This window comes from Pseudorasbora parva, chromosome 17, assembly GCF_024679245.1.
Source record: "Pseudorasbora parva isolate DD20220531a chromosome 17, ASM2467924v1, whole genome shotgun sequence".
NCBI lineage: Eukaryota > Metazoa > Chordata > Actinopteri > Cypriniformes > Gobionidae > Pseudorasbora > Pseudorasbora parva.
The window spans coordinates 23,006,618-23,289,123 of NC_090188.1; the positions used below are offsets into that span (position 1 = coordinate 23,006,618).

Sequence of the window (282,506 nt, forward strand, 5' to 3'; positions counted from 1 at the left end):
CACTGCTGCATTTGATACAATATCTCATGCTGTCCTTCTTGAAAGATTGTCTGTATGGCTAGGAATCTCTGGTACTACTGTATTAGAATGGTTTACATCTTATCTCACAAATCGATTTCAGTTTGTATCTTTGGGAGAAAACAAATCTTTACCAACATTAGTTCAGCAGGGTGTCCCACAAGGGTCTGTGCTTGGTCCCATCTTATTTAGCATCTATATGTTGCCTCTGGGTAACATAATTCGTAAATTTGGGTTAGGATTTAATTTTTATGCTGACGACACGCAGATTTACATCATCATGCACCCTAACCCAAACCTCACGGTCACAGGGACAGCCCTAATGTTTGGATGAGATAACATGGATGCATGAGAATTTTCTTAAGCTCAACTAGGCTAAGACAGAACTTCTCTTTGTCGGTACATCAACATCTCTCCTTAAACTAAATATTCCAGAACTGATTACTGTCAATGACTTTGTTACCCCATTTTTTCAAGTGCACAATCTTGGAATTATTTTTGACACTGAACTTATGTTTGACGCTCATATTAAAAATGTCTCAAAAACTGAATTTTTTCATCTTAGAAATATTGCTAGATTACGACCATTTCTATCATGGCCAGATGCAGAAAGGCTTATCCACGCCTTCATTACATCGAGGCTTGATTACTGCAATGCATTCTATTAAGGTCTTCCAAATCGGTCCATCGAAAAATTACAGTGTAAATTATTTAATTTGATTGGTAACAGCCCTTATAGTTTCTTATTTTAATTTAATGTATTGATCAAATTTAACAATATAAAATGAAACCTGAAGCATAGCCTATATTTAATAAGATTAGGGGGGAAATGCCCTTTATAAAAGGTCAAATATAAAAAATATGCAGATTTAAATTCGTCGAGCTGATTGAACACTGTTGAGAATATTGCTTCAGAATAAATTATATTTACAACACACACACACGCAGACAAACTCACACACACAAAAAAAATATATTTAAAAAATATCACTAACTTCACATAATTCACACAACTTTTCACATAACTTTTTTTCCAGAAAACCACATTTTTTACTCGGACAAGTGAATGAACGATTTGAACATGCTTAATGTCAAGCCCTGCATACACTGTGCAGCAGGGTGTTGGCTGGGCTCTGGGTTGCAGCCTGTGATAGAAAAACTGTGCTGGAGCACCCAGCCCAAAGTACCTCTGTTCAGGGAGATGCACTGCTTTTTAAATATACTTATTTCAGGGTCAGTTATTCTGTCACATGCAGGTGGCTGAGTAAAGTGCATGGCAAAGGAGTAGCTGGCAAAACAGACTTTAATGGAATCCAATCGCGTATACATCGACTGCAAACTACAAATGGATACAGAACAGGGTATCCATTTGATTTTATTTTTTATTTTTTTTATTATTTATTAAATCCCCACTAGGGACAAGTGTTGTAAATTTGCTTTAGCTAAAAACACTATGCTGCATACATCAAATGAATGTTCAAGTTTATCTATGTTTTTTTGTATCTGTCCCTATTCAAATAAACGTAAATGAAATGAATGAATGAGTATATATATACACAGGGTTTAACATGAGCCTGTGTATACCAGGGAATACAAATGAACCTGAATTGTAATCAAGGTTAGTGCAACATATATACATATATATATATATATATATATATATATATATATATATATATATATATATATATATATATATATATATATATATATATATATATATATATATATATATATATATATATATATATATAAACAATATTATTACATTTGTAACAGTCTTCAGCCTGCTACGAGTTAAGTGCCGCTGTAGTAGTAATCCTGCCTGATAGGGGACAGTATTAACTCTGGTGAAGCTTGGATAAATGGATAGAAGAAGAGTTGATTGAGAGTTTGTTTTTGTGCCCATGCGCATGCAGTGTTTGAGTTGATCTAATGCATTGGAAGAAGGCCCTTGTTGAGAAGAATTTTTGCTTAATTCTCAACTAAGGTTTTTGTCTTTGGATGTTATATACATAGGATCGTGTTGGGGATTGAATTGGAATCTTCGTTAATGCTGTTGACAAGGACTTAAGTTGACCAAATTGTCTTCAAGGACAACAATTACTTCAGTTGATATCTCCTCTGAACTCCTTCAGTGTTTAACACAGATAAGACTGATCTCTTTGACTCTTACACACATGGGCGTAGATTACGCGGGGGACGCGGGGGACGTGTCCCCCTCACTTTTAATAAAATGTATTTTCGTCCCCCGCACTTTTACTGGGTCTCACCGATCCTAGTCGACCCGCTCCGAGCGGGATCCGAACCGGCGTTACCCTGCGCGGGGGCGGGCAAGTTAACAGGGACGCTAAAAACAGATTTCTTTAATCTGGGTTGATTGCGCGCTTCTTGAGGTCACGGGCAAGTGTATTTAGAAACCAATGTGAATACATCAAGATTTAAATTCAGAGACAAAAAATAATCTATGCATGACCTGTCATTTTATTCGCGTCTAAATATGAGGGCGCTCTCACAGAAAGTCAAAAGCGGATAGTGGTAATATCCAGTCACGCTGGAGCTGCAGCTGAAGGAAAACAATCGTTATGAGTTATGAAACGTGACGACGACAATCAGACGATTGCGACAATATATGCTTTATGTGTGTTTTTCAAGTCATCTCAAGGCTATTTATTGACAATAAAGTATAGGCTATCATATGAATAATGCAGCTTTTAATGTTTAGTACCTTCTGCTCACCAAGGCTGCATTTATGTAATCAAAAATAGTTCAAACAGTAATATTTTGAAATATTATTACAAATTAAAACAGCTTTTTCCCTATGTGAATATAGTAATTTATTCCTGTGATCAAAGCTGAATTTATCATCATTACTCCAGTCTTCAGTGTCACATGATCCTTCACTAATCATTCTCATATGATGATTTTATAATCAAGAAACATTTATGATTATTATCTGTGTTGAAAACAGTTGTGCTGCTTAAAAATGTTGTGGAAACCATGATAGCCTACATGTTATTTTTCAGTATTCTTTAATGAATAGAAAGTTCAATGGACAGCATTTATTTGCATTCATTAAATAAATTATTATCTTTTGTAATATTAAAAATATCACTTGTGATCAATTTAATGCATGTCTGATCAACAAAAGTATTAATTTCTCTCTTTTTTTAATTTTACCACAAATGTTTAGATGATTTCCACAAAAATTAAGCAGCACCATGAGCAGCACAACTGATAATAATCATAAATGTGTGTTGATCATCAGATCCTCATTTGAGAATGATTAGTGAAGGATCATGTGACACTGAAGACTGAAGTAATGATGATAAATTCAGATTTGATCACAGGAATAAATTAAACTTTTCTATATCTTCACATAGAGAACAGCATGGTTTACATCAGAATATATCTATATTTTTTTACATTGCACAAAATCTATGGAGTCTTAATGCACAAGTGTTTGTAGTATATAAACCAATCATAAAATTGGCACAAAAAATAGGAGAATAATATTATAGATATTAATTAGTGGTTATTGTTCAGCAGTGTATTTGATATCTTGCCCAATTAAAAGCAAGAGATGCAATAAATGATATTGGTCCAAAAAAAAAAAAAAAATCTGTCCCCCTCACTTCTGAAAAGATGGCTACGCCCCTGCTTACACATATATTGTTTGCACAAACAAAGACTTGATAGTTTGATCAAGATGGGTTAATGTTTGATCTCAGATGAACAAGTGGTGTGTGAATGATATTAGCACTTTTGTGGTTGTAGTATAGTGTGTTAGTTGTTATATGCTAATTATAATTGAAAGAAATTCAGGTAAAAAGAACAAACAACCAACAGTTGTGTGGCTGCTTTAATTTATTAAGCTGAATTAATCATCATTTATGTTGGAAACCCACCCAAAAATCAGATATATAATTGTCTTTGATTTAATGGTGTCATAAACCGGCTTTTTTATTTTTTTATAATGTTGTCTGAGGTCAACTAATGATGTTCGTGTGGTTTTTACATTTAATAACATCATAACTAATAAGTAATAGGCTATTTTCTAAACTGGTTTTGAGGCTCTCTCCAAAATGCTGGGTTTTGTTGGGCGTGAGGCACTGGAGACTTGGAAGTAAACGCTCACGGCTAGGATTGGATAAGATTCGCATATTTAATGAGCTTAAGCTCCCCTGTCAGGAGAGATTGAGGGAGAAGCGGCAACCAGAATGATTCTCTCGACCACAGGGCTCGTAGACGTCTTTATCAAACAAACACTGATTTATTTCTCATCGACCTGTGATTGATTGGACTATTATTTTTATATTACACACACACAGTGTATGATATAAGCGTGAACTGCACACATACACGTGCGTGCGTGTGCTGCCCTTCAGATGTCAACTCGAGAGAGAGAGAGAATAGCAGAACAAGAGCGGAATATTATGAGATTCATCGGCCTGCTGGGCTTTGCGAGCCCTGGCCCATACGTGTCTGAGTCCAGCACGCTAAAATTATGCTCTGTTAAACCCGTACACATAAGCAAAATGATCTATGACAATGCAGTACTATTACATATAAAAACCTGTTTTACTCAAGTAAGTGTCTTGCACCATTCCTGTCGGATTCAACTCCAGCATCGACCAGAGATTTGTTTACAAACAATTCCGCAGTGAAATGAAGTGAACACCACTGTCTTCCCCACTTGAGCTGGATTTTCATTAAAAATAAAGTTCAACAACTCATCCCTAATATTAGGATCCGAAGGAAGCTTATGCAGCGACTGTGTTATTCCACAACCAAGAACAGCACAATATCCTAATCTTCCTCTGAATATTTATTGTTGTTGACCAGTTAGCACGAGCCCTCCATGAGTCGGTGGGAGAGGTTACTGGATTAGACGTTCTGTAGAGGTGTGTTTCGTCGTGCATTGATGTCAGTATGAAGCACAGGTCCATTTGCTGAGCCTGGTGTCTATAAAAGCTTTTCTTTGACTAACAAGGATGTTTTTCAAAATATCAAGGGAAAGTTGATTTTTTAATTCATCCCCCCTTTAAATATAATTATGATATGTTATAAATGATTGATATTGATTAATGTTTAAATATTTGAATATGTCTTTGACATTTGCCTCACCCTGTTTGTCAACTCTGTTTTGTTGCTCCAGGCTTTCAGAAATCAAGTTTAACAAAAGTACTACTCCTAAATGTACAAACGTACCCTTATAAAGACTGAAAAAACTTTTTAGACCTCAGATGGGTAAATCAATCCCTTTATATTGCACTGTGCCAAAAGTCTTATATGGAAGAATAGTCATTACCAGCGTGATGACTTGGGAGGTAGAACGAATTGTACATCTGCAAGCCAACCCTTATCTACATCATATTAAAGGGTTCAGTGGTTCTCCAAGGACATGTAAAGTCAATGGAATAACCAAAATGTTTCTGAAAAGTGCTCACTGGAGGACCTCTCTGGTGATTAGACCTTTTCATGTCACTCAGTGAAAATGCTCTGAAGACATAACCGTCTGTCCGTATGTTGAATCGAAGAGCATTTGGTGTTAGTTTTCAGGATTAAGCTTGCCAGCAGAGAAGAGGCCAAGCTTGTGAAAAGTGAATGCTGTTGCAGCTGTGGTTATGGTGTTTCATTTTGAGTGAGTGGGATACAGACCAACTTCACCCCCTGTTAACCTGACCTGTCTGTTCAATGATTGACACTGAGAATAGTTATATATAGGGTAGAATGAGAGAGGATTCCCCCCCCCCCCCCCCAAGAACAATGTGGATTTACTTTTAAATTGTAATACTTAGATAAAAGTTAAATAAGTTTAGCATGTGCAAGGTGATGTTGGGAATATTTAGAATGCAACAGGACATTTCCGAATGGTTAGCTGATGAATTTATGTAGCTGATGTGGAGTTAACTATCTTCAAGTCATTGATTAGGCATATTCTGTCATGATAATCTATAAATTGCCTCTGTGGGAACTGTTGTAAAATGTCTATGGAAGTGGCAATAACAATCCTTTCTGACAGTTATAATTTGACTGGTATAATTATACTTTCATGTTTTTCTTGAGACGAGGATGAATTTACGTGATGTACATCCAACAGATCTAATTCTCTGAGGCGCAAACTAACATGTCGGCACCCATCACGCATTATAGATCAAGATTATTATGAAAACATATTCATTACACACATTTGAAAATCAAAATATCAGATAGCTCAGGTAACAAGTTTGTGAATATTTTGAATAAAAAATTAAAATACTAAATAAAGTGAGAAGCACGACGCATTGCCATGGAAACAATAAAGCAATGCATTCTAAACCAGAGAATATGGTCATATTAATGCAAAATAATGCTGAAATCAAGCTGGTTTGTAGCAGACCAAGACTACAGACTAGTTTTCTGTTATTAGTGCTGTAATATCACTAGTATTAGGGGTGTTATTTAGTGTTAAATTAGGCCTATTGTAGTTGGGTCAGGTGGCTTTAGCTTTTACTGTGAATTTAAGTAAATTGTGTTTGTATCTGTTTATATATTTAAGTATATGTTCAACTTTTAATAAATTGATTAATTTAAAGAATTAAAAAAATAAAAAGCCATTATTAATTAATGTCATTCACCGTCATTTTGTGGCTCTTTTTTTTAAAAAAAAAAGTATCATTTCAGGGACCGTTTAGGCACCGGTACCGTTTTAAAAGTACCGGTTTGGCACCGGAATCGAAAAAAAACTAAACGATACCCAATACTAGTGATGTCATTAACCCGTGAATAAGCTCATTGTAGTCCCAACCAGCCGTTTGTTGTACTCCTTAAAGGGTTAGTTCACCCAAAAATGAAAATTATTTCATTAATTACTCACCCTCATGTTGTTGGACACCTGTAACACCTTCGTTCTAGCCTGGATGCCAGCCGAACTTAGCCCCGCCCACAAAAAATTTAGGTCGGGCAATTCGGTCTGGCCTTGCTCCATAGAGGAGTAATTATCCCCGAACAGAAACTGTTCGGACCAATGAAATCATCAGGGCAGGCTTTAGACAATGATGGACAGATGATCAACAGTAACATAATCATGCACGTCATCAAAGGGGCTTGGGTAATTGGGTAATTATGTGTGTGTTATTTCTGATGACGCAGTGAAACATGCCAAATTGTGCTATTTTCATGATTTATCACATTTTTTATGTGGTTCAGATACAAAAATATTTTGAGTTTCTATTTATTAAACTAATTTCCTTCATTGTATCAACTCAAATTTTTAATTTCAATAAACTCAAAATTTTAAGGCAACCAGGTTACTTACTTTTTTAAGTTAAACCAACAAAAACCACCACAAATTTTTTACAGTGTGTATTCCAGCCGGATTTCAGCGTTTTACAACAAAACGCGCCCTAACTACTAGCCCTAATAGCTTCTTGGGGGGTTCCCTGGGGTAAAAATGGCGTTTGGGGGGTAAAATGTGTGTTATTTTGGCAAGGTTGCCTGCTAAAATTCGCACTCATGGGTCTATATCGCATAATAGTCGCTTCAACCCGCGGAAAAAAACGCGGACTTGGCAACACAGTGCAGTTGAACTCTGTTGACATTTGATAATGCGTCCCTTCGTTGCTCTGATTGGTTGTAGGTCTAACCAATTGATGTCTTTCTTGGTTCGGTTGAAACGCGCCTCATAATCACAGCCCAATGGAGCAGTTTCAGACTCATATTCTGACTAGAATTGAGTATGACCACGTCAGGCTACCTTCGTTCATCTTCAGAACACAAATGAAGATATTTTTGTTGAAAGCTGATGGCCGAGTAAGGCTTTAGAAAGGCCTCCATTGGCATTTAGTACATTTCCAGTGACCCACTCACAAGACCCATAAAAGGCACTAAAAACTTTGTTATAAAGTCCATCTCACTACAGTGGCTGTACAATAATTTTACAATGTGACGGAAATAGTTATTGTGCGCACAAAAATCAAAATAACGATATAATCCACCAAATTATTGACGTGAACTCGACGCATGCACGAGAATATGACACAGCTCCGCCGTTCGAATCATAGCGAATACATGACCCGGAAGAGGAGGAGCGCCGCTACCGCGTGAGTTCCAGGTGAGTTCACATCCGAGACCTACATGGAAGACAATATCTTGGCAGATAAAGTTGTTATTTCGATTTTTTTTTTGCGCACAAAAACTGTTCTCGCCGCTTGGTACAATTTGTGTACAGCCACTGTATTGAGATGGACTTTGTAACGAAGTCTTTAGTGCCTTTTATGGGTCTTGTGAGTGGGTCAGTGGAAATGTACTGAATCCCAATGGAGGCTTTTCTGAAGCCTTTCTCAGCCATCAGCTTTCAACAAAAATATCTTCATTTGTGTTCTGAAGATGAACGAAGGTCTTACAGGTGTCCAACAACATGAGGGTGAGTAATTAATGAAATAATTTTTATATTTGGGTGAACTAACCCTTTAAAAAGCGATTTCTTTAAAAGAAAATATTTCCCTTTGCTTTGAGCGTCATAACTTTGAAGATGTTGTTTATATTCAGAAATATTACACACTTACTAAAGTTAAAAAAGTTAACTCATAATCAACCATCCCTTTAATACTCTATTGTATTTTTTTAAATAGAATTTATTTGATAATAATTTAATATAATAATGACAGACAAAGCAGAATCCCAGTAAAAGAGATTTGTTTTAAAGGTTATGACGACATATACAGGCATATGAATATTTTTAATTACTTATTTAATAGGCAATATTTTAATCAAGGATATATTATTTTGCCAAAAGTTTTGGGACGTCTGCCTTTACATGCACGTATAATGGCATCCCATTCTTAGGGTTTGATATGGAGTTGGCCCACCCTTTGCAGCTAAAACAGCTTCGGCTCTTCTGGCAAGGCTTACCACAAGGTTTAGGAGTGTGTTTTGACCATTCTTCTTGAAGCGCATTTGTGAGGTCAGGCACTGATGTTAGACGAGAGAACCTGGCTCGCAGTCTCCGGTCTAATTCATCCCAAAGGTGTTCTGTCGGGTTGAGGTCAGGACTCTGTGCTGACCAATCAAGTTCCTCCATACAAACTTGCACATCCAGTCTTTATGTACCTTGCTTTGTGCACTGGTGCGCATTCATGTTGGAACAGGAAGGGGCCACCCCCAAACTGTTCCCACAAAGTTGGGAACATGAAATTGTCCAAAATGTCTTGGTATGCTGAAGCATTAAGTGTTCCTTTTTACTGGAACTAAGGGTCAAGCCCAATTTCTGAAAAACAAACCCAAACCATGACATAATCTCACAAATGTTGATATTCAGATGAAATATCTAACTTTACATGTACATGAATTATTTTGAAAAAATGAACACTTTTAAAATTACTACATGGTATAAGGTATTTTTGTGTGGACAAAAACTACTTGTGAGCCTAAGAGGTGGAAACCATCTGTTTTTAGACCCACTGGCTGGCCCTTTCTCGGCCCATCTTCAAAAACTCGGTTTTCCACGACACCAGAACAATTATCGTAAGTTCTTCCAGGGATTGAGAGACATTGAATGAGTGCCTGTCATTAACACCACTGTGGGTTGGCAACATGCTCCCAAAGGCTTCTCTGTTAGAATGAACACCTTTATTCAAAGTGCAGTCAAACCCAGTGCCCTGCTATGTTAACCATTCAGCAATTACATCTTAATGATGTTCCCTTGCAATCCGAGCCTGCAGAACTTCAGGTTCTTTGTTGAAGAGATGACAGGACTAATACTGCTCTCCGGAGATCCTGAGAGGTACACCGAGTTGCGTGTATTTGGGTTATAAATCACAGACACAAGTGTGTGATGTAGGCGTGTTTAAACAATTCGCAGGACTCTGTATGTTTTTTCCTATCACTATTGTTTATATTGGCCCAGTCGATCATTTTTATTGTGGATAAAGAATGAGAAATATTATTTCAAAGGTGATAAATCTGAAAGTTGTTTTACAGTGCACCATACACCCAGGGATCCAGTTTGCGTCAGTGACCGAGAGTAACTTTGGATCAGGAAAGCTGAGCCACTTGCGGTGACAGACAGGGGGATGGTGACATTGGACAACAGATTACTTGGCTTGCAGGGTAATCTGGGATGCCAATTAACGACAATGCCAGATGGAGAGGGCATCAACAACACTTTGGAACAGCAGCGGCTTGATTGACTCCATCCGCAAAAAGTAAATCCCACACTTTGACTTTTATAAATAAAACTTGCCGACATGATGTTAATTACTGTTAAACCGCCGTGTGGAAAATAGGTTTCCTGATAAAGCCGCTGTCCTCTGTTTGTTAATGTTCCTGACCAATCAAAGGTGTAATTAGCACCTGCTTTCAATTATATTACTGTGATGTCAAGCCAGAGATATAGACAGATAAATCATGTCTCACATCATGCAAGATGTGCCTAAATTAGAAAACTATTACAATGAGGTAGCAGACACTCCGACGTCCCGGGAAGATCGTTTATCTTCATCAAAGTGGGCTATCCTTGAGCAACTCAACAGGGGGGCGTGTAATTGAAAAATGCAAGGAGATGTGATTGTTGGGAGCAATAATAATTTATTACACTGAGCGCCAGGAGCTCAGGGAGCCATTTGTTTTCATTAATGTGAATTCAAATTACCTTGGCGATTAAAATGTGACTTTGACAGGCAGAGGAGCTCTGATCTGGGAGACAGGACTGATGAGACCCTTAATTCGGGTCATTTGTTTTCTGCCCGAAGAACGGGAGAGCTCTGCCTTTCCTTGCTGCCTTAATTTGCCATTTGATTTGATTTGAGGCATTAAAAGTGATGGCCACAAAGTGTGCGATGGATCTCCCCGGTCATTATAGAGACTGTTTCAGCTAATTGGATCCATGAAGACAAAGGCAAAAATAGTTATGTATCAAAAGGGGCCACTCATCATTTTAAAATCTCTGACAAAGAGAGATAAAGATCAGAAATAGGTCAGTGTCATAATGATAACCTCAAATGATGCTGAGTAGTTCCCCTGTTGGGAGTGGTGACCATTTTTGGCTCTAATAGTTGCGAATGAGCGCTAACTAATTCTGGCACAATAGGCAGTGAGTAACTTTATCAGATGTGGTCTACCATAAGTCATTTAAGCAGCTTCACTAACAAAATCACTTCTTTATTTGAGATTTAGCAGCATGAAGATATACAAACTAAATTCATGAATAAGCTATTGTATGACTTCAGATTATGGGCTACTTTTATGCTTATTTGTCATATTTTGACAACTACAATATAGTATAATATACAAACTAATGTGAACCTGTAGGTGGCGCAAGGCTCATTGGCACGTCGGATATTTTTAGGGCAGCAGTGTTAGTTTGATAAGATCTGTTTTTCCAGAGCAGGAAAATTTCCTCTCTTCTGTGCATTAATTTCTGAGCTTCAGGAAGAGATATACTTGCATGTGCATATTAGAAAGACCTACGGATTTACTCTAAGGAGCTTGAAGAAATAACATCTTTAAAATGCTGCAGTGCTGTTTTCCATGAACAACTTTAGAGTGTTTCTATGATTTATAATGAAGTGTGGATAGGAAATTTCTTAACCATTTTCCATAAAATATCTTAAATAAAGCTGCATGGCCTTCATATACAGCACAAATGTTTTGATTTTGGAAACTCAAGCTGATTGATTGGTTTTGTCTTTTATTTGTTTTTGCCCATAGTTTTTATTGTTTATACCATAAGCATACCAAACATAAACAAGAGTGCTCTAAGTGGGTGTTATTATGTGCGGAGGAAGAGGAAGTGCATGAGGTGTCTGGAGTTTATTACATATAGACTAGACTATGAGGGACGTAGAACATGGCATGTTTCTCACACATCTTTCACTGTTGTCACTTCATTAATAATAAGTGATGGTAACTATAGCAGACACACTCTGCTTAAGTGTTTCAGACTTTTGTAACATTAACCCTCTGTTTGATGGAAGTCTCAGACAGAGACGATGAGAAACGGGAGCTTGTCTGTCCCTACATAAAACACACACAGTTGCCTCTCATCGTTGCCTCTCATTCGGCTCCAGTTACTGCACTTCCTTGTAATTCATCACTCACCCAATCAAAAGGAAGAGCTGTCGCCCCCAGTCCAAAGCTTGTGTTTCATCCAAATATTGGTCAATAATCAGGCATATCAGCCCCTCTGATCTGAGCGAACTCAACTTGGAAGGAGAGCTAAGAAAAGGCACTTCAAACAGGTTAGAATGTTGTGTATTCTACATTTTACCAGCAATTTACCTCAGTAACAACTTAATTGATTCATAACAACCTGCTGATTTTTCTTTGTCCAAAAACAGCACAAATTAGAGAATTAAGCAAAAGAGAGGAAAAAGATGACGAGGGAAGCCCAGGTGACGTGTTTTCACATATGGAATCCCCCTGCGTCTGAGGCCAGTCTGTTACTTTTTCCAAGCTTTTAAAAACAACAGGCATTTCATGAGAGGCTCCCCTTCCATCTGAGAGGAAGACATTCACAGCTTGGCTCTTTTTTTCTCTCAAATCAGCTGAACTGTCAGAACGTATTTGTTTCTATACAATATAAGAAGAAGAAAAAAAATGGTTTGGATAAATTATCTGGAGATGGATCAGAAATTAAAGGGGTAATGGGTCAAAAAATCCACAGAAAATGACAAAATGTGCCCTGAATTAAAAATGTGATTTTAATTTAAACTTATTTTCTTTTTTTATCCCCGCAGATTAGAATTACATTCTGATTAACTGAACTGATTAAATTGAGTATATTTTTATACAAGAAAAAATACATTAAAATAATACAGGAAAAAATATCTTAAAAATGCATTCCAAATGGCTGATTCTTGTTCTTTTATTTTTTTTATTTTGATATTGGTCTGGGGAATACAAAGCAGAAAAGCAGTTCCAGACGTAATAACAAAAAAAAGAGCAAAAGTATATATATATATAATATATAGTACAAAAGCAAGGTATCAAAAGTAGATAATGTCATGAAAACCGAGCCACTGCAAACAACACCGATGACATGAAATATAACCGAAAGAAAATTAATCCCCAAGACCACATATCTTAACGAAAAACTAAATGAAAGCACCCCTGTTTTTTATGGCTGCCTTTTACTGCTGTTAACACTGAGGTTCAATGCCATGATTAATGCCATCCAACAAAGAACTTTCAGTCGCCTTTGTTGTGAAGTGTGAAGCTCACAAATTGTTGGCCAGTTGAAATATTAAGTTTCCCTCCTCCACCCATCATGTTTTAATAGCTAAAACGGGAGAGGGCATGAATGCCAGAGGCGAGATCCAGGCCATCTGCTATTCTCACTGACAATCTTCTCACTTTCCATATGCTTTGCCATATTCTGTACACCATACAAGAGACTAATGTGTTTGCATTTGCTGCAACTGATGCAGATGCAACTGAAGGTGCAACTGCTTTAGCTTCGCCGATGTATGAAGTTATGACTATCATGCCAGTTTCCTTCTGAATGAATGAATTTAATCACTCTTCATCCATCGCTTTCTCCAAGACAAGCAACTCAAACTTGAAGATGTCAAGTTAACTTAGTGAATAAAGATATTCTTAGAATGTTTTAAAGAAAGAAACAATGATTTTAAAAATTAAACATTTGCTTCTCTTGCAGGTTCTTGCCAACGATTAATGTCGCAAACTACAGAACTCTCGATTACCTTGAGCCACAAACAAAAATGTGACAACTGATATAAGTCAATGCACTTTTTACTTATGTTTTAAACATTTTGAAGAAGGAAAAAAAGCATTTTCCTTTGTCCACATTTATTCTTCAAATGAGGCCTAATTTCTCACCTTATAACAACTTGAGTTGTTACCTTTCTCATTTTATGAATTCTCAGACTCCATTTTGCTTGCCCATTTTAAGTTCCAACCAACTTCTCTAACACCGCAGAAGAATGATCATGATAAAGCTTTCTGACATGTATTGTTTGCAGGAGAGAATTTAAAGCGTGGGCCTTTGGCCTCACCTACAGTCTGAGCTGCAACCGCAGCCCTCAGCGGGTGAGTGTGACTAATTAGCTAGAGAATGGTATTTATACATGGCAGGGCCATTAGCAATTTTAGCTCATGGGTGGCACAGCGGGGAGAAACGACAGGCATTGTTACCGACTACATCAGCCTTGCTACGTCTTATTCAGCCCTAAAGCAAAGTCTGCCATTTCAGAGACCTTAACCATCTTAGTGGGTTAGCAAAACAAACAACAACTGCCATTATGTGAAGCCGCACTTGTTCTGCTTGGTTTTCAAAAATGCCATCACTAAGGGAGACGAGACATATATATATATATATAATAATAGCTCTTTTGCTATTTCATACAAAACATAATGTAGGAGAATCTGATCCATTGGGGAAATGTAAAACATTTTTATTAGTCTATATCATAATCTTGCTCGACAATATATAGCCAAACAAAAGACTTGGTCAGTCTTTGAGAAAAAGAAAAGTATGAGATGGAATACCGTATAAAAAGACTGACAATATACCCTGCAATGTTATTCTACCATTCCAAAAATAAAGTGAATAAACATCAATTTACTATTTAAGTGATTTAAAAACATACAGTGGTGGCCAAAATTATTAGAACACCTGACACATCAGAGAAATATTGATTCAGGGGAAAAAATGACAATGACAGTGTCAATATAGTTCCTCTGAGAACTTCAACACTATTGTTACCCCATGCCTTCAAGGTTTTCCTTTGAATGTACAAATTATCTTATTTTCCAACTCGCCCCAAATGTCTTGATGGGGTTGAGGTCCGGACTTTGAAGGAGCCAGTCCATCATTTTAAATGTTCCAGCAGCTTCCTTCTGTCGCAGGTAGTTCGACAATAGTTCAAAGTTTTGGGTGTTTTGGGTCATTGTTCTCTTGGAAAATAAATACAGGCCGACTATAAGACGACTCCCAGATGCCAAGCCCAACCAGTGAAGTCAGATTTAAGAACAAATGACTTTGAGTTCGTGCTTTTAGTGAATCAAAACCATACAGCGTGACCAAAGTAGTCTGATTCCCAAACCAATGGCTCTTAAAGAAACAAGTGCAAACAGTGTAATCCTAGCCGGGAAGAATGGCTCATAAAAACAGGCTATTTTTACTGAGTTCAACTCACAAAAAATGCTTGTGTATTTGACTTTGCTTTTTTAGTGTAATTTTGTAAGCAGTATTTTATTAAAAAAAAAAAAAAACATGATTAAAAGGTATGAGAGAAGAGAATTTGAAAAATAAATTATTCATTTTTTTATGATTCCCATCCCTACTCATTACAAGCTCTGTTTGCCATTAACTGTCTAAATTATGTACAAGCATCCAGTAGAAATTGTGGGCACATGCACAGTATAGAGTCAAACAAAAGACTGACCACCATCTCTGAGAAAGAAAGACCTACACCTGTCCAGTGATGGACGCCTAGTGGCAGAGTGGTGGTCAGACATGAGGTTTTATGAAAGGTGTAAAAATACCAGACTGGTCCAAGATAAACTCACTGTCCCGAAGCCTGACATTTACCCTGGCCAAAGCCAGAGGGCTTGTAGTTACCTGGAGAAAAGCCTCATTGATGTGAGCTGGTGCAAAACTTCCGCCCCTGTTTGAAGTGTGCTGGGCACACTAGTCGCTGGGAAATACTGGGTTTTTCCATATGCCTCACTTGCAGAAAGTGTGCTACCCTTGTTTGTGGGTATGGGTGACAACTTTTAAGTGCATGAGGGTAATTACTCATGCTCAATTGGGAATTTGGGAAATCTGTTTTCACATTGCAAAGCTTTCAGATGCACTTTTCAGAGCCATTTAAAGAACTCCCTACAGAAGAAGCCCTGCAAGAACAGGGTAAATATGTATTTACATGATAAATACAATGATTTTAACAGTAATATAACATGAGGGAATTATAATGGAGTTTGAAGCAAAGCATAATAAAATAAATTTGATATAATCATGATGAAAGGGTGCAAAGCAATAACAACTTTCATTCTATTTCTTTGCTTTTTTGGCCCTCTCAGCATATGTTACCTCACCCATTGTGTCAGTGTGTTGCTGCAATGAATAGAAAGCACACAGGTCAGGATTTACATGTAAGTCCTGTTTTTTTAGGAGCTTTGCTTTTAGTGGTTAAAACACAGCACCAGAAGAGCAGAGCGGTGACTGAATAAACCTTAAATCCTGCTTGTGGATTTCTTTGGCACTTTTTTATTTATTTTATTTTATTTTTTTATAACTGTTCTTGATGACTTTATCTCCAATTTCAGGTTTATGGATTTTTTTTAATGTCTTTACAGTACCAGACTCCCTGTGGTGTTAAATGGTTTTTCCAGTAATTTAAAAATACCTTGAAATGTTGTTTATCTGGTATAGACTAACAAAGAGCACCTCAGGGAAATTAAACAGGAACAAACTGGATTTAAACTGTGAAAGTATGTGATCTTCAGTGTTTATTTAGTTACATGTTTGAGTGCCGTGAATTCAAAAGTTCAGAAAATGTGCAATTATAACGATTGCAAGAATCTGAGCACATACACTATCGTTTAAAAATGTGGGGTCGGTAAGACTTTTTAATGTTTTCGAAAGAGAAGTCCCGTATGCTCATCAAGGCTGCATTTACTTGATCAAAAATACAGTAAAATATTGTGAAATATTATAACTGTTAACAACTCTTTTCTATTTTAATATAATTTAAAATGTAATGTTTTAATGGGGTGGCAAAGCTGAATTTTCAGCATCATTCCTCCAGTCTTCAGTGTCACACAATACTTCAGAAATCATTCTAATATGCAGATTTGGTGCTGAAGAAACATTTATTATTATCAGCGTTGAATGTTGTTTTTCTCCTTTTTTAACCACTTGTTTTCCATGACACTTTGGATTAGTACTTAAAGATTAAATATCTTAGAAACATTTGAAGCATCTCTGCCAAATGTTAGCAAAACTTTACACAAACATGAGGATATCCCATGACACCCTGTATCACTGGACACAGCAGGATGAGGTCATGGGTTACAGGAGACCTTGCTTGTGAGGTAAGCGATGAGCCAGCTTTGATCTCACAAGTAAAGAGCATTAGACCTTCAGGCAGCATCACACCTGCCGCAAAGCCTGCCGTCATTTCCACATCTGATAACAATTATTCCTCAGTTAACGGCACCACACTATTAGCTTGATGCACAAATCCCACCAAGGATGACAAGACTCATCAATCTTGTGCTGTCACTTGTCTCAGAGACACTGCTGCGCGGTTAAGTGTTGTTCTTACATCCCAAGAAGCTCTGTGCTGACAGACAAGTCTCTGGTTCGCAGGCTCCCCTGACAAGCACTCTTTTATCTCTTAATAATATGAAACTCTTTTTAGTTCTACATTTACACTCTCACTTCATCCATTTGCTTTGCTTGGAAATGAGGCCTTTCCTACTTCAAGTCTTTCAAAACCTGCAGCAAGGATACCTTTTCAGACGTTTGGCTCTCGTTCGCAAGTGAAGGAGCCCACAATGAGTGTGAAGGTATGCTGTATGAGGTCACCAGCGCTTGCGACGTCCCAAGGGCCGTCTCTTGGGTAAGACTCTGACAGAACATGAGGACTGCCATGATTGTACTGGCAGAGACTTTGGTCGTCTCTGTTTTTGCAGAGGCCTTCCCTCTCTCTGCTTCTCATGTCGTGGATGTGTTTTCAGCATGCCCAGCGGGTTCTTAACTGTCCACAAAGGCCTCTTCATTCACAGGCGGAGAATGCCAGCTGGTGTGAGCACTAACCAAATAATGACTCTATCTGCTTCAGCCCACTGACCTGCAGCAACAACACACATGACACCCCGCAATGTTTTGTGGGAAAAAACTTTGGATCATGAAGAGAAATAAAAAAGGTATTATGACTAAGAAGAACTGGAAGACAGAAGGACTGGGGCTGTTATAATGAAGTCAATCAACTGTACACATCCACAAGAACAAAAAGCCAACTCAGCTCAGGGTAAAACGTATTTTCTCTAACCCTTTGTGCCAGTGTCATGCTAAATTAAATTATGATGAAAAACATCTTGATACCGAGCAGAACATAAAAAGTATTGTATTTGAAGCATTAAGACACTAATATGTCAATGAAGTCAAAATGAGAAATAAATAAATATATTGTATGATTTTTATGTAATGTATTATATTATATAGTTACTTTTTTCTACTATTTGACTACCTATAATATTCAAAGACCAATATATGCGTTTTTACATTTAATATTAGTAACATTATACTTCATCAAAGATTTTGTGTAATCTCAGCGACAAAAATATATTCACCGAAAGGAAAGATTAAAGGTGTGGTTGCATGCAATTTCACTTTTTTAACTTTAGTTAGTGTGTAATGTTGCTGCTTGAGCATAAACAGTATATGCAAAGTTACAGCGTTGAAAGTTCAATGCAAACGGAGATATTGTCTTTTAAAGTTATGGCAGTTTATTGCCTACAAAAACGTCCGGTTTGGACTACAACATGCTTCTTTCCTGGGTTGGTGACATCATAAACCCTTGCTATTAACATAAACACTCCTCCAGATGTGATTTCTGCCAATTATGGTGAGGGCCGTGGTGTTTCCGGACAACCTGTGCTTGGCACTTCAGCCAATAAAAACACATGAATCTACATTCGGCCATCTAACCAATCTAAGACCACTTCCTTTTTTTCGGAGGGATGGGCAAGAAGCAGACGAGCCGTTCAAAGGACAGTGGAGACTGGTGTGGAATAAAGGTCAAATATACGAAAAATACAGAAAAAAAAAGAAGTAGTATTAAGTATTAAGGCATGTTATACTGCGCCCCATAAAGCCTAGAAAAAAAACACGGAACCACCCCTTTAATTCAGGTCTGTTCCCTGAATTCCAGTGAAAGTGTGTGAGTGCATGCGTGCATGTGTGATTAATGTGTAGTAATAGAATTACTCAAACGATTTTTTTAAATAAACATGGATATTAACATACTACAAAAGCTTTTTACAAAACGTTTGAATCTTTCATCATTTTACCTGAGAATGGTAATCGGTCATCTTTTGGAAAAAATGCTAGTAGTGAATGCAAGAGAACAAGAACAATTTACTTAGATTCATATATATATATAATATATATATATATATATATATATGAATCTAAGTAAATTGTTCTATATATATATATATATATATATATGTTGTATATATATATATATTTTTAAAAACATTTTTTTTTTTCGAAAACTACAATAAAACTAGGCTGTTTCTTATGCCTATAAACAATCACATTTGTGTTTACATGCTTAACCCATGAAATGTGACAAGACTATGAAAATGTGTCATTCCACACTATATTCCCACTCCTCATGTTGCAGTTGATTTAAGAAAAACCATTTAACATGTGAGATTGTTTACACCATCAGTAATGCTGTAAACGCAGGCAGCTTAACAGATTTTAGGAGGAGGGGCTTTGCGGGTCAAAGCAGATGTGTACATGGAGCACGATGGCCTCCTTCACCTTTAAGTGTGAGTACTAAATTACATTGGCCTTTCACCTAGTTAGCTTTAGATTATGTACGGCATTATCAATCATAATATTCACTCAGTCACCTCTGAGGGAGGACTAGTGTAGCTGTCTCTGACTATTTACAATCCGTGTTCGCCTGAGAGCAAAAGCCCACAGGATTACAAGCATTATAGGTATGTTGCCTGTCTTGTACTAGAAGAGTGTTATATTCAGACCAAAGCCACGAATACTACAATATAGTGTAATGTTTCATTTACTAGCTTTTTTTATTGAACACATTTTTTTCATTAATAAAATGTTAATATTGAGTGAGTTTGATTAATTCATCATCCAACCCATGTTTTGTCTTAATCCGAATCACAACGGTAAGCCTATAATTGTTTACATTTTAGTGCTTTCAGTGCAGTTTTAGATAGCGTTATCTATTGTTATTCCATTAGCCCATAGGTTGTTGTAGTGCTTTACTGGCTTTTATTTTCAAGGATGGACATGTAAATTATTTACCCACATTAACAGAATCTTAAGTTGTCTTATTAGTCAATTTGTGAATCTTTCCATTTAAAGGTACAGTATGTAGGATTGACAGCTAGTGGTCGAAATAGGTACTGCAGTCCAAATTCGAAATGTTGGAGAGCGTTGTTTCCCCTGCCTCCTCCTCTTCAGACTCGATGATCACGTACACGGGTTGCCAGCTTGAGGACACACAACAGGAGCAAGCGCAATTGACAATGAAAGAAACCCACTGTAAGCTGATGAGTTGATTTATCCGCATTGTAATATGCTCTCATTTCATAGAGATTTTTAGATAGATGCTAAGGCTTTTTGAAAAACATACATACAGCACCTTTAAACTGGTTATCTCTTGTTTCCAGTTACTCAAGACAGCAGCATAATATATTGCACTTACCTGCTCAAATTGCATCTTTTTTTTTGCTCTACCAACGAAATTAGTTCCTAATGAATCCCAATATAATTTTTTTTTTGCATCTCTAAGCAACAAACCGTAGCTGTTTTGTTCCTAAATAAACCATTGTTTTTTTGTTAAATTGGTTGAGTAAATGATTCAATGACTCACTTGTAGTCAGCCGTTGCTGAATAATCCAGTGTTATTGGAGTTTCTCTGATTGATTCAAAGACTCCCTCGATTAGAGAGAGTATCTTGTCGCAGACTACTGGCGTAACTACACAAGGTTAAAGGGTTGATGAATTGAGAAATCAAGGGAAAGTTGATTTCTCAATTCATCAACGCTTTAACCTTGTGTAGTTACGCCAGTAGTCGGCGACAAGTTACTCTCTCTAATCGAGGGAGTCTTTGAATGGTAATGGTAATATTGTAATATAAGATCACGGTAATATAAGATTATCCTGTAAGTTTCAGAGTTGAAAACTTCCTTTTTAGTCAAAGAAAAGCTTTTATAGAAAACAGGTCCAGAAAATGATCGTGTGCTTGCTTCATCCTTACGTCACCGCGCGACAGAACACACATCTACAGCCAATGGAGCTGATCGGATCACTAGCCAGCAGCAATAACAATGTGGAAGAAGACAGCAAGATATTGTGGAAGAACACAGTCGCTGCATGAGCTTCCGTCGGGTCATAATATTAGGAATGTTTGATACATTCATTTATTTTGAATGAAGTTCCAGCTCACGTGGGGAAGACTGTATACGTCTGTTCGCTTCATTTCACTGTGGAATCGTTTGTAAACAAGACTCAAGTGCTGGATTTGCCAGAAAATTCTCGTGGTGCCCCCCTCAGCACTTAGTGCCCTATGCGCAGCGCGTGGTAGTAGCGGCGACACTGTAGACATGTGTGTGTGTGTGTGTGTTTGGTAAGTGTAGAAAATAGCCTATTTCTTATTAGTCATGATGTATTTGAATGTAAAAACCACACAAACGTCATTAGTTGACCTCAGACAACAGTATAAAATAAGAAAAAAAGCCAGTTCATGACACCTTTAAATTATTAAATATGTTAAATTGCATAGTGACATTCTCAGATCCGTTCAGTGTTCTGTGCAGTCTGCTGTTGTGGATAGTGTTTAAATGGGGGGTGTAGTATTAGAATACAGTGCATGTGTGTGTATGTGTTTACTAAGGGAGGTGTTAACATTTATTCTGGAAATGCTCCCAATGTAACACCTCAATAAAGCATCCAGCCAACATTGATTCTGGGCCTGGGAAGCCATGCATGGTGGTCCATGGTAAGACCTTTTGACTAAGAGAATGCTGGTTAATGCATAAACTTCATATAAGGATACCAATATAAATATTCACAGCTACATTTGCTGTTTTTCAAAATATTTAGACCAATAATGCAACCAGAGTGAACCTCTTCAAACAGCCACAGTCCAAGTAAAAAAGATATCTTCCGATTCACAATTTGCGACATTGCGTATATTTTTGCTCCAACATGTGCGTTCCATTACTTTTCCTGAACTCCAGCTTGGTGTTGTTTTAGTTGTAAAGCTGATACTGTCTTGATCATGCTAACCACATTCAAGTTGATCCAGGCAGCAGCCAGTAAGCTGGGATCGGACGTGCCCCTGCGCCACGGCCGATGATTGTATGGCAGGGGGTGACTTTCTGACCTGTTCACATGGCTAATAAAACATTCATAGAGGGAGAGGAATTCCAGTGTATAGTTTTGCCCCGTCTGTGATGTTTGGAATCCTGCAGTGACCCCATAGAGAGCGCCATTCTGTCTGCAGACAAAGGCCTGCTGTTTCTCTCCGTATCATCGTGGACTAGACCAACACTACTGACTGTTCGCTGCAAAGCTAATCAAATATTTTTCTTCCACCACAGAATTAGTCTTAATAAATACATTTTTTTTGCATGATTTTTCACTATTTTTCCTCTACAAATTCATCACGAACTGCACTGGTGCTGTAGTTCATGCAGATGGTCAAGGGATTTTCTTTTTTTTGTGCTGTGTGAGTGAAGTGGCCTCTTGTGTTAAAGTATATGGAAAGACTGAACGAATATTAAGTTCAATTGCTCTTACAATGACCTGATTTGCCCAAATTGCCTGGCTGATGTGTTGGAAAAATATTCCGCAGATCTCCTTGTTGTTGTTTGGTTTTTAATTGGGTAGACACTGCAGTTCTTTACTTTAATTATGCCTCACCTCTGTCAGTGAAGTCCAAAGAGGCCTATGAAATATGAATGGCTCTGTCTGTGCATTATTCTTTAGAGACCGGTTTAAGATGGTTCCCACAATCATTTCTTAATGAAAGAGTCGTTCTGAAGTGTGCTAAAGTAATCCACTTGGCACAAGAGGCTGTTCAGCAAAAAAAAAAAAAAAAAAGTGATGGAGTATTCCTGCTCAATTTATGTCTATTCACTTTCCTGAGCCACAGGCACTTGCCTTCCCTTTTCATCTCACAATAGACACTTTATGTAGCGTTCGCTGTCAGAGATTGCCATGAATCATTTTTTTTTCTTTTCTGGATAGCATTTAAGTCATCTCTCTGTGTCTGTGAGTCTTACATTTCTCAACAATGAGAACGGAAAGGACTTCTCATCAAATTCTCTTCATATTTCGAAGGAGCCTTATCTTTTCATGAGCCACTTTCTGTGAAAATGGATCACTGCAGAACAGTTTCCCTCAAATCTACGCTCTGAAATTGGTTTCCTGGAAGGAAAACCTTCCAAAGCTACAGACTTGGTGTTGTATTTACAAAGACAGAGAGAGTTATATTCATTAAAGTCTAAGCGGTGTGCTGTCATTTCCTGAACAAGTCCCAGGGGCCCATGACCTTCACCTTCACGGCAAAGTCTTAAACCCCCGTGGGTGGCTGCCAGGAAGAAATTACAATCAAAAGAAATTCTTTACTGTTGTGATTTAACAATGGCTTGACAAGGATTATAAAATATATAGAAAGTAATGAGGAGAATAAACTTTTTGTGTTTGTAACTTTAATGGTTTGTACATACAGTTCATGGGCTTCATGCTGTCATTCATGGATGGCTTTCATGGAATAATATTTTTACCACCAACAATATTATTTGGTTTTTAGAGATTCCTCAAGATTCTTTCAAAGACAAATAATTTTGTAATTTCGGTTCACATAAAGCTTCATTTTTTATTTTTGTAACTTGCACTGACAAGGAAAATCCTTAATGCCGGGAATTGCTGATGAGTATTTTTTCAATAATAGAATATTTTGGAATAATATTTGCCTCTTTTGTCAGCATTCAAGTGGAAAAGTATGGAAGTAGTTCCAAGCAAAACGTTAATGCAAGTTTTCATCCAACATTTACACTCCATTCCAATTCCAAACAACTGATTTTTATTTCTGACTGATGTGTTAACGAAACTAACTGGATAATCTGATCTGAATAAACATTAGTAGATCTTTAAATAGTGTTGAGCAAGTGAATCTGCATCAAATCAAATGTGTTATGCCTGAAGAACAGAATTTGTTTTACTTTCATTATTTTTTTATTTTATTTTATTTCATTTTATTTATGCTTTTTTTTATCCAAAAATCTCCATCACTAAATTCCCATCCCATGTGGGAATTTCAGGTGTAATTTAAGTCTATGCTTTAAGTGAAACACAAAGTGCAATTTTCACCATTACGCTCAATAGTGTTCTGTACAAATTGCTGGGATTACCGTCGGGTGTTTGATCAGTGTGCAACTGTATGAGTGAATTGTGGCCTCTGGCTCACCTCTGTCTTTGGTTCCTCGGAATGATGGCTGCCAGCATCCCATTCCAAGAGCATTTGTTAAATTTCGTATAGCAAACAAACGAATCTGCATTTTCCTGGTTATTTTTTCTGTACAGACGCCATCAGAACATTAACGGGTCTGAGTGATATCATTCATATAACATTAAGACCCCTACATTCGAGGAGGCTTTTAACTGCCACATCATGTCCTCTCTCTGTAAGAGCCATCAACCACATAGTGTTTAAAGCATTAAAAATGAAGTCTAGCTGATCCTGGGACATAGAGTCATATATACAATAAAAATAGAAAGGAATTGGCATTGGTTTTTATGCAGGCATAAATAATAAACAGCAGGGCTGGTAAAATGATCCAAAGTCTTGCATATATCCCCGAGATAGTATTAATTAGATTTATCTGCTGCTCTGGCTCACTCTTCCTGCTACAGACTATATTTTACAAACTCAATGAATCTGAATACCCCGAGGTAGCATTACCCTCTCTCCCCTGGCTCTGTAACCCTGCTAGTCTATATATTTTTATTGGCAAGTGTTTCAAAAGGCCCCAAAGAAATGCACACAGGTAAAGAAACGTACTGAATGTGTCTAGACTCTCGAGGTCAGGCTTCTTAGTAAGTTAGGATGCTCCGTGCGGCGAGAACAAGCAGATGTCTTCCGTGGTATATTGCGCCTGAATGTTTGGGATTGTTTCGAAATTGAGTATTGCGATGGTCGGTGGGTTTGGGATTGGTATGTTGCCAGATGCTGCGATGTAGACAATTCTGTGGAAGTTTGAACATGATTGCATATGGAGAATGCTGCATGATGTCATGTGAAACTCATGTGTGTTCATTATGGTAAACTGAGTTTTTCTGGATAACAATAAGAGATGACTATAGAAAAGGCATTAAGTATAAATAATGGCTTCATAATATCCAATACATCATCTTGACAGAAAAATGTGTGCGTGTGATGTTTCTTTCAGCAAGCACAATGAAGATATCCCCTTCTTGACCCAACAAAATAAATCAAAGAATGAATAATATAAAATGCAGTGTAAAAACATTTAAAACTAACCATTAAGTGAGGTTTACAATGGCATTTTAGGAGGCTCAAATTCAGTATTAAAGCTTTTTTTCTTTCCTTGGAGCTTTTTTTTATATTATATATATATTATGCCATATTTTTTTTGCCCTGATTGGCTTGTAAAGTAAACCTGTAGTTGCTGCTCTCTCAGTTTGAGTAACAAGAAATACTGTGAAAAATATGAGCTTTCTTTTAAAAGGCTATATCAAATATCATTTTGACTGAAAGATTTTAGCGATCTGTTTGTGACTCACTTTCTTGTGTCTTACATACAGATACAATGCTCAGACTTATACTCATCATTAAGAAAGAATGATAAAAGGGACGAGAAAAAAACTGATGTTGACAGAAAGATGAATAGGTGAGTGGAACAGCCGAACAATGACATATGTTTGGCAGTTGACAAGGCACTTTTGGAAATAGTCACTCCATGCAATTACGTCATTCTAAAACTTCCAGTTCACTGTTTTGTTTGGATGCAGATTAAGGTAAGAAAAAATAAATACAATTAAAAGAAAAAATAAAAGTAATTTAAGTAATATCTTTGGTGCAATGAACGGAAGATACGTCTGTTCCTTTCTTTGACATTTCATCAAATATATTTAACTGTAATGTACAATAATAGTTTTCAAAAGTGTGCATTTAAGAGTAACTGAGAAAATATAAAGTATAAATATATGAATGGGAAAGAATCATAACACTAAATATGGTGTATGGTCCTTTAAAGTTAAATAAGACAATTTTCTGACTAAGGTGACAGAATAGGCTATAGCATCTATATGTAGGAAGTTAAAAGAGTCAGTTGTTCATGAAAATCCGCATTAGCTTAACCAGCCGTGTGTGTGTGTGTGTGTGTGTGTGTGTGTGTGTGTGTGTGTGTGTGAGAGAGAGCCTGTTTATGTGCTTTATGAGGACACAAATTTGTATAACTACATGAGTATTACACTAGTATTACAAATGTGGTTTATGAGGACATTTCAAAAGTCCTCATATTTCAAATAGCTTTAAAACATACTAAATTATGTTCTTTTTTTTGATAAAGTAAAAATTCTGAATGTTTCCTGTGATGGGTAGGTGCAGGGGCAGTGTAGGAGGATAGAAAACACGGTTAGTACAGTATAAAAAACATTACACCTATGGGAAGTCCCTGTAAACCACAAAGACCAACGTGTGTGTGTGTGTGTGTGTGTGTGTGTGTGTGCGTGCGTGCGTGCGTGCGTGCGTGCGTGCGTGCGTGCGTGTGTGTGTGTGAGATTATTTTTGCTTTACTTCCATTACTGGATATAGCTTGCAATGGGAGTTATGAATCTGGCCGTTGAATGAACTGACGTAACGCAATTTTGGCTGTCAATAGTGTGATGGATTTCTTAAAAAATAACGTGACTGGGTTTTATTTTCATCCATTCTACACCTCATACAAAGGCTAGATAACTGCTTGTCACAGCTTAATCATTTGATTGAAATGCAGCTCGTACAGCAGCAAAGAAACAGTGGGCTCAAAGGTGACATGTGGCACTCGTGTGAAGCAACTCAAACTCAGCATGTGGCTGTTTTCATGAAGACATAGAGCATAGACAAAGCTGTGCTTGTTCTTAGACAGGACTATATGGAGTGAGGAGGAGTCAGTATTGAAGGATAACTAATTTTGATTGACAGAGAGTTAAAGATCAAAGCCAGAATGGTCCAGGAGACCTACTGATCACAGCAGTCAGGGGTGAAATCATGTTAGCCGTAAAGCGACAGCAGTGGGCGTTTGCAAACGGGACAGCATGAGAGAGTTTTATTGCTTCTGGACCAGAACAATGAAAGCACTGCATCTCTTCCCAAAGCCAAGTGATCTCATGCCTTAGTGCAGGGCCACCATCCAGAACTGGACAGACAGGAGGGAATCTGCCATGTTTATGGGATGCGTACCAGGACCATGGACAGATTCAGATCAGTATGTTCTGTTCTATTCATCATATTTATTTTTTGGATCCAGTTTGTAGAATGCCTCCTGTGCTACATAAATATGCTCTGTTTGGTTTAACAAATAGATAATGTGTTCAAACTTTTACAAAACTTACCCACATTTGTTTATTACAAAATTCACCCATTCATACCACTGCAAGAATATCACAGCGTTTATAAGTTAATGTCAAATACAGGGGGCTGTATTTTAAACATCTGAGTGCATGGTCCTAAGCGCATGGCACAGTAGCAAATAGGGCATGTCCTAATACACTTTTGCTAGTTTAACAACAAAAAGAAAACTGTCGGTGCGCCAGGCACATGGTCCAAAAGGGTTGTATACCCAAGCAGCAACCTCCCCCAGTTTCTGTTGAAGCCAATACGGAAGTAATTTAAACTGTAATTCCTCGACTGGACAGAATCTCATTGAGCCCCATGTTAAAATGTCCAACTTTACAGCAGAAAAAACATGTTTACAGCCTGGTACAAATTGTGGTTTTGGTCAATACGGCTACTTTTGCCATTCATGGCAACTGTGAGGGGGTGAATTTTTTTTATAACTCATTTGTTTAAATTATGTAAAGCCTTAAAGGTGCCATGTGTAAAAATTTAGGTAAAAATATCCAAAAAATGACCTACACGCATCAAAAGAATGAGAAGAAATAAGGGCGATGATGTCATTAAAAAAATTGTCAAGTTATAGTGCTGCAGTGATATCAACCTTAATTAGCAGTAGCATTACTAGCCCCGGCCCGACAGGTATCGATATACCAGTCTCGGCCATGGGAGGCGGTATAAGGGCAACATAACCACCAGCTAACCTGGCGTACTTGAACCTGATGTCAATCGTGTGGAAAGTACAGCCCACTACTTCATTTCAGTTCAGGGAAGAGAGTGGACGGATGGCCGAAGCCCTTGGCCCCTTAAATGTATCTGATATGATAAAAATAGCTGTTTTTACCTGACCGGAAAAAGCGGAAGTGCGGGCGCCCGGCGACTGTGTCCCGTCCCGTCATAATAAAAGTCCCGGTACTCGCGAGCCGTTTAGGATAGGCGCCCTCCAGTTGACGAAAAGTTGCATAGTGCACCTTTAAAGTTCTGCATAATAAAGGGCATGGCCACTTTGATTGACAGGTGGATAGCCATTTATCCGCCGTGTTAGTCATCGCGTCACCGCGTCTTCTCTACTTTATATTTCAAAACTGCACTTCAGAATCCTATGGGTGACGTAACAGACACTACGTCCATATTTTTTTACAGCTATGGTTGTACCTTATCTCTTAAAAAGTCACGGGTGTGTTTTGGGCATAACTTGCAATAAACCAAACAGAGTCTCCGCTCCCATTCCCTTTAAAAGCCAGTTGCACTTGCACCATGGTGGATTTGCTATTTACGTGGCAGAATTTAGCGAGTGGAAAGACAGAATGCATCTCGGAATCCTTTTATTGGTTATATTTAAAATGTTTGTATGTTGCACGTCCCTATGTGTGTGTGTGTGTGTGTGTGTGTGTGTCACAAGCAGACCAGCACACCCATTTAAACAATGTGGCGCTGCACATGAAAATGATAACTGTGAAATTAGCAAAAAACACGTGTCTTGTCTGGCGTTGCATTGCACCGGGTGTATCATAGGGCCCATGGTGTGCCTTTGTTTCAATCTACCCCACTACCAGGGTAGGATGTAACACATGCTGAGGTAAATTGTAACAATTAGACAAAATAAGCAAAAACAGCAGCCCCAGCATGTAATATTCCAAAACAGGTTTATTGATACAATCCAAAAGAACAATTCAAGACAATGCCTTTCTTTCTGTTTTCTTTCTTTTCTTTTTTATTTACACTTGACTCCAGTGTGCCTGTGTGAAGAATGTGTTGATTTAACAAAAAGAAATTGTGTAAATTTGCCACCACCATGTTTGACAGTGGGGATGGTGTGTTCAGGGGGATGAGCTGTGTTGCTTTTACGCCAAACATAACGTTTTGTATTGTTGCCAAAAAGTTCAATTTTGGTTTCATCTGACCAGATCAAATGACATCATATGTTTGGTGTGTCTCCCAGGTGGCTTGTGGCAAACTTTAAACAACACTTTTTATGGATATCTTTAAGAATTTGTGCAGTATACGACTGATTGTTGTCCTATGGACAGAGTCTCCCACCTCAGCTATAGATCTCTGCAGTTCATCCAGAGTGATCATGGGCCTCTTGGCTGCATCTCTGATCAGTATTCTCCTTGTATGAGCTGAAAGTTTAGAGGGATGGCCAGGTCTTATTAGATTTGCAGTGGTCTGATACTCCTACCATTTCAATATTATCGCTTGCACAGTGCTCCTTGGGATGTTTAAAGTTTGGGAAATCTTTTTGTATCCAAATCCGGTATCTCGGACCTGCCTGGTGTGTTCCTTGTTCTTCATGATGCTCTCTACGCTTTAAACAGACCTCTGAGACTATCACAGTGCAGGTGCATTTATACGGAGACTTGATTTCACACAGGTGGATTCTATTTATCATCATTAGTCATTTAGGTCCACATTGGATCATTCAGAGATCCTCAATGAACTTCTGGAGAGAGTTTGCTGCACTGAAAGTAAAGGGGCCGAATAATTTTGCACGCCCAATTTTTCAGTTTTTGATTTGCTAAAAAAGTTTGAAATATCCAATAAATTTCGTTCCACTTCATGATTATGTCTCACTTGTTGTTGATTCTTCACACAAAAATTACAGTTTTATATCTTTATGTTTGAAGCCTGAAATGTGGCAAAAGGTCGCAAAGTTCAAGGGGGGCAAATACTTTCGCAAGGCACTGTATATTACGTAATCTAGTTACATTTAGCTAGTTACTCCCCTACACTGCTACTCACCAATGCATTTCACATCTGACTGGCCTGCCCTTCTTTGAATCCTCATCAGTTCATAAAAACAACAACAATGGCAGACACACCTCTATATGTCTTTCTTTACCTCCGTCTATGCATTCTGTACACCTTTTAAAGATGTGTTACAACCTACCCCCACCCGTGTCAGCCAATGTTTAGCTAACCATTTTAGAATAAGTTTTTAAAAATTTGCAGATTAAAAAGGCATCACATTTTGCTGAGAAGCTATAATTTAATCTACAGTTAAATTATAAAGGTTAAATTATTTTATCTGCAGAAAGTTACATACCAAACAAAATATGTTTTAAAAATGATTACTTCAAAATCAGTTTTTTTCTTTATAAAATCGATCTGCACGTGCCTATTTACAGCCTTGACAAACATTAGGATCTGGAAGGAAGTGAGCAAAAACTGAAATGATAGAACCCCTTGCTTATCCCTGATTGGTGGAATTGGCGGTGCTACAAGTCTCCCCATGTTACAACCAAAACCGGTCTTCCCTTATAATTTGAATATTGGTAAAATAATAAAATATTTGTTTATTGCAAGAATAGCACTTCTTTTATCACATTATCATTATCATAAATCCAGATAATTATTAACCAAAAAGGGTTATAGTTGCCAATAATCTTTTCCATGTCTCTTTGTAAGTGCTATGCCCCGTCAAGAAAGAGACTTAAAAACAGTGCTTTTAGAACATTTCATTCTGCAAGTATGCTGAAAGAAACTGAAGCCAGAAGAGAATGCACTCTGCCATTAGGTCCATTTGGCGAGATTGGCACATTGATATTGTGCAGAACCAAGAGCGCCAGACTTTTGGGAAGTGATTGATCACTCTAGGCACTGCAGGGATAATTGTCATTTCACTTGAGGGGAGGGTTGGGGGACTACTTTCTTTCTGCCTCTTTCAGAAAATCTAATGCTGACAGATGGCAACTTCAAACGTATTTGTCTGGGTGCCAAAGGACATGATCATCTACCTTCTAATATCAGCAGCCGTTTCCTTTTACTGAAGGCCTAAAAATATACAAAAAGAAAGCACTCCCTCCCTTCATTTTATAAGTGGCAAAGTGAAGAGCATTTGTCAAATTATAATAAATAAGCATTGTTGAGGAAATGTTCATTGTACTGTCATTTGACATTTTTTGCATTTAAATTTTATTTTGCATCAATTTATAACTACCAGGAATACATAGAAGACAATGGGAGTTTAGGGGAGTGAAGGATTTAACTATGAATATAATTTAAATAATAAAAATGTCCATTTCCGTTACATAAAAAAAATTAGAATTTCATAATAATCTAGCATTTATCACTATAATAAAATAATTAATGCCATTTTTGACAGTTTGTTCTTCTCTAATTTGAATGTACAGAAGAAAAAAACAGCCTCAGGAAATCAAAGACCCATCTGCCATTTATGACTCAAACCACATAAACCATTTAAGAACAGGCAATTGAGTTTAGCAACACTATTTGTTTTTGCCACCCATATTAAATAGCAAATCCATTAAGTTATGAGGGGTTCCCCACAGTCAATTTTATGACAAGCAATTAAAAATTGTATATATATCATGGTTATCTGTGGTATGAGATCAAAAAAACTAAATTAAATCAAATTAAGTCAAGGGAGGTATGCAGAGCATACAACTGCAAGCAAGAATTGAACTGCAAAATATGAATCACAGAAGATTGTGGTGAAACATTTTTGAATGTGCAACAAATGGTCCTTTTCACACAAAGAGCGAAATAAAAAAGCAGCAGACTAAAGAAAACAAAATGTACCTGCAATAGAAGGTGAAACACGAACACACCTTTTAGTTGTGGTTTCTTTCCCAATATCAGAAGAATAGTTAATAAATATGGTTAGATTAAACATCAAGAGAATTAGAATTTGTCACAGACATTTTTGTACAAATGTCTATTGTACAAGCGTTTCCTTGTATAAATCTCTGCTTATTGAACCATGCCTGTACATCATTTTTAAAAAGGCCAACCAATAAAATAATACGATTTTCAGTAAAAAAAAAAAACCTTCTGCATTGTTACATCTCTCATTGACAGAATTCTTCATTTTTACCAGTTCCAAACAATGAATGATGTGTTTCGTTTGCAACTAGCCCCATATAAAGCTCATGAATGGAAGGGAAGGGAGGAGGCAAGAAAAATAATAGTGTGTTTAAAAAGGCCTCAGGACTACTAGCTATTTTGAAATAAGGGACAAACAAATTAAGGGAATTTGTCCAGGAGAGACAAGTCTTTACACAAGACCTTGTGCTTTATTAGCATCATTCCGTAGTTAGCTTGTTAATTAAAAAATAATTCTCAGTATCTAGACCCAGCAGGATCTGAGACGGAATAGGTCTCTCCTAGGTGCTATAGAGAGCAAGTGATGCAGTCATATTGAAGAATCAAAGGTCTCTGTGAACCAGAGTTAATTTGAATTCTTCCTCCCTTGTTCTGTTTTTTATTCACTTTTAAAAGCGGTGTAGGATTCTGAAGCTTAATGGCTTCGCCTTCCCACAGTCGGACAATAAAAAGAGGGCTGGAAACAAAGCAGAGCAGAGGTATCTCCCCTCCTTCTCGATTTATCCCGTGATTCGCTCAGTAACAGTGTCCTAGTGGGCAGGAACGTCAGATTTTTAATGCAGATTTAAGACACATTCAAGTGTGAAGTAAAAAAGGGGTCTCCAGTAGGGTCCCCAGGGGCCACAGGAGGTGTTTAATGGCACGCAATGACCCAAACGGCCGGGCTTGTTATGGTCTCTCCACTGGAGCTCCGGGCTTTCACAGAACCAGCATTGTTGGCAACGGCACTGCAGACACTCCACACAAAACACAGAGGTGACAGGGCTGTTCCCCCAGTGTGCTTCATGTACTGAATGAAATCACTATAATGAAATCAAGCAAAGGCACTCACAAATACTCCAAACCCTTTCAGATTACCGCATTCACACTTTTTTATAATATCTACTGCTTTATAGTTCGAAAACAAATGCGTATTAACATTATGCTTTAGACTGCATAATTCAACACTCAGTTTTCCTTTCCCTTGTTTCCATTGAGGAATCTATAAACCTTTTTTTTATTATTATTGTACTAGATGAGTAACATGAGCTCTTATGCTCACATTATCATAACATGTCAACTTTGTTGTCATCACCAAGACTTAAATGGCTGTTGAACTCATATTTATGGTTGCAGATTACTGGATGAATGCAACAAAAGTTGTGTGACATTGAATACAACATAAACCACTCATTTTGGTAGGACTATTGAGTCAGTTAGTAAATTATGACAAAGATGTTTTACTGTTATGATGAATGTTTGAATGACCCGTTTGAGTTAAAATCTAAGAAACTTTATATTTGGGTCACTGAAAGACTATATGAAATGTGAAGCCTAATATTTTTCATCAAGCTTTTACAAAATGCAAACCAGCAGCAGTCTGTTTTTATAAAATAATATAATCAATTTAAAAATCATTTGGAATGGGTGAAAAGGCTTCTTTGAGGGTATGATAAAAAAAATCACTACAACAACTAGCAATTTCCAATGTATTTCCAAAAAAAAAAAAAAAAAAAAAAAAAAAAAAAAAAAAAAAAAAACTGTGAATGTGCATGTTTGCTGGATTGTCCTCTTGTTGGCCTCCCGCTGGATCGGGTGTAATGTAGCAGCGGCTCCCGTTGGCTGGTGGGCGGATACGTCAGCACCTCACTCCGCTTATGCCTGCTCCCGTGGATTGTGGCGGTCAGAAGAAATAAGTGATGTATCACAGGTTATGCACGAGACTGATAGAACTTCTGAAACCACTTCCTCTCTGCACTGCGTTAAAAGGCGAGAAAAGCAGCTGCTATCCAAACAGCGCCATTGGAAAACCTCATACTGGAATTCTTTAATAATATGTGCTAATCGCATTTTTGATCTACACGGCTTTCGATCGTCTTGAAACCCCTTTCTTTCTTTGCAACATGACTTGTAAATGTGTCTTTTTGACGCACCTGTTACTGCTTTGGGCTAGATCCGAACCTGGCGCATCTGAAGCTGTTTGGAGAAGTGCGCGCGACAGCACGACAGACGCGCTCGTGGCCACAGATGCGCTCTCGCAGCATATGTTTAAACTGTATGAGAAGTACAACATTGAACCTAACCGAGTCAAAGACGGAAATACTGTAAGAAGTTTTAAAGCAAAACCTGGTAAGTAACCTATGTCATTTTTTTAAAAAGTTCTATGTAAAAAAGTATGATGCAAACGCGTGCTGCCACTATATGATGTTAACAGGATATTTATAGGCTATAAAACAATATGTTCAATTATTACGATTCGATTAATTGTGGCTTGATTTTTGTTTCCTTTAAAATGACATAAGAAATAGCCTACGCTAATGACTTTCTGGGAAGGGGGGTAGGCTATCTGTCAGTAATTTTCGACTCTGTTGAGGTTTGTCTCGGGCAACGTAAATGTCTTGTTACACCCCAAGCACATTTGTGCTAACCTATATATTTGTACTGTCTAAATCTATAGTCAAGTGATAAATAATGACTGGATATGCTTTGTAGATGTACCGTGAGATAATCGGAACTATTGAGGAACCATGCACGCAGACGATCGACACGTTTTGTGAACTTTTTGTAAATGAGACTTAGTTTGAAAACCTCTGTTTAAATCAGAACATTAAAATAATATATTTGTTTCACTCTCACGAAACAATACAGCCTTTTTTTTCTGCAGTCTGCTAAAGCATTTAATCAGTGCGGATTAAAAGGCTGACATTGTTGCAGGTTCTGACTCTTAAGGGAACCTAAATAAACATTTCCATATGTCTGCTCTAGGAGTAACATGTCTCCTCACTTCCTTGTGCTTTCTTCAACCCCATGCACAGAACAAAAAGCCTGTTGTTTGAGCCCATATTCATAATTAATATGTAACTCAGCAGTTTCTCTCGTATCTTTGCAGAGAATGTGGAGCAGAGGGCCTCGTACTGGCTGAATCTTACTTCCCTTCAGGGCTCCGAGGTGATTCTCACATCTACGTTTCACTACTTTTTTGACAAACGGCCACGCCAGAGGTCCTGGTTCTGCAAGCGATTCAAGAACCCCTCTTGTCGCATCCCGAACGTCCAGCTGCTACCCTCTGGCCGTCTTCTTTTCCGGACTCCCTCCTTCAGCTCAGCCCCAGGATCACTGCTCGGGAACATCACCGTAGTTCCTCACAGACGTGGGACCTGGCAGAGCAAGGATGTGTCTGTCATTATAAAGGAGGCCCGAGATAAGAATTACCTTTTGATCACTGTGGAGTTTGACTATGGGGAGCAATATCAAAGGTATCATGACCAGCACTCACCTTCCAGTCTTCCATACTTGCTGGTTTATGCTAATGACTTGGCCATTTCAGAGCCCAACAGTGTGGCTGTGAGTCTACAGAGATATGACCCTTTCATTGCAGACCTGCAGCCAACTCAATCTCCAGACTTTTCACCTGACATACGTGTGAAGCGGGAACTGGAATCAGACTTCCCTGATCCCATCGAGAACAACGAGCTCCCGGAGGTAGAGTACAACAGCTTCAAACAGCACGATATGTGGGAAAGTGCTTACTTTGCGCTCAAGCCAAAGCCCTTCAAAAAAGAACGTCGGAAGAAAGGCCAGGAGCACGCTGATGGATACGGCAAGTCTCAGGTTCTCCGGTTTGATGAGAAAACCATGAAGAAGGCCCGGAGGAGACAGTGGAAAGAACCTCGCAGCTGTTCCAGGAGGTACCTGAAGGTGGACTTTGCAGATATCGGGTGGAACGAATGGATCTTGTCTCCCAAGTCTTTCGATGCCTTCTACTGTGCAGGAACATGTGAATTCCCCATTCCAAAGGTCAGAGACCCTCATGGCGAGAATCTGCGTATGCGAATGTGAATCGTTTAGACATGTTGAAATATTTAAAAATGACTATGGTTAATACAGCCTCTCTGGCCAGAGATTTTAAACAAAGAATCCCTTCAGAAAAATTTTCAGTTCCAGCGCAACTAAGCACACCATCTTTATGTGCAATTACAGTCAAATAGTTGTACGCTTAATGGGGGTTTTAAGCACATTTTGGACACATTTTCTTTTGAAATGAGCCAGTTTTAAAGTTCCTCTGTTCTGAATAATAGAAGGGTGTTGTAAGACATAATTTCCTCTGCTCCATTGAAAAAAGCAAAACAAAAGTTGCATATCTAAACGCTACCATTCCTCATTATCCTCTCTTTTCTACCCTTTTCAGGTGGTCCGCCCCTCCAACCATGCAACCATCCAGAGCATAGTCAAGGCTGTTGGGATAATTCCAGGTATCCCAGAGCCCTGCTGCGTCCCCGAGAAGATGAAGCCACTCAGTGTACTGTTTCTGGATGAGAGCAAAAACATCGTATTGAAGATCTACCCCAACATGTCTGTGGAGACATGCGCTTGTAGATAGACTTCCTGCTCGGAGGAAAAAAAGACAAATGGGCATTGTTGTGGTTTTGACACACGAACTTGAAGAGGCATATTGTCTTTAGTTTGCACATGTTAGAAAGTGCACACATTTTTACGGACTGCATTTCATGTTTTATGAATGCTTATCTGTGACATTTCCAATTTCCTCTGTTTTATTCACGAGGGATCTGTCGTAAACGTTTTTCATTGTACTAGATGAGTAACATGAGCACTTACTCTTATTGCTTAAATTGTAAGTTTTTCAACTCCATGGCTGTTGGACTTATGCTTGTAGATTGCTGGATGTACAATAAGGTTTTGTATACTGAATATAACATAAACCCTTTCTTTTTGCAGAACTGTTGAATTACATTGGAAAACAAATTAGAATAAATAATTATTCTATTATTGAGACAAATGTTGGATGTAGTGGCAGGTTAAGTTAACGTCTTGGTGTATATTAAAAATGTAAGTGTAACTTGATATTTGGGTCATTTAAAATCATACATGATGAAGCCTACATGTGAAAAATGTGAACCCTTTAATCTTTTTCATCAAGCATTCACATCAAACAGTTAGCATGACTGCAAAGCAGTCTCATAGTTATTAATCAGAACTTATTTTTTATATTCAAAAGTTAGTTTTGGTAGAAAACTAAGGAACATTTTAACAATTACATTTTGGTGGTGTTGGTAATCACTAAGGTCACTGATAGCTAATGCTGATTAGTTTTCCTGTGCATTTGTGTTACTTTAAGAGACGTTACACAAGGTTCCTTTTTCCTTATTCAGACATGTTTGATGATCTTGGTGTGGTGCCATACGCCAGGAGAATTTGGGCCAAATGTGTCAGTGTGTATAAACAATTGTTCATTTGGATTCAATATATTATATTTTAGAGAATGTATTTTTGTAAATGTGTGTTTTAAATTATGACAACTAGCCTTATAAGTAGAATAAAATATGAGTATGTTAAACCACCCATGTGTATTTTCTGCTGCATAAATGCATTTTCCAGCATTAAATGTGTTCCTATTCTGTATAAAACTAAGAAAACGAATAAAAGAAAAATAATGTATTTGACATCAGAAACCTGCTTGGCACATCATTTCTTCACCTGGACATCAAAGACATCTCTAACCCCCAGTTCCCACCTTCAACCCACTTCAAGAGCATCAGGTCTCAAAGTGCAGGAAGTTTCAACTCTTACTTCAACAGATGATGTCACCCGGCTCAAACTAAATTGATGTAAACCCTTTTAATCCCACTAGCCTGTGAATGAAAACGAGAAGCGTGTTCTCACAGAACAGAACCCAATTACTGTCTGCTGTGTCTTTCCTCTGCATAACAATGTGTGTTGAAGGGCTTCTCTGTGTAGTATAAAAGGTTGGCAAAACTTGGCAAAATGTTCAATTAAGTTAAATGTAGATCAATGTTTTTACTATACTGTTGAGCACTCAAAACGTTAAACGTTCACATAAAATGATTAGAATTTATAAATGATTTTGCAGAAAAAAATAGTTTCAACCAGCCTAGTTGGCTGGTCTTAGCAAGTTTAAACTAGTCTTGCTGTTTTACCAGCTAATAGTACAAACCCTTCTGAAAACCATGTGGCTAGATAGGAAGGCCAGTAGATTTATCAACCTGTGACTATTTTATTCGCATATAGAAATTCGACAACAACAAACTAACGAGATGGTTCCGTCCCATTGTATTCAAAAGTTGTTTTCACCTAGTTTTGAGTGTCAGATTTTAATTGTCTCCCACGGAGAGCATAAAATAACTAAAGCCACACTGAATGTAACTATCCGGTGAATCCCCTTTAGGCAATGTTTAGTTTCCTGGGGATCACTTTAATATTTAAATCAGGCTATAGGACACCAGAGACTTCAGCAAAATGTATACTCAACAGTTACTGAAAACCAAAGTCAATATTTAGTTTTCCAAATGAGGCCTGATCGATTAATGGCAGCGATGAAAGATGCTCTTTAGAGGGAACAGAGGATTTTCTGTGTATGAAACGACTCTCTCCTCAAGTGATTACCGTCAGGAGCGGCCGCTGGGCTGCTAATTGCACCAATATTAGGCCAGTGTATACACATCTTTTCATTCAATATGTCTTCAGAAGTTCAGTATTTACGTCCTTGAATGAGCAGAATGTTTGATTTTCTAGCTAAATGCAGACGCGTGTCCTTTTGAACTTCGCAGCGAGGTCAAAACGTTGACTTTCTGGTGAACTTTATCATCCACGCCTGTAATTAGCCTGAAAGGAGACTTGCAGGGGGCTTTAACTCAAAACTAAAACTAAGTTTTGCATTGTGCATGTTGAGAAAATAAACCTGTCCTGAACACAACGCCATCCTCACATTTTTCCTCAAAACAGCAATTCTGTGAGTGATGAGACCTTCCATGACTTAATAGACAGTGCACTCTACTGACCACTCAGTGTCAGTGCATGTGTGGCAAAAGAGTGCTTCAATAAGGGCTTTATAACGAAGATTGACTATCATATGCAATGACATTTACTACATAATAGATATATGCATTAACATGTAAATATAAACTGACTATATGTCCTAAATACCGGCTTCTTGAAATGAAATTATTAAATGTTAGTGTACACAACTGTACTTCGCATGTTCCATATTTCTAGATGGCTAAAATAAGATGCAAACACATGGGAAATGTGTTCAAAATCTTTAATGAAATACACTGAATGTACTTATCTCAAAAAAAGAACAAGACAATATTTAAATAAATACATCCTTCTTGTCATTGTGCTGATAAAATTGTTAAAAAGAAGTAGACATCTAAAAAGAACATTGTAACATAAAAATTTGGCATTATGAAGGGATGGATATTTCAAATATAGAATCTCTTTACAAAAAAATGTTATAAGTTTTTAATAGCCTAGTTTAGTCAGCTGTTAGCAAACCTTAAAATGCTGTGGGTGCATGGGGGTGGGTGCTAAAATAGCATTTACATGTACTCATCCTGACATTTGTAAGGCACTATTAGGTTGAAAATGATCAGGCAATTCAACAGTATTAGTCACCTAAATGGTACAGCTATCTATAAAGTGAAATGCTATGCATGTCTATAGCCACGTAGTGGCGATGTAGGGCTACCCTGAATTGCACGACCAATTGCATGACTGGTGGAGAAAAAGACGACACTGATGATAAATGGTTGAAAGGTTCAAGTTTTTACCCCGTTTGTAACGTATTGCTATTTGCTACAACAAAATATCTCCTCTGTCCAATAGCAGCCTATACTACAAATGTACTTCATAGAGAAAATGCATAAATTATGGTCAATGCATCTCAATAATAGCATATTAAAGTGCGCCAGAGATTTTTATTTCAATTATGTGATGTCATGTGACGCGAGAGGTGGTGACGCTCTCGAAAGTATTCGTGACAGATGGGGCAGGTGAGTTTCTCCTCTCTCCTCCGCCTCACCTGAGCCTCTGCGGCGAACTCTTTCTTATGATGTGACCTCATGTGAAACACCAGGTCGGAGGTCATTCGGAATGAGAGGTTGCATTTGGCGCACCAGTTCTGCACTGAGACACTCAATGGAGTGAAAGTAGGGGGAAGAAGTGTCAACGAAGATGTAGACTGCAGCTGGCCACATATAGCTCTTGTCCAATGCTCGGGTGCGTAATAGAAGGATCCTCCTGAAGCCAGAGGAGCGGACATCACTCCACCTGCATGAGTGCCTGGCAAGTCGGCGTGAAAAAGGTGTGAAGCCAATACATTTCTGTATCCTAGAGAAGGTTTTGTTTTGAAAGAGTCTGTGATATTATCCGAATCTGGTGGGGAATGTTTCTGAAATTCAGTGGTGGTGCGTTTGCTGGGTTCACAGAACGCGCTCTTCTGTTCCGAGTGGGCGCTCTTGGGTACAACAAACGAGAACGCGCTGCAGTCGGATTGTAGGCCTACGTCCGACGCCATCATATCCCGTGATGACTGTTCAGGGTTCGACGGTTTTCTAACGTCGATAAATGCGCTGTTTTTACTTCTTTTTGACTCACTTGTCAAAAAATTGTCTGTTGATTCTGACGAACCCTGAAAAGGCGGATAGTCTTTGTTGGCGTCATTAGTGATGTTGGTTTTCTCCAATAAAACAGTTTTTTTGCTCCTGGGGCTTAAGGAATCCTCGTGTTTTCTTTTTCGAGGTATGTCGTCAGAAGCTTTGTGTTCCAGATCTCTTGCAATATTGTGAAAATCTATAATTTTTCGTTGTCGCTTGACTTCTTGTTTCTGTTCGCTGGTTGGCCGGAAAATATCTACTTTTTCCTGCGCACATAAAAAACGACAGTGGGCAAGGAAAGGGTTTTCATTCTTGAAGGTCTGGCCGCATCTCGTACAAGTGTAGTCTGTATATGAAGAGAAACAAATGCTGTTAGACCACGGTGATAACAATAACAGGCCACTTTACGTAAACACAGCTGGCAATTTCTTAGAAATGTAATATTTTTTATCCATGATGCTTCATTTGCATTTTTAAAAACCTTAATATCTATCTATCTATCTATCTATCTATCTATCTATCTATCTATCTATCTATCTATCTATCTATCTGTCTGTCTGTCTGTCTGTCTGTCTGTCTGTCTATCTATTAATTATGAATAAGAAGTTTATTTGGGGTTAATCCATTTTATCTGAGTAAGACATGCCTTAAAAGCAAGGCTTATCAACCAACATTGTGACAAAAAAGAAAATGGTTTCCTGCATTATGGTGACACCATTGCTTTGGTGGACAAATGTTTTTTTTCCCCAAAAAATATTATTAATATTTCACAAAATACTGCTAATCTTTATAGAAATAATGCAATATAATTTCAAACTATACTTTTTGCCATTTTACATATCTAATCCCTACAAAAAATAGAAGTTGAAAGTTATTTTTGTGCATTTGTATATTATATAGAAATACAAAATTGACCTGTGAACATTCCATTACATTTTGTATTGTACAATGCACAATGTTACATTAACTGGTTTAACATGCTTTGAGCATTAATGCATGCATTTGTGCCATTAATTGAGCACACATGTATGCATTTGTACCATTAATTTTTTTTTATTTAAAAACAACGTATTTTTGTGTTTTGTTTTTCAAAAGCTGCTCACCATCTGTCAGGGCTTTTGTCTTTAGGTCTCCGAACCCCAAAAGATGAGAGAGCTCCTCGTCGTACCAAACAAGCAGTTCCTCCCCTTGTTTCACATCACGAATAGTTCGAAAGTGCAGCTGTCCTCCTTTCAAGTAGGCCTCAGTATTCTGGTCTTCTGCGCTCACTGCAGCCTGTACTAACCTTAGCCAAGGAACTGCAAATGGAGAGCATTTCATCGCCTCAGGGTCTACCTGTTGATAGAGAGACATATTTGCCATTAGAGGAAATTTACAAATGATAACTTTAGTTTAGTTTTTTGTTTTTACAAGAGAAGTAACCATTTGACATTTTGCACTGCATTGTGTTATACAAATGATATATGTGGATTATGCATGTTTCATTTACTAACACAGCGCAAAACAACATTTATTGTAAAGTGTAGAAAAAAATACAAATCTTGAGAGTAAAAATGTAAATGTGAGTGTATGCAGTAAATGCTAAATACTCACCCGAAATACATATGATTTATTCCGTTTGTCAAAGGACTTCAGTGCAATGAATGCTATAGTGTCATAAAAGTTATTATGAAGAACACATGGTCCGAATGATGTTCCAGCTGGAATGTCCTGCGTAACTTGTACACTAGTGAAGAAATCCGCGACGTGGTGATGGAGAAATTTGCTGTCATTAGTCCATAAGGCGCGAGGCATAATACTCTGCTCCATGTTTTATTCCTGAAAATCTGAATTAAAATAATAAATTAAAAATAGGAAGACGAGTAAATAATGCTTTCATGCTTAAAATTAATTAATGGAAAAATATAATATTTTTATATAATATTTGTTGACATACAGAAAATCAGTTCGACTAAAAGATCGAAATATTTAAAAAAAAAAATCTGTCAATAGCCTACTGTGCGCACTCGATTGATAAATCAGATATTGTATATTTTTTACTTTTGTTTTGATGATTCTTTAGAATGTACAATGACGTTTAAATTCGTATAAAGCAAAACATTTTTATATAAAATGTAAAATCTTACAATGACATGCAATAAAATTGCAGTTTACCCCAAGCAGGAGCAGGTGCACAAGCCAAGGAGACGCGATTTTTGAAATGATCCACCCAGAGCCCGCGATCACGACTGTCTCCTTATCCTGACAGTCTCTTGACTGTCTCTCGCGCTGCGCAGTCACGCACTTATCCACGCTGAGGACGCGGAGCTGATGCGCCTAATTTCCCCCCAAAGGTGGCATTTTGATTGGTGCTCCACCAGCTTTGAAGGCGTGTAAATTAGAAGCGAGGGTAATCAATGACAGAAGTCAGACCGTTAGATTGTAAAGAATAGCCTACCACAAAAGATATGTTCAGTATGTAAAAATGGTCTCTGAGTTATTATCCCAGAGACATAACAAGTAGCCAATGTAGAATCAATATCCAACTGTTAGATTTTGTGGTGATTGTCCAATTATGGAAACTTTTCTGTATCTTAGGGTGATTTTAAAACAACCTAGTGTTTTCTTGTGTTCCTAATTTTTAACAGTTCTTACTCAATTCAACATGGTTTAGCCTATTATTTTAGTATTATTATTAGTATTATATGGTATAATTTCAAAATATTAATTACATGATGTTTGAGTGGTTCGAATAACATGATATAAAATAGCGTTTAAGAAATTAAAGCCTCCCTCTCCCGGAAAGAGGAAGTTTCAGTAGCTGTTGGCTGCCTGCTCGCTGTCCGGTCTGTGGTCGCTCCTCCAAGCATTTCTCCTTGAGGAGGAGCTTTCTATGTTTTGGAAGCGGACTCAGATGACTGCGGAATATATAACACAGTGACAAGACATTCAATACATTTCATGGAAAATAGTAGTTTTCATTTTCTGCAAGAGTAATATGAAATGCAAATTTATCCCGGTGCTTCTGGATAGATTCAACTGATGAAATGGCACGTTCACTGATTCTTCTTGTGGGTATTTTAGTCATTGTGATGCCCAGTCTTCATACTGGAAACGCTGAGCCTTATTTTGAGAAGGAGAAGAGGTCTTGTCAAGGTGCTTTCGACTTGTATTTTGTCCTAGACAAGTAAGTGGCCTTCGTATTTATGGCATATTATTCTCTTCTCACCGCGCACTGCTGCGCGACGCGCCTGACGCGCGTGGCCATTATAACAATGGTTATTGGTTTAGACAGCTGAATAACAGAGCTGAATTGATCCAAATGCGTTGATATCCAAACAAGTTTTTGATATTTTTTAATTCATACAATTTTCTAGGTATATATGTATAGATACTACTAGCAGGAAACGTCTGGCGAGATATTAGAGCAATTCCCAAAGGAGATCGTGGCAGGATGCATATAGAGAACACTGTCTCATTGAACTGACATGAAGTTCGAACAAAATTCCAAACCATAAATTAACCAACAATTAACCATTCACGGTCTCTACAGAATTAACATGCAGTGTTGCCTATGATTTTCCTGATTGTGAATTCTTAAAAAAATATCTGTTGTCAAAGGGCTTTAGGCAGCAGGAGGACAGGACTCTTTGCCTCGGGCGATGCTTTAACAAGCATGATTTTCTCTCACCTGGTACAGTTCACATGCGCATTTGTGCATCATTATCACGATTATAAAAGGCAAAGAAATACGTCATCATGATATAATAGCGTGCACTATTATACAAATATAATACAAATACATAGTTAAGTAGCCAATTATGTCAAGATTAAAAGGCAGTTTTTTTCTTGCAACTTACTATTGTATCCAGTTGTTAACGTTATGTTTGCATAATGCAAATAGCTCTTAATATTTAAGTGTTATGAGCTGCGAGTAAATGAGGAGGCATCCCACTCATACTTTAGCCCATTGAATAGGCCTACCCAAACAAGCTTAAACATGCTGGAGCATGTTGGAAGACGGTTATACGAAATGTTTTTCTGGCAATCTGGTCAAATTTGAACTGAAGGCTTAAGAGCAATGTTGCAATGTCTGTACAGTTTATACAATAATTTTATTCATCTAGTGACATCTGTGTGAAATCTGAAGGAATTCCAGTTTAAATTCAGGAATAACAGAATTTAAGTCAATACAAAAAAAATTAATCAGTTCTTCCAACTTTTATCTTTGTTGCACAGTTTAGAGTGCAAATGCATATTAGTTACACTTCACAGTTTGCTCTTCTGTTTGTGAAGTTTTCTGAATGCCCTTAGAGGCCTAAGGGATTGCATGCATCATCAAGCTTTTGCCACACTTCTACACTTTTAATCAGCTGAATGGTTTTTGGGCTGAATTTTTGAGGCCTTAAATGCCACTCAGTGACCCTACACTAATTGTAAATATCAGGCTATTGGTTCAGAGAGTTTTTGGAAAGAAAAGAAGCTTTCATCCTAGCTTTCATCATCAGTGGAACGCGATTTAGTTTTATGTCACTATATGTAACTTTAATTTAGGGTTCTTTTAAAAAAAAAAAAAAAAACAGCAAAGAGATGTTTCTAATATAACCATATTCTTAGTCAGTGGTTTGCTGAAGATTGACCTTAGTTCACAGGAAAAGAGATAAAACCAAGATTAAACTGCATCAAAGGAAACCAGGACGGTCTTGTTATTCTAGACTACTGCATACCACCACTGTGTATTCAGTTTAATGATTTTTATTTCAGTGGCCCCAAACAGTATTCGGACACTTGAGCTATACTTAAAAATGTCTGAATGTCTTTGCATCAGATAACAAAATATAGAATATATGTAATCATCTGGCATTAGAGGAAATTAGAACTACATTCTTTTCTTTTTGGCATCTTTACTTTTTAACTGGCCTGCATGTCTCAAGGTGATTTATAGTGGATGCTGTCGTATATGGAGTCAGTTCAGTTCACACAGGTAAGCTATGGATATTTGACAGGCAGAAAGTGTCCCAAAGCTTTTTGTCAACATTTTGAACAGCATGTCTTTTGTTTTATCATTTAATAGCTGACGAACTTCTTTTTGAGAAACTTTCTTTTTGTGCCTGTACTGTTTCTTTAAAGTTTCTTTTCAAATATTCCATTCCATGCAGTGTGTAATATAGCTGTTTATGAATGTAAACATAATGCATAGTTATTGTCTCCCAAAAGAAGGATTCAGCTCTGAACCGCCTTTACGAGTCGTTTGTAATTAGAATCTCACTGCATGACGGTTCTACATCACTAGAAAATACATTTGCATAATGGTTGCATGTTGTATATTGGCCGCCTGTGAACAACTTGACCCGTCCACAAACTGACGACTGCTCCTCAAATTCAATGTAGGATTCACAAAACTCTTGATCTTGAAAGATGGCTCAGTACCCAGTTTATTAGGACCAACCTGCTCCTCAGAAATATGAGTAATTATTGATGTATAATATATTTTCTACCAAGTGTTCAAAATATGTAGTTTTGTGTTTTATATTGTGTAACTTTCCGGCTAACTCACGTTATTACCATCTTACTGAAATACTTTGGCAAATCAGCTGTGAGCCACTATTACCTAAATCTGTATCCATTAATGCAGATTGTCTGTTGTTCCTACTACGCTGAGTAAAGATAAAGGTTTAAAATAAAGATAAAATTAGTTTTGCAAACTTGCAAAATGTTACATCAGTCATTCATGTTAGTGCTGGGCTAATGTGTGTGCAGTTATTTATACAGTTCCCACATGTGTACGGTATATATTCATATAGTTAGATAATAAATTAGAAATATACGGTTTGTTGATGGATGTACACTTGTACACATAATGTTGATGGTGAGGAATTTGCAACATCTCAAAATGTACCTCAAAATGTATCACTGAGAAACATCCTGCTCAAGTCATCCTTGCGATGAAGGTCCAGATTGAATAACTGGTTATTCCAATGTTTCATCATCGGATTCATGCTCAGATTGTAATGGTAAAATCGACATCATCGTTACTGTCTTTACAGAGCTTTAGGAATAGTATAGAAATAAGACGCACCCTAGTGGCAGCAAATCTGATTTGCCTTGAGTGCAATCTAGCAACTCTCAATAGATTTCTGAGCTGGAAAAACCAAACTCTGGTCAGGCCAATCACATTGTGTATAGAATCGGTGGGCGGGCTTAACATAAGAGTTGCATGCTACTTGTAAAAAAAAAAAAAAAGAAGAAGCTGGCGAATGGCGTTCTTTCGAATCGGCTTTGGCTGCGACTCTGAAAGACTTGGAGTTAAGCTTTTCTTTGAGAAAAGAACAAAGAACGGCACTGAAGTCATTCTTAAGAAAGGAAGATGTGTTCAGAGTTTTGCTGAATGGATACAGCGAAAGTTTAATCTATCAACTAGTTTCGTTTCACGTTGCTCTGGTTAATTGTAGCTCTATCCAATTGCGTGCATGCCGTGCAGAAGGAGTTTGAAAGACAACCGTCTATCCCACCCCTCGGATTGAGCCCTGTAAATGGTGAGTTCCCAGACCAAACATCTTGAAGTGGGTCTGGCTTGTCAGGCAGGAAGCCTCTGGAGCTGAAGTTCAGTTATGGTAATGGCGTTTAGCTTCTGTCTAGTGCTATATGCGGTAGACCAATCATAACAGACTGGGCCATCTGGCCAATCAGAGCAGAGTAGGCTCACTGAAAAGAGGGAATTGAGAATCATTGAAACATTTGGTTATATAGGCAATGTATATTATGAGAAAATTTAAATGTTGTTTTTTACCTTTGATGCATGTAAACCTTTTATAGGACACCATCAAAACAAATTAAGAAACTTTAAAATAGCATAATAGCGGGACTTTAAAATAAATGGCACTAGGTTTCATATTTTGTAATCTAATGTTGTACCATTCATACATTTATAAGTGGGGCATTTTGGAGCCATAATATGAAATTGCCGGTGTGTTTAGAACTGATGTCAGATTAGCATTGATTGCTGCTGTTACTGTTGCTAGGTCCACATGTCCAGTTTTACGCTTCCTGGCCCCCTGTCAGTGATGGAGCTGTGAGCCTTTTTGGATGCTGATGTAGATGCCAGCTCTGTTTTACATCCCCAACCTGTTACACTCATCCATTGCCATCTGTTCCCATTCAAATGGCTGGCTCCAGGAGGAAGGGGTGTTGCTCTCCGCTAGCAGGAGGCAGATTCATCTGGCACAAAGGCAATTAGCCCTTGTTGGGAGTGCTTTGGGGCCTGTAATTAATTAGCGGCATGTGCGCATTTTATAGAGTACTCAAGGACCTGCTACTCTCAAACAGCATAAGAAAAGGTGCTAAGTGTTATGTAATTGTGTTTAAGGCAGCCATTATAATGCACAAAAGAGATGCCTCTGACTCTGTAAAGAATGATATTTTTCAACACACGTTTGATTTTTATTATAGATCAGGAAGTGTCAAAAACCACTGGATTGAAATTTACTCATTTGTGGAGCATCTTGCAGAGAAATTTATAAGGTAAAGTGCGTTCGCTTCGATGCACTATTGCCCTGCAATACTTTATGGAAAAATATTTTTTTTCATTCATTTTTTTTTTACAGCCCAATGTTACGAATGTCCTTCATTGTCTTCTCAACTCGTGGAACCACAATTATGAGTCTCACGGAGAACAGGTATTTCCAAACACACATCCTGGTCCTCTATGGATGGACAGGCCATCCTCCAAAAAACTTCAATGTTGCACACAAATACACATTCTTTGCCTGCATTGTAATAACATTCCTCCAACATTTGTAATTCAGAGATGATATTACCAGAGGCTTAATTATGTTGAGGAGAGAAATACCAGGAGGTGATACATATATGAATCTTGGATTGGAAGAGGTATCTTTTTCTTTGTGAAACAACTGGATAAATTTAAATCTACTACTGTCATTAAAATTCATGTATTAATGCTGTAAACATAAAATTGCAGGCAAATAAGCAGATATACCATGGAAATTATGGTAGGCGTCATTCTGAATTACCATGAAATCCATTCACACTTTTATTCTGGCCTTAATGAGATTATGTTTATTTCACAGGGACAGCCAGTGTGATCATAGCACTGACGGACGGGGAGTTAAACGACCATCAGTTTGTCACAGCACAGCAAGAGGCAAGTACACAAGCCAGTGATGTCACAACGGATGCTGCGTGTTCTCTGGCAGATGTGTAATTGACAGTGGCATTTGCTCAGCAATAGAGCTTACTACGTTTTGCCGTCTATGTGCAGGCGCAGAGAGCTCGTTCTTTGGGAGCCATTGTATACTGTGTGGGTGTAAAAGACTTTAATCAGACACAGGTAACAGAAAGCCATTGTACAATGAGTTGCTTTTGTGCCTCAGATTTTAACCATAACCTGGCTCAGTTGACCTTTATTGACTACATTGTGTTGCTTGTTTAGCTGGCCACAATTGCAGACACCATAGAGCATGTGTTCCCTGTTATTGGAGGATTCCAGGCCCTTGAAGGAATGATAGACTCTGTAAGTCTCTCTGTTTCTCTGTCTCTGTCCTTTAGAAAATGAATCACCTACATTATTCCTCCATGTGTGTACGGAATACAGAAGTTATTTTCAAAATTCATGAAATGCTGTTTCATGAATACTGAGCTTTTTACACTGTTAAAGACTTGGGGTGCGTCTTAATCAGCTCCCTAGTTCAGTAGTCAGGGCACTGATCAGGACATAAGTCAATGGACTGACTCCCTGATCAGTGCCCTGACTACTGAACTAGGGAGCTGATTGAGACGCACGCTTGGATTCCCATGCTAAACATGGACAAAGTTTCAAAAAATAAGTTTCTGAGAAGTTTCGGAAAGTTTTTTTCGAGCATGAGTCTATGTGACGTTGAATGGGGCGGAATTTCCATGTACGGGCACGCTCGCGACCAGAGCAGGAGAGCATAAGCACCCCCCTAAACGTGCTTTGCTCGTGCTCGGCTTTAGGAAGGCCGGTTGATGCAGTCACAGGACTTCACAAAATCAACAATGTCACCAAATAATTGTGTTTTTTATGGAGAGGTCCCAACAATAAAGTTTCATGGTCGTGCTTTGGAAGCAGGCAGTGAATAAAACTGCTTCAAATGTCTGTTGGCTATCGTCGCGTAAGTACACATCAGTAAACAACACGATCGTGTATAGATAATTTATCAATGGAGCATACAATGTATGGTGTGTGTTTAAATACATTTGTTTAGCTGACGCCTATAGGTGTCTGTTTATTGTAAAACCAGCCCAAAGAGCGTGCTTCTTCATTCAAATGCGCTTCTATTCCATTGTTTTTCTATGTAAACACTAGTCTGACGTGCAAAACCATTGCGTTTGCTACTGCTAACGTTTAGTCACCTACAATAATCCATAAACCAAATCATGTCCTCATAAACCATGAGTAAACACACACATATTGACAAGCCGCTAGGCAAATACAGTTACAGTAACTTACCACATATAGACGTGCTGCTGTTGCTGTTGCTGCTGCTCCTGTTCAATTTCAGATTCTGGATTATATATGTATAGTTTTATAGTTGAATCCGATTGATTTTCCATGCGTTTTCTTTTCCATGCGTGAGGATGTCACAGCTTTCAGACGCTCTCAACCCATTAGCTACGCGCGCTCATGATTCTTTAGCTCCGCCCACACAATATGCCTCCATCCGCTCGTTTTTTTTTCCCGCAAAGACTCAGTACAGTGTAGTTTTCTTTTATAAATATAATATAACTAAAGACTTCTCTGATATATTAAGGATGCAATACTACTCTATAGGTACTCAAGACTGACATAATACTACTACTACTAATAATAATAATACATTTTATTTATAATGCACTTGACATGAGATGAAATGCCTGAAAAGTTTACTTTCTCCTCCCCTTTAAGCTTTGTATCAGTAGAACCCCCCACCCCCAACACACCGCCAATATACTCTGACTGATTGCAAAATTACTTATTTTATGCAATGTATAAAGTGGACTATTGAAATAAAATGTTATCTATGAAATCACATTTCAAGATTATACAAGCCACACTGTAATATATATAAAGTCACGTTGCAAGATATAATTTTGCAATTGGAAGATATCCAAAATTGTGCTGCTGAAGTTACAGAGAGTGATGTTACAGCATTACCAGTTAGTAGTTCAACTTGCATCTGGGAGTGAATTTGGTCGCAGAATGCAATTCCTCCTGTAAATGGCTACGGTATGTGTGTATTAAGTACTTAAGCACTCAAGCACTGTTTTCTTCTTTTTCCAGATCATCAAGAAATCCTGCATTGAAATTTTAGCCGCTGAGCCGTCCAGTGTATGCGCTGGTGGTAAGAGTCACCTCAGCACTCGCCATGCTAATATTTTTTTAATAATTTAATAATAAAGGCAATTTACACATTTTAACATTATATCGGGCTGTGTTTATAGAATAATATGAGCTGACGTGTGTAAACATTAATGCACAAAAAGCTAATCTGCGCTAATTTTGTGAAAGCCCTAAGCGTAATGGTGGTTCATAAGTTGCAGTCTCTTGCACTCACCAGAAAATGAAAATTGATCATGTCTGGGCAGCGCTAATCCGCCTGTTTGCATCACCAAGGCGACGGTGCTGTAAGTGCACTCTCGCGCAGTAAGTGCATGCTAATAAGGTCATGTCAAGCCACATCCATCCTCTCTGGCCTACACACCAGTGCTCAATGTGGCAGGCCTGTCTGCTGAGCAGCAGCCAATTAAACAAATGGGCATTTCACTGGTAAAGGCGGAGCGGAACTGTACCGCAGTTATTCGGCAGCACTTCGGCTAGACAACAGATCTGATGTGGCAAACTAGGCCAGCAAGAACCAGCCAGGCAAAAAACACAGCTCTCTAATTTCACTTGAGCATTCCTAACAATAAGTTCTCTGTCATGTTGTGGGACATCAAACCTTGAAGCACACACACAGAGAGAGAGCGAAAGAGAGCGAGAGAGATGGCATGCAGTGACCACTGGCAAACGATGGGGGTTAAAACAACAATACCCCTGCAGTTTGACCACACACTCACACTTTTGCGTCTGTTACACTTTGCAATAAGGTTTCATTTTTTAACAAACTACATTCGTTAAAATACACTTACAATGAAAATACATGTATAGCATTTATTAATCTTAGTTAATGCTAATTTCTACATCTACCAGTACATTTTTTAAATATAAGTTAACATTAGGTACTGCACTGTTAACTAACATGAACAAGCTATGAACAATTGTATTATTTAATTAACATTACAAATGTTAAAAAATGCTGTAAATATATATTGAACATAGTTAGGTTATAGTTTGTCAATGTAACATTTAGATGAACTTAAATCAAAATTATCTCTTTCAGTCATTATTTGTATTAGGTTCAAAGGGATTTTCAACTCATGATATTCTGCAGAACATAAGAGATATTTTGAAAAATGTTGTCAACTGTATTTATCCATACAATGAAAGTCAGTTTAGCCAAAACAAAATTGGACCACACTGATTGTATTGACAGAAATATATATACTTTTAATATCTTCTTTTGAGTTGAGTACATTTCCCTATATCAAATAATATTTTGTTAATGACTTCAAATCACTTATATAAGCATGATTAATGAACATAATACTTAATGGAAACATTGCATGACAGTGAATGTCATAATTAATGAAACATATTGTTGTGTAATTAAATCAGTCCTTCAACTAATGCACTGGGAAAATTGCTATTAGCCATAACTATTCCTCGAAATATTAGAGTTTAAATTAAGATTCTTAAGCTGCATGGGACTCATTCTTTGGGCTAACTTGATTGTGGTTAGTGCTTTTTTGGGATTAGTGTGCTGTAGAGGCAGTTCCAGTGTCTGACAGTCTCAGCGATCAAACTGATGAGAAGTGACCAGCCCGTGCAGCCTGCAAACAGGCCATCACTCGCTGTTTTGAGAGGAGGCCCAGCCATCAAACGTGACAGCAATCGTTGCTTTGATTAACCCTTGTGATTCTGCTGCACCCCATCCCCCCGTTCAGGCAGTGATTGAAGTGTCCGTGCTCGGACGTGGCACCTCTGCTCTAAACAGCCCGAGCCATCAAGCTCTCAGGTGTGGATGGGATGCGTCAGCTCTCCCGTGCAGCACAACGGGCGTGAGCCGACAGCGTACCAGCCCCTGCCCACCATCTCGCTGCCAGCGCTGCCCGCTGCCAAGCCAGTGTTGACCTTTTTACCCCCGCGCTGTCCTGTCAGAACCCGACACACCATATCTGACAGTAACTCGGGAAGAAAAGGACATGGATGTTGATGCCCGGCCTCCAAAATTAAATGGAATTAGCCATTTCAGCTGTATGGACGTCACATTAAGAAGGCATGAGCAAGAGAGCTGGGCAAATTTAGACGCAGAGGTGGGGTGGAGAGGGGCTTCTGCATGGCAGACGGGATTAGTATAATTAGGGAGGAAATGACAGGTTAATTGGATCGGATGGGAGTGGAATTTGTTTTGGTAGATCCATGATGAGACAAGAGACATGCTGAGAATTCTTTTCACTCAATTTTTCCCGTGACCAGCCTTTTCGTTATTCGCAAGGTCTTATGTAGATGAAGGACCTTTACAGTCAACATGACATTCAAATTGATTCTGTTTGCACTGTTAATGCACACTCCTGGTCTTATTGTGGCATATTGTTAGATGCATGATATATTTTCAATGAATAAAATATTCAGTTTAATCCTAAATCGGCATGAAATAAAAATTCACCCTATCTATTTTCTAAAGGCATGTTGTTGATCTTATTGTAATGAGAATGTGTATGTGCATGTTTCATTAAAAAAAAACCTCGCAATCTCCAATCTTCTGGTGAAACGAATTCACGCCTGATCATATAATCTGCTACTCTATTATAATCGACTGCAAGATCACATTCTGCCTGTTCTGCCTCCATCCAATCAACAACCGATGAACAGAAGTCCCCACTTTATTTTTTATTTTTTTTTGATAATCTGTTTGACTCTAATATATGTCACAATATAGTAGAAGATTTACCGCTATTCACTACTTCTGTTACATCGCAACTTTAATGAAAATTCAATATCTCTTTGTCTTCTCCTTTTCTGCTGATGCCACTTAGGCCATGTGGGCTGCTGATTAATGTTAACCAATGGCAAAATAGTTGTTTAGAAATTGTTTTAGCAAGCATTGAAGGTAAAAGAGGAAATCTACTATATTTAGGATTTGATACTTTAAATGCCGGTGTAAAAACTGTCATCTAGAAAAAGAACTGAGACAGTATAGTGTTTTTTCTCACAGCAGTGATATTCTCGTGACCTTTCCATACCACTGTCTTTCCTGATGGCACACTATACACAGAATGTGTTTCATCCTGTGAACTTTACACACTTAAATGTTAAAGGTTTACCAACCAGAACATTTTCTAAAAGTGTAGCTATATTCAGACATAAATCAGTACAAATCCACTCAAATCTCCCTCAGTGCCATGAGTAAGGTCACATCCACTCTGCATCCTTTGACGCCCGCTGAGACAGGTTCTAAGTGAGGGTGTTTTTCTCTCTAACATATGCTGCTTAGCAGCCGTCGGAGGGTCTACAGCATCGCCTGGGGGCTCTCAAAGGTCAGGCAGCCAGCTTTGTCGGCCACCAACACAGCACCCCCAGCTACACGACTCCAAGAGATTTGTGAACCTCTACACTTTTATTATTAGCACCACTGGAGCATATGCATTTGCCCAGTTGAGTTGAGTGTTCCTGAAAGGTTAAGGGTGGAAAAAAATAAGAAAACCTGCCCTCTGGCTGAGCACACTTTATAATTTCCCAGTATGGCATTTTTTTAAAGGTCTACATGAGACAAAGATCTAAAAAATATATATATATAAAAAAAAGACTCCGCCTTGTGTAGGCATTTTTCTCATACTATACTGTATTTCAATATAAATAGTACATAAAAATTATATTGTCTCATTTTTGGCTGCCTTTTCTCTGGAAAAAAGCAGAGGAATTTCACTACGCAAAGGCACTTGCTAAATGTTTATATCTTTGTTTTGTGTTTCTTTAAGATTCTTTCCAAGTGGTTGTGAGGGGAAATGGATTTTTGCATGCCAGAAACATCAATCAGGTTCTGTGCAGCTTCAGAGTCAATGATACAGTTACACTGAGTAAGTAATATTACATTACTTTTCCCTTAAAGTTTCCAGTTTAAGACTATGTATTCTATGCATATGACTGTTTCTTTTATAAAGTGTTAACTCATCATAAATGTACCTTTTTATTTTTAACCTTCAGATGAAAGACCTGTCAATGTTGAAGATACTCTCCTCCTTTGTCCTGCACCGATCATAAATGAGGCTGGAAAGTAGGTGCTCTTCATTCTGCCACTTTATTTCTTAATGCATTAGCACCCTTGAAAAATTAGGGTCAATGTCATTTAGAATTATTCTTATCAGTCAATCTCCACGCACCCTAACACACTGAGACAACAGACATGTGGTGTAAAAAACCCAAGATGAGCGTATAATTAGCCTCTCTGAGAGATTAGTCACCATGGGCTTGACCTGCATGAGAAGTTGAGTGAGTGTGCATGTTAGCCCAAAGCTCCGGTGGTTTTCTGAGCTGAGAGAGAAAAGAACAGACAGTGAAATACAGAGCCGTCCGTATCCACATCAGCCGGAGAGGAGCCCCGGAGACTGACTACAGGTTACTTTACAGGACTTCTACAACAAATGAGCTGCTTCTGGCGGCTCATTTCCCTGCGAGCCTTCTAAATAATTATGTGTACCGGCGGCTCTAGACACCTTCAGGATTTCATCTGTCTTGTTCTTGTCAGGAAAATTCCTTGAGATGCCAATGAAGGAGCGTCACATGGCACCTTAAGCAAAACAGAGCCGTTTTTTTTTACTCTTGGTCATACTACATCACTACACTGGATGGTATTTGCTAATGTGACACTAAAGCAGTTGAGGTTGATATATCGATATTCAGCATTTTTCATTCCTTCAAAAGTATTGTGGCTGATTCATGTGTTCTTGGCCATATTTGTTATACATTTTATCATAATGCACATTTGTGAATTAATAACAACATTGCCCAAGAATATGGAATGCATAGTTTTTTTTTTAGCTTTCTAGAACAGTCATTTCTGATTGGTCAATTGCACAATCCAGCAGTCAAATATTTCTTAAAGGGGTGATGAGTTGAGAAATCAACTTTCCCTTGAGCTTTTGCTATATATATAAAAGGTCATGGTAATATAAGATTATCCTGTAAGTTTCAGAGCTGAAAACTTAATTTTTTGTCAAAGAAAAGCTTTTATAGACACCAAACCCAAAAAACGATGGCGTGAAGATGATACTTCATTTATTTTTAATGAAGTTCCAGCTCACGTGGGGAAGACCGTAAATGTGCGTTCGCTTCATATCACTGCAGAATCGTTTGTAAACGAGTCTCAAGTGCTATATTTGCAGACACAATGTTGTGCCTTCTATATTGGATCCGACAGGAATGGTGCAACAAACTTACGGTATGTGAGTAAAACGTCTTTTTTATATGTAATAATAGTAGTCCGGGGGCTGTGTGTTTGGGCTGTGTACCAAAACGTACGCCCGTCAGCAGAAATTCTTTCGTGATCTGGTTGCGCTAGTTTGTGTGTGTGTGTGTGTGTGTGTGTGCGTGCGTGCGTGCGTGCGTGCGTGCGCGCGGGGCCATGTAATACAGAAATAATATTCCAATCAATCGCGGGTGGATGAGAAATAAATCATTGTGTTTGCTTGATAAAGAGGTTTACGAGCCCTGTGGTCGAGAGAATCTTTGCAGTTGCCGCTTTCAAAATAATCTTTGCCTCATGTGAACTGAACTGAAATTAAATTAAATATGCAAATCTTATCCAATCCTAGCCGTGGGCATTTACTTCCAAGTCTCCAGTGCTTCACGCCCATCAAAACCCAGCGTTCAGAAGACAGCCTCAAAACCAGTGTAGAAAATAGCCTATTAATTATTGGTTATGATGTTTTGAATGTGAAAACCACTCAGACATCATTAGTTGACCTCAGACAACAGTATAAAAAAAGAAAAAAAGCCAGTTCATGACACCTTTAATTTTCACAATCATCCATGGCAATCCTAAACTGTATATCAGTCTACTCATCCAGTAACTGGAACGGGCATTTTTATTTATTTCTCTCATATCTCACCACAGACTCACTCTACCTTTTCATAAAAAATGCAGCTGGCGCCATCTGATATATTGATTATAGTAAAAATGACCATGGGGTACTTAATATTTAAAATTACTGTAATGTTGTAATTTTGGCTAGGCAGTTGTTTTGTACATTATAATGGGCTGTTCCTTTATTAGGAGAAGCTTAAAGATAATATGCACATAAGATAATACAATTAAAGTCAGATATTTTGAATATTTTTATATTTTATTTTCATCTAAATTTCAACTATTTTCAATAAATATTTTCATCTAATTTTTATATTGTATTATTAATTTATATTGTTATACTGATAATATTTTGTGATATAATGACATTGCTACATGCCATTATTTGGTTTCAGAGATCTCGTAGAGTCTGGGTATCTCAAAAGTCAGCCAGATGTGGTATGTATTCATATTAGGGAAAAACGGAGATGAAGTATTTCATCATAATCAGGTTAAAAGGAGGGATGGGATTATTCAGGCTAATTAGAGCCAATGAATAGTCTCTTGAAATTAAACATATTGCTATCCTTTTATGCAGATTTTTATGTTGTGATGCACAGAAATAAGACCAACCATTGAGTCAAATAATGTCTGTATATGCTGATTACATTGTTAAAGGTAATTTAAGTGGCGTTCCTTCATTTTTGAAGGGTGAGAAAAGGCACTTTTAGGGCAAAGTCTACCGTCTCCTCCTCCTCTGCATCCATGTCTTGTGAGTCGAAGCTGTCAGTGCTGTCACCTAAACGCGTGGTGACTGAGTGGCCTCCTGAAGACGTGCTCAAAAAGAGCCAGCCGCTTCCTGATTGATGGAAAATGAGATGGATCTGTCACTGGACCTCTCTCCACACAGCCTCCCCCTTTTATCCTGTTGTGCCCCCTTTGAGCCCATCCCCCATCCTGCCAACAGAGTGGCACCGGGAGGGTTGTGCAGGACAGACAGAGAGGAGTTAGGGCAATACCCCTTTAGCAACTTATTTTCAGCTCCATCTTCTCCTCCACCAATGCAGAGGAAGAGGGGTCGCCTACATCAAGAAAGCTGGGACTTTTCCCAAAACCAGCGCACTAAATGCCTATGGTAGAGCCAAACATCTGTGATATTGGGAGGAATTCCATTTTTGAGAAAGTTGTCAGGGGGAACTGGATGTGGCATTGTCAGTTTTGATGTCCATACAAGTCTTCATAGACTGTCATCAGTCACATGACAAACCCTTCTTTTTCATCTCTTTCAACATGTTTTACTAAACATCTTAAAAGAAGACTTTATTTTAAGATCCCCACATAGGCGTAATTTGCGGGTGGGACAGGTGGGACATGTCCCCACCACTTTTTTAAAACATCTTGCTTCACGGATGAACCTAACTAATACAAACAAAACATCTCTGGTTAACTAGAAGAGTATCATTTTGTTCGTTTGTTAAATAAGAGGCGATCTGGGGCTCGTTGCCGCTGTTATCAGATTTCTCTCGCGGCTCATGCAGTCTCCACACAGACGAGAGCTTTAATCTAACGCTTAACGCCGTTGCAGCGACTTTCTATTTGTTCCGGTCAGATCACGAAACAAAATGCACAAAAACTGTCCCTGCTCTTGATGTACAACCACTGATGGTATTCGGTTTTGATGAGATGAAAAAATAGGCTACGAGGGCAGATTAGAAACGAGAACTTCTGACAAGTTTAACAGATTAGACCAGGGATTATAAGCAAAGTGTGCAAATCTATATTATTCACGTGAAAAATCTTGGCACAACACTATTGTGTTTAGGTGCAATAATTAAACGAGATCTATATCAATAAATTAACTATTTAATTCATTCTTAAAGTTAATACAAGACATCTTAATACAAATTTTTCTGCAATTATTATTGTACATATTTTACATCTGATATAACATTGTATCAGCATATCACATATAATCTATATATTACATAGATCAATGAACATAATATTTTACTAATTAAAAAGTTTGTCGTCAGTGAGGTTTTTTTTTTTTTTTTTGCAAGGTTAAAAGTATTTACAACATTACAATGATTTCTATTTCAGATAAATGCTTTCTTTTTAACTTAATCATGGTTTTCACAAAAAAATTTTTTTAAATTAAATTAAATTTTTAACATTCATAATGATGTTTATTGAGCAGCAAATCAGCATATGAGAATGATATCTAAAGGATCATTTGACACTACTGGAGTAATGGCTGCAGAAAATCCAGCTTTGCCATCAGGAATATATTACATTTTAAAATATATGAAAATAAAAATGTATATTGTAATAATATAGGTCATTTAGACAAGTTGTTAAGATCTCTTCTGAAACTTTTGATCAGAAACATGTGAAATTATTAAGGGCATTTTATTGGAAGTAAATCCTAAGAAGCAGGAAATTTGAGAAAAAGTCTTAATTTGGCTCCCCAATCTCATTTGTGACTTTGAGAAGATAATCAGTTTTTCCAGTCTCTTTGCCTTATTTGTATTCCGGGATATAAAGTATTTTTAGACATGCATTGTTGTTCTACCTTAGATAGCACTTATCAGTCAAGTTCCTGTGCCTACATGACTTCAGCCTGAGTGTAGATTTGTTATCCATCCAAGAGGAATGCATTGGAAATCATTCAGGCAGCTGTGAGAAACAAACATTAATCACTTATTTTTTAATCCTGCCTCCAGATTACACATTTTAACAAGAAAATGCTGATCTTAAAGAGCTAGTTTACCCAATAATGACAATTTGCCCATGATTTACTCACCCTCAAGCCATCTTAGGTGTAAATGACATTTTTCTTTCAGATGAACACAGAGTAATATTAAAAAATGTCCTGGCTCTTCCAAGCTTTATTCCAAGGTTTTTTTTTTTTTTTTTACTTTATAATGCTTAACTATGTTAGCTACGTCTAACGAAACTGCACACCAGTTACGCTCGTCAGATGTAGTGTAGACATTTTGAACAACGAGAGACATTACACTTTCTCCATAAGTTTAATACGGAAGACGGTCCACCGGAAGTTAGAAATGATACATTATAACGTTTTAAATATGGATATTTTCCTTACACAAACGCATCACTTCGCTTCCTTTATTAACCTGTCGAAGCCGTGTGGTACAGTTATGATGGATATAGATGGACTTTTATGGACTTCAAAAAAGAGCAACAGTGACTGCCATTATAAAGCTTGGAGAGCCAGGACATTTTTTAATATAACTCTGATTGTATTCGTCTGAAAGAAGAAAGTCATATACACCTAGGATGGCTTGAGGGTGAGTAAATCATGGGCTAATTTTCTTTTTTGGTTGACCCTTATTTCTTAATGGATTTAATAATAACCACATAACAAGCTCAAACATGTCCATCAGAGGAATGCAATGAATGTGCCTATTCAGAAGGTGTGTTTGAGATGTTTTTGTTGTTTCGCAGGGTGATCTATCTGCAAGTTAGCATGAATGAGGGTTTGTCCTACATCACAAGCTCAGTGCACATCACTACTACTGAATGTGTAAGTACATCTGTCTTTTTTTGACAAATCCACTTCTGCCTGTAAAAACATGAACGGCGGATTGGTGTGACAGTAATTCAACCTCTCTGAATGTCTTTCTCAACTTGTCTGTCTACAACTTGTTTGGTTCTTTTCCCTTCTCTCTTACCTTTTGTTTTCTCTTATGAGGTCTCCTCTGCTTTCTTTCATCAGAGGAGTCTGGTTTTGTCACGTAAGTTAAGGTTAGCAGTAAAAACAAAAAATGAATTCCATCTCTTGGAACAGCCATTTGCCCTCTTTTTCATTCTCCTTACCTGTTCTCATGTGTTTATGCCAGTAAAACCTATGTTTGTATCTCTCTGAGTGCAGTTTGATGGGACCATCCTGCTCATCTCATTACTGGCTGTTTTCCTGTTGTTGGGTCTGGTGCTGATTTGGTGGTTCTGGCCTCTGTGCTGTACAGTGGTACGTCTGTACGTCTCACATGCGAAGCTGTACAAAATTAACATTTACAGTGCACACCACCATTTAAAATGTATGAATGTCTTTGCATAAAATAACACAAAACATCTTAGGCCGTATTTTAACGATCTAAGCGCATGGTCTTAAGTGCATGGCGCAGGTGCACTGAGCGTGTCCGAATTCACTTTTGCTACTTTAACGACAGAAAAAAAATTGTTGGGTTGTACCTAGTCTCTTAATGAGTCATGGGTGTGTTTAAAAGCCAGGTGCGCTTGCACTATGGTGGATTGCTATTTACATGACGGAATATAGACACCCTCAACCTGACGAGTCAGTTTAAATACATGTGTGTTACTGCTACGATTGGTTAAATAATTAGCCAATTTCATTCATCATTGCTGCAAATAGATCATTCTGATACATGCAGTGACTATCCATTATAACATGTAGGCATTTTTATGTTTATGTAGGCAATAATAATCTTTTACATTGTAATCCTTTTATTTTTATTATTTCAATATTTTATTATAATATTTAATATTATGTTTGTGTGCTGCTGCGGATCTCTGTGTGTGTAACAAGCAGAGTGTACTCACGTTGTGTACACGCCTATAGGCGCATATTACTCACGTGCTCTTTAAATAACATTTGTCTCAAAATAGCAACACGCCAACAATGCGCCTGAACACACCGCGGTTTCAGACCATCACGCCCATGGGCGAACAGATAGGCACGAGTGCATTTGGACGTGAAAATGATAACTGTGCATGGGTGAAACTAGCAAATAACTCTTGCGTCATGTAGGGTCCCCTTATGTTAAAGACTCATAATGCAAGCAATTTGCTCAAAATTAAAATTCTGTCATTAATCTCTTACCCTCATGACGTTTCAAACCCGTAAGATCTTCGGAATACGAATTAAGATGTTTTTGATGAAATCCGAGTGGTTTCTGAACCATCCACCATCACCATCATTTTAACTTTCAAGGTCCAGAAAGGTGAAAAGTGTGACCAGTGGTTCAGCCTTTAAGGGTTAGTTCACCCAAAAATGACAATTCTGTCATACTCACCCTCCATGTCGTTCGACACCCGTAAGACCTCCGTTCATCTTCGGGACACAAATGAAGATATTTTTGTTGAAATCCGATGGCTCAGAAAGGCCTTTATTGGCAGCAATGTCATTTCCTCTCTCAAGACTCATAAAATGCATTAAAGACATAATTGCAAAGCCCATCTCACTACAATCATTTTATGAAGCGACAAGAACAGTTTTTGTGCACAAAAAACCCTAAATAACGGCTTATATAGCGATGGCCGATTTCAAAACACTGCTTCCTGAAGCTTCGGAGCTTTATGAATTAGTGTATTGATTCATGATTCGGATTGCCAAAGTCACTTGATTTCAGCAGTTTGGTGGTTTGACACGCGATCCGAATCATGAATCGATACGCTGATTCATTTAGATCCGAGGAAGCTGTGTTTTGAAATCGTTCATCACTATATAAGTCGTTATTTTGTTTAGTTTTTTGCGCACAAAAACGATTCTTGCCAGTTCATAAATTTTTTGTAGAGCCACTTTAGTGAGATGGATTTTTTCTGAGCCATCGGATTTCAACAAAAATATCTTCATTTGTGTTCCGAAGATGAACGGAGGTCTTACGGGGCTGGAACGGCAGGAGGGTGAGGAATTAATGACAGAATTCACATTTTTAGGTGATCTAACCCTTTATTGTTGTGAAGCGATGAGAATACTTTTTGTATTCTTCCACGCAAAAATAAAGTTGCCATTTTTGTTTGTTTTTTGTGCACAAAAAGTATTCTCGTCGCTTTATAACATTAAGATTGATTCACTGGAGTCACATGGACTATTTTAATGATGTGTTTACTACCTTTCTGGACCTTGAAAGTTGCAATGCCATAGCTGTCTATAGCTGGTTCAGAAAGTTCTCAGATTTCATCAAAAAGATCTTCATTTGGGTTCTGAAGATGAACAAAGATCTTACGGGTTTGTGCTATTATTGCAATTATTGTTGTTATTCATAAATTATGCATTAATTTGTGTTATTCACACACTTAAACAATGATTTAACAATATTAGTATATTCATAATTATTATTATAAATAATATGTTTGTGTTATTCATACTCAAACAATGATTGAACAATGTTGTCACTTTCCCTCAGTGACATTAACTCTGCTTATGCTTCATGCATTATAATGCTTTTATACTTTATAATGTACTGTGTATAGTGTTTCTGTTTATACTGTACTGCTCTTTGCTTAGATTACATTCTTTCGCTGAGAATTATTTTTATTTCAGGTCATCAAGGAAGTGCCTCCACCCCCTCCCCCTGAGCCTGTGAGTCTTAGCCTCATTTTGTGCTCATGTTTGTGTATGTGTGTATTTAGGCTCAACCATACACTCAAATGAACCATGGAAATTTAGAGTTGATATGAATCAGGGAAATTTAAAAAAAAAATAGATTGCACATGATAAAACAACTAACTCTCATAAGCTGAATCCAGTGCGTTCCAGAAATGCCATCATTCACTGTAAACCACATTCCGTAACATTGCCAATATCAGCTACTAACTATGAGTGCAACTGCTTTGAAAAACTGTCCGTCACCATTTAAGGGCATTTTCTATGGCACAGCCGTGTAAATAAAGACAAGTGAGCAGTGTAAGTGGACACACAGGCTCAACCGCAGGATGGCTGAATGGCAAAATTCAGGGAAAAGGGCTCATAATGATCCTCTTGTGTTTGCTTTGTTTCCAGAGGTCAAAGGCAAGCAGTCACTGAGGCTGATAGGAAATAAAAGAGCTTTGTGAAAATGGCTTTAGTGTGTGCATCTGTGCTTCTTAACACTGAGAGCGCAAACAAGGAGCTCTGTCTCTAAGGTTTCCCTTTGATTTGTAAACACAATGTGATTGCTACTTTTTAGGCTAACATTATTTGACAGCATCTTTGTGTTTATTCCATGTAGGCTAATGCTAATGCATTGCTAATGGCGAATTTAAAAGACAGTTCTGGCAAAATAGACAGAAAATGAATGTTGTTGTCTACATGACTTTGAATCATAGTCACTTTGCTAATTATTACTAGTGCAATATTAGTTTTTTACATAAGTTTTGTGTGCTCAACAGGAGCCTGATGATGATGATGATGGCATGCCCAAAAAGAAATGGCCTACAGTAGATGCATCCTACTATGGTGGAAGAGGAGTTGGTGGAATTAAAAGAATGGAGGTGATGCATATACACGATATGCTTTTATATAGGGTGTCATTTGATCATAGGTTAACACAGGCTACAGGGGATGAAGACCACACGAGATGAGTGATGTTATGAACCCTCAAGGCACTAGAACACATCACTGTGACCTTAAATGCTCCCTGTCTGCCTTGTGCCAAAACTAGATCATGTGACATCATAAGACATGCTGATGCCTGTAGATTACTCCTGTAATTTGCAAAGGTAGCAATATTGGACATATTCATTACTGTTCTTTGTGAAATACACACCTTTTTACAGCTATAATACCGATTATATGTTAAATGCACTACTTAAACACAGCCTTAGTGAATTATTGTTTGCTCTCAGGATCACTGAAACATGCAAGCTTATTGATATTGTTTTTTTTAATGTAGAAACAACCATTTTCCATAGTCTGTGTGGTTATAAGTGGACTGTGTTCCACTGGTCTTTAGGTGCGCTGGGGAGACAAGGGCTCCACGGAGGAAGGAGCAAAACTGGAGAAGCCAAAGAACGCTGTGGTTAAAATGCCTGAAGACGAATACGAGCCCTATGAACCCAGACTCAGAAAGCCTCATGGGCGCAGACCTGCCCATCACAGAAAGTGGTACAGTCCTATTCAGGTACTGGAGTTTTTTCCTTAAAATGTAATATGAACTATCTGTTTAATCTCTGAAATGTTTTAAGGTCAAAAGGTTTTTAACAGAAAAATGATATGTGTAATAGGGAAAACTGGATGCATTGTGGGCTCTGTTTCGTCGAGGATACGACCAGGTGTCACTCATGAGACCCCAGCCTGGAGATCAGGTACAATTTATAGATCTATTTATTATTGATAAGTATTTATGTTTTTTTGTGTTTTTTTTCTTGGTTATAGTTTTGCAGGGGTGTTTTGTTTTCTTGATCTCACAGAGCAAGAGTTTCATGTGGATTTTAGAAAAACTAAATTAACTTTTTCTATGAAATGAATCATTTTGGCCTAATAATACGTAATTTGCATGCTTTGCAGGGACGCTAATCCCAAAATGCATTGCATCAAGCTTTAAACATAGATTATCAATTCACTACCGCTTATGGATGCATTGAAATGGTCAAAAGTGGCAGTAAAGTATTTATATTTCAAATCAATTTTGTTCTTTTGAACTTCAAAGAATGCAAAACAAATGTATCCCTGTTTTCACAAAAATATTAAGCAGCATAACTGTTTTCAACATTAATAATGATACAAAGTATTTTTCTTGAGCACCAAATCAGCATATTACATTTCTGAAAGATCATGTGACACTGAAGTAATGGTTACTGATACAAATATAAAAATACACTTTTCCATCGCAGTGATACATTACATTTTAAAATATTTTCAAATACAAAATAGTTATATTAAATTGTAATAATATTTCACAATATTACTGTTTTTACAAACAGTACATTCTGCCTTGATGAGTATTAGAGACTCCTTTAATATACTACTAATAATAATTGATTCCATAGGTTGTGGGTTATGTTTGCTTATGGGACGCAGGCATAGAAGGAAGTGAGGCAGTTCACTTATTTTTGGAACAGATCTGTTGTGACATTCCCCTCCCTCCTGAGCATGCTCAGTAGCCGGGACAGGAAATAGCAGTGTAATTACACTGCTCTTAATTCCTCCTCGCATGGTGCAGTCGTGTGGCCGAGCACAGTCTCTCATTCTCTTGCGCCTTTTGTAAGAGACGTCCCTCAGTGTCTGAGCCCTGCTCTCTGCACCCTGCATTATTCCATCAGCACAAGCTGTGTCATGGCAACACATCTGTGTGTCTGTGAAAGGCATCTTTCATGTGGGCCCCAGTGCCGCGGGCCGTACAGTATGATCCCATTGACATGGCCAGACTATAGCTCCGTTCCCACTGTAGATGGACCAATCTGATTTACTTTGGTTTTATTCTTCACGGCTTCATAATGGGCCACTTGTCTGAGGGACCGCCAGTGTCCAGCTGCTCAATGTACTTTGCATGAGCTTTAGATGGTGCTGGTGAAGGCAGCAGACTCTGTAAAGGATGAGGTTTGGATGGAAACAGCTGTGCCATTCAGGGAGATTTGGGGCGTAGTTGTGTGTTTCATGCCCACCTGCAGCTCACTAGACAGCAGACACAAACAACTCGCTGTGCCCAAACAAGACCTCTGCTCATCTACAGACGGCCTAATCTCTATATTAGTCCACATCTTTCTCTTTATAACTCTTTGCATTCCCTAGCTGTGACTGATCCTCTGTCTGTCTCTTTCTCCTCTGTCTGTCTCGTCTGTCTTTTCTTCTGTTTTGTATTCCTACCAAAGGGCCTCTTATGTATGTGGCTCTAGGTTTGTGGAGTTCAAAGATATATTGCAACTAAACCTACTCTCGTTATATTGCTTGTAAATCAGCAATGTATTGTTATTTTCTTATTTGTAAAACACATTGGTTAGGGATTTGTTTGTCTTAATAATTTAGTTCACATCTTTCTCCCTTTATAACACATATTTTTAAAAAACAAGCATGACATTTCAGCATGACATTTCTCATAATTAAAGTCTTTTAAACATTTGTTTTGAGGATATTTTTAGCCCATCTGTTTTTGTTTCTTTTTGTTTTTGTAATATATATTACAAGATTACAAAAGATAATTACCTCTAAAGTAAAAGAAAAAAAAAAAAGTTACCTCTAAAATACCACTATTGTCGAGGAGGATTCAGAAAGTTATTTGTGACCCTGGACCACAAAACCAGTCATAAGAGTATTTTTTTTTAATTGAGATTTCTTTTGCTGTATGGATAGAACAATATTTAGCCGAGAACTATTTGAAAATCTGGAATCTGAAGGTGCAAAACAATCTAAATATTGAGGAAAATCACCTTTAAAGTTGTCCAAATGAAGTCCTTAGCAATGCATATTACTAACAGAAGGAAATTTACAAAATCTCTTCATGGAACATGATTTACTTCATATGCTCATGATCTTTGGCATAAAATAAAATCATTTTGACCCATACAATGTTTAGTTGGCTATTGCCACAAATATACCCGTGCGACTTATGACTGGTTTTGTGGTCCAGAGTCACATTTGTGATTTTACTGTAGCAAGAACCTAAGGAATTTTTGGAATAAACTACTTTTACCATGGTAACATTTTGTAAGGGCAATGTCAACAGCAAAGCAGCTCTAGATAATATGTATGTTATTATTCTATTATTCTAGTAATTATTTCTATTGGCTTCAGCATCTACTGCCTATGCATGCTTACATTTCAGTTTCAAAATATTGCTGTCATTATTTTATAAATGCAAGTAATTGAAATATATTGAACTGTGTTGTTCAAATCTTTGAAGTTACATTTATGTATATATTTTAAATGAACGTTAAAGGGATTGTTCAACCAAAAAGGAAAATACTGTAAACATTTACTCAACCTCAATCTGTTCAAAACCTGTGCCAATTTCTTTCTTCTGCTGAACATAAAATATATTTTGAAGAATATGGGTAACCAAAGAGTTGCGGGCCCCATTGACTTCCATAATATGGAGGGAACTTTCATTTTTGGTTGAACTATCTCTCTGTACATTAACACATGACCTGAGATAATGTATAGATGAGTCCTGGGTTAAACTCTTTACCCATTGGCCTCAGTGCACTCATTGTGATGCAAAGGTGACAGCCTTGCTTTATTACTCACTTATAGTTTTTGTGTAAAGAAAGAAGCTCTTGTTGTTGAAAGTCTTTGTTTGGCAAGTTTACAAGCTTCACCTCACATGCTCAGTATCTGCCCCCTCACGTCTAAGTGCCACCTACAATTGAGACAAAGAAACTGTGGAATAGAGAGTGTTTTTGTTGTGTTTCTCCTAATGACCCACAGGAATGTAAAAATTGTGTCAAGAAAGACTCTGGTTAACAGAAGGAAATGGCTTTTTAACATAATTTACGAGTCAAGGTGAATGACATGCTCCTCTGATTGTTCTCGAGGATTCTCCTCTCATCTGCGGTTCTACGTTATAGTCTAACCCTCACGTAACCAATGCTTGGTGGTCTGATTTAACAGCTTATTAAACAGAGAGTCCCATAACGTGACGTGGGGCCCATTTGGCAAAGGGGGAGCTGAGTTTTATTGTGATAGGCTATTGTCAGGTTGGTGGGGGGTGGTGGCGATTGATTCATGCCTGTCTGGCTGGGGGGGTGAGGGTGGGGGTAAAGCCACCACTTTGCCTTGTGCGACAAAAAGTACAATTTGGTGAGCAGCACACCAACAGGCCTGCACAAGGGTGAGCATATGGGCCGAATGAGAATTGAGACTCATGAATACTGTGCAGATGTGGGTGGAGGGAGAGGGGAAGAGAAATCTGTCCATATGGTGTTTTAACTAGTATGGATGACCCCCAGCAGGCTACAAGATTCTACAGGCTTTAGATCAGGGGTCTCAAACTCAAATTACCTGGGGACCACTAGCAAGGTGCTGCTTTCAATCAAGGGCCAGTTGAACAATTACAACTAATACAGGTGTTTTTACAACCTTTTTTAAAAAACAGTTTACTGTTGTTGAAGCAATTTTATTCTGTCACATAATAATAGTGTTTTTTTTTTTAAATAAATAATTTAAGATTTAAATGTAATACATGTACATTATTATTTACATTAAGATCTTTGACATTTTTTGGTCCCCATGAGGAAAACCGCTTATAAATGATACAAAAAAAATGTTTTCAGAAAATGTAAAAATGCGGAAAAAAATCTATTATGGGCAGGTTTAGGGTTTGGGGATAGAATATACTTTGTACAGTATAAAACAGTTATGTGTATGGGAAGTCCCCACACAACATGGAAACGTGCGTGCGTGTGTGTGAGAGAGAGGTGAGATGATTATATTTATATTTATATTTCTTATTTTCATTTGTTTAACAATACTTAATACACTCAGCAATACATTTTAATTTAATAATTTAATAACAACTTGCAAGTGATTATCTTTAATGTTACAACTTGCTCCACCTCCAAAACAACTTAAATTTTTGGTTAACCTCACCAAGCCCTGTAATTTTTAAGCCCTTTCCTCTACCCACCTGTCATATATCGATAGAGCACTTGTCATAAATGATCACTTTCTGCACTGATGATTTCTGGTTTGATTCTACGCTAACTTTTTTAAAGCCATTTTTAAAATAAGATTTCAATTAATAGTAAAATTCCACCAAATTAAATTGAATAATCCTTACATATTTTAGTTAAATACGTAATGAAGGACTGTTAAAAGATAAATGGTGTATTTTTATTTGAAAGCAATGTTGTCTAATGTCAACCACAGTTTTCAATCTGTATGTGACGATTGACCAACTAAACAGAAAGATACATGAACTTAGGCTTTGCCTGCCAAACTCACATGTATTAAAAACCATCCCAACACACTCAGACAACAATAATAGAAAACAGACACCCCCTTACATGAAGTCCCTCTCTGTCCGTCTGTTTCATACTTATGCGGATCGCTCCTGCATACTCAGAGATTTGAGACCACCCTTATTACTATAACACAATAAAAAGGCGTATCCTATCCTGCCTCAGTCCTCTAAGATCCTTGAACAAAAGGGAGGGAATCTCTCCTGTGACAATTTAGCTAGTGGCCTTTAAACTGTCCATCTGTTTGTCTGATAAGTGCTCAAACAGCATGACTGAGACTGACTCCCCCTTAACCGCTCTCCTTTCCACTCGAGTGAAAGTCATTTAAATGGAGTTCAGCAAGATCAGAGTAGGACACATATTAGTTCACACTGTGCTTTTTTGTTGAAGGTGATAGTAACAATTGCTGGTGTTTTTCTTGTGGTTGATCAGCCATGGCTGCCATGTTTTCTAGCTAATATTTCATTGTTCACCATTTATTCTTTGATTATGCATAATGATTTTTTTTTAAATTAAAATATATTATTATCCTACTCAGCATTACAATTATATACACTATCGTTCACAAGTTAAAACATAATAATAATACAGCATTAATTCAGCAAGTGTGTCTTTAAATTGATCATAAGTGACAGTAATGCCATTTTTGATGTTACAAAACATGTCTGTTTCAGGTAAATGCTGTTCATCAAAAAATCCTGAAAAAATGTATCATGGTTTCCATGAAAAATTATGAAGTAGCACAACTGTTTTCAACATTGCTAATAATCATGAATGTTTTTTTTTTGAGCACCGAACCATCACATTAGAATGATTTCTGAATGCTCATGTGACACTGGAGTAATGATGCTGAAAATTCATCACAGGAATACATTACATTTTCAAATATATTAAATAGAAAACAGTTTAAATTGTAATATCTCACAATATTGCTGTTTGTGCAGTAGGCCTATTTTTGATCAAATAAATGCATCCGTGCTGAGCATAAGAAACTTCTTTCAAAATAAAAATTAAAAAAACTGGCCAAACCCAAACTTTAGAACAGTACTGTATTTATTTGTTTATATTTTACAGGATTTACTTAAATTAATATTCTGAATACAAAATGAATCAGACGGCAATATTAGTAAATAAGAATTAACGGTAACACTTTTAGTATGGGGAACACATTCACTATTAACTACGACTTTTGCCTCAATAAACTCCTAATTTACTGCTTATTAATAGTTAGTACGGTAGTTTTTGTAGCATTTAAGTTTAGGTATGTAGGGATGTAGAATAAGATCATGCAGAATAAGGCATTAATATGTGCTTTATAAGTACTAATAAATGGCCAATATCTTAGTAATATGCATGCTAAAAAGCAACTAGTTAATAGTTATTAACTGAACCTTAAAAAAATGTTACCGAATTAACTTATTACTAACTTATTAGACTTCTTTTGAACCCAAACTTTTGTTCTGTGGAACAAACTACCATTTAAAAGTTCATGAAATTGTGTTTATCACTTTGCTTTTTAAAATGCTTTATTACGTGTAGCCAAATATACTGTGTTTAAGAGGAAGACGATTTAAAGCTTTACCTCCATTCATGCACTTGCATATGAATACGTAACTTTTATTAAGCCCTAACAAAAGTGGGTGTTGTAATGGATCCTGAGTCATCCAGAGTTTCATTTTCTGCACTTAATGAAGCGTGAAGTGAGTTTTGAATGGCTTTGGTCAGTCAGTCCCAAAGTTTGATGATTCCTCCTGGGCGATCAGCCCTGCTGACAAGGACTTAAGAATGTACGTTTTCTCAGAGACCGGTCTCTTGTTCCAACACCGTTTTCACAAATAGCTATTATTCCTTAAGCACAACGCTGCAACTCTTCAACCCCACCCCCATGATTTTAGGGACAGAATTGCAGTTGACAGCTGAGTTTCTGGATGTCTGAAATTGCTGTGGGTTCATCTCCTGGGCATTTTCGAGTGAAAAGCAAGCAAGAAAACTCAGCATAGGATCAGCTGCACCAGCGCTTGAGCTTTTGTTTTTAAATCCCACGCGTTTCGTGGTGAACTTGTCACCTCAGGGTTTGAAAATACAATGTATCCATACAAAATATGTAAAGAGTTTGGGTTTCGTTTTATCCCCAGAAGTTATAGCTACTGATAGCAGTGAAATTTCAGCTTTGAACTGACAGTGATACCACCATCTGGCTTGTTTCCATAGGGACGATGTATCAACTTTACCCGGGTGAAAGCAGAGGAGCCAAGGTCACCGCCACGCAGCCACCTTCCACCTCCGCCGCCCCCTGCAGACCATCAGCCACTCATGCGGACCCCGCCCAAAAGACCACCATCCCGGGGACCCTCCATCAACCGCTCACCCCCAGGACCTCCACCAGCCCGGGTACCCCCAGGCCCCCATGGACCCCCTCCTTCACGACCTCCACCCTGCCCTGGGAACAGGCATTGAGAACAATGGAGGGCCTTCACAGCTACCCAAAAATCTCTGCCTTTAATTCAAATTTGTGATATTTTCTAAAGCCAATGGGTTGCCACAATTTCAGATACATCAGTGTGTTTATGCAGAGTTAATGAAATGTGATTTGTCTGTGGAACACTCTTAAAAATAAAAGTGCTTTATTGGGATATATGGTTCCATGAAGAATCTTTATCACCCACTAGCTTTACATTCAAAGGGGTATTTAAAAAAAAAAAAAGTTCTTTTGATTTTTTAAATATTCTTCACATTTAGAAAAATATATATTTTAAGAACTATTCCTTGAAAGGTTCTTCTTTGGCATCCCTGCGGAAACCCCTTTTTGGAACCTTTATTTTTAAGAGTGTGTTCTTACTCTAAACAGAGGCACTGAAAGAGGACTGCATCATTGCATGAGATTATTACACATGGAAAATGAATTCATATTTTAAGGCACTTAAGAACTTTGAATGTTGACTTTAGGTATTTGTATATCAGATTTTGCATGACGTTAATTTTTCAGTAGATGACTACATGTTCAAGGATAGTGGAAAGAGTGTGGTATACATTACGCCTTGTTTTAATTTGTATAATATTAACTGGTCACATCTTTAAAAAGAAAACCGGACTCGCTGTGACTGCGGGGCAGTACAAACTTCTAATTTATTTAGCCTTGAGTTCCTGGTAGGCACTTGAATATAAAATGACAGGGTGTCCACCACTGGTACGGAACACTCAGCATGATATTTTATATAATATATATTTTGTTTTGCTTTGTGGATCTTGGTCATTAATAGTAGTCCTATACAGCAAGAAAATAATGTTATAAATAATATGTTCATGGGTTGGGGGGAAAAAGTCTGTACACATTATTTTGTTTTTGTTTTCTCATATGATATGAGAATAAGAACAATATTATCCCCATATCTAATGTATAAAAGACAGAAATAATAAATATTCTGTTCTAAAATAGTTTGAACTTGAGTTGAGTTTTTTTACTTATGCTTTGCCAGATCCTACAGATAATGAGTTAAAATGAGAATCTGGGAGCTGCATGTTTTATTTTTTATTTTTTTTCTTCCTGACTCCCTTTACCCATGCTTTACACTTCACCTCATTCCGCTCTGTAAGGAATTAATACTCAGCAGGAGCTTGATTCACATCATGTAACATGACATGATTCATATGGTCTGATGACTGCAGCTCCTTTGGCTGGGTGCACCGAACACTCATGAGAAACATCAATGTGTTGACAGTGGCCACAAAACGTGGAGCCCTGTGGCAGCACTGAGGATGTTCCCATTACAGGCACTGACAGTCACACATAGTGACTAATATCCCTCAGCCTGCTGTCTGTGCTGCGACAGCTCGATTGCTTTTGTACCAAAGGTGAATAATTCAGATGACCATACTTAAACCTGCACCTGTAAAATACAGTCTGTTTTCCATATCAGATTAAAAATGAAAAAGCGAGGATGGACATTATTTTAGAATGCATCCGTCTGAAAGCAGTTACAGAAACGTACAACCTAAAACCTATTCAGAGTAAATTTCACGTCCTTGACGTCTCATGTGAAGTGAAACAGTGCCCTCTCTTGGACAAAACCACTGCAGTACATCAGATAGGTTAATGTCCTATGGTTAATGTAGCTTAATTTAATTTGATTGAGGTTGACATTTTAATAGTAATTTATACCAATCGGGCTCTACTTCGATGGAAATACCAAGACCATTCGCAACATGCCTTGTGAGACGTCAGGGTCGCATTGTAGAAAATTCTGATAGTTCAGCAAATCCCAAATGGTAATTTTATGACTGAAAGTGGTGAAAATAAGCCACCAGCGCACAATAAAACATTAGGGGGAAAAGTTATGATCTCGCATGTTAAACCTGTCGCAGAAGCCCTTTAAATAACTAAAAGCAAGGCCAATTTTAACAACTCTTTTCACATCCTTATAGCAATCAATAAGTGGTCTAAATATTAAACAATGTAGCCTACATCTTCTGTGGAAGTCTCAGGTCAGGACCAAAAACTGTTAGTCAAATCATTGCATTCGATCCGAATGCGATGATTCGATGTCCTACCTGCCTGTCAACATGTATTTCCATAATTTGCAACCCGCTCGCGGACATCACACGTCATCAGCTGGTTTCATGTCACCGGGTGCTGTAAACAAACAGCAGCCTGCCATCTTTTACAGTTGTTCACGCTATTTTATTTAGATGCATCAAGTATTTTTTCAGCCAATAAATCATGCTTTGGTAAATAATAATTGAGAATTATTTGTTTTTTTTAATTATGAGATAATTAAATCAGTGGAAGTCAAGGCTAATATAATTTAAATTCAATAATTTGGATTAAAAAAGTTGACAGATATGAGGGGGGAAATCTAAATTGACATACTATGTCAATTCTAATTATGATATTAAAGTCATTATTACAAATGGTCAATTAGCCTGACCTATTAAAAAGAAAAGTCAAAATTACGATTTACTAATCATAATTGAGATAGAATGTTTTCATAATTAGGTTGTGAATTGTAAATGTCAACATAGACCAAAACCATGAAAGCCTAATGAAAGTCTATTTCTGCCAATAAAAAATAAAATCATGAATAAAATGATAAATGATATCATTTGTCAGTGATAGCATGATGTTCATGTCGGCTTTCATGACATCATGACCCAAAAAAAATCTAAATTATGAGACACCAAATCACAATTATGACAGTCAAAAAGTTGACTCAATATCATATAGTATGTTTTGCCATAATTATGATTTAATTTGTCATTGTCAGCTTTTTAAGTCATGATTATCATAGCAAGGCATGTTTTTTTAATTTTATTTTTATGTAGGGGAATTAGGCTTCCATAGTCTTGGTCTATGTTGGTGTATTCACAATGCATTAAAAAAAAAAAAAAAAAAAAGGTTTTTGTCATTCATTGTCAATGAAAGATGGCTCAAGTAGACACCACCATGAACATATGAGCCTGTATCATTCTACACTCACTGGGACCATCAGGGAAAAATCCAATTGAGCTCATTGGAGTAAGAGGACACGTCTGACCTCCAGCAGACCTTTCACTCTCACACACAGCTGGGATCTACATTAATACCACCAATATCCTCTCCGGGCAAACTGTTGTACACAATATCAATCACTCTGTAACATTTATGAGATTTAAAACTTTGAAGGGCACTCGGGAATTATTTTATTAAAATGTATCTTGAATGATTTTTAAATTTAAAACACTGTTGTTTAACAAAGGAAACATTTCTTAGGAAAGTGAATAATGTAAAGGCAGAAAGCATAAGGCAGTATGGGATTGTTTAAAAACAAATGCATGATCTCATTGATCATATTTTCTGTATTGATTCAAACATCACAAAGTATAAATCCTAAAATTAATGATGGAAAAACTGCTATTATTAAAGAATAGCGTCACTCCATACTATTGTCGGAACATTTTATTTTCTGTCCAACATAGCAAGTATATAAATACATTAGGTAAACGCTATTATCGTACTGCTATTTTCTTATATTCCAACTACAGCAAACATCAACTTAAACCTCTTGAAATCATCGTTTAAAGAGATTCTTCCACAGGAAGTTCACAAAGCATTTGCACATGTCTCTAGCTTTTAATTTGATCATGCCATTGAAAATGGGGGCAGATCTAGAAAGACCACAACAGAACATTTTAGGTTTTCCTCTTCTTCAGAATTTTCGATCCAGAGAGCGCTCCTTTCTTGGCCCCTCTGACCATGCCTTTGAACTGGCCTTGGAGTTTGGCCTTTTTCCTGTTAACAAAGTTAAGTCATGTTTGATCAGCTGCATCATTTAAGGAGAAAGTGTGAAAAGACAGAATCGGTCCCTTACCTGCGATTGAGCTGGGACTTCTTCAGAGGAACGTAGGCATATGGGTCACACTTGCCTTCCTTCTTAACATCCCCTTTTCCCTTCTGCAACGGACACAGAGGGGTTTAGCAGAGGCCCTTTAGATGTTTATTTTATATGTTGGCTATTTCAAAAATGTTCTGCAAAGAAAGAGGCTCTTCACTGCTCACCTTAGATTTATACTCGGTCCCAAACTCTGGTCTTCCACCCAGAGGCCTGTGGATTCCAATGCCACCAGCTGAGAAGTTCAACAATACAGAAATGTTAAAATGTTCAGAAACATTATACATTTAATTTGTTTGAACAATATTCATTATGTTGAAATACAATTTAAAACAAATTCTTTTTCAGTTTCTTAGTAGTGCTCTGAGCAACAAACTTCTTTAAGGGGTGGTTGCATGTGATTTCACTTTTTTTTAACTTAAGTTAGTTTGTAATGTTGCTGCTTGAGCATAAAGCGTATCTGCAAAGTTACAGCGCTGAAAGTTTAATGCAAACAGAGATATTGTCTTTTAAAGTTATGGCAGTTTATTGCCTACAAAAACGTCCGGTTTGGACTACAACAAGCTTCTTCCTGGGTTGGGGACATCATAAACCCTTGCTATTAACATAAACACTCCCGCAGATGTGACCTCTGCCAATTATAGTTAGGGGCGTGGCATTTCCAGACAACCTGTGCTTGGCACTTCAGCCAATAAAAACACATGAATCTACATTTGGCCATCTAACCAATCTAAAACCATTGCGTTTTTCGGAGGGATGGGCTTCATCGGAGCAGGAAGCAAACAAGCCGTTCAAAGGACAGTGGAGACTGTGGTGTGGAGTAAAGGTAAAATATAAGAAAAATACGGTGTATTAAGACACGTTATACTTCGACCCATAAACACAACCAAGCCTAGAAAAAAAACACAAAACCACCCCTTTAAGAATGATTTATTTGTGTTTCAGCAGTAATTTTTCAAGCAAATTATGTTTTCCTACCTTTATATTTCATAGGAGGTTTAACATCCATGTCATCATCCAGATCGTCATGCATTTTCCACTTTGGATTCTTCCTCTGATCAACAAAGAAAAAAAATTACATCACACACTATAAAACCTTTTTGTAAATTTCTCAGTTCTGCTGATTATGAAAGTGAAATGCATGAAACACCCACAGTTTTGACTCCAGCTTCTTCGAGTACATCATCCATTTCAGCGTCTGGATGGATATATGCATATTAACGTACAGTAGTTTATAACAATGATAAAGGTGAGTCAATACACTTCAGCAAAAGTGATAATGTCCCACCTTTAGTTTTGTCACCATTATCATCATCATCATCATCCTCTTCTTTGATGATCAATCGACCATCGGATGTAACCTTGAATCCATGTTCTGCAGTGCTAGCCTTCTTTACGTTAGGGTTGGTAGCTAAAATCAATAAAAACGAGCGATATACACAAGATATATTAAATATTAATGTACATGATCAGATTATTTGAAAATGACTGAATCCAACTGAACATATGGAAAGATCTCTTACCCAGAACCCTCTGCGCTGCTTTTGGATCAAGGAAGTTGAGCGGTTCGTCGGACACACCTTCCTTTAACCAGGCCTTGCCCTTCAATGGCTTCTTCAGCCCCTTCTTGGGCTTCTCGTCTTCATCAGAGTCCGCAGAATCCGTCTCAGCCAGAATGTCCTCAATACTGCAAGGAAAAAGGACATTCATTTCAAAACGCTTCCTGTTTTCCAAAAAAGTTGCAAAAGTTTCTTAAAATCATTATTACTGCTTGTGTGAAACCTTAAAAGCTCATTTGTTGATACACAGAGAGAAGTTATCACGTTATTCTTCTGGCACGATCGCTTTATTAGCAAAATATCCCAGCACTCACTGTGTGCACAGGTTGCACTCAAATTGTATGGTCTAAAACGCAATTGTCATGTTTTGCCGCATAACAGCAATTGAGAAGACTCTTTGCAGGAATGCAATATGAAGATTCTACAAAGGAACTTTATTCGTTTGTAACACTATGAAAGTAAATATCAGGGACAACAAAGCTGGTAAAACCATAGGTATTACGGGCACAATGAGTCACACGACTAAACATGCATCGTTTTTGAATTCCCGTTTTCACATTCAACACTACAGCATGAAATCAATTAATCAAAAAGCTGTATTTGTTGACAAAAACAATGTCTCAGTGTAGACAGAAGGCAAAAAAATTAAGAGATAGAAGCGTTTTTAATCGAAACCGCATTTATGTGGACAAGGCCAAACAAAAAAAACTTCCTGTCCAGCACAGTCAGCTAAGCCCCAAAATGTTCCAGATGTACACCACATAAAAGTCACAATTTTTAATCATAAAGCAAAAGATTTCAGTTGAAAGCTCTGTACCTCTCTCCTTTCACTTTAGGTTTCTCATCCTCAGAGTCTGAGCCGTCCTCTTCAGTCTTGATCACGAGTTTGCGTCTCTTATTTCTGGCCTCCGTTTTACGGATGTTCCCTAGGACCTTGTGTTGATCGGCAGGCAACATGCTTTTGACCAGCTCAAATCTGAACACATATTACCTTACAATCATACAAAGTTTATAGAATAAAAGAAAAAACATAAAGAAAGGATTGAGTGAGTGGTAATGTTTAGTTAGCCATGCAGCTTACCCAAATTTCCTAATCAATTTGGTGTAAATACTCTTAAGTTTCACCCTAAAGTGTCTTCGCATGTCATTCATATTGCTGATGCCTTCCATCTGCAAAAAGATAGAAAAAAAAGGGAAAATAAATGAATAACATGGTCAGACACTTTTTAAATGCTCAAATATAAACTTAAATCGCACTCCTCACTTACAATAACATTAACATGGCTGGCTAAAACCTTGACATCTAGAGAAAACAGGAGAACTTTTAGGAAGCCAAGAGAGGCCTTGACAATGTCTCGTGTCCTGCTCGTAAGCAGAAGACAGACATTATGTAGCAGCAGCTCCAATGAGGACACATCTATGGAATCTGCAGATGAAAACCAGACAATATTTACACATTTATTTTTGCTTTACAATCAAACAATGACTACAAACATTTAATGATTCTTTACAAATCATTAAAGGCACAATATGTACGTTTCACTGCTAGAGGTTGCTTGTTCAAAACAAAGGCGTCGCTTGACGCCATGAATGAGTGTGGAATCTTGACTCTTCACCTCCACAGCCAATTGAAAGGAATCTGACAAACTTGAGCAGAAATCATGTTCAGGAATGAGAGATTTGTGTAAAAGATTTTTATATTTACGGTGGTATGAAGCAGGACATGCCGATGGCCCTTGGGAGCACAAGACCATCTCTGAGCTTTTATTATACTTATACTATAGTCGGCTGCTTTCGCTCTTTTTGGTGATTATGTGGGGTAACACAGTGCTGTTTAACATGGTTAAAACAAGCGCTCTCTGATTATTGTAAGCCACTTGAAATAGTGTTGGCTCTGAGGCATGGCAAAAACTTTACTAGCGGTGAATCAAGAAAACAAGTGATTCAAACAATAAGACTAAAAATGTTGCGCTCTATAACAATGATTACTTTTCTGTTGATAAATAATGTATACCCAAACTGTCTAATAAAATATATACTATATTAAAAGCGTCTTCGGCATTTCCATGGATTCCCTGTAAATCACGGATATGACGTCATTGACAGGCGACGCAAAGGCACGGTCCATAACACGTGGGTAAAATAGCTGATTTCTCTGGATTTAAACAATGTTGGATATAGACATTTGCCGATTTTCAGTAATACGATATATTGCGGTAATGAATATGCATGGTATTATCGTGGGCACTTCAAAATACCGTAAATAATAATTTATTAACAATTATTATTATTTTTATAATGCACTTATTTAAATACCGTGATAATACTGTATACTGTGATAAAAGCTTCAGCAATTAATCGCAACATGAAAAATGTATACCGGCACATGCCCAGTTGGATACATTTAGAACAATATAGTACATGGGTCAACAAAATATATAACATTGTTCTAGTGGTTTTGGGATTTTTTAATCTAAAAATCGTACATACGTGCCTTTAATATCACTAGTTTCACTTTTTTTGTAGACAACAGAATGAGAGCAAGCCCTAAAATATAGCTCAGTAGAGCTCAGTAGTAGTGTTTTTATAGTAGAGGTCACTCTCACCTTTGTAATGGAACACTAGCCTGGTTAAGGCAAGAACTGTGCAGGTCATCATCGTTGCAGAGCCAGTCAGTCCAATGAACACATGGCTTAAATACTCATTTATGGCATCTGACAACACATGGTTATAATAGAAAATTATTTGAGCTGTTTGCTCAGCAAGATACACTGCCAAGCCAAAAATAAAAAATAGCTGTTTGGATTTAAATTGGAAAATGTCAATGATCAGAGTCAATGATTGAATCATTATTGCAGTGATTTTAAAGGGGTGATGAATTGAGAAGTCAACTTTCCCTTGAGCTTTTGATATATAAAAGGTCATAATATATAAGAATATCCTGTAAGTTTCAGAGCTGAAAACTTCCTTGTTAGTCAAAGAAAAGCTTTTATAGACACCAGGCCCAGAAAACGATTGTGTGCTTCATCCTTACACCATCGCTCAACAAAACACGCCTCTACAGAATAATAAGCACGTGTAATTCAGTAGCCCCGCCCACCGACTCATCGGCTCACGCTAGCCAGCAGCAATAAACATGGTGAAGAAGATAGCAAGATACTGTGGAAGAACAAAGTCGCTGCATAAGCTTTCTTCAGATGATAATATTAAGAATGTGTGATACTTCATTTATTCTTAATGAAGTTCCAGTTCACATTGGGAAGACATACACGCGGCTCGCTTCATTTCACTGTGGAATCGTTTGTAAACAACCTGGATTTGCAGACACAATGCTGTGCCTTCTATATTGGATCCGACAGGAATGGTGCAACACACTTATGTGAGTAAAACGTCTTTTATATGTAATAGTAGTCCGGGACTGTGTATTTTCCAGACAGGCTACCAAAACCTAAGCCTATCGGCAGGCCGGTTAATCTCAAATAATGATATAATATTCCTTCCTTGATCTGGACGTGCACACGTGTGTGTGTGTCTGTGTGTGTGGTTCACGCTTATATCCATCCATCATGCGGGCCAAGTAATACAGAAATAATATTTAAATCAATCACAGGTGGATGAGAAATAAATTATTGTGTTTGTCTGACATTTACGAGCCATGTGATCGAGAAAATCATTCCAGTTGCGGCTTTCAAAACAATCTGTCCCTCATGTGAACTGAACTGACAGGGGAGCTGAAGCTAATTAAATATGCAAAATTTATCCAATCCTAGCCCTGGGCATTTACAAGTCTCCAGTGCAACACCCCCATAAAAACCCAGCGTTCAGGAGAGAGCCTCAAAACCAGTGTTGAAAATAGCCTATTACTTATCAGTAGACATGTGCCGATTTTCGTTAATGCGATTTATCACGATAATGAATATGCACGATATTGTTATCGTGGGCACTTTAAAATATCGTAAATAATAATTTATTAACAATTTATATATTTTTTTATAATGCATTCAAGAATACTTTGCCAATCAACCTTATAAATGCTCAACACCGCTGTATTCTGCGTCAAAGGGACACGGGCTCAGATATAAACAAGCCCAACGTGCGTTTGCACACGACTGAACCGGTGAAGGAGACGCGCTGCTGAAGTGCCGCTCAGTGACAGCAGAGGGCGCTGATGAACTGCAGAATGCGGCTGTTACCCCGGGAACCCCGCAAACAAACAAAAAACGCGTGTAGTTTTTAAAAAATCCATTCGTTTTCTCAATGTTGTTCATCAAGCACCAAATACTTAATAGGCTATTTATTTTCAAACTTAAACATTTTTATGTTTTAATCTGGACTACAACACGCCCTAATAATTAGAACGTTCTGTTATTGTGCAGTAAAACTTTGAGACATACAACTTCATTAGTTAACATGTTAATTCATTATTACCAAACTGACAATGAAAAATACTTATAAAGAATGAATCATTCTATGTTAATTTCTTAGTTACTGTTTAATAACATTAAAATCAAAATAACTTTGTTAATGGACCTAAGATAAAACTAACAATGATCAGTATTTCTTAACTAACATTACCAAAAACATTATACTTTCTGTAACAAATGTAGCTATTGCTCAATCTTAGTGAATGCATTAAATAATGAGACCTTATTGTAATTTGTAAGCCTACCTGTTGTTCTTTATAGCCTAATTTTTTTGCAATTTAATCTGTTTGAAAATTGTACTTTAACAGCTCTGAAAAATATCAAGAGACCACTTAACATTGATTTCTCAATGAGGGGTCTCTTAATTTTTTTCCAGAGCTGTATATATTTTGGTGCATTGTTGTATTTAAACATTCAGTTATTTTTGTTCTTACAAAAATAGTTCTTAAAGCTGTTATGCTATGGCAACACTTTTTTTTTTGCAACTTATTTCAATATTGTGATAATATCGTATATCGTGATAAAACTTCATCAATTAATCGCAACATGAAAAATTGATATCGGCACATGCCTACTTATCAGTTATGTTGTTTTTGAATGTACAAAAAACACAAATGCAATTCATTAGTTCACCTCAGACAACAGTATAAAAAATAAAATAAAGACAGTTCATGACACCTTTAATGTTTCTAGCATGTTATACATTTGACAACATTTCTTCCAACCCTGAATGATGGAGTGTGTAGCTTTTCATTTCTTAAACAACCACATAGGAAGATACATCATGGCCATATTCCAGGAAGATTCATGAATAATTATTTTCACACATGAATTGGCACCTCTGAGTGCAGAGCTTAAATTCACTGAAAGTCTTTGGGGTGTGCTGGAGTAGAATTTAAAGAGTGCTTGACTCTTGCATTGACAACATCTTGACCAAACATTAATGCACCTCTTGATGAAAATAAATGCTGTGATGTTATTTCCATCAAGAGGTATATCAATTTTTGGTCCAGATCTTGTATTGGCAATTGGAAGAGTCAAGAACTCTGTAATAGGGTTGTCAAAAATATCAGTATTTCGATATGTATCGATACTGAAATATCTGAAACGATACGATACTCAGTTTCTACAGTATCTACTCTCCGACCAACAGCGAGATGACACGTACCCGCATATTCTCATTCAGCCCTGGTTAACCCTCTGAACACGGCATCTGAAGCGCACACACATGCCATAATAAAGCCGCCTCTGACATACAAGTGCAAACATTTGCTTCTTTGTCCAGATTATTATTAGTCAAATACACTCAAAAGGATTCTCATTGACCATCTTAAAGAGTATTAACGATAACGCAGGCGAAAACAGTTCAGGAAGAATGAGTAACAGGAACAGTGTTTAGGATCCATGCATGCATCAGGTCTTAAAGCGACAGCAGTTATTTGTTATTCAAACTACAAAAAGACAAACGATCACACTGCTCTTGACTGATCAACTTTTGTAACTTTAATGGTTTCATCTGTAGGCTATTAATTTTTTTTACAAATAACATTATCCAATGTTGGTTATTTTAAATTTAATTACTTTGCTTTTTTTAATTCAGTTTCTTACCTAAATGTTAGACCTACCTGAAAAAATAAAGCAGTCTATTTAATTTGTATCTTTTATTCTATTGTATTTATTTGGGCTGTTGTTTGTAATCAGTTTATTTGTTCTTATTTTATTACTGTTTACTCGTCTTTTTAAATTCAATTTACCATTCGAAATCAAGCTTCCTTGTGCTGTGTGTAAGCTATTGTAACACAATCACACTGTTGTAAAAAATACATTAAGTTAGCAAATATTTGTGAGATAATTGTAATAGTAATTGTAATATATACACACACATACATACATACATATATATGAGAAAAAGCTTAAAAGCTTTATCGTATAAAGTGATCTCTTCAGAAGAAATTTTTGTTTGTTTAGCCCTAGACTTCCAATAGACTGACAAAAAAAAATTATTATATCAAAAATATCTATTTGACAGTATATGCAGCGTTTTCCCCCGTGGTATCAAAAATAGCATTGCATATCAATGTGACATGTTTTGACTCCACCCCTCAAAGAATCGGAATCGAAAAGAACTGAAATCGAAAGTAAGAATCGGAATCAGAATCGTTCAAACGATGCCCAACCCTAGGGAACATGCTAGCGCGATTTTTTTATTAAAAAAAATAAAACAACGAATAATAAGTTCTGTTGTCATATCTTTTTCTTTCTTTTTTTACCATGGTATAGATTTAGTATCGGTATCGAGGTATTTTAGTCTGGTATCGTATCAAAGTCATAATTTTGGTATCGTGACAACACTACTCTGTAAAGTCTCTTCCAGCACATCCTCTTCCTCACAAGACTTTCAATGAATTCAAGGTCTGGACTCAGAGAAGCCAATTCATGGGTGAAAATGATTTCACAGTCTAAGCCTGATGAATCTTGACATTTTCATCCTGGAATATGTCCAGAATGTGTTATTTTATATGTTGTTTAAGAAATTAAAAGCTCCACACTCCATTAAATAGGGTTGGAAGAACTGTTACCAAACATATAACATGCTAGAAACATAAAATCACCTCAATAATGATCCAATCATTGACTAAGCACTTGCCAATTTAAATCCAAACAGCGATGATTTTTTTTGGGCCAGGCAGTGTTCATCTCAGTAATGAAAAAAAATATATACATTTGATTTTATTCACCTTTTGGGTTCCCACAAAACCGCAAAAATGCATTGCCAATCTCAACCAGAAGAGAGTAGGCATTTTTACGGGCACCGATAGACATTTCCTTTGTGCAAAGAATTACCTAAAAACACATTAAAATACCAATATTATAGCTTTTATAAAGAATAACACACTGATTTAATACGGAGTGGTTACACATTATTTAAAATATCCTTATTACTGTATAATTACACATTTAAATACAGAGTAATATTAATTAACAGTATTTACTTACTAGAAGTTTTAGTTTTGGGTTAGATGCATGCAATAATGGTCAATTTACTGTTATTTTACCATAAGTACATGTCCCAAAGACACTAAAATTAACCAATTGTGGTCTATGCTAGACATACCTCAGGAAGCAGAGCCGTAATAAAATCAAGGTGTTCTTCATTGAGCTGTTTCACAATGTGTATCAGACACTTGAGTCTAGGCTGAAAAATGTAACCAAAACAAACACCACATATTATTCCATTACACATTCCCTGTGAAAAATGTAATTATTTGGTGTTTTTCATGGTTCTCACCCGTTTGGCAGGTGAGGCCGCAGATGTCAGGGTGTCCAACAACATGCCCTTCAGCTGCTCGAGATTCGCTAGAACAAAAGCCTTACAAGATGCTTTCTCTCCTCCACACATCTCCTCCAGCACTCTATAGGCTTTTTTCTGGATGCCAGTGTCCTTGCTCTATAACACAAATACAGAGACATTACATAAGTGCACAGTTAAAATATGGTTTAAAATGCTAATTAAAGATTCTCACCTCCACAAAAGGTTTAATCAATTCAAATGTCTGGGTCATAGATTGTTCATCCACAAATGGAGCCATTGCAACAATCAGATCGATTACAGCAAGCCTGCAAAATACGAGTCAATTATTTTTCAATGCAAGATGTAAACCTATTCCAATAAAACTTGACACGCTTTTTAGACCTATACTCAGAACACAAAAATGTGGTTTCAAATTATGCATTATTCAGGATTCCTTTTAGGTCTCTGCCTTTTTATTTGGGTCTCAAAAGATCTCATGAATGTACCTACAGCCTTGTACGAAAGACGAAGACAAAGTAAATGTGTGGAGCTGAATTACCGTGTGAAATTGTCCTCGCTGTTGAGTCTCTCCGAGGCTTTGTGCAGGAACGTGCTCACCATCTAAACCAAGAGGAAAAAATATTTACAACTGACAACAAGAGAACAAATTTGCAGTGTAATTTTTCATGTATGCATTTGGTTGATATTGCTCTTGCATTCCCCGGGAATCGAAGCCATGATATTGGCATTGCTAATGGTGTGCTCTACTGTTGGAGCTACAGGAGGGCCAGAAAGTATTTCTTGCAATGACGCAATTTTGTTAATATGGTAGATGGATTTACCGTCTGGTCTGTGATGGTGAGGTAAACTCTGATTGTCTCAAGGACAGCCATCCTAGCAGAAGTCATCTCCCCTTTCTTAGGCTGCTGACTATAGACATTAAACAGGATGGGAAGGAAGTTCTTGGAAAAGCGATTTAATTCAGCTTTCTCTTCCCCTGCAGATTTAATATACAATCACAAATCTCAATGAGCAGTCATCGGTGAAAATGTAGCCAAAGCAATTAAAAGAAAACAACAAAGAGCTGTTCAGACTGAGAATAATGTTCTCAGCTGATTCTCAGAATAATAACTCAACTGACCTGTCTCAGAGCACCTGATGAGAGTTCGCAAAGCCTGACAGATGCATAGGCGGAGGTCAGGGCGATCATTGAGGGCCATACCCAGACAGCGAGCAATGCCTTTAAATGATGCCAACAGATCGGTGGGTTTTGTGCAGAATCCAGGTAACATAGTCCAAATCTGGAAAAACGAATACATTTATAACACTGGAAAAATCATTCAAACAGATTAAATATTTCACTCAATTACGGTTTTGTGTTTACATATTCTCATTCCAAATTAAATAAATATTTTTACTGTGTACATAGCAAATATTAGTTGGACAAAACTGTTTATAAGTTTTAAAAAAAATAGTGTGTGAAAGTAATCCGTTTTAAAAGTTTTCATGGAAAATATGACCAAAATGTTGGTACTTGGTACCAAAAAAGTACTTTTACTTTATGATCATGATGTGTCAAGAAAAGCTAAACAGAAAAATTGTTAACCGTTTAGATTAGGGCAGGGGTTTTCAAACTGGGGTCCTCCAGAAGGTTTTAAGGGATCCCCAAAAAATTTCAGAGAATAAAAAGACAAAGCAAAAATAGATAAGGTCTACCGAACATTCTAACTGTTTCATTACTAAATGTTTTTCCACTTTCTTGTAGTATACATACTTCCAGAATTGTTTGCTTTGTATCTTTCTAGTGAGTTGTTCTCACTATAGTCCCCTTTATCTTGCTCGCTGGAGGCAGTATTCTTAACACAGTATGTAAGCTGCTTACATTTATTGTGAAAGTTGCTAAAGTATAGCCATTTAGGTTAGGAAACAATGTGTTGTATTTATAATATCACATAAAATTCATACAAAAAAAGATGGATTTTAGGAAGGGGGTCCCTCATAAAAGGTTTATCAAATTTGGGGATCCTTGGCATCATAAAGTTTGAAAACCTCTGGATGAGGGTATAATTCTCACTATTAACTAGTTGCTATTAACTATTAACTATTAACATGTATAAGCCTTTTTCTGCATGACCATATTCTACATCCCTTAATCCTACCCAATACCTAAACTTAACAACTACCTTACTAACTACAGTACTGATAAGTCAGTACTTAATACTTAGTTAATAGTGAGAATTGGACCCTAATCTAAAGTCTAATAGAAAAATTCCAATGGCTTAGGGCTTTAACAGAACAAGATTAAGGCTAGACAATATGATAAAATAATAATTTTGTCAAGGCAATTACAAGGTGGTTCAGCCCCATTCTGCATTCTGGATTATCAGTGAATCCCAGTTGTCTCCGATGAAAGTTTGTAAAACTATCCCTGTGTTTAGAATTACCTTTACAGGGACTAATTTAGAAACCACTGATCACAGAACTAAGATATAATACATAAATTGAATAAAGTGGGGAAAAACACTACATAGTCTTTACAGTAAATATAAAATTATTCTTGTTAAAGCTACAAAGGTTCAGTTAAGAGGAGCAAGTGATTTTCTTTTTTTGTTGTTTAACATTATTGACAGACAGAAGCAGGTATAAAAGGGCTGCTGTCACTTAAAGACAGAATGCATGGATCCAATATAATGTCTAACAATATAATCTCTCACAGGTTTTCACTTGCCAAGATGGGTATTTTGACATTTTAGTTTGTATTTGACCATTTTATAATTACAAAGTATATGTTGCTTGTCTGCATTTAAACAGTTCTCTTTCACTATTTATTGTGAAACCCAGCCCAACATGGAAGTTGTTCTTATTTAACAGATCTGTCCCAGCTCTTTCAAATCACATGTGATTTTTATTTAGATTTTTTTCCATGATTGAAGTTAGGGCTGCACAGTTAATCGAAATCGAACCGCAATCGCGATTTGGCTTGTGTGCGATTATGAAAGCTCAAAGGCTGCGATTTTAATTAAATAAATAAATGCCCAGTTTTACCCAGAATAATCGCAACTATATATTTTCCCCAAATCGTGCAGCCCTAATTGAAGTGTTTAAATAAAGGCTTTTCATTCTGATTAAGATACAAGTCAAATTTTTTAAGCAATACCTAACACAAAATGAAGATAGAATTGGCACTTTTGGGTTAACTACCCCTTAACTGATTTTTCAGACATACATTGTGAATGGCAGATTATTTAGACAATAACCGTGTCAAAATACTTATCTTACCTGCATCTCTAGGGTCTGATACACCTTTGCCATCAATTTCTGCCCTGACTGCTCCAGTTCATCAGCTAATATAAACCAGAGAAAGAGAATTTCAAAGTTGATTGATAAGCATGGGTGCATGTTCTGACAAGTGAACAACAGTTTAAGATAGTGCGTGTCCATTACAAACCTTTCTGTTTAAATGTGTTTGCCAGAGGGAAAAAGTGTGATGTGAAGTAAGCCAGGTGAGTGTTCTTCACATGATCTCTTATGACAGGGATCAGCCAGCTTCGTGGGAACTCAAGGTCATCACTGTAAATAAACACATATCACTTTCATTTTCTTTTTCTTTTAAAGCACCCTCAACAGTTTTTAGACTGAGAAGCATCAGCAAAGTAACTCACTCTGTTCCAGTGATGAGGAGGGGCATGGCATTCAGGACCACCTCTGGACCCATGCTCTCCACTGCACAGCCTACAGCCAAATCCAGCTCCCCAGAGAAGGGGAACTGAGGTGTGGCCCGCAGGTCACAGAGAGACTGCAGACTCTGAAGAGAAGCACACAGATAATAATCTCTTGAATTATCAATGAATCACACAAACTAAAAACAACAACGAAATAACTTAAAGGGTTACTTCAGCGATTAGCATATGGCTTTGTATCAGTAGAAACCCTGGAGTATATTCAAATTATTGTGCTTTTCCCCCCTCATATCCCCCTGAGACAAGAGATTTATGCCTTTTATTTCTGGAAAAATTCCTCCTATGATGCAAATTGACGATATTTGCATCATAGGAGGAATGTTTGCCCAAAGGCTAAAGACTACAGCCAGCAGAGGGAGCCATTTCCGCATGTTTTGAACCCGCTCATGGGGGATGGGAGATTACACTCAGCTGGCAGAGAGAGCTCAGCTGGCAGCTGCAGGCACTCATTTAAACGGAGCTATGGTGAGCAATGTAAGTCTTCTAACTTCTCAAATTAATTTCTATGAAAGTTAAGCTTGCAAAGGCATGAACTGAAATGCGCCAGACTGAACTCACGTTGTGAATGTATGCCGCGAGTGTAGTCGCGATTACCTCAGCTCTCATCACTCCTGCAGTTAGTGCTCAGTGCTGTGACCGCGGTGACTCACTCATTATATTGAACAGACACGTTCAGTTTTTAATTGTAGTGTCTTCTCTAATGGGTCCTGCACACTGTGCGATTTTTCAAAATCCTTTGCGAATGTCCCTTGTCAGACTGTACGAACATGATCGCCATGTCACACTGTAAGATCTCAGTTGTCATTAATGTCAGACTGCACAATAGTGAAGGCGCGCTAAAAACGGACGCGCGCAAGAAATCTCACCCGGAGCTTTATATCATCAATGAATGACGCGTTCAGTGACAGTGAGCTGCATTACACGCGGGACTGAAATGCTGGCTACAAAGAAATCTCTAGTACTCGTTTTGGTCATAGTTTGTCTTGAAAAACTGAGATATTTGACTGTCGTCGTAGGAGAAGTCACACTGCAGGATTCTGTGCCAAATCTTCTGACACTGCCAGAATTTCGTCTGAGGTAAAATTTGATCGCAGCGCTCATTAATCGGCTGCCGGTGAACATGTCAAACTAACGACCAAAGACGTCAGATTTTAGCCTAGGATCTGAGGAATCTTTTAGGATTTGCTAAATTTGTCCCAGACGGCCAAATCGTGGCCAAAATCGCACAGTGTGCACCCGGCTTAACTCAGTCACTGTAATCAAGTTGGTGGCTTTGGGAATGGCCTCACAGGGCAGCAAAGCATTCTGGGAATTGTAGTCTTCATCCCCATGAGACAAAAATACATTTTTTGTCTTTTCTCAGTCTAGAAGGCACCAAATTAAAAAATAATTTCACATTTCTACTACATTGATGACCCAGTTTAAATACAGATTCATCTTCCCAGCGCTGAAGTACCCCTTTAATTTAGGAATTTTAACTACTATATACTATATAAGTATATAGTAGTTAAAATGCCTAAATTAAGTTATTTTGTAGTGTGTGTATATATATTATATATATATACACAAGTGCATTGTATATTTAAGGTTCCATTAGTTAATGTTAGTTAAAGGTGGGGTAAGTGCTTTCTGGTAACCGTTGTTGATATTTCAAATCACCAAAACAAACACGCCCCTACCCCCAAAAGGGTCTCGGCCCTATTTTGATAGCTCCGCCCCACACATCCGTAACCCAGGCAATGACTGTAGCAGAATCTGTGTAACTAAACCAGGTTGAATATTCAATGAAAAAGTCACCCCTTCCCTCACAAAAACACAAACCGTTCTCATGAACAACTCGATATAACACGAGCATGACAGTAAAACTAACGACATATTACAATTATGACCAGATTAGAGTTATAGCGATCACAAAACAAACCGCTCATGAACAACTCGATAGAACACAATCACGACAGTAAAACTGACGACATATTACAATTATGACCGGATTAGAGTTATAGCGATCACAAAAACACAAACTGTTCTCATTAACAACTCTATAGAACACAAGCACAACAGTCCAGCTAACGACATATTACAATTATGACCGGATAAGGGTTATATAGATCATGAAAAGAGGAAACAAGTATCTTACTTGTCGGACACATTTTGTGAGCTGGCTGATGCTTGAAGCACACAGGGAGGAGATTTAGATGCTCCATACGGTGTGGTAATGAACGGGTCTTTATCATCGCTGAAGTGAGCCACCACAATATGATCGCAAATGGACAAACAAGCGAACATGACACACAAGCATAGTGAAGCAAAAGCCAGCATATATTAGGCTAGTTCTCGCCTATTGTCCGTCATGTGTGACTCGTGTGTTTTGAACAATGATGTGCACAGAGCGAGAGCAAGCGCTCTTCTCACCATCATTAGTAGACACGCCCTTTACCTGCTGATTGGCTACAAATTTGTTATTGCACTCGGCCCAAGTCCTTTTTCTAAAACGGTTTTGAAATAACCCACCTTTAATGCGTTATCTAAAAATTAACAATAAGCAATTAATTGTTAGCTGAGGTACATTAATATTAACAGATAACTTACTAATTCATTACCATCAGAATCAGAATAACTCTCAATATCAGAATAATTAATGTTTTAGAAGTATTTTTCTGTTAGTTCTTGGTAATCGGATCATCCATCCAATTACACTTAGATAGGTAGGTAGGTATTCTTTTCAATCTACCTTTGTCATAAAAGGATGACCTCGTTTTCCTGCAGCTCTGTAGAAGCAGCCCAGGATCTGCAGCACAAACGGCCAAGAGGCATGAAAACGATAGGACAACCCTTCCTCCACAATACTGAAAAAGAAAAAGGTCAGATTTAGAATGGGCAGGCTCTAGAAAAGGACAACATAGTACAGATGGGGGTCACAGGTAGGCTCACCTAAACATCTTTAGAATGCAAGCCCCATTTCCAGTTGATGTGTTTGATAGAACGGGTTCGATCTCTGCCATACGCGAAGCTACACACTCATTTATCAGAGTCTTGAGGGGAAAAAAAAAAACACTAAGACAAATTCACTTCTGAGAAATAACTGATTACGCTGCATATAGACAATATGTGACAAACCTTCAGAGTCAGGGTTGCAGCAGAGACGACTTGCGGGTGCGGTGATAATAGACACGACATGGTGACCGCAAAGAGGCGAGGAAGATGACCAAGACTCAGAGAGCTCTGTAAACTGGAGTTCAAAGATGACTAAATGAGAAAAATTCCACACCAAGCTAGCAAACAAATAACTCAGTGCTGAAAAAGGCCTACCTGGAGAGATGAACATGGGCTTTTTCCATTACAGCAAGCCATGCCAGTAATGGCTGCAGATCATTCTCACTAGGAACATAGTCATATAAAGCCTGGAAGGAAAGTGTTCATAGATGTATCAATCCACACATTTAAAGATGATAAAAATGGAAAGGCAAATGGAATCCAGCACAATTTCTTTTGAATTCATATGCATGTTTATCAATTATGACACTCACTGTGATGATCTGGGCATTGAGCTCTGCAGACATACTAGAAGGACTCAGTTTGCTACAGAAAAGCTTGTGGAAAGCCTGCATTGCATGTGCGGTCACCAGCTTCAAAGAATAAGAGGCAGGTGTTAAGAATTAAAAAATATTTTGAAATCAAGTAAAAATGACAAATGCATGAGTTAAACTGCGCTCCCACCACATGGCTCAGAGTCATGACACGGAGAAGGGTCTCACAGCAAGACTTGACAGAGTTCAGGGGGAATCCAGACAGCAGTTCCTTCAAAAGACCCAGCACATGGAGAGTGGTTGTATCTTCTTTGCTCCCTTGAGTCAGATTTAAAAAAAAAAACATCACATATTCCATCATTATAATGAAAAAAAAAAATGTTTTAGACAGACAGACAGACAGACCAGGCAGACAGACAGAACATGAGTTCAACTGACCTCCCGATTGCTCCAATTCTTTGCAGCAGAACTTGGCTGTGGTGACGGCTGCTGGGTGGTGGCTCGGGGCATTATCTGAGAACATGAAGTCACTGTAGCGAAGGATGGAGCAAATGCCTTCTTGTGCTGCCTTTCGCACCTGTGGCACACAGACATAATCATCGTTCAGAAACCTCAGTCATAGTCTGAAACTCTGTGGCAGTACAGAACAAGTATATCAAAGTACAATATGAAAGTGTATTTCTATAAAAACTAGCGGTGGATATGACTAAAATCTTACATGGCATGAAAAGAATCTAATTTCAACATGGGAATGGATGGAAATCAAACAGACAGACCTTTGGTTTAGAGTGCACTGTGAAGCTCAGCAGGCCGTGGTACACCTGTAGAGTTGATGGGTAACTCCACACTGACAGATCCTGTTTACGTATTAAAATCGCCAGACAGGATAAGATCTGAAAGAAATATAGAAACAACCAATTTTAGTGTAAAATAACAGGGACTTGTGGCTGTTAAATAAAGCGAAGCGGCGAAGATCACAAGAAATGTAAGAAAATCAGCCACAACCACATAGCCGTTGACAATGTCTATTGCCTAACATTGGATTTCAAAATCCTTTGTTCTGTTTTTAATAAACATTGTTTTTATTGAAAATATGATTTTTATTTTATTTTATATCTGTATTATTTTATATAGAAATGGTGCATTATTTAGATATGAATATTGGCTAATGCAATGAAATTCCCTCTAAATATAAATTATAAATATTATTAAAAACAAAATACAGAGATTCATAACATTTAATTTCATAAAATTACACTTATTTTGTTACATTTACATTACATTTATGAAAATGCGTACAAACCCATCGCAGGCAGGACAAAGAGTCAGAACTGGCTTGGTTGGACATCACATCCATAAAGGCTTTGGCTGTGTCCGAGAACTTTTTCTTAAGCACTGCAGCTGGCATCCTTAAGAAGAGAAGCAGAACATAAACTTATCCAGATCAACAGTCCGAGCCAATCTATATCACTACAGTAGAAATTCACACCACTCACCTTTTCATGACCAGGTTAAGGAGGTATGCAACAGCTGCCACTGATTCGCTGCTATCTACAGCCTCAAGTGTCGTCATCTGCCAATTGAAACGGAAATATATTATTGACTGATCCACAGAAAGCATAGACACATTTGAACATTATGTCATTGAGCCAAATATGTCATCATGAAACAAACTGATTTAATAGTGAATTTAAATTACCAAGGCAGCAAAGTATTCTGTTTCAGTCTCCTTTCCTCCTTGAGAGCGAATCACTTCAGTTACGGCAGCCAATACAGCACAGATCTGAGGAACAAGACGTGAATTAATAATTTATAATATAATAGTAATAATAATAATCAAAATACAACTCTGATCATCAAACTGAATACAAACCTCTTTATGTGCTGCAGAGCTTGACTCCCAGTACCGTTGCACTTTCCTAAAAGTGAGGTTGGAGCAGTCTGACAGTCCACTAAGAAAAGTCCCAGAGGTTTTCTCTGTGAGGGCTTGATCTTCCATGGCATCTCCAGCCACATCACTGGTTCTCTGCAAAGATCCTGCCTGAAGCTCATTGTGGAGTTTCAAGGCATCTACTGTCAGATCACTTTTTTCTGTATAAATAGAAAAGGTTGGATGAATCTCACAATTAAATTACATACCATTTAAACACGTTATGACAGCCTAGCCATAAATACAGTAATAGTAATAATAATAATAATTTCCTAATACCTGTCAGACATTTTAAAATATTTAATGACTTTAACTACTTTAAAATATACGATCAAATAAATTAGTTGTCGCATTCTAAAAGTACCCCAGATTGATTTTAACTTGTTTACAAAGTTCGATCAGCTGCCCACGTGTTGTCACCATAGACACACAGGCCAGACACTCACCTGACGGACGACTGAAATATCGGCTCCTCGCGGCTTTTCGATAGCGACTTGTCTCCGGATTGCTATCACTACTGTGACCTTTCTTCCACCGCCTTGTTTTCTGACCTGCTCCGGACCTAAGTTTTCCAGACTTCACCATTTTTGCAGGTGAAAATCCTTACAGTGCTACAGGCACGTTGGTCTCTCCAGTCTACGTGTCGCGCTTAGCATGCGTCATCATCGTGCGTTTTGTGCTTCTTCAGCGTTGTATTTTTCTGTGGATGCGGATGGTGCGTTACCGCTTCCTTCAGTCCCGGAGTGAGAATTTCTCTCAGCTGTTTTTACCGTTGTTTATGTTCCCGGAACACCATTTAAGGTTATTTGTATTTTAAATACATGACATGACATTAAATGTACAAATAAGTTACCTTAATTCAGTCAGTTCTCTTTCATGTTCTCTTTCATAATGTTGTGAGAAAGCTTCAGTAGGAAACAAGTCTTTGGCGGGACAGGGTGATATAATGCTGCCCTCACGTGCTATGGGAATTATCGTAAATACGAGTTTTCGAGGTAAAAATTGCACATGAACACCCTCTGATGTCCAAGGCAGCCAAGTTTGTTTACCACTGGGAAGTTCGGAAATAATTTTGATACCCAAGTTCCCGAGATGGGTGTGGCTTAACCGTTAAAAATGACTGCTGTCAAACAGACTGCTGTTTATTAGTTTTTTCCCCAAAACAATTTAATTGTCTTGTCGTTAAGTTGTACAGATTTACATAAATTAATAATCATTTGAAGCATATTGTGTATTTAATACACATCGAAAATTGCATATAGTTGACCATCATTCCAGAATGAGCAATCTGACTAGATAGTGTGGTAAAAGTAGCTATACAATAGGATCATGTAGCTTATGGCTGAAAACTATTGCCATTTTAGTCTTTAAGCAGCCTTTATTGTCTACATTATGCCTTTATTGTGAATGTGATTATAAACAATATGCTTTCGTGTTGTGCTACTATGTTTGCCAGTGATTGTATGATTTTCTGGGACTGGGAAATGACTGAAATGTTTAGTGTTAAAATAACATTTTTCCCAGATGCACAAAAGTATGAACCTGACGTCCTCCATTCTTTCCGACAACAAAGCACCTGAACACAACAAGCTAATCACGACTTCTGAAGTGGGAAGTCGGAAACTTCCAATAGCACGTGAAGGCAGCATAACTGCTGGCAATTTCCGTGGTTCAGTTCTGATGCTCACGTGCCCACTGTCAGCGCTTTTGGCAGTGGATCGGAGTCGCATAGGCACCCTTAAGGTGCAGATCCACTTGTCCCTGCAACACTTCTGTCGCGCCGCGCTCCACTTTATTCCTATGGGTGACGTCAAGCGACTTTAACGCGCCCGCATAGCATTTCAGGAAGGCAGCAATGCATTTGAACCAATTTGAACGCAGAAATGACGGGAAGCGTCACAACATCAGGCTTCAGTCGTTTCACAAAAGTGGATCTCCAAGGTTACTTGTCTGCAGCTATGCAGCCCCATATATGCAACAAACTGCGATGCACTCTATATTCTGACACCATATCAGGACATTAACTTCTTGAGCAATTTGAGCCACAGTAGCTTGTCCTCCAGAGATGTTTAATCCAGTTCAGGTCGGGGCTCTGGCTGGGTCACTCTGGCTACAGCACACTGTAGCCACTGCTTTGTTATCTTGTCTGTGTGCTTCAGGTTGTTGTCCTTTTGGAATATGAACCTTCTCCCCAGTCTGAGGTCTGTTGCTGCATTCCTCTTTCCCTAGATCCTGACTAGTCTCCCAGTTCCTGCTGCTAAAAAACATCCCCACAGCATGATGCTGCCACCACCATGCTTCACTGTAGGGGTGACATTGGCCAGGTGATGAGCGGTGCCTGGTTTCCTCCAGACGTGACACTTGTCATTCAGGCCAAAAAGTTCAATCTTTGTTTCATCAGACCAGAGAATTTTGTTTCTCGTGGTCTGAGAGTCCTTTAGGTGCCTTAATCAGAAGAATAATAATAAAATCAGAATCAGAAGAATCAGTGTAAAAAGGATGCACCTGAGCTCAATTTTAAGTGTAAAAAGGCTGGGAATACTTTTTGTTTTGTTTTTTAATTTTAACAGATTTTCAAAGATTTCAAACAAACTTCTTTCACATTGTCATTATGGGGTATTGATTGTAGAATTAAAGAAAAAAAATATGAATTTAATCCATTTTAGAATAAGGCTGTAACATAACAAATTGTGGAAAAAGTTAAGCACTGTGAATACTTTTCGGATGCACTGTAAAGCCAGCCAACCTTTTCAATAAAAAATTAAACACAAAATTCAAATTACAGTTTTGCCACAGTATAAAAATCAGTCAAATTTATTAGAAACTTCTGAAACATTGCCAGTGAGATTGTTTTTTTCTCCAAATACACACTTCTACAGTTCTGCTTCTTATATTTCATATTACAATATGAAAGTTATACAATATGACGTTTTTTTAAAGTCTGCTTGGTTTCAGCAATAACAAATAAAACTTGTAACTTTTATTCTTTTATAATTAATTTACATTAGAGTTTAGAAATAATAAAATGAACTTTTCTATGCTAAAATAAATTACAAACGTCTATAAAAGCATGCAAACAAATTTATACAAATTGCTTCGCAATATAAACAAAACAAAACTGGACAGTAACAATTGTTTTTTTTGTGTGTGTGTTTTTATAACATGTAGATAAATAAGTCTCAGAACAATCTATGATAGAAAAACATCAAAATTTCATCATGAAGCAATAAACATTTAATAAGATTGAAAAATACTTGAACTCAGTAAATTCATCCTCTTGAAAATACTCTATGCCTGCTCAGCAGTGGACAGCAGACTGTATCAAGGCAAATTATATAATGTAGAATATGGAAATGAATATCCACACATCGTAGGGATATTAAAACCAAGAAGGCAAGTTAGCTACAGTAATTTAGTATAACAATTTAGATGTTTCTGTAAGATATGTTTGTGCTTCACATTTTAAAAAGAAACTCTGAACTGATCAGAGAGCTGTAATGGAAACATAAGCAAGAATCTGTAAACGTGTGCGTTTATTGAGTCCTGGTTCACAGTTTTGTTTGTTTACTAGTTGGGAACAATGGGCTGACTAACAATGACCTGTATTACAAAGTCCTTCTGGATCTTGGTGTCCAGTAAACGTGTTTTATCCGTGAGGAGCTTTCCAGAGAAAAACCAGCGTTGATTGGCGGTATCAATGTCTTCTTGAATTTGAAGCTGTTTCTTCAGCTGACGGATGGAATCGGCCATAGTGGCACTGAGGCGAAGGTCTTTTCCGGAGGAGAGACGCACTTTCAGCTGGAACTCTGTCTCTTTCTTCTCCTGTGGCTCAATGTGTTCAGACACATTATGATCGTTGCACTCAGAGACCAGGTTGACTGGAGGAGCCAAGCAATACGCAGGAAGCTGATAGCGGTTTCCCAGTTCATCATAGCATTCCATAAGGGATCCTGAAAGAGCAAATCCAAAGCTATAAATCAGCTAATGTGTATATTTAGCACATACACTATGCATATATTTTTAGGTACAAAACTTTTCAAAAGTTAATGAGCATACATTTTATATAAATGTTTTCTAATTTAATGTAAAATGTAATTTATTCCTGTGATGGCAAAGCTGAATTTTCAGCAGTCTTTAGTGTCACATGATCATTTAGAAATCATTCTAATATTCTGACTTGGTGTAAACTTTTCATAATTTTATCAATTTTGAAAATGGATGTGGTGCTCAAATTTTTTCTGGAAACCGTGATGCATTTAATGTTTAATGTTTCTTTGCTGCATAAAGTAATAAAACAAATTTAATCTACATTTGTGATATTTTCACTAGTGATCTCTAAATTAAAAATGCTAAATGTTTACCATGAGGAAGTGTGATGCTGGCTCCATCTACAATAGCCTGCGCTAGTTCAAGGTCGTTACATTCAATCGCTACAGCTGCAGCTTTCAGCGCGTCCCAGATCTCTTTACGGCCGTCAAAAGCGGGAGCCGTGTCCCAAAATTCATCTCTTTTACTGCGCAGCTGGCCCTCCGTCATAGGATAGTCACTTTTCCACTTGGGCTTATCTTTCTTCAGGGGCTCATTGCGTCCTACAGAAGAAAAAGACAGAAATGTTACCTAAACAACATCCAGCTCTTTTAGGGATGCATTAAAGGAATATTTCACCCAAAAGTGAAAAGTAACCCATAAATTACCCCACGTCATGCGTGAGGTCAGGGGTTACTCTTTCACTGTAAATCAATGCGTATGGCCATCTGCTAGAAGTTATTTTAGTTTTTAAAGTTTTACATATGGATATTTTTATTACACAAACACATCACTTCGCTTTAGAAGGCCTTTATTAACAGCCCTTCTTAGCACTTTTATAATGGATGGTGCACTTTTTGGGGCTTCAAAGTCCTCTATTCACTGCCATTATAAAGCTTGGAAGAGCCAGGACATTATTTAATGTATCTCTGATTGTATTCTTCTGAAAGAAGACAGTCATACACCTAGGATGGATTGAGGGTATGGAAATCATGAGGCATTTTTTCATTTTTGGGTGTACTATCTCTTCGTCAGTTCGATATATCCGGATGACATTTGTAAAAATCCTTTCGCAAAAAGGATTTTTGCAAAAAGTTTCGCAAAAAGGCCTCTTGTTAAAGAACTATGACAACAAATACATGTAACATGACATCAATGCTTTTAATTTTTGCTTTTTTTAAGATAGAAGCTTCTCTTTGATATGTAGCAAGGATAAATCAATTTAATCTAAGCTCAGAGCTCTCACAATAATCACCAGTTTAATAGCTACTTGTCCTTCACGTGACCTATGAACCCATTATTACAGATCAAATGCAATAATGCTGTAAAAAATCTCCACTTAAACCCCAAACTAAATCCCAACAGTCAAGCCATCCCAGCATGATGTCAACTAAAGACAAAGAGCTCATGTGGGCCAAAGGGATATCCCATTGGGAAGAAAACATTGCTCAGAAAAGCAGCTGAATCATTTGTATACAAACAAAACATGAAAGATTCAAAGAACATATTTCAAAAGAAACTTTAAATCTTCATACAACCATGATAAAAACCTGGTCTCGAGTCATAGCAGTGGATAGTACACCAAAGAGAAACAAATTATTTATAGTGTCTGAGATTAAAGCCTTAATCGGGTGATGCAAAACAGGATTTAGTGGCTTCTTTCCCATCATGCATCACTCCTAGCCAGATGAGCGTTTACAAGAGCAGAACGCCATAAAACACTGCAACATTCACCATTTTAATTTGAACACTGGATGGAAAGATAAATAATAATTAAACCATTTAAACATATGTACTAAACCATACCTTACCATTATGCAGTCTCATGATGATAAAAAAAGACCTAACAAATTGATGTTGGCTGACAAGTCAATGTGCTGTATTAATCCAGCATCTACTGTATTAACACACATTTTTGATGGAATGCCACACTCATACAAATCAGACTGACACGTGCAGTCCATCTAGGATCTTGCGGATTTACAAATCCTTTTTAATTACTAAATACAAGGGATTAAATTGTTCATTTAATTTGGCTTCCGTTTACAATAGAGGACTAAGGTCAGAGAAAAGGTAAAAGAGCAGGAATGAAACTGTTTCAAACTAAATAATATTTCCCTGCAAACACATTTTTTTTTAATTGAACTACATAACAAGGCTAATATACACTGTAAATCAACAACCCTCAACTGTTCAAGTATCTCTAAACAGTCTTATCACATCTTATCTTAAAAACAGCTAAAATGTCCGCTGTAAGCCACTTACTTTTGAGCACAACTGTTATCGTTGGTTGATAGTCTCTCGAGTTTGCAACTCCCATGGTCTGACCGATTACTTATTCCTTTATTCAGTGAAAATGTACAGGACAGGACAGTTGCTCCTAGGACTTCATGCAGAGATTTGAGGGACCGTCAACTCCACATGCACGGTGCTATAAGATCACTCACAGGAAAACTCTGATACTCAGCAAGTAAATCCAGTTTCTTGCACACTGTACACGCCCATCACCTGTTTTTTTTGAAAACTAAAAATAACACCTTACAAATATAAATCAGAGCTGGTCACCAAGATACCTTCTAGCGGTAAGAAATAGTCTTTGCTTTTACAATCTCTGGCTTGGGTTTAGGTGTACGAGTGACTTTTCACAACAATCTTAATCCAGTCAGCTCTATTTCAGACCAGGACAGAGAGTCAAAAATAAACTGTTAATCCTCGGATTGTCCAGAGCAGGTGCACCCAAGCAATTCCACAAATATACGTCTTATGTAAGATGTCCCAATCTTAATGGAGTTCTAGGTAAAGGAAGAACATTAATTTCATAATGTAAGCTGAGAAGAAATCTACAATTCACTCAGAACCCTGTATATCTAATAATATGTCAATCTTCTAAGCACCGTGCATCGAAAATAAGACAAGGACAAATTAGGATATAATAATGAAGTATAATATACCTCAATATGATAATGTTTCACATGCCTCAGAATCTTTCCCTTATGTTGGGGTCACTTAAAGAACCAGTAACAGTCTTTAGAGTTTCAACAGGAATGAATATAGGTTTAATAGTGTAAGTCCTGCTGTAAAAGAAAGAAAATGAACGGCTCTTTTTTTATGATACCTAGAGATTAAGACAATTTGGTTATCTAAGGCAAAGGGTCTGGGGAACCTCAGGGGACCGTGCAGGAGTGCTTGGGGTTCCTATAATTAAGTTTAGAGATAAACAGTGTAATAAATAAATAAATAAATGTAATGAATAGAACTTAGATTCAAATAAAATAAACAGATAGATTAAAAATAAGTAAATAAATATATGTGAATAAATAATTAGTTATAGAATAATTACAGTATAGAACTATAATAATGTAACTTAACAGAAACTTCATATTAAAAATACAGTATCATAAATATTTTGTTTGTTTGTTTTACTCAGGTCTTCAAACGAAAAACTAGGCAATAAATTCCTTTTAAGTGTTAGGATGGTTGTCCGTGGCATCTAAAGAAACTCCTTATAGGTTCCCATATACTGCCTTTTTGGATACATTCTCTAAAATATCCAAATAAGCTTGCAAAGAGAGGGTTGATAGAGTAGGACAAATAAGTTGTCATTCAAGGAAAATCAGATGCATTTGCAAACAGAATCCCTCGGCAGATCAATTACCTCCTCGTTTGGAGCTGTATCTGGATGCACTCCTGGAGGACAGGCGAGACCTTTGACGTATCACTCCAAAGCAACTTCCCATCACTCAAACTCACATCAGGACCAAGCCTCGAATGCCTGGATGCCCGAGTAAATGCATTTCCACAGGATTCAAAATGTAAAAAGTCACTTCAGTAAAATATATTTTGTTTTTGCAGAAGAAAGTTTGCGTCTAGCATACTGTTGTTCTGTTGTCAAATGCATTGTTGTCCGAGGACAGACACAAGCCCTTTGTATTCCGCTGAGTCGACATGTGTCTAAGACTTAATCTGATCTGATCAGTAAACCTTCCACCAGGAAGACAAAGTTATCACACTAACGCTAGCAACGGAGAGTTTCTCATAATCTAAACGTGATATTTACTTATGCTCCGAGTAAAACGCATGCATCTCCCCGGTGTAGTCCACACTCCTGTTGGGTCATGAGGAAGAATAAATTAGTGTAGAGCTCTAAATGAAAAATTGATGATGTCGTAAATATGCGACTAGAGGGCGCTCGTGCACATTATCGTGAGCTCGGCTGACACTTTTGAAGTGCTGCGGATTTAAAGCAGGATCACCGAATTTTTGCAACTGTCGATATTTCCATAGTATTCTCGAGCTCTAAGCCATTATTTAATGTATTACATTTTTTTTTATTCATTAATTCATTATTTTTAACTTCCTAAGACCCAGGGGAAAAAAGGTTTTTGGAATTTAGTATTTTTTCTCATTACATTGTTTGGAGCATAAGAAACAAATGTATTTATTTTTGTTTTGTGGAATTTTTTATTTTATTCATATGTTATGTTATGTCCGCTGTTGTTGACACCAGGACTCAGTGCAGTGAGTTTTTTTAAACAAACTTGGTGTAAAGATGATTCTCAATCATATTATGAAAAATATTAAATAATTAATTGATATACCATTTTACTTCATGCAATATGTGTAAACTACATGGGTTTTCCCATTCAATGCAATGTATACATTGGATCTAGCATATTAAGGTGTTCTTTGAGCAAAAAGGGAAAAAAAGTGTAATAATGGGAGTAATAATAAAATCATAATAATATCTAATATTTTATAGGAAAATTAATATGTAATTTATTTCCCTACTCACTAAAATGCCTGATAAACATGATTTAAGTCCCGGTGTCTACAGAGGTCATATTTTGATATGAAACCCCATTACATTTTCCTGAGATGTTGATTTATAACAAACAATTTGAAAAGTAGTCAGATTTAAAGTTACAAAATAGTATACTATTTCAATAAGATTGCTAAATTTGATCATTCAGTCACTTTTAAAAACCAAGGAGTTGTTGTTCCGTTGAAACCTCAAAACGAAATCCCCTGAGAAGCCCTGTATACGCATACACGCCTCTTTACAGGACATCCAGACTTAAAACTGTGACATGTATGGTGTCAGAGAAATGCACTAAAATATCAATGTCCTCATAAGAGGACAATGTCACCCAGGAGGTTTTTTTGCTTCTTCTTTATATAAAACTGCTCTCTAATGATCACCAAATTCTCCTTTGTTTCCAGAATTTTGTTTTTATTTGCCTTTGTCATCACTTTTTTTGTTAATTCTTTTTATCATTCGAGTTCATTATTGTACTAAATTAAAAAAAAAAAAATTAAACATTGTTTTTTCTGCTGATTATTAACTACTCAAGCGGATAGACATAGCTATGTCAGAATATGCACTGTGTAATTTAGGTAAATGCAAATAAATGTTGATTTGCCATCATATGAAACCATATTTAGTCATATTTCATGAAAAAACATCTTCAAAAAATGCCAAATGTCTCTATGTACAAATCAAGTTAAATATATAATAAAATTATTAAATATAAATGCCATTTTCAATATTCAATTTGCAGTTACTTTTTAGTAAAGATTTTGAATTGGCAAATGACAGTACACTGCCATCTAAAGGCAGGAAACTGGTATGCATAGTGATGTGTTTAAAAAAAAATACTAAGACTATTGTACAATGATGAAACTAAAAAAAAATAAAGTCACCAGAAATACTGTGAAAACCATTTATTTTACATTTAATAAAATCCTAGGTTTGGAATTTAAATAATGATACTGTAAGTGACATAAATAGTGTTAAAAATATTTTTTACACAATAATACATTAAACTGGCTACAAACCGATCTTCCATAGATATCACAAACAACTGCCATGATTTCATTACAAAATATTTATAGAAAACATCCAAATGCACTGTATTTTTTGGAGGACTGTCCTTTCATTTTGCCAGAAAGAACAAAAGTCATCCAATGAGATCACTGTTTAAATCTGGGCTCTGCAGACTCCCGTGTTCCCAGGGCCCTGGTTCTGCATTCAGCTTTGGCACAGCAGGTGAGACTCACCCTCATGAGCGTGTTGGTCATGGACAACTAAGACAGTAAAGCATTTAATGTCTCAGACTGGCATCATGTCTTTTTTAAGAGGGTAAATGTCCCACGTCAGTCCGTCACCATATGGGGTATGTCCAGAAGGGAGGAAAATACGTGTCAGCCAATGACTGTGGAGAAAATGATAATAATTTAGATTAAAATCACAGCTTAAAGGCTGCAGACTACTACAAAGAACGCGTAAAATGTGAAACTTTACCTTCTCTTTTCCACACCAAAGAACACCTTCCAGTTGTTTAATTTACCGTAACTGAAGGGATTACGATAGACCTTTAAAAAGAGAGAAAAGGTTAAATACGAGGGGAAAAAACTTGATACAATTAAAAGAAATCTAAATTAAAAGAAATTAAAGGGTTAGTTCATCCAAAAATGTATTTTATGTCATTAATTACCCACCCACACCATGTCGTTTTAAACCCATAAAACAATTCTGAATGGCATTAATGCACCCTCACCTTTCCACGTTTGGCCAAACGTTTGGCCTCTTTGTTGTTAATATGGCGTTCAATGCTGGTTTCTCCACGGGTGATAAGTATAGCATGCCACAGTGTGAGAGCTCCAAGGGCCACTGACACTGTGCTGATGGAAAAAACCAACAAACATAACAAAAGATGTGTCTATAGAAATAACACAACTAGTATTGGGCCGTTGTGAAAAAAAAGACGCTTTTTGAAATGATGTACCTTGTGAGGACCCACATGTAGATAATACTCTTGTGAAACATCCTGTCCTTGTTGGTGTATGGCGGTTGCGAAACCTCCTGTATCCCGTGAAGCATCAGAAAAGGAAGAATATTTTATATTATTCAAAATAATACATTATTATATTAATAAAAATAAATTAAAAAATCCAAATTCAATAAATATTTATATGAATGCAACTATATTATTTATGCATATATGCACAAATGTAAAAATTTGTTGGGGTTGGTAAGATTTTTTACATTTTTGTGAAAGAAGTGTCTTATGCTGTGCAAGTCTGGAATTATTCAATTAAAAATACAATAAAAACAGTAATGATGTAAATCATTGAAATAACTGTTTTCTATTTTATATATTTTAAAATGTAATTTAATCCTGTGATGCAAAGCTGAATTTTCAGCAGCCATTACTGCAGTCTCTCAACAGACATTTCTTATTATCATTAATGTTGAAAATAGTTCCTTGATGAATACGTTTCAAATAACAGCATTTGAAAAATTAATACGGTTACGATTTTCAACTTCATGTATCCTCTCTGAATTAAAGTATTACTTTCTTTTCAAAAAATAAAATGACCCCAAACTTGTAAATGGCAGCACGTATGCATATGTATTCGTTTACATATGGCATTCAGTTTTATATTTTGCCATATAATGCAAAGAAATGAAGTGTCTATTAGTTTTTAAAGGTACCATATATGTTTATAAGCATAAAACGCACTTTCTTGATTCATTGCTCCAAATGGAAACTCTAGTGCACCAGATTTTACCAACCAGAGCTTAAAGAGTCTTAAGTTTACAAATAAATCCTCCCTCATCCAATTGTGACAAAAGCAGAGTCAGTAAGTAATATCAATTTAAATGTGTGCTTTTAGAATTGGGATAAGGAAGGTCAGAAATAATTTGTTGGGGTTTCATAGCATGCTGTTTGTTTTAAGAGTGTTAAATAATGAGCTGTGATACAGAAAAGGACAAATTCCAATTGTAAAGCAAAGCCAACAGCAAGAACAATGACTTGAGCCACCTGAAGTACCTTCCCAGCCACGCCTTCTGATGGTACAATGCCAATGAGCAACCCAATCCCAGTCACCGGAACACCCTGTTTCTCCGCTTCCATGTGCCTGAATTGCTATAGAATGGCAGAGAGACAGCTGGCAGTTAAGACATGCCCACTACCTCTAATACTTTGAAAACAGAAAGAAAAAAGGACAGACAACCATTCAGAAAGAGAGGAGTTGAACACCATCTTAGAATGGTCACAAAGAACCTTATTCATAAGAATAAGTGGAGAAATAAATGCCTACTAAGGTGTTTTCCAAGATTTCCAAGCTTCCCATCCAAGATTCAAACTTTTGTGATACAAAGATTGTTAGACTAAACAGAGAAGCATTAACACAAAGCGACAAATGTATTTAAAAAACGAAGCCTTACATCTATTGCATTGTATGCATCGATAAAGAGATTGCGACCGCTGATGCTACAGTACATGCAGCCCAAAGTCAAAAAGAGACAAAAGGAGAAGAAGTAACGATGATTGTAATGACCAACACAGTTGTTAAGCCAAGCTGAAAATATACAATTAAGGAACCAACCACACAGAAGTGAATGCATCTGGGCTATTAAACAAACAACTGACACAATTTCCATAAACAAATCTTTCTAAATCTTTACTTCTTTCTTCTGTAGAATGCAAAACTGGAAATAGAGAGCAACAGTGTCCTCACTTTTTCAGCAGCCTTGGTTCCAGAAGTATTTTTCCTTTTCATTTTTTCCATAGGGATTCTTAAAAAGTCTTCATCGACAAGGTATAACATTATAATGTCAAAATATTACACAATTTAAGTGAAGCAAAAAATAATTTAAAAATAGAACTAAAAGACAGAGGTACAAGACTGTGTACCTAACCGCTTTAATAAGGAAAATAACTACAATTCTTTGTAGAATGCTGGGTAATGTAGTTTTTTCACTAGAAATTGCATTGTTTAAAATGTTTTTTTTTTAAAATAATGTGAATAATGGCTTCAATAAATGCATATGGCATCGCTTAACCTTGTAGCCCATAACAGGCCTGTCTTTAAAACTATAAAGTCTTTGTTAAAAATCAACTTCCCTATGGAGAAAATTAAAGGGATTTTTATTTCTGGAAATGTTACACTCCATTTTAAAGGTCCCATTCTTCGTGTGTTTTCGAACCTTTGATTATGTTTACAGTGTGCAATATAACAGGAGTTCATGTTTCGCAGTAACACATATTTTGTACAAACAGTATTTTTCACACAATTTACTTATCTGAACACCACTGCTTTCTCTGTCCTAAAAACGGCCTGATGATTTCCTTGTTCTATGAAGTCCCTCCTTCAGAAATACGTAACCAGTTCTGATTGGGCCAGCGCTTCCCGTGTTGTGATTGGACAGCAGCTTAGCGCACTTTGCCCGGAAAGGTCCCGCCTCTTACCATAACAGGGAGATGCAAGCGATGAATGCACGCTCTTCTCCAAGTGGGAGAGAAACAAAACCACACCCCCTATTTTGCGTGTACTTGTGGGCGGAAGGTTAGTCAACAAACGGTTCTAGTGACGTCATTACATCCCTGCACTTCCTGCTGTAGTCCAAACTGGCCGTTCGTGTAGGCTTTGAAAGGGAACTTCTGTTAAATAAAATATCTCGCTTGGCATTGAACTTTGAGCTTTATAATTTTACAGGTATTATTTATGCTCTAACAGCAACATTACACTAACTAAAGTTTGAAAGATGGAGTCGCGTAGAACGGGACCTTTAAAAACAGCTCTGGTCCTTTTCAATACAACGACAATGAATTATGGTATAAGCCCTCTAAAAGTATGATAAAAGTGGTCCACACAACTTTGTAAAACACATGAGGGTGAATAATGATGACAAATTGTTCATTTTGGGCGAACACTCCCTTTTAACTGAATGTTGAACTGTGTAAAACATAGCAAGATATTTTTTCAACAATGTCAACAATATGGTGATTTAAAAAGGATACGGCAATGATGATCCATTTTTAGAATACAGCTGGAGAGAAAGATAGAGGGATGTTTGTGTTACGTTTCTACACTAACAGTTTAAACTGCAGCTGATATTGAGTCACCAATTATAGACTTTATAGGCCTGTTCTTATTCTTACGTTTTACAGATGCCACAGTGATGACTTCGCGCTGGTTTAGGAATGATACACTTTTTACAGACGGACACGAACGGGACATCATTTTTCATCTGAAAAACAACATGAAGTAAAATAGCATGAAATTACATTGAAAACACACATCAGCTCTAACAGATCGAGGCGTGTCTAAGGGTCCTGAACCTTTGGAGGGTATCCAGGGGGAGTACTTGTGGCCTTGTAGTAATGGAAGGCTATCATGACAATGATCCAATGTCCGTAACAAACGTGCCACATTATCCAGCCAGGGGAGTACGTTTGCAGGACCAGTGGAAGAAGGCAGTAATAAGCGATGAAAATCACAGAACTGGTAAGAGCTACTACTAAAAATACAAAAACCTAAAGAGAAAAGAAAAAGCAAAGGGTGTAAGAGAAATGCATAGATTTGATGATTAGTTAGCGGTGAGAACTGACAGATTTACCATTCCAAACCAGCGTGTGACAACCTCCACCATCCAAAACACTGGTTCAAGGATGGAGTCCAGCACCACTTCGGAGTTAGTGAGCGAGTTATAATAAAGTGATTTGAAGATCAGTTTGATGTAGCTCAGAGGTCGCCTCAGTCTTCTGGGCATGCGACTGCGACTGTGCCTGCCACACCCGCGCATGCATCTCACCAGCAGGTGCATGACTGTAGAGCAGGGACGCATGTTCAGCCCCTGAAAAGACAAGATGTTATCTTTTCTTAACTTCTTCGAACTTCCTGAAAGTTAATTTGACTGTGTCATGCTGTTTTCTCACTGACACTTAGCCCTGTACTGAACTTCTAAGCCAATTAGATTAATGAAGTATCCACCTAAGCAGTTAGTGTGTGGACTGATCCAAACCAATAATGCAAGCATGCTTTAGTTTCTGATACCCATGGATTATCTGACATAATGCAATACAAAAATGGATGACCTCTTTTGTCAAGTGTTTACTTTGCATGACTGCACTGATAAACAATGCATCTAAAAAGCCCTGCCCATTTTAAGTTTACTTAGGTTTACAAAAAGCATGGTTGGGCTAGTTACTAATGCGTCTTTCCTTGGATTTGTAGATGTAGTTAGACCATTAATCTTACTAGGCAGCTTTCAAACCATCTCACTGGATGTGAATTTGAGATTAAAATGCATAAGGTCCTAGGATGGTGAAAAGAAGCTTTGTTATTTAATTAAAAACAAGGCAAAACATAATCTTAGGCACGCTAAAAAATACATTTACAACTCAAAAAACATGAATGTGGGCACTGCATGCTCAAACATTGTAAAATTCACACGTGATATATGGATCTGGGCAGTCCACATTCCGATCACAACAGTTAATGTGGAGGGAACACCACCATTATGATGTAACAAATACAGACATAAGCATAAAAGGATGTACGTAACAATTGTCAATTGACACTGTCAGATTATAGTAGAAATTGCCCACATCATATACACCATCCCCCATGTCATAAACAGACTATAATCTCAGAGTCTGTGCCTTTAAAAAGATCATTAAGACAACAATATCCATAAATATTGGTAAATTAGTACATTGATCAGATCATAGTGGCAAAGCTGTGGGTAAAAATATACACACAATATATACTGCGCATCAGTGATAAGACAAAGGTTAATAGTGATGTTGTTTAGTCCCTCGACCTGGAACAAACAGCAAAGGCTAAACATCACAGAGTGGCAGAAATACACGCAGTCGGTTCTCCTACCTGGCCAAGATCTTCTCCTAAAACTGCGATGGACTCAACTCATGATACCGCTGAAAGATTCTTCTTTTCCGGGACAGATTGAGACAAATAAATGGAAGCAGTAGTTCTACCCCTTTGATTTCATCTGCTGTCTGTCTGTCTGACGCGCGCAGAGATGTGAGCTGTCACGGTGGGAATTCTGGGAAATAGAGTTTAAGTGCGAAAAGCGGAAATATTACATGGAAACTTTTTTGTAATATTTTTATATTATTCATAATAAAAAGTACATTATATAGTGCGGTATTTCATGAAAAAAAGCAGTAGCTATGTTCAATTTTATGTGATCCCCGCCCAACTGCTACAGAGAACTGAGCTTGAGTCAAGTCCGAGTCATTTTCGCAATCGGTTCTTTCGAGCGTGTTTGTTTCGTAGAAAACGGCTCAAGAAATATTTCAGTGATTCGTTTACGTCCGACGTAATTCCGTGTGACCTAAAACCTACCGTAAAAAATAGATGCCTAAAAATGCCTGAAACCAATGCCTAAAACCCTAAAACGTCCAAAGGCATATGCAGGCACAATTAGGTATTTATTACGTGTTTTTCTATTACGTTCTTGTGGTATATGGGGATGTTTGAGACAGTTCTCTAATAAAATGTCAGGGTAATTTATTGTTTTCCAGTTTGAAGTAGTAATGATTTAGGCCATAACCATAAGTTAACGCTATTATAATTTGCATTTACATTACTAAAATTAATTTACATCTGTAGACTGTAAACGTATTTTGTAAAACGCTGTTTAAATAATTCGGTACGCTTCTGAACCGGTTCAACCAATTCATTAAAAAGATCCGACTCAAAAGAATCACTCAGTTCAGACAACGATATAGCTGCTGTTCACACGTGCTCTCTACGGGATAGAAATAGTACAAAACATGGCATTCAGTTTCAACTTTGATATTCCTTTACCGACAGAAGAAACGAATTATAAAGAAAACAACGACGCTAACGCAAAAGATGTGGCTCTTAAACGCTCGGTAAGATGTGTCATTAGCTTGTTATGTTTGCTAATAATGCTACAGCTGACTTTAAGATATGTTTAATATATTTAATTATGCTTGAGAAGTACAGCGCACATGCCCCTATTTTTATTAAAAGAAAATAGAATATTAAAGAATATGTGGGTCTAGAACTCACGCTAACGTTGCCATGTCAAAAAAGTAACTTGTGGTTGCATCAGTCAAGATCACATGCACAATTTATCTTTTAATAGGAAGCCAGTGCAACCGTCCTAACAAAGACGAAGAATGCTATTGAGCACGAACCTTTGTTGGATCCTCTCTCCCACATTGAGAACTGGGTGCCTGAAACCATCACAGTAGGTGCCCTGCCTCCCCTGCTTTGCCTCAACGAATCAGTGTTTGAAAAGACCGCTCCTGAACGAGAGGACAGTGAGGAGATACTGGCCAAAACACTGACTCAAAACTCTGACCTCATCACTGGAGTGTATGAGGGTGGACTTAAGATATGGGAATGCACATATGATCTTCTTGAGTACATTGATGATGAAGGAGAGACCTTCACTGGAAAAAGGGTGTTAGACTTAGGCTGTGGAGCAGGTCTACTTGGCATACTTGCATTGAAGAGAGGAGCCACCAAAGTTGACTTCCAGGATTATAACAGCACAGTGATAGAGCAGTTAACAGTGCCAAATGTGTTTCTCAATTGCGAAGATGACGATGATTCTGCTGACGAGACAGAGGAGAAAAATAGCAGTCCACCGTCCAAGAGGAAAGCACTGAATGCATCACAGAAATCGCTAGATTGTTGTGGTTTTTTCTCTGGTGACTGGAACTCTTTTCTCACACTTATGAGAAATAAAACCTCATTGCCAAAATATGACATTATCTTCACATCAGAAACCATATACAACACAGACTACTACTCTTCTCTTCATAGTGTGTTTAGTGACCTGCTTGCTGAGGATGGGATTGTTTATTTGGCAACCAAGTCTCACTATTTTGGAGTAGGAGGGGGCCTTCATCTGTTTGAGAAGTTTGTGGAGCAGAATAAAGTCTTTCAAATCAAATATTTGAAGGATGTGGAACAAGGCCTAAAGAGACATGTAGTATCATTGAAATTCAAAAAGTGACATTCAAATTGTATCGATAAGTGTTAAAATGCACAAACTAATATGGTGCAAGTTAACATAAGCTAATAGACACCCATTCCTTTCAAGCCAAATAATTGGCTAATGGCTGTGGGAGTCTAAATTGTGCTTGGTGTGCATGACTAATGGTAAAACAACTGAAACTGGAATACGTTTGGTGAAACACTTTGATTTGTTACTTAAATCCAATGTTCAATCTGCAATATATAAGGTACACCTTATTGGTTCATACAGCACTGTGCAAAATCATCAATTAAACAATGACTGACATAAGTTTACATGTACCAGCTTATAGCGCTACAATTTATCAAGCAGGCCAACAGACGAAACAGTCATTAGGCGTTCAGTCTCAACATTGGTTTAATGTGAAAAGAAATGTACTTGCTGTATTAAGAACGCTTGACCAAACATATTCGTCAAAATAAAGTGGAGACAGTAAATTATGGAATGAATTACATAAACAAAATTTGTGGTCCTCCTTGTAAACTGTTTAACTAATAAATACTTACAACCATTTCAAAATTCTAGAATTACATTCTGGTTACTTATGGGTCTTATAGAGCTCTGTCTTGTTGATGTTAAAAATGGGAGTCTTGTTTAAAATAATTCAGTGCTGATGTATAATTTAAAATGTTTAAGTAAATACTCTATTTCTTGGCTTTGCCCTGGGCTGCCACAGCCTCCATGGCTTTGCGAACAGTTTCCTCGTCTCCAAGGAACTGCATTGGCTTGATGGGCTTCAGGTTCTTGTCCAGCTCGTAAAGAATCGGAATGCCTGTGGGCAGATTCAGCTCCATGATGGCCTCCTCAGACATACCTGCGAGTGTGAGGGGAAACACTTATTAGATTATCCTTTTTAGTGCCCTACCATAAGTGCTTATGTGACAAACAATTTCTAAAACAGCATTCAAATGTTCAGGAGTAGTAGGTTTACATTTTAAATGTATAACTTTTGAATAAGATATTTTCATGCATATCTCTTTACTAGGGTGTTTTAGTATTTAGTTACTATTATAATTTTCTGAATATTTTGTTTATATAGATATTTTCATCAAGTTAAACTAAATTATAATAAGAAAGTAACTACATAAAATAAAATGCTATTGGTTACAATTTAGTTCAGGGTTTACTGAACTAAACTATGACTTGTCTCAAACTTCTCATTAATAGTTGGTGATAGTTGTCAAGAATAGGTATAGGGTTGGATTAAGGGATGTAGTAGAATATGGTCATAAAGAATAGGGAATTATTATGTGCTTTATAAGTACTAATAAAAAGTCAATTTCCTAGTAATATGCATGCTAATACGCAACAAGCTAACAGTGAGAATTGGACCATGAACTAGTGTTATTTTAAGATATAAATTATATATATATATATACACATAGAGAAAGATTAAATGGTGAATTAACTTGCACAGATTAATTGGGCACCACAAGTCTTGTAAAGTGCACAAACAAAGTAAATGGTCAATTTTGGTTTCACATGGAATTTAAAGTATTTTTGTGGAGACCAACTCATTAAGAACAAAATAGAATTATTAAAGCTTTTATTAATTTCCATGATTCTTCTGAACCTTGAATTTGCAATTTTCCCTGATATTTTAAAAATGTCAATGATGGTGAGAACCTTGAACAAGGGACTGAAAATATTCTGCAATTACCTTCTAAGTGTTTCACAATGCCTCTCAAACTGTTTCCATGAGCAGCAATCAACACTCTTTTCCCTTCTTTGATTTGAGGCACAATCTCGTCATTCCAGAAAGGTAGCGCCCTTGCAATTGTGTCCTTCAGACTCTCGCAAGAAGGCAGCTGGTCCTCGGTCAAATCAGCATAACGTCGGTCCTAAAAAAAGATAGGACAAGAAAAAAAATTTACATTAATAATATGTTCCTTATATGTCATATCAGTATGCAACAGTTCTGCTTATTTAGTCTAACAAAAATTCTTGACTTGTTTGTTTTGGGACAGTTTTCTATACAAATAAAGTTTGACCTTTGTTTTCTGAACCTTTGCACTTATTAACTACCAGCACGTCATGTAACAGTGAAAAGTTTTCACACTCATAAGATCAGATGGAATATTGTATGTTAAGATGATTTATGAACTCTCAGATTTACGTTGTAAATTTGGATGCAGAAATGCAGAAAATAATGTTCATAGGCATGCTGTCACTGGGCATAGAATTATGTGTATTTGATGACAAATGTTGATGACAGATTAAGCCAATGCATCAGATTCAGTGATTAATGTATCAATGAATGAATGAGGTTGAAAACCTCACCTTGCTGATGATGCTGTAAAAGTCATGATCTGCATCCATTGTTGGTGGGGGAATGTCAAAAGAGCGCCTCCAAATCTTAACCTGAGCTTCACCATGCTTGGCTGCAGTCTCAGCCTTGTTTAACCCAGTGAGACCACCATAATGACGTTCATTCAGGCGCCAGGTTCTGTGCACAGGCAGCCACATCTGATCAATACTGTCCAAAACGATCCATAACGTCCGGATGGCCCTCTTCAGCACAGAGGTATAACAAATGTCAAACTCAAACCCAGCATCTGCAAAGACACAATGATACAGCATAGACTTAATATGAGAGATATCATTTTTTAAATATTTATAAAAATATTTAGCATTTAATACAATATAGACAATAGAACAATACAAATTAATATTATAATTAATTAATTAATTATATAATAAAATAGTATACTTTTTATTAAAATGTATGTATTTATATTATATATAAACATAATGCATAACTGTAATTGCGTCAAAAAGTCACGAAATTCAGCACGTGTGTAAAATCACGTTCTGTACTGCACGTTCGCATCACGTAGGTCCCGCCCCAAACCCGTCAGTAATAGGCAAACTGCCCAGATCATTGGTTCAGAGCATAAACGCGTCACCCCGAAGGCGGGGCAGTGCCGGGGATGCGCACAGTCTTTTGAAAGTCATTTGAATTTTCCGGTTTGAGTTTTCTTGTTTAAAACGCAAAAATCTAAATGCAAACATTAGTAAGACAAATCAGGTAAAGTTATTTTCAGTTTAAACAATGTAAATGTTTGTTTTTCTTTTCTCAAAGAATGCTGATATAACGTTAAGACGGTATATTTACAACGCTCATTCACAATGCAGGAAAATATAACATTATACAAACCTTTTAAAGCTTGACCGCCTTTCTTTGCCTCCTGAGCCCCTGTTTCGCTCAGGTCCGCGTCGAACCAGCCGCAGAAGCGATTCTCCTGGTTCCAGCAGCTCTCGCCATGGCGAATGAGAACTAACTTGTATGCAGCCATTAGGGATATTCAGAGACAACTTCTAAAGGTAGCAGCTGAAGAAAGCACGATGTCTGAGCTCTGATCGTACAGGTTGTTAAGCTATGGCAAGAGTAATGTCAGAAAGATCCTCCTCTCATCTGAATCCCTAATGAATGACGTTTCTGACCTGCCCATCTCAACGCTCCACCAATCAACGCCTCGGAACAATGAGACACACTGTGAAACTGCAAACACGAAATGGAAAAAAAACATGACCTTCCTGTAATAAATGCCTCTCGATATTTTATATTTAACCTCCTCCAGCATTATGCGGTTCAAAATATATTATAGAAATAAAGAAGGACTATAATACATTAAATTCGTTCGCCTGCCAGATATAAATAATTAAACTGAGTATTGTAACTTCCCGTTCGATTTCATTGGGTGTATCTTGGAGCTGTGGTCTAGGCGAGCCAATCAAATGTTACTTATGTTGGTGTGGGTGGAGTTTAGCGCGGAAGTATGAGAACCATAGATATACATAATAAGGGCTTTTTTATTTATTTTATTTTTTATTAATGCCATAACCAGAACAATACAATAAGACATATACATTCAAATCAAAATTACAGAGTGATAAAGTAAAATAAAATAAAAAACAGTGCCAGAGGACAAGAACAAAATTATAATAAACAAAAGGACAAGGGTGCTATTTTATACAATGTCATACCTGCTTGCCAAGTTATTAGTTCTGATTGTCTTTTTACTTGTGCAATTACACAAAATCGAGTCTGAAGCTGGATATTGAAGGTGTGATGTTGAATGTTGTTAGTGCCTATGCTCCACAAGTAGGTTGTAAGCAAGATGAGAAAGAGAGATTCTGGAACGAGTTGGAGGAAGTGATGCAGACTGTTCCCAGAGGTGAGAGAGTAGTGATAGGGGCAGATTGGAAAAGGAAGAGTCCTGTGTGGTTTTCAGGGAGGAGTTGAGGCAAGCTTTAGGTGGTCAGGAGGGGCTTCCGGATGACTTGACTACTACAGCCAAAGTGATCAGGGAGACGGGTAGGAAGGTGCTAGGTGTGTCATCTGGAAGGAGGAAAGAAGACAAGGAGACTTGGTGGTGGAATGAGGAAGTCCAGGAGAGTATCCAGAGGAAGAAGTTAGCTAGGAAGAAGTGGGCACAGATAGAGGGGTGCAGGATATGTATGAGAGCAGTAGGACAGTGGTAAGGTGTGCCGTAGGTGAGACAGAGGACTTCACGGTGAAGGTGGGACTGCATCAAGGATCGGCATGATGGACATAATATTTTTTCATAACCTGATATTTTTTCATAACCTGTGATACTTTTTTTATTTTATATAATACTATAATATTTATATTATATTATATTTATATTATATTTATATAATATAATAATGATGAATTAAAAAAAAGAAAAAGAAAAAAAGAAACAAATGTTTTAAAAATAGAAATATTTTGTAACAACAATATACACTACTGGTCAGTAATTTGGGGTCAGTCTTTTTTTTCAACGATCCTGAAAATTCAGCTTTGCATCACAGAAAAAAAATATAATTTAAAGTAGCCTATAATAAATTGAAAACCAAAATTTTTAATTGTAATAATATATCACATCACTACAATGTTTTCTGTATTTTTGAGCAGAAGAAACTTGTTTCAAAAACATTACAAATAGTAATGTGTCCAAAACTTTTGGCCTGTACTGTATATATAGCCTACAAACGAAGTTTGTTAAAATTATTTATGGAATCACAGATTTTTTGTAATAATGCAATTATTAGTAATATAAAGGAATGTATCATTATATAAATGTACATTCAATTCTTAAAAAAATATAATATATAAACTTTAATACTTCTTTCACAAATTATTACTCGCGTGCCAAGCCCGTGAAACCATGGCAGCGGGCATAAGACCATCGCGTGCAGCCCGACTCACTTCTGATTGGACACTGACTGGACATCGCCGTCACAAATAGGGTACATATCTATCCCCAGCACCGCCAGTTTTTCTGAGGTAAAGTGATTTTTTTTTCTTAACGGTTTTATTTCAAATAAATTATTGAAATCATATGCCCAACGAAACACAAATACATATAATTATAGACAAGATAATAATCAATTTGGAGAGGAAGTTCGTTATTCTCAGGATAATGACCGCTTACACAAGAACTCAATCAATTGTCATAAAATTGACGAACAGGTGGAAAGGGTGCTCACGGCTATAGCAAGAACCATGTGTTCCCCGCCATCCACACCTTGTCCCATAACCACACCTGCAAATATACTCAACTCCTGGTGAAGTGCCACACCTAGTGCAATGCTCCCTCTAGTGGCTAAAATAGGTAATAACAAAATGAATGGCATTAATTTAGTTTTTCTAAATGTATTTATATTTTTTATGTATATATGTATTTTTGTTATTGAAGTCTTCATACATTTATTTCTGTATTTATTTATGTTATGTGTAATTATGTCAGCTTTGGAATTCCATAGGTATTCTGTCCTTTTTACAGTCAATGGTTTATCCGGAGTTGGTGGGAAAAAAAGCGTCACTAGTTCAGATTCTACTCGGCATATAAGGTCTTTAAATATTATTTTGATATCTCACTAACATCATTTGTTGTATCAGCGAAGTACACGCAACATAATAAAACATTTTATAGGTTAGTTTGTATTTACTTTTTTTATGGTGATTGTTACGCTGGTTCACGCCCCGGCCCCACCTGCTGGTGAGGCGGGGGGAAAAGAGATTGTTAAGTGCGCGCGAGTGGACGCATGCTAGACCTTCTCGTCGTGTAAAATTTTTGGCGTGTGTTGTTTTTGTACATGATAGTTGAATGTTTTTTTCAGGATGCATCAGGCCATCACATCAGCTCAGATAGCACACTGGTTTACTGTTGGGGCACAGTTTGCAAACATCAGAATCACTGATGAAGTGAAAAAGCAAGCTGAGGCCGAAGCCACTGAAGTCAGGTAACGTTAATGATGAGGTTAAGAGTGTTTTGCATTTAACAAGTTACTGACTAAGTCACTTTTTAAAATGGTTAGTTTTATAATGCAAACTTAATTTGAGAGGTTTTCGTAATTTAATAAAGATGTTGGTTAATATACATTGATGAAACTGGACCATGTGCGCAGTTATCGTTAATTAAAATAAAATATCCATTGGAGACATGGATCTCGGATACGTAACGTTAACATTAAGTGAGTTTATTTTTCACAGAGCATTTCTTATTAATACATATTAATGACTTGGCTGGATTGGCAGGAGACCCAAGGACTACAAACATCCTATGCATTTTTTTCTTTATGTGTGTGCTGTGTGTCAATGCTGCATTGCAGGCCTGTAGAGCTGTTGGCTGATAAGTCTTCTTCAGAGAAGGTAGGATCAGATGGAGGAAACCAGAAGAGCAGGAGGGCAGAACTTCCAAATAGTAATTACAAATGAGCCTACATTCAAGCTGCTTCTCACATAGAAACTACACTTGATGTTCCTTGAACTTTTTTTGTTTTTTTACTGATGGGATTATCTTGAATCGGTACTGTATTGTGCTATTAATATAAAATGTCCTACCACCATGTTTATGTTACCTACTATGATGTTATTGCATAACTCATGTGCCCTCTATCCTATAGGTTCAGGAACCAACCCTCCTTCCCTGGCCAGTTATGAGTATCCAATACTGCCAATTACTAAGAACAGACAAGAGGTACATTCATAGAGATACAAGGCATATGATAACCATTGGGCATATTTGCTCATAAATCAATAGAAGAGTTTAGATTATTTTAAGTTGAGATCAATTTGTGTATTTTTCTATATGCATATGTGTTTGTGTGTGTAGTTGGTCTCTCTGATTGAGAATAACTCTGTCATCATCATTCGTGGAGCGACAGGCAGCGGGAAAACCACACAGCTGCCACAGTTCATCCTGGATCACTATACAGAGAGAAAAATGCCCTGTAACCTGGTTGTCACTCAGCCACGCAAAATCGGCGCCACCAGCATTGCACGCTGGGTGGCACGTGAACGCAAATGCACCCTGGGAAGCTTGGTGGGGTATCAGGTATGAGATGCGTGCTGTAGATGCCTAGAGATGTTCTAGGAATGTTCGAGTCTTGAATGAATCGTTCTTTTAAGCTGGTAACTAGTCAAGCCTGTTCACAGAATCAAACTGAGGGTACATTTAAACAACAATGATGTACTAAAATTCCTTTTTGTGTACAGATTACAACATTGTCAAAATGATCCCTGTTCCTCAAAAGTATGAAAAGAATACTGTAAAGGCAGTGTTTCCTTACCCTGTTCTTGGAGGCACTCCATGGGTGCTTCCCAATTCTTATTTGTGCATCCTCGCTTCCTTTCCTCGTTCCTTAGCTCTGCCCCTTCAGGATGCGAGGGAAGGACGTGAGGAAAAGACGGGAGGACGGAGGAATTGCATCAAGTGAAATATATCCTCGCTCCCTTTAAAGTCACTTTAAAGCGGCGTCACTTAATGATGACTACACCACTGGATTTAGTCGGGATTCTTGAAAATTAGAGATAACTATTTATATTGTAAGCTTCAGCCTCCACAAAATGCCACATTTGTCCATATTTTAATTAATATTACCTGTTATTATTAACAACGAATTCCAGTTATTAACTACTTTTTATTCATTGTATAGTATTTGTTTCTCTATTTGTTTCATTCATTTTCTTGTGCTTTGATATAATTCTGCAACTATCAGTTGTTTTTATTTGACAAACATTTGTCTTGTACATGTAAACATAATAATAATAATGAATAAACTGTGGCACGATGTAAAGGGGGAAGAGAATTAATGCGTGCGTCACGTTTAGTCGATAAAACACTTCCGCAAAGGATACTCCTGTGTATCCTCGCTCATGACTCCTCAGGAAGCCTCCTCACTCCTCGATCCTCGCCTCCTCGCGGTATAATTAGAGAATTGAGATCTCCTACAAGATGACTGAGCTCCATCGGTTTCCGGGTCATAGGATGGAGGACGGAGGAGCGAGGAAACGAGGAAGGATATTGAGAAGCACCCCATTACTACACGTTAGAACTCTCCTTAATTGAACACTCCTGAATCAACTTATCAGCTCATTAAAGGGGGGGTAAAACACTCAGTTTCAGTCAATCTTGAGTAGCTATAGAGTAGTATTGCATCCTTCATATCTCCGAAAAGTCTTTAGTTTTATTATATTTATAAAAGAAATATAGGCTGTACCGAGTCTTTCCGGAAAAAACGAGCGCCTGGTGGCATATCGTGTGGGCGGAGCTAAAGAATGACGAATGTGCACAAAGCGGTGACGTCCTCAAGCCTGGAGAAACCCATGGCTATCGATCTCAGCTAATAGATATATGATCCAGAATCAGATTCGGAGGCTGAAATAAATTAAAACAGGAGAAACAGCAACAGCAGGACGTCCATCTCTGTGGTATGTACTGTATTTAGTGGCCGCTCAACATTTGTGTGTCTTTACTCGCAGTTTATGAGGACATGATTCGGTTTAGGGACTTGTATGCGACTAAACCTTAGCAGTAGCAAGCAAAACGGTTTTGCACATCAGACTAGTGTAACGTTATACAGAGAACAACAATGGAGTAATGTTAGCGCATCTGAATGACGAAGCACGCGATCATGTTGTTTACTGATGTTTACTCACGCGACGACAGCCAACAGCATAGACATTTGAAGCAGTTTAACTCACCGGCTGCTTCCAAAGCAGGACCGAACCTTTATCGCTGGGACCGCTCTGTCAAAAACACACTTCTTTGGTATGATTTGGTCAAGTCCTGTGACAGCAGTGACCGTGGAAATCCACTTTGCGACGCGACTGAAGCGATGTTGTTAAGCTTCCCGTCATTTCTGCGTTCAAATCGGTTCAAATGCAGCGCTGCCTTCCCAGAATGCTGTGCTGAAGCGTTGAAGTCGCTTGATGTCACCCATAGGAATAAAGTGGAGCGCGGACTATAACGACGACTGGATCTGCACCTGAGAGAGTGTTTATGGGCGTGCATTTCCTCTCTCGCTCTAGTCACGCGCGCGCGGACCCTACCGGAAGAAGAGCCCGTATGGCCCATACAAGGACCTTCCGCTCTATTAACGTCAAGCCGACTCATACTCGAAAAAAAACTCTCCGAAACTTGTGAGAAACCAGAAGGAGTATTTTTGACAGAAATAATCCCTCAAACGTCCAACATTAGTTTTTGAAACTTTGTCTATGTTTAGGATGGGAATCCAAGTCTTTAACAGTGTAAAAAGCTCAGTATGAATGAAACAGCATTTCACACCCCCTTTAATAGAGGCTCCAAGACCTGAAATGGATGGGTCAGATAAGGGTGACATCCAAAATGTGTACTGTTGCGGTGCCTCCAGAATGGGGCTGGGAAACACTTCTGTAAGGGATGTGAATTGGTATTGGATTCCCTTTCGTTAATCTTTTAGTTTAAAATAATATGCAGATTAAAATTCTAAGCATACACTGTTCGGTAATCGGTATACATTAAATAGATGTTTTTCTCTCTCTGTTTCAAGGTGGGTTTAGAGAAGATGGCCACAGAACACACCAAACTGATTTATGTGACCACAGGAGTCTTGCTGCAGAAATTAGTGGCAGGCAAAACACTCACGGAGTATTCGCACATCTTTGTAGATGAGGTACACAAATAATCTGCAATTTATAGATACAAGATAAAACATTAAAAAAAATGTAATGAAAGCCTGTTGTGCTCACCATGGCATCTTCTATTACATCATAAATAGACAAAACTATAATGTAATACTGATTATACATTAAAAAAAAAATGTAATTTATTGCTGTGATGGCAAACCTGAATTTTCAGGATCATTACTCCAGTCTTCAGTGTCACATGATGTTATTCTAATATACTGATTTGCTACTTAAGATTTTTTTTTTACTATTATCAAAGTTCAAAACAGTTGTGCTGCTTATTTTTGTTGAAACTGATGTATATTTTTCAATATTAATACAATTATTTCAATTAATTCGATTAATACAAAATTCGAAAGAAGATAATATAATGAATGCATGCAATTATCACTAGTGATGTCCTAGTACTAAAAGTTCAGTAGTTTGCAAAATAACTCATTTGCTATTATGAAAAGGTTAAATATTAATATGAAACTTAAATTAAATGAAAACAATGACATGCAGACTTAATTTGTGTGTGATTATATCATGATTCAGGTCCATGAGAGAACAGAGGAACTTGACTTCCTGTTGCTTGTTATCAGAAAACTACTACGGACCAATTCCAGATATGTCAAGGTTTGTGCAACACATACTTGCATTGACACAAGCACATTTTACACTGTCGTTTTTACCCCTTCTGCATTTATCTGCATTTATTTTTACCTCTCCTGCATTTAATTATATTGTATTAACAGGTCATTCTGATGTCCGCCACTATAAACTGTGCAGAGTTTGCAGAGTATTTTGGAACGCCGATCCGCAATCAAATGAATCCAGCATACGTGTTTGAGGTGGAAGGAGCCCCATACGCAATTGAAGAGTTCTACCTGGATGATCTCAGAACCATCCTGCCACTTGGAGCAAATGTATGGAAGCAACAAAAATGTTATATATTTTGAACTTTTCTTCTCAAATACATTATATACATTTGTTTGTGTTTGTCACAGGTGAACTTAATCCACCCAGTGGACCCTTGTATCACAGAAGAGATGTATAATGTTGCAGTCTCTCTCATCCAGAGCTTTGATGAGATGGAGGTTAAAGATCAGAGATCACAGTGAGACACATACCAGTTATTTTGTGTGACTATGGTGGGTGGACCTTTGTCCCTCTAGAGGGGCCCGGGGCTTGCCCTTCTTAAGAAAAATGTTAAAGGGATACTTCGCTGCTTTTTCATACTAAACTGTTATTCCCTAAAATAAAACGAGTTGATGTATATCTGTCTCGATGTTCTGACATGTGGTTACATTCTGATAGCATTTAGCTTAACCCACTAAGCCCAGTTCATTCACTATGGTACCAAACAGAGATCAAGTTAGAAGTGACCAAACACCTCCACGTTTTCTCTATTTCTTAGTGGGCTAAGCTAAATGCTATCAGATCGTCACTGCACGTCACAGCAATTTAGTGCACGCACTGAGACAAGAGAGGTATGTATCAACTCGTCTTAGTTAAGGGAATAACATAATTTAATATGAAAAAGCAGTGAAGTATCCCTTTAATATAAAATTATTATTATATACTCTGAGGTATTGTATTTAGTGGCTTGTCAACATTTGTGTGCGTAGTGTATGTGAATAAACCTTTGCAGTAGCAAGCAAAACAGTTTTGCACGTCAGACTAGTGTAAAGTTATACATAGAAAAACAGTAACCGTGGAGTAACCATTAGCGCAGTTGAATGAAGAAGCACGCTTTGTGAGAACGTCCCCTAGGTTTATGTTTGGGTGGTTTTACAATAAACAAACTGACACCTATATTGGTCAGCTAAACAAATGTATTTAAACACACACCATACATCGCATGCTCCATTGATAAATTAACTATACACGATCATGTTGTTTACTGATGTTTTCTTACATGACGATAGCCAACAACATAGACATTTGAAGCAGTTTTACTCACTGCGTGTTACCACAGCAGGACCGTGAACCTTTTTCGTTGGGACCGCTCCGTCAAAAACACACTTCTTTGGTAACATTGTTGATTTGGTGAAGTCCTGTGACAGCAGTGACCATGGAGATCCACTTTGCGACACGACTGAAGCGTGATATTGTGATGCTTCCAGTCATTTCTGTGTTCAAATCGGTTCAATTTCAGCGCTGTCTTTCCGGAATGCTTTGCAGGTGCGTTAAAGTCGCTTGACATCACCCATAGGAATAAAGTGGAGCGCGAGGCGTAGGGATTGGTATCGTTAAGGTTTTAATGGTATTACTACTCTTACCGATACGGCTTATCGGTCCGGTACTTTAACGGTATTCTTATCGGTACTTTTTGAGATTGGTTTTTATATATATATATACACACACACACACACATACACACACAATTAACAACGATACACATTATATAGGCCTTCCACAGTGCTTTGATTTCAGGAAGAATTCTAGTAATAAAATGTAAAATAACACTGTTTATCATAGGATAAATTAATCCTTATTAAAGCTGAAGTTATTCATTCAAGAGCTGTGAGTGAATTTCTCTTTGCATTTGGTTGTTTAATTCGCAGTAATTCGTCAGCATGTTTATTTACACTGCTGCCTCTTTAAGACAGATGTGCAGATCTAGGCGACTGATAATAGGCAGATGCACTACACTTTCTCCCAACTATACCAATAACTGCTACGTCCATTTTAGACACAAATTGACTCTCCAAGCCGGTCATTTTGACATAGATGTTTGTGTACGTTTTGATCGTTGAGTGCGAAACCGAAAGTGTAATTTGCTCGTCTCGTTGCGGGCTTCACTCTCACTCTCTCTCACACACACACACACACACACACACACACACACACACCTTAGCAATACAACGGTCTTTCAAAATTCCCCCCCGGGGCCAGGTTTAATACCGGGTTTCGGTACCCATCCCTAGCGACGCGACAGAAGAACGGTTTGCACTTGCATTCAATTTTAGAAAGCCCTTGGACTATATCTAAAATATCTTAAACTGTGTTCCGAGGATGAACGGAAGTCTTATGGATGTGGAACGACATTGGGGTGAGTCATTAATGAAAGAAATTTCATTTTTGGGTGAACTAACCCTTTAAGACGCTGAGCGAAGCTTGCTTGAAATGGGCCGAACAAATGAACGATTTTGAATTAAATTGTTGTAGTACCCGAATATAATTAGGGTTGTGATATCGTCCATCGTGATGGCTGTGCGACATCACGATGGAGAAACACCATTGTGATGCCACGCCCCTGCCCCGCTGCGAGTCTTGCGAGTCAACACCCCAGAGTATGTGAGTGGAGTGGAGCGGCGGCAATTTCCCCTCCACGCTCTTTCTAAGCATTCAAGAATCCCTCCGCTCCGGGTTCACCATCTCCCGCTCCCCGCCTCGCTCACTGATATCAGAAACACCGCTCTGTCTTCGCTCCGAGAAAATTTGCGGCTAATAACTGCTAAAGTATTTCAGTAAGCTCTGAAATATCACTATAAAGTTCAGTTTATAACCTGCATTAACTGAAAAAAATTATAAAAAATAAACAATAGGAGATTAAGAGCCTAGTTTCAACGTGGTTTATTGGAACATTTGTGTGCATTTCCCCCCCACTATGCCAAACTGGCTTTATCAAAAGTTAAATATCATTGATGCTTTTTGCAGTGCAAATTTGTTTGTATGTTTGGAAGTTTGGAAAGATGAACGTTTTCATCAGTTATTTTATCTACGGATCAATACAAATGTCTGCTCATTCAAAATCATATAATAGAATATAATAACTGTATAGGCTACCTACTGGCTACTGATAACTGTATGCAGGTAAGCACTACAAGATATTTCTGAATGCATTAGAGAGAACGATTAGTTTGTGTGTAAATAAGTGCTACCTGTTTAAAATGTGCTTTCACCCGAACATATTCAGTATGAGGTAAAAAAAAAATCCCTTAAACTTTAACATCCTGCTCTTGCCCATCGCCGTGATCATCTGTATCAAGCTGATTGTTTACCTTGAGTTCTGAACACTGCACCATGCTTATTTAAATCTTTTCGTTTCTACACATTTTAGGCTACATATTCCTCATGTCTGTGAGGCGAGCCTGCCGAGTTTCAGTTTATTTGAGACTCGCTTCAGTTCATGAGCAATGAAAGCGATCACTTCCGCGACCTCATAGTCTACTTATTTGCTTCTTATTAATTAAATACATGCAATTGGCCGAATAAACCTTTATTAAAATTAAGATACAATTTGTACAAAACAAAAGAAAGCTTTTTACAAAACAAAACTTAATATTAAACTAAATATAACCACCAAAATCATTTTTGACCCACTCGCATCTTTGCACTTATAGCCTATCATAATCAGCTGAAATTAAAAAAATAATATTAGGCTATAATATTTAAACATAAATAAAAAACATTGTTTAATGGCTACAACAAGTATAGTAAGCTACAGATTTATGTCATGTCTGAGCTGGATTTGAACGAACATCATTTTACCGGCGGGTTCATGAGCGCGCGCCTGCGGATTATTGAACTGTCACACCGGCTCCGCTCCGCTCATTAGTCATTACAGGCTCGTTCTCGTCAGAACGCCCACGTATTCAAAAAATGGTCGGGTTTAAATGGGGCTCGGGCTCATAATTACAGTTAATGTGTTGGGCAGGGCCGGTCTCTCGGGTGCATTGGCTTGGGTAGGGTCGGTCTTGATTTTTTTGAACTGATCTAAGCTCTAGTTTGAAAAAAACGAAAACGAAACGAAAATATTAGTTAGTTCGATATCATCGTCCATCGCGATGTTTTACTGTACACATCGTCAGCTGCCGATTTAAGTGACATCGCCCATCCCTAATAAACATCAACCATAACTGTAGACATTTTTTTATCTGTGGGAAGGGTATGAATTGTCCTCACGTCCCCTGCACAGCCTGGAACATGACATTTGTGTCCCTTGAGAGCTGCCGTTTTTGCTATCCTCGAGTGTAAATCTGTATCTGGACATTTTTTTCCCTTAAGCCGCATACCCTCTATGTAGATATCAGAGAACAATTTAACATATTGTTTCAAATCCTTCTAGGGCACCTTTAACAGCAGTTGGCGCAAAACAATGTTAGAGACCTTTTGTTATGAAGTTTTAAAATATTTTGGTTCATTATGAAACTGGTGGCACAGGAAATTTAAAATATATATTTTTTTGTAACATTATAAATGTCTTTATTGTAACTTCTGATTAATTTAATGCATCCAGGTGTTCAAAGCAGACTGGAAGTGTTACTCATCCGGAGAGAGGTAGTGTGCTCGTCTTCCTGCCTGGGCTGGGCGAAATCCAATATATGAAGGAGGCCCTTGCAAAACTTGTGCGCAAGAGGTACATTTGTGTGTAGTGTGTGTGTTCATACAAGCATGTTTGTGTATAAGTGTGTTAACGTGTTTGTTTGCTCATAGGTTGCAGGTATATCCTCTTCACTCTACTGTCACTTTAGAGGAGCAAAATGGAGTGTTTCTGGTTCCTATACCTGGATACAGGAAGGTGACGTTTACTCTGAAGTCCCTGTGTCGTGTGTTTATAGGTTTGAAGTAGGCTTGCTGTGATAGTCAGTGTTGACTGTGTTCAGCCACAACACCAGTTACATTACTTTCCTACCATGGCACCGCCCTTACCGTCATATTTTTTTTTTATAGTAATACAAACATTTAGGGAACAAACAATTTAAATGTATTGGTTTCAAAGTAAAAAAAAATTACACAGACGCCTATTTTAGTGAGTTTGTCATTCCTACTGTTTTGTTGTTGTATTTTTCATTAATAATAATAATAGTATAATGAAACCACCATTCTGTCGTTCAATCACTGGCCGTGCTGCCGTTTACGGTGCAGCTAATTCCTAATCAGTTAATTCCTACTGGGAAAGATTTTCATTGAAAACCGTAATTTCTCAGCATTATGAATGCCAGAATGGCCATGCACATTTTACTTTTGGTTTAGAATTAGTGGTTTAAAAGCCCCCATTACTGGTGTTGTCATGTGTTGATTAACCGGTGGGGGAATTTCCTCACCATCATATCCTAGTTTGAAGGATGGGATGGAAAGTACATGAAACAAATACCTGCTGTTTGTATTTACAGATTATTCTCTCCACAAACATTGCAGAGAGTTCTGTCACAGTGCCCGACGTTAAATACGGTGGGTGTTTGTTTACACCAGCCCTCTGAGTTCTTGAGATCATCCCACATTGAGAAGTTTAAATTATGCATTATTTTGTGTGTTATGCAGTGATTGACTTCTGCCTTGTGCGTCAGTTGGTTTGCGATAAGGAAACCAATTACAGGAGTCTCCGTATTACCTGGGCATCCAAGACCAGTTGCAACCAGCGTCGAGGTACTGCACAAGTGGGCTGATGTATACAGTGTACTTTTTTTAGAGTATGAGGATATTGCTTGTATGCATGCTTCCATATATTTACTGAAAAGGCTGGAGGATATTTATCTGCGTTTTATAAAGAATGGTTGCTCGCATAATCAACATTGTTTGCTTTCCAGCTATGTAGGTCCCTTTACTAAGGTGAGTTGATACATACCTCTCTCGTCTGAGTGCGTGCACTTAATCGCGGTGACGATCTGATAGCATTTAGCTTAGCTACTAAGCCCACTTTTACTCTGCGCAGTAAAAAGTCCTGGCTGAAATCCTCCCTCACATCTCCCCCTCCCCCCTATTGACAGAAATGAGAGAGGGAGGGGGAGATGTGAGGGAGGATGTTTCAGCCGGGACTTTTTACTGCACCAAGTCGAAGTACTCTCAGAAGTGCTATTCCGCCATACATTATAGTTCTCCTTTTTAATCCGCTTGGAAAAGCGACACGTTTTATTTTATGTCATCGTACTTGATCGTTCAACTATTTGTGTAACTATTTAAATAGTAGAAACGTGGAGGTGTTTGGTCGCTTCTAACTTGATCTCTGTTTGGTACCGTAGTGAATGAACTGGGCTTAGTGGGTTAAGCTAAATGCTATCAGATCGTCACCGCGCGTCAGAGAGATTAAGAGCACGGACTCAGACGAGAGAGGTAGGTGTCAACTCGTTTTAGTTAAGGGAATAACAGTTTAATATGAAAAAGCGGTGAAGTATCCCTTTAATCAAAGAAGGAAATATGTTGGTCCTGGAGGAAAATCGGGAGAAGATTTATTTTAATTTCAATAAGACCTTCCTGAAAAAAATAAATTAAATGTTCAGTGGCACAGATTTACTATACATTTACACACGCACACTGAAGCATGCCGCCTCACTATATGAGGACATGAACTTCATCCATATCGCCATCATTAACACACAGAAACACAAAGTTCTTCATGGCAAATCTTCAAAATAAAAGTTCAGTTTAACAACACAGAATTTTTTTCGGGGAAAACATTTCATAGGAGAAAAAAAACGTTTTTATTAATTCAATTAATTAGACATGTTTTTTATTATTATTAGAATTGAATTAAAGAATTAAAATGGGATCCAGAACACTTAAAACAGAAAACGCATAATTTGGTAAAAAATAAACTTTAATAACTTCATAGGGCCCTAAACGTGATTTTTGTTAAACTTATATTACATTTTGTTAAATTGTCCACAAAATTTAAAAGGAAAAAAATTCAATGGAATTTGGGGGAAAAAATGATTTCATAGGGCCCTACACTTAAATGCAGTCTATTCGCGTTTCTTCTTGTGCATCTTCCTAGGTCGTGCTGGACGGGTATCTAAAGGCTTTTGTTACCGGTTAGTGTCCAGACATTTCTGGGAGCACGAGATTCCAGATTTCACAATCCCAGAGATGCTGGTGAGAGAGCAATTGCATGTCTGCCAGTGGCAGCAAAATTCTGAAGATCTTCAGAGATCGTGTATTTTTTGTTGGTTATAGCGGAGATGTGCATGTGTTTTGACTTGCAGAGGTCACCGTTGGCCAGTACCTTGTTAAAGGTGAAGTTGTTGGATATGGGTGATCCCCGCTCAGTTCTTTCCACAGCCCTCACACCACCCAACCTTAATGACATTGAAAGGACCGTCCTGCAACTCAAACAGGTCAATAAAGTTGGTTGGACAGGTTTAACCTGACAGTACATTTTACATGATGAATGCCAACACATAACATTCTTTATTGAGCATTGACATAAATTAGGTATAATCAAGTGAGCAGATGTCCTTTTTAATATGGTGAAAGTGATATTCTAGTTGATTTTACTGCACAAGTGGGCTGATGGTCAGTTTTGATTAATATTGCTATTTAGGTTTAATTTGTTTTTATTTCAGCTTTATTTTTAGTTTATACATTTTTCAGTTTGTAATTGAATTCAGTAAGCAACATTAATTTTCATCCATTTTATTTCAGCTTTAATTAACCAACAAAAATCTTTTCACATTTGTTCTGTTAACTATAAATAATGACCCTGGTGTGTGTGTGTGTGTGTAGATCGGAGCTCTATCTGTGCAGAGCAACAGTCAGAGGCAGTTTGATGGTGAGTTGACGTTTCTGGGTCGTGTGTTGGCGCACCTGCCTGTGGACCTGCAGTTGGGGAAGCTGATCGTTCTTGGACATGTGTTTGGTTGTCTAGAGGAGTGCCTTATCATTGGTACAATGCTTTGTGTTTTCGTGTGTGTGTGAAAACATCTGTAAATCATCTGAATAATCTATAATTTCAGGTTATACCATATTGCTATGAAATTTTAAAAAACAATGAAGCTATAAACTGTCTTTCTCTCAGCTGCGTCTCTCTCGTTGAAGAGTTTCTTTGCCATGCCATCACTGCAGCAGCTGGCTGGATACAGGCAAGTTGGCCTTTGATCCCACATACCAGTCATAGGTTTTTCTGAATTGGACTTCCACTTGATCCTGAGATACTTTTTTCTGTTGTCTCTGTTTGATCTCACAGGAGTAAGTTGAGCTTTGCACAAAATGTTCCAAGTGACTTCATTGCTTTCGTCAATGCCTTCAAGGTACCAAACGCCACTCGAGTGTGATCAGTTGACTTGTTTAGATTTTAGATGCCATATGGAATGTAATGCAGATAAAAACAAGGCTGTGAGAGACAAACATTCTTTAAAATTGCACTGTTTAAAGGTCCTAGATTATGTAGCTTTAACAGCTCAATGGTTTTGCCTAGTGAAAGTGTCTTTTTTTTTTTTTTTTTTGGTTTTGTCTGCTGAGATGTCAATCTCATAACATGGTGTCTGTAATAGAAAATATTAGTTACTGGACAACATCATTATTTGCCAATATCATGGGTTTTTGTTTTTAAAATAACCTAAATTGGTAAAAAAAAAAAATATATATATATATATATTTTTTTTTGTAGGCCTGGTACACATCTAGAGCTAAAGGAGAGCTCAGACACCCAAAGGTAAGAGCATATATATTGATTGTATATTTGAAGATGAGGAAAGAAAGCATTAGAGCATATATACAAAATCTAACACAGTTTAATAGAAACCCTACTCAAGACACATTTTCACCCTTAATGCTTGCACAGTCCTATAGCTCATTCTGGGTCAACATTTCATTCAGTAACATTAGGCTGAATGAAACATTAGTAGTTTTGATTTATATGTTAAATGTTGATGATCACATTATTTTACAGATGCGTCAGCTTACAAAAGATCATCTTTTTTTGGTTCTACCTTCGCCTTTTTTAATCAGGAGATTCATAGTTATTCAGAATATGCGTAATAGTGCCCCCTAGCCTATAACAGTGGAAACCTGGAAAATTCTGTGTTAGCTCCTTCTCACAAATAACGTAAAATGCCATGTTTGGCAGGGAAAGAGTTAAAGGTACTTGTGCTGTGTTATGCTGAAAAAACAGCCACAATGCAGTCTGTGCATAGACTAACAAATAAAAACATAAAGATAATAATGCATCTTTTGCGTGCACACTTTTTTTTTTTTTTTACCAGGACGAACTGGAATGGGGCAAAGAGAACTGCATTCAGATCAAACGAATCAGAGAGGTAAGCACACTGCACGCCCACAAATGATCATTTTATACAGAATTTGCTCTTGCCCCATTGCATGCGTGTTACAGGTGGCAGAGCTTTTTGAGGATCTGAAGAAGAGAGTGTCCAGATTTAACATGCACATCAGCAGCTCCTCAAACCCCACAGACTACACCAGCCTGCACAAACAGAGATTCATCCTGCAGGTATAGACACGTATAGCAATATACTACTGTTCTGAAGCTTGAGGTCAGTAAGATATTATTATTTTTTAAAGAAATTAACTTTTATTCAACAGGGAAGCGTTAAATTGAGCGGTGTTGTTACAAAAAAAATTGAAATTCAAAACTTTCCATTCATTAAAGAATCCTTAAATGTATCATGGATTTTGCAAGATTGTTAAGCAGCACAAATGTTTTTAACATTCATTTCATTAGCGCCAAAGCAACATATTGGAATCATTTCTTAAGGATCATGTGATACTGAAGACTGGAGTCATGGCTGGAAGTTCAGCTTTACTATCACTGGAATAAGGAACATTTAAAATATTACCGTATATACCCGAATATAAGACGAGGTTTTGTGTCCTAAAAATAGGCTGAAAAGTGGGGGGTCGTCTTATATTCGCGATATAGACAAAATCACATGTCTATTAAACTGACGATAACAAGGTCACGTTGTTGACGCTCACGCAGCCTCTTGAGGAAAAAAAAACACGAGTGCTGCTCACACAGAGAAACTGTGCTAAACATTAAAAATATTGTTTTTATATTTATAACATATGATACAAATAAACAACATCACACAGCCAAGAGTGTGTTTTCATGAACACCATCACGACTGAAAATGACACAGATTTCATATGACAGTTCCATGAATAATTAACATTAGTCACTTAGATTTTAGATGCAGTATTGAGTATTTTTGTTCTATTTCAGCAGCGAAAATCGTTCCAAATAAAGATTCTAAGCAACAAAGTTCCAAACAGCAGAACCATAAACACAGTGGCCCTCATTTATCAATCTTGCGTAAAAACGGGTGTATATGTTGGCGTAAGATTATGCTTACACTCCTCTCACCGCCTGATTTATGAAACTGTGCGCATGCGCCTCTGCAATCCAGGTGTACGCAATACTTGGCCTTGATAAATCCCGCGGCTGAAAACGATCGCCATTAGAATAACACGCCCCTATATATTCAAGTCTCCGCCTCCCGCACGCCCTCATTTTACGCCATGGACACACGGAAGACGGCAAAGAAGCGAAACTTCTCCGACGTGGAGATCGGGCGCGCTCAATCTCACTAGTCCACTAGTCAGGGCACTGTCTAGGACATAAGTCAATGGGCTGACTCCCTGATCAGTGCTCTGACTTCTGAACTAGTGAGATGATTGAGACGCGCGCCATCGAGACCATCACCAGGGAAGTGGAAAAACAAAACAAAATTGTTTTATTTAAGAGTATAAAGAGTGGGAATAAAGGCACCCACAAAAACAAAATATGGACCCAAATTACGGGTACTGTTAATAGTGTGGGGGTTGAGAAGCGCACCCCAGCAGTTTAAATAGCTGTTTGGATGATAAATTACCATCACAATGCATTATTTTACAGCACGTTTTGAAACAATTAGCATTTAATTTCGTATCACGGCATGTATTGGAGTGTACAATAGTGATGATGATGTGATGTAATTATTAATGTGAATGAATCTTACTCCACATGACCATTTGTAAGATTCTTCTTCTTCTTCTTATTATTATTATTATTCTTAATGACACTTGTTATTTAGAAGAAGAATGTCGTTTTTATTGATTTTATTATTATTTAAAAGAAGGTCATTTTTATTATTTTGTCAGTCTGAATTATTTTAGTCCCAGTCCGTGCGCAGCTGCCGGGCCAGGCGGGCCGGTAAAGCGCACAGGCTCGCGACTGTAGGAATACATATGCCTACAAATCAAACGCTTTGGTAAAGTCACACAAATAAAACATTGACGTTCATGTTGCACAAAAATAAACACTGAATGTTGTTGTTGTGGTTTTTAACAGTGGGTCATAATATAGCATATCTTGTCAGTGTGTTTTGTGGTGTTAGGAATTGTTTTCTGCGCATTTTCCCACTAACTCAAACGTGCGTACACCACCTCCTGAGCTGGCGTAGGATTTGAGCGTGCCGTACGCCAACGTCCATATTGATAAATCTCGAAGTCACCTAGGTTTGGGTGTACACAAGGTGTACGCTGGAAATTTGGTGTACGCACTTTTGATAAATGAGGGCCAGTGTGTGTTACTGAATGATTCAGTGTTTGAATGAATCGGTTGACTCAAAGATTCAATAACCTGTTCGTAAACGACTGGCTCAATCTTGAATTACTGGTAATCAGCCGTTTTAATGAATCGTTTGGATGAATCAACTCAATGACTCATTAAGACTCACCGGCTGCCACCTACTGGTGGTTTATTTTCATGTTTAAACATACTTTCTAAAATGTCGTATTTATCCAAAAATGCAAGTCTCATAACATTATTTAATGTAGTTGTAATTTTTCAGTCTAAATGATTTAATTTGATTGGTAACAGCCCTATAGTGTCTTATTTTAATTGAATGTATAGATCAAATTTAAGAATATAATCTAAGATTAGGGATAAAAATGCCCTTTAAAAAGGTAAACATATCACAAATATGCAGTTTTCAATATGCTGATTGAACACTGGTGAGAATATTGCTTCAGAATAAATTATATTTACAACAAAAAAAACCTTTTTTCCAAACTATCACATTTTTTACTCGGACAAGTGAATGACCATGTCAAGCCCTGTAATGAATGGTGTTTTAAAAAAAATTCAATTAATTATCAGTAGACTTTTCAAATACAAAAAAAAATCTGTTGAAAAACAATTTTTTTTTCCACAAAAAATAAGTGAAAAATGGGGAGGTTGTCTTATATTCAGATTCATCTTATATTTGGGTATATGCTGTATATAAAATATTAAAACAGAAAAGTTATTTAAAATTGTAGTAATGTTTTAGAATATTACTGTTTCTAATGTATTTTTGATCAAATAAACGCAGCATTGGTGAAAATGAGATTCAGACCCCTAACATTTGGTGTGTGTGTGTGTGTTACTTGAATGTTATCCGTTTATCCTTTCTTTGTCTTTCTGGATTAGGTGGTCATTGCGGGTGCATTCTTTCCAAACTATTTCTCTCAGGGAGAGATTGATGAGCAGCTGGCATCTAAGGAACTTTCTGGAAATGATCCAAAGACCACTATTCTGGTACCAGTGTCTCTCCTTACAAAAGTTTTTAGTCAGAGCTAGGATGTACGTGCTCAGGACCAATGTTGCCAACACTTGCCGCGGGCTATTTTTCATGTCCGTGGGTTGAAGTGACCCCAATTATGTTATTTATCCCCGGAAATGCTAATTGTAAAAAAAAAAACATATTTTTATGTTTTGAGTTGCAATTGGGTGGGTTTGGTTGTAAAATCTGGCAACCCTGGCTCTTACTGCATATGACCTCTGTCATGTCCCAAAACCATTTCTCATTATCTCTCACCTAATTTCCACTCCAGTTCCACATTTGACTCCACTCTCTCAACTTTCTTTGTTCTCCACTCCACAATAAATAATAATTCCAGTAAAAGTAGTTATCTTCTATGGTTAGTTTGCTATTTAAGGTTAACTACTATCATTCCGGAGCAACAGTTAGAAATTAATTTTTCTGAGCAAGTAATAGACCTGTTTATAGCTGACTAACTGAATAACACATCTAGTTTAACGGCATAGACTTTACCGTAAGGTGTTAACATTTAAAGGCACCTTTAGAACTGGTACAGTGCTATTGGACCTTCAATTACAAACATTAAAAACAGGTATAACAGGTCCCCTTTAAGTCTCAGGTGTCCCTAGAATGTGTCTGAAGTTTCAGCTTGAAAAACCTTACAGATCATTCATAAATCCATGTTGTAAATACCCATTTCTGACTACATTCAAGAACAGGATGTTTGTGCATGTGCGTTTAAATGCAAATGAGCTGCTTGAACTCATTCTAGGGCAACTTTAAATAATCAGCTATAATAAACTTCTAATGGATTGTTTTTTTGAGCGCATTTATCTGAAGCACACAGTCAACTGACTGTCAGATGCCAAGTTTAATGAGTAACTTCTTTCACATTTTTTGTTGTGTTTAAACTGTCAGTTATGAGGGTCTTGTTCACTGTTGTCACTTGTGAAAACAAAATAGCTGTGCCGTGGGTGGAAATGTGCAGATTAAGGGGCAGTAATATTATAAGATCCTCTTCCTGCGTCACAAGGGGGGGATTAATGTGAGTGGCTCATTTTATCATGTTATTGTAGAGTAAGACTTTTATTTATAAAAAATTCTTGGATGGTAGATGTTCCGGGGACCTGATTATAAAGTCATAATTTCCCGATATGTCCCTTAAATAAATATTTAAAATGTGTTCTTGTGTAGAGTAGGTATCTGGCGTAATGCCTTCTTTCTTTTTCAGATTAGGAATTTGCCTCCGTTTGCATTCCTGTGCTATAAGCAGCTACAGTCGCTGTTCCGTCAGTGTGGACAGGTCAAATCAATCGCTTTCGATGGATCCAGGTAACTTAAATGCACAAAGACAAACCGTGTGTTTAGAATGGAAACTTTTAAGTTAACATTTTGCAGTTCTGACACAAGTTGAGTTGAGGTGCAAAAAATTAAATTGTGAAAAATAAAGTTAGAATTGTTATAAACAATTCTGGCGTTTAAATTTCAAAATATAAAGTCTGAATTGTGAGACAGTCACAATAATTTTTTTAAAATAATTTTTGCAGAGCTTATGTGGAGTTTTATCGCTCGTGTGTAAAGGAGTCAGGCGTGTTACCCGAGGTCTTGTTGGCATTGCTGCGAGCTCGCCAGACTCCCGCTCTCCACTTGCTGGTGCACCACACGGATGAGGTGGAGGCCCATGCTAAAGGAAAGCCCATCGCACACCTACGTTACGCAAGGTAGCCGGAAGTCCCTACACACAAACTTTGACAGATGTTCAGTTTTAAAAAAGAAATCTGTCTTTCAGGGTTAACGTAGATGTTCAGAGCCATGCTGTGTGTCCCGTTGGAGTTCTGAGCAGCACTGTTAATCCAGATAAACTTCCATCCAGCAGGGATTTTGTCATTAACATCACTGAGGTGAGGCCTAACACTTCAGCTTTTTGTTTTAGAAAGCTTTTGAAGGCTTTTATATAAATTTGGTCTAATCATGACTTACTGAGCAGCATGCAGGTCGTTAACTTGTATGATTGTTTGTAGGTGATCGATGTGGGCCATTTTTGGGGCTTTCAAACGGATGAGAGCAGTGTAGAGAAACAGTGTCAGTTAACAGCAGCTCTAAACATGAGAGATCTGAGACCCGTGTCTGTCTCTCTCTATCCAAACTTGCTGTGCGTGGCCCCTTTCAAAGATGGGCCACAAGTGGCCAAATACTATAGAGCCAAAGTACTGCACATCCTGGGCAGCAATGTAGAGGTACAGCACACAATTACTATGTTCCTGTTAAGAAGAAAAACAGTCCATATTTAGTCCATACATACAGTCCAAAACACATCCATATTTATTGCTTTACATAACTTACTGAATTGAATTAATGAACTTAACTGAACCATCATTAAAAATGACTATCTATTGTATGAAGTACTATATAAATAAAGGTGACTTAACTAACTATATATTGTATGTATGTGTGTGCATAGGTGTTTTTTGTAGATTTCGGTAACACCTCTATGGTCCCATGCAGTAGCCTGAGAGAGCTCCCATCTGACCTCATGACTCAACCTTTTCAAGTATGTACTATTCCAGATTTTTTTATTTTATTATTAATTATTATGATTAGTTTGAGTTTTCTTTATTAAAGCCAGGCAATATAGCACAAACATATCTTGATATTTTCCTCCTTTATATCCTATTAAAATCAAGGCGTTTTACATAGTTTTTGGAGTAAACGCAAGGAATACTTTTTATTCATTTAAAATTAATACATTTTTAACAAAACATAAAAAAAATTAAATATGTTTAACCTTTTCAGGCGTGATTTTAAAATATATTTTAGATGACCCTTTAGAGTGTTTTTTTTTCCATGGTGATGCGTATTGCTTGTCATGTGACTCACTGCAGCCAAAATAGGGCTGTATGACGTGTATCGTTTTTCCTTTTTTTTAAATTCTAAATATTCACAAACTTGCTTACTATGTCATCAACTTTTAAAAACCTTTATAAATGATCTTCATCTATATTGTGAGATGGACCTATTGTGAGTCCTGCCAGTTGGATTTACATCACTTGAAATCATCAATTTCTCTCAAAGTACATGTAAATGGCCGGTGATCTGGGAGAAAGAATAGTTCTAAAATTAACTAAAATAGAATAAAAAATAAGTTATAGTTACTTTCACAATGTATCTATATTAAGAAAGCACGTTGGTACATTTATATTTGAATGGATTGTTATTGCTGACCTTGATGTGAATGGGCCTGTAGTCTTGACAGACTCCTTTAGGAAAAGTAATGTCCAAATAACAAATTAAGCAGCATCATTAATATTGCAATGATACTATGTCACCAGGAGACTCATTGTGAATGTATAGCCGGTGTATCTCCCAGCTCTATTCTTAATTACATATGGATTATTTATGAATTTCATAGAAACACAAGCAATATCTGCATGTTTCATTGCAGGCGCAGGAGTTTTGCATCGCAGGCATGGGTCCGTCTGCACAGTCACTGATTCTGGGCGATCGCTGGAGCAGTCGGGCACGTAACCGTTTTAAGACACTCACAAGTGGCCGCTCTGCTATCGTTTCCCTCTACTCCATTCTACACGGCGTCATGCGTGTTGACCTGCACATCTCCTTGGAGATGGGCGATGTCAGTGTTGCTGAGCTGCTGGTGCAGGAGGGACACGCTAGCCACATTCCTGAAAGCTTTGAGAGTCAGGTAAGCAAATCCTCAGTTTTGATGAGTTCATTATATTAATTCAGTTTTTATAATTTTTATGGCCTGCTGTTGCCTGGTGACATAATGACTCATTTAATATGCTCATATAAAATAGTTCTGCATCAAAATCCGTGTTTTAACATTTGTAAGTCTTTATTAAACTGTCTGATTTCAGGTCAGGAAGTTTTTATGTCCATGTTTTTTTTTTTTTGTCTCTGCAGCAGTCTCATGAGGTTTTGATATCTCTGTACGAGGATATGGCCAGTGGCAGATTAACCCTGAGTTCAACTAGTAGTTCCGTGAACAGCAGGATGGAGGAAGACAAGCAGCTCATCAATGAGCTCCTTCAGCACTTTTGTGCATCCAACAGCAGCGCCCCCAAGTGCAAGGTGCTAGCATAGCAGCCCTGTGATCACCTGCAATTAAAATTCCACACTACTTTACTGATCATGGCTGTTATGTACTAGTCATGCATTTCAGAAATATTCAGAGATATTATGTAGCTATTCTTTGCATAGTTTCTGCAGTGCATATTGTTTTATATGTTTTCAAACACATTTCAGCTTTTCATAATGTGCAGTGTTAAAAGGTGTGTATTTTCTCCTTAAGATCTGTTCTCCCTCTGCAGGCTTTAGTTCATGGTCCCAACAGCCCACATAAGGTCAATGTTCACAGCATGAGCAAGGTCAGCAACTTCAGGTAAGACCTGCCTGTCCATCTCACAGATCAGACAAGTTTCATCTCTAGATAGGATGGGGTGAGTGTTGTTGGTTTGGTTATATTTACAGGGCTGTTGGCATTGAGAGGGACAGTATTAACTCTGTAATGGTGAATGAAAAACCACAGGACTGGCACGAGAGGATGTTGGTAGCTGCAGCCGTGTCTCTCAGTGCCTCAGGTGCGCCCAAATTCACACATAATGACTTGTTGGTTTGTCATGGCAAATGTAACCATGTTGTACAGTACACTTTTCTTTCTTGCTTGCTTGATTTTTTTTCCACTAGGGGTGGGCGATGTTTTAAAGGGACCATGTCTTTGCAATTCTATGAAAGAAAACACGAGTATGTTAGATCTGTGCAGTCGGTCTGAAAGTGACAGCATCAAAATGTATCTGCTGTCGTAATTAATGTTAATCAAACAACAAAAAGAGTAGTGTTTTATTACTTGGGATAATATTTTTTCATGCTATTAAAAATGGTGACAAAGATTAACGAAATTTCAATTATATCAACAACTTTTATATCATAACCTTATTGAAAGCAAAAATAACTATTGTGATTTTATGTATCATTATCGTGAAATAAAATTACTCATACGGTGATATTAGAGATATGTAAGATTTTGGTCATAATGCCCACCTCTACTGAATACTTAATTCAGCAAGGGCACGTGAAATTGATTAAAAGTGACAGTAAAGACATTTACAATGTTATAAAATATTTTTATTTCAAATAAATGCTGTTCTTTTGAGCTTTCTATCCATCAAGTACTTTTTTCTTAAGAAAATGTTTGTTTTGCATTTATAATTCATGTACAGGATCTCATATCTTGCTAAAGGAAACATCCCTGATGCCTCATATCCACGGCCTTCCCTCCCTTGTTACTATGCTCTTCGCCCCTGTCATGGAACTACGGTAACGGTCACCATGAAAACACTTGCTCACGTACATAAATATTCTCAAATCAGTTTGTAAAGAGGTTTATTTTTTATTATTTTAAACATTTTCAACATAAACTGTACATTTTCAGTGCTTCATTCTTATGTGAAAATTCACCATACATTTGTAGGTAGCAGGGTTCAATCCACACTTGTTTGCCTTTCTAAGTATGCTTTTTGCATATAATATGAACATTTAAATATTGTCTAATCACTTACTTTTCAGTACTAATGAGGAAAGAACCTGTTTTACTGGAGCTCTGTGTGGGTTGGGCTGGAACCCCATGTCCCAAGAAGCAGTGCTTCCCGAACACGACATTGAGCTTGCTTTTGACGTCAAGTTTGATATTGATGACATCACTGAGGTGTGTGTGTGTGTGTGTGAGATGTAGAGTGAGATTATGCATTAAACATTTGGATTTGTTTTAGGTAGGGCTGGGTGGTTTATCAAGTTTGTACAATTTTGTTATATTTTTTTAAAATAAGTGATACAGGATTAATCATTACCATTTATATCGATATACAGTAGTTTGATATTAGACAGTAGTTTGACAAGCCAAGCGCATCTGAAAAATGGCGGAATACACAGTGAGCTGCTGCCAGGGAAAGTGGATATTAATCTAATTTGTCCTAAACATCAAACATGATTTAAAGTAGGGATGTGACGGTGAGGGCATTTTCCCTCATATGTTTGCGCCCCTGTTTGGCAGCACACATATGGGCCAAACAGATGGAGCACAATAATTCTGACTAAAATATAACTACATTTTGCTAAAATATCTGTTGGAACATTTAAATGAACCATATTTAGATCACCTGTATATTACCCAGCCCTAGTGTCAGGCTCTTCCTGTATAAGAGAGTGGGTTCTTGGCCAGAATATGGTGCAAAGTAAAATGCTTGGTTAAGTGAGACTATGCAAGTAGTGATGAACAAGGTGTATGTTTAGATAAATGCATTAAGAGGCACAATGAACTGGCTGGTGTGTGACGGGCCAAACGGCTTACTGAACCTGAGCCCTGAGAAGATCAGCAGCCTTCAGGAGGAGGCCCGGGAACGACTTGTTAGGTACTCAATCAACATTTATCCTCTTCCAGAGACATTTTGAGGCATTCAAATACTAACATATAAACGTGTGACTCTTTATCTTTAGACTGTTCATTAAAACCCCTCCCAGACCAGAGTGCACACCTGTGTACTATGACAAATTCAAGAAATGGAACTTGGTAAGAATCCTCTATTCCTAAAGCATTCTGTTCCTAAAGCCAGTCAGTAGAATCGAGTTCATTGGGTTCTCTGTGCGTCATCAGGTGGATCGCTCCCAGCAGATGGAGCTACAGGAGAAGGATGAAGGAAAATCCAAAGGTGTACTGTTTCAGCTGCATCCTATCACCTTACTGAACATGTGATGAGGAGCACCATACAAAAGAAATTTTCTCCCAGCATCAGGAGGTTTTGATGTATTTTCAGTATTATCAGAACAAAGATTATGATTACTAAAATGCTTGAATGTTGTTTCTATTAAATGTGCAGTTTTAGTTTTGTTAGTTCTTATGTTACTTGAGAAAAGGATTTTCAGTTGTCTGATGCAGGGTCCATCAGTCTGTGTTGGAAGAAATAGTATTCTACTGCACTTTTTTGGGGAAAATTAATTTCGATGTTGGTAATGTTTTAAAACGGTGTCTGTTTTAACTCGGTTGTAAGTTGAGTTTCATGTTCTCGCTGTAGTTTGTGTACAGTAAATCACTTGTTCAAACTCCTGGACTCATTTTTTAAATTTATTTTTTAAGTCTACATGAAATGTATGAACACCCTATCCCTCTTACGTTATTGATGTTGGAGTGAAGGATACATCCATCCGTATGCTTAAAGGGGGGGGTGAAACACTCAGTTTCAGTCAGTGTCATGTCAATCTTGAGTACCTATAGAGTAGCATTGCATCCTGCATATCTCCGAAAAGTCTTTATTTTTTTTATAATTATATAAGAAAGATGCGCTGTTCCGAGTCTTTCCGAAAAAAGCCGAGCGGGTGGGGGCGTGTCGTGTGAGCGGAGCTAAATAATGACGTGTGCAGCAGCGCGCTGCAGTCATAGACCGTAAAAAAATGCAGTGAGGAAAGTGAGCAAGTGAGTCGCTCTGTGAGGAAAGTGATTCGCTCTGTGAGGAAAGTGATTCGCTCAGTGAGGAAAGTGATTCGCCCGCCGCGTGAGGAAAGTGATTCGCTCTGTGAGGAAAGTGATTCGCTCAGTGAGGAAAGTGATTCGCCCGCCGCGTGAGGAAAGTGAGTCGCTCTGTGAGGAAAGTGATTCGCTCAGTGAGGAAAGTGATTCGCCCGCCGCGTGAGGAAAGTGAGTCGCTCTGTGAGGAAAGTGATTCGCCTGCCGCGTGAGGAAAGTGAGTCGCTCTGTGAGGAAAGTGCTTCGCCCGTCGCGTGAGGAAAGTGCTTATACAGATCGACCGCCGGCCTATCAGTGGGTAAGTCAGTAGCTACTGGTTATATCACCTGTTTAGCATCCTACAAGCCAGCGCTTTGATGGGCGTAGCCTGTTGCTTTCACTCTCTCCCTCGCTCTCTCTCACGCGCTTCCGGTAGAATTGTCCGTAAGGCCCATACAAGGAAATTCCGCCCCCCGTTAACGTCAAAGGGGACGCATGATCTCAAAAAACTTGCCGAAACTTATGACTAACCGGAAGTAGTATTTTTGACAAAGAAATACTCCCATCAAACGTCCACCTTAACTTTTGAAACTTTGTCTATGTTTAGTATGGGATTCCAAGTCTTTAACAGTGTAAAAAGATCAGTATGCATGAAACAGCATTTCACCCCCCCTTTAATTAAAAAAAAAGAAAATTAAAATGTCCATCTTCCAGTAAAAAAAACTCTAGTGCCATACTGGACTCAGTCTGTTTAAACCCTGCCTATTTCTTACAATCAACCGCTAACTAGCATTCAGATCTGCCTCTATCCAAACAGCCAATGAATAGAAGTCCTGCAATTCATTTTTGATGTTATTTTTCACTCAGATGTATATCACAATTTGGAAAAAAAGAACTGTCACTACTTTGAAAATGTAGTCTTTATTTTACACTGAGGTTTGAATTTTGACACTTTATTGAATAGATAAGTTTATTGAAATGTGGAATTCAGAGGTTAAATTTTAAGAAGCCTGAAGGGGAAGGTAGAAGAATGAATGTTTTTAAGGCCATAGGTTTCTTAGGTGTTCAATGCACCAAATCTATAATGAAAAATATATACATGTAAAAGTTTCAACAATGTTTATTTAAATGCTAACATTTCCCAAAGTCTATATTAAATGATTGTTTAAAAACTCCGGATAACATTAAACAAATTGCCAAATGGGGACTATCCAGCATGTAATACGGCAAACATATACCACTTTTCATACATTTTCCCATGAATGACAATACGCCAACCCTCTTACATTAAGGAACATTTATTTTTTCTCATTCGTCAATTAAATACAGAGTGCAAATAGTTAAAGACCTTAAAGTAACTGAACACTGAACATCGTACAAAGTTGGACAGAGTTTAGCTCTGCAGTCTGACCATCATTTGCCCTAGAGAAGGACCACAAAGCTTGTCTTTAAACACCTACACGTATCCCTAAAGTTCTGCAAAAATTACAGTTACACATTTAGTAATAACATCCTCAAAATTATCATTGTGCTCGAATACACAGAGAAAAAAAAAATTCCACAATTCAACTTGATATTAATAAGTATGTCTGTACACAGAGCCACTCTAGCAGTGACGTTGAATTAAGCGATTAATCAACATGGCAGCAGGAGATTATATGACAGGCATGATTTTCATTTTCGTGTCACGTTTTACAGCAGGAAATAAGCACTGCAAAATAAAGCAGAGAGAGGAAGAGCACTGCAGAGATAGCAAATATTTACTCAAGACTGGACTTCATGCACTTAAATCAGAAGCAATGAAAGAGAGAAGCACTGTTGTGTGTGTGTGTTCCTCTGGTATATCTATAGCTCTACGATCGCCCACAAGGTGTCATTAATGTGAATCAGTGTTAGTTATTTATGCAGGGCTTCACTTGTGACTGGCAACAGGGGGTTTTATCAGTGCCGTTACACTAACATGACGATCTTTTTTTTTAATGCTTTTTTTTATGATTATTTTTTGAGGTGATATATTGGCCTCCTGTGTAGTTGGGGTCCTTCAGTGCTGGCAAAAGTTGTAGTTTTTACTGGCTATAGTGTTTACTCGTACAGAAACAAAGAGTTTATTCCTTCTTTTTGGCCCCAGGAACCTTTTCTCTAATCCTGAAAAGCAAACAGAAAATTATACTGTGAATCTTGTCTAAAATAAATGCCATTTTAATCAATTTTAACACAGTTTAAAGTTAATTCATAGTAATACAGAACTCACTTTCCCATTATTGAGTTAACCTGCGTGCGCACCAGCCCGAAATACTGATCAATCTGTGTCTGAAAGAGAGAAAGTGTATGAGATCAAATAAAACAAAAGTAAAACTTGATTTTGCAATGTCCTTGTTACACGTTGCATGTAGTTACTGTAGTAATAAATATAAATTGCATAATTTCCTGTAACTAAACCAAACTCTAACCTTATAGTAAGTACGTGTAGTTAATTAATATTGCCCCGTACTTAAATGTATGATTATACTGTATTGCCACTGAGTATCAAGAAATTTCACTGGTATAGCAATCAACATCAGGCATTTTGACATGGACCTTAAAAAGAAAAAAAATATTGTTGGGGGGAACATTACCTGGTACTTTTCATAAACCACTGGCACGCTAAACATGGAAACCACCGCTAAAGAGAGAAAGACAGGAAAAAATACAGTCAGGACAACTGAGCTGCTCTTTTAGAATGCTGCATCGTGTCATTTGATTCTGGTTTTTGAGGTTATAACACCCTGACCTACAGCAGTGTGTGTGTTTGTGACATCATCAACCTTCCTGATATGGAATTTTGAGTGTGTACTTTAGATATGGATGGAAATCAGACAGCACACACACACAACACAATAGCAACTGCTGAACAGTTCTTAGAACATCAACAACATTCACGAATAAGTGCTGATATAAGAGAACTGTTATCAAACATTTATTTCTAATTCCAAGACATTAATCCGCTGTCTGCATCCACTGGTTAATAGCAGTAATAGTGTGTTTTTTTAAATAAATTGATACTTTTATTCAGGATGTGTAAGTTTATTCAATACTGAGTAAAAACATTTGTTAAAATTCCCATTAAACTTTCTATTTATCAAGAAAACCTAAAAAATATTCTTTAGAACAACTGTTTTTAACATTGATAATAAAAAACAAATGTTTCTTGAGCAGCAAATCATCATATTAGAATGATTTCTGAAGGATCGTGTGACACCGAACACACTGGAGTAATGATGCTGAAAATTCAGCACAGTAATAAATTACATTTTAAAATGTTTTAAAATAGAAAAGTTATTTTAAATTCTAAGAATATTTCCCAATATTACAGATTTACTGTATATTTGATCAAATAAATGCAGCAGTGAGCATAAGAGACTTTAAAAAAATCTTACCGACCCTAAACTTGTGTATGTTTGTGTTGCATTCTTACCCAGAATCAACAGGGTCAGGCCATTAAACAGAGCTCCAACATACGTCAACAACCACATCAACACTGCAAACTAAACACAGACACATGGTGTCAACTCAAACGTACAACGTTTTTACTGACACGTGACATCTTTTAAAATCTGTAAAAGGAACACTGATGTTTTTCCACCCTTACTTGTATCTTAAAAAGGATGCACACCTATGTGTGCAGCCATTTCATTCTAAATTGGGTGGGCGCCACTAATGGTCACATGACCAGTTAAATGCAACCTCAAAAATTATTGGGCACTTTTGGTTGTAAAATGTATAACAAACATGCCTGCAAATAGATTTTTTTCCACTGTATAATCTATAAGTCATAACTCAAAAATATTCTAAAACTTTGTAACCAAGTTTGTAATACTTTGTAATAAAAACTGATATTGTATTAACCAGTGTAGAAATTAGTGAGTGCGCCTTTAAAGGGTTACTTCACCCAAAATGGAAATTGAGGTCTCACCCTTAATGACTCACCCTATTGTCGTTTTACACCCGTAAGACCTCCGTTCATCTTCAGAACACAGTTTATGATATTTTATATTAAGTCCGAGAGCGTATCCAAGTGTAGGCACACTATACTGTCCATGTCCAGAAAGGGAATAAAAACATCATCAAAGTAGTCCATATGTGACATCAGTTGGTTAATTATAATCTCTTGAAGCATCCAAAATACATTTTGTTCCAAAATAACAAAAACGGTTATGAATCAGTGAATCGATCAATGATTCGAATCGCCAGTGTCAAGTGATTTCAGCAGTTTGGCACGCGATCCGAATCATGAATCAATACACTGATTCACAACCGTTTGAATCCTTATTTGAGGATTGAACACAAACAAGGAAGAGAAGACAATCCTGAATAAAGTCGTAGTTTTTGTTATTTTTGGACCAAAATGTATTTTGGATGCTTCAAGAGATTCTAATTAACTAACTGATGTCACATATGGACTACTTTGATGATGTTTTTATTCCCTTTCTGGACATGGACAGTATAGTGTGCATACACTTAGATACGCTCTCTGACTAAATATAAAATATTTTAAACTGTGTTCTGAAGATGGACGGAGGTCTTACGGGTGTGGAACGACATTAGGGTGAGTCATTAATGACACGGAGACAGAAATTTCTCAGATTTCATCAAAAAGATCTGAATTTATGTTCCGAAGATGAATGAAAGTCTTGTGGGTTTGGAACAACATGAGGGTGAGGAATTAATGAGTTTTCATTTTTGGGTGAGCTAAACCTTTAATACTAAAGATTATTTAGAGGCTTTCAATTTCAAATTGCAGTAGTATCATTGGAAATTTGAGAATGTGTTATGCACAAATGTAATGTTAAAAGCTGTTTTCACCTTAATGGAGTCGACCAGATCCTGAACCAGAAACAGCCTGCGAAGCTCCTTCATGGTGGAGTTGATGTACAACTGAGTCTTATCCACATACTTACTGATCTGATCTGCAGAGAGAGCGATCTCCACCTCAAGATAAGCCCTGAAAAAGAGAATGGATTCCATCAGAATGGATGAACATGTTCATTGCTTAATACGTGCAAATGAAAATTACTAAGTATTTGACTAACTTGAAAGGGTGGCCCTCGTCGGTTTTTTGCACTGCTTGCAGGACTGATTTGTAGATTCGGAAACTGATGGTGGCGGAGAGGACAGCCAGAGCGAGATACGCTATAACGCTAACCACACTGAACTGGGTTAGAGAGAACAGAAGCAGCAACACGCTGCCGAACACCAGCCCAGACTGCTTCAGGTCCCGCCAGTGTAACAGATCTACCACTGAAGACACAGAGGGAGAAAAACAAGTAGAAACTGATTAGAACAATTAAAACAATCAATCCACTGCTCAGTTCTTAGGGACTTTTTTTGCACAAATATTACAGCATATACCTGATTGGTCAGCATCATGTCTACACATTCACAGGATGCAAGTTTTTCTGCACTTGTTATATTTTAATAAAGAAATGATGCTCTGTAAAACATGGTTATGAAGACATCTCTTAAATTAGCAGCAGTTTAGTATTTATGTTCGGCTTACCACTATGTAGTAGACAGCACTGGCTGTTAACTAAAATAAATTAACATTTGTGTAAAACCTGCACACAAACCTTTTCACAAAGAAATTATAATTCATCAATTACTAGAACAAAACTGCATCTAAATTTACAGAATGAATAAGTAGAGGGGCCAACTGAAACCACATATATATACACATAAATGATATACTCTAAGCGTCTGTAGAAATATGTTAGTTACATATACACTTCTTAAATGTATTTCAACATATTCAGTAAAAGAGTAAGAAAAGGTGCGTTATAGTTTGATCTGCGAGGTTCCTCTGCATAAAAGCTGACTAATCTGTGTCTGTTAACAGTGTTTATTGTGTTTGAGCTGGTTTTGAGGATAGCACAATTGGCATTGCTCGAGGGCCTTGCAGCACATGCTCTTTAGAGACGCTGAGAGTGACAAAAGGTTGAGCAAAAAAAAACCTTATTTGGAGATGGTTTGGCTGTGTTTTATGCAAATACTAACCTCAGGCACATAGTTGCTCGTTTGGAACACTATAAACCCATTAGTTTTTCTCATCTAGAATGAGATGAGCAAATTCATGTGTATGGATGTGATGTAAATTAGGTGGAATGAGTTTTGAGACGCTCTCTTTTGCGTATTAATACGAATAATCTACGTAATAGAGCGTAAATCTTTATTGAGTCCCAATCTACACTGTTAAAATTAAAATATTTATAAAAGAATTAAGTACAATTAACTTGGATGTTTGTCATTTCAACTGAAATTACTTTAAAGTGACTTAAAAAATTAGTTGAATCTTTATAACAAAGTTGTGTATAATTTATAAAAAAAAAAACGTATTTAGACGAGATAAAGCAATGTAAAAACATGTTGTCATAACTTATCGATTATATTTTTAGTGTAGACAATACATATTATACTTTTTTTTTTTTTTCATATAAACAAAATACTTTAAAATAGAGATAGTATTTACAAAGAACAATTTCTGACCAATATTTTAGAGCTGAGCATAATTATAATGCATGTTCAATATAGACATTCCCAGTAATGTTATTCATTTCCATATATGTGACTTTTTACAGATCTGGCAATCAGTTTTAAAATTCCCCTTTTCCTCCCTTTTTTTGACAGTAGAAATCCTGCATTTTCCATGAAGAGGACGTGCAACCTTGAAGCTATCAGTTCACACCTGTCTACCTCTCACAGCACCTGTTGTCAACTTATCTAACTCTAACCATCTGTGTGAACACACACTGTACTGGGTTAATTATTTCTGTCAGCTAAGACAGTGCAAATATACATCAGAAGTGCTGTTACTGTAATCTAATGACCACACTCCCAATGAGCTATGCCTTTACTATATCAACTCCAATTTAGAGGAAGAGCAGTGAAATGAAGAGGAGCATTAAAGTTGTACACTTTTAGATCACCATTCTAAAATTTGCACACGGCCAAGTATAACCATGTAAAATGACAGATAAAAGCCAAAACCTCATCTATGGTTAAATAATTGTCACTCCATTAAGGGAGTAGAATTTATGTTTGCATTTGCAATGTCACTTACTATAGACTTATTCCATCTTGAGTTACAAGAGTAATCCCTGCCTTGAGGAAACCTAATGTTCAGTGTCCTACTCAGGGTTCAAATCTTTTGGTTACCAGCCCAGACGTCACACAATCCTCCACATGCTTTGCAAACTGTACAACATTCAAACCTACAAATCAGTCCCACCGTTCTCTTCACTTCTTGTCTGTCATCTACCAAGTACATCATCATTAGGAAAGTCTTTGAGCATACAGTATATACACTAAACAGATTAAAACCAAGCACACTCGCCGACCAAATATTACTTTCATAATGGGTCAGAGCACACGGTACCTGCTCTAAGAGACATTTCTCAGAAACTCGAAACATTCTGGAGCTTATATTTGCTATGTTTTTGAATCTGACCATCTTTCATTTGATAAAGGAACTAACGTCTGTGTACTACTACCATTACAGCTACTAATTTGACATACTGCTTTTCATATAATATTTAGTAGGGAAGTAATCTGAATGCTTGGTTGTTTTAAGTCCTGTATGCTAATTGTTCAATAGCATTCTAGCCATGCTAAAAGTATACACTACTGTTCAAAAGTTTTAGGTCTCTAAGAATTTATGATGTTTTTGAAAAAAGCCTATATGCTCACCAAGGCTGCATTTATTTGATCACATAAAACAGTAATATTGTGAAACATTATAAAAAAAATCTATTCACTGTTTTCTATTTTAATATATTTTAAAACGTCATTAATTCCTGAAAGCTGAATTTGGTTGTACTGCTTAATATTTTTGTGAAAACTGTGATACATTTTTCATAGAAAGTTTAAAGTATTTTTTTTTTTAAAACAGAAATCTTTTGTAACATGTCTTTACTTCCAATTTTGATCAAATAGAATTTCTTAAATCTTACTGACCGCATACATTTGAATAGTATTACATATAACAAAAGCTGACCCATTTGTCTGGTCGAAGAGAATTTACACTTCTTTGCATTCTTGTATGCAATATCTTTCTAATTATTATCATACTTCATCGTAACCAAGCAGGTATGTGAGAAGAGCAAGTCTTTCTTCTCTGGCTGCTGGAGGACAAACATTCATCTTTCGATCTTTGCCCAAATATCACAAAGACGAAGCAAGTATTGTTAACTTGTTGCCATGCGAACCAGCAGATTGAGAGATCTCTGAATCATCTCTTCAGTCTCTGCGGCAACGTAGAGCTCCCTGTAGCTGATGTGTTTTTCTTTTCTTTTTTGTTTTACACCTGTATTTTTACACCTTTGGTTGCAGCTTTGGAAGAAACTGTTACACACACTCCGGGAAGCTGCTCTGTCACACTCTAGCGTGTGTATGACATCTGTAGTCCCCTGTGGTATTCTCCCATTGGTCCTGCTGGGATAAATTTAGCCCGGCAGAGCTTAGAGGAGGGCAGAAATATCGGCCATTTTTATCTCAAGATTTTTTGCTCAAATCCAAGATGAAGTGCAGACTTCAGATTTGACTGAGCTGCATTCTTACTGTATTTTATCAATAATAATGTTAAGCAGAATTATTAAAATACAACCCTTGTTAATGATACACTTTCCCTCTCTTAGAAATCCTTCTGTTAACCGCCTCTTCAAATAGAACAAGACTAAAAACAGTCACAATCACACTCTTTCTCCCCACACACACCTTTAATTATTGACTTAACTAATGTAGACTAATATAATACTAGTGTTTCATTTAGAATATACAGTAGCTAGGTGACTTAACATGGGCTCTATAAATCACATATGGACATTACAGCCCCACCGAATTCACTTATCCATCAAAACCAGTGACATCTATAGTTAACTCCATCAATATAGACTCTTAAATCAATACTCTCACAGAGGCCCCTGGTTTTTGATGTCAAAACACAGAAAAGACAGAGAGATACTGACCTGAACCACCCATGACTGCAGACAGGAAGAAAGAGAGAGAGAGAGACAGTGAGTGGGAACGCACACAAAAGGAGAGAGAGAAAGGGAATGAGAGGGAGGGGGACCAGCTCATACTACCATTGGCTAATAATGGACATACACACACACACACACATACCAGGTGACAAATAACTTGGACTGAACAAAAACACACAATCCAAAACAGAATTATATGTGACCCATCACAGAACCCAATTAATCCAGTAATCCAACCCTAACCCCTTGTTTCATACATCCTGTGGAGAGTGTGTGTGAGAAGAGAAAGAAAGGGGGCAGCAGTAGTTGCTATAGATACAGTGTTCCAGTTTTCCTTACACACATTGCTTAGGGGGCCAGCTTAAAATACGAAAGTGGTGGTGGCGGCGGGGTAATTGTGTGCATGTGTGCTGGTGTTTAAATGTCGGAGTGTAATTATAGCATCAGAGAGCTTGGCAGCAAGGCCAACATTAAAACCAACTATTCACTTCCTGAGTGAAAAGTCTATGCCACAGGCAAAGGCCTGAGTGCTACTGTGGAGTTCTGGAAGTAAAAATCTCATTCATTTTCTCCATAGGGGAACTGATTTCAATAAGCTTTTAAAGACAGGCCTACTGTGAGCAATGAGGTTAAGTGTTGGCATATGCCTTTGTTGAGGCCATTAGTCTGCATTATTTCAACTCATTTTTCAAATAATCATGTTCAACAGCAGAATTCTTTGTGAAAAACTACATAGGTGCACTACATAAATGCCACATGAGCAAACAGGAAAACAGATCTCAATGCATCCACTTGCTGGAGAAAGTGTTAATGGCAGGACAAACTGACGGTGATATCAATGGACTTTTAACTAACCTAGCTAGTTCTTTTTATTGATGCCATTTTATTCCGTTTTAAATATCTAAATGTTAGTGAGAAGAAGCAAAATATGAAATCGTTATGCTCATCTTTGTTCACTCCTTTGAAGGTATCTTGTGTAAAACAGCTCTATATTTATTAAAGCACCTACAAAAGTCCTGAACTGGAAGCGATGCAACCTTATGGAAGCTTGTTTCCGCCACAGTATAAAACATTTTAAAAGATAATTGCGACTTTTTCTCTCACAATTTTGAGTTACACAATTCTGCCTTTTTTTCCCCCTCAGAATTGAGATATAAACTGTGTTTATAAACAACTGCGAGTTATAATTGCGACTTTATATCACGCAATTCTGATAAAAAATGAAATAAAATCGCAATTACCTTTTTTTATTATTTTATATTCTGTGTCGGAAACAAGCTTCCATGCTATACGTGTGTGCATACTTTGTAATACATGTAAAATATATTGTTTCTATTTACATAATTAATATCTTTGAATCAATCAATAGATAGAATTTAAATTTTTTGTTGAGCAATCCCTTAAAAATAAGTTACCAGTGGATCAGTCTTTTCTGAATCCACACCAATGATGCTGTTTTTGTCACATTATTGTGCCAGTTTAAGTTTTAATTAGGGTTGGTGGTACCTTATTGGTTAACGATCTGGGCTGCTGACATAAAATCTCAAAAATAGGTGACCCGGGTGGCAGAGTTACTGCAATCACAATCCTGGTACTCATACAGCACATTGGGCTCCTAATATGAATAAAAGAACTATGCAAAAACTATCAAATTTTCTGCAAGCCAAGTATAATATGTAAGAATCAAGAGAGCTGCACACAAACAAACCATGGCAATTCCAGAGCTAAACAAGAAATGGAATCCATGAGGGCAGGATGTGCAGCCCCACCAAATACAACAATAATTGAAATCTGGATGGAATATCTGTTCCTAATGATTCATTTAATGGTTATACATATTGTGTGACCGGAAAGGGATGGGTCGAGCTGATTTAAGGCAGAAAACTGATATTTAGCTAATTCTCTGCTACTTTTGACCAATCCCATTATTATTATAATGTATTTTCAGAGATCCTGCTTTATTTACAGGCGAATGTATATAAAAGAGTTCAAATAAATCAGAAACATCGCTCCGGGTTTTTAAAAAAATACAGCACTGAATGTTTTCTCTCTGTGTGCATGAGATTGAGAATGCATTTAGAGGGGTCTAGAGAGTTAAATATGAATCATCAAAAACAAGAAATGATTTCATAGTGATGTCATGCAGTCCTGCAGGGAAAATATGTCATACAAATAGCATAATATAGAAAAAATGTGATTAAGAGTGAAGAGAAGTATGTGCTTCCCAAAATGTGTGGAATGATGGATACCTCATGCACTCAACTGGTGCAGCTTTTCTTATTAAAGGGATAGTTCACCCAAAAATGAAAAGAATTTGTCATCATTTACTCACCCTCATGTCATTCCAAAGCGTATGAGTTATTTTCCTCTGTTGAACACAAAAGAAGATATTTTAAAGAATGTCAGTAACCAGACAGTTAATAGAAGCCATTGGTATTGATTGTTTTCCCCCCCGAATTCAATGGGTAACGTTAACTGTCTGGTGAACAACATTCTTTAAGATATCTTCTTTTGTGTTCAACAGAAGAAAGAAACACATACAGGTTTGGAACAACATGTTGTTAAATGATCATTGAATTTCTAAAAATTTTCCGTACATAAAAGGTAGAAACAGATTAATGACATATTTACTATCTATTGTAGGATTAAAAAGGGCCCCACAGATGTCTAGGCACTACAAGGATGGCGTTTTATTTTCTACTTTGGCCAGTGACCATCCACTTAGCAGCTCAGTCAACTTGCTCTCGAATGTTCACAGGCCGGCTTTGACCGTTCCAATATGGCAGATGGCTTACGTATAGAGTGGTGCAGGTACATCACTTTGAAGGCCAAACCGTGGAAGCGTTTAGCACTTCCGTTTCTATTGTCCCGAAGTCAATGTTTGTTTGTTTTTTAATGGTATTTTGGTTAAATGGTTCTGTGATGCACACAAGCTCAAAACGTTTTAATGTTTTATTCTGTGAAATAAAATACATCAGTATTACCCCACTCATGATTTTTCCAAACTGTTACGTGTCTTGAAATAGGCGGTTGTTAACAAGTGGCTAAATGAGGCTACAGAGACTGTCGGGGAGATTAAACATCATAATGCAGAAAAAAAGTTTCTTTATGCGCATAATTGTGCCCTTATAAACTTGTCCAACTCAAACGTTCGGGGAAAATGTTTTGAGATTAAAACAAGTTGTCAGAAGCTTAGTGATGGTGACGTTGAAGTCGAGCGACCGTGGTGTAGTTTGTTCATAGCCTAGCCTACCCCTAGCTTTTTACTTCTGGCAACTGCATTTAAGCTTCACGATTCATAAAAGTTATGTTCATCTGTGAAAATGAAGTTTTTTTGTTTGTTTTTTGCAATAATCCAAAAGTTTTTGTCGAGGGCACCAGTGTGATGCAAACTGCCGGTTGGCCTACAAAGTGACGTCATACCTGCACCACTCTATGTGACCCATGGAAACAGCTGCTATGAGGCATCTATGCTTCTATATATTTCTGACTAAAACAAACATCTAGAGAGGGAATAGCAGCCATCCAGAATGCATTACATGTCCTAGAAACCAGAATGTTGTCAGCCCAACTAAAATGCTTAATTTTTCATCTATACAGACAACAACACAACAGTACTGTAGCTACACTGACTGCTGACACTCACACAATGCAGTATCTATAAATGCAAATGTCTGCACTCCCTTTATCTGGATGGACATTTAAAATGCGCCTGTCATTCTACTGGAAAAGCCTAGAACATGTTTTGTGTTTTTTTTCTATTCTATTTTTTGCAGTCTCTTACTCTTCCAACCTCTCCCTCTTTCCTTTTCTAGGTATCATGGATGCTTGTTGAAGAGAATGACGTAATCAGGATGGGTGTGACCTGGTTGCTATAGCGACAGCCTCATCTAGCGTTGCTGTAACCAGGATTGAATATAAAAACATGCTGAACTCTATACCATGGCATCCGTAACGACACAGCGGGGTTTGCCTATCAGCATTATTATGAAGCAGACAGACCACCTGCCAGCCCTCATCCCAAAACAGCTGCCTCTCCTCTTTGTCCCACCATCGCAGACCGAGAGGAAGCCGGGGCTTCACGAAAAACCTACACACTCAAATTCATAGCATAACATACGCAAAACAATGGTGTTGTAAAATAAATAGCATAACATACGGTTTTACACAGACAAACACAAAATCTGTACCCTGCCCTCTCCAGCAGCTCCAGGTGCACTCTTTCTTCCCTTTATCCATGTCTGTCGCTTCTCTCGCTGCTGTCGTCTTTCTTTTTTACCCTTTCGCTGATTGTATGTATTCCCGAGACCCACTAGCTCACACGTCCGAGCGGCATGAATGGCCAGAAAAGAGAGAAGAGAGCAGGGTAGAGGGATGCTATAGCTACTCAGTGAGGAAACGGACAGAAAGACGGAAGGAGAAAAAGAGAAAGAGAACGAAAAGGAGAGGTGCCGCTCTGCTGGATGAAACGGTAAACACTGCAGCCTCCTCCACCGCAGAGAGCGGATCGTACCATATGCAGCGCCCGGGGCGTGATGGGGGGGGGGGGAGATCAAAGAGGCCCCACCCTACCTAACAAAGCTCATACATAAACATAAGCATGGTCATGTGACCTAAGTGGCATTGTTGTCGACAAAAAATGGGTGGAGTCTGAGGGTTTCTGAAGATTTTATTTCGTGGTATCCGTATCCCCAAACAGTATTTTTACGAATATTTGGAATTATGCGATGAAGCCAATGTAAAAATTTAAAAATGTGTTGTTGTTGTTGTGTGTTTTTTTAAAGGAGATTATGGATATCTCTTTTTATCACTCCATAAATTAAGAAAATATATCGTAAATAAAATTCACATTTTGTAAGGAATAAAATGTTGTATAAAATTATATATAAACAAACCGCTCTGCAAAAACCTTTAGAATATAGACAGGAAAAAGCTGTAAAGTTTAGTGGCTGTAAGTGAAGTGGAGATTTATGAGAATAAGAAAAACAATCTAATTTTGATAAAACAGCCTTCAAATAGCTATAAATATTGTAATTTATATCGACAGGTGCAAACAGAAAATAGTAAAATAAAAATATACACTAAAATATACACTTAAAAGTCCAAAAATTCAAAAGGCCAAAATCTCAAAAAATGACACATGAAAAAAAGTTTGTGATTGAATACAATAAATAAAAATATAAATAATTGGGACTTTTTTTATCACAGTTGTTCTTGCGATTGCACGTTAATATCAATAAAACTCTGACTTTATAATAGGAAAAAAAGTCAGAATTGTGAGATAAAAATGATCTTTAACATTTTTTTTTTAAAATTCAGTGGTAGAAACAAGCTTCCATAGGCCTACTTAAAAGAACATTGCAGGCTAAATGTGAAAAAAAGAGTCCTTACAGACTGAGTTACAAATATTAATATGCCTAAATACTCATTACAATAGAGAAACAAAAAGCTTCATGTTTTCATATGGTCTGTTATTCGACGATTTCAGCGTAGGCTTATTCATTTTCATCATCTTTCTTCTGTTTCCCATAGCATCTTCCCTCAAAGGGCTCACCAAGGTAACAGCTTAAGCTCCCTGCCTCCAATGTTGCTATGGCAACAGGCTGTTCTGTGCTGTTCCAGATTGTCTCAGAATTGCAGTGTAATGTACAGCGTAGTTCTTTTAATGGTTTAATATCACCACATTAAAAACACCCTGACCTTTTACATGAAGATATACTTTACCACAGGAGTGATCTGTTGATACTATAGTGTTCTAATAAAGCATTTAAATAAAAAATAAATAAAAAATCCTTGAAGCTTTGTTACGTAAAACTGCAGTCTCTATCGCCCTCTGCAGATGATATACGGGAGCGCTGCAGAAAAGGCGTTGACCTCTTTTTCAAACATTCCAGAACCTTCTGTTTCATTCACTAGACAATGAATGGAATGTGTGTGTGTGTTTTCACAACATCCGATATACATAAGCCTGTTACAACATATCTGTATTTTATCCGTAGCTGCCTGTAATAGAAGAAATCAATGAATAAATGAAGCAAGGTAGCAAATTAATTAATATATAATCTCAACTGCGGTTCCTGCATGCATGCACTGCCCCCATTTTACAAGAGGGTTACGTATATAAAATATCATATAAAATACAAGTAAGAAAATCTGCTTTTCTGGAGAGAACTTGATCCAAAACACATTCATATGTTCTAATGTTCATTCCTTCCAGCGCTGTCACAATTTCAAGGCTCTCGGGTTCACACACTGGCTGCCATAAATATACAAATTAAGGCATTCAATTTTATTAATGTTTCTAAAGAATATGAGCAACAGCAGTAGCCTACTACATTCCATATTCTTTAATGTGTTAATAATTATCTATACCACAGTTTGAAGTAGCTGTGATATCTTTTTTTGGTCAGGGTACACACGTTTTTTTTTTTTTTTACTGGCTCATTGTTATTGAGAAGTTATGTAAATAAGCCACAGTGCAGTTGTTTAAATCCACCACTAGAGGGAGATTATCTCCTAATTCAGCCTCAATTGACCCCAGAATAAAGTGGATCTGTCTGTGGCTGTGCCTGGTCAGTCAATGTCTTCGCAAGCGTGTTTGTTTAAAGGTAGGCTACTGCACAATAAAAGCTTTAATATCACTTCCAAAGGACCATGATGTCATGTCTGAGCTATATTCATAAAAAAACATTTAATGGCTACAATGCATATTCATGGCTGGAAAATTGAATATTTATACATTTATTTATTCTAGTTTATACAAATTGAATCATAAACCTATGCTGCCTTCAAAATAAATGGTTCATAGATTAAGGCATCTTAGAAGACAGGATGTTACACAAATGTTTAGGTGCTCTTTAATGCCTGGGCACAGCCATTGTCTCTTAAACTCTCCACCGTCTAATCAAATAAGTTGTTCTTGCAACATAAGCAGGCTTTTCTATTTAAACTTTTATGGAACACACCAGCTGTGACAATAATCTCCTCAACACGGCATCCTCTGAAGAACATTGTAGAATTATCAAAAGGCATGACTACACATTCAAAGGGTGTATGATAAAGAATTAGATCAGTGAGCTGAATTACATAGGGAATCCATTATTTAAATGAATATTTTGGGTTTAATACAATAAAAATAAAAATGAAGGTACATTTTTGTTACATATCTAATGCTATAAATTATACAGCATTTGAGATTGATTCAGACTATAACTCACCATTTTGAATGGACCATTCGTTGAAAGAACCAGCGCACAAGAGTCCATTCACTAAAAAGAGTCGGCTTATAAAAATCCTTTGTTCGTCAATTAGTAAAATGTTTCTTGCATTATTTTGCAGTTTGTGTTTATTTTATTGCATTCAATACAGACTGTGAACTCTTTTGTCTGGCATGACAACTTTCGATTATGAAGGATTACGCTATTTAGATTATACTATTAAATACCTTAATTCTGAATGAAAAGTTAACTATCTCTCGTGTTGCTGCAAAGCTGTTAAGGTGATATACTGCGATCTATTTAAAATATCTTTTTTGTATTGAATGTGTTTAGAGATGCCATTTGGTGATAAACAGGAAATGAGCTGGTACTCCTACACCGTCACTTCATCAGTTCATGACACTCACCACCTCTCATCACAGCTGTCAGGCATCAGTGGATGTTCTCTGCAGCACAGCGCTAATGTTAGCTGGCCGGGTTTAAAACCTGCAATGTCGAGCAATGGATCTAAACCTTTTTGACTCCAAGGCCCCCCATTGTTCAACACAATATTTGAAGGTCCCCCATATTTGCAAATATATTTTTATATAGCATTTATGCTGTAATTATGATAGTTTTAAAACTGACTGATTAGCAGAAATATATGACTATGTAGCGCCATGATATTTATTAATATAACTTTGATTGTGTTCTTTAGAAAGAAGAAAGTCATATATTTAGATATATTTATATAGATGCCTCATTCAACCGATCTTTCACAGGCACTAATGAGGAATATATATATATATATATATATATATATATATATATATATATATATATATATATATATATATATATATATATATATATATATAAAAAAAAATACAAACCGTTCATAACAGTTCGTTTCGTGTCTTAAGATATCAATGTGTCACCACGAGCCACAGGGTTTAATATAGATTTCGTATGTCTGTGTTTTTTACTCTCATGGTGGCTCTCATAGAAATAAACCCCATTGACATGCATTGTATGACTGGCACACAGCAACAGCCGGAGTTAAAAATCTTCATTTGTGTTCTACTGAAGAAACATACACATCTACATCGTGGATGCCCTGGGGGTAAGAAGATAAACATCAAATTTTCATTTTTTGGGTGAACTATCCCTTTGAAATTAATAAATCTTTAACTCTTTCTCTGCCATTGACAACATTTTCTGTAATTTTCGAGGAAACCCATGACTATACGGGGCCACTTTGACAAACCCTCTGAAAAAAGTACGGAATCTCTGGATCAAAACAGGTGAAGATTCAGAAACAAACAATAGAAGCATTACTTATGCACATGTAAAATAATGTGATCATCTAACATTAAACAGCATATCATAAACAGTAAATCAAAACTGCCTAATGTTACCGAATTAAATTTCGACCCAGGTAAAGGTATGGGACTGCAAAGCTTTGGTTGTGTTTGTGCTTATGGTTTGTAACAATTTAGTTATATGAACAAAAAAAATTCAAGTAAAGCTGGCACAATTTCTTTGACAAATTCAAATGGTTTGTATTTACTCACAGTTACATAACATCATTAAGTAAACGGCACATATAAATATTATGTTAAATTTATAAAAGTTTATTACGTAAGGTGAACACTGTTAGCAATTTAATTTGCCTTTGAAAACTTTTATATAATAACAAGCATAAGTTCAAAAAATAAAATTCAAAAATAACCTATTGGAGAAACTAAAAATATTTAATGAGGGCAGGAATTCCATCTAATGAATTTGTATAAATAGTGCCCACAGCCTAGACACAGGCACAACTCTTCTGCATAATGGTAACCACAAAATTACAGAAACTCCTCAATGTCCAACATAACTGAACATTAAACACTGACATAAACTAACAACATCTTTCCCTTTACTGAAAAACATAAAATAACACTTTAATCCATTTTCTCTCCTAACGCAGTCCCTTGCAAAAACTGCTGGGAACTACAAATTCACTGCCCAGTTAGTTATGTCAGCACAAATATTTCATGTAGTTTTAACACAAATTAATTAAGTAAACTTCAGTTTTAAATATATTAGGCTGATTGAATACAAACATATCTAATTTCGACACAAGTTAATTTAATTAAGTAAAGTAAACATCATTTAAATGTGTCTTATCTATGAAGGGCCTGAATCTTTTTTTTTTTTTGAGTGTTTCTTCTGATATATTGCATGTTCAGATATTCATACCACAAAGTATTCTGAGGGACATTACATTTTTGTGAAAATTACCAAAATGTTTCAGCTGACTGGCAATAAAAAAAAGTAGAAGCACAATCATTTGATTATACTCCAGGGTTTCTACTTAAACAAAGCCATATGCTAATCGCTGAAGTAACCCTTTAATAGAAATTAGTTAATGGGGGGGTACTTGTTTTTCAAAAAATGGCTTTTGGGGGGTAAAACATGTTATTTTGGAAAGGTTACCTGCTAAAATTCGCATTCCTGGGTCTATATATCACATAATTGAGGTCGCTTCAACCCGCGGATGTGGAAAACAACCAGCAGGAAAAAAATGCAGATTTGGCAACATGGTGCAGTTGAGTTCTGTTGACATTTGACAACTTAAGTTATCGCTTCGTTGCTCTGATTGTTTGTAGGTTTATCCTATTTTAGATAGTAATTAAAACCAAGGAGATGTCTAGAGAATCCTGTGTGGAGAGGGTGCATGCACCAGCTTATTTGCATTTAAAGGTACATGCACAAACAGCTTGTTCTTGAATGTCGTCAGAAATTAGTATGTACAACATGGATTTTTGAATGATCTTTGAGGTATTTTAAGCTGAAACTTCACAGACACATTCTGGGGACACCTGAGACTTAAATTATATCTTGTAAAAATGGCATAATAGGCCGCCTTTAAATAATAATACAGCAACACTGCTTGGAGGAAGAATTAGTGCAGAGTCTTACCTTTCTGTCTGCTGAAGCCTTGGAGTAACAAGGACAGATCAGCCTCTTTCTCTGTGGTTGAACTCACAATACTGCTTTTGCTTTTACTCTCCTTCTCCTGACTGGAGTGCGGCTCCGGTGTCACTGTAGACGTTCCCATGACTGCAGGTCTGGGTTTGGTGGACCAGCTGTCCTCTGGTTGAGGCTTGGGCTTCTCAACAGGCACTGCTTTCTCCTTTTCCTTCTCTTTTTCTTCCACTTTCTCTGTTTCTCTCAGGGTGCTGACTGGAGGGTTGGTGAATGGAGAGGCCGAGGCGCAGGAGGTTGTGATGGGCTTTGAGGACGTGACATCTGTGGTCAGAGGAGAAGATGTTTCAGGAGGTTTTGGGGCAGAATATTCCTGCTCCCTCTTAGGACTTTCTTCAGAAGCAGATTCGATTAGCAGGTCACTGTCGAGCTCCGCCTCCCTTTCCTCTCTTAACAGACTGTAAAGTGGCGGGTTGCTAGGTTGACCAAAGCCAACCTTGGTACCCCCAGATAGCTCAAATGGGTTACTAGCACTGACCTTGTTGGTTTGTGGCTTGTCAAATGGGTTACTAGCTTTTTCAGTGGCAGATGTATAGCTGGTCTGCTCAAATGGGTTGCTTGCTTGACTGAATCCGCCTTTTGTGGGTGGGGTCTTGGATGTCAAGTCGTGTATCGGCGAATCAGAATCTTCAGCCACTTGCTCAATTTCTGAATCTCCAGACTCATCTCCACTGCCGTGAAGGTCTTGATCCCATGGGGATGAGGGTTTAGCTGAACTCTTGATGTCCTGGGATGCAGGAAGATTGGGATGAGAGCTGATGCTGCTGGAATTTTGGGTGGAGGTCACCGACTTCATTCCTGCAGGCTGGAACAGCACATCAGATGGAGACTCTCGACCTGAAAAAGAGTATTGAAGAATGTAACAAAATGTAATAATTTAAAATAGACTAAAATATGATAGAATAAATATAATATGTATTGTAATTTTTAAATATGTAGTAAAAATATGATTATAGGCAAGTCAATTACACTACAGATCAGTGTTTTTTCTGCCTCTAATATCTATCTATCTATCTATCTATCTATCTATCTATCTATCTATCTATCTATCTATCTATCTATCTATCTATCTATCTATCTATCTATCTATCTATCTATCTATCTATCTATCTATCTATCTATCTATCTATCTATCTATCTATCTATCTATCTATCTATCTATCTATCTATCTGACAATGGCCGAAAACATTATTTGTTTTAAAGGTAAGGTAGGCAATTTTTTCCATAAACACTTATTTTTATTCTGTAAACTCTCTTCATATCCTGATAGCAATCAATAATAGAAGTGGTCTAAATATTAAAACATACATTTATCTTCTGTGGAAGTCTCATAACCAAAAAAGGTTTGTCCAATCATTGCATTCGGTCCGATGACTTACCTGCCTGTCAACATGTATGTATTTACATTTATGCATATAGCAGAAATATTTCCATACCTCCGTGCACCCTGCTAGCACAGACATCTGACATCAGAGCGTTCCATAAGGCTATGCAGAGTTGTAGACAGATGGTCACCAAGCGCCGCAAACAAACAGAGACTGCCTTTTATCGTATGCTGCGTTCACACCATATCGTAACCGTGGTTTTGTGAGATACGCCGAAGGGAGGGTGGGATTGAATGCTTTCAAAGCTGACTTGATATTGCTAGCCTCTTCAAAAATAGCCTACCCTACATTTAAACTAATACATTACAAAGTTTTGCACCTTTTCTTCAATTGGGATAAACTTTAGATTTTTGGTTGCACCTCTTCAGTTGGTTAATCTATTTTTTTTTAATTTTTTGTACTGTTCCTTACTTTTTAATTCTAACTACCTTAACTTTGCTTTTCTAATTAAAAATGTTACATAAATTCAATTAATTCATCCTGATTCAAATGCATCCTGTTTGCTAACCCTATTTAAATTCACTTCAAATAAAGAAATGGATTTAATATAAAGTGCATTCTCAATTAAATTCTGAATGGTGTACATCCCTGGTGCATGAAGCGGGTGCATCACATGTGGGAAGGATCTACCTGTAGGGGAGTGATTAGGGGAGTGGTTAGCAGACGAGGCTGCGCTGTCGTCCTCTGGTTCTGACAGTGTTACAGTGGGAAGACCCTGCTGACCGAAACTGAGCACGCTCTCTCTCTCGGACACGCCCCCTTGTGGAGACACTCTCACTGGCTGGGTCGTGGCAGTGTGGGACTCTGTTGTCACGGTGATCTTTACAGGACTGGCACTCTGTGGCGTTTCCATCCTACGGTATGAACGATAATCTGCCATCTCTTCATCCGAAGGATCTTCCACATATGGAAACGCATGCTGCCCACCGGCCGATCCTTGACTGTTCTTCACCTCTGTTTCTTCCGATCCAAGAGGGCTCTTCTCCAAATAGCGACCAAGATCGAAGGGGTCGTGGCTGGATTCCTTACTTTCCTTTTCTTGAATCTTAGGCTTGAAGTCCAGGATGTCATCTTCATCTTCATCCTCATCCTCTTCGTCATCTCCATAACCAGACATTAGAGGCTGCTGCTTGTTTTTGGCATTGCCCACACTACCAAAATCACAGAGATCGTCCCCCATGTCCATGTAGCTGTAATGGTCAGTCTTGTGTGAGCCCTGCAGGCTCGTCTGATGGTCCGAGGGGTCACCCGGGGTCATGCCGATTCCAGAGTCGGTTCCAGTAGGAGCAGGTGGAGAACGGTTGCCCTCAGAGGAGAAGAGAGAGGCACCATCATTAAAAGGATTGGAGGAGGACTTTGAGGACAGAAGAGAGGTGTACAGATCACCCTCTCCTGGCGATGACTTCATAAACATGTCAGATAGAGAGTCACCTAGAGAAAGAGAGAGACAACAACATATGTTATTAGTAATGGAAATCAATAACGGTCTGGACTCAAATCATTTTTGAATGATGTTTCCAGTATTGGTTCAATAGCGTGCATTTTTCTGCTGATGCATACAAAACACCACACTGATATACTAATGTCCAGTTTCACAGGCTAGGCTTAAACTAGTCCCAGATTTAAATGATCTAAGGCCTAATCCTAGTTTAATCTAAGCCTTGTCTGTGAAACCAGGGGCCTATTCCACAAAACTAGGATAAGGGATTAAGCCGGGATATCTTGGTGAGCTTGTTATCTGTATGCAAAATTTAGTACACCACTGTCGTGTAAACGTACCCTGAAGGCACACTCACACCAAGAATGATAACAATAACGTAAGATAACTGTATATTAGCGGTTAAGCGGTTGTTAAGTCGTGACGTAAGGAACGCCGTTTCTGGGTCCAAGCCTCAACTCGTTTCACTTGAGAATGCCATTGACACCCGTTTATGAGCGCGATTTATTCATATTAAACATCAAACGTTTAAAAAAGTTTAACATTTTAAATACTTACAGTCTACACAACAGTCTCTCTGCTCACAGCGTCACATACATTAATATTTTAACGATTTAAAAAAGATGAATCACTGTCTGGCCATCTGGAATTTTGGTATGGAGAAAAAGGTTATGATTATAGCTTTTTTTGTAGTATCACACCACATTGTGTGTGTATATTAGCACCGTTTGTAGTTTTTCTTGTGGTATAAGATAGAGCGTTTGGACCCGGAAGTGCTGCCGCGTGACGTCAGCCTTAACAACTGGATAGGCCGCAGGCCTAGGTGTTTAGAGACTTAAATCAGTGTCAACTATAGGATGTTTGTTCATGTGATTATGCACATTCAACGATAGAAATTGAACAAAACAGAGACCCAAAATAAGGGAACAAATAATATGACCAGGCTTTAGTTCCTTTCTTAATAGCTGTAAATGATAATCAATTAAACAAAGATAATACTATATGTTAAGTTTTAAGATAATATTAAATATATTAGTTAGAATTATGCCACAAAGCTTCATTTTGTTCACCTTGCCCCACCCACAACATTTGAGGTCAGGAAGTTATTCTGACTAGAATCTGAGTATGACGACGCCAGTCTACAAAAATGCATGATTTGGTACTCAGTATAGTAATCCTGTGCCATTTAGATAGGACAAAATTACAAAAAAAAAAAAAAAAAAAACACTTTTAGCTTATTTTAGCATATTTGTTTTGTTTCAAGTTTATTTGCATGAATTCTGTAGAATTTACTAAACGTAAACACTAGAATATAAAAAATGCTTAAAGAGCACTTCACATAACACAGAGACACTTTATGCATATCTGTGTGTTTTGTGAAGTGCTCTTTTAACATTTTATGTATTTACACAGTAGACTCAGCCATGTGTATGGGTCAGAGGTCAGATTTACGACATTTAGATATGTAGATATTCATGGAGTTTTAGAGTATATTTGTGCATCTGCACTCAACAATGAAGAAAAAGACAATAGACCTAGACACAGCCCTACACAAAGATATTAGACAAAGGACAGAGATTAAGAGAGCTGAAAAAGAATCTATGCAGAGAATCAACATGAAAGTCGATTCTTTTTCCAGAAGTGCTGTAAATCTGATTCTCACTGGAGAAGAGCGAAAAAGAAGAGCAGAAAAGAAGTTAGAAAATTTAGTGACATGGACTGGTTGGGCACTATGGACACCACACAGCCCTCTGTGACACAGCTGGAAACATCTGCTCTGTCTCTGTGAAATCAGTCGAGTCTTAAGAGGATTAATGAAAATTGACAACAAATCCTCTGACCGTTACATCTACAATAACAAGTGCACACTTCTACTGCATGCCCATCACCCTGCACTAAAATTACAGAAGGAAATAACATCATAATGGACCAATGCCAGACTGCAGTTTGAAGAAGGGATTGATGTGGTTTCAAAACCTGTCAAAAACCTATATAAGATTAAAAACTTGAATGAAAATGAGAAATTTTGTCTTGCCAATGAATTGAAATAAGTTGAAGCTGAAGTACTTAAATGACTAAACTTAAATAAAATAAATGAAAGCTAAATATAATGTACGTTTCAGAAGATTCGTCTCAACCAGCAGCCATATCACCCTGTAGCCCAAGACTGGTTTCCCACTGAAGCTAAGCAGGGCTGAGCCTGGTCAGTACCTGGATGGGAGACCAACTGGGAAAACCAGGTAGCTGCTGGTAGAGGTGTTAGTGAGGCCAGCAGGGGGTGCTCATCCTGTGGTCTGTGTGGGTCCTAACACCCCAGTATAGTGATGAGGACACTGTACTGTCAAAGAGCACCGTCCTTCGGATGAGATGTTAAACTGAGGTCCTGACTCTCTGTGGTCTCTGTGGTTTATCCCAGGATGTCCTTCGATAAAGAGTAGGGGTGTAACCTCGGCATCCTGGTCAAAATTGCCCATTGGCCCCTGTCCATCATGGCCTCCTAATCATCCCCCTCTCCTGATTGGCTTAATCACTCTGTCTCCTCTCCACCAATCAGCTGGTGTGTGGTGAGCGTTCTGGCGCAATATGGCTGCCGTCGCATCATCCAGGTGGATGCTGCACATTAGTGGTGGTTGAGGAGATTCCCCCTTCAATGTAAAAGCGCTTTAAGTGCCTAGAAAAGCGCTATATAAATGTAACAAATACTTATTAATGTATATTTATTTTCAATATTTCATTTGCTTTATCCGCCAGATTTTTTTACACTGAACTTGTCACAGTGCTTTATGGAATTACCTTCTCCATTTTTGTTTGTGTGCTAAATGTGTTAATATCAGACATATTGACAATGTGTGTTTTGTGCCAATGCATAACAGCAGAAACACAGAATGAGATAAATGGAGGACCCTCTCTCTCTCTCTTAACAGAGTGCAAGTGACTCATGCTGCATCCCAATACATCTACTTATACTACGCCCTAAAAGTATGAAGAAAAAGTACAGACTTTTGAGTGTCGCAGAAAAGTAGACCATCTTTAGGACATATCACATCGCATCACTGTCATAGTTGCATGCATCCTGTTACTGTAAACTGGCCTGTCAATCATCTTCTCACAGTAAACATCCTCCACATTTTTATTTAATATAAATTCCTACTGTATTGGAGAAAAAAGAAGTAGCACGATGATCTGCCAGTTTTGTGTCTTTCACGCAGAGAACTCTTCTCATATTTTTGCATAATGGTGCACTTACAAGTTAATGGCAAACTTATCTTTATAAAAGTTCACATTGCTTTGCACACATTCACCATGTTTGTAGCTTTTCTAAAACTTTTTATTAATGTTTGTAGTTCTGAACTGAATCCCCCTCCAAAGCACAGAGGGTCATCTGCATTATTAGCCGTTAGTGTGCACAGATTCACACCTCAAAAATAGTAGACCATCTGAGGTCTTTTGGCATACTTTTTTCAACATACTATGTGGGGACACAATTATTCTAATCTCACATACTATTTAGGGGTCAGTTATATCATTAGCAATGCTTGCTGGGAGTTGGCCACTAAGCTCTTTTGGCACGACTCACATTTTTATGGTAACAGAGAACATGGGATTATGGGTAGTGTAGTTATTTACTAACAATGAAAGGGCAATGAATTCCAAACCTGTACAACTTTTTTTCTTCTTCTATGGAATAGAAAACAATTTATCGTTGTAGAATAAATAAAGTCATACAGGCTTGAATTTGGAATGAAAAGGCTGTGAGTAAACAACATAAATGTTTTTTTCAACAACAAAAAAATGTTTTAGCTGAAATCACGTTGACTTTTGTGCCACCATTTAACAACATCAAAATTCTAGGTAGGTCTGTCTTGAAATATTTATACAATCAATTTATCGATGGAGACCCCTAGTGTCACGTCTATTCGAGTGGTCCTTGTATGCCGTTGGATGAAAGTGACAGAAGGAATGCTCTTTTCACATTCACCATGCACTGTTTGTTGATCTCGCTCTGCCTTTCTCTCATGCCTGAGTGCCTTTATGAATGCAGACAGACAGTACACTCCAGCATTCCTCCTCATCTAGGCCTTTAACCTCAGCATGTTAGACAGGCAGACAGCAAAAGAGAGACAACTATGGGGAGAGAGATAGTCAGAAGTGGATTACGGTGGACATATTGACATGTGTGAGTGATGTTACTGATGGTACAATCTAATCAGAGTTAAGGGATTTCTGTTGTGTTGAGCTGCTCACCATGTGAACAGATCTTTTTCCAGCTCTTTTAAAGAGGTGTGAGCTCACTGGCTTTGGCTACTGTAAAAGACTGAGCTCTGTCTCACTCTCACTCAGCCTATAAATAGACCTCCCTCTGTTTGTTTAAAAAGGGAGAATGCTAAAGACTGAGCCAACTACGGCCCAAATCAACATGAAAGACAGGAAGAGAGAGAGAGAGAGAGAGAGAGAGAGAGAGAGAGAGAGAGAGAGAGAGAGAGAGAGAGAGAGAGGGAGGGAGGGAGGGAGAGAGGGAGGGAGGGAAGAAACAAGAACCTTACCATAGCCAGAGTGTGAAAGAGAGAAAGAGAGAGAAAGAGTCTTTGTGTGAGTGCATTTGAATGCCTTTAAGGGCATATGCGTAATTGGGCTTGCATCCATGAGAGGAGGAAAGACTGTGTGCATTTTCCCAGCTAACAGACAACGTTCTCAGAACTTTGGCTAACATTCTGGCAAGGCTCTCTTAAAGGCAGGGTAGGCGATTTGTTCCAGAAACATTTTTTTGTTATGCTGGTTGAAAGTCTCTTCACATCCTGATAGTAATCATTAGGTTAAGTGGTCTAAATGTATATATATTACCAAACCAAAACAATGAGCTTATGCTGTGTTCACTCCATTACTTCGGATTCCTCCTTCAGATGAGACGTTAAACCGAGGTCCTGACTCTCTGTGGTCATTAAAAATGGCACTTCTCGTAAAAGAGTAGGGGTGTAACCCCATTGTCCTGGCCAAATTCCCTCGATTGGCCCTTACCAATCATGGCCTCCTAATAATCTCCATCCACTGAACTGGCTCTATCACTCTCTCTCCTCTCCACTTATCGCTGGTGTGTGGTGAGCGCACTGGCGCCGTTGTACTGTGACTGCCGTCGCATCATCCAAGTGGATGATGCACACTGGTGGTGGTTGAGGAGAGACCCCTGACATGAGTGTAAAGCGCTTTGGGTGTAGTACATGAAAGCGCTATATAAATGCTTCATTCATTCATTCAACAACTGTAATTTAGAAGATATGGAAACCCATGCCATTATACTCTGAGCAAGCCTGGATGCCAGCCGAACTTAGCCCCGCCCACAAGATTTGTAGATCAGTCGGTTCGGTCTGGACTCGATCCATAGCGGAGTAATTATCTCCGAACAGAAACTGTTCGGACCAATTAAATAATCAGGGTGAGCTTTAGACAATGATGGACAGATGATAAACAGTAAAGTAATCATGCACATCAACGGAGAGCTTATTTGCATTAAACTTCACAATTTCTCTCAAAAATGATGATCATGGTTGGGTAAGTACTCTGTGTATCATTAAATTCTCTTATTTTTTTTACAACACCGGCAAAGATCGTTTATTCCAGCGCGCGGGCAGACAGGGTTGCCAAGTTTTTACAAAAAAACCGGCCAACTACTAGCCCTAAACAATAGCTTCTCGGGTGGTTTCTCTGGAAAACAAATGGTGTTTGGGGGTAAAATGTTTGTTATTTTGGCAAGGTTGCCTGCTAAAATTCGCACTCATGGGTCTATATGTCACATCGTAGTCGCTTCAACCCCCGGACATAGAAAACAACCAGCGGAAAAAAACACGGACTTGGCAACACAGTGCAGTTGAGCTCTGTTGACATTTGACAATGCTTCGCTTCGTTGCTCTGATTGGTTGTAGCTCTATCCAATTGATGTCTTTCCTGGTTCGGTTGAAACACGCCCCATAATCACAGCCCAATGGAGCAGTTTCAGACTCATATTCTGACTAGAATTAAGTATGACCACGTCAGGCTAACTCTGAGCAGTTTTTGACTTAAATTTATGCATTTCAATGGCAACACTATCAACGCCAAAATTAATGTGCAGCAGTCAGTTGTTACAGGTCAGTGCTCTTTAAGTTGTTTATGTTCATCATTATTGTAATGTTATGTGCTTTGAGACATGAGGTAGTTGTAACGCTGTCCATCGTCTCCTGGCACTTTGAAGGCATGGCTTTGTAGAGCACTCTGAAGGGAGGGTGGGATCTCATTCTTTCAAAGCTAGCTTGCTATTGCTTGCAACTTCAGAAAATTGCCTACATTACCTTTAAAGTTATGAACAAACAATCTTCAAATAATGTTAATAAAATGTTTATTCAGTTATTAAATCAGCACTAGGTAACTTTCAACCTTTATAATATATTTTCAAGACTCTTGTGATGATAAATCGAGTTACAATAGGTTGAATGACACGTCTGCCATAGCCTGATGGGGTCTGTATCGTTTTTAATCGTACTTATAAACTTCGAGTTTTGGGTAGTAACCCGAGAACAAAAATAACTACAAAATTCGACTGCTTTACGGCAAATACGTCACTTCCACCAACACACACACTTCCTTAAATTCGGACGTGCGAGCCCAACTTTTTTCGTCGGATAATATAGTCATGTCCGAAGCAGCACAGACAAATAAGAAAGAAAAGGTTTTGTTGGAGGAAAGCAATAAGAGGAAACAAAAAAGTGATCGGATTAAAGGCAGGACGAGAATCAACATTGGGCCAGCATTTGCTGAAGGAGGCGTGCCCGACCGATGCTCTCATGCTTGTTATGGTGATTAACTACAACTCAAACATTGAATTGATGTATCATATTGATTCTGTAAAACAGTAACCAATAGACTACTATAATGACGCTGGCTTGTAAACGTGAGCATCGCGATTATTTGGCGTTTGAAAAAAAGAAAAAACATGAAATTATATTCATTTGACATGCTGAAACATATGCCACTGACTGTACCTGGGATGAAGACATTTCACACGCGACGTCAAAAGAACACCTGCATGTGAACTCCTCCTGCAGTGTTCAGGGGAACTGTTAGTGCTGCACCAACCTGCAGGGCCGCTTTTATGAAGTTATTTGGCCCGCCCCGCACCACTGTATATATTTTTACAACCCGCCCCCCCACCCGTGACCATTAAATAGACATACGGGGTCCGCCGGTTTTGAGACGACCCGCGCATCACTAGTTCAGGGCAATCAGGGTTGTCATGTCAACAAATGCACGCGCGATGGCATCCCCTGTTGTAGGACGACAGAGCTTACGACAGTAGTTGAGAACATTATTTTTTCCCAACTGTAGGGGGACCCTGAGAGCAAAAGTTACCCAGTGCAGATTTAAATAATAATATTCTCAAAATGTTACCATGAAAAGCTTATTTGTGCATTGTTCATAAAATATTTTAGCTGGAGGTTCATCTTATGTTTTTTTAAACTAGAGCTACATTTTCCATTTTTGTTTCAAACAAGAAAAAACATTTCTAAAACATTTTTGAATGTTCTGAGAACATTTAGAAATAATGTTACTGTAACAACAGGAACGATCTCAAAATGTTCTTAGAACATATTTTTGTTAGCTGGGTTTGTGAATGCGCCAGTGTGTGTATGTGTTTTAAAGCTAACCATGCAGTGCATGGGGGGAGCTGAGGGATTTTAAGCCCCGGCTCATGAATATTTGAGCATGTGAGAGACACTGTGCATGGGCGTATGTGTGTGTATGTGTGCATGCCCAGTTTCCCCATAGCTAATAATAGCACTCTGAGCCATAATGGCAGCTCAATCAGACTCTTAATGGACCGAGGAGCACCTGCAGAAGCAGAAACAATTAGCTACACGAAAAAGCGGCGAAAAGCTCTGATGGTTTTCTGTGAAAGTTCGAAAGCATGCGTGAGTGTGTATTTCAACTTATGTATTTTACATGCTATGCGTGTGATAGGCCTCGCTCTGAGAGGGTTTCTATAGATACGTTGCTACTTTATCTGTCACATTGATCCATAGAAACACTAAAAGCACATTAAACGCTGAGTGCTGGGATATCTACCTCCAAAACCTGCAATCATGTACACTTCCTTCTTGATAAGATAGTTCTGTGTTTTATTGTTGTCCAGTATTAAATCCACATCATTGTCTGAGGTTTAGGAATCAGGCTTTAAGACGCCAGACTATCTTGTCTTAATAAATCACTGTCATTATTTGTTACAGCCAGTGAAGTTTTAGTTTTAGCAGCTCAGAAATTCTTAGAAATAAGAGTTTGCAGAAAAAGAGAGAAAACAAAATGCAGCTTTACAATGCAGCACAATACTTTCTTGATCGAATGTTGTTCGTAGCATCAAAACAGCCACATCCGAGCAACATCATGTTTAAGCCAATAACACAAACTTTGCTCAGCATGTGTCCATAAATGTTGACATCCTGAACAAATCTCTATCCAGAACTAAACTTTCTTTCATTCGTCTTTGATATAACCATTGAGAACACTCAAGAAAACTCTCTAATATATTCATACACTCTCTAATATATTCATCTCTAAGATATGCCTGAAGCCGAATGCTGTATTTGGAAAGGAAATGATGCATTCCTTAAGGGATGAATATGAAATGGAGGAAAAAATACATTTCAATGCTTTTGCATTCTCTCACAATTATATATTTGGGTAATTGTATGTATTTTGCAGGCATCAGAGATCAATATGCAGGGTACTGAAATCGCTTTTGAATGAGAGCTCGCTTTTTTCTTTCACTTTCCCATATACGATCACGCATACTCCATGTATAGGAAATGGCGGTACTGATATTTGTCAATGGATCTGTTTCGCACCAAATCATCCGACATCGTCCTGTCAGTCATTGCTCCTTACTCTCTTCATGTGATAACTGAAATCTGATTTAGCCGACTGTAATGTGTCCAGACTACCGCAGAAGGCCTAACCATGTTCCTTTAGGTGCTCTGTAGAATGCCTGATTAATTTTCGATGCCTTTCCGAAATCAGATTTAGGCTTCAGGCACATCCCTAGTTTAAGGTGCACTCAAGTCATTTTTCTCTATGTAGATTAGCACTGGCCAATGTGGTGGTCATGTTAGACATTTAAGCAGCAACCTTTTGTTACTGATGCCTTTGAAGAAATGCGCTGTTCACATTAATTTATTCAGCATGCACAAGCGTCCAATAACACTGGTTTACCAAGACAAAATGAGTAGGTTAGAATGGTGGAAAACACCCCCTAAATAGATAGTTCACCCAAAAATGAACTCAACTCAACTCTTTCTTCTGCCGAACACAAAATAAAATATTTTTAAGAATATGGAAAGAAATACTATGGAACTCAATGGGGCCCATCAACTGTTTGGGTACAAAGATTCTTCAAAATATCTTCTTTTGTGTTCCACAAAAGAAAGAAAAAAAGTATACAGTTTTAGAAAAACTTGATGGTGAATAAATAACAACAGAATTTTCATTTTGGGGTAAACTATCCCTTTAAGGACTGTGTCATTTTTTTCTGTGAAACAAAATGTTGCAGAAAAGGTGTCTAGAACAGCTATGCTAGTTTTCGGTGACAATAAAATCAATTATAAACCAAGTATGAAAAGTGTCCAGAGTTTTTAACAAAAATGAAATGTATACCAGGTAGGGTAAAATGGCCCCAATTTGCTACAGCTAAATCACTGTACAGGCAGTTTTAGCTTAAAATGAAAAAGACAAGCCAAAGTAGATATGAATACATATTAATGAACCATGCTGAAAATCATTATAATAGCCTATTTTAAAAATTGTTAGCTGAAGTTAACTGATGCTAACTTGAGGTCTTTTTGGCTGCTCATATGATCTCAACGTGGTGCCCTCCCACCCAGCCCCCCCCCCCACCCCCGAGGTGGCGCTCCATGTAAAATAGATTAGGCTACTGATGTTAATGGAGCCGTCCTTCAGAGTGGATATCATTTGAGTGGATATCATTTTCAAGTAGCCTACTACTCATTTCTTTCTCTGAAAAACTTGCACTTTAAGGCCAGACTCGACAAACCAGACATAACTGACGCTTGACTACACAATAAAATATAGTTACATTGAATGCAAATGTGTTATCTAAAAGTTTACAGGTATGACAAAACAATTCAAAGCTATTTTATATTTAGGCTAATTGGTATGAATTCTTACAACCCATTCGTACATTATCGAATGATCCGGCCGCTCATGCCCGACTAACAGGTTAGATTTAGGGGTGGACCTAAAATGCTTGCTTCTTTTTTCTTTCTTTACAAATTATATTGTGATAATTCATAAGAAATCACTAACTTGTAAACTAGTTACATTTTCTCATGAGCTCGGGTTGGGTCAGAGTGTGTTACAGTACAGTATGAACTGTCATATTGAGATAAAGTTTTCATAGTCCTGCTGTGCTAGTATATTAAAGGAGAGGACAAAGCCCAATCACTGAGCCATTCCCTACGATGGGGTGAGGAGAAAGAGGGCAGTGAGACAGGATGGGCACAAAGACAAAGAAATGATGATTACATTATTGTGGCTTTATGAACACGCATTAGAGTTCTGTCGTCATCCCAGCGGAATTCTAAAAAGCATGAGAGAGCAGCGAAATGTTTTTGTTTGTTTTATTGTGTGTGTCGTTTGTTTGATCATGTTGTTTGAACTACCATAGTGGCCTAGCCCTAGAGCATACTGCGCGTCTGTGTATGCAGAGACATCCAGGCGCTGTCACACCCATGGCCTGGTCTGTCTCTCTTCATCTCCAATTCATCATCGTCGTCTTCTTTCTGCTTCTTTCCTTTTATCGCCGGCACTACAAAACACGGGTGTCGCCGCTAAAACATCCAAAGCGAAATTATACAAAGCCAAAAATTACCTGTAGATGCAGTTTCCATGGCAACGCCACTTCCTTCAAAGGGATGGAATTGTTGCTTGGGCGCGTGCAAATCGTCCCGCATCTCGTCGAAACGGGGCCCTGCGCTCCCAAACATCCCGTTCTTCTCCTCCTCCTCCTCGAACCATTTCCCATCCAAACCCGGCCCCTCGCTCGAATTGGCGGACATGCTTGCAAGTAATCGCACGCAGATAGTTTGTTCCGAAGCGAGAAGGATTATGTGAGATCGCAGAAGGAATTGAATATGTGACGCTTAATATGGCCGATCCTGACCGATGCTTCCCGTCTCGCAGCAGCGGAGCCAGTGGGCTTGATGTGTTTGGTTCAGTGTCTCGGAGCTGACGTCACTGTATCTGTGCGGCTCGCGGTTGGCACGGATTTAGGACGGAGAACGAGAGCGACATTCCGGTTAGAGGACAGTCCGTGTGCGCGCGCCTCCACACCAAGGGCGTGGTTCATGCTACATCACATAACATTTAAGCTTTTTAAATTGACGTCAACGTAAATGACAAAAATACATTCAGCGATTAATAATTATTAATAAACATGATTTCCCCCTGGTTATTACGGCCTGAAACTAGTAAACAAAAAAAAATTCTTATTTTTTTTTTTTTTTGATTAGCCATAATAACCTGTATTTATTTATTTAGCATTAAATCGGACAAAAGTTGTTGGATTTATTCTAGAAAACATCCTGAAGAACAAATTAATTTTATGTGAAATAATGTCCCCTCTTATATCTCTTTTCTAGTTTATCTTTTATTTTTGTTCCTTTCTTACTGGGAAATATTTTTTTCTTTCTCCGGTTTTTTATTTTGAATTGTTTCCCCCTTCTTTGTTGTGTGGATTTTTATAACTATTTTAAAAGTGTAATTAAAAATGATTTAATTTCGCTTTCTCATTTGATGTATTTTTACTGTCAGAGTTGGTTCAAGACAGGCTCAAGCTGAAGTATTGCACTGTGTCAGTGAGAAGATTGTACCGTGTGAACGGGTGGATAATCCGGTGTTTTAGCACCGTCTGCTGGAGGACAGCAACAAATTCCAACAGGGCTTCCATAGCACCGGCAAAACATGCTTCCTTGCTTAGCAACGACCTGATGTAAACATTGCAGTGGCCAAAATAAAAAGGGAAATCAGTAGTCTACAAGTCCGGCTCGATAGTACTGGAGAGCTGAAAAGTTCTCACTGTTATAATGTACGTTTACACTTGACCGGCATTTTGCAGCTGTTAAACTTTATGGTGGAAAGATGGTTAACCGATCTGTTGGATTTGTAGTTCTTAATTATGGCATGTGAAGGAATTTGACTTGGTCATCTCATCTGCCGGTCTCTGTCTGGACCAGCATACAGCAGCCGGACATACACAAACAGGTGAGGTTTCTCTTGTATAAATATGCATTTATACAATTTGTAAAAAAAAAAAAAATAAATAAATAAAAAGATACAAAATTAAGATTGTGTATTTTTGTGTGAGATTTTGTGCGAGAGTTTTTTGTTTTCAGTAAACAATTAGTGTATACGTTTTAAATCATGTTACATTTGTTGAATTGAAAATACTGTTTTAAAGAGATCATGACACAGAATGAAAAGCAGAGTCTTCCGGGAGATGAAGAAATTATAAAAGAGCTGGTGAGTTTTTGCAATTGTTTAAGTGTGATGCTTCATTTACTTCAGCTATAGGACATACATGTGCAATTTGCTCTCAATGCTTGGTTTTCTGATCTAAGCCACATGTGCTGGTCAGCACTGAGGTTTTGTGTTCTGACTATTTTCTCAGTGTGTGTCTAATGGACTTTGCCACGAAAAGGTGTGTCAGGAGGGGAGTGGTGAAATGGTTTTGGAGATGTTTTTCTCTGGGTTCCCACGCATGGTGGGACTCTCTCTCTTCCCCAGGCTGTCTAGACTCACTATTGTAGGCCAAAGCATCAGCTCAATCCAGAGCCTGGAATACTGTCCACTCCTTGGAGAATTATGGGTAGTGGAGTGCAAACTTATTGTAAGTTACTGGAAAATTTGTATTAATATTGGAATATTGTATTAATATTTCTGGAAATGTTTTATGGTGTTTCAGTGTGATCACAAATTGATGTTTTTTTGTTGTGGTTGTTGTTGTTGTTTTTTGTGCCTTTTCTGCAATTTTGTCAACTTTGTTAATTAAATATGCTTTCCTTGATTAATTAAATCTATTATTGTTTGTGTGTTGTAGGAAATTTCAGGCCTACATAACTGTGTGCATCTGCATAAGTTATTTCTGTATGACAACAACATCCAGCAGATCACAAATCTAGAGATGTTGGTCGACCTTCATGTTCTGTGGCTTAATAAGAACCAGATCTCGGATATACAGGTAGCCTATGTTTATGTTTGGAGATACTGTAAATAGAATTTTAAAAAAGTTGAATATTTGTGTTTTACATTACTGTTCTACACCTTTATTTAAGGGACTGAATTCACTTGTAAACCTCGAGGAGTTGAATCTGGCTGATAATGCTATTGAGACTATTGGTAGGTTCACTGTAAAACACCACATTTTGACAAATTTAGCATTTCATTTTAGTACTATAATTGTGCATACACTTCTTAGACATTCAGAATCTGTTGATGAATACTCTAACATTTAACATGTTTATCTCTGAGGTCATAGCCTGGATTTCAACATCAATCTCCAAAATCTAAACCTCTCAGGAAACAAAATCAGTTCCTTTAAGGTATGAACATTATTTATTCCATTTAAAAAAAAACCCTGTATCAATAGTATTAAGCTGTTTGGTTTGAAAGTGACTTTGTGTTTTGCATTTTTTACATCGCTATGCCATTGACAATAGACAATGGGCCTTTTTCTTGCTAAAATGTCACTATTTTGACCACCCAATAAAGGGTCATGAAACCCTCTGTTTCAGCACCAGTTACTTCTCACCATAGTTTTGAAAATTTACAAAAGTGGTCATCTGATGAGTTTGACAGGGGCCAAATTGTGATGACTATAGACGACTGGATCAGAGCATCTCCAAAACTTGTCCAAAAATCACAAAATGGGGTGTTCCCGGTTTGCTGTGCTCAGTATCTATCAAAATTGGTCCAAAGAAGGGAGGAGGCCAAGGCTCATTGATGCACGTGGGGTGTGAAGGCTGCCCCATGTGGTCCGGTCAAACAGACGAGCTTCTGTATCTCAAATTGCTTGAGAAGCTAATGCTGGTGCTGAAAGGTGTCAGAATACACAGTGCATCACAGTTTGGTGCATATGGGACTACATAGCCGCAGACCAGTCAGACTGCCCATGCTGACCCCTGTCCACCACCAAATAGCGCCAACATGTGAGCATCAGAACTGGACCACGGAGCAATGGATTAAGGTGGCCTAGTCTAGTGAATCACGTTTTGATTTACATCAGGTGGTTGGCTGGTGCGTCTCTTACATGGGGAACACATGACACCAGGATGCACTATAGGAAAAAGGCAAGCCAGCAGAGGCAGTGTGATGCTTTGGGCAATGTTCTGCTTGGAAACCTTGGATCCTGCTATCCATGGAGGCCCTACCTTGCAACTTACATGACTTAAAGGTTCTGCTGCTAACATCTTGGTGCAAGATACCACAACACACCCTCAGGGGTCTAGTGCAGTCCATGCCTCGACAAAGGTCAGGGCTGTTTTGGCAGCAAAAGGGTGACAAACACAATATTAGGACAACACACAGTGGTCGTAATGTTATGCCTAATAGGTGTATAATAATGTGGCTTGCTGAGAAGAAGTGTATCTATTATCTTTCCAAGAAGTCCAACTTAAGACTTTTCCATAGTTTACAATAAAACAGGCACACACAAAAAATCCTACACCCACAGCACACATTGTGGCAGTGAGTTGTCTGTGGGCAACTCACATTTCCTGTAAAAATCGCATTTTCTTGAATTCTCTTATCAGGTTGTTGATTGCCCGTTGTGTAGAGCCCATTTTATTTGTTTGTTTGTTTGTGTCCGAGAATACAGAGTAATAATTTCCTTCTGGCCTTTGCACTGTTATTACTGCAGGCCCATATCAGCAGACCATTATTGCATCGTCCCTCTCCTGCTCACTATAGATCTGATTACTGTTATTTCTTTGCATACTCCTTACTTTCTCAACTACCCCAGAAAGACCTGATCATTTCAGGAATGGCAAGATTCAAGCTTTTGCTTTTCACTTCACATCATTATTGTAATGCGACATCTGTGCCCAAGCAGTTTTCGCCAGTCTCTCCTTTACGAGAGGAAAAACAGCCACTTTTTCAATAACACATAAATATTTTCATTTTCAAGTGGTGTGGGGTCTGAACGGGGTGTGCATCTAAATGGGATCCTTTGTTATTTTGTGTGAGTCGAGTGATTGAAAGCTCCTCTGAATGTCTGACGGTTCTTCATAGCTCTTTCTGTCTAAAACACACAGAATCATGACACAAGCCGACCGGTGTTTGTATGGTACTTTTTGTGCTGTTTGTCTGTGGGCTCATTGTTCAGGTGAACTGTCTTCAGGCTCATTTGAGGTGCTTTTCTCTAATGGGAAACTAATGCACTTCCATTTAATATTCAACATAAAGCAAAATGTTTCATTTGTGTAGGCGGAAGTTGCTTCCTAATATTTCAGAAATATTAATACCAAAATAACAATCACAAACACCATTTATACATTCATGCAAAAGGTGCCAGCTTGATGCTACAGTGTTTTGGGTGGTTGCCAGTTACAAAGATGTCCTGAAGAATATTAAGTACATTGCTATACGGATGGCTAAGGTGGTTGTGTGGTTGCTAGCTGGTTTCTTACTGGCCAATTAAAAAAAGGCAAGACTTTATAAAGGCATTCTGGTCCCTAAATACAGTTCAGGTTCCTCCTTCCCGTTTTTTTTGTTAATTTCCAAAAATCAATACATATTCATGAATAGAAAAACATCTAGTATGTGACATTTGTACCATTTTTATCTTACAGGAACTGACCCATCTGACTCGGCTGCAACGACTGAGGCACCTGAGTCTGAAGGACCCTCAGTCTATTCCAAACCCACTGTGTCTGCTCTATAATTACTACATACATGTCGTATATCACATGCCACATCTGCAGTGCCTGGACACATATGACATATCCAGCAAACATCTCAAAGACTTTGCAGAGGTGAGAGAATTTGTATTTTATGCATCTGAAAATTAATCTTTTGTGTTTCATGTTAACCAAAGAGATGGTAATTATGAGAATGTCACTGTGATTGTGCATCAGTCTACAGTCATGAAGAAAATGATGTATTACACCATGCGGGTACGTTGTGCTCAAAGGCAGTTTGATGAACTCAAAGCCAAGCTTAGGCAGGAGAGGAGAGACCAGATACAACTTCCAGAGGAGAGAATCCGAGTGCTTGCACACATGCTCAGAAATGTGAGTATACAATATGCAGACAAAGACTGAACACTATTATTAAAATTTTTTGACATCCTCAAATCAATATTCAACTTCTGGGCACATATTTTTCCCATATAGCTGACTATTTGCAATAAATCACACTTACCCTTTGTGAGCAGCTAGAGTGTGAGCTGTCCCATGTGCAGTGTGCTAGAAAGAAGTCAGGAGAACCTGAGGACATGACCTCTGACCTTACTCACGAGCAGAGACTGCAGCTCAAACTGGATGCTCTCAAAGACCGACTGAAATTCTGGGAACTGCGTTTGGAGGAGTGAGTGTGTATCTTTCTATAAGTAAACCTTTGTACGTGATTATTTTTAGGTTTTGCATGTCTTTTTTTTCTTTCTCAGGGTAATGTCATGTCACCAGCGTAATGTAGCTTTGGCCTCAGATAGAAAGGAGATGATGGTGCACTTCCTGCTGTTGGAACTGGAAACCGTGGGGAACATTCGTTTTGAGGAGGGAAACACCAGCGAGCCCTGGTACCACATATATGTTAACTAGATCTGTTGTACAAATACACAACATGCAGGATTACTGATCTCGACTGTTATCTGCTTCCTCCCTCAGGTTCACGTCCTGTTATGATCTTTTGCTATCTCGTTTCTGTGTGTGGGATTATAAACCTCAGCACATCACTGGCATTAAGATCAATCGAATCATACGTATTCATAACCGAGCCCTAAGGCAACGCTTCCAGGACAAAGTGCACTCTCTGCTCTGCAGACGGGAATCTTCACCCTTCTCACAGTGAGTCAGTCAGACGCTAGTCTCGCAGATCCTGATTTTTGGCTATAGCGACATAAAGTATTGTATCCACTTTGTATATTAATTTGGCCAAAAACACCCACTTAGATTGGAAGAGGCAGTCTGACTTACAAGCAAATCTCTGACTCCCAAAGGTTCCATATCAGACAGCTAAGTCAGATTAGAACTTTGTCTTATGCTATTTTTGATTTCAGTATGCATCAATAAATCAGTAGAGCTATCACAAAATCCTTTAAGAACATGTGCAGGTCACATATTACCCTAAATATCTTTAGGACCATTAAGATCTTTTTGCATTGGCACATTGTTTTTATCAAAATTACATTGTTGTTATCAAAATTAAGTACATCCCTAGTTCTCATGCATAGAGTCATCTATATTATTCAATTTAGAATAAAACTTACGATATTATCTTGATTATTAAACATTTCCATTTTAATACACTGTATATATACACAAATGAGTTTGATTTGTATTTGACTTAGCTATAGTTTTCCAACTATAACTATGTATGTACACTTACCCAAGTGCAAAACGGCTGATTTGAAATGGAGGCATTTTATATTATTATTTTCTTACTTTTATAGTCATAAATTAAACAAACAAAACAACAATCCATATTCATAGCTCATATCGGTAACACTTTATTTCACAGTGTCCTTGTTACATATGTTACATGTACTTACCATAGTAATAAGAGTCTCTGCATAACTCTGTAGATACAGATAATGGTAAGACTTTATTTTTTAGGTGATGTAGTTACACATTACTACATGTCTGGAAACTCACCATTGACAGGGCTCAATCCGCGGGGCGGAATAAACGGTTGTCTTTCAAACTCCTTCTGCACGCGATAGGATAGCGCTACAACCAACCAGAGCAACGAAGGTGAAATGGAGCTCGTTGATAGATTAAGGGTGCGTCACAATCTGCACCCTAGTTCAGTTATCAGGGCACTGATCAGGGAGTCAGCCCATTGACTTATGTCCTAATCAGTGCCCTGACTAGTGAACTAGGGAGCTGATTGAGACGCAGGGTAAACATTCGCCATATCCGGTCGGCAAAACTCCGAACACATCTTCCCTTTTTTAGTGCCATTATTTGTTCTTTTCTCAGAGAAAAGCTTAACTCCAAGTCTTCCAGAGTCGCGGTCAAAGCTGATTCGAAAGACCGCCGTTCACCAGTTTCTGTGTTTACTAGAAGCACGCAAGCGCAACTCGGCCGTCGTCATTATGGCCCCGCCCACCGACTCTATACACGATGTGATTGGCCCGACAAGAGTTTGTCGTTTACAGCTCAGAAGGGTATTGAGAGTTGCTTGACTATAGTAATAACAGTAATTTATGCATAATTACAAGTAACTAACCCTAAACCAATCCCTAATCCTATAGTAAGTACATGTTGTTAATTAATATTACTTAGCACTTAAATGTATAATTACACTGTAACAATGTTTAACCCTGTATTTTAAGGTGACAGTTACATTGTCCTTACTCAAATGAGAACTGATTAATATTAATTACCTACATGTGCTTACCATAGAGTTATTGTTAGGGTTTGGTTTAGGGTTAGTTACTTGTATTTATGGATCATTTACTGTTATTATAGTAAGTACATGTAGTAATGTGTATCTACATCACCTAAAAATAAAGTGTTACCATTATCTGTATCTGTAGAGTTATCATTTGCATATTTGTGTGTGTGGGACAGGAACTATAAATGCTGCATGGAGTATCTGTTCTACGTGCCTGATCCAGAACACTCCTGTGAAAGTGATGAGATACTACAAATCCCAGAAAAGGGTTTTAAAACTGCTGATGCATATAAGGTACAAAACCCATTAAAGCTCAGTGAAGAGTGGTTAGGAGTTTCTGCTGTTTCTATTGTTTTTAAATGCACCCATCACCTTGAACATGTGTGTCTTGCCTTCAGGCGTTAGGCAGAGAGAGAGCCGTCCCCCTCTCTAACAGTGTGAGCGTGTCTGATCGACTGAGAATGGCATTCATGCAGAGGAAGAGCTGTTCAACATTGGGAAGTAGCCCTGCAGACCCTCTTCCCTTCAGACATGGTCAGGATTCACTCAGAACCTTTATATTAAATTAATTTGAAGGTGCTGTGTGTAATTTCTGCACCTAGTGGCACCAAAACCAATAATAGAAATATAATGACTGTTCATAGACTCTTATTTGGACAAGCAGGTAGCTCTTGCTCCAAACACAATCCAGAAAACTCTAGTGGCGCAGAAATTACACAATACAATTCATTTAATTTAAATTAAATAATTCAGTTACATGAATACACTATAAAAAGTTTGGGGTTGGCAAGATGTTTTAATGTTTTCTAAAGAAGTCTCTTTACGTCTGCGTTTATTTGATCAAAAACACAGTAAAACTGTAATATTTTGAAAATATTGCAATTTAAAATAACAGTTTTTTAAAATAAATGTAACTTATTCCTGTGATGGTAAAGCTGAGTTTTCAGCATCATTACTCCAGTCTTCAGTGTCACACAATCCTTCAGAAACCATTCTAATATGATGATTTGCTGCTCAAGAAACATTTTCTTATTGCTTGATTATTTTATTTTTTGATTAATAGAAAGCTTAAAATAACAGCATTTGTTTGAAATAGATATATTTTGCTAGCCTGACGTGGTCATACTCAATTCTAGTCAGAATATGAGTCTGAAACTGTGATTATGGGGTGTGTTTCAACCGAACCAGGGAAGACCTCAATTGGATAGACCTACAACCAATCAGAGCAACGAAGAGTTCCATTGTCAAATGTCAAACAGAGTTCAGCTGCGCTGTGTTGCCAAGTCCGTGTTTTTCTGCGGGCTGTTTTCTATGTCCGCGGGTTGAAGCGACTATTATGTGATATAGACCCATGAGTGCGAATTTTAGCAGGCAACCTTGCCAAAATAACACACATTATAACCCCCAAACGCCATTTTCTTCCCCGGAGATCCCCCGAGGAGCTATTGTTTAGGGCTAGTAGTTGGCGGGTTTAGTTGTAAAAACTTGGCAACCCTGTCTGCACGCGCGCTGAAATCAGGCTGGAATAAATTATCTTTGCCGTTGTTGTAAAAAAATAAAATAATTTAATGATACACAGAGTACTTACCCAACATGATCATCATTTCTGAGAGAATTTATAAAGATGAATGCATATACAAACAAGCTCTCCGTTTAGGATTCAAACAAATATAATCCAAGCCCCTTTGATGACGTGCATGATTACGTTACTTTTGATCATCTGTCTGTCATCGTCTAAAGCCAACCCTGATGATTTCATTGGTCCGAACAGTTTCTGTTCGGGGATAATTACCCCTCTATGGAGCGAGGCCAGACCAGAACTGCCCGACCTAAAAATGTTGTGGGCGTGGCTAAGTTCTGCTGGCATCCAGGCTAATCTTTTGCAACATTATGAACTGATCGGTTTAATGGGTTCTTGCTGGGGAAAAAAATAGATTAATTTCTATTTAAAAAAGTCTTACTGACCCCAGACTTTTACATAATGAATAGCTCAGTAATGTCACTGATATTTAAATGTGTCTGCTTTCGTGCATGTGTGTATGTTTGTAGGTCAGTTGATCATTTCTAAAGTGTTCCTGGGCCGCAGTGCTGCAGTTAAGGAGGGTCTCCCTATAGATTGCGATCATTACCCAAAAGCAAACTCTGTCTATCTCAGTACCAGCTCTAAACAGCAAACGCAAACTGCACTAACAGGTGAGTAGGAGTGTGTACCCATCAGAGGAAAGTGTCTTCAAGGCAGCAATGATCAAAGAAGCAATTTGTGTTTTTGTTCAACAGACATGCTGTGTCCCGCCAACCTGCCAGACAGCTGCGACTGTAGACAGCAGCAGAGACTGTGGTACATTTTTGACCATGAAATGGTAATGCCAGAATACCTTGTGGACTTTGAATACGTATCACAGGTATATGTGCTGTAGAAACACCATCCACCATTATGTCCTTCAGAATGCATTATTCAGTAATCAAACCATCTTTATCTTATGGCATCTTTCTCTAGGACACAACCCAGCCTTCTTTAGACTCCCCGTCCGGTTCTCATACATCCCCCGCTGATGCTTCATCTGTGTCCTGTGCTGAGCTAGACCTGGACGAGGAGGCATTAAATATGGAACCCATCCTGAAGCCCCACCCTAAAATGCTCAGCCTAGATGAGAAATCCATACTGACAGTGGCCAGAGCAAACATCCTCAGCCAGATCACAGTGAGATTTACAATACTTAATGCACTTAACGGTGGATCTTGACAGTATAGTCATTTTATTGACCTTTTTTCTGTCATACAGGTGCTGAATCTTCATGGCAACAGTCTGAATAAACTGCCTGAGATTTCTCGGCTCACGGCTCTAAAGCATCTTACCCTTAGCTTCAATGAGTTCACTCATCTGAATGATATTTCACACATGGTGATGAAATCATCCTATTAATTCATAACCTTTTTCTAAAAATGACATTATCACTAACCTTTAAAAGACAACATGACAAAAGTTTAAACTGACCTTGTTTACTGGCCTAATACACCATTCACCTCTAAAGCATTCCACTTTTGCCTCTGAAATGACTTTTTCGTTGATATCACTATAGGTGAGGCCACATTAGTAAAATGTCAGCAATACTATAACCATAATATAACCAGGTAAATAAATACTATTAAAGGGATAGTTCACAAAAAAATTAAAATGACCAAATGATTTACTCACCTAGGTGTATATGACATTATTCTTCCAGATGCATACAATCGGAGTTACATTTAAAAAAAAATTCCTAATGCATTTTAATGGCAGCCCAAAATTTGAAGCCCAAAAAGTAGAATAAACAAGATGGATGCACTTTTTTGGGCTTCAAATTTTGGGCTGCCATTTACTGCCATTATATGGCTTAGATTAGCCAGGACATGAATAAAACTCTGAGTAAATTATGGGGTATCTCTTTAGGTTCTGTGCTATTTTTGTTCTTATGGAATGTAAAGCAAAGAGAGTTTAAAATTGTCCCTCTGTCTCTCTCCTAATCCTTTAGCCAAATCTGGAGTATCTGGATGTTAGTTTTAACCATATTTCCTCTTTGGAGGGTTTGCTTGGACTTGGTCGGCTCATAGAACTGGATCTTCGCTGGAATCAGCTGACCCGAGTCAGGGATGACATGAACGTTTTGCGTAACCACGCCCCAGCCCTGCTTCGACTGGACACACGGCACAATCCTTGGCACAGGGTACAAGTCACTTTACATTATTGATCTTCACATTAGACAATAGAAAATGTGAAGCATCAAGATCAAGTGAAGATTGACCAAGGCAATTCACTACCGTTCAAAATTTAAAAAAAAAAGTTTTTTTTAAATATTTTTTTTTCTTTTGAACAGTAGTGTATGTAATGCTTTGGTCAATCTTTACGATCAAAAATTGTATATACAGGTCCTTCTCAAAAAATTAGCATATGTGATAAAAGATCATTATTTTCCATAATGTAATGATACAAATTAAACTTTCATATATTTTAAATTCATTTGTTTTATTGTTTTAATACTGATGATTTTGGCATACAGCTCATAAAAACCCAAAATTCCCATTTAAAATTTTTTGCATATTTCATCCGACCAATAAAACAAAAGTTTTTAATACAAAAAAATCAACCTTCAAATAATTATGTTTCAGTTATGCACTGAACTTGGTCGGGAATCCTTTTGCAGAAATGACTGCTTCAATGCGGCGTGGCATGGAGGCGATCAGCCTGTGGCGCTGCTGAGGTGTTATGAAGGCCCAGGATGCTTCGATAGCGGCCTTAAGCTCATCCAGAGTGTTGGGTCTTGCGTCTCTCAACTTTCTCTTCACAATATCCCACAGATTCTCTATGGGGTTCAGGTTAGGAGAGTTGGCAGGCCAATTGAGCACAGTAATACCATGGTCAGTAAACCATTTACCAGTGGTTTTGGCACTGTGAGCAGGTGCCAGGTCATGCTGGAAAAAGAAATCTTCATCTCCAAAAAGCTTTTCAGCAGATGAAAGCATGAAGTGCTCCAAAATCTCCTGATAGCTAGCTGCATTGACCCTGCCCTTGATAAAACACAGTGGACCAACACCAGCAGCTGACATGGCACCCCAGACCATCACTGACTGTGGGTACTTGACACTGGACTTCAGGCATTTTGGCATTTCCTTCTCCCCAGTCTTCCTCCAGACTCTGGCACCTTGCATCATTTCCGAATGACATGCAAAATTTGCTTTCATCCGAAAAAAGTACTTTGGACCACTGAGCAACAGTCCAGTGCTGCTTCTCTGTAGCCCAAAGTGTCTTGACCTGGGGAATGCGGCACCTGTAGCCCATTTCCTGCACACGCCTGTGCACGGTGGCTCTGGATGTTTCTACTCCAGACTCAGTCCACTGCTTCCGCAGGTCCCCCAAGGTCTGGAATCGGTCCTTCTCCACAATCTCCCTCAGGGTCCGGTCACCTCTTCTCATTGTGCAGCGTTTTTTGCCTCACTTTTTCCTTCCCACAGACTTCCCACTGAGGTGCCTTGATACAGCATGCTGGGGACAGTCTATTCGTTGTTCCCAGAAATTTCTTTCTGTGTCTTACCCTCTCGCTTGAGGGTGTCAATTATGGCCTTCTGGACAGCAGTCAGGTCGGCAGTCTTACCCATGATTGCGGTTTTGAGTAATGAACCAGGCTGGGATTTTTTAAAAGCCTCAGGAATCTTTTGCAGGTGTTTAGAGTTAATTAGTTGATTCAGATGATTAGGTTAATAGCTCGTTTATATAACCTTTTCATGATATGCTAATTTTTTGAGATTTCGTGAGTTTTCATGAGCTGTATGCCAAAATCATTGGTATTAAAACAATAAAAGACCTGAAATATTTTAGTTGGTGTGCAATGAATCTAAAATATATGAAAGTTTAATTTTTATCATTACATTATGGAAAATAATGAACTTTTCTCACATATGTTATTTTTTTGAGAATATATATATATATATATATATATATATATATATATATATATATATATATATATATATATATATATTATATATTATATATAATAATATGTATAATTTATAATAGTTTTATGGTTTGAAAAAGGATCACAGTTTCCACAAAAATATCAAGCAGCACAACTGTTTTAAACACTGATTGTAATAAAAAAAATTCTTGAACACCAAATCAGCGTACTAAATTTCTGAAGGATCATGTGACACTGAAGACTGAATTAATGACTGCTGAAAATTCAGATTTGCCATCACAGAAATAAACGTTTTAAAAATATATTAAAATGACTGACTGCAAAACATATTTGTATAGTTTATGATTCCATTTAAATGTGAATATAAATAAAATTGACTTCTGTTGCAGAATGATACACATGTGCGTATGGTGATTCTCGGCCGGCTAAGGACTCTCACTCATTTGGATGATGGTTTAGTGATGGAGGAAGTAGCTGCTGCTGCTGTTCAAGGGGTTGCTCGATCTAGAATCAACCAGGTATGTATATTTTAGACATTATATTAATGTTAAAATTTGTTTCCACATTTGTCCTGGAATGCGCACGTTTGTGTGTGTGTGTTTTTGTGTGTTTTTGTGTGTCTGCAGGCATCTCTGATGACCCATTCTCGGATTGACAGTGAACGTCCCCGCAGTCTGAGTTTGCACTCTACAGCACACCTGCTCACACAGATCAGCCCGTCTCCATGGAAACTCTCGCAAGAGCTCGAGTCAGGCTGGACCACCAAAGTATGACACATAAACTCAGATTCTCTTGTCCTCTCTCATACATACACACAATTCAAAGGGTTAATTCAACCAAAATTGAAACTTCTGTCACGTTTACTCACCATCATTTTATTCCAAACCTGTAATGACTTTGTTTAATGCACTACTGCTATGCACTTTTTTTTGGGTGCTAAATAGCTCCACTTCCCATCTATTTCCAATAAATGACAATAAGCACTCTATAGTCTATATATATTCTGCAATCTTCATTTTTTTCAACAGAAAAAAGAAATTCATATGGGTTCAAAATGACATGAGGGTGAGTAAATTATGATATAATTTTTGAATGAACCATCACTTTATACTTTGTCCTTTGGAATCAGATCACAGCGCTGAATCTTGATGGTCAGCGGTTGACCCGGCTCAGTAATCTAGACCGGCTGGTGAATCTACGCTGGGCTTCTTTTGATAATAATGATTTAACCCGAATTGAGGGAATGGAACACTGCCTACTACTGGAGGAACTTTCCCTTAACAACAACAGTATCAGCAGACTTGAAGGTACTGCTCTCTCTCTCTCTCTCTCTCTCTCTCTCTCTCTCTCTCTCTCTCTCTCTCTCTCTCTCTCTCTCTCTCTCTCTCTCTCTCTCTCTCTCTCTCTCTCTCTCTTTCTCTTTTTTTACTGTATCAGTTTTAATATAAAACCAGGTTCACCCCAAGTGATAGTTCACCCCAAAATGAAAATTTGATGTTTATCTGCTTACCCTAATCACATCAATGTGTCGCCACGAGCTGCAGGGTTTAATATGTCTATGTGTTTTTTACTCTCATAGTGGCTTTCATAGAAATACACACCATTGATAGGCATTTTACAAGCAACGGTTGGAGTTTAAAATCTCCATTTGTGTTCTACAGTAGAAACAAAGAAACACCTAGATCTTGGATACACTGGGGGTAGGCAGATAAACATAACATTTTAATTTTCGGGTGAACTATCCCTTTAATTAGTTCATCATACTCTTTTTTTCTGTTCAGCGGCTCTTTTTTGTTTGCAGGTTTGTGTGCGATGCATCGTCTGACACGTCTGAGCATTAACAGCAACCACCTACAGTGTTTAGACGGGGATGTGTTAGACCGGCTACCCAACCTTCACTTCCTGTCTGTAGAGAACAACATCATCTCTTCTCTGCATGGACTCCAAAGGTCACGGTCCTTATTCGAGCTGTATGCTGGCAACAATGACATCAGCACCACCCGAGACATATACCATTTAAAGGTCAGGAGATTTTAAAGATCTGAATATAATTTAGTGAAATGAACAATTTTTTCAAAGCATTCATTCAAAGCACCTGGTGATGAGAATCCATGCACAGTGTAATGTGCTGTAGGTGAGGGAATGTTGAAGCGAATAGAGAGAAAGTGTGGTGGTGATGCAATGTTTGTTTCTTTCAGGCACTGTCTAGTTTAATTATTCTGGATCTCTATGGGAATCCCCTAGTTAACAAACTGGAGAACTACAGGATATACATGGTTTTCCATCTGCCATCACTCAAAGCACTGGATGGAGTAGCTGTGGTAAATATATCTAATGCTTCTGTATGTATAGTGTTTATTGTCATAAGTAAGTACACTTAAAAAGGACACTTTGTCATGGACGTTCTGTCCTCATTTACTTACAGCATCTCATCTTGGTCCTAACTTGTGTGATTTTCTTGCTTCAAAAAATGAAATATTTTGCAGAATGTCTAAGCTGCTCTTCTTTTCCATACAAAGAACGTTACTTAAGGGACAGGGACTGTTATGATGTTTGACATTTTGGGCTTATTCCTTTCTATTTCTTTGGATTTTTTAAATTAGCCAAGGCTGCATTAATTTAATCAAAAAAAAAATAAAAAAATAAAAAAATAATCCCAGCAAAGCTGAATTTTCGGTAGCATTGCTCCAGTCTGCAGTTTTACATAATCTTTCAGAACACATTCTAATATGCTGATTTGGTGCTCAGAAATCATTTTTAATAATTATCAATTTTGAAAAAAGTTGTGCTGCTTAATATTTTTGTGGAAGAGTTGATACTTTGTTTTAAGGATTCTTTGATGAATAGAAAGTTACAAAGAACAGTGTTTATTATGTAACATTACATTATAAATGTCTTTACTGTCACGTTTGATTCATTTCATGTTTTCCTGCTGAATACAATATACAGGGAGTGCAGAATTATTAGGCAAATGAGTATTTTGACCACATCATCCTTGTTATGCATGTTTTCTTACTCCAAGCTGTATAGGCTGGAAAGCCTACTACCAATTAAGCATATTAGGTGATGTGCATCTCTGTAATGAGAAGGGGTGTGGTCTAATGACATCAACACCCTATATCAGGTGTGCATAATTATTAGGCAACTTCCTTTCCTTTGGCAAAATGGAAAGCAAAATGACTTGACAAGCTCAGAAAAGTCAAAAATAGTGAGATATATTGCAGAGGGATGCAGCAGTCTTAAAATAGCCAAGCTTCTGAAGCGTGATCATTGAACAATCAAGCGTTTCAATTTAAAATAGTCAACAGGGTCGCAAGAAGCGTGTGGAAAAACCAAGGCGCAAAATAACTGCCTGTGAACTGAGAAAAGTCAAGCCTGCAGCTGCCAAGATGCCACTTGCCACCAGTTTGGCCATATTTCAGAGCTGCAACATCACTGGAGTGCCCAAAAGCACAAGGTGTGCAATACTCAGAGACATGGCCAAGGTAAGAAAGGCAGAAAGTCGACCACCACTGAACAAGACACACAAGCTGAAACGTCAAGACTGGGCCAAGAAATATCTCAAGACTGATTTTTCTAAGGTTTTATGGACTGATGAAATGAGAGTGAGTCTTGATGGGCCAGATGGATGGGCCTGTGGCTGGATTGGTAAAGGGCAGAGAGCTCCAGTCCGACTCAGACGCCAGCAAGGTGGAGGTGGAGTACTGGTTTGGGCTGGTATCATCAAAGATGAGCTTGTGGGGCCTTTTCGGGTTGAGGATGGAGTCAAGCTCAACTCCCAGTCCTACTGCCAGTTTCTGGAAGACACCTTCTTCAAGCAGTGGTACAGGAAGAAGTCTGCATCCTTCAAGAAAAACATGATTTTCATGCAGGACAATGCTTCATCACACGCGTCCAAGTACTCCACAGCGTGGCTGGCAAGAAAGGGTATAAAAGAAGAAAATCTAATGATATGGCCTCCTGGTTCACCTGATCTGAACCCCATTGAGAACCTGTGGTCCATCATCAAATGTGCGATTTACAAGGAGGGAAAACAGTACACCTCTCTGAACAGTGTCTGGGAGGCTTGTGGTTGCTGCTGCACGCAATGTTGATGGTGAACAGATCAAAACACTGACAGAATCCATGGATGGCAGGCTTTTGAGTGTCCTTGCAAAGAAAGGTGGCTATATTGGTCACTGATTTGTTTTTGTTTGGTTTTTGAATGTCAGAAATGTATATTTGTGAATGTTGAGATGTTATATTGGTTTCACTGGTAAAAATAAATAATTGAAGTGGGTATAAATTTGTTTTTTGTTAAGTTGCCTAATAATTATGCTCAGTAATAGTCACCTGCACACACAGATATCCCCCTAAAATAGCTAAAACTAAAAACTAAAACTTCCAAAAATATTCAGCTTTGTTATTAATGAGTTTTTTGTGTTCATTGAGAACATGGTTGTTGTTCAATAATAAAATTAATCCTCAAAAATACAACTTGCCTAATAATTCTGCACTCCCTGTAAAATGTATTTTTCGACCCCAAACTTTTGAGCGGTAGTGTAAGTTTTACCAATGCAAAAGTGTCTGTCTGTGTAGGAAATGTGCGAATCAGAAAATGCTAAAGACGTGTTTGAAGGGCGACTCAATGCAGATATGGTGGCCGAGAAGCTGGGCCATACCAACTACAGGGAACTGTCCGAGCTCAACCTGCAGTCCAGCGCAGTCAGGTTCACTTTAGCTCTCACTATAACACTAGTCAGAATAACACTGACATAACAAAAACTGGATATTGTGGTTCACTCTTTATATTCTCTGATTTTCAATCTGTTTTAGGATGGTGGATCTCGTTCCTTCTCATTTTTTTGGTAATTTACGCAGTATTAATCTAGACCACAATAACCTCACCTCATTCAGTGGTCTGATCTTCCTGCCCAACATTAAGGTAGGTGTGTGTTTAGGACAAAGATGAATAACTATCTCTGTCTTGGTCTAATAGTATAATAACACTATATACTACAGCCACTGTGCATCTATACATATACATGCGTGTTGATATGTTTGTGTATGTGGCATTGCAGGTGTTATCTCTGAACTATAACCACATTGAGTCAATTTTACCACGTCAAAAAGTTCAGAGTCACATGAGCAACAAGCAGATTCTCTATCATAAAGTCAGTTCCAGTGGATATGGGCAGCAAAACAGCAGGCCCAGCAGGTACACATACACAACATCACTTCATCATACTCAAATTGGGTGTAATATATTGTAGTTTCTTGTCTAACCACTAGGGAGCGTAAGAATGACATATAATAAAAGATTCTCATAAAGCAGTGAATGTCTTTATGAGCAGAGAACAACTCACATCTTCTTATGCTGCAATGTTTTGGGAATGACAGCCACATTATTAAAGGGTTAGTTCCCCAAAAAATGAAATTGATGTCATTAATGACTCACCCTAATGTCGTTCCACACCCGTAAGACCTCCGTTCATCTTCAGAACACAGTTTAAGATATTTTATATTTAGTCCGAGAGCGTATCTAAGTGTATACACACTATACTGTCCATGTCCAGAAAGGGAATAAAAACATCATCAAAGTAGTCCATATGTGACATCAGTTAGTTAATTAGAATCTCTTGAAGCATCGGAAATACATTTTGGTCAAAAAAATAACAAAAACTACGACTTTATTCAGCATTTTCTTCTCTTCCTTGTTTGTGTTCAATCCTCAAATAAAGATTCAAACGGTTGTGAATCAGTGTATTGATTCATGATTCGGATCGCGTGCCAAACTGCTGAAATCACTTGACACTGGCGATCTGAATCATTGATCAATTCACTGATTCATAACTGTTTGAATCTTTATTTGAGGTTTGAACACAAACAAGAAAGAGAAGACAATGCTGAATAAAGTCGTAGTTTTTGTTATTTTTGGACCAAAATCGATTTTGGATGCTTCAAAAGATTCTAATTAACCAGCTGATGTCAAATATGGACTACTTTGATGATGTTTTTATTCAGTTTCTCGACATGGACAGTATAGTGTGCCTACATTTAGATACGCTCTCGGACTAAATATAAAATATCTTAAACTGTGTTCCGAAGATGAACGGAGGTCTTACAGGTGTGAAACAACATGAGGGTGAGTCATTAAAGGGGGGGTGAAACATTCACTTTCAGTCAGTGTCATGTCAATCTTGAGTACCTATAGAGTAGCATTGCATCCTGCATATCTCCGAAAAGTCTTTATTTTTTTAATAATTATATAAGATAGGTGCTCTATTACGAGTCTTTCCGAAAAAAGCCGAGCGGGTGGGGGCGTATCGTGTGAGCGGATGACGAGTGCGCGCCGCTCTTATTGTGTTGAGTGCGTTGTAAAGCTGTGTCATCCCTAACAGCGGGAAAAAACTTTATTCAAAATAAAAAAATGGCTTTTAATCAGATACAGCCATACATCTATGATCCGGAATCAGACCCAGAGGCTGCAGTTGAACAGGAGCAGCAGCAAAAATGACTAGTAATAGAAAGACACGGAATAGTAGCGCATTTGAATGAAGAAGCTTATTTAGTATATCATTTTTCCCCACTCTTTGTGTATTGTTGTTTGGAGTGCTTTTTCAATACACAAACATAAAGTTACACATATAGTGGCCAGCTAAACAAATGTACACGCACTACACATCGCATGCTCCATTGATCAATTAACTATACGTGATCATGTTTGGGCTACTTGATGGGCATAGGCAAAAACACAGACATTTGAAGCAGTCTTACTCACCGCCTGCGGATCTAACGTTGGGACCTTTATCGTTGGGACTGCTCCATCATTCAGCATTAGGCGATTGGAAAATCCGGCGTCGAACTGGGCCTTGTTTATGAAACAGTTTGCACCGAAATGCAGTGAACAGACATAAACCTTTGCGGAACACTTTTTTGGTGACATTGTTAATTTCTTGAAGTCACATCACCTGTGCAGCGCAGCCTACGAGCCAGCGCTTTGATGGGCGTAGCCTGTTGCTTTCGCTCTCTCCCTCTCTCTCTCTCACGCTCTTCCGGTAGAATTGCCCTTACAGCCCATACAAGGAAATTCCGACCTATTAACGTCAAGTGGACCCATGATCGAAAAAAACTTGCCGAAACTTATGACTAACCGGAAGTAGTATTTTTGACAAAGAAATACTCCCATCAAATGTCCACCTTAACTTTTGAAACTTTGTCCATGTTTAGTATGGGATTCCAAGTCTTTAACAGTGTAAAAGATCAGTATGCATGAAACAGCATTTCACCCCCCCCCCCCCCCCCCCTTTAATTACATACATTTCATTTTTGGGTGAACTAACCCTTTAACAGACTCTACTGCAGTCGTCATGCGCTTTTTGAGGGGGCACTAGTGGGATTTTCAACACGTAGTTTAATTCTTTCACTTTTCCCAAAAGACAGGAAAGTAAACTTTATAATTATATACACAGTGTATATCTGGTATCAATAAAACGCATTGTCAGATTATATTTGAAAAGATTACTATTGCCGCTTGCAGGCATCAGTGTAGGCCTACTTTACAAACTATAATTTGTTTTGCTAGTACTGTGCATTTAAACATAAGAAAACATAAAATAAACATTATATGGTTGAACTTATTAAACTTAACAGTTGCGATCTGTAGTTGTGATACATGACAAGTGAGCGCATCCATCTCTGGTTCAGCACCAGCCAAGCGAGACAGGGGTAGCTGCGGTTTGAGCAACAGCCGAGTCGAAAGGTGGGGGTTTGCGAATTGCTACAACAGAAACTAACCCCTAACCTTACCGCCACACCCTAAAAGGAAGCTTTCCAATTGTTAAGACCTTTCGCATGCCCCTATGTTTCTTCACAGGCATTACACCAACTTGCAAATACCTACACCTGGTCAAAGCCTGAACACACATTTGAATTTGTCAGTTGATGCCATGCCACACTGAATGTTCTAATGACGCCTGTGTAATCATATCCATGTAAAAAATATGAATATTTGTCTTTTGGAAGCTGCATTCAAAATCCATTTGGCTCAACATTTTTAGCCAAACGTTACTTTTCTGGACGAAACTACATGTGCCTCTCATTTGCATTTTCTCACTTCCTTTCAAAATGTCCCACTCCTCTCTTCTTTCTCTTTATTTATAGGGAGGGGTTACCTGGTGATAATCTGGAGCCTCTGATGTCCAGTTTGGAGGTTTTGCATTTAGGTCATAATGGCATATCCAACCTGATCAATCTACAGATCGGCAGATTAACTAACCTTAGAGCACTGTTCCTACAAGGTATATATGCACAACATCTTAATGTATAGCTATTCACCGCTGTCTGCAATCGTAGTGAAATGTGTATTGTTGAGTCACTTAGTTTTTTGCTCACCATCCACTATGGCTAGTGGTTTTCCAAAGTTACTAGCCACTCAGCATTTTTACTGGCCATTATTTTGACATCGATACCATAGGGGAAAACTGTTATATAGATATTTTAATATTATCTCATAATTTGGCAGATAGGGTGAATTCAAGGTGATTGGGGCACTTTTTGGCATTGAGATGACTTGGGAAAAGTGTCCCATTCACCCTGAATTCACCCTATATTAGGCTGCTGTCACTTTAAGACCTGATGTACAGATCCATTATACTATTACACATGCGTTGTTTTCTTTCTCCATTACGCTCACTTAAAACATTTAGTATTTATTATTTTTATCAAATACATGCAGACTTAAAGGGTTAGTTCACCCAAAAATGAAATTTCTTTCATTAATGACTCACCCCAATGTCGTTCCACACCAGTAAGACCTCTGTTCATCCTCGGAACACAGTTTAAGATATTTTGGATTTAGTCCGAGGCCTTTCTGTCCTTTGAATGTAAGTGTATGCCCACTTGCTGTCCACGTCCAGAAGGTAATGAAAACATCATCAAAGTAGTCCATATGTGACATCAGTTGGTTAGTTAGACTCTTTTGAAGCGTCGACAATACATTTTGGTCCAAAAATAACAAAAAATATGACTTTATTCAGCATTGTCTTCTCTTCCGCATTTGTTTTCAAACCTCAAATAAAGAATCAAATGGTTGCGAATCAGCTGATTGATTTGTGATTCATATCGCCAATGTCACGTGATTTTAGCAGTTTGCCAGTCTGACATGCGATCCGAATCATGACCGTTTGATTCTTTATTTGAGGAACACGGAAGAGAAGACAATGCTGAATAAAGTTGTATTTATTTTTTATTTTTGGACCAAAATGTATTGTCGACACTTCAAAAGAGTCTAACTAACCAACTGAGGTCACATATGGACTACTTTGATGATGTTTTCATTACCTTCTGGACGTGGACAGCAAGTGGGCATTCACTTACATTCAAAGGACAAAAAGGCCTCGGACTAAATCTAAAATATAAACTGTGTTCCGAGGATGAACAGAGGTCTTACTGGTGTGGAACGACATTGGGGTGAGTCATTAATGAAAGAAATTTCATTTTTGGGTGAACTAACCCTTTAATGTTACCGATCCCAAACTTCAGAACGGTATGGGTATGGGTATTTGTATTTTTTTATATGTATCTTCTCTCTTTCTCTAAGGGAATGATATCAGTCAGGTGGATGGATTGGATGGTTTGCGAAGACTACGCGAGTTGGTTCTGGATCGAAATCGAATTAAATCTTTGAGTGAGAACTCATTCAGTGGACAGGGAGTTCTGCTAGATTTGCACCTGGCAGAGAATCGCATCCGTGAACTGAACCACCTGCAGCCTCTCAAAGGGCTCCGGAGGCTGTTCTTAGACATGAACAAAATACAGGTACATAAAAAAAGCTCTACACAAATTACACGATAAGCATGTACATATAATTCAGATACACAATAAACATCTAGACAAAATACACAATGAAAATGTATATAATATACACAAAAAATACAATAAACATACATATAGATACACAATAAACATCTACGCAAAGTTATAGCTGTGACTGTAAAGCTCCACAAATGACAAAAACTGTGGCTTCTTGTGTGAAACAGACCATATTTTTGTTATATGCTGGAAAAAGCTGGAAACTATCCCTTTAATTTATAATTTAACCAATTGTAAAAACCTCGCTAACAATGAAAACATTGAGTCATAGGATATTTCTAGATAAAATAAATACAGGTGGTTTAGTTGACATTCATTAGATAGACAGGAATCTCTGTCAGATATCTTTTGATAGGTATAATTTATAAGCGTTGTAGGTCTGGTTTACACATGATTTCATTAGCAGCGTATGTAGCCTATCTACCAAGAAACATAAAAAACACCGTTACTCTCAACCCCACTGAGAATGTGTGTGTAGGTTTGTAGGTTTGAGTGCTTGAGGCTTGCTTTTATTATTCACCTCTCCATTCCCATCTATCTGTATGTGTGTGGCTGCAGTTTTACTGTAATTACTAAATTACAGTAATTCAGTCATTTAGTGTGTTTGTATTAGAGTTGTTAGGCCCTTTGAGAGCTCTGCCTTTTGCCTGCCCCTGAATATAGAATAATTACAGACAGCCATTATTACTGCACCGGCACAGCAGCCCAAGGGGACAATTAAGCTGTATTTACATTGATTGAAGGTCAGAGGTGTGTGTATGTTTATTTGTGTGTGTGTTCTTGAGACTCACTGATCTTTTATTTACCTCCTCGTTTCTTTATCTCTGACATGGCATGTTAACAAAAATCTTTAATTTGATGTTGCTTGTGTCCTGGCCATTTCCTAAATCTCAAATGTTTTCCATTGTTTATTATATCTCCTCTTCATGTGATTAACATGACATTTAATATTAAAATATTGGAGATAAAAAAGCACTGATATACTCCATTTTATTTTTAATAGACATTTTGATTTTAATAGACAAACATTCATGGGTGAAAGACAAACCAGGGACAATCAAGGGATACATCTTTTAAAATGTAAAAACCATCATGTTGTTTCCCTACATATTTTTAAATTAGATTTAATAACTGATAAACGTATTAATTGGTGTAACCATCAAGTAAAAAGTCCACAAAAATGTACACCTTGATTACATGAGTGTATGTGTTTTAATCCCTTCAAAACATATTTTTCAAAATATACCAATATTTTTAATAACATTAAAGGAAGTGTATGTAAGACTGTGGCCAAAACTGGTACTGCAATAACTTTCAAATGACTGTAGAGCAACGTATCCCCTCTCCCCCTCCCCCTCCCCCTCCCCACTGACTCAAGGTTGTCAGATATGCTGCAGGATTCAGCAGGAACGTTTGTAGCTGCAGCTGTGGTAACTAGAGCAGATCTGGCAATCCGGATACCAAAACACTACTGACTCCATGATTGGTAGAATGGTGGAGGGTGGAGCTTTAGGCCAAAACACAACATGTCAACATCAAAATCAGTTAAGGGCTGCAGCAACAACTTTTAAATGACGATATCCTAGTCGGACTACTGTTGTCAGTGATATATGTATTTGAGATTTACATGATTTCTTAATGTCTAGTGACTTATCAGGGCCATTTTATGATCAATTGAAATACATTTCTTACATACAGTTCCTAACTTTTACATATCACGTCTAAATGTGATGAATATCATGGTAGTTTCTTGTTGTAGGTCATGTTGACATTCTCTAAAGTCCAGCTGAAATAGTACATGTACTATATAACATGTATTATTACATATAAAATGTTTGATTTGGGTTAGTATTTTTTTAAAATGTTTTAAAATAAGTCTTGTATGTTCACCAAACCATTTGTTTGAACAAAAATACGGTACTATTATTATTAAAAATAATAATAATACTTTACAATAGTACTGTATTTTTGTTCAAATAAATGGTAATAATACATGTTATATATTACATGTACTATTTCAGCTGGATTTTAGAGAACGTCAACATGATATATATATATAAATATTAAAAGGGATGGCAAAGCTGAATTTCATTGAAATCAATTGCTGATTGCTGGATTTCAGCATCATAACTCCAGTCTTCAGTGCCACATTATTCTAATATGTTGGTTGCTGCTCAAGAATCCCTTCTATTTTTATTTTTTAGGATTTTTTTCTTCACATAATGTTTCTTGTTTGTGTTACAGGATACTTTAGAACTGGAGAAACTGGAAGTGCTTCCTTCTCTCATAGAACTGTCTGTAATGGGCAACCCAGTGAGTCACTCTCATACACACAATGATTATGAGGACATTCCAAAGGCATAATGATTTTTATACTGTACAAACTGTATATTCTATCCCTCTACACTAACCCTACCCCTAAACCTACACATCGCACAAAACCTTCAGCAATTTTAGATTTTCAAAACACTTATTTGGTATGATTTATAAGCTGTTTTCCTCATGGGAACCAAAAAATGTCCCCATTTGGTAGACATTTACTGGTATTACTATCCTTGTGGAGACATTTATTCCCTAGGGGGACATAGGGAATACCACACACACACACACACACACACACACACACACACACACACACACACACACACACACACACACACACACACACATCTGGTTCACTATCTTTGTGGGGACTCTCCACAGACGTAATGGATTTTAATACCGTACAAACTGTACATTCTATCCCCCTACACTGCCCCTGCCCCTAAACCTACCCATCACAGGAAATATTCAGCATTTTTACTTTCTCAAAAAATCATCCTGTATGATTTATAAGGCTTTTGCAAACTGGGGACCACTGGCTGGTCCTCACAATGTAGGTGATTTCAGAATTTACTATCCTTATGCGGAAATTTGGTCCCCACAATGTAATATTAACCACAAACACACACACACACACACACACACACACACACACACACACACACACACAAACACACACACACACACACACCCACAATGATCAAGAGATTTCAAACTGGGTTCTTGGCTGACTCTGAGACCAATCATGATTACAGACAAATCCATACACTCACACTTCTATGGTTCTGAATAAATACAGTATATTCTCTGTCCTCTATACCTGGCAGAACTTCCCAGAAGTTGCAATAGTAATTTCTTCCCTATTGTGACACATACCTGAGTGAAATAGCTTTTCGAACAAGAAAAAAATGTAGGGCGAGAGTTGATTTTGTGCATCAAGAATTGATTGGATTTTTGGATGGTTGCGGTTTATTGTCCTGCCCTCTCGCAGAAAAACACGTCATCAGAGAAGAGATGTTTCTGCAGAAGGGGAGAGGAAGTTATTTTGATTTAAGATTACGAGGGAAGGCCCACAAATAAAAACAAAACATTTATTATAAAAACTGCAATTTTCCATAAAAAAAGAACTGTCCATTTTCATTATATGGTGACTTTAATTAGGCATACTCTGCACTACCAGATGTGTGTTTTGCAGGTGACACGGCGATCACTGCACAGGCCGCCAGTGGTATTGCATCTGTCTACACTGCAGGTTCTGGATGGCATTACAGTCACACTGGAGGAACGGACTAGAGCAGAGCTTTTAAATAACGAAGCACAGGTACCTTAAGCTTACTAAAAAGATTGACTGAACGAATAAAATACAACTTCAACTGCAGATAGAGACAATTATGTTGTGCATGTTTGTAGGTTTCTAATTCAGGTGCTGAAATGATGTTACCTGGTTTGGTACCATTGGTGACCAGACCGGCTCCCTTGAGAGGTGCAGTAATACACACAGTCATACCTGATCAAGACGACTCTCACGATACCAGCAGATGTATGTATACATATTGTACATGCAGATGCACACCAAATGTATCGGCTAAACACAAACTCACCATGTACACATTTTTGTGTGTTTTCAGATAAGAAGCAGAGAGCAGTTGCCTCTCTCTTGCGTGGAGTTCAGAGTGACATTAACCTCAGGCAGATCAGAGGATCTTCCAGCCACTACATGACAGCGCTACAGCAGACCGGATTTAGGGTTCTCTCTAACTTCCCTAAAGCTGATCCTGAGACCAGGTCTGTACACACACACACACACGTTTGTTTGTGTGAAATGTGGGGACATTCCATAGATATAATGGGTTTTATACTGTACAAATCGTATTTTCTATCACTATACTGCCCCTACCCCTAAAACCTACCCATCACAGGAAACATTTCTGCATGTTTACTTTCTTAAAAAAACTCATCCTGTATCATTCATAAGCCTTTTGAAAAATTGGGACATGGGTATTATCCTCATATGTCAAACCATATGTTATACCCATGTCATTATACACATTTGTGCCGTGATATTTCACAAAAACAAGCACACACACACACACACACACACACACACACACACACACACACACACACACACACACACACACACAGTCTAGTTCACTATGTTTGTGGGGACTCTCCATTGTAATGGTTTTTATACTGCACAAACTGTACATTCTATCCCCTTATTCAGGTAGACCTCAACGGGATTGAAAAACATGTACACACACACACACACACACACACACACACACACACACACACACACACACACACGTATGGGTCTTTATGTGATGTTGAAGGATAAGAAGGTATAGTAATCAGTGTTGCCAAATCTGCAGTTTTCCCGCGGAATTGGGCTACTTTAACACTGTCTCCGCAGGCTATTTTTCATGTCCGCGGGTTAAAGTGACCCCAATTATGTGATATTTAGCTCCAGAAATGCTACTTTTAGCAGGGAACCCTGCCACAAAACATATATTTTACCCCCTAGAATGCATTTTTTTAAACCAGGGAACGGAACCCCCCAAATGCGATTGGGCTTGTTTTGGGCTAGTTTTGAGTTGCAATTGGGTGGGTTTTGTTGTGAAAACCTGGCAACCCTGATAGTAATCTTCATATTCTCCACAGGTATCTGTGTCAGAGTGGAGCCAGGCCACCTCCTCCTCCTCCTCCTCCTCTGTAACATCATAGAGATGCACTATGTGTGTCATATATTTCAGCTTTGTGTATTGTTGTTCATTGGATTTTAAATAGGACTTAAATTCCCAATATTTGTATTTATTTGGAATTATGTCAATATCAGCAGCATTAAATATGTTTTCTATTCGAGTAACTATTGGTGTCCTTTATTTTAAGTCTTTGCCAATGTAACAATCTCACTCTATGAGGTTTGTTTTTCTTTTCTTTTTTAAATTATAGTAATACTTAAATTTGATACTCCACTTTAGATGTTAAAATAAAAGTAACTTTGCAATTGCCAGTTATTAGAGTATTAGTAGACTATCTGCTTAATATCTGCTAGGAGTTTACACAGACATTCTAATGACTAAGTAACTTTCCAACTACAACAATTAATTCTGCTACCCCAAACCTACAGTCTTCTAATACTCTATTGAAAGTTAGTTGACATGTTGCAAAGTTACTTAGTAGAATGTCTGAAGTGGATTATCACAATATTGGTAAGTGTTACCAAAATTGTCTGAAAGTTATAAAATAATTTATTTGATAAATATTTTGAGTTTTTACAAAGCGTTAAAAAAGTTTTTTCTTGAAGACAGGTTGTAGCTAATTAATGTGTAGTTGCAAAACTTAGCCATTGAGGGTTCCCATAGGGCTGGTTTACAGCCTCAGTGAGCGAGTGGAAATCAGTAGCACATATAACGTATTAAAGGACTATAAAATAAATAATTGTAATATTTGTTATCATTGTCATTTTTATAAGTTTTATAAATATTATTAAATCATCACATAGAACATAAGAAGAAAAAATGGTTTTGCTATCATTTCATTTTATCTGTACATTATTATCCAAAGGCATAATAACAATAAATCTACATAAATATTATTATTTTATGGAATAATACCATCACGACTGTACTTGAACACTGACATTGACTGATAACCATTAATAACACCTGCACTATTGCCAGCTTTGCACATTTGTGTCAGTTTTTTTTTTCCTAGGACAAACACATCAACACACACACTTCAGAGTTTTGCTAGCAGCTTTTCTCTAAGACATAAAAGCCCACTCTGTGGTGGAATAGTTCTCGTTACAGCTATGGCAAACAGTGATTTGTGTCAGACTGTGACACTGAAAAGAGAGCAGAGGTTTTAGTCTGATGTGTTTATTTTCAGTGGGCTGTATTATGAGGGCAGTTAACAGCACAGCTGAAAATCCAATGTCTGGAAAAATTCAAAGGCAATCACACACATAATGTGTTCAGTAAAAACCTGTTATCACAGCTCAAGGTAATTCTCTTCCTGTTTTGCTCTGGAGTATAATGGTGGGGGGTTGGCAGAGGAGAGAGAGAACCAAAACCGACAGAATAAAAGAAGATATGTTAAATTGTGGCGAAAATGAGAAAGGAAGGCCCGAGTGAATGCTGCTGAATTTAATGGTGGACCTGCTGTGGAAATAACACAGAGCACAGTGTGTTGTCCAACTTCTTTTTAAAGGAAATAGAGTTACAGCTAAGCCTTTTACAGCAGGACAGTTCCTTCCTTTTTATCAGTTGATGTCTCTTTTGCTGTTGGTCTTATGCAGGGATGTGTCAGATTGCCAATAGTTTGTAATGATTATTAATTATGAATTAATTAATTTCCCCCTATTCCTTTAGATTTTATTTTTGACATGTGCATTTTTAAATTCTTGCCCCCTGCCCTTCACACCATCATTTTTTCATTCATAAACTATAAACTGTTGCTGGAGTGACTTCCCAGTGATTTATTGACTGTTGCTTTGATTTATGTGTCTAATAAGTAAATATTTCATATTTTGTCTAAATATAGCCTACTAGATAAAATAATCAGTTAAAATGTCAAAATAATATTATTTCATTACATTCACGACCATTGTTTTAATATATATTCTAACATAAAAATGTTTCCTCGTTTTTTTATTTAATCTTTAATTATTTATATTTGCCATTTAAATGTAAAATGTTCTTGCAATTGTAATAATCCAAACTAAATGTGTAAATCCAAATCTTGAAAATGGGTCTCGATCAAATTATCAGTTTTTATTATTTTTATTTTGCTCTTGATTAATTAAACTGTAATTAAAGCCTTTCAATAACCTACAGTAAATTAAAGAGAGAAAATAAAAATAAGTGGCATAGAACAGCTGTAAATATCAAACAAAAATAATATAATTGAGTGTTTTTTAGCACTATTTGTAAACTACATGAATCAGTCAAAATGTCATTGGGAGCGAAAATTACCTTTGAAAAACCAGCACTAAAGTAAAATGGATTAGGTTTAGGCTAACGTTACCTGATCCGTGATAGCAAAACATGTTTTTTTTTAACAACTGGCAGCCTACCTTTTTAAATTACAATAAAAACATATTGTTAAAAGGTAGTCTACTGCATAACCAGAATTACTTTATTGGTTTGCAAATCTGACATTTTATCGTTTCATTGCTAATTCCGTGAGGAACCTACTGTGGGGAACAGAACTACTCCATACGTAAACACGTAACTCGGTGTGACGTCTAGCGCCGCCCTTTAGGCCGCATTGCTCAACTGCAGCATCCGCAAAAGCGATGACGGATAACGGGTCCGCCGCTTTATCCCTACACAAACCCGCTACCCACCCATCCAACGCCTCCCCAACATTTTAGATTTAGAGGTATGTGAAAATAAAAACAGAAAAGGCGGTTTTATTCAAATTTTTGCCACGTTGAAAAAAAAAACGCCTTCTAAGCCCAAACACGAGCTGCTAACGCTAGCCGCGCTAACCAGTTTAGAGCCGCTTCTCCTCGGCGCCCTTCTTTATCTGCTGTGTTTGGAGGAAACCAAGACGATATTATATTGTAATATGATATAAGAGTTGTGTGTTTGGTTATTGTAATGGTCTGTAAACCAGTTGTCACGGAAATGTTTGCCTTTTGTTGTCATAGCTGCAATGTTAGCATGTGAACAGATCATAGGACACAAATCAACAGGACTGCATTAAAAACCTAAATCTGAGGATCATAACTACAAATCAAAAGATAAAAGCACACAAATCACAGGATAAACGGCGCTGGTTTGATGCTGATTTACTCCGGATCACCTTCTGGCTATTATCTATCCGCGTGTTATTTTGCTCGTGCAGCATCAACAAACAGGTAAACTGGAACTCGAGAGAAAAAAATACACAGACGCTTTGAGCTTATTGTTAAGGCAAGACACCACAGGTGAATACGGAAAAAATATATCAACATTATTCCCCTGCTGATTAATCACACAATTATTTTTGTATTTCAAGTTTTCTGAAATGTTAAATATGCTTTTTAATATGCTGTTAAATGTTTAATTATACAATTGAATATGCACAAAATGTACATACATTTTCCAGAACAGAAATCTGATTATTGGATAAAGCCAAGTTCCAAAATCATGTTTCATTTTGTTTACCTAGTTAAAGGTGATACAGAGGGGTTTTTAGATGTATAATTTTATCACTTCATAAATCAGAAAATACTGCCAACAGAATAACATAATTTTAGGAATAAAATGATATATGAACAAAACAACTGAAGAGGCTTTGTGCAGGAGAAAAAAAAAGTAAAGATGTGTATTGTAATTTAAGTTTACAGACTCAAGTAGATAAAGTGTAATAAAATAAATACTTAAATATGTATTTTGTTTGTTTTTCCACTAATCTCAGGACATTTTATGAAAGCAAAATAGCCCCAAATTTCAATATTATTCAGTGTGTGAAAAAACGACGGGGTTGTCTGCAGTGTCTTGCCTTAAATACCTAACAGAAGAGTTTGAGATGCTTCTGTTTTCATAATTAACTGCTCTTTTCTATTTATATCCTATGAAAAAAATTATAATTGTGTATATTGTAGTATTGTGTGTTTGTGTGTTTCCAGCAGGGCATGTGTGTGTGTTCCAGAAAAGCCGGGGTGAGATGACCGGGTCTGTCCCTCCCACGTTGCGTTCATCATGGGGCCTGATGTGCCCCTGCTTAACGACTACAAGCAGGAGTTCTTCTGGAAGCGCTTCCCTCAGACTGTCTTAGGTGGGCTGAGGCTGAAACTCGGTTACTGTGCCCCACCATATGTCTATGTGCACCAGCTGGTGTTATTCCTGACACCATGGCTGTTGGGAGGCATTGGGACCCTCTTGTACCAACTGAGGGTGCTGGATGAAGCCTTTGCGGGCGTTGTTTCAGGTGTGCTCATGCTGGGTGTGGGTGCCACCCTTCAGGGACTAGCACGGTGTGTGGCACGTAGGACAGGATTGGTACAAAGGCTGCCTGCTGTCAATAATATTCTTGCAGACGAGGAGGAGGTGGAGTTTACTCACTGCGTGGCTCCTGAGACGGTGCAATTTGTGGTGCCTGGAAAGAAGTTTGTGGGAAATATAGTTTTGCACACCTTTCTTGCCGGCACACTATGTGGGTTGTCCACATGGTACCTGCTGCCGGACCGACTGAGCAGCCTGTATGGGCACACGGATGCAGGACTGGGAGCTGTCGTACCTTTGTTTGCCCTGAGCTGGATGACTGTCTGTATCGGGGAGTATTCGCTCATCGTCAACACGGCTACAGAAACGGCAACTTTTCAGCCACAGGATACATATGAGATCACACCGCTAAACAGACCGCTCTACATACTCTCTTTCATCGCTGTGGACCTGGCTCTAAGGTAAATCCACCACTACTCTCTGACAGCGTATAGGTCAATGATAAAGTCGGTCCACAAGAAAAAGGACACAACCTTTAAAAATAATTGTTTGAAACATACATTTTCATGAATTATGAATTTATAAATATCATATACACTACTGTTTAAAAGTTAGATGTCAATAAGATTTTAACTTTAATACTATGCTAAGAGAAGTACAAAAAGTATACTTTGCTCACCAAGGCTGGAAAAATGAAAATGGAATACTGTTAAATGTAATTTATTTCTGTGATGGCAAAGCTGAATTTTCAGCATCATTACTCCAGTCTTCTGTGTCACATGATCTTTCAGAAATCAGTAAAATTTCTCATTATTGTCAATGTTGAAAACAATTGTGCTGCTTAATAATTGTGGGGGAACCGATACATTATTTTCCAGGATTCTTTGATAATTAGAAATACCAGTATTTCAGACAGGTCCACTTGAGTCAAAAAATACAATAGACAAACTTTTAGTTAACTTTTTATTGCTTATTTTGCATACATTTACAATGGCTCTGTTCTAAATTCCCCATCCTTTCCATGAGCTCCATGAAAAGCTAAGACAGGGTGCAGCAGCTTCTGGGGACAACCTCACAAATTTCCAAACTAGGAAGGGATCTTAAATCCCCTTGTTTAGAACAGAGCATGCATTAATGACACAATTGACACTGATCAAGTTGAACACATTTAAGGAGGAGCTGGGGAGGAGGTAGGTTGCAAAGCAGCGTGCAGTGGAAGCAGCAAGCAGACCGACTGAACTAAAGATGACGCTCTGTCTGAGAGTTGCCAATTGAGTGCATTGGAATTGGATCAGCTGATATGGGCGGGGTTGGAAGTTTCAAATTCGAGTCAATGTTTGATTAGTTTGAATTAGAAATCTTTTTAACATTATAAATGTCTTTACTTTTTTTAACTATTCAATGCATCCTTGCTAAGTAAAGGTATGAATTTCATTGAGAAAAAAACAAACAAATTCTGACCCCAACCTTTTAAGGGTATATATATAAAAAACAATTATATACAATAACAATAAACAATAACAAACAAGTTTTTTTATTTGCCACACTACTTAAGGGTTCTTTTAATGGCTTTTTTCTTTAATGATGATCTTTCTTCCCTTCACAAAATATGAAAGGGGTCATTATTTTTTATGTTTTCTGAGGTGAACTTATAATGTTAGTATGATTTTTTTTTTAAATCAAGAATTGTCATAATTTATAAACAAAAAAGCCATTTCCTACCATGATTTTAGCCCTCTGAATATTCTAAAATTAGAAGCATACTCATCATAGAAGACATGTATGTCATTCATTGTATGAACTACTTAAAAAAAAAAAAAATGGATAGATTACAGACTAAAAAATGCATGTCAGTGACTCATATATGTGAGCTTATACTTTAAACCTGGCATTATGTACTGTAAAAATGAATGGTTCTAATGTTAAATTGCTTTTGCTATTCGTCTGTAAGTCACTTTGGATAAAAGTCAATAAATATAAATGCTGTGAGATCGATTTGAGTTTCTTCTTTGAGACTTTGAGACTGATAAATGTAATGTTTGAAGTGCATCTCATTCTCTCCTCTCAGGTTTTCAGGTTCTGGTGTGGTGGAATTGCAAGTAGCAGCTCAGGTGCTTCATGTGATGTTTGTGGCTCTGCCAGTGCTTTGGGCTTTGGGAATGCTTTCTCCGCTGGACGCTCTTCTGCTGTGGGCCATGGAACAGACCTTGGTGTATGGCCTGGGTGGGTCAGCCATGTCCACCAACATCAGGTGAGCCATGAACCCTTCTTTCACTGGTACCTTGTCTTACATTACCAGACTTCAGACTTCACACATTTAAAGAATATTTAGAAATCAAATTAAGATTTATGATTGCATATCAATTTTCCATCCATACATCATTTCCGTAATATTACTTGCTTCTCAGATAGCCATGTTTTAACCACATTCTTTCTTTTTAACGGAATACATTTAATAGTTTTCACAATGAACTGATTTATGCTTTTTTATTTTGAAAATATGATTATTTAAATAAAATCTAATAGATGCTTATAGTTTTTAATTAACTATGCCATGCATAAATCTTCTCATTTAATTTATGTATGACTTGACAAATATGCATCATATTATATTGATATGTTTTTATGCTAAAACTGTGTAATCTAAATGAATGAGCATTTTATATATAATTCAAATACATTAATCTTAAAGGTGTCATGAACTGTTTTTTTTTTTTTTTATACTGTTGTCTGAGGTCAACTAATGATTTCCGTGTGTTTTTTACATTAAAAAACATCATAACTAATAAGTAATAGGCTATTTTCTACACTGGTTTTGAGGTTCTCTCCAAAACGCTTAATTTTGATGGGCGTGCTGCACTGGAGACTTGGAAGTAATTGCTAACGGCTAGGATTGGAGAAGATTTGCATATTTAATGAGCTTAAGCCTAGTTCACACTGCCTGATTTTTGCCCCGATTTTGAGTCGCCGACAGGTTTTGTGAAATCGCCGTCAAATGCCCGAGATCACAGGCAAATCGGTGCTCGTGCACGCAAGTAACAATCACGCAGTGTGAAGTTGATTGTGTGAAGGAATCAAAGACGCGATCAGAGAGAATCGCCGACGAGTCGCCGACGCCGGTGAGATATTTGGCATGCTAAATATCTGGACCTGTCGGCGATTCAAACTCCTGCTGTGTGAACTGCGTTCTGACTGAAAATTACATCGGCGATGACCGACAGCCAATGAAAGAGTGAGATACAGGGCAGCGGGAGGTTCAGGGAGGAGTTATAGAGCAGAATATCAGTATTTTAATAGATATATTTACAATTCTATCAAACAGAAACAAAGGCCAAACATTTGCACATCCAGCCACAGCAGCAGCACATTACAAAATTGTTTATTTACCTCAAACTGTCTTTCCAGAACACAATCCTGGCTCCCTCTGTCTCTCCAACAATTTCCTCCGCCACAATCTTTTTTCTTTTTCTTCACAAATCAGCACACATACAATTTGAAGCAAACTTTGTGCAGTTTATCATTTTTAATAACAATTCCAAGTCTCGCGCGCGAACTCCGGTCAGACGCATGTGTGATCTCGCGTTGTTTACTTGTCACATCGCACGTGTAGTTGGGAAACGTAGTTTGCGCACGGGAAAGAGAGAGTTGTCGGCGATTCTTCCTCTTGTTCAGTCATGCAGTGTGAACTCCTCTGTCGTCAAACCATCGTGCAGTGTGAACACAGCAGAGACTGAATGATACCACAGATAGTCATGCAGTGTGAAAAGAGCAGTGACCCGACAAGTTTGAAAATCGTGCAGTCTGAACTAGGCTTTAAGCTCCCGGTCAGTTAGGTGACATGAGAGAGGAGATAATGAGGGAGAAGCGGCAACCAGAATGATTCTCTCAACCATAGGTCTCGTAAACATCTTTAACAAACAAACACAATGATTTATTTCTCATCGACCCGCGATTGATTGGACTATAATTTTAAATTACACAGCCCGCAAAATCGGACGATATAAGCGCAAACGGCACACACATGTTCGCTGCGCACGCCGCCCTTCAGATGTCAACTCGAGAGAGAGAATAGCAGAACAGAAACGGAATATAATAAGATTCATCGGCCTGCCCGGGACGTTGAGCTTTTTAGTCCTGGCCCATACATGTCTGAGTCCATCGTACTAAAGGTATGTTTCTGTTAGACACGTACACATAAGCAAAACGATCTACAACAATGCAATACTATTACATATAAATTATTATATGTAATAGTATACTTCATTAAAATAAATTAAGTATCACACATTCCTAATATTATGATCCGAAGGAACCTTATGCAGCGACTGAGCACGTTTATTGCTGCTGGCTTATGATCGACCGAACTGCTCAATGAGTCGGTGGGCGGGGCTACTAAATTACACGTTCTGTAGAGGTGGTGTTTCGTTGAGCAGTAGCGTAAGTATGAAGCACAGGACCGTTTGCTTAGCCTGGTGTCTATAAAAGCTTTTCGTTGACTAACAAGGAAGTTTTCAGCTCTGAAACTTAGAAACCCTTTTTTTTTTTGTTGCTTTTTTTTCCCTTCAGGCTCTTGGTGATGTTTCTGTCATCCGTGTGTGTTGCCATCTGTAGCTTCTTCATTCCCTCCTCATTGGGTGTGGTTCTATTCACCGTCATCATGGGTTACCTCCTCAGCCAGGACCTGACCCAGCTGCTGGTGCTGGTCAAGGGAACCTCTCCGACATTGGGTCTGGGCTGGTGGGGGCTTCCTCTTTCACTGCTGTTCATAATAGGAGCCTTAACTGAAGCTGGACTCCTTCATCAGCTGTATCTAATTGACTCTGGGAATCTAACGTTAGGTGTAAATTCTGTAAAGCATTGGGAATCTTCTGTGGTACCTCCAAGTCCTCAAGAGGCTATCGGCTGGCTCCTTATTGCTCTTTTTCTCATCACCCGTCTGCTGAGAGAGCTCCAGGGGGCTTGCGTGCTTGGAGGTGCCTTGCTCAACCCACTCTACCCCAAAAGGGTCATGACTGCCCATGCTTTCAGACGGAAGACTCATGGTCTGCGTGTCGCTGGAATCATCCGGAGGATCTTGTTGAACCTGGGTGAGGAGATATTTGCACTGTACCAACCAAACAGTCCTTTATCTGTCAGAGATGTTCTTTCCATTTGGCATTATGGTCTGTTGGAGTGAGATGTTGACTTTGCACGCATTAGAGCTGCACGATTAATCATTAAACGATTGCAATCTCGATTCAAACACCCACACAATCTTATTCCTAAATGACAACGATTCGACTGTCTATTAAACCTTTGACAGGTATGATCACAACGAACATTCAAATATGCATTGACGCTGCCACTGACCCAGAGAGAGCAGTTGTCATGTATAGGTATGAAACAGCTTCACAAACAGTTTTTTCAACCACACAGTATAAATATTTCTGTTACAAGTATTCATGATCACAGAAGAATAAGTTTATAGTTCAGATTACAACAGCAGGTGGCGAAAAGTGACTGATAAATGTTTTTATCTGTCATTGAATCATTCATTCAAAAATCAAGTCATTGTGAGTGAGTCTTTAAATCATTCATTCAAACCCATTTAATAAATTAAAATTATTAAATATTTTTTAAATGAACTGCAACAATTAACATTGTCAGAACCTCTACTAAATTACAATTTATTTTGTCTAGTTGTCTTTAGAATCGTGGGAGAATTTGTCTCAATTTATCCAAAATCGTGCAGCTCTAGGGATGCATGATATCTTATTAGAATTTTTTTACATTCATCGCTTTTTGTCAGTATTGAGTATAATTGTAGATATTTAATTGTGCATGCACTTTTTGTTTTAAATTTGTCATTTGCTAAAGTAAATTGTTCAAAATAATTTAATAACACTGTTTAGCATATATATATATAGCATATATATATATAAAATTGGTTTATCAATACTGATCAGACCTTTTATATTGGTGCATCGATTCAGTTTATTTAGAAAAAATAGTATAGCATTCATAATAAAATATAAATTATAATTATAAGTAATTTATATATTTCTATTAATTGCTTGCTAACACAAAATAATGCCTTTATGTGTATAATTTGATGTTTTTCATATTTGACTTTACATTTCGTTTTTGACTTTACAGTGAGTCCGTTGGCTATGATTGCTTTCTTGTCTGTGGATGAATCTCTAGAGAAGCTGCACACAGCCTCTCTCGCCATTGGCTTTACACGGGCATTCAGGATGGTAAGAGCATTTAACAGTAACCCATCTTAAAGCGTTATGAGGACATGCACAGAACTATTTGCCCCCCAGACTCATTGACCTTTGTACGGTAGGTGTGGCAGAGCTCTGAGGCTGCTCTGCTGCAGATGGTGCTGGTGGTGATCATTAGACTTGCAGGGGGCCACAGTGTTGCACGCTGGCATGAGTTGGGCACTACATTGCAGCTAATTCTGGTGAGCCAAATGTAACAATGCATTTACTGTAATTCAACTGCAGGAATGTTTGTCTAATAACCTTTTTCTTGCAGGTCTCTTTGGTTGTGAATCGTGTGTCACAGTTTGTATGTAAGCTGAGTTTCGCTCTTACGGTGTTGATTACATCCTGGACGGAGAGTAAACAGCGTCGTCAGTCAGCGGGCACTTTGTTGGCACTTAACGCTGCACTGTGCCCTCTTCTGCTGGGTGTTGTGGCTCTTTCTGCCCTTCTGTCTGCCCCTCTGCTTCCTTTATTCACACTACCTGTGTTCCTGGTGGGATTTCCCAGGCCGCTGCGCTCGTGGCCGGGCACCCCAGGCACCGCCTGCCCTTGCCCAGATTCTGTTTATTACCAGCAGCTCTGCAAAAGACTGGCATCAGCTATCAGACCCGCACTCGCTAATGGCGAATTTGGTGAGTGACACCAGCTGAAAAACATGAGTTTCCTCATCTTTATGATGTTGTAAAGATCAAAGTGCATGGCAAATAAAGTTAGTGTCTCCTAAAAGAAAGAATCGATTCTGAACTCCAGTCTGACTTCCCTGATGTATCTGTAGGTTTGTAACAAATTTGCATAATGCAAGCCTATGTTCTTCATTGCATGCCAAATGTCTACTTTGATCCTCCCTTAAAAGGTGCACTATGTAGGATTTTTGCAGTAAAATATCCAAAAAACACTAGGCCAGTGGATATATATTTTGTTCCGTTGAGTTCTTACCATATCCCAAATGTTTCCATCTATTTGTAAATTGTGAGAAAATTGCTATTTTAACCAAGAAACCGGGACATCTGAGGAAGAGACCTGGAGACCTGTCTCCTGTTTTATTTGGCAGAAACGCTTTACTCTTAGCAGTGTGCAACAAGTGTCACAGCAGCCACTAAGCAAACACAGAATAACGTCATAACATAATTTTAAACACTATAAAATGTATCTAATATGATAAACAGAGCTGCTTTACCTCATACTCATGACCGGATAAGTGGAAATGGCGCCGCGCGACTGTGCCTCGTCATAATAAAAGTCCCTTGCTCGTGAGCTGTGGGTTGTGTAATAATCGCTCCAGCCACCTTGCTCAGCTCCTACAAAACTCGGTCCTGCTCTTCTTCACAGTACAGTTATGTTAATAACTGCATCCATAAACATAATTTCTGCCCGAGTCCTATCCCATTTCCTTTCCACTGGCTGTGAGGTGAACACCACAAGTCCCAAGATTCTGAGCTTAAACTTGGCATCATCAAACTACGTCTTTGTTTTGAATAAGCGCCCTCTAGCAGACAGAAAAATGACATACTGCACAGTTAAACACTGTAATCATAGCAGAGAAGCAACCTGTTGACTTGTCGATATGTCGAGAAGTTGCTTCTTTTATGCACTGCGAATCCACTTTGCTTGCACTTCTAAAAAATGAGGACTCGAGCTGGAATTTATACAGTAAATACAACGCCATTGTTTACTGTTCACCGTTTCCACAAAAATATTAAGCAAAACTGTTTTGAACATTGAGCATAATAATAAATGTTTTTTTGTACACCAAGTCTGCATATCAGAATGATTTCTGAAAGATCATGTGACACTGAAGAATGGAGTAATGATGCTGAAAATTCAGCTTTACCATCACAGGAAAAGGGACATTTTAAAATATATTACAATAGAAAAAAATTATATTCCCAATATTACTGGTTTTACTAGTAATGTTGATCAAATAAATGAGAGACTACAATGTTTTAAAGCAGAAGTGTAAATGTAAATAATTGCTGAAATCCCCTATTTATATAATTTAAAACATTTACAGTAGCAGATGAGCAAGTCGCTGAATAAGCATTACAAAAAATGGATTTGGAAGTCGATAGGCTATATACTTTGTTTTTATTATTGCTGTAGAGTACATGTTAAGGAACATGATTAAATATTGTTAAAAAAGCTATTTTTATGAAAATTTGCAGCCCTAACATTCATGCGTCTGGTTGCAGGTTCCTGTACTCCGGGATCTCATTACCTTGGTCGCTTTCAGGGTCGACTTCTGTGGATCTCTGTTCTAGAGAGAGGCTACGGCTATTGCTCTGTCAACATAAAGGTATATCTTTGACTTGAAACAAACTCAATGCTTTATTTGGTGGTCTACATAGCACCAGTTTATGAATTCTCATCGGCTGCCATGTTTTACCACAGGGTCTGGAACTACAGGAAACATCATGCCACACAGTGGAAGCTCGGCGTGTGGATGAGGTTTTTGAAGGAGCCTTTGATCACGTGGAGCGGCCCGGCCAGTGTTTCCGACTTTTGAACCCTCACTGGGGTAATGCTCTGACCCCCTGCTCTATGTTGCCTGTCAGGGTTTACTCTGACGCCCAGAACGTTCTAACAGGAATCATTGACTCGCCTGACCACCTGCGTCAGCTCAACTCTGACTTTCTTAAAACACTAGTCTGGATTTTATTGCGTTACTGTGTACATGAATTGACACGTGGTGCTCGGCGAACTAAAGGTCAGGGTGTACAGAATTCTGGACGCAAATCTCAGAGCTCCCAGCATGCCGTGCCCTCAGAGCCAGATCCGGCTGTGGTTACAGTCGCCATGGACTCTCAAGTACGCCCTGAATCCTCTTCATCCTGTCACTTGAGGGGGCGGGACAGCTCCAGCCTCTCATCCTTTGCTGATTGGTCAGACGAGGATGATCTCTTCGGTCCAGTCACCATGCGGCGACCGATGAGAATGATGGTGCGGACAGATGAAGGGCAGACCGAGTTAGGGTTGGGAGTGTCTCTTCCAGGTTCTGTTGAAATCCACAGCCTGTATGAGAGCATGGCCCTGTCTTCCCTCCCTACACTTAGACCTCTGGGTCTGGGTTTGGGACTCGGCCTGCCCATCGTAGATAAAGGGAAAGATAAAATCCCTGCACGCACTTCGGCCACCGTCCCAAGTAACTCCCAGCCTCTCCACTTCACTAGCCCTCACTCAGAGCTCTTCTCTCTGCCCGCAGAGTGGCGCACCGCCCAATTCACTCCCTCCAAACTCCAGGTACTGCGACCCTGCTTCCCAGAGGCCTGGTTCTGCTTCTGTTTGTCCCAGCTGGTGGTGGAGAGCTTTGGGGAGGGAGAGTTTGAGCAGGTGACAGTGGGTTTGCAGGAGGACCGTGCCCTGCGGGAGCTTTATACCCAGGTGGTGCTATCATGCTGTGTGGCACTGGGGGCAGATGCTCAGGTGTTTAGCCCCAATCTGCTGTTCAGGCTGTATTGCGGGGACGGCCCATGGACCGAGGGACTTGAGTGGCTCCGAGCCAATAAAGAGCTGCATCAGCTCACACTCAGGGCTTTCAGGTAACAGACAAACAAGATTCAGTTTACATTTTACATCAAATGTGGCCTTATATCAGCTACATTTTGTAAAATGTGACCGGTGTTCATTCATTGTGTGTGTGTGTGTGCAGGTACAGTGTAAAACTGTTGGTAGATCAGGCATCTCTTGGTCCGGTAGAGAGTCTGGATGAGCTATACACAACTTTACAGGATTACCATGACAACTGGTTCATCGGCCTGGTAACAGACCACAGTTGGCAAGACAGTGTTGTACAAGAGAAGCCCTTCCTATTCTCTCTCGGACATGATCTCACCATGGTAAGTACCATATTTCCTAGAATGTAACTATGGTTACCAAGCAATAACTGTTAGTTTTAACTAGTCATGATGATAATGTTGCTTCTTGATACTCCGAAATTGTGCTGGCTAGGCTTGGTCTGTTGTGTTGGAAAGGAATTCTGGGTTACACTTTAAGGTGACAGTTACATTGTCCTCAAAGAAGTACTGAGTAATATTAATTAACCACATGTACTATAAAGTTACGGTTAAGATTTGGTTTAGGGTTAGTTACTTGTAATTATGCATAATTGACTTTTATTACTAATAGTACATGTAGTAACGTGTAACTATATCGTCTTAAAATAAAGTCTTGCTGAATTCTGCTTTAACTGAAGGGTTAGGACAGTGTTTCACTACCTTTTTTCGGTCATGGCACCCTTTGAAAATGTTCAAAATTTTGTGGCACCCCCTCGCATAGGTTACGTTGGGGTGTAACGGTACAGATTGCTCACGTTCCGGTTTGTATCAGTTTTTAGGTTCGGTTTTAGGTTTATGGTTTCAGTACGGTTCGGTTTTTGCTATGTTCAGGAAAAAAGGACTACTGTCAAATAAAAATAAAGAAAATAAGAACAAATAACTTAAATACAAGCAGCAGCACAAATAAATACTATTGAGCAAAGATGATAAAATAAACAATGCTTTTCAGGTTTTTCAGGTAGGTCTAACATTAGTTTTAGGTAGATAAATTGAATAAAGTAATCAAATGTAAAATAACTGCATATTTAACTGTTTAAATTAAAGATCAATCCTTATTAAACTTACAAAAGCTATTCAATCAAGAGCAGTGAACAATGACCTTATCTTTTGTTTGACATTAAACAGACCGCAGTAAAGGCTACTGCCCCTTTAAGACCTAATGCAAGGATATGTGTCGTCTTTCTCAACTGTATAAAGTTTAGTTAATGCATATAAAGACTGTCTGCTAGGATACTTTTCACGATGGACATGTTGACATACGTTTTGTGTGCGTTTGTCCATTCAAGCGCAAGACTTGAAAGATAACTCATTTGCGCTGTGAGACGTGTGCACACTTTCGGATGAGCAAATATACTCGGGTGATGATGGCGGTGAAAATGACTGGTCATACGGCAGCACTTGCATGCATTGCATTGAACACAGTTTTCAAAAAAAGACTGTTTTGCCCACGTTTTTTTTTAAGCAAGCATGTGTTTTATCGACAGAAACATACATAAAGCATTATTTTCAAGTTACAACCCATATTAAAGATGCGTCATCAGATGTGAGAGGAACCGCAGTGCAAGTGCACCTTTTACATGGCACCCCTGCTCTCGTCAGATGGCACCCCGGTTGGGAAACGCTGGGTTAGGACACTGTTATATTGATACATTTCTAAACAATATGTTTGTACAATATTGCATATTTTGTTTATTTATTGATATCAGTTGATATTTAATATTACTTTCCTCTATCTATCTCTGCTCACATTAAATTTAGCATTTTAAACATGTAATTTTAGTTTTATTAAGACAAAATGTTAAAGAATTTAACATCAGCCATTTATTGGTCATAACAGGAAAATAATGATCAGCTGATCGGTATTGGCTAGAATTGTAATATTGGTCTAGCCCTGCTCTTCATGCATGATCAATTTCCTTGAGTTTACAGATTGAATTTCTCAAAAAGTTGATCATTTACAGATGTGTTATACATTTTTCACAGGGGGCATATACAAGCCGTGTGTTGTCCCTGCAGGAGAATCTGGTCCAGGTGGGAGTTTTGAATGAAGAGGGTGTGAGGGGCCAGTGGGCCAACCTGTCATGGGAGCTACTTTATGCCACTAACGACGACGAGGAGCGCTACAGCATTCAGGCCCACCCTGTGATGCTGAGGAACCTAACCGTTCAAGCAGCTGACCCACCTCTAGGATATCCCATCTACTCATCCCCGCCAATCCACTTACGTTGCTTATGATCGTCACCTGCCCCACCTTTCATTTGTTCCCTCACACCCCTCCTGAAGTCAGCACACACACTGATACTACCAGCACATCAGTTTCTGCTTTGTACAGGGTACAGTGAGTTATTTTATTAAATGAATGTATGAAGCACTTCAAATTGCTACAGTTGTAATGACATTTGGCTTCTGAACTCATTCAGACATAGAGCCCAGGTTTATTATTTTCTCTGGGAAATGTACTCCATTTTCTCAACAACGGACCTCTGGATGTCCTTGACTGAATCTCACCTCACACTGAGCTTCCATTTCACATTTTATTTAATTCTTGTTAAGCATCATTCAAGAGCCTTGAGAAAAAAAGAAGCAGGAAAACCGCTGCCCTTTTTTAAAAAGCCTGTTGGTCATACTCAAGTATGTACCTTGGTTACTGTTTTCAATGGTTATGCTATTGTTTTTTATGTGACCACCTTGTGTTATAAATATCAAGGTAAATTGACTCTTGCACCTATGCTCATCCTTCCTGGACTCTGTCTTTGTATAAATGTGTAATTTTATGTATAGAAAAAATACAGATGTTTTGTATAAACCATTTTCTGTCGGTTTTGTTCACACAAACTTGAAATGTTACACTATTAATTTCTATTTATAACATTTTAATACTAAAAAAAGCACAATACATAAATCAACTTTGATATTAATCTTTATTTATATAGCAAGCTAAATGTTTTCATATTTAATGACATACTGAAATAGTATGATGATGGTTCAGAAAGTCTCACCATGTCCTTCTGCAAAGGAATGCACAAATCACTGATTCTTGAAAGGAGATTTTCAATTTGCCTTGATCTTTGGCTTGCTGAAGTATGCAGAGTCTGCGTCCTAGGAAAGAGAAGATGATTCCAATAAGAATATTAATGTAATTTGTAGCGTAATTAAATCAGTTCAGGGATCTGTTTCCAGCCAGCTTCCCATACTCACCAGTCCGGCTTTGAAGTTCTTCACACGTTTTCTGCCTAGAACTTTAGTCATGTACCAGGCCAGAGTGGGAGTGTACTGCCACAAATAGCAGAAGAGTAGAAAGGGCTGCTCAGCGATCCACATCTCTTTCACATGGTTAGCCAGACCTACCAGAGTGAGGTGAACGCAGCGCTCTGTGGACATCTTATGTGTCTGATCACCAGGTGTGGCCACAGGCTGCAGACAAAACAAAAAAACAAATACTTTTTAGCCAAGCAAATGCAAAATACACTAAGGCCTGGTTTCACAGGAAGCGCTTAGATTAGGCCTTACTTCAATCAGAACATTTAAGTAGCTTTGATTAAACGTGCCTTAGAAACGAAACATCTGAATATCTGAGACAAAACAATGGTACTGACATATTTTAAGACGTGTCAGTGCAAGTTGATTTCAGATAAAACAGCTCAAACCTCCATTTTAGTCTGGGATTAAGCTTAAAGGGTTAGTTTACGCCAACAATGTCTTACCCTAATGCCGTTCGACACCTTTTAAGACCTCCGTATATCTCACTACAGTGATTGTACAATAATATGAAGTGATGAGAATAGTATTTGTGCGGTTATGAATCAGTGTATTGATTCATTATTCTGATTGTGTGTCAAAATCATGTGACATTGGCGATCCCAATCTTGAATCGATACACTGATTCATAACGTTCAAAACTTTGTTTTTTTAAATCGGCCATCACTATATAAGTTTGCGCAAAAAAACTATTCTCGTTGCTTCATAAAATTATTGTAGAGCCAATGTAGTGAGATGGACTTTTTTAATGACATCTTTAATGCCTTTATGGGTCTTGAGAGAGGAAATGACATTGGTGTCAATGGAGGCCTTTCTGAGCCATCGGATTTCAACAAAAATATCTTCATTTGTGTTCCGAAGTTCTAAAAACTCTAAAAACTTTAGGGTAAGTAATAATTTACAGAATTTTCATTTTTTGGTGAACTAACCCTTTAAACCTTGTCTGAGAAACCGGGGAATAAGTATTTTGATTTCATGATCAATTAATTTTGTGTAGTGCAGATTATTGTCATTACGGTATATTTATATACCATTATAGGTTTTATTCATATTTTAATTTAGCTTTTATCTCATGTAAAAAAAATTGTATTTTAAATATTTGTATTGTTGTTAGTTACCAAGGCAACATTCCTTCTTTTTTTCAGCGTTTTTTTACTTCACAAAACAACACTTGTGCAGGTACCTTGCCCAGCTCCTCAGTGATGGCGTTCTGAACGATGCTTGATACTACAGGTCCGGGGCAGATGGTGCTGATTGTAATGTTTGGATAATCAGCGAGTTCTGTTCTCAGAGAGTTGAAGAAACCCTGCAGAAACCCAACAAATCTTTCAAGACTGTTTTCCAGACAATGTTGCTCAAGGGTAGGCAGATTCTCTGGGAATTCTGTCTACTGTTTGCTCTCACCTGCAGCGCGTGCTTGCTGGCAGCATAACCCGTTGCCAGGGGCACCCCTACAAAGCCTGCAACGCTGCTGACGGTTGCTATGATACCGCTACCACGGCGGATCATGGCGGGCAGCACCTGCTTAGTGACAGATATGGTGCCAAGGTAGTTGAGCTCCATAAGTGCCTGGTACACATCCACATCAGCCTCTATGCACAGCGAACGCTGGGTCCGGCCTCCGTTATTTATCAACACATCTATCTGAAAATGCAGATACAGACACGCAAACAATTAAGTGTTTTTTAGGGGGAATAATTTTACTTATCTCTGAACATTTCGTTTTTTTTTATTGCTTGATGCTCAGATAAGGTACAGGATAATGAAACAAAATTAGTAAGGAGAAATTATGCTATGCAATGCTATTATTTACTGTGTTCAACAAACGTCTCTGCAAACTTTTAGTTTTATTGTCGTGTAATGTAGAAACTTTAGGTAACTGATGCATTTTATTAGCTTAAAAATGTGAATGTTGATCTTTAAGTTTGTACATCTCCCGGCTGCTTTTATATTAACGCAACATTTCAACAACGTCTGGTTTCTATTGTATTGTTCCAATTATTAATGTAGCCAGTGCATAATTTAATTCTTAGATAGTTAATATTCCTTAATCTGCTCTATTATATATATATATATATATATATATATATATATATATATATATATATATATATATATATATATATATATATATATATATATATATTCCTTAGGTAGGAAAATTAAATCAACAATTAATATTCAGAAAATGTCAAAACACTATTTTGTTGTCAGTACCATTACTGAAATATAAATCCATAAGCAACTATTTAAAAGAAACACACTGAAGATCGGATATGAAATACATATGGAATTTACATCACCAAAGTGCTTCAGAACTGCCTCAGTTTTTTCTTGATGTGATGCGCGGTCCAACAAATCGAGTGGAAGAACAAGAATGTCGCCATCCTTTAGAGAAGAGCGCTCTAAGAAAAAATACATTTTCGTGTCAGAAGGTCATGGTGAATGCTTTTAGTACAAAACTGTAGTCAGGTATTGGCAGCAAAGATACTTGTGTGCACATTCAGAGCCACACTCTAGGAGCATGAATTGCAGTGTATTTAATTGACCTCTGAGTATTTTTGAGTTTATTTCAAACTTTTAAAAATTTCACGAGCCTGTCCATCCATACCTAAGCAAATGCGCTTCACCCTCTCCAGCTCATTCTCCCTGCGGGCAGACAGCACTAGCCGAGCACCGAGCGCAGCGAGCTGAAGGGACAACTCCTCCCCGATGCCACTGGACGCTCCGGTAATCCACACTACTTTGCCTCGCAACTTTGACTCTATGAAACGAGTACAAAAAGCAACTTATATTTAAATGATGGATTTATTTAATAATTAAGTTATTTTAAAAAATTGTGAATAAAGGTATACTAATGGAAGGAATGCAAGAAGAGTATGATTGTAAACTCAGTAAATAGGTCAGTCTAAGAAAAAAAAAAGCTTTTTCTTGTTTTTTTACACACACACACACACACACACACACACACACACACACACACACACACACACACACACACACACACACACACACACACACACACACACACACACACACATATGACATATTGGATAAATGTTAAAGTAAAAAAAAAAAAAAAAAACACTTTTCTTTTTTAAAGGAACACTCCACCGTTTTTAAGACTAGACGATTTCCTAGATAGATATTGACTTGGGACTATATTATGGGGAAGCACAGGTGAAGCACTGCTACTTGGGCACAGAGATATCACAGCTCATCCTCACATCCTCTGACTGTTGAGCGATAGCAATGTTTTGTGTGATATCTCTGCGCTCATAATATAATCCCAAGTCAATATCTGCCTAGGAAATCACCTAGTCTTAAGATGCATCGCTATTTGTACTCGTTGTGAATACCCAGGCCACAAGAAGTAATTAGGTTTTTTTTTTTTTGGTGGATCACTTTTACTCAGGACTTGCTAGCTGGCAACATAGGCTTCCAATCATTATGCTAAGCTAAGCTAGCAGCGACCCTGCCAAACTAAAACAATGCATGCACTGAGACAAAAATGCATTTGCCCACATATCTAAATGCTGGACAGAAGTTGAATAAGCCCTATTTCTAAAAACGATGGAGTGTTCCTTTAATACATTCATCAGGACACATTTCTCAATACTTAGGTCACCTTTTCAAAACTCTTCACGGTGAGTGCAACAGTCTGTGGGCTAAACTGTGGATCTTTCATTGCTTTGGCAGCACAAAATGCATTCAGTGACTACTTCAAATGACATGAATTCTTTTCTCACTTAGATCCAACACCAACTATGTACCTAGAGGCAAATTTGCACATTCCTACGTACTCTTTTCAAAAACTGTTAAACAAATAATTATTAAAACAGGAGTTTGCAACATTTTTAAATACCATTTTGAATTACTTTTTTTTTTAAATACTATCAAAACTATAGTCTTTAAATTTCATTACCATATACAAAAAGGAAATACATTTGTATTGTAATATAAACATGGACCATGTAATGTACTGCAGTGTATTATAAACAGTAGAGAGCAATTTTACAAAAGCATTGTATAATGCTACTGCTAGTGTTATAGAAAATGCATTAAAGAGCATATTGCAGGTTAGAGACTCCAGTGAGTCAGTGTATAGAAAAATAATGTAGGACCTACAATTTCTTTAAAATATACTTGTAAATACGCTAATAAGGCTTTTTGAGTCGTTTTTGTGAGAAAATTTTACTTCCGCATCTAAAAATGCGCAAACCGGAAGTGACATAACGAGAGGGAGAGCCGTGACTTTCAACCATAGGAAAACAATGGATCGTAATGACAGTTCGGACGCTGAGGAAATTATAAATGTTTATTAATACTCATATGGCACTCATATGGTGTTTGGTGGGTTTATTGCATTTTGAATATGAAATTAACAGCTGTGCCAAGATGAAAGTTGGTTAGAAGTGTGTGAAGGGAAGTTTTAAAAAAAGTATTGAGAAATGTGTCCTGACTGCTGATTGTAAAAACTGTTATAACATTGCATAATCTCAAGTTTAAAACATAAGTTAACTGCAAGGTACCCCTTAGAAAGAATGTGCCAAAAAAGATATCTATCCAAAATCCTTGTCGGGACATTTTTTGGTCCCATGAGGAAAACAGCTTATAAATCATACTAAGTTAACGTTGTTTGAAAATGTACAGAAAGATTTCTGTGATGGGTGCTGTGGCATACAGTTTGCAGTATAAAAAGTCCCCAAAAAACATGAAAATCCAAGGTAGGTAGGGGTAGGGGTAGGTGTGTGTGTGTGTGTGTGTGTGTGTGTGTGTGTGTGTGTGTGTGTGTGTGTGTGTGTGTGTGTGTGTGTGTGTGTGTGTGTGTGTGTGTGTGTGTGTGTGTGTGTGTGTGTTTTCCGGTGGGGACTTTAACCTGAATGGGCACAGACCGAGTCGTGACACAGTGGGGAACTAGGAAACGAATAAAATAATATATACTTTTTTTTATGTAAAATGTATTTTGTGTGATGGGGTAGATAGAATATAGTAGTGAACCAGACGCGCGTGTGTGTGTGTGTGTTTGTTTCGTTTAACCTTTTTAAAAGTCAATAGGCTACTTTGCTATTACTGTAACGTTACTTGTCACATTTCGATTGTGACCGCCACAAACCAAAACTGGGCCGTTAGAGCAAGATAGTTAGTTAACCACAGAGTGCAAATCCCACAATATTGCAGCAATGTGTTACAAATGACTTTGTTGCTCAGTAGCCCAGGGGTTGAACGTGCGTTTGTACAATACAAACTTATTTCAATGTAAAAAACAAATGTATAGGTCTACATATTCTAATTCATCAATGTTGCATACTGTTAGATTACCTGGTGTGCTGCCGAACCTAGTCGCCCATAATAAAGTCAGATCAGCGTCGGCGAAGATAAAGTGTATCAACTGCGTTAGTAAATAAACCGCGATCCCAGCGAGAATCACACAAAGCCAGCATATATCCATAATTTCTGCACAAGAACCGACAAACGTGACAACAAAATGCAGCTATTTCACAGAGTAGTGTCTGACTGAAAGCACTGAATCATCCGCAAGCTGAGCGCCTGTGTTACGGCCGGTTACGACATGATTACTTTAAATTACATTATGCTCATGAGCACCAAGTTCAACGAACGACCCGGCAGAATCTACTGTACTATTCAAAGCCTTCCGGGTTAAACTTCTGAATGGAACCTATTTAAACAGCCCCACGTTTATTTAACATTTGTCTCTGTCTATCTAAATGGATGGATGGATAGATAGATAGATAGATAGATAGATAGATAGATAGATAGATAGATAGATAGATAGATAGATAGATAGATAGATAGATAGATAGATAGATAGATAGATAGATAGATTTATTGTGTGTTCTGTTATCAAAATGAATCCATTATGTTTTATTTGATAGATCAAATGTCTGTCCATTTTATTTATCATGTATTATATAAATAATTACATAAGCTATGCATTAATCCTTTAGAAAACAACTTGAACTCTATAGCTTGACATTATCTCTTCTCGTGTTATTTCCCACCTAATATATTAACACCCATTTAATTGTGTATAAATGGGTTTCTGTTATTATGTGGCTCTGGGAACTTTTTGTTCAGTCTGAGTTAGGGTTAAAAAATGCCCAGAGCTTGACAGATGAAGGATGCGGTACTGATGACGGGGTGATGGTGGTAAAAGAATTATGTATAGAGGAATTGATGAATGAACGACCGATGGGGGAAGGATGCGATAGTGATGACAGAATGGTGTACGCATTGAGGGATGATGTACAGATGGAGGGATCATGCTGATGTTGATGGAGGGATGATGATGATGATGATGATGTCATTCTTTTAAGTGCGCAGCCCTACTGAATCCACATCCGGGTCCTGTGCTGCTGCTGGTGTGCAGAGATTCGGTCCCGAACACAGCGGACCAAAACAGCGGTCAAACCCGACACTTTCCACTTTCCAATTACATTAAGGACGCAGAGTAAATGGGAATGATGCATCCCTGGTTTAAAGAGATAAGGGTGATCCTCTCGTTCACAGACTGAATGCAGAGCAAAACAATCCGCCAGCCTCTCTCTCTCTCTCTCTCAACACCGACGCGCTCCGTTTATATCACTATCTTTCTTTTCTTCCTATTTGGTTTTTTTACCTCCTCCACAACAGAACTCTCCAGGACTTATTTTTAGGGGGTAAGTGTCTGTGCTCTTGTAATATATCTATATGTGAATGACAGAGCTAGCCTGTTAGCATGTATGCTAAGGGAGTACGCGGTTGTTGTGAGCTCAGCGGGCTGACCTGTTGAATGTAGCCGTCGCTTGGTGCACTGAGGGCCGCAGATCTGACACCCCAAGGCCAAGGCTTCACATGGCCCGCTCGTTAGCATTTAGCCTGTTAGCTTGTCTTACCCCAAACATTAGCAATGAGAACATGTCAGATCCTTAAATAATTATTTTTTCCTATTGCACTCACTAACCTATTTTACGTCGTCGAAACATTACTATCAAACGGAATGAACCCAAATCGTCTATGTTAGCATGAAGCTAGCGTGCTACTATGCTCGCGACACCATGACGTAATGCGGAATAGGGGCGCGTGAACATGCGGCAGGTCTGCACGCGGCACGCGCAGACTTTCAGTTCAGTGCTGTTCAGTAGTACAAAGAACAAGGGCAAAGAACATTGATTCCCCATATCTCACTGTAAAACAGGAACGCAGTCTTGCAGGAAACCCACTAAGAGTTACAGAAGGTGTACCTGTCAAAAATATTTCTGTCAAAAAGTGTTCAAGGCTGGTGTTTTATAAATTGTGCTTGTGTTCAGAATGAGCTCTGATTGATGTGGGTGGTGAACAATGGCCAGATTGCATTTTTGTGCCTGTCTATTTTTAGTATGCGAGTGTGTAGTGTGCATAGCAGTGTGTTAGCTGACGGCCATACATGGCTGGGAAGCTGCAGAATGTGCGTCTGCCTGCCTCTGTGACGGTGTGTGTATGTTTACACTTGTTACTTGTGCCCGGTGGCATGTCATAGTTTATTTCTAAAGTGGCCACTGGCATGACAAGACTTTTGTAGTTTCAGTCATCATGAATTATAAATAGAGGCCTCTTGCTGGGCGTGTTTACACTTGATTTGTTAGTGTTAAACTTGCAACCATTTGTTTAAATGAGACATGGACACCATGCCTATTTCCTAAACTAATGTTATTGATCCTATCGCGAATGAGTAATTCATTCGTACATATGTTTTAAGATTTTTATTTTTTACTAAATGTCAACTGGATCTTTTAGTGAAGCATGACAGACAGACTTCTCTATGTGGCCTGTTGCTCAAAGCTGCTTTCAGCTGTTACCAAGGTAAATTCGAGATCAGTTTGCGCAAACTCTGTTTTTTCGGGCTCAAGAAGGTGGATTGGTTTTTATCAGTGTTCATCACCATTGTAGATTAATTTACACTAACCTGCTCTGGAGCAGGTTTTATTCTGGGTTAGAGATCTCAAACTCAAACTGGATCAATCAGCTGCAAGTAAAGATGCACTAAAGCCACACCCCCTGTATCTCTCATTCCAAATTAAAGCAGTTTATAATGAAAAAAACTTTAGAAATAAAATTGTGCATCTTTTAGTGCTAATTATTTATTATATTTATATTATATAAATTATAATCACTTTGAATTAATAAATATTCATATAAATATTATATTAATTAAGTAGACAAATATTAATATAAATATGACACATGCATTCCTAATTCTTTTAAACAATATGTATTCATTTGAGCTCTTTGTGAACCTATAATTATTAGGCATATTTATTTGATTTACATCATGATATAGTCAGATATTCTTTCAGCTGCCTTCTCAAGCTGTTGCTGCAGCAGCAGTGTTTATTCCTGCTTTGTAAACACTTTTAATTTCATTATAATTTTCGAAACGATCTCTCAAGCTTCAGAAGAGAAGTGAATCAAACGGACACCATGATTGGCTGTTTGCAGCGCGTCACACTTTCAGGTGCACATGCTTGAGAGTTGAGAACGTTATACCAAGCTTTGAGAAATGTTTGAAATTGACCTAAAGCAGGTTGGATTTATCTGGATTTGTCAACTCTAAACCTACTCTGAAACCCAGAGTTGTTCAGCTAGCTTCATGCAACAGGCCTCTGGTGGTGTCCATGCTGGACGATCGTTTAGTCCTCTTAAATTCTGCCCCCTCCATCCAATCAACAACCAACGATTAGAACCAATTTATGCCCTTCATTTTTTTCTATTTCAATAATCTGTTTCTGCCACTGAATAAAAAAAAATAATGTTTTGTCTCAATTCTGATTTTTCTTCTTCTTCTCAGAATTGAGATATAAACCTAAAAAAAAGGTCCCTTGGTATTGGACTTATCTCGCAATTGCAAGGTTTTATCTCGCAATTCTGATTTTTTGAGAATGGTAAAGCTGCAGCCTGAGCTGCATCCAAAATCATTGAGTAGGTACTACATTAGAATTTGAACTTGCATCACGACTGTAAAAAAAGTATGTTCTATATAGAATGAATGTGTGTAGTACAAATGTAATACGGATGAACCACATCCGCCATGTTGTCATCATCGTGTGACCTACCAGTGTCAGTTGCATCCCTTCACCTCCATTCTCAAATCCTCTCCTGTGAAGTAGTAGGTCATCCAGGGACTTTTCATCTAATTTTTTCAAATAATACTACTCTGTAACTTTTTTGCATACTTTTTTGTAGGGAAGTATTCAATTTTGTATGCAGTGCTGGTGATCTCCAAATGGGGGAGGAAGCTCCAAAATAGGGTGTGGCCTTCTCCCATTGACAGACATGTACATGACAGGCCCTTCTCCCCCAACCTGTTTATGGCCACACCCACTGATGTGGTAATGCCTATTACTAACCTGCAGAGACATATACTTGAACTAGTTCAGCACAAACTCTGCCCTGCAGCCCATTCTAAAGTTTTCATTGGTCATGTCAATCAAAGTGCTGATTTCCTACACAATGCAACAACAAATGCTAACCCCAAAGAAAATGGCAGTTATGAGATCGCCGAGTCGGCCTGTTCGTAACTCCGCAACTGATCCTCACTGAACAATGGGATCCTTTCTAGCCTCCTACCTTCTATCTCAAGCCCCGGGACACCTCTGTCACTCGGAACAAAGTGATACAGTAAAATAGCAATTGCAAATTTATATCTTGCAATTTTGACTTTTCAATTGTGAGATAAAAAAGTCACAGTTATCTTTTAAATAATTTATTCTGTGGCGGAAACATGCTTCTATACATAATCTACATCAAAACATGTAAGAAAAGACCTGGTGCTATTTCCATTTCATTTATCTGACTGACGAAAACCAACTCATTTCAGACCATAAATTAGCTTATACATCACTAACAAGTGGCAGAAGGAAAGGGATAAATATAAAAATAATAAACTGTGACATAAACCTTAGTATAAAAAGTGTCTTCCATAACTTCAAATCAAGACATGACCAAGTTGTCTTCACTAGGTGCCGAATGGGTCACTCAAGACTTGCATATGAGTTTCTGTTGATGGGCAAAGTTCCTCCTTTATGTCTCTCGTTCCTTTGACATTTCAACATATTCTGTTGGACTGTAATTTTTATGATGCTGTGAGAAAACGTTTTTATTCGGAAACATCTTTACATGGAATTTTTCAGAATGTATCAACTGAATGTATTTTAGTTTTTCTATCTCGTGTCAAGTTGAAGTAGAAATGTTTTTTTTAATTTATTTATATTGACCGTGTTTGCCATGTAAATAGCCTTAATACTAACATCCTGTTAACAATGTAATAAACAAATGGAAACTTATTTTATTTTAATTAGAGTAGTCATTGTCAGTTGTGTTCTATTCTATACATATGAGTAGCAAAAATTGATATTTGTGATTTAAAAAAATAAACCCTGTGCTTGTTGTGAAATTTGCTGTGCTTGCTTGTAAGACTGCACAATTTATGTTGTTTTTGTTCACTTTTAATAAAAAAAGTTTTTGCAATGGTATTGAAAACTGATAGTATTTGAGAATTGTGAAATTTTATTGTATTGACTGCAGAAAGTGGCATCATGGAAAGCATATACAAAATACATTTTTCAATGAATCGTGCAAGCATATGTCTGGTAGACTGGTTAAACCCAGCCTGATCTGTCGGCGATTTGATTTAGCCCGGCAACTCAGTCGGGAAACCTGTACATTCATTTCTACTGCTTCTTTTACACTTTTGCAGGAACCAATCACAGACTGGCTTATCCACTTGGCACGCTATTGGCGGGCTTAACACGATGACGGACAGAGAAACGATGAGCCGTTGGCTGTTGATCTCGCCTCTTGTGGTCTGATTGGTTGAAGGACTATCCACTTGCGTACAGAGTTATTCAAATAATGCTCGTTGATCACACCTCTTGTGGAGTAGACAATACTGAGCAGACTCCCCAGACCAATGTTCAATTTTAAATTGAGCTTGGTCTGGTGATAGCCAGACAATATTTCTGGCTCAGCTGGGACACAAATGGAAATTCAGTTTGGTGCCGTTTGTAGCATATCAAATCATTTTTTTTTTATATTACTCCTCATTCTTGTCCTATTCTGTTTCAGGTTCCTAAGCAGCAGAGATGGGTGCATTTCTCGATAAGCCAAAGATGGAGAAACATAACGCACATGGAAATGGCAACGGCCTGCGCTACGGTTTGAGCAGCATGCAAGGCTGGCGTGTAGAGATGGAGGATGCGCATACCGCTGTCATTGGTCTGCCCAATGGCCTGGACCCCTGGTCTTTCTTTGCTGTTTATGACGGGCATGCAGGATCGCAGGTCGCACGTTACTGCTGCGAGCACCTCCTGGAGCACATCACCAGCAACCCTGACTTCCAGGGTGGGGGCGGAGGAGGGGGTCCAGCCGTGGAGCCCAACGTGGAGAGCGTGAAATCCGGAATCCGTACGGGTTTCCTGCAGATCGACGATCACATGCGGCAGATCTCGGAGAAGAAGCACGGCGGCGCCGACCGCAGTGGCTCGACGGCCGTCGGTGTGATGCTCTCACCCCGCCACATCTACTTTATCAACTGCGGAGATTCACGGGGGTTGCTGAGTCGTGGAGGGGCTGTGCACTTCTTCACACAGGACCACAAACCCAGCAACCCCCTGGAGAAGGAGAGGATCCAGAACGCCGGAGGATCTGTGATGATCCAGCGCGTCAACGGGTCCCTGGCGGTGTCCAGGGCTCTGGGGGACTTTGACTATAAGTGTGTTCATGGCAAGGGTCCCACGGAGCAGCTGGTGTCGCCGGAGCCTGAGGTGTATGCTATCGAGCGGTCGGAGACGGAGGACGAGTTTATTGTTCTCGCTTGCGATGGGATCTGGGATGTGATGGCCAATGAGGAGCTGTGCGATTTTGTTCGTTCACGACTTGAGGTGACTGACGATCTGGAGAGGGTCTGCAATGAAATTGTAGATACCTGTTTGTACAAGGTAAGTCTAAACAGACTTTAACCAGTGAGAATACTTATGTCTATATAAAAATTAAAAAAAAGTACAAACTGGAGATGATTCAGTGGAGATGATTCAGTTGTTGATGGTTCACACAGTATTTTATGCGATAAGTTAGCAGTCTTAAGTTTATTTTCTTTTTTTAAAATAAATTAATACTTTTATTCAGGATGCATTCAATTCTGAACTTTCTATTCATGAACGTTTTTATTAAGCAGCACAAAAGCACAATATTAAGCAGCACAATGGTTTTCAAAATTGATAATGGCAAATCATATTTGAATAATTTCTAAATGATCTGAAGACTGGAGTTATTGCTGAAAATTTAGTTTTGCCATCACAGATCTAAATTATATTTTAAAATATATTAAAGGAACTGTATGTAAGAAATGTATTTCAATGAATCATAAAATGGCCCTGGTAAGTCACTAGACATTAAGTAATCATGTTAATTTCAAATACTTATATCACTGACAGCATTTGTCCGGCCAGGATATTGTCATTTAAAAGTTGTTGTTGCAGCCGTCAACTGATGTTGATGTTGACATGTTGTGTTTTGGCCTGAAGCTCCACCCTCCACCGATGATGGAGAGGGGTGATTGCAGTACCAGTTTTTGCCACAATCTTACATACTTCCTTTTAAAGAGTAAATATATGTTTTAAATTGTAATAGCATGAGAGGTTTTTAAATATATAAAATATCTAGTACAGACCTCAAACTTTCAGACGCTGAAATTTATTGATCGTTTTTTGACGATCAAGTGTTTTGAATTTGTGTTCAGAAGAACCATTTCATGCTTTTCTCTTTAGAAAGATCTTTCTTACGCCCGTTTCACACATACTCCGTCTGCGGTGCGTGTTGCGTTGCGTATGCGTTGCAGGAGCCCCACACCCTATAGTCCTTTCACATATGCTGCGTTTGCAGTCCGCAACTGATCCGCTTTTACATACCACAAACACAGCATTTATTAATGATTTTTTATTTAAAATCCAGAAGTTGTTACTGATCATGGCTCATCAGAATTGCAATTCTCTTTGTTTAATCTTTCTGAGTAGACAGGTTAACGTAGGCTACAAGCCTACATTTAAACAACATTTTTTCAATTCATTAATTCATATTTATATATTAATATACTTTAGATTTAGCTCACACAAAAGGCAAAACATTTAAACATAGGTTATAGCCTAAAATCATAAACATTTTAAATTAGAAACTTAGAATAGGCTATTCAAAAACAGCCGACTCTCGTCTTTTCTTTCGTTTTTAAACCCTTTGAAAAGAAATCCTGCAGGTCAAAAATAACTTTGCATTTCACCTCCAAGAAAGTACGAGTGCTCTCCATTATGGCACATTTTTTTTACCTAAATGCCAGATAAGGTGTCGTTTTGTTGCTTTACTTGAGAAAAAAAGCCATGTGTTGACTTTGAAACAAGAGTATATTTTAAATGATATGCACCCGTGTTGAAATTACTAGACTTTCGCGTCAGTACATGTTTATTTTAATGCGAACAATGTTCTATCACTTTAATGCAGCAACGCAACGCAGCGCAGCAAAAAATAGACTCGGTACGAAAACGATCCGTGCATTGCTGCAGACGCAACGCTCCTGGAACGGACTGACGGACTGCATCCGCGTGCAGTGTGAAAGATGTCATCCGTTAATATAGGGACGGAAAAAAATACGCAACGCACACGCACTGCAGACGGAGTATGTATGAAACGGGCGTTACTCCCTATATTGCATAAGAACTGTGGCATGCTTAATAATGCGGAAGAACCTCTTTAAGTAGTTTTCCATTTACCCAAGTAGACCTGGCACACTGGGCTATTTAACAAACCTGTCTGAGAGTGATGCCAGGCTGTTATCTAAAAAGATATGGAGAAATAAAACGCTTTCTTTGAGGAACTAAAATCTGAATGTTTTTTGTATTGAAATCCTACTGATATGTCACATGCATAACAATTTGGAACGCAGTGTATATGTGATGCTCGGCTCTGTCAAAAAAAGATTTATGTTGAGGGAGTGTTCATAACACAAAAGCTCCCGTCTTTTCTCAGTGTTCTTTTAGTTCAATTTGTTTGTCATTTTGATTAACCCCCCCCCCCCCCCCCCTTCTGTGATTGGACAGGGAAGTCGTGACAACATGAGTGTTGTGTTGGTGTGTTTCGTCAGTGCACCAAAGGTTTCCCCTGAAGCTGTCAAAAGGGAAGCAGAGCTTGATAAATACCTAGAGAGCAGAGTAGAAGGTATGAGCTAACTGTTACAAACTTCTTATTAAACGAATTCAGTCATTCAACTGGACCGTACTTGATTGCTCTGAATTGTTGTTGATATAACAGAGATCCTGAAGAGGCAGGGGGATGAAGGTGTGCCCGACCTGGTACATGTGATGCGCACATTAGCGTCTGAGAGCATCCCCAACCTACCACCTGGAGGAGAGCTGGCCAGCAAGTTAGTACCGCAGTCTCTTCCTCTTTCTTTACCTCTAGCTCTAAAACTTAATGATCTGTCCATCCAGCACTTTTTTCAATAATACCCTACGGTTCAAAACTTTGTAGCATATATCTGTCATATTTCACCCCAAAATCAGAATTGCCATTGGTTAATGCTTATAGGTTGAAAACAAATAATTCAATTTTGTTTTAAATTAAGGCAGCTCAGTAGGTTTTGCGATAGTTCTTTCTCTCTTTCTTCCCTCAGAAGCTCATACATTTTTCTGTTTGTGATAGGCGGAGTGTAATTGAAGCAGTATACAACAAACTTAACCCATACAGGAACGAGGATACAGTGAGTACCCCACCCTGACCCTGTGTGTGTATAAACGCTGGGATTTTTGCTTGCATGATTTTTGTTGTGCTCTAGAAAATCAGACACATTGCACGATTATGTTGTTTGTCACCTCCTTAAGTGTTCCATTCTTTTGTTCTTTCAATTGTGCATGTTTCCATCCTTTTCCGTATTATCTGCTCCAAATTGATGGTGCTAGATAGGCTGAGCTGTGCTCGGGAATGGGTTGGTTGAGTGCAGGGTGGAGCCCTTCAAATTTGTTGGTCAAATAGATTTTTTGATTTAATAGAAATTCTGGATTGATTAGATCAGGGGTGTCCAATCTTACACCCAGAGGGCCACTGTCCTGCAGAGTTCAGCTCCAACCCCAATTAAACACACCTGAACCAGCTAATCAAGCTCTTGCTAGGCATGTTAGAAACTTCCAGACAGGTGTGTTGAGCCAATTTGGAGCTTAAAGTGTTACTTCAGCGATTAGCATATGGCTTTGTATCAGTAGAAACCCTGGAGTATATTCAAATGATCCTGCTCCCCCCTCTTATATCCCCCTGAGACGAGAGATTTATGCATTTTATTTCTGGAAAAATTCCTCTCATGACGTAAATTGACGATATTTGCGCCAGGAGAGGAATGTTTGCCCAGAGCCTAAAGACTACAGCCAGCAGAGGGAGCCATTTCTGCATGTTTTCAACTTGTGCATTGGGAATAGAGATCACACTTACAGCACAGCTCAGCTACAGGCATTAATTTAAACGGATGCTAAGCAATGTAAGTGTGTTAACTTCTCAAATTAATTTCTATGAAAGTTAAGCTTCCAAAGACATGAACTGAAAACGCGTTGTGAATGTATGCCACGAATGTGGTCGCGATTACCTCAGCTCTCATCACGAGAGCTCATCAACTCATTTATGACGTTAAATGTAATCTGACTCTAATCTGAGTCTGCTGTGAGACTCACGCGGCCACTCGATCGTTATATTGAACACACACGTTCAGTATTTAATTATACTTTCTGAACTCAGTCACTGTAATCAAGTAGCGGTGCCTTTGGGAGTGGCCTCACCGGGCAGCGAAGCAGTCTGGGAATTGTAGTCTTTCATCCCCATGAGACAAAAATACATTTTGTGTCTTTTCTCAGTCTAGAAAGCACCAAATTCAAAAATAATTTCACATTTCTACTACATTAATGACCCAGTTTAAATACAGATTCATCTTCCCAGCGCTGAAGTACCCCTTTAACTCTGCAGGACAGTGGCTCTGCAGGACATAGGCCCTCCATGACTACATCTGGACACCCCTGGATGAGATGATTATAGCTTTCTTGTTTCAGTACAATTCTTGATCTAAAAAAAGAACTTACAAAAGATGTGTTAGTGCCGTATAGGGTTATCATGGTACCACATTTCAACAGTCAATCCCAGTAAACAATTCTGCAATACTATCAGTTTCGATACCATAGCAAAAATCAATATACTATCTAACGCACTTCTTTATTAAAAAATGTAATTGTCCATTTTTTGTGCACATAAACTTGACTTGATAGTGTAAGAACTGTCTAAAAATCATGTTCCTCAGGTGCTCTTAACTTCAGCACTCATCATTTGATTCTGATGCTTTTCATGACTCCCAGCCTTGACCTGCCACACCTCAGGCTGCTCTTCCAGTTAGTGTTAGATAAGAGTTAAAAACCAGTTCAGGCCTTCCTAAAATAACAATGAAACAATTCAATTTCAGTTTTGTCATTTTATTCTCCTTCATATTCATTTGATAATTTGTTCATATCAATCATGTTTATAAGGTTAAGTTCAGCCTGCTACGTGTGACCTGCGGTGGGTTGGTGTGTGTATTGATGGGCTAAAGCTGTTTGAGCCATTTGTGTTATTTTACCTTCTTTCTTTTCGCGTGGTGCTTTGCTTTTAGGTGCAGCCTTATAGATTGCTGGGGTTGGGTACACACCCTGCAGGTTTTTATTGTGGAAGAATTTTTTTTCTTCTGTTCTACAAAATGATTAACAGGGTTCATGTAAACTGGTTTAAATTAGGTCCGGATAGGCTGTCGTGACGCTAATGCTTGTTTTCCAAATACCGATTAAGTCTTGGACTAAACTGCTGTGGTAATGTAATCCTAATACAAGCTTTGAGCAAATCTGCATTTGGGAAACTATCACAACAGAGCCAAAATTAAAAAACCTCTTTTGGATCTGTGTGGGTCCAAGTATGGATGTCAATAATTTAGTGTATAGCACTGTGAAGTAGCTAAAACAGCGATTTCTCTTTATCTTTTATACTTTTTATTCCCTTTGTCAGTATTCAGTGTGGTATGTATTTAATTAATCTTTGTATTTCTTCCCAATCTGAGGAATCCATAGTAATTGTCACAGCTGTACATTTACTACCATTCAAAAGTTTGGAGTTGGTAAGATTTTTTAATTTATTTAAAAAAAAGAAAATTAATACTTTTTAGTCATAGTTAGAGACATCAAGACAGTAAAAAAAGGCAATTTTACAAATTGCTGTGCTGTTCTTTTGAACTTTCTATTCATCAAAGAATCCTTATTTTTTTATTACAAATATATTTTCTAGCATTGATTATAATAATACTAAGAAATATTTCTTTGAGCAGCACCTTCTGAAGGATTGTGTGACACTAAAGACTGGAGTAATGATGCCGAAAATTCAGCTTCAACATCGTTGGAATAAATTGCATTGTAAAATATATTCAAATAAAAGCAGTTATTTTAAATTGTAATATTTCATACCATTTGATTTTTACTGTATTTTTTGGGGTATGAGATTTCAAATACCTAAGCATATAGACTCCAAACTTTTGAACGGTAATGTAGCGGCAGCAATATCATCGCAAATTATGACTTATGAATATGCTCGACCCTACGTTTTAGTAATAAATCGCATACATTGCAGACAGCACAAATATGCTATCTTAATTATATATTAAATATTCAAATAATTAATCCTGGATTTTACATGCTTATCTTAAGTGCATCTCCACGTGCAAAAGTCCTGTTCGCACTGACTGTGATGTTTGTTTTCTGGAGATCGCCGTTCTGACCAAGTGATTAATGCTCCTAAAGAGGGGCTTTTTTGCACAAGATCCCAAAATAGCCTATTGGCACAAACAGTGCTGTAATTTCTGTCAGTTGCAATCAGCATATCAGTTTGGCCATTTAAACCCAAGATTAGTCATTTCCATCAGCATTTCCTAGAATCATTCCTGATTTAGCTTCCTCTTGTTTCATACTGTGCCTCTCACTCACACACACAACTCATACACACACTCACACACACACTCACACGCGCGTTTTCCTGAGTGGTTGGCGGTCGGAGCTTGGTGGCATCTCACAGCTGCTCTCCTCCTCTCTCCATTCAAGGACTCTGCATCCACGGATGACATGTGGTAGCCCCACCACTTTAAACACTGCACAGAGTTTACAACCCTCCAGAACCCTGCACAACAACCTTTCCAACAGGACCCAGCACCAGAACCCTGCACAAGAACCCTCAACTACTACAGGACCTGCACAAGAACCCTACCACAGCCCAGCTCAGCTGCTCTGGACTGTTCGGAGAAAGAGGAGGAGGATGAAGAGGAAGGGAATGAGGGCTCCCTCCCTTTGTTCACATAATGTTCCCTCTTAGTGCAAGGCAATGGTACCTTTTGGAAATTTTCTGCATACTCTTTTGTCCCGAATCACTCTCTTCCCAAAACCTTTTATGCTTACCATCACCCTCTTAAAAAAATCCAACACTTTTTGTTTTTTTTCTCCCATTTTAAATAATTGTTTTTGGTGTAATTAATTTGATTCACATTTCCTAGTGTGTTTTGTATATTTCAGCTTTTATTTCTGTGAAGTGCAATTGTCTTGTACAAAGAAAAAGCCTGTATCAAATGCAGCTTGAGTTTTAAGTTTATAAAAAAGAAAAGGAAAAAAAAAGGCACACTTTTATGCCCTGCCTGCTTTTGTTTCCTCTCCAACCGCTGAAGCCCAACACATCTGCCTCTCATCTGCCTCCCCATTTTCTTCTTTCATCCCCCCCCCCTTTATTTTATTTTTCAAAAACAAAATATAACTTTTTGTATTGTTACTTTTTAAGTGAAACGGGTAAATGATATGGGCTCACAGCACAGTACAGTAAGCTTTTTTGTAAATCTCACAGCACAGATGACAGTAATTATGTTCTCAGTACTACTGTTTTTCTTTTTCTGGTGGGGTGGGTCTTTTATTTTTGCCCCTTATTTTTCTGAGGAAACCGCTTTAACTTACTTAAACTAAGCTGTGTGTGTGTGTGTGTGTGTGTGTGTGTGTGTGTGTGTGTGTGTGTGTGTGTGTGTGTGTGTGTGTCAGATGAGAAATCAGTGGTTTGTGTTGTGTGTTTAAGAGGGTGCATGTTTGAGCCACCAAACTATTTCCATAGTGCAAGGTGTGTGTGTGCATTTCTGTTGTAACCTGCTGGGCTAAAACTTCTCTCTTTTATCAGCAACACTAGAACTCTTCTCTACAGTGTTCTGCACTACTGCAGCTCTTGATTAATTTTTATTTTTTTTTATTTTATTTAAGTTGGCCTAAAAGCATCTTAGAGGATCTCTTGAACTTGCTGGAAAAAGCAATTGTTAAGCACTCAGAACTGAGACAGGCCGTCTTAAGTGAGTGTATGTCTTTGGTTATCAATGCGTATTGTGTGAATGGATGTATGTGAGATTGCATGTTTATTGTGCTTAAAATTATGTGGGTTTTAATGGGGATTTTAGGCTTTTGACACAAATATATAAGGCTTTAGCTATCGCTCGCTCACCCATCTGCACTGCTGAGAGAGTGATGAGTGAATGCAAGTTTAACACTCAACTCTGAGTTTTCTTCTTATACCATGCGCTTCATCTTGTATTGATTTATGTTATATGTTTCTTTTTTTCCTCTTTTTTATTTTGGATGTGGTGTATTTTTTTTCTCTCAAAGAACAAATCCAGTGTGATGCAGTGAGCTGGCCTGGTTTTGGGCAGAGCCTACATGTGTTCCTCTGACCAATAGGGAGCGCAACAGAGTACTGTTTGCTGCTAAAGTGTATGATTGAATCATTCGTTCATTCATTCGAATGCTCTTAGTTTATATTCTCCTGCACCTTTTCACCTTTCTCCCCAATGCTGTATGTAACATAGTTCTGAATTAATTTAATTGTGTTTTCAAAGAAATTGCCGCTTGTTCATTTGTCCTAAGATTGTCTGAAATGTGACATGGTAAAAATCAAAACCCCTGCGTCCTTACCTCCCCAAACTAAATCTTTTATGTATGGAATAGATTATATGAACAGGAATTCCCTTGCGTCTGATAAATATAAGTTAGCTTATTGTCTAATCCCGTATATTTGCATACTGGGAAAAAAAAAAGGGTAGGTTAAATGATCACTTCTTTGAGTGTTTTTTGTGAATCTCACAGGGTGATTTATTAAACTTTTAAACTAATATTGTAACAAAATGACAATCTAACAGTGTATAGCTAATGTAAACGGAAAGAAATCTCCTTGTATCCTCTATGCTTTCGGCTTGTTATAACACAGGCTTAAAGATAGTTGTGTTTTTGTGTGGAATGGTAAGCTGTGTGTTTTCCCCTGGCTGGAATATTGTGTAATAGGAGGATTTACGAAATGGATCTAAAATTAACAGGACATTTTAGGATGGTCTTAGAGGCCGAGATGTGTTCATGTGTCTTTTTAAGCTTTTTTGCGTCCGAAAAGCTGTGTGAAATCACTTTAGGAATGTAGACACGAGGAACGACGACTCTTAATAGGATGCTGTTGGTTTGCTTAACCCTCATTTTGGCTTTATAAGGACATTAAACTCTCTCGTGTAAAAAGGAAAAAAAAGAAAGAAAAGATTGACAAATGACGTGAATCGGATGTTTTTGCAATCCATTTTGTTGTATTTATACAGTTTTGAGATCCATAAATTGCTATTATATAGGTCCCCCCTCATTGTTTGTAAGGCGTCCAGATGTTTTTAGATAAAAATAAAAATAAAATATACTGATTTTTTTTTTTAAAGATTTTTTTAGCTTCAATATAGTCATGAGTAAAGGTCCATTAAGTATGGAGAGGTTATTTAATGGCTTACAATGAAACATACAAGCCCAGTTGTAGGTGATAGATATGTTTATGAATGTGTTTTTACTGCGTTATGTCTTGTCACTCAAGTTGACAAGGGCATTTTGCGAGGAATTTTAAGTGACGCACGAACCGTTGCATTTGGTAATTGCGCGTAAATTTGCTTTCTTTTGCTAAATGTGTCACAGTTTTAGGCCCCGTGTTTTAGGTTTATGCTCTGAAATCCTATTTCTGTGGTCGCTAGCTCTGTAGTGTTTGCTTGGTAGCTCATTTTAGTTGATTTATCCGGACCTGCCTTCTAATGTATAAACCAAGTGATTAATGCAGCCTTAATGCCTCCTGCAAAACCCCACCCTCAAACCCTTGGGCTTTTCTCTTATATTACAGAGCTCTCTACACAAACACACAACAATTTTGTGCTAAAGGGAACTAAATTTTCTAGCACAGTGTGTAATCCAGTGGTTCGGCCTTCACACATTCTCATAGACACATGTATGGTATTTTACTCTTGTGAGATCTCACCTCCTACCCCAACAGGGTTATTTTTGCTGATTTCAGTCATCTGCTGTCCTCATAAGCTAAGCTATTTTTGTTAAATAATTGATATGTATATTTGTATTCATTTATAAATATGTACACAAAATGAAGTGAGTAATCAAGGATAATCTCTCCTCCCTGTAACCCACTGTGACCCGCTGGTCATCCTCTAACTGTTCCACTGTCCATTTTTGTTGTTTTAATCTTTTCAGACTGGAAATAAACCTATTTTATTTGAAAAAAAAAAGGATTTTGTGTAGTTTATTTATCTGGCTTTTCCCGCCATTTCCTTGTTGGTTTGATGATAGATTATGCAATTATACATGGATTAAAAATATTAGGAAATTACAGCTAACAATTAAACATGGATGTGCCCCAAATGGATATTATTCAAAATATTTGTTTTAATATCAATATCCTTGAAGGATTTGTATACTACCAGTTTTTTTTTAGACATTTAAAAAGTTATAATGTTCAATAGAACTTTCTAATTCATCAAGGGATCCTGGAAAAAGTGGTGTGGTTTAACAAATATTGTGCAGCACAAACAGTTTCAACATTGATCATTTTAAGATACGTTTCTTTTGAGCATATTGAAATGACAGCATATTAGAATGATTTCTGAAGGATCACATGACACTGAAAACTGGAGTAATGATGCTGAACATTCAGCTTTATCATAAGGAATAAGTTACATAAGTTTTTTTTCCTGTATTTTTCATCAAATAAATGCAGCATCTCTTATAGAGGCTTCTTTCAAAAACATTAAAACATTCTTACTGACCCCCAAACCTTTAACAGTCCAGATTTAATGCAATTGCAGATTTGTATGAATTATTTCTCAATTGACTTTAGTTTTTGTATTTACTCATCAAAATTTGATGATGTTCAGTTTATTTAAACAATTCAGTTAAATTTAACACCATTGTGGTTTATGGTTCAAATATGAATGCTTTATGTTAAATTGACTTGAAAAGGCTACTCAACGTAATATTTTTGGCAAAATGAGAAAATGGACAGACTTGCTAATGTTTAATGTTCTGTTATGTTGGTAGGCCTATTTAAAAGTTTCTGTTATGTTATTAGTTTTGGGGATTATCATTGTGCTTGCGTTGAGGACCTGCAAAGAAGAATTCAAATTGCTTTAATAATAAAGCAACCACTAGCGGTGCTCTGGATGAAACCAGTATCACTTCTGGACTGCCACACATCACCTGTAAAGAACATGTAAAGAATGTTTTGTTTGTTGGTTAAATCACAAGACTTTGTTGTTAATTGTAGGATTATTTGAAAAATTAAATTTAAATCAAAACCATTTATTCAAGTGAAATGAACACCATTGATTATAGTTAGTTGTACATGGTTGATTGTTTTAAATCACATGGAGCCTGTCCATGATTGAAAAATGTTCAGGCAAAGGTTTTTTTAAATTTTTATATAGAAGTGTATCAAAAACCAATACTTACCCTGTATTTGTGGGCAATAAGGCTTTAGGTAGAAAGTTGGTAGCAAACTGAATAGACTGGATAGTTTCCCGACCCTCTCAAAACTCAATGTAAATGAATGAAAATACTCACTTCTTAAAGGTATTTTCCTCTGTCTAGCAAATCTTTGCACTGGCCACCAATATGACCCAAGATCTGCAGTAAGAGGCTGAAGGTAATTGACATAGTGCTTTTGGATTTTAGAGACCCCTAATCTTAAAGGGTTAGTTCACCCAAAAAGGAAATTTCTGTCATTTCCTCACCCTCATGTCGTTCCAAACGCGTAAGACCTTCAGAACACAAATAAAAGTTCTTTATGATGAAATCTGAGATGTTTCTGAATAAAGCCTTGTTTATACTCGACGCGTCCGCATGACGTCAAAAATGACGTCAACGCCGAGTGGGCGGTCGTGCGCGTTGGGTGCGCAAGACCCCATTTCGCTTGGCGGTATGCAGCACATTTTTTTTAAAGCCTTGTTTTTAAACTTTCGCCTGGCTCCGCAACTGCAACAATGCTTAACAGCGCGTGCGCATCACATCTCATCACACCGGCACCCAGTTTGCACATACAAATTAGGTGCTTATATTTACAAAATCAGCCTACAAAAGTAGAAATAAGCCCTTCTAAATAAAGATCCATGTTTAATAAAACAATTACGAAACTAAAATGTTTAGTGAAATTAGGAAATATTTAAGAGATCGTTAATTTAGTTGTATGTGTGTCCATATATTTTGTTCTCATGTCACAAGTAATAATATCAATGTTTGCTAAGTTTTACATGATTCTTTTGTAGTGTGGTTTTTGGGGAAATGTATTAAAATCATAGACAGCAAAAGAAATGGACACAGCGACCCCATAGACTTCAACGGCGAAAAATGAAGTCAATAGAAGCACACACTTCCTGATGGCTGAGCATACTGCGCAGGCTCAGACTGAGCTTGCACTGGATATGTGATGTCAGCAACCTGTCTGACAGTTGTAAGTCTTCTAGTATTTGTGGAAAGTGAAATCTGAATCATGTTGTTTAAATGTTTTGTCCCGTTGCTTTTGGCTCACTATATGGGCTTCTCCCCATTCTTCTCCCTTGACTTTATCGGACTTTGTCTCCACGTCCCCCCGACTGTCTCATAGACAGTAAAAGATAGCCTCTGAGCTTCTAATCCTGTCTATATGGTAATTTCTCTACTGTGCGACAGAGTCGCGTTGGTTATGAAGCAATCGTTAGCCTATTTTTAACAGCTTCTACTGGGTGATAGTGTAAGATAAAAGGTACTGAAGCCTTTTATACATTGTTGTGTTTCTTTATAAATAAACAATGGACAAATGGAGTCTTTAAACGCCTCAGATGTAAAGTTATTCACTGTCAAAGTGACTGGGAGTCAATGGGATGCTAACAGCAAGTGATGGTTAGCAATGACGGCCCCTATGGGTGGTACGCTTTCTGGAGTGATAGATTAGGCCTACTCCCTTGATTAAAATAAATATCATCACCTGTGTACATTTAGCTCACTTCTTCTCAACACTTTTTCCTGATGTTTATAGAACAATTACTCCGAGTCACCCTCTGTTGTTTCAAAGAATAGCACAACGGCAAGTGCGTCCTCGTCCGTTTGGGGAGGAGCGCGCGCAGTCAGGAGGTTCACTTAATGAGCCGGCGTTCTGACCTTCTGACGTAGAACAGCAGCACTGTGTTTACAACGTGAACAGCATATGGGACTAACATGGAACAGAAGAAATTGTTGAATAAAGTAGCTATTTTTTGTTTGTTTTTTTGCGCACAAAAAGGTTTTTGGTCCCTTTGCAACATCAAGGTTGAACCACTGGATTCACATTTACTATTTTAACAATGTCTTTACAACCTTTGACTAGGGTGGTTCAAGCTCAAGGATTTCATAAAAATCTTAATTCGTGTTCTAAAGATGAACAAAGGTCTTACAGGTTTGAAACGACATGAGGGTGAGAAATGACAGAATTTTCATTTTGGGGTGAACTACCTTAAAATGTAAATGTAAAGTGGTATAGTAGCCAGTTATGTGCCATTCTTTATTTCATTCAGTTATGTGCTTTTGTGGTGTGAGTGGTCTCTTGCTTCTGAGACCACGCAAGGGCCTTACATATATTTAAAATATACTTTTACAAAGCAGAGATCCTAAATATGAGTCATATAATGCTGGTACCGTTTCAATCAAAGTGATAACCAGCGAGGTTTCTGTGGGTGATTTGTTTTAGCCTAACCAGAGTGTCACTGAGAAGTTATTAAACACTTTAATTTTCAAACTGAATGACTGGTCTCGATATAACAGATTTTTAATTTACCTTTCATATGTTGATGAATTTATAATGTGAGTATTGACGTTTCATTTTGACATCAGCCTTGAAAATGGGAAAGCAAATGTATCTTTTGTCCAACATCTTCAGGTGTTAAATTAAAAAAGGGAGAAAGTCAAAGAAATTAGATTAGTGCTTTGTTTTTCATAATGAGAGGGCAGTGTGTATGTGTGTGTTTCATGAATAAGAACCTTCTCAGCCAACCATTAATAGTCATTCTTATCACATATGGTGTTCCATTTTAATCTGCTGTTCATCTGAAAAGTTATACTCGTTTACAACTTTTCTGTTGTCTTTTAGCAGCCAGGTGGGGGCAGTGTGTGTTGGATAGAATGAAGAGAATAAAAAGTGAAGCCACTGTCAACCGAGTTCAGTCAGTTTAGAATAGACCAATGTTACAATTACAGCAAAATGAAACCGATACAGAGAAAATGTAAATGGATTATAATTTCTGACCCTCTCAAAATCTAATAGGGTTTTTGATGGAAGAATTTATAAATCCAGCTCTAATGAATGTTCATTTTGCTAAAGCGAGTCTACCAATGAATGCTGAATTGTAATTGCACATATTCACCCAGGATCTGACAGAAGTGTGTTTAAAGGGACACGAAAAAGAGTATCAATATCTACTATGAGTGCAATGTCACGGATGTAGCTATAAGCCAAACTAAGTTTGATATGACACGCATTTTACCCATCCTCCCATGCCTCCCCACCCCCATCCTACCCATTACCAAGAGCCTGTCATTTACACGCCATAAAGTGCGTAGACTATCATATGCACGCTAAAACTAATTTTGGACTATACATTCCACACGAAGTAGGCCTACTGATACGCACTCTCATGTGATCGTGTGGACATCTTAATCACCCTCATTTCATCCCAAACTTGTATGACTTTCTTGTTCGAGTCAGTCCGATGGAAGTCAACGATAGCCAAAACTGTTAGTTGCCAACATTCTTTGGAATATATTCTTTTATGTTTCGCAGAAGAAAGGAATTCACGCAGGTTTGGAATATTTTGAGGCAAGCTCTCAACATTCTGTGATAAGATGGGGCTGGAATAAACTACACGACTTTAACAATGGGAAATATTTGACAGCCCTCGGCGTCACACCCTTGCTGACTTTGGACATGGTTACTGAGGAAAAACTGGACACCATACACTAAACGACTCACACATATTGTTGATTCCTTTCAAGCCCAAATATTCACGTAAAACATGCACCTCGTTGCTAGGACAAATGAAAACAATGTGTTAAAAATCGGCTCAAAATACCAAACATGTTTGATATTAATATTATTATCATATTTGAGTTTTCAATTCAGGTCTACAGGATTAGCCTATTATACAACATAATTAGGCTAGAGATAGCAGTAGACTGCAGAAAATAAGTGATGAAATGATGACTCAACACAGACTGATGAACAGCCTCGCTGTTCGGCACAACTGTATAGCCTATATTTTTCTTCTTCTTTTTTCCTTTGAGGGCTTACAAACACTTTCAGACCTGCTGACCTGATCCAATCTGCCCTCTTATTGTTTCAATGTTATATATGGACGTACGCGTTTAAAGGGAGACCTGTTCTCTGCTGCGGATTCACGGATTCATCAGTCAGAACAGCTCAGCGTGCAATAGCAGGAAAATAATATCGACTCTGCTATTACATCTCTGTCCTCTTTTGTATCTCTTCTCTCATACTTTCTTATCATCACACTTTCAAATGCATGCGGTTGTGTGCTATCTATCTTCCTGTTATTCTCAGTTAGGCTACTGGAGGCCACTGCTGAAACAATGTTGCTAAATTAGCAGTTTTTAGGCTATTTCGATTTTATTACAAGCATGTTTGTTAACGGCTGAGCTTTGATTTTTGGTTTTAATCTTTGACACTTGCATGATTTTGCTTCTACAAAATGTGTAAAAGAGATGACATTTCTCCTGGCCCGTGTGAACTTTTTCTCTGTGTGTGTTTGCTTTGCTGTGTTTAATTTGAACCCTTAGCACATACTGTTGCCCTCTTCTCAAAATGGTCTGTGCCTCTCTCCCTGTCTGTAGTCAATTCTCTCTATTCTTCTCCTCCTCCAGGATCCAGACATCCTTTTCTTCAGAGGTTTCTTCTAGATACTGCGCAAAGGGGGAAAGTTCTCCTTTCCCCCTTTTACCCTTACTTCTGTCCTCCTTTATTTTAATTGGTTTGCATATGCCTCTAAGGCTAATGCATTTTAGAGATGACAACTTTAGAAGTTGTCTAGAATGAGCACTCTTTTGGTTAGCACATGCACATTTATTTAGTTTTGCATGTTTGTTGTTGTCATGATTTTGCTTAATTTTTGAGTCTGTTAGTGTCATATAACATATGTATATTTCTAAATGTGACCTAAACCTGACAACATCTTTCTGAAAGTGATGTATATAATGCCTTATAGAAGCTTGGGGTCAGTAAGATTTAAAAATCGTTTCTTTATTTAAAAAAATCAAACAAACAGTAAAACCAGATATATTTGAAGTATTGCTATTTTAAAATAACTTCTCTATTTTATTATATTTTTTAAAATGTAAACTATTCCAGTGATGGTAAAGCTGAATTTTTATCATCATTACTCCAGTCCTCAGTGTCACATGATCCTTCAGAAATCATTCTAATATGATGATTTGGTGTTCCAAAACATTTTATTATCATCATCAATGTTGAAAGCACTTATTAATAGAAAGTTCAAAAGAACAGCATTTATTTGAAGTATAAATCGTTTGTAACATTTTAAATGTCTTTCCTGTTGTCACTTTTGATCAATTTAATACATCCTTGCTGAATACAAGTTTCTTAAAAAAAAATGATAATAATAATTCTTACTGACCCCAAACCTTTGAACGGTAGTGTATATATCATTCTCCACCAGAAGGGACTGGGTCTTCATGTAAAGTGAATATAGTAAATCTTCAAGCTTTCCAAATTCAAAAGACATTATTCAGTAAAGGCATTTGGCGTGTGCCATGAAAACAAAAGAAAATCCAAATGACTTCCCCTCTATGAAGTGTGGAACAGCACTCTAATTGCATCTGACATGCAATAAAAGTCCAAAATTCAGGGAACAATGCTGCGTAGACCATGACACAAGGTTGACAGGCAGAGTACTGCAGAGTTTGATAGCAGGCAGTTGGTATGATCCTGCTTTCTGTTGTTGATAATGAGAGCACAGAGCACCACAGTTCCTAACCATCAGAGAAGAGACGCGGTGCTTCTGAAGGGACCAGTCCACGGGGAAACTCTCAGAGAGCTTTTCATTGGTGCTGATCGTACTGATTACCTCAGAGGGATTCAGTTACTTTACAACAAACCAGATCGGCATCAGTTGGATCCAGCTGTGTGATTTTATATCTCAGTTAGAGGAATGGGTGGCCGTCATGTTGATTCAGATTTTGACTTTTCCAGTTCACACTGTTAGTTTCTCATGTAAGTCATATTGAGATTTAAAGGGCACTTATTTTTGTGACATGATACAATATGCTTGTCTTGTATGTAATAACTGTTATATGTCTCACAAATGTTGAAAACATTTAAAAATAATTCCCTTAGTTTTAAAAAAATATTTCTGGTATTATACCGTAATAACCTTTAATATTATATTAACCTATTTATAGGTCTTGATTCATATTTGAGTAAACAAAATAGAAGCAGGAGATTGCAACCCAACATAAGTTAATACTTCATATATCGGCCGATATATGCTAATTTTTAATGTTATCGTTATTGGCCCAATAAGAAAATGTAGAAATGTAGCCGATATATTAAAGCTGATAAATAATGGATTATTTCCTCCCAGCTTCCGCTCAAACACTTCAAATGTGCACTGTTTGCCATCCAGGATGGTTTTGAATTGCTTGAGATAAAAAAATTACCTCAAAAAGGAAAATGCAGTTAAATGCTACATTTGCAGTGCAAGTCTGTCATAGGCTACATAGAATTATAACGAGAGCCTCATAATTGTGTGCTTGGGGCTTGGATTTAATGGTGAGACTTTTTTGTAATCGGGCTCTGAAAAAATTACATCAAAATTTGGATTCAAATTTTGGATTTAGATTTAAGTAGATGCATCGGTTATTGGCTTTCATGAAGAATTATTGGTTATCAGTAACTGGCAAAATTTTCATATCAGTCTATCCCTAGAATAATTTTTTAATTTTTTAAATAAGATAATAAATAAATACAATTTTTTTAAGTTCGTAGCCTGTTTTGCCCCATGTCTCAAGAATCAGCGAGGATGAGCATATTTTCTTCATTTTAGGTTGTCATTGTTGCTAATACTGTCATTTTTTCCTTTGTATGGTGCTAAATATTTAATTAAATGACTGAATAAAGATTAAAAACACAATATTTCAATTTATTATGAAAGAATCATGCTGACTATATTGGCTTACACAAACAAATGTTATTCTATTAGGGATTGGTAACAACTGTGCATGTTGTTGTTGTTGTTGTTGTTGTGTGTGTGTGTGTGTGTGTGTGTGTGTGTGTGTGTGTGTGTGTGTGTGTGTGTGTGTGTGTGTGTGTTTCAGGGTGAATGTGGTTCTCAGTAAAGGTCACGGTGCTTGTGTTACTGACACCCTTAGGTGTGAAGTTCTCTCATCGTGGCATTTCATAGTCAGACACACACATAGACACCATATCAGCTCACAGTTGCAGATCAGAGTGACGTCTGATGCTTGATGGCTGTAAGAAAGTGTCTCCTGCAAGAGGAAAGACAGAATATGAGAAAGGGGAATCCTGTCAGACTGTGTGTTATTATATTAACCTTTATAGATTTTGATGTGAATCTGTCTTGTAATCTGTCTTGTTTCATTCATATTGCTGGATTTTGTGTTGGATTTTATCCTGCTCTCTCTCTCTCTCTCTCTCTCTCTCTCTCTCTCTCTCTCTCTCTCTCTCTCTCTCTCTCTCTCTCTCTCTCTCTCTCTCTCTCTCTCTCTCTCTCTCTCTCTCTCTCTCTCTCTCTCTCCTTCTCTCTGTCTCTCTTTCTCTCTTTTTTTTCTTTGTTGAACAGGTGCCACTTTGACCAGCGACAATAGTGCTTTAAGTTTGTCTTTCAGTTGCACAGTGGGATGTCTTCTGCTTCTGTTTGCCATTTGGAAGAAGGGAACGGGCAGAGGGAAGGAAAAAAGAGAGGGGGGAGATTATTTGGCACATCACCCTTGTTGGTTTGGCGTTATACAAGAGAGAGCAAAGGCTTGTTGGTAAATATGTAAATGGTGCACTGTGAAGACATCCTGCCTGGCACGATTCTTGAGCCAGCGGAGACACAAAGACGTAATTCAGAAAATAACTGTGCAAGGAAGTAAAAAATAAGAAAAGGCAACAGCTTAGTGTCACTGTATGGACTTGTGGACAAAATTTTGATAACATATAAGATTGCAAAAGGATCACCTATAACTTTTTTCTGTTAGCACATTGACTAAAATCTTCCATTTTTTCATTATGCACATGAAAAAAACCCTGCTAGATTTGATCAGAATATATTATTATAATATCAATGATTTTCCTGACTACCTTTCTGCTGTGAATAGAAATGGAATCACTGAAAAGGAGAACTTGTTAGGAAAAAGTGGTTAAAGTGTGATCTAACATTGCATATTTATAATAATTTCCCCATGCCAAAGTATGTTGAGTCTAATAGATACAATTAGTTTTATGTAAAAAAAAAAAAAAAAAAAGCATTATAAATGTTGTTAAATTGTAAAAGTATAAAGCCATGTGAATAATTTATCCTAAGAATATGTGTGAACTATTAAATTAAGCATTTTCCCAAAATATTAGCAGATAGGTCAATGGTAATAGTGATAACAAGCTTTTCTCCAACCCCATAGAAATACTATAAATACAATAGTATTGCAAACACTATTACAAAATATGGAAACTAATTTGAAAATTCACATTTAATTTGGAATATTAACCCTTTACCTGGATAGTTTATGAATGCTGGTCTACAGTTCTTTTAGAAGTCGTCTGTTTATTATGCATTATAATATGCTGATTTCAAATATGACAATTAAATGATTGGATAGGCTACTGTTTCTGAGATATTTAAGTTTTTACCTTTCACCTGTCCTGTTTATGTAAGACTTTATCGTCAGCAAAAGGGTTATATAAATCAAATTTATTATGAAACAAAAGGTAAAAAAAATGCTTCTCGGCTTCATTGTATTCATTAAATGGAGCATCTCTTGTCACTGTCCAGCAATCGTCTGCAAGCATTAATGGCATCAATTTGAAGTTATCTCCACTGTTCACACAATTACAAGGCATCGCTGCTTTATGTAAGAGTGATGTATAAGCTTCGTTATGATTGCGTCATCCATGCCTTCTATAGGAACAACAATTCATTTGAATGTTTTGCCTAAAAAGCAAGTACTGTCCAAACCCATTCATAGATTTATTCATGCAGTCAAATATGTATTTTGTTTCTGGTTTTAAATTAGGTCCATTCCCTTTATAACTCACTTAGCCTATCCCCCGCCATGTCAAGGGTCGTATATAGGCTACAGTAAAGTATTTTTCCAAGTTAACGTTACCTTCATTCAGGGCTGAATGGAGTTCATGTGCAGCTTACATAGCCAGTCACATGCAAGAATGAACCAGGAAAGCTTTTCTTTTTCCTCGCCCGTTATGTTTCCAGTAGAGGCGAAGGACATGTATTCATTAAAGTCACCTGATAGTTTGCCCTACAGGTTTAATTTTATTGTAAATATTCATTCTTGATTTATTATACTATTTAGTACTTGAGATGTCTTTTGAAAGCTCTGTTGTTTTGATTTAATCGGCAGGCAAATATTATAAAATTTGAATTCAATAGAACAGGGCAGCAATTACTACGGGTTGTGACTTTAAGAGCAAAGAAGAGAGGCTGAACCTTCACCTTCAATTCAGCAATTTTAAATGTGAATTTTTAGAAGATGTTCTTATAGTCAAAGGTTATTGCATTTGCTTGCTGGCAATAATTCACAACAGTCCTTTTGCTTTTCACTTTGGAATGTTCGACGGATTATTGAAAAAAAAAAAAAAAAAACTCATCTTTCAGAACGGTTTTAATTTTTCTGGTATATTCATAACGAAACAGATTAATTATATATATATAAATAACTAATATTTTAGACAGGTACATGAACACCATTTACAAGCTTGTAAGTCTGATTCAAAAATCAAAGTTTGTTAAAAAATGTTTTAATTAAATACTTTGGAATGAGTCTGACCTTTTAAAGTGCTCTTTTAGACGCATATAGGGCCTACTATGAAGATTTTTTATTATTTTTTCTTTTAAATACCGTTTACACTTTTCCACAAGAACCAAATTGGAAAACCAGAACTAATTCAGAATTCAAATGTTAAGGTTTATTTTTCAAACCAGTACAGTCACTAAAAGCACCATATAAAATGGGGTTTGAAACTCGCTCTAAATGGACAGCACGACCCCACTGAAACATTTTGTCAAGTAAAGACTTCAGACTTCTTGTTTCTTGTCAGGCAGGCTCCATTTAGAGTTCCCGTGCGTGGCCGGTTTGAGTGGCCCGCTATTGTCCCACAGAAGTCCGGAGGGAGGAAGCGCTTCTTTGGGTGGTCTGACAGACCCCCGCGGCCCACAATAGCGCGGTGCCCAATTATGATGAGGACGTTTTTCTACTTGAAGGTTGTTGATTTACGGCTCGCAGTTCAACGGCCTGCAATTACCAGTGAAAGCCCAATTTGTTGTTAAGGTAAGAAACCATGTTTTAGACATATATTAATGTATGTTTTATACATGAATAATCGTCTATTTGTTAAATATATTAATAATTATGTGTAGGCCTCTGAGTAAGTTAACGTTAACTAGATCTGTCAGGCCTGGCAGGATTAACAGTAGAATCAAGTGCTAGTAAACAGATGGACGTTTCTTGTGTCCAAATGATAATGAATAGTTTTTGATGGCGATCTGAGCCAAACACACAATCTGGTGATTCAAATGCTGTTTTATTAATTATTAGATTTTATTATTAAAACTGATTATTATTAGCTACTGTTCATTAGCCTATAGCTAGTCAAAACTATACGGCGTTTTTTTTTTTAACGACAACTTTATTTATAAGCGGTTTATAATTGCACATAGTAGGCCTAGGCTATGTATTTAGAAAAAATATGATTGAGAAAATGTGCAGAAAATGTTATCTAATCGAAAAGTCTACTATGAAAATAATGTTCTACGTTAGGCTACGGCAGTATTTTTACTATAAGCAATTGGCAAGTTTATTTAGCACATTTCATACACAATGGTAATTCAAAGTGCTTTACGTGAAAGAACAATACAAAGAGGATGCATAAAGGATTGACATAAAAAAACACAACTACAAACATAGCCTAGCCTATGTGTGACCAAAATGTAGCCTACAATTTATGAAGCAACACGACTTCACAGGTAGGCCTAAAAAGCTTACCACCCACTTACAAATATTTCTTTAAATGGTCAAGAAGAAAGATATAACAGTAGACTATGCAAATCGAAATCGTTTTAAACGTCCCAAAATAGAACCCTCAAGTCAACTTATCAGAATTCAGTTTACTCTTGAGTTTTAGGGAACTATTTCCCATAGTTTTGCATTGTGTTGAATTTTACCCTGAGGTTTGGATTAACCTGATGTATTTTACCATAAAGTTTATGGTTGTGAGACTTGACAGTGTTGTTGGCAGTTGGAAGCAGGTCGAAGGTTCAGATCTAATCTCTCTAATTAAGCTGTCTTGGTTGTAAAGCCATGAGCCCTGAAACAACATAAACATGACGGGAATGTAGACTCCTGTAGAGGGGATTAAATCTCAAAATACCCAAATAACAGCAATGACAGAGTCTCCATTCACTAACCTTCCAATTTGTGACCCTTAAAGGGTAAAATCATCTTATCACCAACAGCAGAGCCCAGCATAAAGAACCCTTATCCAATGGGAGTGTTTAGATGCCTCAGAAATATTAGAAATATCTGTAGTAAATATCTGTTATGGATCCAAAACAGAAGGAATTTTGATGTAATGGATTAAAAAAAAACATCTAACAGCCATGCTCTGTTAAAATGTCTTCACAGCCTTTATTAAAGGCCCATATCTGACCATACTGTCATTTATAGCTTTGCTTCTACACTGAGTGGCCTTCACCTCAGAAACATTCCTTTCATTGCGGTGTATGCCATCTCTTATAGGCTCATTCCCTGGTATGTATCTGCGTGGGTCACTGTTGAAAATGACAGCACATCTAAAATGAAACTGTATTCTGTTGCGGACAGTCAAGGTTAGGAGAAATAGAAAGTCTGCCATTATTCTCAGGAGGATTACTTGTTTCTAAGAGTCCAAATTGACTTTTTCTTTTCTTTGATAAAATGTGCTACAGGCCACTGACTTCAAAGCCATCGGCCCTGTAAAGGGAGGAATCGTAGAAGATCCCTCCATGCTATTTATGTCCTTTCAACAGAACGGAAGGGGATGCGCGTCTTTGAGAGGTGTTGTATTTTTATTTGATGAATGTGAATTGAAACATATAGCCTACTCGAAAGAATCAGCGCTGTTTATTCTGTGAAACTAAAAGCATAGAATAGATCTCTTCAAGTGTCTGTTTATGTGCATGTCATTATATGCCTGGTGATTTCAGAATTCTAACATACTCGGCTAAATTTGTGCTGATTTGTAGCATCTGATCTTGAGGTGTATACACTCACACATAGGCACAGTTTATATGTGGTATTTGGGGACTCCAAGGCTGTGTCCGAAATCTGGAAAATGCCAGGTAGACACGTTTCAAGGTATAAAGGCATCAAGGCATGTCCGAATCTTCACTTCATGTCTCCTGAGATGCCTTTATCTGATCCGAGTTTTGAAGGCAGCATAAATGTATCCTTTGATATCTCGCAATCCTGTGCATTCCATTCTGTGCAGTTATAGGGTTAGTTCACCCCAAAATGAAATTTGTCATTAATGACTCACCCTAATGTCGTTCCACACCTGTAAGACCTCCGTTCATCTTCGGAACACATGTTAGAGATATTTTATATTTAGTCCGAGAGCGTATGGAAGTGTATGCACACTATAGTGTCCATGTCCAGAAAGGTAATAAAAACATTATCAAAGTAGTCCATATGCGATATCAGTTAGTTATTAGAATCTCTTAAAGCCGCACTTGGCTACTTTTGCTCTCGGGGTCCCCCTACAGTTTGGAAAAAATTATGTCCTCAACTACTGTCGTAAGATCTGTCATCCTACAACAGGGGATGCCATCGCGCGTGCATTTGTTGACATGACAACCCTGATGGCCCTGAACTAGTGATGCGTGGGTCGTTTCATAACCCGCGGACCCCGTATGTCTATTTAATGGTCGGAGGTGTGCGGCGGGTTGTAAAAATATATACAGTGGTGCGGGGCGGGCCAAATAACTTCATAAAAGTGGCGCCGCGGGTCGGTGCAGCACTAACAGTTCCCCTGAACACTGCAGGAGGAGTTCAGGGTTCTTCTGGCGTCGCGTGTGAAATGTCTTCATCCCAGGTACAGTCAGTGGCATATGTTTCAGCATGTCATATGAATATAATTTCATGGGTTTTATTTTTTTCAAATGCCAAATAATCACGATGCTCACGTTTACAAGCCAGCGTCATTATAGTAGTCTATTGGTTACCGTTTTACAGAATCTATATGATACTTCAGTTCAATGTTTGAGTGGTAGCTCACCGTAACAAGCATGACAGCATCGGTCGGGCACGCCTCCTTCAGCTCACGCCGACGAGCAAACGCTGGCCCAATGTTGATCCTCGTCCTGCCTTTAATCCCATCACTTTTTTGTTTCCTCTTATTGCTTTCCTCCAACAAAACCTTTTCTTTCTTATTTGTCTCTGCTGCTTCGGACATGACTATATTATCCGACGAACAAAGTTGGGCTCGCATGTCCGAATTTAAGGAAGTGTGGGTGTTGGTGGAAGTGACGTATTTGCTGTAAAGCAGTCGAATTTTGTAGTTCTTTTTGTTCTCGGGTTACTACCCAAAACCCGAAGTTTAAAAGTACGATTAAAAACGATACAGACCCCATCAGGCTATGGCAGACGTGTCATTCAACCTATTGTAAGTCGATTTATCATCACAAGAGTCTTAAAAAATATATTATGAAGGTTGAAAAGTTACCTAGTGCTGCGTTAAAGCAGATAAAGTACATTTTGGTACAAAAATCACAAAAACTACGACTTTATTCAGCATTGTCTTCTCTTCCCGGTTTGTTTTCAATCCTCAAATAAAGATTCGAACGATTATGTATTGATTCATGATTCGGATCGCCAACGTCACATGATTTCAGCAGTTTGACACGCGATCCAAATCATGAATCAATCCGCTGATTCATGACCATTTGAATCTTTATTTGAGGATTGAAAATGAATGCAGAAGAGAAGACAATGCTGAATAAAGCCGTCGTTTTTGTTATTTTTGGACCAGAATGTATTTTCGACGCTTTAAGAGATTCTCATTAACTAACTGATGCCACATATGGACTACTTTGATGATGTTTTTATTATCTTTCTGGGCAGTATAGTGTGTATAAGCATACACTTTCATGAAGGAACAGAAAATGTCTCGGACTAAATATAAAATATCTTAAACTGTCTTCCGAAGATGAAGGAAGGTCTTACGGGTGTGGAACGACATTAGGGTGAGTCATTAATGACATCAATTTCATTGGGTGAACTAACCCTTTAATGTACATTTTTGACCAACATTTTCCACTTCTCATTCAACTTGTCATTAATACTGTAGTAATTGAGTATTTGTTTAATTATCATCAAAGCTCTCTCGATTTTGCTATAGGACATTACTGTAGATCAACAGTTACATCGACTCAGTAGTCTGTCCGAATTCTGTCAGTAGTCTGTCCGTTTCATGAGGTGCCTTCATGCGCAAACGCTACCTTACAAGTCATTGTTTGATAAGCCAGCGAGGCAAATAGTCAGCTGCCTAGTTTTCGGACACAGTCCAAATGTTTTTTATACTGTACAAACTGTATATTGTATCCCCTTACACTAATCCTTTTCTTATCACAGAAAACTTTTAGTATTTTTTTAATGGAAATAAAACCCTTTAATATTTTTTTAAGCCATTTGGTTTACAAGGACACAAGAACCATGTTTACATTGTAATACCATGTCATTATAGGCATGTGTCCTTAAAAACCATATATACAAGAAGACACACACACGAATCATCCTCATCTGTTCTGCAGTATTTGCCTTCACCTCTGTGTACGGAGGGCAGGTGGGGGAGTTGAGTGAGAGCGGGAGTAAAGTGAAAGAGTCTGTGAGCCTTAACAAGCTCCAAATAGAAAAAGAACATCATTTTCATTAGGCTGCCAGACAAAAGCAGAGGCCCCCGTGTTTTTGGGGAGGTCTGCTGTGTATGTGTGTCTTTCCTTGGGATATGCCTCTTAAGCAAGAGCGTGCGTATGATTGTGAGAGACTTTGTGTGTGTGTGTGAGTGTTTTTCAGGGACTGTCCTCTTTCCTGGCTGCTTTGTCTCTGTTGGTATTGTGCGCTGCTCAGAGAAAGGACTTCCTGGTCAATAGGGAGTAGAGTACCATGAACTCGACAGCTCCCAAAACACTCCACACACACACACACACACACACACACACACACACACACACACACACACACACACACACACACACACACACACACACACACACACACACACACGTTGGTCTATGTGGTTTACAGGGACTCTCCATAGGCGTAATTTTTATACCGTACAAACCGTGTTTTCTTTCCCCTTACACTGCCCCTGCCCCTGCCCCTAAACCTCACAGGAAACATTCTGCAATTTTACTTTCTCAGAAACACATAATTTAGCATGTTTTTAAAGCTATTTGAAATATGAGGACATTTGAAATGTCCTCATAAACCACATTTATAGTGTAATACCAGTGTAATACCCATGTAAATTTGTGTCCTCATAAACCACAAAAACAGGCTCACACACACACACACACACACACACACACACACACACACACACACACACACACACACACACACACCCTTCTCAGCAGGCCGGAGAGCAGAGAGAGAGAGAGAGAGAGAGACACGACAGGATGGTGCATTTGTGAGGACTTGTTGCTAGGTGACTGACAGACAAGTGCTCAAGTCAGGGCTCGTTTTTTAAAGCTAAAGTCTGTCTTTCTGAAATGTTTGACTGACCGAATAGATTCACAGGACAACATATAGCATCAACAAAGATGTTGATCCAGGAACATGTTGCCCTGTTGTCGTCTTTGCCACTGAATTGCACTGTATTGTTTTGTTATTGGAATACTTGATTCTCATGGATGCTCAGAGTTCTGTGTTCAGATTCGCTTCCGTTGAGAGCACGCAGTGCGCAAATGGACAGCCGTCGTTTTTCGTCTTCTCTTCGTTTACTTTTTCTTTTCTTTTCAGTTATTTTTCTTTTCTTTGTGAGTCACTTGGTTTGTTGTATGTGTAATGTTATGTTAATGTTTATTTCTTTCTGTTCCTTAAACATAGGGTGATAGAATGGCACAATATAAATAATCGTTATTATTATTATCATTATTATTATTATTATTATTTGTCAGATTTTATGTATAATGAGCTAAACTGCACAATTGACCTTTGGTTAGTATTTTTTGTGATAAATATGAGGATTTATTTTCTCCAAATTCTTTTATGAATAGAAAGTTCAAAAGAACAGAATTTATTCATTCATTAATTTAAAATGTATTTAAAAGAAAATGTAAGTTTATTTTAAAGCAAACTGCCACCTTGCTGAATACAAGTATTAATTTCTTATATAAAAAGTGTACACTATAGTGTACAAAGGGATTTTTTTTTTTTTGTAGTCGTTGTTTTTGGCTTCCTTAATTTTTTTTATTTATTAAAATTACAACTACTTGTAATTTAACACTTAGTTAACCTGTATATCTTTACGAGAATAAATCTTGAATAAACTCCCTACACTAAAGGCCACCCCTCTCTTTAAGTACAGGAGAGCTACTGAGAGAAAGACAGAGAAAATCTAGAACTACATTGTTCTCTTGCTGCAGGGCTTAAGGCTTGATCTCGGTTTATGAGTCACTCTCTGCTAGAGTATCACAGCACAACTCTCAGAGGACAGACAGCAGACGATCAGAAGACCTGTAGCCACACGCCACATTTACTCACTACTGTGTGTGTGCCTGCTGGGAGTCAAAGTGAGATGAGTCTCTGCTGTCACTAGCTGTCAGAATCACTGCATCAGACACCACACACACACACACACACACACACACACACACACACACACACACACACACACACACGTTTGTTTTTGTGACATATGGAGACATTCCATAGGCGTAATGGTCTTTATACTGTACAAACCGTATTTTCTATCCCCTTACACTGCCCCTGCCCCTAAACCTACCCATCACAGGAAACATTCTGCATTTTTACTTTCTCAAAAAAAAACTCATCCTGTATTTTTAAGCATTTTGAAAAGTGGGGACATGGCCATTTCCTATTTTACCCTCTCCTTGTAATACCTATGTCATACCCATGTTATTATACACATTTGTGTCCTCATATGTCACAAAAACATACCCACACACACAGTCACAGACGAATCAATACATGTGGTGATAGTTTCTTTAGAGATATGACCTTTCTCTCTTATGCTTTAGCTCAGTAACACACACAACTTGGACACATACCTGTCACCAATGACTAGTGAATGATCTGCCTTAAATCCGTAACTCTCTCCAACAAATATGTGGTTTCCTGATCTTTCTCATGAAAATCAAAAGTGTCAGTTTGGCATTTGACATACGCCCCAAGTATAGAGAGCTCCCGCCTAGCCATAAACATCCTGCTAACACACACGGCTGACCTTGTCTTCCGCACACACACGCACGTTGCGACTGTCTGACTGTAATCTGTGCAGCTGAGCTCATTTAGCGGTTTCCACTATCAGTAGAGGGAGATACTTTATTACTCTGAAAAGCACAACAGCATCAGACATCCATATGTCTGACTTTCATGTCGCCCTGTTTAATCTAATGGTTTATTTTAGAGATCATAGAGCATAATAGCAGAATTGTTTGCATGCTTCTAGTCTCCCATCTGGGAAAATATTGTTTTAGTAAACTTTCTCATATTATTATTATGCTATTGTGGCTTTATGTCTCATTTTAAACAAAACCTAAACTTTATTTTTTAATATATTTTTATTTTTTGTATATATGTGTGCGTGTGTGTGCGTGTGTGTGTGTGTTTTCTGTCAAACGATTAATGCTGTCAAACTATGATTGATACTGTGTATAATTATATATATAATTCCCTTACACTACATTTTTCTTACATTATATGTTTTTGTAGCACTCTCTTTGAACAGTTGTATAGAATGTTTAGTCATTTAGACGTTTAGTCTATTTTTGAGCTATAAAGATTAGTTCTCCTTTAAAATTACAAATGGCCGCACCTGCTCTTACCTGAAAGAAATATGGTAACTAGACCTTATTAACACATGAACTTCACATGTGTAAAAATCAAGCTTTTATTTATTTTCAAAATATGCAATACAAATCGAATGTTTACAACAAATAAAGCAAAACCAATATTAGAATTATACATGAAAAAGCCTCTAAACACAGATGTATAGGGCATGTGTGTTTATTTGTGAATGTGTGTTGTCTCAGTCCTCAGTGTCTCCTTCAACGGGCTTCCTGTTTTGGGATAGAAAACAATCATGGATGAGGGCAGTGCAAACAAAAGTCTATACTGATAAAGTATAGATCTATCATCTCTAAGATGATCTAGTGAGTTTTTTTATCTGACTCAAGAGTATTCTATTTATTACATCTGTTGTGATGTCAATAATAAAGTATTAAAAACCGAAGCGTATTCCAACATTTAAGAATCCTACGGACACATATCCTCTCATGCCGTTGAATATAAATAGGTTGCAATGTCCAACTTTCTGTTCATCATCTGAGATCTCTTCTTTTTTGTGCCATGCAGACTGTAATCTCAATGTCTTCAATGGCTGTGTGAACATGACATAGTCTGTAAGAAATTAAAATAATTATATTAAAATTTGACAACAAGATCGGAGTTAGCTGCCAAATAGGGTCTGAAGGTCAAGAAAAACTAATTAAACCTTTTTAAACCACACACTATATGTGTAGTATAGTGTACATAGAGTGATACTGCCAATTATTCAAGGACACTAACCGTTCAGGTTCTGAAAAAACAAAACACAAAGAAGGTTATGAAGAACTGTGGATTGACCCAGTGTGGATGCTGTGTAATTCTGATAGCATCAATGAAACTTTATTTCCACAGTGGGTCATTTCATCAAGTTATTAGGTCTATATTACTTTTTATATAAATCCTGCTAATATTGCTTAAAAAAATCTTGCAAGGCTCAAATATGCAACCATTTTGATCGCATATGTGCGCAAAATGGATTCTGTGCATTCTTAAAATATATTTGGGAGCATTTGTGCGAGTGCAAATAATTGTTGAGGTGCGTCCTGTTTTCATTTTTCGTTCACTATAGTTACTGCACAGTATGTGCTGTGAGCTGATACAGAGACCGGTTCACCTTTTTATAAAAAATCAATTTAACTTTATCTCTATGCTCTTAACTTTAAAGGGGTGGTTGCATGCGATTTCACTTTTTTAACTTTGTGTGTAATGTTTCTGCTTGAGCATAAACAGTACCTGCAAAGTTACAGCGCTGAAAGTTCAATGGAAACGGAGATATTGTCTTTTAAAGTTATGGCAGTTTATTGCCTACAAAAACGTCCGGTTTGGACTACAACAAGCTTCTTCAGGGGTTGGGGACATCATAAACCCTTGCTAGTCACCACAGATGTGACTTCTGGCCGTAATGGTAAGGGACGTGGCGTTTCCGGACAACCTGTGCTTGGCACTTCAGCCAATAAAAACACATGAAACTACATTTGGCCATCTAACCAATCTAAGACTATTGTGTTTTTCGGAGGGATGGGCTTCATAGAAGCAGGAAGCAGACAAGCCGTTCAAAGGACAGTGGAGACAGCGGTGTGGAATAAAGGTAAAATATAAGAAAAATACAGCGTTTTAAAAAAAGAAGTATTAAGACATATTATACTGTGCCCCATAAACCCAACCAAGCCTAGAAAAAAAACACGGAATCACCCCTTTAAAACAGACTTTAGGCAACTCCGTCATCACGTGACGGAGCTAACTAGTACGCAAAATGTAAAGATTTTTATTTGTTGAAAGGGGCAAGTGAAAGAGCTAGATTAAAATAACTAGATTAAAATAACTTTAAGATAAAAAATATGACATTGATTTCATACAACAGTTCAACAAGCATTTAAAATCAAGAGACTTACACTTAGACACAATATTGACTGTTTTTGTTCTGTTTCAGCAGCGAAAATAGAACTACAGTGTGTCTCACAGCAACACTTAGCTGTGTTTCATTAATGATTCGGTGTTTTGAACGAATCTGTTGAGTGAAAGGTACAATGAACCATTCATTTAAGGGAGTGAAAAACTCATGTCAGTCTTGAGTACCTATAGAGTAATATTGCATCCTTCATATCTCCGAAAAGTCTTTAATTTTATTAAAAGAAAACTACAGTCCCTGACAAAAGTCTTGTCGCTTGTGTACAAATTGACCTAAAGTGCTGCTGAAATATATTTCTAATCCGTATTTTTTTTTTTACAAGAAATGGCTCATTTTAATCCCACCAGCTTTTGTGATAATGTTTCAGTGAAAAACTAAACTTTCAAAAAGTATTCTAATATTCACAGCTTGGTAAAGCCCATTGAGTCAATTTTTGCAAAGACATAAGTGTTGTCACCTTGTCATATGAGCTTCACCTGTGACTAATAATGGATCAATTAGGTCTCAAGTGTGTAAAAAAAGAACCCCAGTACACTAGACCTTCACATCAACTGCAACTAGACCTCTGCAAACATGCCTAAGATTCACCCTGAGACTAAAGTTTTGATTATCATGAGGCTGAAGACCAGATTCACTGCTGATGTGGCAGACACCTTCAATGTGTCTCAGTGTCAACTACAGAGGATAAAAAAAAGATTTGAAGAGACTGGAGACGTTTTTGACAAGCCCAGGTCAGGCAGACCCCACAAGACAACTGCTCGAGAGGACCGTTTGTTGGCTCGAAAATCCAAGGCCAGCCCATTTTCCACTGCAGCAGAGCTCCACGAGACCTGGTCACCTGAAGTCCCTGTGTCAACCAGAACTGTTTGTCGGATTCTGTCTCGAAATGGTCTCCATGGTTGAATCAGTGCCCAGAAGCCAGCACTAAACAAAAGACAATTGAAAAACCGTGTGGCATTTGCCAAGGCCCACAGCCTGCTAAAAGGATGGACGCAGGAAAAGTGGCAGCAGGTTGATTTTTCAGATGAATCTTCTGTTGAATTACACCACAGTCGCCGCAAATATTGCAGGAGACCTACTGGAGCCAGAATGGATCCGAGATTCACCCAGAAAACAGTGAAGTTTGGTGGCGGAAAAATCATGGTCTAGGGTTACATCCAGTATGGGGGTGTGCGAGAGATCTGCAGGGTGGAAGGCAACATCAATAGTCTAAAATACCAAGAAATCTTAGCTACCTCTTATATTCCCAACCATAAAAGAGGCCAAATTCTGCAGCAGGACAGTGCTCCATCGCATACTTCCATCTCCACATCAAAGTTCCTCAAGGCTAAGAAGATCAAGATGCTCCAGGATTGGCCAGCCCAGTCACCAGACATGAACATCATTGAGCATATGTGGGGTAGGATGAAAGAGGACGCATGTAAGACGAAACCAAAGAATACTGATGAACTCTGGGAGGCATGCAAAACTGCTTTCTAGCTATTCCTGGTGACTTCATCAATAAATTGTATGAATCCTTGCCAAACCGCATGGATGCAGTCCTTCAAGCTCATGGAAGTCATACAAGATATTAAATTTGGATCTCAGCGCCACCACAACTTAATTTACTGACATATTTTTGTATATGCAGTAAATTTGTTCAATTTCTGTATAGGCGACAAAACTTTTGTCTTGCCAAGAATTTGACCTTTCTGTCTTGATTAAATGATAAATATTTTTTCTGTGAAAATGATTTATTTCAGTGCATTAAACATCATTTGGGAGGGTTTTAGCTTTTCATATGAGCTATTTATAACACCAATGAATTAATTAAAAGTCAGGTTAATATCAGGTATTTCTAGAAAATAGATAAGCGACAAGACTTTTGTCAGGGACTGTACACTGTACGGAGTCTTTCTGGAAAAAAAACGACCGGATGGAGGCGTATCGTGTGGGGGGAGCAAAAGAATCACCAGCGTGCTCGAGAGCGTCTGAAAGCAATGACATCCTCAAGCGTGGAAAATAAAACGTTACCCTAAATAAACCATGGCTACTAATCTGATTCAACTATACAACTATACATATATGATCCAAAATCTGATCTGGAGGCTGAAATTGAATAGGAGCAGCAGCAACAGCTGTTTCTATCTGGAACTGTAACTTGTCAACTTGGCTTGTCAATATTTGTGTTTACTCATGGTTTATGAGGACATTATTTGGTTTATGGACTATTGTATGTGCGAAACGTTAGCAGTATAAAACGGAATGGTTTTGCACATCAGACTAGTGTTTACATAGAAAAACAATGGAATAGAAGCGCATTTGAATAAAGAAGCACGCTCTTTGGGCTGGTTTTACAATAAACAGACAATAGGCGTCAGCTAAACAAATGTATTTAAACACACACCATACATTGTATGCTCCATTGATAAATTAACTATACATGATTGTGTTGTTTACTGATGTGTACTTATGCGACGATAGCCAACAGACATTTGAAGCAGTTTTATTCACTGCCTGCTTCCAAAGCACGATGACACCTTTATCAAAGCACCTTTATCGTTGGGACCGCTCAATCAAAAATACACTTCTTGCGACATTGTTGATTTGGTGAAGTCCTGTGACTCCAGCAGCCATCCCTCCAAAAGCAGAGCAAAGCGCGTTTATTGGCGTGCGTTTGCTCTCTCGCTCTGGCCGCGAGCGTGCCCTTCCGGGACAAGAGTCCGTACAAGGAAATGCCGCCCCATTCGATGTCACACAGACCCATACTCGAAAAAAACTTTCCAAAACTTCTGAGAAACAGGAAGGAGTATTTTTGATGCAGAAATACGACATCAAACTCATTTTTTGAAACTTTGTCCATGTTTAGCTTGAGAATCCAAGTCTTCAACAGTGTAAAAAGCTCAGTATTCATGAAACAGCATTTCACCCCCCCCCCCCCCTTTGCCTACTCCCTCATTCTTGAATGAATCAGCCCTCTTTAAGATGGTCACTGTGCCACCTACTGGAGGCTTAGTGTCATCTTTAAAGTATTGTTCTTTGATCTATTCACTGATTCATTAGCCGTTGATTCTTTTTGGAGGCACATGGAGGAGAAGACAATGCTGAATAAAATCGTAGTTTTTGATATTTTTGGACTAAAATATAAAATATCTTAAACTGTGTTCTGATGATGAACGGAGGTCTTACGGGTGTGGAACGACATTAGGGGTGAGTCATTAATGACATCAATTTAATTTTTGGGTGAACTAACCTTTTAAGACAGCCCATCGGTAGGCTGGGCTTACCTTATGGTAGCCCGTATGGAAAACACATAGCCCCGGGATGTTGGGCTTTGCAACCCTGGCCCATACATGTCCGAATCTAATCCCAGATCACAACACTGAACCAAAAACACCACAAATAAAGGATTCTTTTTTTAGCCTGTGACTGCATGCTAAGGTATGTTCAGTTAGACATGTACACATAATCAATATATCAAATGATCTGTAACAATCAATGCAATACTATAACATATAAAAAATATTTTTTACTCACATTAGTGTGTTGCTTCATTCATTCATCTCATCCTGTCTTCAAATCCAGTCTCTTGTTAACAAAAAAGATAAGAAGGAATTGAGTTATTTAATGCGTTTTTGAATTGTTCTGCTGATGAAACACAGCAAAAATATGTTTTAAGAAATTTCAGAATAACTCCTGACAAATTGTGAGCTGTGGAAAATTACAGCCTATGTGATCTAGGAGCTTTATATAGCTTTTTTAGAGCAGATGCCTTTGAAAAAGCATAGTAAGGTTATCACTGACAGCCTCTCTTTCATACCTGTCATGGCAATGCTCAGAATAAAGTTAATATTGATACACTCAGAAAAAAAAGTACAAAGGATGCCACTACAGTACCCTTTCAAAAGGTAGGCTACACATTTATACTTAACGAGGGCATATTAGTGACAGCAGTGATAGCTTTTGTACCATGTTTTCGTAGTATAGTAGCTCCCCGATGCCTGCAAATTATAGGCCTACAGAGTACTGATATAAGCTTCATATTAGAGCTGCACGATTATGACAAAAATCATAATTGTCGATTATTCCTTTGATATTGCGATTATTATTAATTTTTTCTCTTCATCAAAAAGGTATGTAAAGATGACATTAAAGTGCCCCAATATGGTTTTTCCAACATTCCCTTTCATGCAGTGTGTAATATAGCTGTTTGTGAATGTAAACATTCTGCAAAGTTGTGTCCTAAAAGAAAGAATAATCTCTGGACCGCCTATACGAGTCGTTTGTAATTCGTTAATGCGTGACGGTTCTACATTAGAAAATGCATTTGCATAATGCCCGACTATATTGTACATTCTCTTCCCGCGAACAACTTGACCCTACTGAAATTGAATTGAAACTGCTAAAATGACTAAACCTGTTTATGTTAATGCATTGTCTGTCGTTCTTACTACTTTTAGGAAAGATTAAGGATGGAGCAAGATTTGCTTTTTACAAACGTTTGTTATATCAGTCATTCACATTAGTAATGGGCTTACGTATGCGCTGTTATTGATACAGTTCCGGCATGTGTAATGCAATAAATTAGAAATATACGCATTGGTTTGTTGATGGACACACTTGTTAATGTCGATGGTGAGGAATTACAGTTGCAACATCTAATAATGTACCTCTGAAAGAGTAGCGTATCACTGAAAAATGTCCTGCTTAAATGACCTTGCAATGGCAGTTCGGGTTGAATTATTACTTCTTCCAGTGGTTCATCATTGGACTCGTGCTCGGCTTGATATGGTAAAATTGACATCAATGTTACTGTCTTTACAGTGTGTACAATCTCCATGCTTTAGGAAGCCTCTGGAGCTTAAATTAATTTGTAGTAATGGAAAAACTTCCCAAAAACGTACTGTATGCGGTAGACCAATCACAAAATCTGGCCAATCAGAGCCGAGCAGGTTGAAAGGAGGGATTTACAGAGGCTGATTCAGCCATCATGTCGTTTGAGAATCACTGATGAGGTGCAATGTATATTATGAGAAAATGACCGTTGATGTAAACCTGTCGTAGGAGACCTCAAAAATAAAATTAGGAACCTTTAAAATAGCATAATAGGAGCACTTTAATGTTTAATGGCATCTTCCCTCTTCTGTCATCTTAGATAGCTGTTTCTTTCTCTCTCTTTCTTCAGATTTTATGGCAATTTGTGGTGTGATTGTAAGCAATTTCTTCATACATGTATTATTGGGAGATTACTCACTTGTCTAAAATCATTAACTTCATCAAATCTTTACCTTTAGTCCATTATGATTCAAAAGAAAAAAGAAAATGATTTGAGGACCACACAAGTCACCATAAGTCATACAAGCGTGGTGGTTTTCAGATCAGGGGTAAGTGGTGTATCTGGTTGCTAGGTAACAGTTAATGTAGACCAAAAATGGCTGTCTCATTTGTGTCTGTGATGGACTAGATATTGAATTGCAGGGTTTAAAAGCCAAGGGTTGCTGTTTTGTTGGTGTTTAATTTATGTTATGCAAATCAAAAGGCTAACAGGGAGATTTCAGTATTAGTTAGTAACATTAGCAATTGGTGTGTGCTGATTGTATTCGGACTGAATACATTTGGACACATAAAGGTGTATATTTCATGCCTTCATTTTGGGTCTGCAAGTGTTAAAGAAAAAGAAAATTCCAGTTATGTATTTTAGCATAACTGTAAAAAATGTGATATGACAAACTGATTGATCAAAAATAAACCACGTCTGATGGATCCTGTTGTGTTGGGAAATGTATGTTGCTTATCCCTGTCCTGCTGCTGGATAACAGAAAGAGAGGGAGCAGGATAAGCCAGAAGGGTCATAGGATAAGAGGTCTTCTCTGTTACAGCAAATCCCAGATTACATCCAAACGGGACAATGCCATGGCTGGACACCGATCTGTCATAAAGACACACCCACACGCTCACAGAGGTCTGTAACTCATCTGGGTTTTCTATGTACTAAAGCAAGCAAAGACTTTATTTAATTGAATCCCTGATTCGTTTGCTATTATCTGGGCCAGTGGAGTATTAGAAATCCACTACAGCTCTGCCAGACATGATATCTTAATTAGAACGTAAATCCCTGGTATATATAGGAGTCATCCAGCATGCGGGCCTCGACCAGCTGAGAGGACAACAAAGCGGATGGCATTTCTCAAATGTGTGTGTGCACTGTCTAGAGCAAACCGCTGTGTTGACAAAAGAACATGGTTTCAAAAGCCCTCTGGTATACAGAATAACATGTATGCCTACCATCCAAAAGTATGGGTTTTTGAAAGATTTGTTTTTGAAAGAAGTCGCTTATGCTCACTGAAAGTTGCATTTGTGTTTTTAAAATTCAGTACAAACAGTAATATTTTGAAATATTACAACTTAAAATAGTGTCTTTCTATTTTATTTTAAAATGTACATCTTCCTGTGATGGCAAATCTGAATTTTCAGCATGATTACTCCATTCAAATATGATGATTTGGTGCTCAAGAAATATTTCTTATTATGATTCAATGTTGAAAAAGGTTATGCTGCTAAATATTATTTGGAAACCAGGATGAAAACATTATTTTTAGGATTGATGACTAACTTCAAGAGAACAGCTTTTCTGGTCAATTTAATGCATTCCTGCTGTATATAAAAAAAATCTCCAAACTCCAAACATTTGAACAGTAGTGTCTAGGTTTGAATTCAATGGTTATTCCCATCTATAGCTGATGCTTCTTGAATGAGGAACATAGTTGAAACAGCCTTTCCCTGTTTCATGTACAGTTATAAAATGCATATCTTTTGTCATTGGTTCAATTTATAAATTAATATCCATGACACAAATAATGATTTACTTTATGTAATGGCTTAACTATTAATGGTTGCACATATTAATGTGCAAACTTTTTTATCAAATCAAAAACTGAAAAATTGGACGTGCAAAATTATTCGGCCCCCTTAAGTTAATACTTTGTAGCGCCACCTTTTGCTGCAATTACAGCTCGCTGTAAGTCGCTTGGGGTATGTCTCTATCATTTTTGTACATTGAGAGACTGAAATGTTCCCCCATTCCTCCTTGCAGAACAGCTCGAGCTCAGTGAGGTTAGATGGAGAGTGTTTGTAAACAGCAGTTTTCAGTTCTTTCCACAGATTCTCGATTGGATTTAGGTCTGGACTTTGACTTGGCCATTCTAACACCTGGATATGTTTATTTTTGAACCCTTCCATTGTAGATTTTGCTTTATGTTTTGAATCATTGTCTTGTTGGAAGACAAATCTCCGTCCCAGTCTCAGGTCTTTTGCAGACTCCATCAGGTTTTCTTCCAGAATGGTCCTGTATTTGGCTCCATCCATCTTCCCATCAATTTTAACCATCTTCCCTGTCCCTGCTGAAGAAAAGCAGGCCCAAAGCATGATGCTGCCACCACCATGTTTGACAGTGGGGATGGTGTGTTCAGGGTGATGAGCTGTGTTGCTTTTACGCCAAACATAACGTTTTGTATTGTTGCCAAAAAGTTCAATTTTGGTTTCATCTGACCAGAGCACCTTCTTCCACATGTTTGGTGTGTCTCCCAGGTGGCTTGTGGCAAACTTTAAACGACACTTTTTATGGATATCTTTAAGAAATGGCTTCTTGTCACTCTTCCATAAAGGCCAGATTTGTGCAGTATACGACTGATTGTTGTCCTATGGACAGAGTCTCCCACCTCAGCTGTAGATCTCTGCAGTTCATCCAGAGTGATCATGGGCCTCTTGGCTGCATCTCTGATCAGTATTCTCCTTGTATGAGCTGAAAGTTTAGAGGGACGGCCAGGTCTTGTTAGATTTGCAGTGGTCTGATACTCCTACCATTTCAATATTATCACTTGCACAGTGCTCCTTGGGATGTTTAAAGCTTGGGAAATCTTTTTGTATCCAAATCCGGCTTTAAACTTCTCCACAACAGTATCTCGGACCTGCCTGGTGTGTTCCTTGTTCTTCATGATGCTCTCTACGCTTTAAACGGACCTCTGAGACTATCACAGTGCAGGTGCATTTATACAGAGACTTGATTACACACAGGTGGATTCTATTTATCATCATTAGTCATTTAGGTCAACATTGGATCATTCAGAGATCCTCACTGAACTTCTGGAGAGAGTTTGCTGCACTGAAAGGGGCCAAAAAAAATAATTTTGCATGCCCAATTTTTCAGTTTTTGATTTGTTAAAAAAGTTTGAAATATCCAATAAATTTTGTTCCACTTCATGATTGTGTCCCACTTGTTGTTGATTCTTCACAAAAAATTACAGTTTTATATCTTTATGTTTGAAGCCTGAAATGTGGCAAAAGGTTGTAAAGTTCAAGGGGGGCGAATACTTTTGCAAGGCACTGTATATATATATATATATATATATATATATATATATATATATATATATATATATATATATATATATATATATCTTTTTTTTTTTTTTTTTTTAACACCCACCCCATTCCTAAACCTCCCCAGTGATTTGTAGTGCATACACACTTTATGAGCTCATGTTCCCTTGGGTGGAACTCACGATCACATGATCACGTTTTTGTATTGCAATGCTTTACCAATTGACCTATGCAAAACCTGAAATATTATGCAGATAAAAGGGAAAAATGCTTTAAAATTATAGTGTCCTGTTGTCAATGGGAACATAACTTTATAAAACGCTTCTTTGGGTCAGATTTCATTTATTAAAATATTGTCGATAGGGGCGCAACTTTAGTAAACTCTCCTGTGGGTCGTATTTCAAGGAAGTGACAAACAACCTATAGGTGTATTGTTTGGAGGACGTGTTGGAAACTTTTACATTCAGTGTTGTACGTTCCTCTAAGATCTGCCCTAAAGGATACCTAGAGTTTCTCCAGAAGGTTCCATTAATGCAAGTGCCTCATATTTTTCTTGCATTTTCACAGTGAACTGCATGCATGTACTCCAATCAGGCATATCATTATGATCTAATATTGTGTTAGTCCTCCCTTTGCTGCTAAAACAGCCCTGCCCGTCGAGACATGGACTCTACTAGACCTCTGAATGTGTGCTGTAGAACTCCAAGATGTTAGCAGCAGAGCCTTTAAGTCCTGTAAGTTGCGAGGTGGGGCCTCCATGAATCAGACTTGTTTGTTCAGCACATCCCACAGATGCTCGATTGGATTGAGATCTGTAGAATAAGTCAACACCTCAAATTCATTGTGCTCCTCAAACCATTCCTGAACAATTTCTGTTTGGTGGCAGGGCACATTATCCTGGTGAAAGAGGCCACAGTTACCAGAAAATACAGTTTCTATGAAAGTGACTGGTCTGCGACTATGCAGCCCCATATGCAACAAACTAAGATGCACTGTGTACTCTGACACCTTTCTATCAGAACCAAGTTTAACTTTTTGAGCATTTTAAGATACAGGAGCACATTTGCTTGATCGGACCACACAGGCCAGCCTTCGCTCCCCGTGTGCATCAATGAGCCTTGGCCACCCATGACCCTGTCACTGGTTCACCACAGTTCCTACCTTGGACCACTTTTGATACTGACCACTGCACTTTTAGATACTGACCACTGCAGACTGGGAACACCCCACAAGAGCTGCAGTTTTGGAAATGCTTGTCAAATACCCTTGTCAAATCCGCTAAAATCCTTAAGCTTGCTTCTAACACATCAACTTTGAGGACAAAATGTTCACTTGCTACTTAATATGTCCCACCCAACAAGTGCTGTGATTAAGAGATAGTCTGTGTTATTCCCTTCACCTGCCATAATATTATGCCTGAACAGTGTACACTGTTAGCCTCTTCACTTAGAACTAATACACTGGAATTCTGTCAACAACTATGCTTTTGGATTGTGCAACATTTTTTATTGAGTATTGTTTATGTACACTCACCTAAAGGATTATTAGGAACACCATAATAATACTATTTGACCCCCTTTTGCCTTCAGAACTGCCTTAAGTCTTCGTGGCATTGATTCAACAAGGTGCAGAAAGCATTCTTTAGAAATGTTGGCCCATATTGATAGGATAGCATCTTGCAGTTGATGGAGATTTGTGGGATGCACATCCAGGGCAAGAAGCTCCCTTTCCACCACATCCCAAAGATGCTCTATTGGTTTGAGATCTGGTGACTGTGGGGGTCATTTAAGTACAGTGAACTCATTGTCATGTTTAAGAAACCAATTTGAAATGATTCGAGCTTTGTGACATGGTGCATTATCCTACTGGAAGTAGCCATCAGAGGATGGGTACATGGTGGTCATAAAGGGATGGACATGGTCAGAAACAATGCTCAGGTAGGCTGTGGCATTTAAACAATGCCCAATTAGCACTAAGGGACCTAAAGTGTGAAAACATCCCCCACACCATTACACCACCACCAGCCTGCACAGTGGTAACTAGGCATGATGGATCCATGTTCTCATTCTGTTGATGCCAAATTCTGACTACTATCTGAATGTCTCAACAGAAATCGAGACTTTTTCCAGTCTTCAACTGTCCAATTTTGGTAAGCTTGTGCAAATTGTAGCCTCCTTCTTTTCCTATTTGTAGTGGAGATGAGTGGTAGCCGGTGGGGTCTTCTGCTGTTGTAGCCCATCCGCCTCAAGGTTGTGTGTGTTGTGGCTTCACAAAAGCTTTGCTGCATACCTCAGTTCTAACGAGTGGTTATTTCAGTCAAAGTTCTTCTATCAGCTTGAATCAGTCGGCCCATTCTCCTCTGACCTCTAGGATCAACAAGGCATTTTCGCCCACAGGACTGCCTCATACTGGATGTTTTTCCCTTTTCACACCATTCTTTGTAAACCCTAGACATGGTTGTGCGTGAAAATCCCAGTAACTGAGCAGATTGTGAAATACTCAGATCGGTCCGTCTGGCACCAACAAACATGCCACGCTCAAAATTGCTTAAATCACCTTTCTTTCCCATTCTGACATTCAGTTTGAAGTTCAGGAGTTTGTCTTGACCAGGACCACGCCCCTAAATGCATTGAAGCAACTGCCATGTGATTGGTTGATTAGATAATTACATTAATGAGAAATGAGGTGTTCCTAATAATCCTTTAGGTGAGTGCATATTTTGTTTGTTATAGCGTGAATTCATGGTTGATTTGGATTGTATTTGCTCCTTCACCCTTATATGTTGTATATTTATGTTGTAGCCTATGATCCTAGATCAGAACATGGTAGCAACACCAAGTTCATGGGTTCAAGTTCTTGATCATTAGGAAATACACAGGCTCCTGATACAAATACAGTGCTGTATCATTACTTTTTATTGTATCATTAAATCATTTTAATGATTTTTACTGTATCATTTACTTATAACATTTTAAATGCAATGTACCCTGAAAGGCACATTGGATAAAGGCATCTGCTAAATGCTGAAATTTCACTTTTCTAACATGTTTTATTTATGTGGAGGTTAATAATGTAATGTAACCTCCGGGTTACGAAGCCGGATTTGTTTATGCCTGTATGTTTTGTAACAGAGGACAAGCAGATAACAGAACTCTTTGTATGAGTGTCACTCCTTATCTTTACTCTCTCTCGCTCTCTTTCTCTCTCAGTCGTTCAGAGATAGCGGTGTCAGGCATTATATGTGTGCAATCCTTATTATTCAGCTCGTGCGCGCGCTCCATCCCGAGCTCGCGCTTTGGCATGATGCAGTCATTTCGCCACTGAAGTCACGGAGCACAAGCGAAGATTAAGAGCGGAACGAACGATTCTCCTCATTTCATTTGCGCGGTAATTATCGTGCATAAACGTGTTAGTTCGTTTTTTAAAGAAGGGATAGTTGTTTAAAAACATTGAAATTAAATGACAATTATTTTAAGAGAAATGTATTATTTGACAACAAACCCCACCTCACCCTGCCTCACAAAGTCCATGTTTTTGAGTCGTCCAATGATATACAGAAAAAATCCCTATGTTGAGTTTATGTCTTAGTCTTCTTAAGCTACTGTATAAAAATGTACAGAATTCTCAATATATTTTAGCACAGTTTTCTGTCTGATTGGTATTGTTCCCCCCTTCCCCCAAAGCCTGTCGCCGTGGCTCATATAGGTATGGGACTCACAAATCCTTTGTTTTTGGTTATTTTACCGGTCGGTGTTAAAACTGTGATGAGATGGATTAAATGGACGCTTTAATCGTCTTGTGTCCTCTCATTCTTATGGCCACCTGTCACGTCATTATTGTTTGGGTTTAACCTGCTCGAGCCAATGGATAATTGAGTTATACTGTTGCCAAACACAAGACGAACCTCTGCCTATATAGGCTGGGCATCTTTGTGTGGTGTATTTTTGACAATCTGTCATCCTTATGTCACTTGCGGTACAGTGGGGAAAAAGACTCAAAAAAGTAATCTAATTAAAATTGAATTGTCGCTGGGCTTTTTCGACCACTTTGAGTGTTATTACTGATGAACAAAATAAACACGCAATATATATATATATATATATATATATATATATATATATATATATATATATATATATATATATATATATATATATTTGTTCATGATTTTAATATGATATATATATATATATATATATATATATATATATATATATATATATATATATATATTAAAATCATTTGGACATTCGGATTATCCTGCGCGAGACGAATCATGCCCAACAGTTCCCTATAGAGCTGATGACAAAAAAAGAACAATTTCATGTCTAGCACCTGGCTATAAAACATGCAAAAAGCTCTTTCGGTTGAAGTTATGTATCTGTGAAATAAAATCAGGCCCTTCCGACAGAATGAACTCTGAAACGAGGCATGCCTTAATGAGACCGGACACTTCCAACCATCTTCCATCTTAAGCGAGCACAAAACGAAGTGTGATATTGAATCAGAGGACAGGTGTCCTAAAAACTGAATGTACCTATAGCCTTCAGTTGGGATGTTACGGTTAGGGGTTGTGAATTAGTCCTGCCACATGTTGGTGCCTGTTCATAGCCTACTGGTATTTCATGACTTTTTATCCTGAGAGTTTTTTTTTATTCCTGCGAGATAGATTCATTCTGCATTTGGGATAGACTAAATTTCGTGCATCATTACATTTTATTTTACTGAGGTAAAATAAAATTTTATTTTATCTCCTAGGTTCTAGTCTTGGAAACAGAAATGCGTTTAGTTTTTAGCTATACGTTTACATGAAGCCGGGTTTCGCTGTGAAAATGACACAACTATTTTGTAAAAAAAAAAAAAAAAAAGTGTAACTTTGAATAAGCAATCATTTAGCATATGCTTTTCGTAGGAAGTCTTTCAACCCATGGTGTTCTGTATTTTAACAGTCGCTCCTTCCCATCGTTTTATCGACGGCTCAGAGGGGGTTGCTTCCAGATTTCCACCAAATGACAACATTACATTTGCCGTCTCTGAGCACAAACGTAAAGGTCAAAAAGACGCTTTGACGTTTGCACTGAAAGGCGCTGTTGCGCGCTGGGTGGTGCTGAAATCTAGTGCAGCTTCACGCGTGATTGGCAAACCTGACAGTGATTGACGTGTGTCCATGGCAACCAGGCAGCCAATCTGACAACTCCAATAGAATAGTGGCAGCAGGGGCTAAATGTTCTTTTATTTTGCTCCTCAGAAAACACCTTGCTTCCAGTTTTTTATGCTCACACTCAATCAAAGAAGAGATTTTGCCGTCCAGGCTGCTTGAGCCTGCCGCACGGCATCGCTCCTCAGCTCTTTTTGTGACACGGCTGTTAACTTTTGCCGTTTTCTGACAGACAGGCTGAACAAAAAGACAGGCGAGACAGACGAGGAGCAGCAACACCAGAAAAGGAGGGCCAAAGAGGAGAGAGATTACAGTCTCCATGTTCCAGCTGCCCATCTTGAATTTCAGCCCCCAGCAGGTCGCGGGGGTCTGCGAGACGCTCGAGGAGAGCGGCGACGTGGAGAGGCTCGGCCGCTTCCTCTGGTCACTCCCGGTGGCGCCGTCCGCCTGCGAAGTCCTCGGGAAGAACGAGTCTGTCCTGCGCGCGCGCGCGGTCGTTGCCTTCCACGCGGGCAACTTCCGCGAGCTCTACCACATACTGGAGAACCACAAATTCACCAAGGACTCACACGCGAAGCTGCAGGCGCTCTGGCTCGAGGCGCATTACCAGGAGGCTGAGAAACTCCGCGGGCGTCCGTTAGGACCCGTGGACAAGTATCGCGTCCGAAAGAAGTTTCCACTGCCTCGGACGATATGGGACGGTGAACAAAAAACACACTGCTTTAAAGAGAGGACGCGGCATCTGTTGAGAGAGTGGTACCTGCAGGACCCTTACCCGAACCCGAGCAAAAAAAGAGAGCTGGCGCAGGCGACCGGACTCACACCCACACAAGTGGGCAACTGGTTTAAAAACCGGAGGCAGAGAGACCGGGCGGCAGCGGCCAAGAACAGGTAGCCTACTATAGAGATCTCCATGCTTATTAATTGCGTATCTTCGCTTTTATTACTCGTTTACTGTTGTTATTTTTATTGCCTAGAAATAGATATTTACGTTTTTTTCGGGTTGCGTAATTTAACTTAAAATTAATGCTTAAATCGACTAGTTATTTGCAAAGCTGATTTTGTTCACGTTACCAAAATGTGCTAATTATTTACATGTAGCCTAATCTATATTTCTTCCCGGAATGGTTTGTGACAATAGAAGTACTAAGAGAAATATATTTTCTTAAACACAAATATATAATGTGTAAGATCTGCTCTGCTACTTTCTCGCTTTATCAAAACGTTAAATTATTAATATTTTATATATTTTTTTCCACTATAAGAAAATATGTTGGAAATGTATTTTTGTTTATAATTAAGTTTTAATTTTTCTTTAAACCAGTTTAGGCAAATGCACTTACAACCTCTTATATTTTCGATTGCAAATGATTTTTGTAGTTTCCCCACCCTCTAATAATTCAATCTTAACCCAAGACTAACCGTATGATACCTGTATGATAACCGTATGAGATCTGGAGACATTTTCACTCCACTGTAAGCTATGAATGCCCATGTGTCTTCATTGACACTTTGTATGGTTTCACCCCTGTAGGCTACAACAGCAGGTTCTGTCCGGTGGCTCGGTCCGATCGCTGGGGGACGATGACACCACAGTAGACCGCCTGGGTCCCGCCTCGAGCCCAGAAGTCAGTCTCTCCAGCAAGGCCGCCACCTCCGCCATCTCCATCACCTCCAGCGACAGTGAATGTGACATCTAACGTGACAGGCTTCAAAAGAGCAAACAGAAGAACTGTAAGAGACAATCTAACAACCACAAAAATCCAGTGCCTGCAACCGGCCTAAAGAGAGGCTAAAAATGAAGGATGGAAAAATAGCGTCACGCTGTTTCATTTTCCATTCGTTGATGTGATCAACAAAATGCGCAGTGCTTCTCAAGAAGACAGGTAAAGGGAGTTTTTGAAAGACAAAACAAATCTTCAATATCTGAGGGCCAAACCTATTATTGTATGTGTGCGTACTTTATCATGAAAAGACTGAATAATGTTTTAATGTACACTTGTTTTTTTAATATATAAACGATGTTTATTTGCTTATTTAAAATATCGGCCCCTGTAGGCCTTTTATTTGTGTACCTTTTTTATCATTTATGTTGTGCGTAATGCTGGGCGTCGTGAATTTGAGAAGAAAAAAAAAAGATAACCATGATTACAAAACAATAAAATCACTGTTGAACTAAATAACGACCGCACATTCACAACTGTATTTTCTTTAGATCACTTATTCCAGTGTGTCCAGTGATAACATTAGTTATGATCAATATGTGTTATTTCATCTTTATTTTTAATGCCCATGTGTCAAACCGAAAGTAAACATATGCAGTTCAAAATGTGAATGTCACTTGCGCAAGAGCAGAATTAGAACAGACGGGGATCAAATATGTTGCATGTTTTAATGCCTCTCTGCGAGCTCAATCTCTCTCACACTCGAGCAGTAATTGGCTAAAACGCTTCGCGTGGTGTAATGCGCTCTGACAGCACAGGGTCAGCGAAAGGCCGAGACGCTCTCCCGGATGTCAACACAACCCAAGCTGTGATCTGCTGCTTAAAAGAACCTATGCTAATAGTCCAAGCAAGATTCATACACATCATTTATCAGAAGACCATAGAACTGCTTTATTGTGAATGTTCTCTCTATAGATTGTTTTTTTAAATTTTTTTTATTAATGTAATACGTAATTTAAAAGATAGTTTTATTCACGTGGCTAGTAGCTAACTATATTTGTCTTTAAATCTACAGGTTTATTCGCCTTGTGGCATTGTTCAGATTTACATTCATCGGCTGTTATCCTATAATCACAACAAAATACTTAATTTAATTATGTACTTAATACTTAATTAACTTGTTTCTTTTATTAAACCCATCGTTTTCGTAATTACTTATTGGGTTATCTTTGTCGAGTGCCAGAAAGAGACAAAAAGAAAAGAAAAGGAGAAAACGTATTCTCATTCTCCTTTTCATATTTAGGCTGGATGAAAAATAAGTGTTTATAAATATTTGATGATATTTTAAGAGCTCGGCCACGCTGTTCTTATTGCTCAAATCTGCTGAAGGTGTTTATGTCGTAAATGAGCGAAGGAGCAGGCGCAAAAACACAGCGCTTGTGTTTCCCAACTGCCTGAAGGGTTCACGGCGCGCACCTGGGTTTAACCCGCGCCATTCATTAGCGCGCCCAATAAAAAGCACAAGCTGTATTTTTCAATCTTCTTTCATTCGGAACAACGGCGGGGCCAAACCAAGTGTTCCTTCCGAGAAAAAGGAGAAAATAGGAGCCAAAGCAAGGGAGGGGAAAGGAGCACGGCTTTATTTAAACACTGGATATAGAATGGTGGAAAATTTCCGTTTCCTTTGAGCTCTGGGGAGTGCAGGGTGGGACGATGAAAAAGTCTTTTTAGCAGTCAATAAGGTTGTCAAATTGGTCAACGGTAATCAGCACTAATGACGAGTTGGAGAGGGCCGAGCTAACAAAGAACCACCCCGCCTTCCCCTCCCTTCCCCAAAGCCCCAGCATGAAGGCTCTCCGACGGGGTTGCCAGAGGTACAGAAATCCAAACTTTTTTCATTTGTGTGTGACGTTCTGGGACGTTTAATTGAGGAGTACACTGTCTAGAAGTCGAAGTAGCTGTCTAATAATAATAGTAATATAGTACCCAATAAACCAAAACTTTTTATTTATCACTTTCGCTTGCACATAGAAAATAAATAAATTGAAAGTTAACAAATAAGTTATTTGCGCTTCTATAGCATTAGTTGTCATTCTGCAAGTGAAAAGAAAATGGTCAAATAAGCCACACAATATAGCTTTTATGTATACAAACTCAAGGTCCAATCTGAAAAGGACGTGTACACATTCATATACACGTGTATTAATGTGGGTAAGTCTTGTAAATTCCTCTTAGTGAACGACGATTTTTATATAATTGGCAATTGTTTGTGTGAACTACACTTTTTTGTTTCTGTAGTCACTGCAAAATTATACAAATTGAAGATTGTGTGCTTAAATCAAACGACTGCAAACAAGACTCTTCCTGGAGCACTTAATTAACTGGCTAGGTATTATATTTGCTTTTTTAAAAAAGTGCTGTGAAGTCTGGTATATTATACTGGTATAATATGGTACACTTTCCCAAATAAATAAATACAAATAAATAAATTACCTTTTAAGTTACAAGTGGCCGTCACGCATATTTGTACAAAAAACAAAAAACAATAAAAACAATGGTATAACTGTACCCTAAGGACCAATTGTGTACCTTTTACCTTTTAACGGTACAGTTACGCATTTGGTTCCCAAGGAACATAATTGTACCTCCAATGTAGCTTTTTTCCCCCCTATAATTGTACAATTACATTGTTTCTCCCCTTGGATTAATTGTCTCCTGTACTATTCTCATTTGTAAGAAACATTTGGATAAAAGCGTCAGCTAAATGAATAAATATAAACAAACATAATCTGTAAACGTAAGCATTTGAAATGCATAGGGTTCTTATTTGTGTATTTAGGCTATCTTTAATCATAAATACATGCTTATTTTGTGGGTTTTGTTTTTGGCTGCGACCTCTGGTGGTCAAATGTGGCGTGGCATGACTCCGGTGCCTTTTTAGACAGCCGGATTCACATAACACTGAAACATAGGCCACAAAACAACCATAAATGGCATTGTTTAACTGAAATATATAGGTTATAAATATTTATTAATTTAGCAGTCGCTTTCATCCAAAGCGACTTGCAAAGGATTTCATAGTTCACGAGAAGTGCCTCCATGTGTTTCCACATGATGTAGAACGGATATAGGCCTTTGTGTCACGAGCAAGTGTTAGTTGTGGGTACAGTGTTCACCGAAGAGTTAGTAAATTGCGCGGATCTAGTTCATTTAAACTAGTATTCACCCATTTGAGGTGCTACACATAGCCTACATAGGCCTACCACACAGAATGTTGGCAACATTCAATTCATGGTCCAAACGTATACAAAACGTCACTGAAATCCGCACACACGTTTTCCTTTTCTTTTCTTTTTGTGAAATGTGGGAAATGTGAAATGTGAAACATTCCTTAGGCGTAATGGTGTTTATACTGTACAAACCGTATTTTCTACCCCCCTACACTGCCCCTGCCCCTAAACCTACCCATCACAGGAAACATTCTGCATTTTTACTTACCAAAAAAACTCATCCTGTATGATTTATAAGCA

At 37.9% G+C, this 282,506-nt stretch overlaps 15 protein-coding genes and 1 pseudogene across 29 annotated transcripts; 9 read left to right on the forward strand and 7 right to left on the reverse strand.

The window, feature by feature from the left end:
- The first annotated feature begins 33,782 nt into the window (after window positions 1–33,782).
- gdf10a (growth differentiation factor 10a) lies at window positions 33,783–37,611 on the forward strand. Its single transcript, XM_067421079.1, has 3 exons — window positions 33,783–34,313; window positions 35,074–35,981; window positions 36,373–37,611. Exons 1-3 carry the CDS (start codon window positions 34,088–34,090, stop codon window positions 36,562–36,564), a joined length of 1,326 nt encoding a protein of 441 aa, XP_067277180.1. The 5' UTR covers window positions 33,783–34,087; the 3' UTR covers window positions 36,565–37,611.
- A 1,720-nt stretch (window positions 37,612–39,331) lies between these two features.
- On the reverse strand, window positions 39,332–42,879 carry znf488 (zinc finger protein 488). 2 transcript variants are annotated; one of them, XM_067421353.1, is made up of 4 exons: window positions 42,752–42,879; window positions 42,191–42,423; window positions 41,701–41,932; window positions 39,332–40,943 (listed from the first exon to the last, which is right to left on the reverse strand). In XM_067421353.1, the coding sequence occupies exons 2-4, from the start codon at window positions 42,404–42,406 to the stop codon at window positions 39,925–39,927; spliced, it is 1,467 nt and encodes a 488-aa protein (XP_067277454.1). In that variant the 5' UTR covers window positions 42,407–42,423; window positions 42,752–42,879; the 3' UTR covers window positions 39,332–39,924. The 2 variants fall into 2 exon arrangements, with proteins under 2 accessions (XP_067277454.1, XP_067277455.1); XM_067421354.1 differs by lacking the exon at window positions 42,752–42,879 and having other exon boundaries at window positions 41,701–41,928; window positions 42,191–42,275.
- Window positions 42,880–43,434: 555 nt separating this feature from the next.
- On the forward strand, window positions 43,435–72,828 carry antxr1d (ANTXR cell adhesion molecule 1d). The gene is made up of 18 exons (XM_067420645.1): window positions 43,435–43,763; window positions 48,026–48,097; window positions 48,181–48,252; window positions 48,382–48,463; window positions 48,555–48,585; window positions 48,664–48,737; window positions 48,855–48,923; window positions 49,026–49,106; window positions 50,874–50,934; window positions 54,671–54,769; window positions 54,897–54,966; window positions 60,223–60,301; window positions 60,650–60,745; window positions 63,062–63,100; window positions 63,889–63,990; window positions 64,452–64,619; window positions 64,723–64,803; window positions 71,605–72,828. The coding sequence occupies exons 1-18, from the start codon at window positions 43,624–43,626 to the stop codon at window positions 71,848–71,850; spliced, it is 1,662 nt and encodes a 553-aa protein (XP_067276746.1). The 5' UTR covers window positions 43,435–43,623; the 3' UTR covers window positions 71,851–72,828.
- Window positions 72,829–75,310: 2,482 nt separating this feature from the next.
- Window positions 75,311–95,075, reverse strand: rrp12 (ribosomal RNA processing 12 homolog). Its single transcript, XM_067420644.1, has 34 exons — window positions 94,677–95,075; window positions 94,174–94,391; window positions 94,000–94,083; window positions 93,797–93,873; window positions 93,604–93,709; window positions 93,077–93,193; window positions 92,739–92,877; window positions 92,491–92,618; window positions 92,301–92,399; window positions 92,083–92,174; window positions 91,891–92,002; window positions 91,705–91,805; window positions 91,505–91,619; window positions 88,696–88,838; window positions 88,482–88,603; window positions 88,313–88,377; window positions 86,175–86,334; window positions 85,876–86,030; window positions 85,593–85,654; window positions 85,266–85,359; window positions 85,031–85,189; window positions 84,857–84,937; window positions 84,480–84,585; window positions 79,924–80,031; window positions 78,586–78,743; window positions 78,399–78,487; window positions 78,135–78,293; window positions 77,282–77,445; window positions 77,047–77,169; window positions 76,913–76,956; window positions 76,737–76,812; window positions 75,926–75,993; window positions 75,738–75,820; window positions 75,311–75,658 (listed from the first exon to the last, which is right to left on the reverse strand). Exons 1-34 carry the CDS (start codon window positions 94,813–94,815, stop codon window positions 75,559–75,561), a joined length of 3,846 nt encoding a protein of 1,281 aa, XP_067276745.1. The 5' UTR covers window positions 94,816–95,075; the 3' UTR covers window positions 75,311–75,558.
- A 2,105-nt stretch (window positions 95,076–97,180) lies between these two features.
- On the reverse strand, window positions 97,181–102,351 carry ubtd1a (ubiquitin domain containing 1a). 2 transcript variants are annotated; one of them, XM_067421762.1, is made up of 3 exons: window positions 101,912–102,351; window positions 98,592–98,819; window positions 97,181–98,180 (listed from the first exon to the last, which is right to left on the reverse strand). In XM_067421762.1, the coding sequence occupies exons 1-3, from the start codon at window positions 101,991–101,993 to the stop codon at window positions 97,798–97,800; spliced, it is 693 nt and encodes a 230-aa protein (XP_067277863.1). In that variant the 5' UTR covers window positions 101,994–102,351; the 3' UTR covers window positions 97,181–97,797. The 2 variants fall into 2 exon arrangements, with proteins under 2 accessions (XP_067277863.1, XP_067277864.1); XM_067421763.1 differs by lacking the exon at window positions 101,912–102,351 and adding an exon at window positions 100,522–100,666.
- A 1,611-nt stretch (window positions 102,352–103,962) lies between these two features.
- Window positions 103,963–111,336, reverse strand: zdhhc16a (zinc finger DHHC-type palmitoyltransferase 16a). 4 transcript variants are annotated; one of them, XM_067420835.1, is made up of 12 exons: window positions 111,237–111,329; window positions 109,936–110,113; window positions 108,665–108,901; window positions 108,387–108,581; window positions 108,207–108,295; window positions 108,066–108,094; window positions 106,490–106,623; window positions 106,092–106,187; window positions 105,042–105,118; window positions 104,814–104,937; window positions 104,558–104,628; window positions 103,963–104,468 (listed from the first exon to the last, which is right to left on the reverse strand). In XM_067420835.1, the coding sequence occupies exons 3-12, from the start codon at window positions 108,890–108,892 to the stop codon at window positions 104,366–104,368; spliced, it is 1,146 nt and encodes a 381-aa protein (XP_067276936.1). In that variant the 5' UTR covers window positions 108,893–108,901; window positions 109,936–110,113; window positions 111,237–111,329; the 3' UTR covers window positions 103,963–104,365. The 4 variants fall into 4 exon arrangements, 2 of the variants coding, with proteins under 2 accessions (XP_067276936.1, XP_067276935.1); XM_067420834.1 differs by having other exon boundaries at window positions 106,083–106,187; window positions 111,237–111,328; XR_010898625.1 differs by having other exon boundaries at window positions 104,403–104,468; window positions 104,814–104,932; window positions 111,237–111,336.
- Window positions 110,424–112,268, forward strand: mettl18 (methyltransferase 18, RPL3 N3-histidine). The gene is made up of 2 exons (XM_067420837.1): window positions 110,424–110,948; window positions 111,185–112,268. Exons 1-2 carry the CDS (start codon window positions 110,847–110,849, stop codon window positions 112,061–112,063), a joined length of 981 nt encoding a protein of 326 aa, XP_067276938.1. The 5' UTR covers window positions 110,424–110,846; the 3' UTR covers window positions 112,064–112,268.
- Window positions 112,269–112,423: 155 nt separating this feature from the next.
- pgam1a (phosphoglycerate mutase 1a) lies at window positions 112,424–115,514 on the reverse strand. The gene is made up of 4 exons (XM_067420838.1): window positions 115,242–115,514; window positions 114,365–114,639; window positions 113,745–113,925; window positions 112,424–112,898 (listed from the first exon to the last, which is right to left on the reverse strand). The coding sequence occupies exons 1-4, from the start codon at window positions 115,378–115,380 to the stop codon at window positions 112,729–112,731; spliced, it is 765 nt and encodes a 254-aa protein (XP_067276939.1). The 5' UTR covers window positions 115,381–115,514; the 3' UTR covers window positions 112,424–112,728.
- Window positions 115,515–118,092: 2,578 nt separating this feature from the next.
- tdrd9 (tudor domain containing 9) lies at window positions 118,093–142,382 on the forward strand. The gene is made up of 35 exons (XM_067421908.1): window positions 118,093–118,336; window positions 118,706–118,797; window positions 119,000–119,073; window positions 119,209–119,430; window positions 121,907–122,029; window positions 122,580–122,660; window positions 122,780–122,950; window positions 123,032–123,141; window positions 127,270–127,389; window positions 127,467–127,551; window positions 128,147–128,204; window positions 128,295–128,399; window positions 129,745–129,842; window positions 129,953–130,084; window positions 130,473–130,632; window positions 130,765–130,828; window positions 130,933–130,996; window positions 131,356–131,400; window positions 131,951–132,004; window positions 132,079–132,195; window positions 135,157–135,264; window positions 136,500–136,600; window positions 136,816–136,989; window positions 137,058–137,169; window positions 137,290–137,505; window positions 137,730–137,819; window positions 138,711–138,968; window positions 139,190–139,357; window positions 139,597–139,667; window positions 139,757–139,866; window positions 140,506–140,602; window positions 140,852–140,990; window positions 141,575–141,693; window positions 141,779–141,851; window positions 141,936–142,382. The coding sequence occupies exons 1-35, from the start codon at window positions 118,215–118,217 to the stop codon at window positions 142,032–142,034; spliced, it is 4,032 nt and encodes a 1,343-aa protein (XP_067278009.1). The 5' UTR covers window positions 118,093–118,214; the 3' UTR covers window positions 142,035–142,382.
- Window positions 142,383–144,063: 1,681 nt separating this feature from the next.
- On the reverse strand, window positions 144,064–176,218 carry rtn1a (reticulon 1a). Of its 4 annotated transcripts, XM_067422193.1 has the most exons (10): window positions 175,755–176,218; window positions 164,038–164,838; window positions 161,956–162,858; window positions 151,778–151,792; window positions 147,851–148,058; window positions 147,624–147,762; window positions 146,236–146,305; window positions 145,397–145,443; window positions 145,033–145,091; window positions 144,064–144,926 (listed from the first exon to the last, which is right to left on the reverse strand). In XM_067422193.1, exons 1-10 carry the CDS (start codon window positions 175,939–175,941, stop codon window positions 144,887–144,889), a joined length of 2,469 nt encoding a protein of 822 aa, XP_067278294.1. In that variant the 5' UTR covers window positions 175,942–176,218; the 3' UTR covers window positions 144,064–144,886. The 4 variants fall into 4 exon arrangements, with proteins under 4 accessions (XP_067278294.1, XP_067278295.1, XP_067278296.1 ...); XM_067422194.1 differs by lacking the exon at window positions 151,778–151,792 and having other exon boundaries at window positions 175,755–176,217; XM_067422195.1 differs by lacking the exons at window positions 161,956–162,858; window positions 164,038–164,838; window positions 175,755–176,218 and adding an exon at window positions 155,983–156,318.
- LOC137045752 (5S ribosomal RNA) lies at window positions 166,982–167,098 on the forward strand (annotated as a pseudogene).
- Window positions 176,219–176,945: 727 nt separating the features above from the next.
- lrrc9 (leucine rich repeat containing 9) lies at window positions 176,946–203,988 on the forward strand. Of its 2 annotated transcripts, XM_067421089.1 has the most exons (33): window positions 176,946–177,145; window positions 177,342–177,403; window positions 177,552–177,770; window positions 177,981–178,121; window positions 178,216–178,279; window positions 178,412–178,482; window positions 180,730–180,912; window positions 181,015–181,170; window positions 181,314–181,465; window positions 181,545–181,676; window positions 181,765–181,944; window positions 183,673–183,790; window positions 183,895–184,030; window positions 185,546–185,689; window positions 185,774–185,898; window positions 185,994–186,197; window positions 186,279–186,398; window positions 187,009–187,200; window positions 189,339–189,467; window positions 189,576–189,716; window positions 190,079–190,256; window positions 190,751–190,971; window positions 191,148–191,270; window positions 193,528–193,658; window positions 193,765–193,873; window positions 194,010–194,146; window positions 197,092–197,228; window positions 198,530–198,747; window positions 201,046–201,114; window positions 202,319–202,444; window positions 202,534–202,663; window positions 202,752–202,908; window positions 203,788–203,988. In XM_067421089.1, the coding sequence occupies exons 2-33, from the start codon at window positions 177,347–177,349 to the stop codon at window positions 203,840–203,842; spliced, it is 4,455 nt and encodes a 1,484-aa protein (XP_067277190.1). In that variant the 5' UTR covers window positions 176,946–177,145; window positions 177,342–177,346; the 3' UTR covers window positions 203,843–203,988. The 2 variants fall into 2 exon arrangements, with proteins under 2 accessions (XP_067277190.1, XP_067277191.1); XM_067421090.1 differs by lacking the exons at window positions 176,946–177,145; window positions 177,342–177,403; window positions 177,552–177,770; ... (2 more) ...; window positions 178,412–178,482; window positions 180,730–180,912 and having other exon boundaries at window positions 181,042–181,170; window positions 181,273–181,465; window positions 202,304–202,444.
- Window positions 203,989–206,373: 2,385 nt separating this feature from the next.
- pcnx4 (pecanex 4) lies at window positions 206,374–220,624 on the forward strand. Of its 4 annotated transcripts, XM_067420862.1 has the most exons (12): window positions 206,399–206,511; window positions 206,783–206,992; window positions 207,746–208,522; window positions 210,130–210,312; window positions 212,628–213,148; window positions 214,197–214,297; window positions 214,390–214,509; window positions 214,584–214,944; window positions 216,502–216,605; window positions 216,701–217,848; window positions 217,959–218,145; window positions 219,847–220,624. In XM_067420862.1, the coding sequence occupies exons 3-12, from the start codon at window positions 207,819–207,821 to the stop codon at window positions 220,096–220,098; spliced, it is 3,681 nt and encodes a 1,226-aa protein (XP_067276963.1). In that variant the 5' UTR covers window positions 206,399–206,511; window positions 206,783–206,992; window positions 207,746–207,818; the 3' UTR covers window positions 220,099–220,624. The 4 variants fall into 4 exon arrangements, with proteins under 4 accessions (XP_067276960.1, XP_067276962.1, XP_067276963.1 ...); XM_067420859.1 differs by lacking the exon at window positions 206,783–206,992 and having other exon boundaries at window positions 206,374–206,511; XM_067420861.1 differs by having other exon boundaries at window positions 206,394–206,992.
- Window positions 220,625–220,765: 141 nt separating this feature from the next.
- dhrs7 (dehydrogenase/reductase (SDR family) member 7) lies at window positions 220,766–226,753 on the reverse strand. Its single transcript, XM_067420864.1, has 7 exons — window positions 226,444–226,753; window positions 223,733–223,885; window positions 223,420–223,526; window positions 222,526–222,765; window positions 222,305–222,427; window positions 221,062–221,277; window positions 220,766–220,962 (listed from the first exon to the last, which is right to left on the reverse strand). Exons 1-7 carry the CDS (start codon window positions 226,571–226,573, stop codon window positions 220,915–220,917), a joined length of 1,017 nt encoding a protein of 338 aa, XP_067276965.1. The 5' UTR covers window positions 226,574–226,753; the 3' UTR covers window positions 220,766–220,914.
- A 589-nt stretch (window positions 226,754–227,342) lies between these two features.
- ppm1aa (protein phosphatase, Mg2+/Mn2+ dependent, 1Aa) lies at window positions 227,343–242,800 on the forward strand. Its single transcript, XM_067422354.1, has 6 exons — window positions 227,343–227,801; window positions 232,225–233,096; window positions 235,245–235,362; window positions 235,456–235,567; window positions 235,846–235,903; window positions 239,292–242,800. Exons 2-6 carry the CDS (start codon window positions 232,242–232,244, stop codon window positions 239,319–239,321), a joined length of 1,173 nt encoding a protein of 390 aa, XP_067278455.1. The 5' UTR covers window positions 227,343–227,801; window positions 232,225–232,241; the 3' UTR covers window positions 239,322–242,800.
- An 11,068-nt stretch (window positions 242,801–253,868) lies between these two features.
- On the forward strand, window positions 253,869–279,559 carry six6a (SIX homeobox 6a). 3 transcript variants are annotated; one of them, XM_067421308.1, is made up of 4 exons: window positions 253,869–254,111; window positions 255,767–255,875; window positions 277,545–278,203; window positions 278,847–279,558. In XM_067421308.1, exons 3-4 carry the CDS (start codon window positions 277,632–277,634, stop codon window positions 279,010–279,012), a joined length of 738 nt encoding a protein of 245 aa, XP_067277409.1. In that variant the 5' UTR covers window positions 253,869–254,111; window positions 255,767–255,875; window positions 277,545–277,631; the 3' UTR covers window positions 279,013–279,558. The 3 variants fall into 3 exon arrangements, with proteins under 3 accessions (XP_067277409.1, XP_067277408.1, XP_067277410.1); XM_067421307.1 differs by lacking the exon at window positions 255,767–255,875 and having other exon boundaries at window positions 278,847–279,557; XM_067421309.1 differs by lacking the exons at window positions 253,869–254,111; window positions 255,767–255,875 and having other exon boundaries at window positions 277,574–278,203; window positions 278,847–279,559.
- The last annotated feature ends 2,947 nt before the right edge of the window (window positions 279,560–282,506 follow it).

Bases quoted from the DNA above. Each gene is read 5' to 3' on its own strand.
- antxr1d (XM_067420645.1), top strand. From the start codon at position 43,624: ATGGCACGTTCACTGATTCTTCTTGTGGGTATTTTAGTCATTGTGATG. The intron at 48,253-48,381 runs GTATTTCCAAAC...TTTGTAATTCAG, and splicing joins ATGAGTCTCACGGAGAACAG to AGATGATATTACCAGAGGCT. The intron at 50,935-54,670 runs GTAAGAGTCACC...TGTTTCTTTAAG, and splicing joins GTCCAGTGTATGCGCTGGTG to ATTCTTTCCAAGTGGTTGTG.
- ubtd1a (XM_067421762.1), bottom strand. From the start codon at position 101,993: ATGGGAAGTTGCTTTGGAGTGATACGTCAAAGGTCTCGCCTGTCCTCC. The intron at 98,820-101,911 runs GTAATTGATCTG...TTTCTTCTGTAG, and splicing joins ATACAGCTCCAAACGAGGAG to GACGCAATGAGCCCCTGAAG. The intron at 98,181-98,591 runs GTAAACATTTAG...TTGCTCTTTCAG, and splicing joins CAGCATCACACTTCCTCATG to GATCCCTTATGGAATGCTAT.
- pgam1a (XM_067420838.1), bottom strand. From the start codon at position 115,380: ATGGCTGCATACAAGTTAGTTCTCATTCGCCATGGCGAGAGCTGCTGG. The intron at 114,640-115,241 runs GTTTGTATAATG...GTGTCTTTGCAG, and splicing joins AGGCGGTCAAGCTTTAAAAG to ATGCTGGGTTTGAGTTTGAC. The intron at 113,926-114,364 runs GTGAGGTTTTCA...ATCTTTTTTTAG, and splicing joins TTTACAGCATCATCAGCAAG to GACCGACGTTATGCTGATTT.
- dhrs7 (XM_067420864.1), bottom strand. From the start codon at position 226,573: ATGGATATATGCTGGCTTTGTGTGATTCTCGCTGGGATCGCGGTTTAT. The intron at 222,766-223,419 runs GTAAATTCCATA...CTGCATTTTCAG, and splicing joins TTCTGAAGCACTTTGGTGAT to ATAGATGTGTTGATAAATAA. The intron at 220,963-221,061 runs GTGAGTATGGGA...TCTCTTTCCTAG, and splicing joins AGAACTTCAAAGCCGGACTG to GACGCAGACTCTGCATACTT.
- pcnx4 (XM_067420859.1), top strand. From the start codon at position 207,819: ATGGGGCCTGATGTGCCCCTGCTTAACGACTACAAGCAGGAGTTCTTC. The intron at 210,313-212,627 runs GTGAGCCATGAA...TTTTCCCTTCAG, and splicing joins GCCATGTCCACCAACATCAG to GCTCTTGGTGATGTTTCTGT. The intron at 217,849-217,958 runs GTAACAGACAAA...GTGTGTGTGCAG, and splicing joins CTCACACTCAGGGCTTTCAG to GTACAGTGTAAAACTGTTGG.
- rtn1a (XM_067422193.1), bottom strand. From the start codon at position 175,941: ATGTCCGCCAATTCGAGCGAGGGGCCGGGTTTGGATGGGAAATGGTTC. The intron at 147,763-147,850 runs GTTAGTCAAATA...TCTCTTTTTCAG, and splicing joins GACGAGGGCCACCCTTTCAA to GGCTTATCTTGAGGTGGAGA. The intron at 146,306-147,623 runs GTGAAAACAGCT...GTCTGTGTTTAG, and splicing joins ATCTGGTCGACTCCATTAAG to TTTGCAGTGTTGATGTGGTT.
- rrp12 (XM_067420644.1), bottom strand. From the start codon at position 94,815: ATGGTGAAGTCTGGAAAACTTAGGTCCGGAGCAGGTCAGAAAACAAGG. The intron at 85,655-85,875 runs GTAAATCCATCT...CTCTTGGTTTAG, and splicing joins TCACCATCACAGACCAGACG to ATGGTGAGCACGTTCCTGCA. The intron at 77,170-77,281 runs GTAAGAGATCTT...TATTGATTTTAG, and splicing joins AGCAGCGCAGAGGGTTCTGG to CTACCAACCCTAACGTAAAG.
- mettl18 (XM_067420837.1), top strand. From the start codon at position 110,847: ATGGCATTCAGTTTCAACTTTGATATTCCTTTACCGACAGAAGAAACG. The intron at 110,949-111,184 runs GTAAGATGTGTC...ATCTTTTAATAG, and splicing joins ATGTGGCTCTTAAACGCTCG to GAAGCCAGTGCAACCGTCCT.
- ppm1aa (XM_067422354.1), top strand. From the start codon at position 232,242: ATGGGTGCATTTCTCGATAAGCCAAAGATGGAGAAACATAACGCACAT. The intron at 235,363-235,455 runs GTATGAGCTAAC...TTGATATAACAG, and splicing joins CCTAGAGAGCAGAGTAGAAG to AGATCCTGAAGAGGCAGGGG. The intron at 235,904-239,291 runs GTGAGTACCCCA...TCTCCATTCAAG, and splicing joins CATACAGGAACGAGGATACA to GACTCTGCATCCACGGATGA.
- tdrd9 (XM_067421908.1), top strand. From the start codon at position 118,215: ATGCATCAGGCCATCACATCAGCTCAGATAGCACACTGGTTTACTGTT. The intron at 130,085-130,472 runs GTCAATAAAGTT...GTGTGTGTGTAG, and splicing joins CCGTCCTGCAACTCAAACAG to ATCGGAGCTCTATCTGTGCA. The intron at 139,668-139,756 runs GTAAGACCTGCC...TTATATTTACAG, and splicing joins AGCAAGGTCAGCAACTTCAG to GGCTGTTGGCATTGAGAGGG.
- zdhhc16a (XM_067420834.1), bottom strand. From the start codon at position 108,892: ATGCGTCCCTGCTCTACAGTCATGCACCTGCTGGTGAGATGCATGCGC. The intron at 106,624-108,065 runs GTATCCTTTTTA...GTATATTTTCAG, and splicing joins AAAAATGGATCATCATTGCC to CTTGGCTTAACAACTGTGTT. The intron at 104,469-104,557 runs GTAAAGTTTCAC...TTTTCTCCACAG, and splicing joins TTTGGTGTGGAAAAGAGAAG to TCATTGGCTGACACGTATTT.
- six6a (XM_067421308.1), top strand. From the start codon at position 277,632: ATGTTCCAGCTGCCCATCTTGAATTTCAGCCCCCAGCAGGTCGCGGGG. The intron at 278,204-278,846 runs GTAGCCTACTAT...TCACCCCTGTAG, and splicing joins GCGGCAGCGGCCAAGAACAG to GCTACAACAGCAGGTTCTGT.
- znf488 (XM_067421353.1), bottom strand. From the start codon at position 42,406: ATGGAGCAGAGTATTATGCCTCGCGCCTTATGGACTAATGACAGCAAA. The intron at 41,933-42,190 runs GTGAGTATTTAG...CTCTATCAACAG, and splicing joins ATAAATCATATGTATTTCGG to GTAGACCCTGAGGCGATGAA. The intron at 40,944-41,700 runs GTGAGCAGCTTT...CTTCATATACAG, and splicing joins GACAAAAGCCCTGACAGATG to ACTACACTTGTACGAGATGC.
- gdf10a (XM_067421079.1), top strand. From the start codon at position 34,088: ATGACTTGTAAATGTGTCTTTTTGACGCACCTGTTACTGCTTTGGGCT. The intron at 34,314-35,073 runs GTAAGTAACCTA...GTATCTTTGCAG, and splicing joins AAGTTTTAAAGCAAAACCTG to AGAATGTGGAGCAGAGGGCC. The intron at 35,982-36,372 runs GTCAGAGACCCT...TACCCTTTTCAG, and splicing joins GTGAATTCCCCATTCCAAAG to GTGGTCCGCCCCTCCAACCA.
- lrrc9 (XM_067421089.1), top strand. From the start codon at position 177,347: ATGACACAGAATGAAAAGCAGAGTCTTCCGGGAGATGAAGAAATTATA. The intron at 178,280-178,411 runs GTAGGTTCACTG...TTTATCTCTGAG, and splicing joins TAATGCTATTGAGACTATTG to GTCATAGCCTGGATTTCAAC. The intron at 190,972-191,147 runs GTCAGGAGATTT...TGTTTCTTTCAG, and splicing joins GAGACATATACCATTTAAAG to GCACTGTCTAGTTTAATTAT.